Genomic DNA, 288,358 nt, shown 5'->3' with positions numbered 1-288,358 from the left:
ACCCAGAGCAACGTGCTGGAGGGAGTTTATGTATACTCAGGACTTGAGGAACTCTGGCTCTGGCTGAAGGCTCTACAAATAAATCTTGTGCAGCATAGTGGGCTAGGATTAGAAACTATTTAGTATAAATAAGCAAAACAGGGCTTGTATTTGACATACTACATTACTAAAGACTTTCCTCCAAGGTTTTCAAGAATTGGAATTCATAATAAAGCCAAATATATCCTTGAACATCTAATGGGTAGATAAACAATGATCACCAATTATATGACATTTTAAACAAGCATATTAGGACCTTGCATTGCTATGTGAAATATCCTCATGATCCTTTTTCCTGGGGATATGCTTTCATTTTGATTTCCAAGTTTGTGATATTATTGAAGTTTGTTAAGGGAAAATGATAACTACTATGTGTCCAGCTCAGTGTAATAGTTGTAGTTTGTGGATTTCTGTTTGTTTTTAAATCACATCCAATGAAGTTCAGCATTGTATCCTCAATTTACAGATAAAATCTTTGAGATTCAAACTGCAGGAGGTAACAATGTGGAGAATTCTCAAATATCACTGATTCTTTCATTTGTTTATCTTTAAAATACCAGTACATTTATGCTTCATTTATTGAAAGATGTTTATCTATTACAGGTCAAAGAGGAGGTGGTGCTGTTCCCATGTCTGTGGAAACTCAGGGGTAGATGTTGGGTGAGTTATTTCACCATTGGTTCCCTTTTAACGGGATGAGTCAGCAGTAATTGAGAGTTTAGAGAAAAGGAACTAGGAAAGACTAGAACACAGACATCTGTGTTCAGAAGAAGACACTGTTTATATACATGAGAATGTATGTGGCGATCTTCATTTAACATTTTTCAGTTTCTGGCTATTATAAGTAGAGCAGCATTGAGCATGGATGAGCAAGTGTCTCTGCATTAAGATATAAAGTCCTTCGGGAATAAGTGCAGAAGTCGTATAGCTGGGTCTTGTAATAGGTCTATGTTCAGCTTTTTTAGGGAAAAAAAAAACTATTCTGATTTCCACCGTGGTTGTATCAGTTTGCAGCCTCACCACCAATGAGGAAATGTTCTCCTTTCTGTGCTTCCTCTCCAATATCTGCCACCATTTGTTTTTATTAATCTTTGCCATTCCGAGTGGGGTAAGAGGAAATCTAGAAGTAGTTAAATTAGCATTTCCTTAATGGCTAAAGAGGTTGGACTTTAAAAAAAAAAAATGTTTTCAAGTCATTTAGTTATTTGCATATTGTAGTTACTAACACTGTCAGATGTACAACTGGTAAGAATTCCCCCATCTGTAGGCTGCCTCTTCACTTGAAAGATGATGTCCTTTGCTATACTTTTTAGTTCCATGAGATTCCATTAAATAATTCATTATCTTAATGCCTGCGCTATTGAGTTTCTGTTCAGAAAGTCCTTTCCTGTGTCAATAAATTTAAGAATATTCTTCATTTTCTTTTCTATTAGATTTGGGGTATCAGGGTTTATGTTGAAGTCTTTGATCCAAATGTAATTAATTGACTTATGTGCAGAGTTACAGATATGAATCAATTTTAATTCTTCTACATGAAACTATCCAGTTTGACTTGCATCATTTATTGAAGATCCTCTTTTTTTCCAGTGTGTTTTTTTTTTTTTGTTTTTTGTTTTGTTTTTTTTTTTTTGGCTTCTCTGACAAAAATCAGGTATCCACAATGTCAGACCTACACCTACTTCTTATTCCCTTGACAAGTTTGTCTGTTTATATGTCAATACCATGTTGGAGGTTTTTTGTTTTGTTTTGTTTTGTTTTGTTTTGTTTTACTTTAGCTGCATAGTGTGACATAAAATCAGGAATAGTGTTAGCTCCAGCAGTTATTTTATTGTTCAAGATTGTTTTTGCTATTGTGGGTGCTTTGTGCTTCCATATCAAGTGTAACATTATTTTGGGAATTTCTGTGAAGAATTTTGTTGGAATTTTGATGAACATTGCCTTGGCCCTGTAAATCTCTTTTGGTAAGACTGTCCAGTCCATAAACAGGGGAGGTCTTTCTTCTGGTATTTTCTTCAATCTCTTTTTTTTTTTTTAAAGTCTTAAGTCTTAAAGGTTTTTGTTATACAAATTTTTCACTTTCTTAGAGTTATTCCAAGATTCCTCCCTCTCAGGCTATTGTGAAAGGTACTGTTTCCCTGATTTCTTTCTCAGTGTGCTTGCCATTTGTACGAAAAAAAGGCTACTGATTTTTGTATATTAATTTTGTGTAGCTAGAGTTTTCCTGCCTGGCCCACAGTCAGGACAAATCTTTGTCACCTGCCAGTCCCACAGCTGCTCAGACCCAACCAAGTAAACACAGAGAGTTATATTGCTTACAAACTGTATGGCCATGGCAGACTTCTTGCTAACTGTTCTTATAGCTTAAATTAATCCATTTCCATAAATCTATACCTTGCCACGAAGCTCGTGGCTTACCAGTATCTTTTCATGTTGCTTGTCAGGGTGGTGGCTGGCAGTGATTCCTTCTGCCTTCCTGTTCTTTTATTTCTCCTCTCTGTTAGTCCCGCCTATACTTCCTGCCTAGCCACAGCCAATCAGGTTTTATTTATTGACCAATTACAGCAACACATTTGCCATACAGACCATCCCCCAGCACAGCCAAGTGCAGACCATCTCAGACACCTGCACTCAGGCTTGTGGTCCTAATCATCCTCTATGCGGACCTGCTGGATAAAGCCACGAGGAACCCGAGAACAGGCTCCCACAGGACATACAGAACATCCCACAGCATTTTGTGTCCTACTACTTTGATGACTGTATCTATCAGCTGTAGGAGTTTATTGGTAGAGGCTTTAAGGACTTGTATGCATATAATAAAATCATTTGCAAATAAGGTTACTGTTATTTCTTTCTGCCTATTTGTATTCCCTTGATCTCCTTTAGTTGTTTTATTGCTTTAGCTAAGATTTCAAGGACTACATTAAACAAATACGGAGAGAGTAAACATCCTTGTCTTGCTCCTGATCTTAGTGGGAGTGCTTTGAGTTTTTCCCCATTTAGAGCAGTGGTTCTTAACCTTTCTAATGCTGTGATCTTTTAACACAGTTCCTCATGTTGTCATGTTGTGGGGACCCCCAATCATAAAATTATTTTCATTGCTACTTCATAACTGTAATTTTGCTACTACTATGAATTGTAATATAAATATTTTTGGAGCTAGAGGTTTGTCAAAGGGGTCACAACCCACATGTTGAAAACCACTGGCTTAGAATGATGTTGGATGTGGGCTTCCTATAAATTGCCTTCATTATCCCTTGTATCCTTGGTCTCCCAGTACTTTATTATGAAGGGATGTTGGATTAGTGTCAAAGGCCTTTTCTGCATTGAATGAGATGAGCGTGCAGCTTCTGTCTTTTAGACTGTTTATGTGGTGGGTTGTCTTTATTGATTTTTTGTATGTTGAACCATCCCTGCATCTCTGAAATGAAATGAACTTGGTCATGGTAGATAATCTTTTTGATGTGCTCTTGAATTCAATTTTTTAAGTATTTTACTGAGAATTTTTGTATATATGTTCATAAGGGATATTGATCTACATTATTCTTTTTTTTTCCCTGATGAGTCTTTGTATGTGATTTTGGCATCAGGGTAATAGTGGCTTCATAAAGAAGGATGGGAAATATTCCTTCAATCTTTGTTTTACAGAATAATTTTAGAAGGATTGGATAAGTTCCTCTTTAAAAGTTTTGGTAGAATTCTGTACTGCATCCGTCAGACTCTGGGCTTTTTTCAGTTGGGAGATTTTAAATTAGTGCTTCTATTTCACTAAGGGTCAAAGGTTTGTTTAAATTATTTATTTCATCTTGATTTAACTTTATTAAAGTGTGCATATCAATAAATTCATCCATTTCTTTTAGATTTTCTAGTTTGGTGGGATAAGTTGTGTCTTTGTGATTTCCTAAATTTCTTCAGTGTCTGTTGTGATCACTCCCTTTTCATCTTCAATTTTGCTAATTTGAATCCTCTCTGTCTTTGTGTTGACTTAGCTAAAGGTTTGTCAATCTTGTTGATTTTTTTCAAAGAACTAACTTTATTTCATTGATCTTTTCTGTTGTTTTCCTTTGTTGTTGTTTCTGCTTCACTAATTTCAGCTCTGCACTTGATTAACTTTTCTTATCGACTCTCTTTCAGGGTTGTTTCTCCAGACCTTTCAAGTGCATCATTAAGTTAATAATATGAGCTCTCTCCAGGTTCTGTTTAGTTTTGTATTTGTATAGGTAGTTTGTGCTATGAACCCTGAAACCACCTTCATTGTGTCTTGGACATTTTGGTATGTTGTCTTTTCATTTCCATTCAATTTTTTTTAAGTTTTAAATTTCCTTCTTGACTTCTGCGTTGACCCTATTTTCACTTAGTAGTATGTTGTCTAGCTTCTCTGGCTTTGTGTGCTCTCTGATATCTCTATTTCTGTTGATATCTTTTACGAGCACTTGTGGTGATAGATTGTGTACCCTAATAAAATTTGACTGAAGATCAGAGAACAGAACAAGCCACTAGATTAGACACAGAGGCCAGGCAGTGATGGCACACTCTTTTAATCCCAGTGCTTGGGAATCACACGCCTTTAATCCAAAGCACTTGAGATCTCATGCCTTTACTTGGGAAAGCACACACACGCCTTTAATCCCAGGAAGTGATGGCTGGGCAGAAAAGGGTATATAAGCCTTGAGGAGACAGGAACTAGAACCTTTTTCAGGCTGAGGAGTTGGTGAGGTAAAAGGTGGTGGCTATGACTTGTTCCTTTGTCTCTCTGATCTTTCAGCATTTACCCCAATATCTGGCTATGGATTTTTACTATAAGACCTTTAGAAATTCAAACTAGTACTCAGGGATTTGATTGAAACCTATGACTTGGTTTCTTCTCCTTCTTCTGTGGCTACCATTTATAGGTTTGGTCCTTCCATAGAGTCCCAGATTTCCTGGATGTTTTGTTCCTGGATATTTTTAGATTTAAGAGTTTCTTTGACTGATTGATCTATTTCTTCTACCTTGTCTTCAATACTTGACATTCTCTCTTCCATGTTTTTTGATCTGTTGGTGAGGCTTTTTGTCTGACTTCCCAAATTTTTCATTTTGAGTTTTATTTGAGTTTGGCTGTTCTTTAGCAATTCTCTTTGTCAAGTTCTATTGTTATACCATGAATTTTTTTATCAATTCATTCAACTGTTTGTGTTTTCACAATCTTTATTGAGGCATTTATTCATATTCCTTTTAAGGCCCTTGAATATATTCATAATTGCTATTTTTTATGTCTTTATCTTGTGCTTCAGCTAAATTGCTTTTTGTGGGAAATATTACAATAAGGGTGCTGGTTTCTTGAGGAGGCATACTGTTTTGGTTGCTGATGTTTGTGATTTGTGATGAGATCTAGTCATCTGAAGTTAAAATGTTTGAAATGCTTCTCAGTGTAGATATATATAGTATTGTTTTTATTGGGTAGATATTTGAGCCTTTGTTTGGTATTACCCCAATTTGTCAGGTTGTAGACTAGCCGAATGATGCTTGGTTTTCAGTTTGGGCACCACTCTGGGTTTCAGGATCCAGACTCAAACTAGCTAAAGATCAGTTTGAGAGCTAGAGTACCTAAAAGTATTGTTGGAGCTCTAAGTTCAGTCTCCAAGCAGTCTCAGATAGGTGCAGAGGAAGGGGTGGGTGGGATGTGAGCAGGTAGAGGAAGAGGACTGACTTTGGTAGTCTCTTAAGTGGATGGAATCTGAGGTCTGGCTCCACATGACACCTGTCCCAGGGTCCAGTGGTTGGTAGGATGGGTGGAGGTGGTAAGTGGAGCACTGAACCTGTGTCTGGAAACCCCTACCTGAAGTTCTGCCTCAAACTTGGGATTTAGGCTCCAAGCAGTCCCAGACTGGTGCAGTAAAAGGCATGTGTGGAAGGTGAGCATGTTAGAGCAGGGTACAGAAAAACATTGCAGGGTCCACAAGTGCATGTTTAGAAGTCAGTTGTCCCTTCCATGCTAGTCTCAGGAAGACACGATGTCAGCCTGCATCGTAGTCCGTGAAGACAGAGAGAAGCCGATAAAGTCGGTAGAGATTTGGAGTGTAGACTCATCTTGCCTGCTGGTAGAATTGTTGTAGGAGATTAAAGAGGAAAAGAAGAGCTCACTTTGATACACACTTTTGCACTGACTGGTGGAGCCACTTGTGAAAATGAAAAAGTGTAGCCATGGAGTAAGGCCCAGGATGGTGTCAGGAGCAGGAAGTTCACTATCAGCTGATTCAAAACTGGCAGCTTTTCAAGTAGGTCTTTGATTGCAGGTCTGAGAATAAGTGCATATTCCACTAAATGCCCTTTCAACTTCTTTGGTTTCTCTTATCCATGTGGACATCCAGAATGGAACTTGGGCCTCTGGGATGGAAATGCAAACATTTAACATTTCTGGATTGCTGCAGGGGTTGACATTTACCAACTTCTTTAATCTAAGACCTTGTGATCTCCTTGGCCTAGCTAGAGTCTAGGTGACTTAAGAGAAAGGGTATCAGTCTTAGAAGAATACTATACGGATCTTTCCCCAGTTTAAACTAAGATTCAGAATTTCAGTGTGTACTTGATAAAAAGGTGCAGTGAAAAGCACGAAGAGGCCATGTTGGTGAGGCAAGAACTAGCAGGAAAGTGCCCGGGGCATCATTTCTTTTCACAGGGGTCACCCAAGACCATCTGAAAACATGGATATTTACATTACGATTTGTAACAGTAGCAAAACCACAGTTATGAAGTAGCAATGAAAATAATTTTATGTTTAGGGTCACCACAACATGAGGAACTGTATGAAAGGGGCGCAGCATTAGGAAGGTTGAGAACCACTTGCCTAGGGTCAAAGGCAGACAGGAAAACAAGCACAATGTAATCTTGGTAGAGAATGGCGGTGCAAGAAGAACCCAGGAGCACAGATCTGTCTGTTAAATGGCCCAGGGGTCCGAGGACAGGAGAAGCATTCTTTCCAGCATTTGTAGGCCCACACAGCTTGGTTCTGAAATGATAAAGAGTGTTTGTGGTTGACTTTCTGCAGTTTTGGAACATTGGGACAGGATTTATCACTCTTGGTCAGAAACCAGACTCAATTTTTACTCTCAGGAGTCTTTACTAACCAGGATCTCAACTACATATGCCTGGTAGAAAGATCTAGGAAGGGAGCTTGCCAACTTTGCTTGATATATCTACAGCCTACAGAAATAAGTGTGTAAAATTACACAAGGATGGCCACGAATTTGAGCTGTCACTGTTGTGCCAGTTCTGTTTGGGTACCGGAAGTAGGGACTGTAATACACACGTAGCTCTTATGCTAGAGTGTGCTTCAGAAGAACTGGTGGAAGTTCTTTTTTTTTTTTTTTTTTTTTTTTAACTCACTCTGTAGCCCAGGCTGGCCTCAAACTCACAGAGATCCACCTGGCTCTGCCTCCCGAGTGTTAGGATTAAAGGTCTGTGCCACCACCACCCGGCTCAAAGTTCTTTTTTAAGACCCATGCCCATGCCCATTTGCAGAGATTCTTGCCTAGAAAGCCTAGTGTGGCGTACTGGCCCTGGGTGATGAAACAGCTCTGTGAATGCCTCTGATGTTATTCCTGGCTAAGAGCCGTTGCCCGCACGCATCAGCCTTGAGTAAGAGCTGGACACACATGGCAGATGAGACGGCAGGGATCATTTAGACTCATTCTCCTTTGGGATGCCATTGCTTTACACCCTCTTTTTCTCCCAGCTCCCCACATTCTCACTAAACCACTTCCTTTCGGTGTGTGTGTGTGTGTGTGTGTGTGTGTGTGTGTGTGTGTGTGTGTGTGTGTGTTTTAATTCTACACTGGAGTTTCTCCGAAGGAGATGCAGCTAGCCTTTCACTCTTAGGTTCTTCAGACTTGGATGGAGATGAGAAGAAAACTTAAGAATGTAAACATCCTTTTGCGCTTCCTTAGAAGAAAGTGTTTCACAACCTTGTGTGATCAGGCTCGCGCTAAATAATTCTGTCAATATGTTTTTGAAATATTCTCTCTCTCTTCCACTACTATTTTTACAGCTTGTTCTATTGTGTTTTGTTTGTTTGTTATCCGTGGAATTTAGGCATACATCCAAGTAATTTAACTATATTTTTCTAGACTATATTTTACTGGAGAACAGTAAGCCACAAAACAATACTTTACCACAGACATGCTATAGTATTAAAAATAACCTGTCCTAAGTGACCAACTAGTTCAATGACTCTTCTTCCTCAATATTATTTGTCAACTTTGAATTCTATGGAATTTTTGCCTTCTGGAAACAAAGCTAAAATGTAATAGATACAGCTTTTTTTTTTTTAAACAGTGTGAGAATTTCAGCTGTTTCTTCCATCTAGAAAGTAGACATTGAACTTAGATCCAGAATTAAACAGATCAAGCAACAAACCAGAGTAGGCTCTAGTTTGTAAAGGTTGGCAGTCTTCCTGTCCCACCTCTGTGGGAGGCGGAGGCTTGAGTTTCTGGAGGGAGGTGGAATTCTTAGGCCCCAGAGAAAAGGAAGAGTTTGGTGTTGACAATGTGCTGGCAGGGCGCATGCACTGAGTGGCCCTAGGAGGGCCGGCCAGGGCAGCAGCTGGGAAGACTGACATAACGGCTGTGCTCCAGACAGACAAACATCCTGATCAGTTCAGTGCAAACACTGGGGAGCTTTGATTTCCTGAGAAAGGAAGTACTGTGCCTTTCATCCAAGGACTGTAGAATGTTGCACCCATCATAAAAACTCAAAAAAAAAAAAAAAAAGCGGGGGGGGGGGGGGGGGGGGGGGAGTCAATCTTCTCATTTTACTAATCTTGTGAGAAAATTTTAATTAATAATTGATTTTGCAAACCAGAGGTATAAAATGATGTGGCTATTTAACAGTGACAGAAGTTATTTATTTTTTTAAATTTTAAATTTTTATAGGTAATATATTTAAAATGTGTTGCACCCACCCACATACCCTCACAGAGACACACACGCATACACATAATTCAAATTAAATCTATTTTGTTTTAATTTTGATGTTCAGGACATGATATATGAGAAAGAAATTTAATTCTTCTCTTTGTTCATCTCCCTCCTCCTTCCCCTCCTCCTTCCTTGTCTGCTGTGGATCACTTTAACTGTGTGATACATTTGTTTAATTATGAAAACACGTGTGGCATTTGTTTCACCTTGCCTTCCTAAGACAACTGATTGGTCTAATAAAGAGCTGAATGGCCAATAGCTAGGCAGAGAGAAGGATAGGTGGGGCCGTCAGGCAGAGAGAACGAAAAGGTGGAGCAATCTAGGCTTGGGAGAAAAGAATAAGACAAGAAGGAGGAGATGAGGGACATGCCCAAGGCAAGAAGCCAGGCAGACGGAGAAGCAGTGAAAATAAGATATACAGAAGTAAGAAAGGTAAAAAGCCCTGAGGCAAAAGGTATATACAGAGAAATAGGTTAATTTAAGATAAAATGCTAGCCAGAAACGTGCCTAAGCTGGGCCAAGCATTCGAAACTAATAGAAAGTTATGTCTCTATGTCATGATTTGGGAGCTGGTTGGTGGTCCAAAAGAAAAAGCCTGGCACATTTTGGCCTTCCAATGTGGGGCCTGTATTTCCACGTAGAGTCTGAGAAAGCTGAGAGAAAAAAAAAAAAAAGGACAGCTCCTTTAAGAGACTCTGTCATACATTGAGCCCTTGAGCAGCCAGTATGTTAAGCAGAAACAAAAAGCTAAGTAAAATACCTGCCCCACAGTGCAGGACACAAGCTGCCTGGAGGTGGGGTGATTAGACACAGTTCCCAGTTGAAGGTAGCTCTCACCAGGTTCAGAGCATAAAGCTCAGCTTTCCCAGGCTAAGGAGGGGCAGAGCCAGTCAGAACCAGCAGTAGCTTAGCATTTTAAGATTATGCTCACGCAGAAAAAAAAAATGGCTAGAGATAGGCAGTAAAACAGATCCAGGTAGAAAACACAGGTTCTAAACATGTTACAGTGTATTTAAAAAATGTGCATAGACTTAAGAAAGAAAAGAAAATGAATATTGATAGCCATAGAAAAAATAGTTTAAAAATAATAAAGTGAAATCTTTAAAGAGAAAAGCAAAATAATAAAAAAAAAATAAGCCATGTAAAGATAGGAAATACACAGGGAGTCCAGATTCTGTATGCTATTATGTTTGTCTTTGAATTTTTTGATTGCTAATAATCAAATGACAGCTGTTGAGAGACATGGGATTGTAAAAAGGCTGAATTAAACCAGCATAGATATTTTAGGGATGGATACCTTAACTTAAAATGGAAGTCAAAAAATGTATTGTTTTGAGGAAAAGGTTATGCTTTTGTTTCCATAGGAAACAAAAGGCTGTGGATTCCTTCCAGGTTAATAAAGATCAGGTTTGATTGGGGAAGGCCCCCTGAAAATCCTGGCTACAGACATAAAGAAATAAATCTGGAATAACTGTAAGATGGGTGATGTATATTTTACCTGCTCAAATACAAAACACACACACAAAAAAAAAAAAAAAAAAAAAACCCACGACCTTTGGCTGGTTTCTGTACAATGCACAGTCCATATTTGTGTTAATGCAAATATGTATGTTACCTTTGAAAATTTGTATTTACAGAGCAAGGGGACCAGACATCAATAGAAATGGTGGCCCAGGTGATAGAGCCCCTCAGAGTGGCTCTGTTGCAGTTTCCTCAGAGTTCTGCATTCAGAACAACTTCAAGGCTGCTGGCTGAGATGGTCAAGCCTCACAAGACTATTCCAGCCAGGACTACAGATAAGCTTTGTGCTTTCCCATTGCACAGAAATTGGACAACATATGTTACAGCTGATTTTCCCAGGACTTGGCTATTATCTCAATTTTCTCAGGTTCCTCAAAGATGCCTTTGCCCTTAGACAACAGATAGCAGTCTAGAGAACACAACACCCACATTCCCAAGAGGTGGGTGGATGGTTTTTGGTCATTTGGGTTATGGATGTTTGCCATCATTTAGGAGATATAGGAATATAGGATAAAAAAGACAACCATTAACCTCAAATATTTTACATTGGTATGGATTTATTGATACAAATTTAAAGTTATTTTTGTTATATTATACTATATATATATATATATATATATATATATATATATATACTATATTATGTTTGGGGTATTGTGCTTATGCAGCTCATTTAAAAATGTAATGTATAATTAAGAAATGCAGGTTAGCAGTTAGTCATCTATAGTAATCAAACTTGTGGTCGTATTAGGTATGTTTTCAAGGTTAAACAGATATATTTTAGGTATATAGATGGTCTTCAAACACTTCAAAGACCTACAGAATTTGGCATTTAAAATGTTTTGTTACCCCAAGGTGTTTCATGACAGTGTGACACATCTGCTCCTGGAAGCAACAATTTACTCCTGAGAAGAAGCTGGGCATCAAAGAAACGCCATATGGAGTTTGCTTTCACTGTGGCAAATTTAGCCACCAGGCAAAGAAACTGCCCTTGCCTTGACTGCTGACAATGTGCTGTACAAACTGGACAACCAGGACACAAAGGAAAAAGACTGTTGAATTTTGCCAAAACAAGGCAGGACAGTCCTTCAAAATTCCTGCTTCACAGAAATGTCTGCCAGATATTCTAGGCCTGTAGGCTGAAGATTGGATGGACCAACATTGCAGAGGAACCATGGGTGACTGTCCAGGAAACCAGATGTCTGTCATTTCTATAGCTTTGGAAGTGGCTTTGGAAGTGTACTGAACTTCCTGTTTACTCAAGTAATATCATATCCTTCTGGAGTCTTTGATGGAGGTGAAGACTAGATAATTATAGTCATACTTTTCCTTAGTCAGGATAAATTAGGTACAAAACTTTGGACTCACCATGATGGGAATAATAATGGAGTATTTTCTTTGAATTTGCCAAATACAAATGGACCAGATAATGTAAATGTAAGCCTTACTTGATAGTTGTTCTTGTTATGAATAGTCCTACTATGTTAAAGTTAACATCTTTCTTTTTAGACAAAAAGGAGGGCAATGTGGAATATTATTTTAACTGGGCAAAGATGTGTCACATTTGCATTAATTAAATAAAATTAACCGGGGCTCAGAGAGGCAGGGTTAGCAACTGGCTGACAGGAAGTAGCCGGGAGGAGCTTAGTGTGAGATTTTTTAGTTGGGGCAGTGTGGACGGAAGGCTTCCAGAATACCAGCAAAGAGGACGATAGCCAGCTGCTATTCTGATTCTCTGAGCTCACAGGTTTTCACCTTAGCCTTTAAATCTCAAGTTCTGAGAGCTTTTAAACTCCTGTCATCCTTTGACTTGAACAATTAGTTTGGGTTTCTTTCTTTTTTTTTTTTTTTTTTTTTTTTTTTGGTTTTTCGAGACAGGGTTTCTCTGTGTAGCTTTGCGCCTTTCCTGGAACTCGCTTTGGAGACCAGGCTGGCCTCGAACTCACAGAGATCCGCCTGGCTCTGCCTCCCGAGTGCTGGGATTAAAGGCGTGCGCCACCACCGCCCAGCATTAGTTTGGGTTTCTTATTCATAAAGCGGAAAGAAATTTTATTTCTCTAACTTTTGTTCTCTATTGGAGGACTTTAGATAACTGATTTACTCTCCAAACCTCAATTTATTAATTTGGAATTTAAAAAATAGTATTAGACAACGGATTTTGACATTTAAGAAAACTATCCAAAAACTGGGACCTGGAGAGATGGCTCAGTAGTTAAGAACACTTGCTGCTCTTCCGGAGAACTAGATCAGTTCCCAACACCCACATTAGGTGGCTAACAACCCTCTATAACTCTAGCTGCAGGGGATCAGATACCTCTGAGGGTGCCTGTACACATGTGAACATATCCACATGCAGACACACACACTTACATATAATTTAAGCTAATAATAATAAATCTTTTTAGAAATCTAAGAACTTTCTCAAACATATTCATTATAAAAACTAAGATTAAATAAATATTTTCTTTTCAATAAACCCATTTGATGGCAGTTATGAGATATAATTTGGAAAGTTTTATAAGTCAGCTCAGTGTATATTTCTTATCTTTAAATCTAGGTATCTTTGCATATGCACTGGGATAATTGAATATAGGCATCAATAAAAGTAGAAAAAAGAAAAAATGGAAAAAAAGTACCTTCTATTTTCCAGCACTTATTAACCAAAAATTCAGTCTTTATTCACATGTATTAATGAAGAGATTGTGTGTTGACATAAAATAGTAATAATTTGTAATAACAGCAGAGAGCACATGGAGGTACCATCTGCCTCTACAATACACTGTCCTTCCTCCCACAGCTTTATAAGATGTAATAATAGTGTTTTCCTCATTAGCATATTCTCAACTGTGTGAAAATTATATCTTGAAATGCTTCTGCTCATGATCTGTACTTGTAACTTACGTCTTTGAACTTCCTCCTACTTCTGATCTACAGCCCTCCATTCCAGCGTGCTGATCCCAGAAGTTATCTATGCTATTTTTGAGACATGTATCTACTTGAAACTCTTTATCTGAAAAGCAATAGAAAAGAGTAAGACTAATAATGTTCTGTTCTGTAAATATTTACATAAACTAACTTCTTACTCAGAAAAGGAGACAAAGGTCATTTTTTGGTACATCCAAAGAGTCAAATGAAATGGCATGTAACAAACGTTCTTTGGGTGGTTGGAATGAAACTTATTATTAAATGTAAACATTTTTGTATCATTTTATATGTGTATTTTGTAGAAAATATATGCTAGAAAAATAAAGAAATAAGAATGATTGATTTAGCCGGGCGGTGGTGGCGCACGCCTTTAATCCCAGCACTCGGGAGGCAGAGCCAGGCGGATCTCTGTGAGTTCGAGGCCAGCCTGGGCTACCAAGTGAGTTCCAGGAAAGGCGCAAAGCTACACAGAGAAACCCTGTCTCGAAAAACCAAAAAAAAAAAAAAAAAAAAAAAAGAATGATTGATTTAAAATTTTTTTTATTCTTAAACTGTAAGTCTTAAACTTTGACAGTTTCATACCATGACCTACACCTATGTATTTATCCCCAACACACATAGGGCCAGGAAGGGAAAAAAGGACACTGAACAAATATTCATTATAATTGTTAAAGTGTGCTTTTATGTTATTATATAAGAAACTCAAAACGTTTCAGCTCCTGGAAACTCAAATGAAGGTAACAATGTTGTTGCCGGAGGGCTTCTCTCCAGGTTCCCCGAGCCCCGCAGTCCCACAATCCACATATAAAATAATCACTCAGACGCTTATATCACTTATAAACTGTATGGCCGTGGCAGGCTTCTTGCTAACTGTTCTTTTATCTTAAATTAACCCATTTTTATAAATCTATACCTTGCCATGTGGCTGGTGGCTTCCCAGCGTCTTCACATGCTGCTTCTCCTGGCGGTGGCTGCAGTGTCTCTCCTCCTTCTTCCTGTTTCCCCAATTCTCCTCTCTCTTTGTCCCGCCTATACTTCCTGCCTGGTCACTGGCCATCAGAGTTTTATTTATATAGAGTGATATCCACAGCACTTCCCCTTTCTTCTTTTTTTTAAAAAGGAAGGTTTTAACTTTAACATGGTAAAATTACATATAACAAAACAATTACCGAGCAAGAATTATAGTTACAATATTAAAGAAGATGTCTTATCTATCTTATATTTGTGAGTTTAAGGTTTTATAGCTAACTTATCTTTTATCATAACTGAGGAAATTATAACTATCTAGTTTTCAACCACATCAAAGACCTGAGAAGGAACATAATGGTACCTGAGAAATGGTAGATGGATGCAAGCAACTTTCGGGAATCTTGCAAGAGTAGACCAAGACAGCTGGCAGCCTGGACAGTCACCTAATGTTTCTCAGCATTGTTGGTGCATTCAAATTGGCTATAGGCCTAGAGTATCTGACAGACCATTTTCAGAAGCAGGAATTCTGAGAGACCATCTTACCCTGTCTTGGCAGAGTACAGTGGTCGCTTTCCTTGTGTCCCGCTTGTCCAGAAAGGACAGCATTGCATTTGTACTGTCAGCCATCAAGGCAAGGGCAGTTCTTTGCCCAGTAGGCCATTTTGTGCCAAAAGACAAACTTCCAAATGGAAATGTCTTAGAAGCCCAACATTCTCTCGGGATCAATTGGTGTAGCCAGGAGCAATTGTGTCTCACGTCAACAGAATTTTAAGTTATTTAAATGCCATATTCTCTAGGTCTATGAAGTGTTTGAAGATTACCTATCTATCTGAAATATCTCTATGTATACCTAGAAGACTTAACTAACATGGCTACAAATATGATTATCATAGATGACTAATTATTAATCTATTTTAATTATCCATTACAATTTTAAATGAGTTACATAAACAATACCTCAAACAAGAATAGAAATATATATATACAGTATAACAAAATTAATTCAAGTTTGTATCAATAAACTAAAATTTATACCAATGTAAAACATTTTAAACATAAACTAAAATCTATACCAATGTAAAACATTTTAAACAAGTTGTTCTTTAAAAGTAGGTTCATTAATCTACCCTTTTATCTTATCATCTCTATATATCTATATCATATCCCCTTTTCTTTTTTAGAAAGAGACCACATTTATAATCAACCTGTTTTAAATAAAAATATTGGTTTTTCTCTGTCCCACACCAGAGGGCTCTTCTGATTTGGGACACAAGAATCTCTTAACCATTTTTTTTAAAGCAATATGTCTGGGTTTAGAGGGGGAGTGAGCCAATTCCACCTCTAAAGCCAGCTTGGTATATTTGGGAATTTGGGCGTAGCATCTCTTACTACTTCCTGCTGGAGGGGGGCGCTGTATCTTATGGGGACGCAAAAGAAAATTTTAGGCCTATGGGGTAGTCCTTGAGACTGTATTGTGGGAGCCAGTTGCCTTGAAACCGTTCTGGATGTTGGATCATCTGGGCCATGGTGTCATCGGATATCTTTCAGGGGGTCTTGGCTGGTCAAACCTGATGTATCTTAATATGGAACAAATCCATAGCCTCTGGCTTTCTGTGGAAACAAAAGCAGAACCTCTTTTCCAAAGCAACATATCCTTAAATCCAAATTTTGAAGTCAAGTTACCTTTAAAATATACATATTGGTTTAATTCAACATCTTTTTTGATCAAATGTTTTTTTGCAGTTAAAAATCCCAAAGACAACACAATCCAGATTGTCTGTGTAATATTCATCTTTATGTGGCTTTTTACATTAATTTTTTTGTCTCTTTCAAGCCTACGTATATTTTACACACATTGTAAACGATGTTATCTGAATCAGTCTTTTTGTGAGCCTATTGCTTTAAACTGCATCCTTCTAAGCCTGAAACAGCGCTGTGGCTGCTGGCTCCGCCCACTTCAGCTTCCCAACATGGCAGTGGTACGTTTTCCGCCAGCTCTGGGAGTCATCAAGTCTCAGAAATAGTGGGTCTAAGCTTTTATCAAAGCAGCATGTAGCCCAGAAACCTTTTTTTTTAAAAAAAAAAAAAAAATACTAGTAAAGACTAAATCTACTACACAGCATAATGTGCCTCTGGCATCTTAGACCCCTCATTCCCGCCATACTGCCGGTCAAACGCACACGCCAGGAACCCGCCAGTGTTCAAACCCGCGTTTTGCGGCGTCTAGCTGCTCATATGAGACAAGAAGCAGGAACCTGGTTTTGGCTCTGTTTAGAATTGGTTATTAAATATTCTCAGGTTTAAGGTGGAAACTCGAGCCGTTGGGCGCCATTTGTTGCCGGAGGGCTTCTCTCCAGGTTCCCCAAGCCCCGCAGTCCCACAATCCACATATAAAATAATCACTCAGACGCTTATATCACTTATAAACTGTATGGCCGTGGCAGGCTTCTTGCTAACTGTTCTTTTATCTTAAATTAACCCATTTTTATAAATCTATACCTTGCCATGTGGCTGGTGGCTTCCCAGCGTCTTCACATGCTGCTTCTCCTGGCGGTGGCTGCAGTGTCTCTCCTCCTTCTTCCTGTTTCCCCAATTCTCCTCTCTCTTTGTCCCGCCTATACTTCCTGCCTGGTCACTGGCCATCAGAGTTTTATTTATATAGAGTGATATCCACAGCACAATGTAGCTGATTTTCAGTATGATTTATTTGCAAAATAAGGATATAACTGAGGAAGAAATGACAGTTTGAGGCATCTTTTGAGATACAGCTTCAGTTACTGTTTCATCAAAAATCCTAAAAGTCATTATGTGTAAAACACTGCATTTGAGAATGGACAGAAAAGAATTAGATGTGTTTTTGGCTTTTGTGAAGGTTGTAATCTGGTGATTACAGGGGATAAGCTGGATAGAGTAGACACATCATATTTGGGGAGTGAACAAAACAGAAGTTGGGAAGGACATGGCAGAGGTGAACTGAGTACAGAGTGCTGCCATCTCACAGCTTTGCCAAGTGAACATTATCCAAAGGACTATCTCTCAAAGCCCACCCTGGCAGAATCAGCAGTGTTATACTATCTAGGTACATGTATGTGCACATGAGTGTGAAAGTGTGTGCAATCACATGTGGACAGGGAGGCCTGTAAATAAATTCCATCTGAATCAAAAATTAGATAATATTTATTCTACACCAATATCTAGTATTCTTTTTTCAAACAAAGACTTGTTTTTAAAACTATATATGTATGTGCATTTGTGTGTAGGCATGTGAGTGTGACTACAGATGCCTGTAAGGCCTGAAGTATAAGGTCCCACTGGAACTGGATTTAGAGGTAGTTGCCAACTGTCCGACATGGCTGCTGGGAATAGAACTTAGGTCTTCTGCTAGAACAGTATAAGCTGTTAACCATGGAGTCAGACCATGATGTTCTATAACATCTATAATCTCAGTAGTTCTTAACTGTCAGAACCATAACTGTCCTTTAGAAAATATGAATAAACTGATTACTTTCAGACAACATTGTGTGTGGGGGGGCGGTAATATTTCAGAAATGTCTTTCTGAAGTCTTTGGACAAAATCATTTATTTCTCCTTGTCTCGATCTAAAAATGACCATAAAATACTACAAACAGTTTGAAGAATTAACTGAGTTAATTATACAAGATATCTAGTGCAGATTCCAGAGCAAATGTACAATAAGCAGCAACCATTCTCTTATTCTCTCTATATATATATGGACGTGTGTGTGTGTGTGTGTGTGTGTGTGTGTGTGTGTGTGTGTCCCTCCCTCCCCCCACCCTCCTGTATTCTCTCCTTTCCTCACGTCTCTCAGTCTTTATTCTTTTTTTACTACAAGACTGTCTTAGTTAGAATTCTGTTAGAATGTCTTAGTTCTGTTGCAAGAAAAGGTTTATTTCACTTTATGTCCCCACTCTGTCGTCTAAGGAAGAGAAGTAATCAAGGTAGGAACCTGGAGTCAGGAACTAGTGAAGAGACCATGAAGGAATGCTGCTTATGGCCTTGCTCACATGGCATCTTAGCCCATCCTCTAATAGCACCCAGGACTGCTAGCCCAGGAGTGTCACTGCCCACACTGCCCACCATTGCCCTGTCAGATCAATCATCAATCAAGAAAATGCACCATATCCTTGCCCACAGGCCAGTCTGGTGGGGCCATTTTCTCAGTTGAGGTTTCCTCTTCCAAAATTACTCTAGTCAGTGACAACTTGACACAAAACTAGCCAGCACAGAAACCATGCCCGCCCCCCTTTTTTTAACTGTGACTTCTCTCCATTACAGAAACAAAGGAAGAAATGAAATACAGAACACCATGGAAGATTGAAAAAACAAATAGAGTTGTGAGTTTCACACTCAGGCACAAAACAAGAGAAAACAAAGGTGTCCAAGAACTTCAGCAATTTGTTCATGGGAATGTCTAAGAGAATCTGCAAAATACTGTGAACATATTTATCTGACAATAATTTGTTTGTGGATTTAATATAATAGTCTTAATGGTATTAATTGCAATGTTAGTAGCACTTTCAAAAACATGGAGCACTTGTTATATGCCAGGTGCTGTGCTTAATTTAGCTTATATAATCACTTTCTTGAATCCCTTTAAAATATGAAATGATATGGTCCATAATATTTCATCAGAAATTCTAAAATAAAAATTCTAAAAACAAGCATTTTGCAAAAGTTGGTTTGATGGCAAAACCTAATTTAAATCGAATTTGACATTGAATTGATTTGGGTCTCTATCCCACTTGGGGGCCTATTCATGAATTTTGAAGTATAAATCTAAGGATTTTAAAATTAAGTTTGTTCTTTTTCATGGTCATACATGTACACAATTCATTCTGATTAATCTTGTCCACTACTCTTTCCTGGACCTTACCAGACCTCTCAACTTCCCCTTTGCCCTACAGATACCTTGTTTATATTTGTATTTGTTTTCTTTTGTTTTGAGACTCAATGAATTTAATAAGGGTTATCAGTGTGACCATGAGTTTGGAAATCACCATTGGAACTTGATAGGCTACAAGTGGCTGCTTAAAGGAAGGCAACTTCCTAATTCTCAGAACCTATGGGTGACCCATGGCCACTTAACTGAAGACAGTGACTTTCCCAATTCCCAGAATCTATCAGTGGGGAAGGAAGGCCTCTTGATGGTTCCAACCATGAGGCCATCCTTGGTTGACTTTTGACAGACTCATTCTGTGCAGGCAAATTGGGATGGCTTTATCATGCCCAGAGGACAACTTTCCCGAGTCTTTTTTCCTATCTTTCAGCTCCTACGGTCTTTTTGCCTCCTCTTCCTTGGCGCACTCTGAGCCTTAGAGGGGGTTTCTTGTTTACACCTTCTTCACTCTCAGTGTCTTGAGGAGAAACAGGCCCCAGTATTCACAGCACTTCACTGCAAAGAGAAGCTTCTCTGGTTAAGGCCAAGAGTAGCATTTGTCTATGGGTATAAACATAAATAATTAGAGGGTAGTTTGATGCTTTATCAATTTTGTGAAACATTAGTAAGTCCTCACTACAGCCTATTTCTTCCCTAGGCATGGTTTGTTGTTTTGTTTTGTCTTTTTGTTTTTTAACTGAAATTTACAGTGCCAGAAATGGATTGCCTCTTGTGGAGCAGGCCTCAAGTCTAATCAGAAGGTGGGTGGTTACTTCCATAACAACGATGTCACTATTGTGTAATTAGGCACTTCCTGCCTGCCAAGTTGGTGTTCTAGTTCATAGAGGGTTTACAGCTGTGTAAGACTAATGGTGCCTTTTGTCCCCAGGAGTTTACAGAGTACCTTCCGGCACTAAGATATCTAGCCAGCAGGGAGAAAGCTTCCATCTCAGCTCCAGGTTGGTTTCTCTGTATCCTACAATCAAATGTCTTGAGCAACAGGGTCTTATCATCTAGTTCTGGTAAAAAACCAACAATGGCATGGAACCTGTGTTTCTTTTGATGGGCCCTGGCCAACAACTCAAAAGGTTATATCTGGCACTGGGAATTTTGTTTCTAAGAACAGCCTTGTTTATGTGTCTACATCATATACATACACATGCACACACATACATGCCCCTGTATATGCCTATACATATACACATGTGTTACTGAGTTATATTATTTAAATTGAGTTGAATAATAGTAGGTTTCTATATGATTTTTTTCATAAATCCTTTGACTTGGTTTACCCTACCCCATTCCCTCTTCCCTCCCAACCTCCCTGCTTCAACCTTTCCACCCTCAGTATTCCCCCTTTCTATTTTCATATTCATATTTCTCATTTCACATGTGAAAAAGAACACGTGGCATTTTTCTTTATAGCTTTTAGTTACTTTGATCAGTATACTTTAGTTTTTTTAATTCCATGATTTACCTGCAAATTTCACAGTTTCAGGGTTTTTTTTAAATCACTGAATAAAACTCCATCAAATGTATACACCATGTTTTCATAGTCGAATTCATCAGTTGATGAGTCATCAAGACTGACTCCGTTTCCTAGCTATTGTGAATAGAATGGCAATGAACATGAGTGAGAAAGTGTCTCTACAGCACAATGAAGAATGTTTTTAGAATGTAGCCAGCAATAATTGGGTAGTATGGTATAGTTCTAGTGCTATCTTTTTAGAAAACATACATTTTAATTTTCATAACAGCTGCACCAGTTTACATTTCCACCAATGGGAATAAGGGTTCTCCTTTGCTCGTATCCTTACCAGGATTTGTTTTGTTTTGTTTAACTTCTTGATAGCTATTCTTGCTGGGGTAAAATAGGATTTCAAAGTGTTTTTAATTTGCATTTCCCCAGTGGCTAATGATGTTGAACACTTTTTAAAGTGTTTGTTAGACATTTGAAAACTTTTTCTTATAAGAACTCTGTTTAGATCTACAGCCTCTTTGGGGGTTGGGGTTATTTGCTTTCTTGATGCTTTGCATTTGGAGTTCTTTGTATGATCTAGATATTAATCCTCTCTCAGATGTATAGTTGACAAAGATATTCTTTCATTCTGTGGGCTGTCTCTCCATTCCATTAACTGTTTATTTTTCTATATAGAGACTTTTTTTTTTTTTTACTTTTGTGAGGTCTCATTTGTCAACGATTGAGCTTAATTGCTAAATGAATGGAGTCTTAGTCAGAAAGTTTTTACCTGTGCCTGTATGTTTCAGTGTGCTACCTGCTTTTTCTTGTAGCAGTTTCAAAATTTCATGAGGCCTGAAATCCATTTGGATTTGATTCTTGTACAGAGTGAGAGATAGTGTCTGGTTCCATTCTTCCATATGTGGACTCTCATAGCTGGATGGACATCTCTTTCTCTGGCTTGGGAAATGTTTTTATTGAAGATTATTTTCTATACCTTCAGTATGATTTTCCTCTCCTTCTATATCCATAATTCCAAGGTTGGCTCATTTCATGGTGTCCCAAAATTCTCCCATGTTCTGTTCATATGTATAATTTCTCACAGATCTTTACTAAAGATCCAGTTCCTCTACTTTGTCTCTCATTCCCGACTCTCCATTGTTGACATAGTCTTCTGTTAGTGGGGTTTCCACTGAGGTTTTAAATTGTCTTGTTGAGGTTTTTTTCATTTCTAGCATCATTTAAGTTTGGGTTTTCTTAAACTATTCAAACTCTGTTTTCTTGTCTTGGATTGACTTCCTTCTTTCACTCATTTCTTTTTCTTCTTTGAGTGGTTTGACCACACTTACAATTACTCTTTTGAATTCTTTCTCTGAGGGCTCTTCCAGGTAATTTTCACTAGCTGTCATTACTGTAGTATTTGCAGTTTTCAGAGGTGACATGGTGTTTTGATTTTTCATGTTGTTTTCATTCTGCACTGTGATTTGTGCACCTGGAGTTGGTTTGTTGGCTGAGTTTATTTTTCTCTTTGTTGTTCAAGTCAACATTCTTCTTTCAGCAGAGGTATTTATGATGTTTGGGATGAGACTAGTTCATAGCAAGATTGGAATCTTTATTTTCTCTGTTTGTCTGGGGTTTGGGGCTAAATCTTCCACCGCATTTCTACCATTTCTTTCTGCTACAGTCTGGTGTCGTCAGTGACTTGGTCAAAGAGATTTGAACAAATTTTCCTGGTAGTGTGGACTGGTCCTAGGTCTCAAGCCTGGATATGAGCAACCGGAGTATTCCTGTCATGTGGCAGACAGGACTATGGGTCACTGAGTCAGCTGTGATGACTGGAGAGTCCCTAGGTCTATGGGGTATGTATGTTAACTAGAAAGTCTCTGGGGTCAGGGGGCTTGGATCAGGCAAATCTAATAGGGAAATAGACAGGCCAAGAAGAAGTGGCAGTTCTTGGCAAGGAGCTTCATGGTTTTGGTGACCCAACTGGAGGGGAGCTGAAATAGGGAGAGCCAAGAGCTACCTGGATCTCTGCACTATGTGTTTTCTGGAGATATTTTGTACACTGAGTTTCTCCCCTACTTCCAAGTCGTCCACTCTTCTCCAAAGGAAAACAATTATTCGTTATACTTCACATTAGTTTACTAAGGTTGACTTGAGTACAGCTGTTTCTTTGTCTGTTCTTAGTGCCCTATATAGTGTGAACAGATATTTGTCATGTCTCCCCAAGAAGACTATTACAAAAGAACTCCTTGTTCATTACAGCACTATTCAAAAAAGTCAGAATAAGTAAAAACAACATAAGAGGTGATCAACTAATAATCATCTTTTCTTTAAAGAGTAAAGAAAATAGTGTATATACACACATACACATATTTATACACAAAATAGAATATTGTCATAAAAATGATGAAATCCTATCACTTGTGACAAGATGTAGGAATCTAGATGATACCACATTAAGTGAATAAGCCAGTCACAGAAAGACAAGGATTACAAGACTTGGTTCCTTTATGGAATCAAAAAATGTGGGTCTTACAGAATGAAGTTGAGAGCAGAATAGTAATTAGGTCTGTGGAGGGTATGTAGAGGGGTGTTGGGGGGGAGGTGGACAGGGAAGGATGATCACTGAGTAATAAGTTATAGATATACAGGAGTAAGACATTAATACACACAGTAAGGATATAGTAATAACACACTATTGAAAGAGGCACTTATAAACTGCATTTGTTAAAAAAGTATTGACTGTTCATTTACACCAAAGGTGACTCAGGATGAAACCCTGGCATCTCAGCCTTCATTTTGTGTCTGTAGTTTGGCTGGGATCACAGCAGAACATTATCATCAGCCTTTCCCCCTGAGACCCTTTGAGTTCCAAGAAAAGCAACATCTCTCTGGAATAGATCTCCTCCCAGATGAAGACAACTTTTCATAAGGACAAGGGTGACCTTAGAATAGAAGTAGTCATCTACAGAGAGGACTGGTCGCCTGGATGATGACAATGGAGAACAGATTGACAACTTAATGGGTCACCATTAATGATCACTTTGAAAGACAGAGGTAGAGACAATGACGGTTCAGTGTTGGGTGGGACCAGACTTTGACCATGACTGCTAAACTATACATGCTACCTGCCCTCTCTCTAAATATAAACCTCATGTCAGTACCCTGAAGATAGATTAGAGACCACTGGACCACTTTATTTGTTGTTCTTTCCAGTGTGGCCACATTGGAAAGCATCTCTTTTTTCTACTTCTCACCACTGTTTGTCTCTTTAATTGACACATCAGGATGGAAAGCCAAGAAGACTAATTTGCTGGAGCCACTGGAGTCTGGGCTCTATGCTAGAAACTTTGATGACACTGTGTGTCTAAGGAGATAAAAATGTTATTATTGATTTGAGTATTAGTGTACATGTATCAAACATCACCTCATCCTCTATAAATATGTATAATTTAAAGTATGCATTTAAAAGAATAGAATAAAAAATAAAAAAAATTTCCAAAAAAATCTTGTTACAATTCCTTTTAGGTTGAAGTATTGATGAACTTTAATATTACTAATTATTTTCTTTCTATTTAGAAACAAAAAGCATCCATACTACCATTGTAATATATTTACATTAATTAAGCTTATTTGTGTTCTTGTTTATTTATGCTTAATTGCAACATATCCAGGTTGTGATTTTTCAGATTCTCACACAATATATATTTGGACATACTTAAGTGCCTTGCTCTTTCCTGTTCCAATAACAACTTCTTAAAGCATTCTGCCATCTGTAAGCAGATTCTCATAGTTAACATGTTTAAGTCTATCCTTAAAACATGAATAAGAAAAATATTCCCACTATAATTTTAGCAGCAAAATACTTTTAACTATTTGTTGTGAACCCACAAAAAGCCAATGTCATCCAAAATTATTCACTCAAAAAGAAATAAAAGCCAACAGAAAGGCATGATAAATAACAGTATCTCAAGCACATCCGTCCTGATATATATTAACAAGTATCAGTTTCTACCCTAGAACTTAAACCACACAAAGGAAATGTGCCTGGGATGCTTCCTGTTACATTTAGAAAATTTAGAATAGTTTTCCAGACTTACAGTTGGAGTAAGTTTTGTTTTATTACATGAGGGAATAGTTGAGAAAGGGAAATAGGAATTTTCTGACTTTTCTGCCCTCAGCCATGTCCCAAGAACACTATGCTTTCTTTTTTTTAAGCTTTCTGTGTGAAGACACTGAAGATGAACTATAGATCATGGAAAAGACAAAACAGACAAACTTTTCACATTGCTTTGGTAACCCAATGACTTCTCCATCCCCAAATCATCCCTGTCTTCAAGTTGATTCCAAGCTATGAGACACAGCACCAATGATAGTTACAAATTGTTGCTCTTACATCATATCTCAGTCCTTTAAAAATTTGAACTTGCTCTATTTTAGGTTTTTTTCCCTTAAAGTAAACTGTGTCAACTTTTATAGTGCACAAATCAAAGTGTATGTCTCAGAGTTTTCATAAAGTGCACACACTCGTCAAATTGATTCCCAGTAGTTTTGTGCACTATTGTGAGCATCTAAGTCTCCAAATTCCTCTTGAGAAATTGGAAAATATCACTCAGCCCATGATGGCACAACCATTAACCAGTTTCAAGGAGAATCAACCAGTCCTGGTGGTAGAACATACACTGTCCATTTTCCTACAGTGTCCTCCATTCCTTAATTCCTCCAACTGCAACAACACGTATTGGTTGCCAGTGACCAGAATAAAAAATAAAAATTACAAAGATTACAGACCTGTGAACCAAGAAAGTCAACAAGGTAGCAAGTATATGAGAGGAATTTGAAGCCAATGGAATATTTAAAAGGCATATGTTTAAGCTCACAAAAGAACAAAACAGGAATGCAGATTCTATTTGGCTGGCAATTATTTTACTTGGAACTAATCTTTTCATGAGTGAGGTGGTTGTATTCTGGGTGAAAGCTTCAAATTCCATCAGCTGGAGTCACAAGATGACTACTGCTTTCCTAACAAGTAGAGGGTCTAAAGTTCCCAACTTCGTCAAGCTCGTCTTCCATTGTGACCTGTGCCTCAACCTCTATGATCATATTCCTGCTGTTTCATATCCACAGGCTGCAAATATTCAGACTTTCTTATCACAAAATCTCCCAATGGAATCTACTTTCAAAATTAATTTTATACTTTAACCCTGGGAAATGATGAGGTACCTTTTAGCAGTGGTCACTTACTAAACATTAATCCCTGTAGTAGTACCAAGCTTGCAGTCCTGTTGGGTAAAAACTGCCATATCTCCCTTCTTCTAACTTTCTAACAGAACATCAATTTTTGTTTGGATGATTTAACCTCTTTCAGAGGGCCATGTGTTTTCCTAATAAAATCATGGTAATCACATTCTTCCTGCCAGCAGTATGTGTAATGTATTTCTGATGAAGGAGCCATGGAGGGGAATCTACTGGGACACTGGGGGAAAATTCTTCATAATTAGAGACACAGAAAAAGAGACAACATTATACTGTATATTATTTCAATTATGATATAGGACAGTTTTCCTGAGGACAAACCCACACCCTGAAGAATGTGTTGTGGAAAAGTAGAATGCCAGTCCTCCTTGATGCTGTTAAGGAACTGAATTAAAATAACACACAGACTCACACATACAGACTCTCTCTCTCTCTCTCTCTCTCTCTCTCTCTCTCTCTCTCTCTCTCTCTCTCACACACACACACACACACACACACACACACACACACACACTCTCGCATGCATGCATGCATGCATATATATGGCTGATGTAGCTATAAAACAATCCGGGGTCACAAATGAAGAAAAACATGCAATATCTATCTTTTAAAGTCTGGCTTATTTCACTTAATGTGATGATCTCAAATCGCATCCATTTTCCAGCAAATGATATAATTTGATTCTTCTTTATGGCTGAACAAAGCTCCATTGTATATCTATGTTTCATTTTCTTCATTCATATTTTGGTAGACATCTAGGTTTTTTCCCATAAATTTGACTATTATGAGTAGCATTTCAATAAGCATGGAACATGTTGTCTTAAAACTCTCTGAATATATATCCAGCTGTATCACACTGTACCTCTAATTTTAGTTTTTGGAGAAACCTCCTGAATGATTTACATAGTGACTAGACAAATTTACAGATCCACCATGAGTGTACTCGATTCTATTTTCCCCATGTACTTGCCAGAATTTGTTACTTGTTTTGTTATAATGGTCATTCTGACTGGGATGAGTTATATTCTAAATGCAGGCTTAGTTTGTATTTCCCGATGGCTAAGGATGTTAATGTTTTTCATATGTTTATTGGCTATTGTTATTTCACATCCTGAGAAATGTCTGTTCATTTCATTAGCCCATTTATTGATTCCATTGCCAGGCTTCCTGGTATTTAGTTTTGTGGGTTCTTTATGTAGTAGACATTAATCTTCTGTCTGACACAGAGCTAGGAAATATTTTTTCCAATCTGCATGCTATCTTTTGACCTAATTATTATTTCATTTGCTCATAGAAACTCAGGGATGGAAGCAAGCAATAATACTAACCAGTTTTGACACCTATGAACTGCAACAGTGACCAGAATGGCACAATATCCCTAAAGGTGTAATAGTGGTACTCATAGCTTAGTGGTAACCAACAGCTAACTAATTGGATATAGGACCCACTGAACAGAAGAGAAACCTAGCAAGCTACCCAGGGCTAATGCATTCTTGAGTCTTAGAGAAGAACTACCATGTAGTCAAAAGTTTGCCTGTGTCCCGGTGGGTCCTGCTGCTGCTCGGACCCAATTAAACACACAGAGGCTTATAATAATTATAAACCGTATGGTCTAATGACTAAGGCTGATTATTACCTCTTATAACTTAACCCATTTCTATTAATCTATGTGTTGCCATGTGTTCTGTGGCTTTACCTATGTGCCATTACATGCTCTCTGGACAGCGGGATGGTGTCTCCTCCACCTCTACCTTTCCTCTTCCTGTCTATCTGCTTGTATTTCCTGCCTGCCTCTAAGCTGCCTTACCATAGGCCAATATAGCTTTATTTATTAACCAATCAGATCAACACATATTCACAGCATACAGAAAGACATCTCACAGCACCACCACCACTTTACTAATCCAGCATAAATTCCTAACTGCATTCTAAATATTTACCCTTATGACTGTAGTAACCTTTTTTGTCCAGTGCCAACCTCCAAATAACAACACAGAGACTAATTATCAATTATAAAAGTTTGGCCTTAGCTTAGGTTTGTTTCTAACCAGCTCTTATAACTTAAATTAATCCCCTCCCTACTCCCAAGGGCATTCCTCCATGTATTATCTAAACATAAACACTAAGCAAAAAGAAACAAACAGAAAAAAGCACCTACCAAATAAGGTCCTTAAACAATCAACTCAGAATAAACAAGTGGATCTTTAGCTCACCAAAATCCTCCTAAGGAGATAACACCAGGTGCCTTAGACTTGGGGTGAGAGGATCTCATGCTGGCTTCTTGTTTCTATCTGGGTTTTACTCTGGTGAAAAGTGGATCATTCTCAGGGCTGCACATGGGCTCATGACTATTGACGCAAAAGACACAATTCTTACCACACAGGGGTTAAGAAGTCATTTATTCTATAGTCAAATAGGAGTGAGCATGGCCCAAGAACACAGATTTCATTTTCGCCCAGACTCATGTTCCAAGGTGGAAGAAGCTTCATGAAGCTTTTACAGTAACAGAACAAAGAAAATCATAAATCAAGACACTTTTCAAATGTATTGATAGAATCACTAGGGAGACTGGTTAAAGCAAAGTGGACAAATCTCTGCTGTAGGCCCTGGACACTGTGGGATGACACTCTTAGCCTGTTGATTGGTGGGGACTGAGTGTTTCAATTCTGAGAGATCTACCTTGATGGTCACAAAGATGTTAGCTCATACGCAGTGGAAGGAAAGAAAGGATTCTTAAGAGGGCTAAAGATGACCCTAGGCAGCTGGGTTCTGGACTTTTACCCATTCCTCATTCATTGAAGTTCTAAGGCATTAATCAGCCTTTCAGAAGTTCAGGAGAAGGTGCCGCTGCTTCCCAAAAACTTTCATCCACAGAGGAGATGAAACTGGGAATCAATCACACCTAGCAGGCAGTGGCTTATTAAGTTTTCTCAATATCAGCTGGCTATGAATTATTAATTGTCATGTAGAACTTGTAAAGGCACTTGTAGATTTCAGCTATTTCCTAAAATCATAAACTAAAAGTACATATCTTCCAGTCGATAACAGTTCTTTATTACTAATCACCTCCTGGCCTTTGCCTTTTGCTACCTGCTTTAATAATAATTTGTGGTACCAGATATAAAAATGAGACCATTAGATTAAAGTATGCTTAATATATCTAATTCTAAGGCTCATTAAAGATGATTTGACATGGGTTTTCATGTACTAACATCAAAGTGTCTTGCACTCATTTCATCTTATTAGGTTAGATTAAAGGCTAACATATTTTTTTAAGTCACAGTGTTATGAAAGAATGGAATAGAAATTATAAAAAAGACACTGAGAAAAATATAGAAAAAATAAAAATTAATTTAAAATATAGCTCACTGTTTTTCTGTTTTTGTTCATTTGTGTTTGTGTGTTTGCTTGTTTGTTTTAAGAAAACTAAATAGGTCTCTGAAACCACAGAGGAGCAATCATGGTTTTCCCAAGCCATACCACATGGATGGCACTGTCATCATTGGCTTCCTGCTAGGGATGGACCCTGTCCCCCACTGACCAGAGTATCTACAGCTTTTGTGTGTTGAAGTAATTTATGCTTTCTCCTTTCACTACTGGAAACTTTTCCAGGGAGGATCTTGCCCTGAGGGTACATTTCCCATTGTTCTAGTACAGAGCGGAAGGTCCCTCCTTAAGGGCACAAATCTCTTTATAATGGCACTAATCTCTTTAACAGCCTTTCTTTCAGCATATCCCTTGGCTATAGCCTTAGGCGTCCTAGTGCTCCTAGTGCTCCTAGTGCTCCTAGTGCTCTCTCCACACTGTACACTTTACATTTCTTTCTGCCCCACATGCTCTTTTTAGTTGCAGACCTGAATAAGAGCTATCAATGACGGACTGTGATATTAGAGTGTAAGCCAAATATACCCTTTCCTACTTAAGTTGGTTTTGCTCAGAGCGCTCTAAAACACAAATAGAAAATAAACTAAGACAGAGATTGGTATCGTGAGTGGGATATTACGGTGACATAAAATAAGTTGCATTGGAGATGCCACTGGACCATGTGGTAACTACCAAGGACAGTGGCAGGTGTAGAGTGGAACCAGCCTGAGCCTACAAAACTAGCTGCATGTGCTATGAATGGCAGAGCCAGAAAGGGGGGCTACCTAAGCCCTTTGGGTCCCAGAGGAGCCTTTGTGAGTTCCAGAGGTTGTGCACAGAGCTATTTGCAGTGTTCAACTCTGTTTTTGCTTTGATCTGATTGCAATGATTCCCTGGTTCTTCCCTTTTGAAGAAATTGTTTAATTTGTGCTTTATTTTACAGAAGCTCACAGTTGAGAGACTTTGAATTTGCAAAGAGACTTTGCATATTTAAAAGTGAATGTTCGAAGTGTTTTAATTTTTTTTTTTTTAAAGACTTGAAGACTTTAAAAAAGTTACACTGTTTTATATTGAGACATTGACATGAGACCTTGGGAATTAGCAAGAAAGAAATATAGTGATATATTGTGTGTCAAGTTGTCAAATGATCGGTTGTGCTGGTTGTTTTTGTTTGCTTGTTTGTTATCTTGACATAAGCCTCAGCCATCTGAAGAGAGGTAGCCCCAGTTGAGAAATTGCCTCTATCAGATTGGTTTATGACCAAGTCAGTGGGATATTTTCTTCACTGATGGTTGATCTGGGAAGGCCTATCCCACTGTGTGAAATGCCATCCCTGCAGGTGGTCCTGGAATGCATAATGCAAATTGAGCAAACTATGGGAAGTAAGCCAGTAAGAAGCATTCTTCAGTGGCTTCTGATTCAGTGCCTGCCTCAGGGTTCTGGCGTGAGTTCCTTCCCTAATTTCCCTTAATTGTGGGCTGTGATGTGAAAGTGTAAGCCAAATCAACCCTTTCCTCCCAAAGCTGATTTTGTTAGTGTTCTATCACAGCAACAGATAGCAACCTAACACATCTTGCTGCCTTTGTGCATTACTCTTAACACAACTGTCTCCCAGGATTCTACTAAAATGGCCTGTTAATCTCAGTTTAGACCATTCAGTTGCCTTTCTAATCCAAAATTACAAAGTCTTCACATCATTCTAAAAAATAACACAAACAAATTCATCACAGAAACACCATATGCTTGGTGTCAACTTTCGTGTTAGTTATTTTCTGTTGTTGTGAAAAACTGCCATGACCAGAAGCAACTTAAAAAATAAACAGTGTCAGCAACTAGGGACCAAGGGTTCAAATACGTGAGGCTATCGGGGGTATTTCTTATTCTAACTACTATAACAGCTCTGGGGTACGTTCACTTAGTGTTCCTTAGATTCATGCCTGCAAGCGGTATATTTGGTCACAAGAGAGTTCTAATTTTAGTTTTTTGAGCAATTGTCATACTGATTTCCATAGGAGCTTCACTAGCTCACATTCCTAGTAGCTGTGCAAGGATTCCTACTTCCTTCCATCCTTGCCAGAACTGTTATTTGTTTTGCTGTTGTTGTTTTAGGATAGCTATTCTGACTGAGGTGACATGTCAGGGTCACAGAGTAGTTTTCATACGTATGGTTAAAGATGCTAAAAAAAAAACCAAAAAACCTTTTCATGTTTGTTGACCATTTGTTCATCGACCTTTGAGAACTTTCTGCTCATTTCAGTAACTGATTTATTTGATTGTACTGTTTGATTTCTTTGTATTTATGCTTTTGATCTCTTTGTATATTCTAGTATTAATCTTATGTGTGATATACAGCCAACAAATATTTTCTCCTATTCTGTAGATTATCCCTTAACAAAATTGTTTCATTTGCCATATAGATTTTTAAATTTATGCAATCCCATTTGTTAATTCTTGGTCTCATTTCCCAAGCAGAAATTCCTTACCCATGTTTATATTTTAAGGTATTTGCCTATGTTCTCACATGAGAAGGTTATTTCCTGTCCATGTCTGTTTGCTGTTCTAAATGCTTCCCATAGCTAGAAAGCCACTTCTTTCATTAGAGTCTGGACATTTTCCACTATGATTTTATTGAATATATTGTCTATGTCTTTATCTTGAACTTCTCTGTTTGTTACACCCAAGGACTAGTAGATTTCATCTTTTAATGGTATCCTATAGATCTCATAAATTCTGTACTTTCCTATTAATCTCTGTCACTGAAGGACTAATAGGTTTTGTTTTTTAATGGTATCCTATAGATCTCTTAAATTCTGTACTTTCCTATTATTCTATCTGTCATTGCTTGAACATTCTAAGTAACTTTCTAGCCTTCCACTGAAATATTTTCAGTTTTACACTACCTAGTGTAATGTTGGCTATAGGTCTGCCATATATAGATTTTATTATGCTGAAGTTATGTTTCTTCTACTCCTAATTTCTTCAGGACTTTGACCATGAAGGGATAGTGAACTTTTGTCAATGACTTTTTCTCACCCATTGATATGATCACAATATTTCTGTCCTTAAGTCCATGTTGTGCATCACATGTGTAGATTTGTGTATGTTGAATAATCCTTGCATCCCTATAATAAAATTGACTTTTTCATGGTATATGATCTTCTAAATGTGTTCTTAACTTTGGTTTGGAGGAGTTTCCGAAGTCTTTTTTGTACCTATGCTCATCAGGGATGTCAGTTTATAGTGCTTTTTATTTTTTATTTTTGTTGTCTCTTTGAGGCTTTGATATCAGTGGAAAGCTTTCACAATATAATGAATGTTAGCTTTGGAACTTGACATATGTGTATTTCATTTGGAATACCCACAGAGGTCAGGAAATAAGGGACAATGGGGGCATCTTTCAAGTGAAGGAAGAAAGAACATAGTGATGTAAAGAGGAGGGAAATAATGGAAAAAGAAGGCTAAACAGGGTAGGTAACAGGAGAACAGAGTATAGTAGGAAATACAGGGAGGGATACCTATCACTAAGGACATTCTGATTATCATATGAAAAACTACTGCTGCAGAAGTTCCTAAACACAAACATGTACATATATTAAGACATTTAGCTGAAGTTACCTTACAATGGGGCAGCAGTACCCCCTACTAGACATCACAGGCCAAAAAATAAAAACCCAGTGTCAGGAATGGGTTACCTATTTGGGAGTTGTTGGCCAGTGACATCTCATAATATTACAGGCTTTTGTCATTGTTCTCAGTTGTCCTACATAATTTGATGGTAAGCCTATGTTGTTGAACACACCACATACTTGAGTCGTAGAATGTGAGCAAATTCACCTGGTTTGACCTGGAAGCTTCATCCCTACTGACTAGCTTTCATAGTGTTAGAAGATGCCATGCATGATACTGGAGGAGAAAAGTAATCATCAATCTCACCAAGCTTTGAATCCCACAAACTACAATTCCTGGCCTGGCAAGATATACTCACTGGTGTACTGGTGGCAGGACTGTCATGGGAGTAACCTACCATGTTCTGATGAGATTTGAGGCCCACTCCACAAAACAAAAGCCATATTTAGCATTGTTATTGGTGTCAAGGACACGTGGTTAGACTGGTCATGGGAAAGTTTACACTATCACTATGTTAGAGGGATTTGGCTTTAAACAGACTCCTAATGACTTCTTGTTATACCCACAGGTTAATATATCTCTCGAACCTCATTAGAGATGCTTCTTTTTACAGTAGATGTTGATTAACTCAGAAAATCACAGATGGTCAATGTACAGAGAATGAGAGGCTGCAGAGTGTTCAGCCCTAAATGGAACATCTATAATACACCTCCTCCTCCCAAGGTCCAGGGACCATTGTTGAAGAAAGGGCAAAGAGAGTATAAGAACCAGTGTGGTGGTTTGAAAGGAAATGCCCCCCAAAGGAAGTGACACTATTAGGAGGTGTGGCTTTGCTTGAGTAGGTGTGGCCTTGTTGGAGGAAGTGTGTCACTGTGGAGGTGGGCTTTGATGTCTCATATATGCTCAAGAGACCACCCAGTGTCTCAGACCACTTCCTGTTGCCTGCAAGATGTAGAACTTTCAGCAACCTCTCCAGCACCATGTCCCACCATGATGATAAAGGACTGAACCTTTGAAATGTAAGCAAGCCACCACAACTAAATATTTTCCTTAATTGTGGGCTCCGTGGGCCCTGGCCCGCGACTGTGAGTGGCTGCCACCTTGCTTGCTGACCTTGACCAGATGTCCTCCCTATTCAGATTCCCTGCCGGTTTCCTCACCTAAGGATCACCGGAGAGCTCACCGGAGGTTCTTTGTTCCTGTATCCTGTATTTTGGTGTAAACAACTTAGATGCAAGTATGTAGAACATTGGGTCTAGAATGTAGACCATTGGTAGCGAACTTCTGCCCTCCGGGGATCCTCCATTTGTGTTGTAAGCCTGTATTTAAGGTTTCTTCCCTCTTTCAATAAACGGCATTCGGCATTCAGTTGTGGCGAATGACTCACTGTCTCTTGTCTCTATTTTTAATCCGCAGCCCTTTGCTCGGACATGGTGAAAGGGTATCGATATTGCGGGCGTTACCGCTACACTTAATGAGAGTTGATGTGGTCATGGTGTCTCTTCACAGCAATAGAAACCCTAAGACAACCAAAGACATTAGATAACTATAAGCAAACGGTGTTTTGTGGACATCACAGAGTAGTTTCGCATAGGTACTCACAGCAGTTGTGACAGTGTGCACAAGACCTCTGCAAGCGTAAGTCAAATCTCAGCTTAGAGAGGGAAGGTTGTTACAAAGTCTCACTCATGGATGAGGAATTATGGGTAATTGATAGCTCCTGAGAAAGGGAGAGTTGGTTTTCTTTAAGACTGTGTCCTCTGGTAGGTGGAACACACTCCAATGCATGGCCATATACTCAAGAGCATATGGGTAACATAAACTGCATTCAGTGAGGGTTTTGTTTCTTTGTTTATTTTGAAATGAAGACACAAAGTTGGTTGTATATAGACAGAGGGGTGTACTGGTTAGAGTCATTTGGGAAGAGGGAAACTCAAATGAGAAAGTATCTATACCAGGTTGGCCTGTGGGAGAACCTGTGGTTATTTATTTTTTTTAATTGATTAATACTTTATATGGGAGGGCCTAGCTCACTGTTTATGGACAGTGCCATCCTTGAGCCTGGGTTCTATAAGGAAGTAGACTGAGAAAGCCATGACAAGCAGGCCAGTAAGCAGCACTCCTCCATGGCTTCTAATTCAGTTCCTACTTCCAGGTTCCTGCCCTATCTGAGTTCCTGCCCTAACTTCCCTCCATGATGGACTGTTACCTAGTAGTATAAACTGAAATAAACCCTTTCCTACCAAGTTGTTCTTGGTCAAAGTGTTTTATCACAACATAGAAATCATAACTAAGACAGAGGGAGGCCTTGAGGAGCTTGGAGAGGGGGGTGACTATGATCAAAGCATGAATGTATGACATTCTCAAAGAATTAATAAAATATACATTAAAAGGAAAGTTATATTAAAGAGACCGATGTGTATTATCAAATCGATGTTTATTGATTATGCACGCTAACTCGCATATAGCTTGTCTTCTCTGGATTGTTTTTCCATCGTTTTGCATCTTGACACCATGACCATGGCAACTCTTATAAAGGAAAACATTTAATTGGGGCTGGCTTATAGTTGATTATTAGTCCATTATTGTCATGGTGGGAAGCATGGTAGCATGCAGGCAGACATGATGCTGGAGAGGTAGCTGAGAGTTCTGCAAAACATCTGTATTGGGGAAATTATTTTGGCCACTCCACGTAGTTAAAAGGATATTTATTTAATGGCGTAACTCACAAATTAAGTGAAAGGTAGGTCGCAGGGTCTGGGGAAGGTGTATCGCAGTCCAGTGGTGTTCTCCGGAGCTCTGTACAGTCCACCGTTCAGCGTCCCGGCACAGAGAGAGCGCACAGAGAGAATGCTGGCCCATCCAGCTCTCGGGTCTCCAGGCACCTCCCCTGGCCCCGCCTCGTAGGCGTGACAGTTAGTTGCCAGAGTCTCAATGGGGATCGGAACTTCCAGATCCAAGCTGGAATGGCTACCCACTACACATCTGGATCCACAAGCAGCAGGAAAAGAATACCACTAGACCTGGCTTGAGCTTCTGAGACTTCAAAGCCCACACCCCTAGTGACACATTTCCTCCAACAAAGCCACACCTACTACAACAAAGCTACACATTCTAATTGTGCCACTCCCTATGGATCAAGTATTCAAACCCATAAGTCTATGGGGGCCATTTCTCCTCAAACCACCACAGAAATGTAATGAAGAGAACCTACAAATACAAGGGTTTCACACTAAATATAAAGAGTAAGTATCGTCTGTACTACAATATGCACAAAACAGTTTCAGGATGCAGAGGAGGGTTTTCATTGAGGCTAAGAGAATCTCATAGAATCATAATCTATTTCTCAGTAGATTTAATGATAGGGTTTTGTGTTAAAAAATTTTAAATATAATATAAATGGAAATTTAATGGTTTGTATGTATAAGGATTTCTATTATATAGGTAAATACATGGACTCAGGGGCTGGAGAGATAACTCAGCAGTTGAGGGTGTCTTGCAATCATGAAGAACAGAGTTCAGATCCTATGTAACTTCACCTCCAAGGAATCCAGAACTCTCTTCCAGCCTCTGTGCATGCACAAGGACACACATGCGCACACATAGTCATATACTTATGCACACACAAAGATAAGTAAATAAAACAAATCTTTTTGAAAAAGAATCATTCTCAAGAAAAAACAAAGAACACACATACAACAGTGTGTTATCCTTTGTAGAGAAATCCAGAAAGAACTCAGGCAGAACAAAAGAGGAAACCAAATGCTGTCCAGTCAGTCTTTCTTACCTGAGAGCAGCCATACAAGAAAAGGAAGGCACACATTGAGAGTGAGAAGCTCACTGAATTCTTCATAACTTTCAGAAGATACAGTAGTTGTTTATGAGCAATAACAAAGAAGAAGTTTAGAACAAATGCTGGAGAACCAAGAATGCTTGGAGATTATTTCAATTTCTGCTAAGGTTAAAATTCTGGCACATATCAGAAGAGATAGGACAGATGTGGGCTACAGAAAAAAATCATTTGCAGTAAACATCCTAGCTGATTAAAAAGAGAGGGGGGTGGGAGGAGGGAGGATGAGGGAATGTGTGGCTGGTATGTGAAATTAAGTTAATTATAAAATAAAAATATTTTTTAAAAAACTGAAAAAAAAGAAATAGAATAAAGGGAGTGGTGACCTCAGGGCAAGATCCTACCCAGATAAGTTTCCAACTTGTGAAAAGAAACTAAAGAAAATCTTAGAGCCCAGTGTGGTGGTGCACACCTTTAATCCCAACACTTAGAAGGCAGAGGCTGGTGGATCTCTGAGTTTGAGGCCAGCCGGTTTAAAAAGCAAATTTAAGGACAGCCAAGTTTAGGCAGTGAAGGTAACAAAAATAGAATGCTGATGAAGATGTAATTAAACAAGGAGGCCATATTCCAGTCCCAGCAAACAGCAGAAATCGGCAGCTTTAGGCACCTGGTTCTGGATCTAAGGATAGAAGAAAGGGTCTATGGAATTTATCTCTGTGCCTAAGAAAAACAGCTGAGGCCAGGCATGTGTCAGGGGTGTCCCTGAATGGAAGCCTAGAGAGGCCATTGTGTGAAGCTGTGAAGCTGAAGCCTGGATTGCCTTGGAAAACCCCAGCTGTTAGAGATGTCAGAGTTGTAGGATACCTGTTGAGAAAAGCTGCTAACAGGGAGTGGAACCAGCCCAAGAGAAAGAAGTATGTTGCAGTTAACAAAGCTGAAAGGAGCTGGAGATCTGAAGAGAATTTTGATATCAGACTTTCAGAGTTTGGAGTTTGCCCAGCTAGCTTCTGATCATGCTTTGATCCAGTATTTCCTCACTATGCCCCCTTCCCTATGCTTTGGAATGGTATTATATATCCTGTGCCATTATATGTTGGAAGTATGTGATCTGTTTTTTTTTTATTTTGATTTTATAGGGGAATTACAGTTAATAGATTGCATTAATCTCCAAAGAGATGTAAATGTAACCAACTGTCTAATTAAATAAGAAACACAGAACCAATGTAAAAGAGAAAGCCAAGAGGTCAGAGCTCAGAGCTAAAACCTTACCCTTCCTCCTGCGGTGGTCCTACCTCTCCAAAAGAGACCTACTTCTGTGTGTTTGTCTTTAAATAGTCTTTCTGTTCTGCCTTCTCATTGGTTGTAAACCCAAACACGTGACTGCCTCGTCACTGCCTGTATGTACAGCCCCCCAGGTCTTAAAGGTGTATGTCTCCAATGCTGGCTGTATCCTTGAACACACAGAGATCTACCTAGCTTTGTCTACCAAGTGCTGGGATTAAAGGCATGCACCACCACCGCCATGCTCTTGCTATGGCTCTAATAGCTCTGACCCCCGGGCAACTTTATTTATTAACATACAATTAAAATCACATTTCAGTACAAATAAAATACCACCATAAAGAGACTTTGAACTTCAGACTTTTAAACATTGTTGAGACTGTGATAGACTACAGAGAGTTTTGAAGTTGGACTGAATGCATTTTTGCATTATAATATTGTTACAAGCTTATGGGAGCCAGGGAATGGAATGTGATAATTTGAATGTAATTGTCCCTCATAATCCCAAAGGGAGTGGGACTGTTAGGAGATATGGCCTTATGGAGTAGGTGTGGTCTTGTTGAAGGAAGTATGTCACTGTGGAGGTGGGCTTTGAGTTCTCATATAAGCTCAAGATACCTCCCAGTGTCTGAGTCTACTTCCTGTTGACTGCAAGATATAGGACTCTCAGCTACCTCTCTAGCACCATGTCTGCCTGTACACCACCTGTTCTACCATGATAATAATGGACTGAACCTCTGAATCTGTAAGTCGCCACCTCAATTAAATGTTTTCCTTTGTAAGAAAATAAACAAATTAATTAATTAATTAATTAAAAAGAGAGAGAATATTTGACAACAATATTTTTCTTAGTCTCTACCTGGGGCTAAAAGTCTAAACTGCTGCTCTCTGTAGAAGCATTAATTATATCTGTTTGAGTATATACATAATCATACTCATTAAAAACACTTCCCTTTATTGTATAGTCAGGACCCATATTCTAATTCAGGACTTTAGAAAGAAGGTGAAGAAAACCCCTGAGAACGAAACTGACTGATAATTTCAGTATCCACAGGGGTCGATGCTAAGCCCCTTGTCCCTTTCCTGAAAGCAAAGGCCTTTGGGAAGATTCTGTGTGAACTTATTCCTTCTTTACTTTGCTTCCCTTAAAGTAAGTGGGATTTGCTGATGTTTGGAAGGATCCTCTCTCTACGCTGAGCCTGATACAATGATGCAGTTTTAAACCATCAGTTTCCAATTTCACATGATGCTACATTACATCTTCATGCCTCGGATAACTTAAATATTTAGTATGTACTCAGTGTACGACAAATTATAACTTCATATTTAGATTGCATAGTTTCTGATATATTTCCACTAGCTATAACTTAAAGTTATTATAGTAACTTTATTTAAATTGTTTTGTGGGCTGGGGAAATGGCTTACTGGGTAAAGCATTTGCTGTGCAAGCATGCAGACCTGAGTTCTAATCCCCAGACCCCACAGAAAAGCCTGATGTGATAGTCTTCATTTCCAATCTCACTGCTCCCACAGGCCGAATGGGAATTGAGACAAAAGAATTCCCCAGAGCTCACAGGCCAGCTAGCTTGCTGTATGCACTGGTGAAAGACCATGAGAGACCCTGATTTCAAACAAAGTGCAAAATGAAGACCACACTAGAGACCAGCCTATGAGTTCCACACTTGTGCTGTAGCAAGAACACACCTACACTCATTCATGTGAATGTGTGTGTGTGCGCGCGCACACACACACACACACTTTTTTTTTTTTTTTTTTAAATAAAAAGCCCTTTTGATTTTTCAGGGGAAATAAAGGTATTCAGAATAAGATACACCATGCTAAAGATAGGCTTACATCTAGCTGAAAGTTTTCCTGTGCTCACCTGGCACCAAGGTCCCATAGCCACTTATAAAATACCTGTGTCCAGCCTGGTCCTGCAACCGCTCAGACCCAAGTAAACACACAGAGGCTTATATTATTTACAAATGATATGGTCTACTGGCTCAGGCTTCTCACTAGTTATTTCTTATATCTTAAATTAACCCATTTCTATAAATCTAGACTTTGCCACATGGCTTGTGGCTTACCAGTACTTTCACATCTTGCTTCTCATGGCAGCGGCTGGCAACATCTCCTCTGCCTTTCCTTTCTCTTCCTGTCCATCTGTTTGGATTTCCTGCCTGCCTCTAAGCTGCCTTTCCATAGGCCAAGCTTCTTTATTTATCAACCAACCAGAGCAACATATATTCACAGCATACAGAAAGACATTCCCATCACTTCCATAAACGACAAAACTTGTATCAAAGTTAAAAATGTGTAGGCCACAAAGTCATGGTCAGTCCAGTACTCTTGTTTTAATTTCAAAGAAAGAAAGGTAGAAATTTAGAGTAAGAGCCAATTAATTCATGACTGAAATAGAAGATGCATTGCCTGCCTGGACTTCTAGTAGAGCTGCATAATAAAAGGAATGGTGGGATATTTGAAGTCCACCACTTGACAGTCTAAAACATAGTGAAGAAACATAAACTCTGATTAGTGTTAAAAGTATTTCTCCATAAGCATAATGAAAAGCTAGTGAAAATTCTCCAAAATCACACTAAATCTACCTGAGGATGGAGAGGAAGCTCAGTGCTCATGAGTTCTTGCTGCTATTCCAAAGGACCAGAGTTTGGATCCCCATAATGCCCCATAATGCCCTCTCCTGGCCTTCAAGGGTACCTATACATGTGGAATACACTCACACAGACATAGACATAGATGAAACCTTTAGAAAAATGAGTATTTGGATATGTGGTTTTAATAAGTAAACTTTAAAACTATATTGAGTGTTTTCTAATCCATTTCATTCTAATATTCCTCAGCAATACCTTATTTTTCAGCAAACTTTTCTTAAGAGTCTGATTTGCACTGCCAATACCAAGTCTGTGATAGATGTAATTAAAAGATAAATTCTGAGACCTTTGTCCCCAAAAAAGACACAAAAAGAAACATGTTTAATTATGAGCTATACTTCTAAAATTATTTTGGTCTCAGCACGTATTTACACTTAAAAGTAATTGAGGGTCCCAAAGAATGTTTGTTAGTATAGTGTATAGCATCAGTATATGTATTAGAATATTAGTATATTAGAATCAAAACAGAAATTTTAAAGAAATCATACAATAATAATGCATTCTTTAATGAGATAAGAGTCTTATCCCAAGTAATGTAGCTTCTATACACTTTGGAGAAAATGAGAACGGAAAAGACAAATAAAGTCTTTGAATTATAGAGAAAATATTCTTGACTTTGTAAAATCTGAGATGCTGTTAAAGGTTCTCATTTCTGTCAATCAATAAAAAAAAATGCAGTACATGTGCATTTAAAAGTCCTCAGGTATATTGGAGAGATGATTTAAATGTTCTAATAGTATATTGCTAATTGTGCTATGTTGCTAATACTCTTCTCCAACTGAGTCTAATTTATAAACACGAACTAGTGCTATCATTTTGCTGAGTAGACCATTTCACAAAATGAAACTCTCCTCTGCCACCTGGTGGCAACATATTGTAATTAAGGAATGAGACATAAATATGTTATAGTTTAACTATAGGTTTAGAGTATTAAACTGTAGATTGCTTTTGGTAGAATGGCCAATTTTGCTATATATTAATTTTACTGATCCACCAACATGGGAATCTTTTTATTGTCTGATTTCTTCCTTCAATCTCTTAAAATTTTTATCGTACAAGTCTGCCTTAGTCAGTGTTCTTTTGCTGTGATGAGACCGGACACAGCAGCTCTTATAAAGGAAAGCATTTGACTGGGGCTTGCTTACAGTCTAGAGATTTTGTCCATTCTCATCACGGCAGGGAGCATGACTGCACACAGGCAGGCAGACATGGTAGCTCAAAGTTCTACATCAAGATCAGCCGGCAGCAGGAAGAGACACTGGGCCTGGCTTGGGCTTTTGAAACCCCAAAACACACCCCCAGTGACATTTCATCCTACAAGGCCACACCTACTCCAATAAGTCCACACCTCTTAATCCCTTTCAAGTGTTGCCACTTCCTAATGACCAAGTATTCAAGTATGTGAGCCAAGGGAGGCATTCCTATTCAAACCACCACAAAGCCTTTTACTGGCCTGGTTAGAGTCACCCCAACATATTTCTAGGCTATTGTAAAAAGTGGTGTTTCTTTGATTTCTTTCTCCATCTGTCATCTCCATCTAGAAATGCTACTGATTTTTGTGTTAACTTCGTGTCCTGCTACTTTGCTGAAATTGTTTATCTGTTGTACAAGTTTCCTGGTGGAGTTTTTAGGGTCATTTATGTGTACCCTCATATCATCTGCAAATAAAGATGCTTTGACTTCTTCCCGCTTGTAACCCCTTGATGTCTTTCAGTTGTCTTATTGCTCCAACTAAGACTTTAAGCACTATATTAAATAGGTATGAAGAGAGTGGACAACAGTGTCTTGTTACTATTAATCACCTTTATTATGTCGAGGTATGCCCCTTGTATCCCTAGTCTCGCCAGGACTTTTATCATGAAGTGGGGTTGGATTTTGTCAAAAGCCTTTTCTGCAGCTAATGAGATATTCATGTGGTTTTTGTCTTTCAGCCTGTTTATATAGTGGATTACATTTCTCCATTTCTGTATGTAAACCATTCCTACATCTCTGGGATTTGAGCATGGTGGATAATCTTTTTGATGTATTATTTTTTGCAAGTATTTTCCGAATTCTTGTGTCTATGTTCCTAAGGGAAATTGGTCTGGAATTCTTGTTCTTTGTTGTGTCTTTATCTGGTAATTTTAGTATCAGGGTAATTGTGGCCTCATAAAAAGGATTGGGCAATATTCCTTCTGTTTCTGTTTTGTACAATAATTTGAGGAATATTTGGTGCTAATTCTTTTTTGAAAATCTGGTAGCATTCTGTGCTGAATCCTTGGCCATCACTTGGGGGCCCTAAGACACAATAGGCTACTGAACAGGCCTGCCCAGGGCTGCAATGTGGCAGTATTGGGGCACAACAGGCATGTGACAGGTGTGCCCACACTGCTACATGATGGTACTAGGATTGGCAGGCATGGGACAGGCTTGTCCAGGCCACCACACTGTGGCATGGAAATATGGCAGGTATACGAACAGGTGTGTCCAGACCTCTACATAGCAATGGTGGGACTGGCAGGTGTGGGAACAGGCACACCCCTGCTGCCATCTTGCAGCCTTGGGACAGAGCATGCATGGGAGCAGGTGGGCCTTGGCTTCTATGTGGATGGGCTGGAATGTGGCAGGAGTGGAAACGGGGATGCCCAGGCAACCAAATCCTGCCACTGGACTGGGCAGATGTGTCAGTAGGTGTTGCTAGACCACCATGTGGATGGCTGGAATGCAGCAAGTATGCAAAGATGTGTGTCCAGGCCTCCAGACGGGGGAACAAGTTAGCCCATCTACCATGGGGCAGACCCAGGATACTAACCACACACGAACAGGCGAGTCTGTGCTGCCACATGACGGCGCTGGGATACGGAACATGGGCAAAAAGACGAGCTCATAGGGTGGGGTTGGGACCCCGCATGCATGTGAATAGGCATGCTTCACCACCAAGTTGAAGTGCTAAAATACGGCAGGTGTGGGACCAGGCAGTCACATACAGCCGCAGGATGGCGCTGGGACATGACAGGCCTGCAGACAGGTGTACCCACAGCACATGCGGCAGCTCTGGTCCTTGGCACTGGTGCTCAGGCAACCACGCAGTGCTAGGAGTTGGCAGGCTTAAGAGCAGGAGTGTCCAGGCCACTTTGGGGCAGCACCAGGACACAGCAGGTGTGTGGACAGGCATGCCCAGGCCAGTATTCTGTGGCACTGGGACACGGCTCTTGTGAGAAAGGGCAAGCCTGTGCCACCATGTGGTAATGCTGGGACACAGCACATTTGTGAACCAGGCTGCAACCTGTTGGGAGAGGCTCACAGCACGTGTGTGAAGCATGCACAGGCAAAAAAAAAAAAAAAATGTAGTCGTGCTAGGACATGGCGTGTGTGCAAACAGGCCTGCCTGCTGTCACTTGGCACCCCCCAGGGCACACCAAGGCAACAGGCCTGCTCAGGCTGTGACCTGGCAGCTTTGAGACACGGCAAGCATGCAAGAGGCGTGCCTGAGCTGCCGCATGGCTGCGCTGTGACATGGCAGGTAATTTGGCAGGCTTGCTCAGGTTACCCCGTGGTAGCCGAAGAACAGGACAGGCATGCAAGCCTAGGCCATCACATGGCAGCATGTAAACAGTCAAGCGGAGCCACCACATCGGGGCGCTGGGACGCAACTTGCCTCCCAATAGGGGAACCCACTGCCCCGTGCTGTGGCCCTGGAAAAATAGCTGTGATGTGAACAGGAAAGCCAGTGCTGCCACATGGCAGAGCGGGGGCTTGGCTTGCCAACAGCCGGGTGAATCCAGACTCCCACAGCACAGTGCTGGGTCACTGTAAGCATGTGAACTAAGGTGTCTGTGCAAACACACGCACACACGGTGGCACTTGGGACATGGCAGGCCTGAGAACAAGCGTGCCTGGGGCAACATGGAATGGCCCTTGAAAATAGCGTGTATGTCAGCAGGTGTGTCAAGGCCACCAAGAGGCAGCCCTGGGGCCCTGAAGGCCTGCAAAAGGCCTGCACAGAGTGTGACATGGTGGCATCAGAACATGGCACCCATGTGACAGGCATGCCCAGGCAGCCATTATTAAAGCACTGGACATTGGCGGGCCAGCAAACAGGTGTGCCAAGACCACCCCATGGAGGCACTGGGACGCAGCTGGAGTATTAAAAGATGAACACACCTCCCACATGACAACACTGAAACATGGATGTCATGTGACCAGGAGAGCTAGTGCTACCACATGGCAGCGCTGAGGCTTGGCTTCCATGAGAACAGGAAGCCCAGGACACCACACAGCAGTGCTGGAGCATGACACACATTTGACCCCCAGTGGCTCTTCTGCCGCCAGGTGGTACTGGGACACGGCAGATCTGCACACAAGGGATCCTACACCCAAACACAGTGGCCCTGGAAAACAGCATGCATGCCAATAGGCATGCTCGGGCCTCCAAGAGGTTGCACTGAGACGTGGCATGTGTGAGAAGAGGCGTGCCTAGACCATCATTTGATGGTCCCAGGACACAGCAGGCATCCAAACAGGTTACCTAGGCTACAATGTGCCAGCATTGGGACACAGCAGTCATGCAACATGCTTGCCCAGACCATCACACTGCTGGCAGAGTACCACACCTGACATGCGAACATATTCCCAGGCCATGGAGTGGTAGTGTTAGTACGTGCAGACTTGTGACCAGGCATCCCCACACCATCAAGTTGTGGCACAAGGATATGGCAGGTCTGAGTATAGACATACCCAGCCCCCACACCACACACACACACACACACACACACACATATGCACGCACGCACACACGCACGCAGGCACGCACGCACGCATGCATGCACGCGACTGGTCCTGGGACTGGGATTCAGCATGCATGCAAACAAGTGAGCCTAGGCCACCGTGTGGCAGCATAAGGACACAGAATGCATGTGAACAGGTGTGCCCAGGCAGCCTAGTGGTAGCCCTGGGACACAGCGGACAGACGTTCAAACATGCCTGTCCAGGTCACCACATGGTGGCTTTGAGACATGGCAAGTGGGTGAACAGACATGTACATGCCACCAGATGGCAGCATTGGCACACGGCAAGCCTGGGAGCAGACATGCCCAGGCCCCCACATGGAGACACTGGGACTTGACACCCACCTGGAGATGCCGGGACACAATTTGCAGGTGAACTCCCCTCCCCCACTTTGCAGCCCGGGAACATGGCTCCTGGGTGCACAGAGGAGCGGATCTGTGGTTCACATGTGAGTGGGCTCACCTAGACTTCTGCAGGACGGGGCCCTCACTCCGAAGGCTGGGGCACAAAGGTGCCTGTGCCAACCCATGGTTGCAGGCATGGGAAGAGGCACACTCCTGTCGACCTGTGGTGGCGCTGGGAAGTGGCGTGTGTTCCAACAGGTGACAATAGGCAGTTTGGGGATACAGCGTGAGCGAGAACAGGAGAACTATGCCATTACTTGGTGGGTCTGGGACATGGCAGGTGTACAAATGTCTATTCTCGCAATGTCATGTGGTTGCCCAGGGATATGTTATGTGTACAGACAGGCTGGTCGAGGCCACTGTGTGGAAGTGCTGGAACATGGCAGGTGTGTGAACAGGTGTGCCCGGGCGGCCACGTCATAGCACCAGGTATGCACAGGCCACCATGTGGCAGGCACCGGGACACAGAATGCATGCAAGCAGATGTGCGCAGGCCATCACGTGGTGGCACCGTCGAACACGGCAAGCATGCAAACAGGCATGCACAGGATACTACATGGCAACCCCTGGAACACGGCAGGTGTGGAAACGGGCGTGCCCGAGCCACCAAGTTGCAGTACAAGGACATGGTAGGTGTGAGAACGAGGATGCCCAAGCTACCACATGGCTAGGACACATTTGCTGTGTGACAGAAGAAGCCACGCTACCACACAGTGATACTGAGAATCAGGGTGCTAAACTCTGGTCATGCCTGGTTATCACAAGGAATCATTTCATCACTAGCCAAGATGCACTGAATTGTCTGGAAAGCCTTCTTGTTTCCTTAAAGGAATTCAAACTGAGGATAAACAAATAATTGGTTTGAAGTGAAGTAGATTATGTAAGGCCTAGAGATTATCCTGCATAACTGCAGGGCTAATGATCACCCTCCAAGATTGGATTAATATGCCTTTGTGACTGACATGACTCAAGCCTTTGAAGATGTTATCATCTAGATTGGAAAAGACCAACATATCATCTCATCAGAAAATAGGCACAGTAAAGTCAAATGCTTCTACACCCCTCTCCTCATGGTGGGAACAGGCAACGGTCAATAAACAAGAAACTTTAAATAGGAGTCTTCTTTCCACATGTTTAACAGTAAGATCCATAATTCAAATTTGATTGATTGATTGATTGATTGATTGATTGATTGATTGATTGTGTGTTGTGAATGCTGTGTGGACATACTCACGCCACAGTGTGTAAAATCAAGGACAACTGTCAGGAGACAGTTTTCTCCTTCTACCACATGGGTTCTGGGGGTTGAACTCAGGCTACCAGGCATGGTAGTGAGTATCTTTAGCTGATGAGCCATCTTTCGCTGGCTCCATATTTGCGGTGTCCAGCATCTAATTGTGGGCCGGGGCACGGCTCAGGGGGTAAAGGTACTTGTTGCTGAAGGACCCGAGTTCGGTCTCTGGTACCAGCATGGTGGAAGGAGTGAACCGCCTCCCACAGTGGTCCTCTGATCTCCACAGGGGTGCCGTGGTATGCAACCCCCCCACACCCCCCACAAAAAATAGTAAAACTTAAAGGCCTAACTCTGTGATTTTAAACAAGAGGTATCATAATCTAAAACGATTTCTGTACTTCGTAACTTAATTTCCTTCCGTGTAGGTTAATGCGGTCCCTATTTCTTGAAAGTCTTGGCTACGTATTTTCATGGGTGGTTTTATCTTATGGACTTCTAACCTATCCAAACCTTGTTAAAGCACCTGCCGTATTAGAATACACGAAATGTTTTTGATACACTGTATTATTTATCTGTGCGTATAAATATTTAGGAAGGGAACAGCCGGAAAAGATAAGCGCAAGGCTTGCAGGGACGTGCCTGTAATCTCAGTGCGTCGGAGGCAGAGGTCATCCTGAGCTACATAACCGGACACTATCTCAAAAATGGTATTTCATGTTAAAAGCTTGGAGGTCACTGTTGGATGCCTTTCTCTGTACCTTAAGTCTGCTGCCTTTTGTGTATTGGTCAGTGTGCAATTAACAACAAATCCATTCACTCGTGTTGGTTGGTTCATTGCTCGGAGTGCCGAAGCCACAATTGTTTTAATCTTTCCGAATTCTGTTTATTGATTGCTTCTGTGAAAACATCTCACTAGATAGCCCAGGCGGGCCTTGAACTTGCGCTCTAGCCTGAACTGGTCTCCAGTTTGTATTCTTCCTCCCTCATGTCCTGGGTGCTGGCAGTACGGTCGGTTTATTCGTTTAAGAAGCATTTCACTGAACCTGGATTTCTGAATGAGTTTTAAAATGGTAATCAGCTGACACCATTTCCATGCGAACTGTCAAAAACCTCAAGTTGGAGAGCATTTATTCATTTCAGAAGTCGTTGATTGGAATTGTACATGCCTACAGTTTTTCCACTTGGGAGGCTTAGTCAGCAGGGCTGTGAGTCCAAGACTAGTCTGGGGTACATGGTGTGTTTGTCAAGGGTAATCTACACAATTTTCTGTGTATTACACAAATCTTAAAAAATTAGCTCTTATCCATTTTTCTTATTTTGCAAAAAGAGTGAACAGTTAATAATATTTCACAGTGGTTCTTTTAAGATTTCCTTTTGAACATTTTATTTTTGTTCATGTGTAAGCTTGTGTGCCTGCTTGTCTGCATGTAAACCATGTACTTGCCATACCTGTGGAGGCCAGAAGAGGATTTTGGACTCCCTGGAACTGGAGTCACAGGTGGCTGTGAGCCATCCAATGCAGTGCTAAGAATGAAAGCCAGGTCTCCCACAAAAGCAGCAAGTTCTCTTAAGCACTGAGCCATCTCTCCAGCTGCGAAGACTTCCTTTTGATCTTCTTTAATCCGGTTTCTTCATACTTTGAAAGCAAACAAGAATGGGATAATAATTGGCATATATAATAAAAGAAATCGGAAAAATCAATCCTAGAAGTATGACTAACTGTATCTGTAGTCAACCTCAAGGATTCACAGAAAGTAAATTTTCTCATTGAGAATATTTGATATTCATTAAGTAAATACTGGTTGAATGCTTACTATACATCAGAAAAGTTCTGTCCTCAAAATATATAGACAGCTGGTCCTGGTGGGTCACACCCTTAGTCCCAGCACCCAGGAGGCAGAGGCAGGCAGATCTCTGTGAATTCAAGCCCATCCTGATCTACATGGGGTAGTGATTCTCAATCTGTGGGGTGTGGCCCCTTTAGGGTCACATATCAGATACCCTGAATGTCAGATGGTTTTGTTATACTTCAAAACAGTAGCAAAATTACAGTTATGAAGTAGCAATGAAAATAATTTTATGGTTAGGGGTCACCACAACACGAGGAACTGTATTGAAAGGTCACAGCATTAGAAAGGTTGAGAACCACTGGCATAGGGATCCAAGCCAGCCAAGGCTACATAGATACACACACACACACACACACACACACACACACACACACACGCACGCACGCACGCACGCACGCACGCACGCACACACCAAGGCAATGTTTGAATTATCTACTTTTACAGAGGACAACACCCAAAGCAATGATGTTAGGAAGGACACAGAGCATGACGTCAGGGAAGGAAAGGAGTTTCACTGAGCACGCATTACTCATCATTTCAGAGTAAGCCTATACGGATCGTAAAAGTCCACCAGATGAAAGGCAAAGGTACGAGAGCACTCTGGCCATCATGGAATATGTGCAGTTGGGTAGCTCCAAGGTGGAGGGAGCAGAACCATGGGCTGTGAAGTCCTTTAGAGGCCAAATCAAGAAGGTGAAATCCTGCTGCCCAAGCATGAGTTCCTGAGTTTCGATTCCCCGGCACCCACCTAAAAGCCAGGCATGGCAGCATGCACTGCTGGGTGGATGGCAGACAGACAGAGCTCTAGAGTTTGCTAGCCAGCCTGGCTGGACTAATTGGTGAGCTCCAGGTTCAGTGAGAGACCCTGTCTCAAAAATTTAGGTGGAGGGTGGGTAGTTGAATAGATGAGATGGCGCAGTGTTTAAGAACACTGACACTCTTCCAGAGTACTCGGGTTTAAGTCCCAGCACCCACACGGTGGCTCACAACCATCTGGAACTTTTAGAGGATTGGACCTCCCTCTCCTAGCCTTCCAGGGCACCAGGGATGCACATGGTGCACAGACATGCATGCATACAAAACACTCATACACATAAATTAATTAAAAAGATAAGGTGGAGAGTAATAGGGGAAGTCACATGATGTCAACCTCTGGACTCAACATCAGCACACACACATTCACACAGGCATACACACACACACAAGTAAAATCACAATTCTATAATTTGTCATTTTATTAAAAGCATTGCCTTAGGGGACTGGAGAGACACCTCAGCAGTTAGGGCACTTGCTGCTCTCACAGAGGATTATTGTTTTGTTTCCAGCAGCCACATGGCAGCTCACAACTAAAAGCCAGGCTGTAATTCCAGTTCCAGGGGGATCTGACACCCTCTTCTGGCCTTGACAGACACCAGGCACATACATGGTGAACAGACTACATATAGGCAAAACACCTATATACGTTATATATGTGTATATATAATTTATCTTATGTGGTAGAGTGTCTCATTCTCCCAGAATTCATGAGGTTGGGGTGGGAAGATTCTGAGTTCTGAACCAGCCTGTACTATATAGCAAAACTCCATCTAAAACACAGACCCCTAAAACCTCCAAGCAAGCCAAACAAACCCTCAAAGCTATCTTAAGGATTCGTTATAACTAACAGGATCACTATGGGAGACTTAGACCTCTGCTTCCCAAAGAACAATGAAATATTTACAATGATCCCCAGAAATTGCCCAGTTTAGAGATTGAAGAACCCCAGGATTACTGTCAAAAGAAACATATTTCTAGGGCATGGGTTCCTGGCAGTGCCAGGTTGGCTTTGTGAACATAATCAAAATGGTATGGTATTGTATAATTTGTGGTATTTCTTTCTTCTGGATACATCAGACAAAAACAGAATGCTAAGAGAAGGAATAAACAGAATTTTTAATTTACATGCATCAAATTTATTTATTTTTCACTATATGTATGTGTGTCTGTGTCTGGGTGTGGGTTTCTGTGTGTGAGTGGAGGTGCCTGTGGAGGTCAGAGAGCCCCTGGAGCACGGGGAGTTACAGGTGGTTGTGAACTGCCTGATGGGAGCATGGGAATCGAACTCAGGTCCTCTGTAAGAGCAGCAAGCGCTCTTAACTGCTGAGCCAACACTTCAGGCCCCATAAACAGTTTTTGTTTTTTTTTGGTTTGGTTTTGGTTTGTTTTTTTTTCCCCCTTCAGGTTGCATGTTTGCCTACAAAGAAAGTCTTGGCTGCCAGTTTTGCTGAGATACAGAGGGGTACCAATAAAGAGACACTTCTGCAGTGGACTCCAGATCAGTGATCTCGGGGCTGCAGTTCAAGCCGACCTAGCTGGCGACGAAGTTTCCCATCAAGAAATCTTGAACCGACCGTCTAGTGGCATTTGCTCGGTCACAAGCAGCAGTGAGGTCAGTTATGAGCAGGTGGTGTGTCACCTTGAAGCAGGCTTGGCAGATTCCTACGATGCCAGAACACGGGAAGTTTCCAGGAGTGGCAGGACGTCCGGCTGTTGTTATTCTTGGCCCTGCCCAGTGCAAGCAGAGAAAAAGCAGCTTGCTTATTAGGGGTATAAATAAAGGCTTAATTACCTCTAGTTGTGATCTGGTGGCCAAAGACATTCATTAGGCGTCTGATGTCCTGAGCCGGCAACTGAACCCCTTAGTAGCTTCCTGTGGGTGGAGTGCTTTGGTTCACTGAGTACGATTTCTAAACAGAACTCCCCTGGCCCAGCTTGAAGAGAATCACTCTTCTTTTTGACTCTTTTTCAGGGAGATTCAAGGGATGATTGATGTGTTTTGCATGAGAGTTGCATGCATTTGTGTTTGTTTGGGTAAATGCCACTGAGAAACGTGTGTGCACTTAATGTCGAATCACAGCACACTATAGAATTAGAAATTCTGACTTCCTAGGCCCAAGGGAGGGCCTGGGTACTGTTAGGGCTTGTTACTGTTATTTTGTAGTTGCAAACTCTTTTCAATAAACAAAGCATGTACCTTGTGAGAAAATTAAATAGTACAAGAGAGAACAGTGGTCAGGGAAGATCTTCTCAATCTCTTAGTTCCTCTAGTCTCCTTCATGCATGTTCTGGGCTTAAAAGGCCCCATTTTGGTCTTTTTTCTTTTTCTCTCTCTCTTCTTCTTTCTTTTTTTTTTTTTTTTGAGCTTTTGAGACAGCGTCTCACTCTTGCAGTCCAGACTGGGCTCGAACTCACTATGTACAGTAGGCTGTCTCTGAACCGAGGGCAAGTGCTGGGATTATAGGTATGAGCCACCACACCGGTGCTCCTTCCTCTTTCAGATGGAAGTGAAAGCAACCTCTACCTATTGTTCTGAACCTTGTCAGTGCCTGGGAAAAGCACTACAGACATGTCTATTAAAAATATTTTATAAGCCAGGCTTGTTGGTGCATGTCTGTAATTCTGCTACTTGGGAGGTAGGCACAGGATAATCAGGAGTTTAAGGTCCTTTGGCTACACAGTGGGTGTGAGGCAGCCCGAGTTACAAGAAATCCTTTTTCAAACAACAGGTAGCCAAGCATCATTTACAGACAACTGCAATGATGCATGACCTAACTCTCTGAAATCCACGGTGTGGGTAAGTCTACTCAAAAGTCCTCGACTTTGGGGTTTAAAGCATGGATATTGGATGTTTCCAGATAAAATATGGGATTCTCTATTAGATTTGAATTTCACATAACAAGATGATGTTTTAGTCTAGTCACGAGCCACATGGCAGTACTGCAGGTGATGAGAAGTTGTGTGTACGATGGTGGCCCCATAGGATTTCAGCTAGTAAAATCGCTGTCTTAGTTCAGACAAATGCACTTTGATGCAACCACCCAATGAGGTATTTCTCAGGAGATGTCCCCGTCATTAATCGATACATAATTGTGTAAGTCCATTCTATGCAATACTTTCAGATTCTGAACCTGGAATTTGAGTGGTAGTTCTGTATTCTTAGCTGCTAAGTTTGAGGGTCTTACAGAAGACATTTATTCATGGGGAGTTATTCCACCCAATATTCCCTAGAATGCTTTGTATTAGAGATGACCTAGGTGACATATAAGGACAAACTCCCTCAGAAATGTCTAAGACTTGAGTTACATTTGTTTGGAAATGGGAATTAGAATCTTAGCTAAAAGGGGCCAAGATATAATTCAGTGGCAGAATGCTTGCCTGCAGTGTGCAAGGTCCTAGGTCTGAGCCCCAGCCAAAACCCTTAGTTGAGTTTGAACTAGAGGGTACACAGATTGTAGATGAGGAGCGATACCTCCACCTGCATTCTCTCTCCTCCCAACCAGGGCAGTTGTCTAGGACCTTGTGCTCCCTAAAGAGAAGAATTCATGCCAAGTCACAGGCAGAGCAAACAAATAATCCAGGAATATTGAAGGAATGAGAAAGCAAGCCTGGAAAGTAGGTGCCCTCTCCAGCGTGGAGGGTCAAGTCCTGGCCTGCCATTTCTCCTTCCCTTTCCTCTTGGGGTGGTGTTCTCTGTGGGATAGGTGGAAACGTTCTCAGAAGCCATCTTTACCCACAATTCAATAGTTAGAAGCATGAATCTCAATAGGGGCTTAACTGCCCATAAAGTTGAGAGGGTTACTAAGGCAGTGGTCACTTGTACCTTCTGGGGGTTGGGGGTGGGACTTCCAGACCAGAACTCTGTCCTTTCTCTTATCTGGTCATCTTGGCTACATACCCAGGTGAAGTCTTATTGACCTTCCTTGGTGTTCCCAACTGCTCCGTTTCAATCTTGACATTCATTTTAACCCTAATGTTTGCTTTCAGTACAACATATCATTATTGTCACTAAAGAAATTATCAAGTATTTTCTTAAGTGGTATAAGATTCTGACATGAAGGATGCACAGTTGTTGATTTATGGTACTTTTAGATTTATTTCATTTTATGTGTATGAGTGTTTTGCCTGTGTTTGTGTCTGCATACCACATGCATGAAGTGCCCAGGGAGGCCAGAGGGCATCAGATCCCCTGGAGCTAGAGTTCAGGTACTTGTGAGCCACCACCTAGGTGATGGGAACAGCACCCTGGTCTTCTGAAAAGTAGTAAGTGATCTTAACCACTGAGTCATCTCTCTAGCTCCTTGATTTATGATTTTAAAGAAATTAATAACGTGATACGAATGTCAAATGACAATTAATTACAAATGTTAGAACACTAGTAAGAAGCAAGGATTGAGCTGGGCATGGTGGTCCATTGCCAGTGATCACAGCACCTGGGCAGGAAGATCAGGAGTTCAAGGCCAGCCTAGGCAACTTGAGATCCTGCCTCACCTTCTGTCTCTACATGCACGCGTTGCTGAAAAATTTAAAAAGAAGCGTGGACTGTCATAATATATGGAAAGGTTCTGTTACTTAAGAGCTGAAAAAAAGTGTAGCCTCCCAGTCGCTGCTAGTCCAAATGTATCCCATAAGGTTTGATGTTGGAAACAGCACCCTCAATTCAATAAGTGGAGGTGATTGCTCATTAGGACTCTCCCTTACAGGTGAATTAATATCACTAGCACAGGAATGGGGCTGTTGACAAGAGGGGGCGGGTTGTTATTTAAGTGAGTTTGGCCTCCTTCTACTCTCTTCTGCCTTTTACCATCATTCCGTGGGATAGTGTAGCAAGATGTCCTTTGCCTGGCCTCCAGAACCGTGTGTGTTGGTGGGGGGTGGGGGGTGGGGATGTGGGGGGCATGAGTCTGTTCCTTATAATTTACCAGCCCTGGCTCTTCTGTTATAGCATCACAAAGACCCAAGATAGACAATTGGTTTAAAACAAAACAAAACAAAACAAAACAACAACAACAACAACAAAAGAAGCAGGGCAGTGGTGGCGCACGCCTTTAATTCCAGCACTCGAGATGCAAAGCCAGGCGGATCTCTGTGAGTTCAAGGCCAGCCTGGTCTACAAAGCAAGATCCAGGACAGGCACCAAAACTACACAGAGAAACACCGTCTCAAAGAAAACAAAACAACAACTGTGGATTTTCATATACCAAGTACTTGAAAATGAAGAAGTAGCATGAATTGAGCAATTCATGGAAGCTGGGCAGATTGGAGGTGTAAGTTAGAAAGTCCAGACAGTCGTGAATGGAAAGTTAAGGAAGACAACTCTAGGGAAAGCCTGGGACTGATAGAGGCCATTTAAATGGTCACGGAAATACGAACAGCAACAGCCTCTCTACTGGAGGCTTTGGACTGAATTGAGGAGAAGGAATTGAAAACTGGAGCTTGGGGGCTGGAGAGATGGCTCACTGGTTAAGAGCACTGGCTGCTCCTTCAGGGGAGCCATATGGCTGTAGCTCACAACCCTCGGTAACTCCGGTTTCAGGGATCTGACCTCCTTTTCTGCCTCTGGAGAACTGCACATACGGTGATAGTGGTAGACATGCATGCAGGCAAAACACCCATCCACATAAAAATCAGAAAATAATTAAAAAACGAACGCTCGAGTTTAAGACCATTCTTGTTACACAGTTATAAAGACCATGATAGAATTACATTTATTTCCAGGACGCTAGGAAAATAGAAAGCCAGGACATCCAACAGAAGAAATCGCTAAGCAACAAAATACTGAAGAGACTGCGTGGCTACATTTACCACCCACAGTAAAATGAGAAAAAAGAAGCAATTTAAAGATGGCATTTATATAGCCAGGTATGGCGGTACATATGGGTAATTCCAGCACTTGAGAGGAGGGGGGTGAGGAAGAGGCAGGAGGCTCTTGAGCTGAAGGCCATTCTGAGGTGGTAAGATTCCATCTCAGAAAGGGAGGGGGCACTAGGATTATAGTTAAATGGTGGGTCGGCAAGCAAGGTGGGATTCAATGCTCCACTCAAAGGAAGGCATTTATCATAAAAAGGAAGGCAGAGCAGAAAGATTTGGAATGCTCTTACCTTGGTCACATGTCTTACTCCGTTTTCTGTTGCTGTGACTGAATACCACAGATTAAATCATGAAGCTTATTTGGTTTCCTCCTCTGGAAGCTGGGAAGTTCATGATGGAGAAGCCACATCTATTGAGGTCCTTCCTGCTGGTGTTGACCCTCTTCAGAGTCCCAAGGCCATTCAGGACATCACATGGCAAGACAGAGCAAGTTTGTTTACTTGGATTCTCTTCTTTTTCTTTTTAAAGTTACATTTATCTATGTGTGTTGTGAAATGATATTTTAGCCAGGCAAAGATATGTTACCTTTGTTCATGCTGCATTTGTTTAATTGTGTAAAGATGTGTTGCATCTGTTTCACCTGGCCTGCCTAAGGCACCTGATTGGTGTAATAAAGAGCTGAATGGCCAATAGACAGGCAGAGAAAGGATGGGTGGGGCTGGTGGGCAGAAAGAATAAATAGGAGGAGGAATCTAGGCTAAACAAGAATAAGAGAAGAGAGAAGAAAGAAAAGGAGAAAGAGGAGAAAGAGGGGGACTCGCCCAGGTCCCGAAGCCAGACAACTACCAGCCAGCCACGAGGAGCAGTGAAAGTAGAAGATACAGAAGGAAAGAAAAGTGAAAAGCCCCGAGGCAAAAGGTAGATAAGAAGAAACAGGCTAATTTAAGTTAAAAGAGCTAGCCAGAAACGAGCCTAAGCTAGGCCGAGCATTCATAACTAATAAGAAGTCTCCGTGTCATGATTTGTGAGCTGGTTGATGGTCCCAAAAGAAAAAACCCGGTACCTATGTGTGTCATCTCCAAGTGGGTGCTGGGGCATTCAAGTGGAGGTCCAAGCTGTTTTCTTCTGTTTCTACTGTGTGAGTTCTGGGGCTCGAACACAGGTCTTCAGACTCGGTAGCAAGTGTCTGAAGTCATCTCACCCACCCTCTCTTCTTATAAAGTCACTAATGCATTCATGGGAACAGTGTGTGTGTGTGTGTTTCTGTACTTGTAATCTCATTGAACCCAATTACCTCCAAAGATGCCACCTTCAAATACAACAATTGAATAAAGTTTTCATCATTTTAATACAATGGGGATTAAATTTCAAAACGAATTGTAATGAGTCATTCAAACCATACCACCATGTGGTATGGTTTAAAAATCTAAAAACTGTTGTTTAGTCTCGAACACAAAGTATGTGGCCAAGTGACCATTCACTAGAGATTACTATGAGTAGAAAAAAAGCCAGGCTCTATTCGAGGCAATGAGAGACTGACCCAAAGCATTTCAGAGGTCGTTAGGCCTGCTCTGCCTATTACAGGTCCAGAGTATCAGTGGGGAAGAATGGTGTGTGAAGTTGGGCTGAGCTAGGGCCCTCTTAGGACTCTCTTCCATGCATTCCAGTGCAGATCTCTTTGGCTTCCCCAGCCATGGCTCACGAAGGCCCTGGTGGAGGCCTTTGCTTCCGTTCTAAGGGACACAGAGTGAGCTTTGCCAGTGTCCATGGGGTACCAACTCTGCATCTTGCAAGAGCTGTGACGCTGTGAATGGCACCCACATAGATTTCAAAGGCTATCACGGACAACCTAGGGTCCCAGGCAGAGATTTGTCACAGCGGTAGACCACCTGCTGAAAACCCTCAGAGTAGCCATGTCTAGTCGAGTAGGGAACAATTCATCACGTTGCAGAACTCTATCCTGAGCATCCCAGCCACTGTTGTCATCAGAACAACTGTGATCAATCACGGGAGACCCCTGAGATAGGGCATGACTGTTGATTTCCCTTGCAAGAGAGGAAGGGGTAAGGAGGGTCACTGGACCCTTACCTGAGATTCTAAGAGCTCCCTTCCATGCTATCAGATATTTGTAATATGTCATTCTGCCCTAATTACACACAGCCTGGTGATTGGGAGTGTCAGAGCATGCAGACTGTGGACTGGCACTGGGGGTCAGGGAAGGAGACGTGGAGGGGAGGTCCTCTCTCTGTGCAGCTATGGGGAAGCCATCACGTAGTGTGGCTGCTTCGGGGTCGCCCATTCTGTAAGAGGTAACTCCTCACCAGGCTCTGTACGTAAGCCCAGTAAACTCAAGGGTTCACAAGTTGGACTTGGGTGGAATCGTACATTGGTTTGTCTTGTCATGGGGGTTTTATAAGGAGGAGTAGGCGTTTGTTTACATTTCCCCAGGGAAAGAATGCTGGCAACAGGCCACCAGTGTGAAACGCCAGCCTGGGAACCCTATAGGTGGGGAAACTAACCCATGAGACTCATTGAACAGGCAGGCCTGAGCAAGGCCATAGGGGCAAAGTCCTTAGCAGCAGCCCTGCCTGTGTGCTCAGAAAGTGGAGCACGGAATCAAAAGGAAATTTTTTCCCCAGCTTTGAGACTTACTGAAGGGCCAGTGAGACGGCTCAGTGGATAAAGGCGCTGGCTGCACAAGCCTGAAAACCTGAGTTGGATCCCTGGAACCCGAGTGAAGACAGAAGGAGAGGCCAGCCCCACAGAGTTGTCTTATGACTTGTACATGCACGCTATAGCGTGTGTACCCACACACATCAAACACAGGCACACACATTAATAATACAATTAAAAATGTAAGAGACTTAATGCTGTCTTCCACGTTGGGCTCTAGAATAGGTCATTCTTTTTCCTGCCTACTCCTCCGTGTTGGAAGGCGGGTGTCTGTCTTGTACTCAGCCCACCAGTTTATTTTAGAACCACCTATCATGTTTTGATTTCATAGGCTCACAGTCAGAGGAGAATCTGCTTCAAAAAAAAAAAAAATCACACAGCCTGAACTTGGTGACTCACTAAAACACACAGTTAGGCTAGGTCACACCTGTTACCCCCGAGTTTAGACGACTGAGCAGAAAGTTTGTGCGTTCGAGACCAGCCTGGGCTATATAATGAGTCCTCACCTAACAGAAGTGAACAGCTCAGTGGTTAAGATCATGCACTCTCCTTTGGAGGACCTGAGTCCTGTTCCCAGAAGCCAGGATGAACGGCTTACACCTGCCTGTAACTCCCGTTCCTGGGAACAGTGCGCACACACTTCCCTGCCCATATGTGTAAGTAAAAACATAAAAATAAATCTTAGAAAGCAACAACAACAACAACCCATAGCAGGGATACAGCTCAAAGGCAGGATGCTTGGCTAGGAGACATAAGGCAGCGGTTCTCAACCTGTGGGTCAAGACCCCTTTTGGGGGCGTCAAACAAGCCTTTTACAGGGGCCACCTAAGACTATTGGAAAACACAGATACTTACATTATGATTCATAACAGTAGTAACAAATCATTTTATGGTTGGGGACCATCACAACACGAAGAACGGTATTAAAATCTGGAAGTATTAGGAAGGCTGAGAACCACTGGCCTGAGGCCTAGAATTTGATCTCCAGCAACTGGGGGGAAAAGGTAAATAAAACTTTGAGTCTCATATCTGATTCAGATGACACGAATTAAGGACTTTGGAGTTGATGCTAGAATGAATTCAGACTTTGCGGCCTATTGAGGATTGAACGATTGTATTTTCTATGTAAGAAGAACATAGTTTTGGGGACCAGAATGCTCTTGTTTGAATATGTTCCTCAAGTTCCTGTATTAGAAACTAAATTCCAAGACAGGGTCATTGTCATGACTGTAATCCCAGCACTCAGAAGGCTGATACGTGAGTTTGGAGCTGCCGAGAGTCTAGAGCCATCCTTATTTACATAGTGAGTTCCAGGCCACCCTGGGCTACAGAATGAGACCTTGAATCACAACAAAAAGAAAAGAAGAAAGAAAGAAAATAAATCCCTAGTATAATAGTGTTGTTTCAAGACAGGTTCTCATGTAGCCCAGGCTGGCTTTAAGCTATGTGGTTGAGCATGACCTCAAACACCTGATCCTCCTGCCTCACTCTACCTCTCAAATGCTGGGATTGCAGGTGTATGCAACTACATCCAGCTCTGACTAGATTTCCTAAAAAGAACACTGAGAACTATGTGTTGTTTGGCTAATTGATATTCATATCTTAAAATTTGTCAACACAGATCACCTTCAAACAAACCAACAAGTAGGAGAAGCCATAGGGGTAGTTTAATTAACTAGTGGAGGGGCTGAGGAGATGGCTCAAAGTTAACAGTGCTTACTGATCTTGTAGACGTCCCAAGTTCAGTTCCCAGCACCCACAAAGAGTCTCACAACTGCCTGTAACTCCAGTTTCAGGGAACTGAATGCCCTCCTCTGGCCTCCAAAGGCACCAGGTGCTTTACACAGTCCACATACATACGTACATGCAAGCAAACTTCATGCATGTTAGATGAAATACATCTTTAAAAAAATCATTAACTTGTAAAAGTTTTAAACTAGTTTAAGAAACTTCGATAGCTATCCAAAGAAACCTGTAATAGTTATTCTGTTGCTTCGAAGAGAATTTACCTAAATACTTAACTTTTTAAATTTTCTGAAGGTTATTTTATTTTATATGTATTAATGTTTTGCTTGCATGTAAGTGTGTACATGCCTGGTGCCCATAGAGGCCAGAAGAAGATACCTGCTTTCTTGGAACTAGACTTATAGGTGCTGCAAGCTGCCATGTGGGTGCTGGGAACTGAACCCAGGTCACCTGCAGGAGCAGCTAGTGCTCTTAACCACCAAGCCATCTCTCCAGCCCCATATTGAACTGTTTTGAAAACTGTACAGTCTGTCATAGTGTCGTCAAAAATTAGAGACAACTCACCATAGATGTGGAGAAGCAAGTCACCTCTTTAGACCTAGTCCATTTGATTTATATAGTTCTTTTCTTCTTTGGAAACAAGGTCTTCCTGTATCACTCTGGCTAGCCTGGAACTTGCTGTGTAGAACAGGTTGGCCTTGAACTTGCGATGATCCTCTTGCCTCTGCCTCCTGAGTGCTGGGATTGCAGGGGTGCATCACCATGCACAGGAGATACATTTTTTCTTTTTTGCAAAGTTCCATTAGAACTATTACAGGAGATGGCTTAGCTGTATTTAATAAGGGAGAGTAGAATTCCCCAAAGGCATAGAAGAGCCCTTCTGTGCACCTTGCTGTCTTTCCTCAGGTTTTCTTCTTACTCTAGGGAGCCACCTTCATTTAAACGGTGCCCTTGAAGTTTGGGTTTCTTCCAGCTCTCAGCAGTACAGAAAGTAACGACGACTATTAACTAGCTACTGCCGTTCTCTCCTTGGCTGGCATGGGTCTGGGGAGGCAGAAGTACTCTTCTCCCTGTGCGGTGCTTCTTTTGAGGCTGAAAATGGCTTTTGACATTCTTCCTAGTCAAGTTTAGCTTGCTCTTCTGGCCTGCTGACTTAGGTAATAATTTCATTTCTAGACACTGCCTCTGTAGGTTTTGTTCACTTTTTTGTTGTTGTTGTTGTTTTTTGTTTTTTTTTTTTGTTGTTGTTGTTGTTGTTGTTTTTGTTTTTTCAAGACAGGGTTTCTCTGTGTAGCTTTGCGCCTTTCCTGGATCTCGCTCTGTAGACCAGGCTGGCCTCGAACTCACAGAGATCCGCCTGTCTCTGCCTCCCGAGTGCTGGAATTAAAGGCGTGCGCCGCTGCTGCTGCTGCTGCTGCCGCTGCTGCTGCCGCCGCCGCCGCCGCCGCCGCCACCCAGCTGGTTTTGTTCATTTGTTGAAACAGGGTGTCCTGTAGCCCAGGCTGCCCTCAAACTCTTATGTAGCCGAGGATGGCCTTGCACTACTGATGCTCCTTCTTCTACTTTCTGAGTGGGGAACTTACAGGTGTCTTCCACCATGCACACTTTAAAAATAGTTTTTATTTCTAAAACACAGCCTTAATAAAAAAAATATTAAAATATTTCTAATTAGAAAAAGTTCATTGCTACTTGTACTGTTTATACTTTGGGAGTAGAAATTGTGCATGCTTGGTAACCATTCATAGAGGGGACACCGACACATACATGCCAGGGGAAGCTTCCTGCACTCCAGGTAGTAAGGTGGCTGAGGCTTTGTTTCTCCCTACAACCAAGGGTTTGGAGGTTGGTGTGTTCGGACTAGTGAATTATTACATATTCACAATGTGACAGCGAACAACTGTGCTTTACACCCTGACATAAAAAAAAAAAAGCCACAGTTCCTTCAGGGAAACTAGAACCTGGGAAGGGTATGAGATAAATGTTTAGGACATAATGAAATTATAGGGGAATAATTATTTTGTATCAATTGAAAGTAAAAACTTTAAAAACCCCCTCAGTAGAAAAAGAAATTATAAAAGGGGCTTGTGTTTAAATTGATATGTGATAAAAGGAAAAATACATCACTTGGTTTACTATAGACTAGATTTCAAACAGAAATTGCAAAGTGTTTTCCATAATGTGTATCAAGGTGTTGGCATATCAGCCCTCTAGAGGCAGAGGCAGGAGGGTCAGGAGTTCAAGGCAGCCTTGTCTACATTAGCTGTGTAGCTGTTGGAGGTCATCCTGGCCTATATGAGTCCCTGTGGTTTGGTTTTGTTGCTTTTTAAAAGAAAGGATACAGTGTAAAAATGGTTAAAATCGTGAAAGAGCTTTTGTACTAATGCAAGCCTTCACAGTTTACTCATTGGAGTAAATATGTGCAGAAAGCAGGTAATTTTTTCCTTGATTCTCAGTGCTGCTTACCTTCAAAAGCCTGCAGTACGAATTAGAAACCAAGATGCAATTCACTGCCAACAGGTTAAGTAGCAAAAAGGTCCAGTTGACAGAGCAGAGTTTTGTTTCGGGTTCCAGGTAAGCTATAGGGAGAGCATCCAGAATAGATGATAGCCTTGTTATACTACAAAGATATTCACAACCATGGGTTAATATTTTAGAGATGAAAATGATGTATTTAAACTACTTAAAAATGACTGTGTGAAAAAAATCACAAATAGCTTGAAAGGCTATGCTGGGCTGGCAAGATAGTTGAGCAGGCAACAAGGCTGCTGTGCAGGTCTGCAGATGAGATTTTGGTCCATGACCTTTCACCTATGTAGGGGTGAAAGGACTGACCACACACAGCTGTCCTCTCACCTCCTCGTGCACATTGGAACAGCTACAACCCACCTCCCATAAAACAATAATCATAAAACAAAACAAAAAACTCCCCCACAAAACCTCTGTCATGTACCATTTGCCTGTGCGTGCGTGCGTGCGTGCGTGCGTGCGTGTGTGTGTGTGTGTGTGTGTGTGTGTGTGTGTGTAAACACCTCTGCATAGCTAAATGGCAACTATTTTAGAGATAGGGCTATAAATAGGGTATGTTTTGAATTCTGATTAATACGGATTTTTAAAACAATATATAACACTAGACATTTTTATTCCCGTGTTGTAAGAACTTGTTTTTCTTTTTTGTGGTGCTGGAGGTCAAACCAAGATGTTGAACTACAAGGATGTAGTGGTTAAAAATGACTGTGATAGAAGGCGTGGCCCAGATTTAAGGTGGATCTTCCTACCTTAAAAGGTTTGAATTAAAGGTAGGTTTTCCCACCTCCAATGAGTTAATTAAGAAAAAAATCCCACACAAGTATACCCAGCTGCTTGGGTTTTTGTTAATTCCAGGTGTAGTCAAGTTGACAACAAAATATAGAATCACACCAAATCTAGGATTTTTTTTTCTTTTTCAGAACTACAGATTGAACCCTAGGGTTTCACACATGATGGGCAAGTGCTTTACCCACATCCCCAGCTCAAAACATATTTTTATTTTTAAGAAAAAAAGTTTTTTCTTAAATTGTGGAGTCTTGTTCACAAGTTTTGGGAAAAGAAAAACGGCTCAGCTTGGAGTTAAATTAGCTTTATTGGGGAATTATGTAGCCAGTATAGTTTTAATATGGCTAATAGCTTGTTTCACTCTGTTTTGTTTAGGACAGGATCTCTGCCGCCCTGGCTGTCCTGAACTCCACAGGTAAACCCGGTTGACCTTGATTGAAATCAGAGCTCCACCTGCCTCTGCCTCTCAGAGGTGTAATTTTGGTTTGAATTACGGTTCCCTACATCTTACATGGCTGAACTTCGGTACGGTACATCTTAGCACTGGAAGAGCGCTAACGGAGACAGTCATTTAGTAAATACTTTCCACTACTAATCAGTGTAACCTGTGATTGCTACATAAATCCATGCTATCTAGAGAGAGTGAAAGCAGAGGGGATTGGCACTGTTGGGAGACATACCTTGAAGGAATTGTGTTTGAACTAGAGAAATACAGAAAAATATCGGAAAGTAAGTATTGTTTCGGGAAGGCTTGGAATGCTCTCTCACCCCCACCTCCACCGGCACCACAGCACACTCTAACCCAGGCTAGGCTCCAACTCCAGGAGTTCCGCCTCAGCCTCTCCAGGAGGCACAGAGATTAAAGGTGTGAGTCATCATACCTGGCTTCAGAGATTTTCCAAAAGCATTTAAAAATAACCTAATTAGAAGAGAGTGTTCCTTTGCTCAGCCTACCTCAGAAAAGGACAGCAAAGAATTTGGTGAGTGGTGGCCAGGCTGGCTCGAGAGCTCTGGTTGTTTGCTTGGACCTCGAGAGGGAGCGGAACTGGGCAAACAGGAAGGCTGGGGCGGAAGAAGCTGGAACACCTGTGCAGGTCCTGTGGGGAGGAGTTTCCATGCTGACACGAAGCCTGTTTGGGGGGGACCTTGAAACATTCAGCTGTCATGACTCACTGAGGAGTACTCTACTAGTTATAGATTGAAAACGTGTGTGTGTGTGTGTGTGTGTGTGTAAGCGACGAGCAATTAATACTAAAGCATATGTCAGGGAGTCACTGAGCATACTGTGCTCGGTAACTAGCAGCACCCGCCAGATTTGCCGACTGCCAGTGGAGGCAGGCTGGGATAACTCGGCTGAGGAAAAACCAAGTGGTGGTCTGTATCCAAGACTCCTAGCAGAGGCAAGAGGTAACCTCGGGTTCTGAACAGGTTGTTTGGCACCAGGAGGGAGACCTGGGTTCCCGGAGGTGCTCATCAACCTAGAATTCGGGCAAGCTCAATGTCTCACCTCCAGCAGGTGTCAGCCCGGTTCGCTGTACACCAAGTCTGTCGTTCACCATGGCAACTTCCCCAGATGATTACTGGATCGTTTGCCTCTTGGAAAAAAATAAAATAAAATAAGATCTCCCGAAAGAACTTACAATAAAATCCAGATGCTTTATTAAGACAGATTGACACGCTGCATTCACATTGGACGTTTGACCTCTACACATTGGTGTGTGTGTGTGTGTGTGTGTGTGTGTGTGTGTGTGTGTGTGTGTGTGATTCTCAAGAACCCCAGGCTGCAGCATCAAGCCTGGAAGGCGAAGTCCCTTAACAGGAAAGATTATTTGGACTAAACACACACACACACACCCGTCTGCTCAAACGTTTGGACGAGGTTTCTTTGTCAGCGCTCGGCAGGGAACGCTGACGTGAGGGGGGTCGCCTCATTGGAGGGGGGCTCCCGGAGCAAGGCAGGGGCAAGCGGGCGCCCTCCTCTCCTCTCCGCCTTGGAGCCGGGGTCGTGAGTGCGGCTCTCGGGACAGCGACGGGATCGGACGCCGCCGCGGAGGGAGGGTCCGAGGGCGGCCGGGGCGAGCCGCCTCGGGGAAGACCCCCGCCAGCCCCGCGGCGCGCCGAGCGCGGGCCCGCCCCGATCCCAGGGTGCACCGCGGCCCGCCCCCTCCCCGCCGTCCCGCCTCCCCTCGGCCCCGGCCCCCCTCCCTCCCGGCTGCCGGGAGGCGGGGACGCGGCGGCGGCGGCGGCGGCGGCTCGCTCCAGTCGTGTCTCTCCCTCACTCACTGGGGAACCCGGTGGTTGGCGGCAGCTTTCGAGGCAGGGACTTGGCGGCCCGAGCCCGCGGAGGGAAAAGTCGGGGCGAGCGGAGCAGCGGGAACCCAGCCTGCCGGCGCCAAGTCGCCTCCGGTTCCGCCATGAGCTGGGGCACCGAGCTGTGGGTGAGTGAGTGAGGGGAGCCCGGGGCGCCCGGCGCGCGCCGTCGGCGGCGGCCGCGGGAACCCGGGGGCGGCGCCGCGCGGCGCGGGGTCCCGCTCCTCTTTGTGCCGCGAGAACCCCCGCACCCCCCGGCGGGGAGGCGACGGGGCGGCTGCCTGTGCTCCCGCCGAGGGGACCGGCTCCAGCCCTAGACGGCCGCCGCCGCCGTCCTCTCTCCCGCCTGCCGCCCGACTTGGGCGGACGGGCGCCCGGCCCCGCTCCGCGCCTTTGTACCCGGGCGCCCGACGGCGGGCGGGCGGGGGAGGGAGGGAGAGAAGGGGGGCCATTGTCCCGAAGGAGCGGCGCTCGGCTCTCCCCGCGCCGCGCGCCTGGGCGACGCCCCAGCTCCAGGTAGGGGGAGCCGGGGCGGCTTTGTTCCGAGCCCGGCCTCGGGCCAGCCAGGCCCAACCCACACGCCCATTTCCCTCTCCCGCTGCCTCCGCGCTCCGGACCCGGGGCGCCCGCCGCTCCGCGCCGGCCAGCTCCGGCTGCAGCCTCTTTGGGCTGGCGGGGCTGCTTTTGTGATCGGAATTAGGTAGAGAGATCGAGGAGGGGACGCTCCTCTTGCCGATTGCTTGATTTCTTTCCCCCCTCCGGTTCTTTATTCTCACTTCTCTCGCTCTCTCTTTTTTTTTTTTTTTGTCTTTCCTCCGTGCCTTTCTCGGGCGCTAGAGGCTCCAGACAATGCCCATCAGCGCCTGACCAAGGTGCGGCCGGGGGCTAAGAGGTCGCAGAATTCGCCCGGGACGCCGCCGCCGCCGCCGCCGGAGGGTGGAGGTGTGCTGGGCAGTGATTTCTCAGGTGCGGCCGGGAAGATCGGCGGCTTGGGGGCGCTGTCTCGAGCGCCGCCTGGCCCCTGCCACTCCCCTTTTTATCCCACCTGTGCATATTTCCCGTGCCTTTGTTTGCGAAAATCTCGGGCAGTCTCCGAAGAGAGAGGAGGAGAAGGAGGAGGAACAAGTTTTGAGTGTGTGCACTAACTGGGATTCGAAGCAGAGCGTTTTAACTGGAAGACCGAATGTTTTCTCATTTTCCACGTGTTGTAGATTGGGGGTTTTAGAAGAGACACTTAAAAGCCCGTCTAGTCACCTACTTAACCCAGCCCCAGGAATCTGTCCTCTTTACACCATGCACAAGTGTCTGCCCAGTCTGTTAACACACCACTCCAAGACAAAATGCCTCAGGAGCCTCTCCATTCTGTTGCTTAGATAGCATTGATTGTTCTAATAATGGGGAGCATCCTTGTAAACGAATCGTGTAACATTAGTTAGATTTTTCAGGCATTATTGGTCCTTTCCCGTTTGTTTGTATGTTTATTTGTTGAGACGGTCTCATTATAGGCTGGCCAGGAACTCACTATATAGACCAGGCTGTCCTTGAACTCAGAGATCTACCTGCCTCTGCCTCCTGATTGCTGGGATTAAAGCTTCCCTCTTTAATTTGTACATGTTTATGGTGGATTACAATCTTGTCATGTAGTGCTCATGGAAATGAGTATAGTTTTATTTTCCATTTATAGAATTTATTATTTATCTATTTGGACCCGAGACCTCACACATGCTAGACAGGCACAATACCATCAAGCTGTATCTCCAGTCCCTTATTTTTTATTTTAAATCATGTACTTATTTATGTCATACTGTGGGTAAATATGGTGAAGAAGCCAGAAGATGGCATCAGATCCAGTGGCGCTCTAGTTACAGACAGATATGAGGCTCAGTGTGGGTGCTGGGCACCAAACTCAGTCCTCTGCAAGAGCAGCAAGTGCTGTTATCCATTGAGCCATCTCTCCAGCCCCTTATTTTCCGTCTTTATAATTAGAAGAGACTTATTTTTTGCCTGTTCAGATGACCCAAGCACAGAGTAATCTAGAAGGTAAACAGAGTGCTTTAAAAAAGTATCTATAGGAAAACCAGGGAAGAATATATTACTTAAAGTTAAAGAAATTCGCTTTGTATCCTGCTACAGAGAAAGTTTGAAGAAAAAACAATTCTAAGTAAAACTAAGTATAATTTTAAAGTGTGTATGTGTGAATGTGTAGCCCATGCTAGCCCAGAAATGGCAGTGCTCCTCCTTCCTTGGCCTGCAAAATACTGGGATTACAGGTGTGGGCCACCGTGCTAGGCTCAAAAGTTATTTAAACGTTAAGAATACATTCGGAAATAATTCCAGTCCTCCAGAGTGTCTTGTAATTTATTAATTTAAATATCTAAATAATTTCTCATTAATTTGAAAAGATAAAGTGATGGGAATTTAGGTTCAAATTAAAAGTTATTTTAAATATAACTTGGAAATTCTTGAAAAATACTTTTTACTTTTCCATTAAACTTGAGTAAGTATTTTTGGTGGTTTGAGGACTTGAGGGGAACATTTATTATAAATTAATAATGTAGACTCCACTATTATCAACTGAGTTTCTAAACCTTAAATAAATAGAACTTGGAATAAAGGATTGTGATTGGGAATGGAGTAAACATAAAGCTTTATTGGACTTTGTTTTCAGTTTTTTAAAAAAATATTTTAAATCTGTGTGGTGTGTGTGTGTGTGTGTGTGTGTGTGTGTGTGTGTGTGTGTGTGTGTGTACGCGTGCGCGCGTGCATGGGTGCTTAAGGAGGCCAGAAAAGGATGTATGATTCTTTGAAGCCGGAGTTAGAGGTACTTGTGGGTGTCTGAGGTGGATAATGGCATTTGAACTTGATCCTCTGCAGAAGCAATGTGTGCTTTTAACTGCTGAGCCATGTCTGCAGTCCCTGTTACAGTTCTGGACAAGGACATTGTGCTTTCCAGTGGGTTGCAATAGATACATACACCTATAATGTCTGTTGTCATTGAGAATTTGATTTTGGGGAAATTTTCATCAAAGTTAAATATAAAAAATTTCATCTTTAGGATCACATTCCTGTCCTAAAGGTTTGATTATCGAAAACTCATTGTTATGTACAAATCTGATGGTATGAAAATGCATGCTCACATTTAAGTCACTTTTTATAAATGGTGGTTCTTGCAGTCTTTTGTGTGTGCGTTTGCATATGTGGGCATGCATGCATGTGGAGGACCAACTTGGGTGTTTTTGAGGAGCCATCCACCTTGTGTTTTTTTTTTTTGTTTGTTTGTTTTTGTAACAGGGTTTCTGCTTGACTTCGAGCTTGCCGATTGGGTGATCCTGGTGGTCAGGGAGCTCCAGGAGCCCACTTGTTTCTAGTTCCTCAGCGCTGGCATTACTCCTTGGCATCTATTTATTTATTTATTTACCTACCTTTTATTGAACCTGGTTCTGTGCATTGGATTCAGGTCTTCGTACTTGCAAGGCCAATTTATCAACCCTACCATCTCCCCAGTCCCACTTTTTTGCAGTTTTAATCCTTCTTTCTTGTCAGGGTCTTGCTATGCAGCCCAGGTTGGCCTTGAATTCCTGTTCCTTTTGCTTCCGGCCCCTGAGTGCTGAGGATACAGGTGTGTCCTACTATAGCTTGCTTGTTTTAATGCTTCTTAAAGTCTTACGTTAAAATTTGAAATAAAGGTATTCTATAGAATATTTGTGGCACTGGGTTGCAAAATAACAGTAACTTGCTAAGTGGATTGGAGCTGGCTTTTGTTGTGTAGTTGTGTAGTAATGCATAAAGCTTTATGCATTAATGTATTTGAGCTGTGCTTTAAGAGACTTGTGGTTTTAAGTGAGGTAGTGACTAGAGTCACAGCTTGCATTTTCTTTTTCTAGCATGCATGGTTAGTTACGTGGGGACATCTTGGACTTACTTTGTTAACTTCTTTATCATACAAAGAATAGAGAATCGTAGTTAAATATGAATCAGTACAGATTAGCATGTATATATGTATAGTGTGTGTGTGTGTGTGTGTGTGTGTGTGTGTGTGTGTGTGTGTGTGTGTATGAAAGAAATAGACTGGATACATCACATTTATATGGTTTATTAAAATTTTGCTACCAGGGTCTGGGAAGATTGCTTAGTGGCTAAAGCACTTGTTCATTCAAGTAGTTCAAGTATGAGGACTGGAGTTCTGATCCCCAATAACTCACGCAAAAGTCAGACAGGTATGGCAGCTGTCTGAAATCCTAGTACTCAGGGCTGTCACAGGTCCCTGGAGATAGATTAGCCAGAGTTGGCCAACCCCAGATCCAATGAGAGAGAAAAATGAGAGCTGCCCTGTATTTCAGACCACGCCATGTATAATAACTAACCTACTAAAAAGATGTGGAAAAGACTGATGTTAGGTTGTTCAAACAGAGTTTAGCTTTGTTTTTCTGACTTATACAGTAATCTAGGCTTTGTGGACATATACTAAAAGAATTAATTAGACAGAAAATGAATCTCTAGTAGCTCATGTGATTTAAGACTTTATTATTTTTTCTTTTCTGTGTGTGTGTGTGTGTGTGTGTGTGTGTGTGTGTGTGTGTGTGTGTATGTGTATGATGTGTGCCTGGGGTTCTTGGAGGTCACAAGAGGTCATTGGATTCCCTGGAACACCATGTGGGTGCTGGGAATTGAACCTGGGTCTTCTGGAAGAGCAGCCAGTGATCTTAACCGCTGAGCCATCTCGCCAGCCCTGAATTTGGAAGTAACATTAAAATGAGTAGAAAGTTACAACTGAAGGTTAAAACTATTAAAAAAAAAATGCTTTTTACTCTGTTCAGTGTAAGGAAAGCTTTAGAAAGATTGTGTCATTTCACCTAGGTTTTAGAATAAGAAGGGTTGTGCATGTGGGAATTCTCAGGTTCCTAACGGGCAGAGATCACGTTTTATTCGTTGTTCTTTCATTGTGTGCTTCATTACTGTTTCTTCAGTTGTCAGCATGCTTCTTGGCATAGAGCCTGACACTGGTAGGAACTTGAATAAATATTTTCTGGGCTGACCTGATTATAGTGGTTAGATTTGGCTTGGATTAAACGTAAGATGTCTGAAAGTAGTGAGTTGTAGACAGGGACCAGGCACAGAGGTCGGTTTGGCTGACTGCTTGATTCAGGAACTTGGTATTTGTGTGTCTGTTTATGTGTAGCTCTGCATTAGCATATAATTAACCCAAGTTTTGGACCATTTAAAAATCCACAGAAAGAAATCTTAGTTTGCCATGGTAGAAGGGATCTTTCTTCCCCAATTCTTTGGTGAAAGGAAGAGGCATTCCTTTAGGTTTTATTTGTTTAAATTTTTGATTTATTTATTTTTATTTTATCTGTATGAATGTTTTGCTTGCATGTATGTCTGTGCACCATGTGTGTGCCTGGGTGCTGTTGGAGGTCAGAAGTAGACACTGAATTCCCTGAAACTGGAGTCACAGAAGTTAAAAATGGTTGTGAGCTGCCATATGGGTGCTAGGAATTGAACATTGGTCCTCTGGAAGAGCAGCCAGTGTGCTCTTAACCGCTGGGCCATCTCTCCAGCCCCTTCTTTAGGTTTTAGAAGATAGACATTGCATCTACTTCACCACTCCTGAAAAAATATTTGAAGAGTTGTTAGTTTCTTCAGTGTATTAATATGTTGTGGATTCTAAAACCAGCTGTAACTTTTAATATGTATTATTACCACAGCTTGTTGATATTACCAACCCTCGTCTCTCTTCTCATCTGTCATGTAGTGTTTTTACTTCCATCTCACTGTAGTTACCAGAGCTGATTCTGGAAGTGAAAGACTGTTCAATGGGAAAAGGCAGTAAGTTTGATTGTGCTACTTTGCTCTATTAAGAGTTTTGTGAGCTGATTTATGCACTAAGAATGTGTGTGTGTGTGTGTGTGTGTGTGTGTGTGTGTGTGTGTGTGTGTGTGTAAAATCTTGTTCTTGAGTGAGATACCACTCTAATTAATGATTGAATGATAAATGCTTTAAGCTGCAAATTGTGCTTTGAAAATAATCTGTTGGGACTACACATCATTTTAATATTGTCATTCATGCTTTTCAGTATTTTCTTTTGTTCCTAAAATAACATTATGGTAAAATTTGTGATTGCTTTTGCATAATTTTCACTGACTAGTTCTTTGAAGCATTCTTTATAGTATAAAGGGATGCTATTAGGCATTATAAGATATCTGACTGCTTTGTTAATGTGGGATTCAGCATTTAGGATTTGTATGGAGAGCTGTTGAGAGAGGCACAGTGAGAAATGTTTTATATAAAATATCCCCATTGAATTCCAGCTAATGTTAATATTTAGGGTTTAGGAGCAGTTTTTCTTTGTTTGTTTGAGACATGATCTTGTGCCCAAGCTGACCTCAAATTCTCTATTGTAGCTGAGGCTGACTTGGATCCTAAGTCTGCCTCCTTCAGCTCCCAGGTGCTGGGATTACAGGTGTTCACTGTTCTGCTTGGCTTCTCTTTAATTTCTTGAGAGAACACTAATCAGCAGTCTTTAAAACACCTGATGAGGGGCTGGAGACGTGGCTCCAGAGTGTTTGCCTAGTAACTTGGGTTCGATTCTAACACTGGGTGTGAAAGTCTATTATATGTTTATTATAATTTGAAAAGCATACTTTATCATCATTTTCAGCACATTAGAATTTTAATTTACGTTTGTACCTGTTTAGTTTCTGCTTTTCTAGACATGCAGCTGTTGTGTAGTAAGCATTCAGATACTTCTTGATGTAGCATGAATCTTAAAAGTTCTTATTAATAAAATCAAACCTGAGGCCAGTTATTGGGGTGAACACTGGAAAATCAGAGAGCCAGAACAAGCCACAGCTACCTCACCTCGCCGGATCTTCAGCTGGTCTTGTTTCCTCAGACTGGAGGCCTCTGAATCCTCATCCAGAATGGGTCTCAGCTGAACTGCTGCTAGAAGCCTGAAAGCTTAACCAGCCAAATGCTTAACCAGCCAAATGCTTCTAGTTTCTGGTCCTCATGCCTTATATACCTTTCTGCTTTCTACCATCACTCCCTGGGATTAAAGGCGCACTTTCTGGGATTAAAGGTGTGAGTCACCATGCTTGGCTGTATCCTTGAACACATGGATTTCTGCCTCTGGAATGCTAGGATTAAAGGCATGTGCTACCACTGCCTATCCTTTATGTTTAATATTGTGGCTGCTCTGTCTCTGACCCCAGATAAGTTTATTAGCATGTACAATATTTGGGGGAATACAGTACCACATCTTGACTTGGGGGAATTCAATGGATTGCTGTAATTTTGTAATTAAATTATGCTTTGGATACTAAGGTAGTTTTTATTTCCTGGTTGTGTAATTCGTTGGCCTTCCCTGGGTTCTGCATCAATGTAGTCAGCCATCTGTGGTTTGAAAATGTTTAAAAAAGATTGTGTCTGTATGGAACACTAAAAACCACCTCCTCAACCCTCCTCCCAGTTTATTGTTCCCTAAGCCATGTAGTATAACCTCTGTTTACATAGCCTTTATATTGTATTAGGTATCATTTGTAGTCTAGAGATGTTTTAAAGTATGTGGACAATTTGTCAGGATTGCTCAGGGTATACCAGATATGGGTCCACCTTGTGGAAGGGACTTAAGCACTCATAGAGTTTCTTTCTGTGAGCTGTACTGGGTTCACTCCCCTATGGATTCTGAGGGAGAGCTACACCTGTTGTATCTATTGTAGCCTTAGGATCCTTTTCATAGCTTGGAAATAAAACCAGCTGCATCTTTTCATATGAAAATGTTCTCAGTTTATTTAGATCTGGGAGTCTTGTTTCCTGATTATTTGAGTACAATTGATTATCTTTAATAGCATACTTTTGGGCTGTTCCGATTCTAAAAGGGAGAGAACTCTGAGCACCCAGTTTTTTGCTACATGCTCCTACAGTTGATATGTCCTCCTGTATTTGTTCTCTTCCATCTTGACCCGAGATCTGTAAGAACTGTCCATCTATGGACTTTTACTTTCTTTTGCCCTGTTTAAGGTCACCACCAGTCTGGGACCATTTTAAACCAAGTTTAAGGTTTTGGGATTCACTTGCGTGGTTGTTGAATTTGCTTTCTCTTCTCCTATCTCTTGTTATTTTATTAAAACAAAGATCTAATTTTTCAAAATTGTCCAACTTTCTAGGATAGAGGTAGCTTTCAAATGTATTCATTCATTTCTGGATGTTCATTTCTATTTTACTTATGACCTGGTAATTCCACACTATTTGTTTTTAGTGACTTTTCTTTGTCCTCTGACAAAGTACCAGACAGAATCAATTTAAGGGAGAAAGATTTGTTTTGGCTCCTGCTTCATAGGGTTCTGGCCATGGGAGGGAGGACATGGTGGCTGAGGCAGCTCTAGTCAGTGGTGCTGGGAGATTATGGTATGTATGGTTTGCTTTGTCTCTGGCTCAGTAAGCAGTCCCCTGGAAATGGGGCAGGCTGTAACTCTTCAAGACCTGCCTCTGAGTGACCACTTCCTCCAGCTAGACACCACTCCTAATGGTTTCCACTACTTCTCAAAACCGTACCACCAACTGGGGGCCGAGTTTTCAAATACATGAACCGTGTGAGACATTTCACATTTAAACCACAACACTGGGACTTGTGTTTGTTGCTTTAGCTTATTGAAATACATTTTATCCACATTTTCATCTACACTATCCAGTGGAATAGTGATACTGATCTAAATAACCTAGTTTGGCATTATTGGAAGCCAGGATGTTCTTGTATTGAAGTTTTAACATTTGCTATTATGTTCTTAATAGGTAAGAGCTGATTTATTGTGTATTTTGTTTTGTGAATGTACTTTTTTTTTTTTTTTCCTCTTTGGATACATACAAGATCTCTTGTAACTTTTAGGCTGGCCTCAAACTTGTTACACAGCAAAGATGGGCCTTGAATGTCTAATCCTCCTGCCTTCTACTTCCTGATAATCAGATTGTGGACATCTACCCCTACTCTTGGTTTGTGCAGTGCTGTGGACTAAAGCCAGGATTTTGTGCATTCTAGGCCAGCATTCTACCAACTGAGCTACATCCCCAGTTCTGAATGCACTTCTTTAATAGGATTGTCAGTTTGTATCTTAGAGCATATTCTCTCGTACTTCATTGTCTAGATCAGTGTTCTTAACCTTCCTAATGCTGCAACCCTTTCATATAGTGCATGTTATGGTGATCTCCAACCATAAAATTGTTTTTACTACTTCATAATTATAATTTTGCTACTGCTATGAATTGTAATGTAAATATTGGTGTTTTCCAATGGTCCTAGGACCCTGTGAAAGGGTCATTTGACCCCCAAAGGGGTTGAGATCCACAGGTTGAGAACTAATGAGAACTGCTGGTTTAGATGGAAGATAGGGTTTTTTTTTTTTTGTTTTTTTGTGTTTTGCTTTTTTAAAGAAAACTTCACTAGACTCTTATTTCATACCATAACCCCTCCCCGCAAAAACCCAACAACCCTAAAAACAACAAAACAAAACGGATTAAAGACCTAAATGGAAGACTTGAAACTTTAAAAATACTAGAAGAAAACAAAGACAGCTCCATAATAACATTGGTCTCGACAAATATTTTTTTGTTAATTTGATGCCAAAAGTGTTCGTAGCAAAAGCAACAATAGGCACAAATGGAGTTACATTAAACTGAAAAGCATCTACACAACAAAGGAAAGAAGATTACTTTTTGTAATCTCTATCTGATAAGGGATATAGTCTCAAGATAATACATAAAATGATCTTAGAAATAGGCAAACAGGTTTGTGGAAATGGCTCAGGAAGCAGAGTGCTTGCTGTGTACTGAGGACCTGAGTTTGAGTCTTTCCTTGTGAAGTATGTATCTGAAGTCTTGGTGCTCTGATGCAGAGATGGGAAGTGGAAGTAGGAGAACCCTGGACATGCACAAGGCAGATAATGTGGTGTATGCAGCAGTGAGAAACAAAGAGACCCTGTCTCAAAGTAGAAGACAAGGACTGCCGCCTGAGATTGTCTTCTCACCTCCATATATGTGCCCACACATACATGCACACACATCATGACATACCCCTGTGCATGCAGACCTGAGTAAACATTAATCAAAAGACCAACAAGTATGGAAACATGTTCAGTGTCACTACTCATCAGGAGAATGCAGATTGAAATCGCAGTGAAATACCACCTCATAGCTCATGAAAAGTGGCTTTTAGCAAAATGATGAAAAGTTAGTTTTGGTGAACATGTAAGAAAAGAGAACTCTTGTTGATGTTTGGTGGAAAAAGTATGGAAGTTCCTAAAGATTTTTAACTAGACTTCATATGGTCCAAAAATCTCACTTTTGGGTATATAGCTAAAGCATATGATGAGAGCATGTTGAAGAGATGACTTTATTCTCTATTTATTGCAGTGTTACTCACAATAGTCACAATGTAGTTGGTTGGTTGTTTCCCTCCCCCAAACTCTAGTTGAAACTAATCTCAAACACAGTATATAGAAGTGGGATCTTTAGGAGATGATTAGGCCATGAAGACATTACCTTCAAGAATGGGATTGGAGCCCTTATAAAGGACTTGAAGGAAAGAGTTTCCCCTCATTGCTTCTCCTACTTCATCATGTGATAACACAGCGTGCTTGGAAGCAGAGAGCAGTTTCAGCAGGTAGCAGAACTGTGAGAAGTCAATACTGTTTTGTTTTTTTTTAAGATACAGTTTATTATTTCATGTGTGTGAGTATTTTACTTGTGTGTATGTGGGTACCTGGTGCCTGTGGAGGTCAGAAGAGAGCATAAGGTACCCTGGGACTGGAGTCACAGATGGTTGTGAGTCACCATGTAGGTGATAGGAGTTGACCCTGGCTTATCTGCAGAGCAACAAGTGTTCTTAACCCCTGAGCCATCTCTAGCCCTCAATTCTGTTCTTACTATAAATTACTCAAATCTGCACACCTGCTATCAACCTGTAGGCTCTACATTTAGACACGAATATGTGTGTGTACATGCACTGGATCTCCCCAATCTCCCTGCCTCCTCATCCCTTCCTCCCTCCTTTCTTCCCTTCTTCCATCCCTCCCTTCCTTTTACTCCCTCACAAATTCCATGTGCCTTATCTGTTTATTGCTTTCCCTATCAGTGGTCTGTTTGCTGTGCTTTTTTTTTTTTGTCATGCCGGAAGGGGAGATAATATTCATGAAAGTCAATTCTGTGTTTTCTCTTCTACCTACAGCCTTAGGAAACCATTCAGCTTTCTTTGCAGATTTATCTATTATGGACATTTCATATAAACAGAGTCATAGAATATGTAGTTACTGCTGATGGGCCATGTTTCAGTTAGCATAATGATTTCAAAGGTCATCCACGTTGTAGTGTTTATCAGGGTTTGATTCTTTTTATCAAATAATATTACATTATATGCATACGTACATTTTATTAATCCACTGGGTTGTTTCTATTCTTTTCTATTATGAATACTTGTGTACAAAAAATTATTCCACAGCAATCATCTACCTTAATTTTTTTAACATTAATTTTTTTCAGGAGGAGAGGAGACATAGGTCAGTTCTCTCCTTTCACAGTGTGGGTTCTGGGGATTGAACTCAGATCATCAGACTTAGTGGCGTGTGCCTTTACCTGCTAAGCCATCTCACTGGCCTTCGTCTGCCTTTTTTTTTTTTTTATAAATTGTTTTAGTTTAATATTGTATTCTTATTTATAATTACGTGTGTCTGTATATAGGAGTGCAGGTGCCCACAGAGGCCGGAGAGGATGTCCGAGCTGGAGGTGCTGGTTGTGAGCCATCCAATATGGATGCTGTGAACTGAAATTAGAGTCCTCTGAAAGAGCAGTATGCATCCTTTGGAGCCTTCGCTCCAGCCCTTCATCTGCTTATAGCCATAGCTGTCGTAGTATATGAAAGTAGTACCTCATTGTGAATTGGATTTGGGTTTATCAGGTGACAAATGGTGTTGAGCATCTTTTTGAAATGTTTTATTTATTTATATTTTATGCATTTGGATGTTTTACCTGCAAGTATTTATTGTGTGTGCCATACGCATGCAGTGCCCACAGAGGCCGTCAGATCCCCTGGAACTGGAATTATAGAGGTTGTGAGCCACTATGTGGGTGCTAAGAGTCAAACTGGAGTCCTCTGGAAGAGCAGCCAGGGCTCTTAATTACTGGGCCATCTCTCCAGCACCTGAGCATTATTTTCTGTACCTGTTTCCTGTTGTGTATTTTTTCCCCAGTACTGTGACTGGAACCCAGAGCTTTAGGGATACTTAACAAAAGGGCCACACCTTTAGCTCATTTGTAAAACTTTAGGGGGAAAAATCTATTCACCTCAGTTAACTTAAATATGGGAAAGTTCACCTTAAATTCCTGTGGTAGTGTGTATTAGGAGAATAACTGGTATTGACAGAAAAGTAAAATGAGGATGAAGCTAGAAGTCTGAAGGCCTTTGGAGAACCTTGACAGCATACTAAAGTCAACTAAGAGGATAAATTTGGTCTACCAAGACCTTAGTTGTCTGTCAGTTTACTATAAAGAAGACAGTAATAGCCGGGCGGTGGTGGCGCACACCTTTAATTCCAGCACTTGGGAGGCAGAGGCAGGTGGATATCTGTGAGTTCGAGGCCAGCCTGGTCTACAGAGCAAGATCCAGGACAGGCATCAAAACAACACGGAGAAACCCTGTCTCAAAAAACCAAAAAGAGAAAGAGAAAGAGAAAGAGAGAGAGAGAGAGAGAGAGAGAGAGAGAGAGAGAGAGAGAGAGAGAGAGAGAGAGAGAGAGACACGACAGTGATAATGCTGCCCACTGTGTTCTAGTGCTCTCCAAGATACTCATGGGAAACATTTTTCATTAAAAAAATTTAACTTATTTTTAGTTTATGTGTATGACTGTTTTGCCTGTGTTTATATGTATCACATGTGTGCACTGCCCAAGGAGGTCAGAAGAGGGCATTGGAACCCCTGGAATTGGAGGTATACATGGCTATGAGCTGTCCAATGTTGATGCTGGGAACCAAACTTGGGTACTCTGGAAAAGCAGCCGCACTCTTAACTGCTGAGCCATATCTCTCCAGTCCGAATGTCTTGCTTGAGTTTATCTTTGAACAAACATAACATTAGTCATGGCCCTGGAAGCATGGGCAGGTGGATCTCGGTGAGTTTGAGGCCAGCCTGGTCTTATAATTGCTTATAAATCCTTGGCCTTAGTTTGGCTTGTTTCTATCCAGCTTTTCTTAAATTATCCCAGCTGCCTTTTGGTTCTGGCCTTTTATCTTTTTTCTATATACCTTTCTTGTTTTCTTACTCTAGTGTGGGTTATGTAGCTGGGTGGTTGGCCCCTGGTGTCTTCCTCCTCTTTTTGCACTTCCCAGATTTCTCCTCCTATTTATTCTTTCTGCCTGCCAGCCTTGCCCATCCTTATTTCTGCCTTGCTATTGGTTGTTCAGCTCTTTATTAAACCAATTAGGTGTTTTAGACAGGCTAAGTAACACAGCTTCACAGAGTTAAACAAATGCAGAAACAAATGCAGCATAAAAGAATGCAACACATCTTTGCATCATTAAACAAGTATTCCACAGCATAAACAAATGTAACACATTGTAGCTCAAGTTTTCCCCAGTCCTGCCTGGCCCACAGTCAGGACAAATCTCTCTCACCTGCCAGTCCTGCAGCTGCTCAGACCCAACCAAGTAAACACACAGAGACTTATATTTCTTATAAACTGTATGGCTGTGGTAGGCTTCTTGCTAACTGTTCTTATATCTTAAATCAACCCATTTTTATTAATCTATAAGTTGCCATGTGGCTCGTGGCTTACAGGTATCTTAACATCTTCTCATGGCGCTGACTGGCAGCATCTCTCTGCCTCAGACTTCCACTTCCCAGAATTCTCTTCTCTGCTTGTTGCGCCTATACTTCCTGCCTGGCTACTGGTCAGTCAGTGTTTTATTTATACAGAGCGATATCCACAGCAACACATCTTCAGTTAATATCCCACAACAGTGTTTAATAAAGAGACATTTTTGGTTTTTTGAGATGGTCTCATGTTACCTGCGCTGGCTTTGAACTTGCTCTGTAGTCAGTTGAACTGATCTTGAAGCCTCCACTTCAGAAGCACTGACATTACAGGAGTGCACCACCATGCCTAGCAATGAAGAAAAAGTACCAACGGTACATTACTATATAGTTGTCATGGTAACAGCGTGGAACTATTGCTCCTTAGGCCTTAAAGGCAGGAGAAGGAAATGGTTGCCAGGCTCCTACACAGTTTGGACTGAAGTGTACCTGATAGGATCTGTGACTTTCAGTAGAGGAACATAGGAAACTTGTAGGTTCCTGATAGGCAGAGTGCCAGAGAACGAAGAACCTTGGCCTCACTTTCATCCTGTTTGTCTCTCCCATAGCCTGAGCCTAAGGAACGGTTAGAAAACAAGAGAATCCACTGATGCAGTCTGTTGGGGTCCAGAGGGGTGCAGATAGAGTGATTCTAGAGAGGCAGATTGGTACAGAGCAGAGACATTGCTCTGAGAGAATTTTTATCCAGGAGAGGAGATTGTGTGTGGAAGCCTGAGACCGACATTGGGCGTGTCTTCCCTATTGCGTTCTGTGAGTTCTCTCCTTTTATTTTCTGAGACAGAGGCGGGCCGCCGTGTTTGCCCGGCTTCTTCTTATATGGATATGGAGAGCAGTTGATCTCCAGTACTTACACTGCATATGCTTTATCCACTGAGCTGTCTCACTCGCCCAGAAGTCAGTGCTTCTAACTCCTGTGTCACCTTACATGATCACTTTTGAATTTTGAAATGATTGATCTAGAAAATGTGAAATTTGGGTTCAGGGATCAATAGAGTAGACGTTGAGAAATAAGATAGTACTGAAATATCCCAAATGGTGGTTTATCCTGAGAGTAAGTGATGGCAGAGGAGATGCAGCGAATAGATGGTTTATTATACAAAGTGAGTGTCCTGTGAGTAGATGGAAAATGAACTCGTGACTTGCATATAAACGTGTGCTGCCTCAGTATTTGGTTTTTATAAGGAACAACTGCTGAGTGACCTGTTGGAATAAAAACTCCAAGGCAGATATCTTACATATATTGTAGATGTTGGCTCTGTGTGTTCATCCTTCAAACTTCTTGGTACACCCAATATTGTAAAGTTCTGGTTCTTGTTAAACCTTTAAATATACAAAGCAAGTTGTAGTACAAAGCTGTTACTGCCCCCAGATATGAAAGTAAAGGAAGCATGCTCTAAATTTGAGTGGATTAAAAGAAGACACCACTTGCTCTAAAACTGAAGGTTTTACTATTAGTAATAACGGTGCATGAGCAGAGAATAAATTCTTTGGTTTAATTTGAAAAAAAATCCATATTTCTATTTTAGATATCCCACTAGAACCATATTTTGCCTTAATGTATTTTGTGGTTATAATGTTTTATCTTTGAAATTTAAAAGCAATAAAATCTTAATAATAATTTTAATATTCTGCCTCATCTGTTTCTTTAACCAATTTTAATCCTTTCTGTAATTTTAAATACCATTATAAGTACAGACCATCTAATGATTTCATTGTCAGAAACAGACTTCCTTTTTCTGGTACTGGGAATTGAATCCAGGTTCTTGTAAAGGCTAGACAAGCACTCTATCACTGAGTTACATCCCTAGCTTCTTTCTACTTTTTTAAAATTTGCGAGTTTCTTACTAAGTTGTCTGGGCTGGTCTTGAACTTGTGACCCTACTACCTAAGTCCCTGCAGTGGCTGGGATATTCTTTACAGTGTGGCACCAGGCTGTTACAGACATGTCTGTTTGAGTGCATTTTTACTTTTGAAAATTTCTAGGACATACACTTACTCACTGTGGTTTAGAATTCGCAAATGGTGTAAATTAAGAATATTTTCAGCAGCTTGGTCTACAAAGTTAGTTCCAGGACAGTGTAGTGGGTAGCTGTTCTTGAAGCACCATCCCTAGTGAGGCAGCAGGTAACTGCTACACCTGCCTATGACCTTGAAGTACATGCCCATGGGGCGTGGCCGCTCAGGACCCTTAAGACCTGGGAGGCACATATGCTGCGCTCTCTTCACTCCCTTGTGGTGTGGATGCTGGGGTTGACCCGGCAGATCTTGGAAGAAGATCAGCCTGGGAAAAAGCTCAGCTTTCCCAGACCCTACAACAAATACCTGTGCTGTAGTGAGTTACCCCCTAATAAATTCCTTTGCTCATTAAATAGACTTTGTGGATTTCTCCTCGCTTTATCTGATGATCCATGTGGACTGTTATGCAGAGAAACCCTGTTTCGGGGAGTGGGGGGAGGGTCAGTTAGGGATAAGTGGGGGATGCCAAACAGAATCCAAAGGGAGGTGCAGGAACTTTCCCCTTCTCTTTTACTGTCTGAGCAGTTGAGGCGGGATTGCACAATGTTGGTTTCTTCACAAGGTTAGAGGAGGTAATATCCTAAATCAGGGTTTGAGAATTTGAATTTTAAGGATGTCAGGAGTGGGAATGGTAAGCCAGGGCTCAAGTAAAAATAGGACAGCTTCCACATGACACTGGAGTATCAGACCATGAGGTTGATGAGAGTAACCATTGCAGTATAGTGGAATCCAAGTGAAATGAGGAAGGAAGGCATCCATACATGAAGCCAGCTTCAAAGGAGTGGAGCTAGCTGGTGAGAGAAATGATGGATGGATGGATGGATGGATGGATGGATGGATGGATGGATGGATGATGGATGGATGGATGGATGATGGATGGATGATGGATGGATGGATGGATGATGGATGGATGATGGATGGATGGATGGATGATGGATGGATGATGGATGGATGGATGGATGGATGATGGATGGATGGATGGATGGATGGGAGGAAACAGTGGTATCAGCCTGATGGAGAAGGCCATAGTAGGAGCAACCTGTGACCCGAGCACAGTGAAGAAAGTATCTGAGTGGGGAGTATCACCAGTGGCATTGGAGATGGGTGTTACACACTGGGGATTGTTCAAATGAGTAACTGTGTTAGGGATTTTAAAAGAACAGCAAAACAAACCAAACAAAAAAAGATTTTTTTTTTTAACTTTTGGAGAATGGAATTACCAATATTCAAAGTGGTGGTGTTAGATTGGAATTGGAGATTTTGGTGTAAACACTTTATATACATACATGTACACATACAACAATAAAAAAGTAAATAAATGTGTGTGTTGTGTCTTTAGTTGTACTCTGTTTTTTGACAGGCTTTGTAAATGAGATAACTCAAATAGCAGTGAGCATACATAGCATTAAAATTTTGGCTTCTGAACACCTTTATTCACTAAAAAGGAAATAGGACTTTCTGGTTGTTGTTGTTGTTTTGAGATATAGTTGATGCCAAGTTAGTGCAGGAAAAATGCAATGTGAACCTAAAATATAGAATCTTAGTTCAGAAACTAAAAGTGCTTAAAGAATGGTGGAGATGTGTTTTTAAAAAAAGACATCTTAAGATAACACCTTAATCAAGTGATCAGTCAACATCACAAGTAATAGGGTAGTCTAAATCATATGCCACCTCACTGGATGCAGTACAAAGGCACAGGATGTTTGTGGCCCAAGAAACACAATCAGGGTTATATGGAAGTATCAGACAACCTAAAGTTGATGGCTATTTTACAGAAAGATTAGCTTGTAAACTTCAGAAATGAGAAGGCCATCAAAGTTAGGAAAGACCAGAATGATTTCCGATTGAAGATGTAAGCATGCCAGTAACCGTGACATACTCTAGAACTGATTTTTCTTTCTTTTCTTTTTTTTTTTTCCTGTAAAGGAAAACTAAAGTAATACTAAAACTTGAATGGATCTGAAAATTAAGTGGTGGGATTGAATCAGTGTTAATGTCTTTATCTTGATTATATATTTGTTATGTAGAAGATCTTTCTGTATAAACTACTGTATTAGCTACTTTTCAATTGCTTCGATAAAACACCATGACCAAGGTGTTTTAGAAGAGAAAGTCCTTAATTGGCTTTACAGTTCCAAAGTGTTGAAGTCTGTGATGTCTCAGCTGTTCTTGCCACCGTACCTTAGCTCATATCTCAAACCACAAGCAGGAGGTAGAGAGAGCACACTGGGAATGATGTCAGTCTTTGGAACTCTCAAAGCCTGCCTCCAAGGCCACACCTCTCAAGGCTTCACAGACAGTTCACCTGGTATTGAAATATATAGGCCTATGGGGCACATTCTCATTCAGACCACCAGATAGACACGAAAGCGTTTGGGCTTAAGAAAAAATGAAACACAACATATAAAAAGCAATTTGAGAATAATCTTTTGGGCATATTAGAGTATTATGTATTTACTCAGGGCCAGAAGTAGAACTCAGGTCCCATTCTTTGTACCAAAAATTATGTAACAAGAGTGAGTAGGTTAAAATAATGAAAGAAAAATAAAAAATAAATTATAAAACAGATATGATTATTACTTGTCAATTTTATAGGATTTAAAATTACCATGGAAACACCTCTGTATGTGACTACAAGGTGTTACCCCAAAGGTTTAACTGACATTCTGTAATGTAGGTAATACCATTCTGTTGGGTGGGGTCCCCGTTGAACGGGAAGGAGATTTAATGTGGCCCGCTGCCCAGGTTCCTGCCACAGTGGCTCCCCTCTCATAATGGACTGTACTCTCAAAGTTGGAGCCAACCCTTCTTTAGCTGCTCTTACCAGGCAGTTTGTCACAGAAAGGACCTAAATAACTAGGATAATGGCCTAAGTAACTAGGTTAGGCGGAAGGAAAGAGTACCTAGCCGGAGTACCCCCTCATCCTCATTTTCAAAGCTGATTGGAGGTCTTGGGGGTGGGACGGAATGGGGTGTGGATGGGAGAGTTAGTCCGTTTTCGTAACTTCTGACGAGCTACCTAACTCATCAGATAGATGTAAATACTTGTATATGTATCCTCTATGATATAATTCATTAATGATAATTTCTTAATTGTAAATGTTAAGGCCTTCTGATAATACTAATGAAAGTAAGGCATCAAGTATTGTCCGGGTCAACTCTGCTTCTTCCAAAGCAGCATATATGGGTAGAACTAAATTATCTCCACATTTAACCATAATTACATGGTAAGAGTAGCATGAGGTCACTCCTTGGAATTGTTCCCAAGAATATACTAACAGCTAAGTATCCCTTCGGATTAGATTAGCACCAGGAAGCCTATTTGATTTCTAAATAATAAATGTAGCTTAAGAGTATTTACTTAAGTAAGTGGACTGAGTTGGAGCAAGAAAACGGGGAATTAAGACTCACAGGTCTTTGATTCAGTTGCATTACTTAGCTCTGTTACCTTGGGCAAATAGTTTCTGTGCTTCAGTTTCCTTCTCCACAAACACTGATATTTAAAGTCCTTTCTAGCCATTAAAGGCCTATGATTAGAATTTATACTTACTTTGCACTTACTGGGGAGATTAAGAATCTCTTTTGGAAAGGGAAAAGGGAAAGCCAGGCCAGAGTGAAAAAGAAAATGAACCCAACTGAGAATGCCAAGAAATCAAAGAGGAACCTGCAGAAGGAAGCTATCACTGTTCTGGAGAGTTTCCGTGTTAAAAATACAAAGCATACACATAAAGACCAGTTCTGCTCTTGGCTTCTCTGTCTGTTGATTATGTTCTCTGGTCTCAGGGTAAAATGTCAGCTCCAAGGAAATGATTCTGTAGTCTCTTACTATGTGTGGTTTTATTTTCTACAATTTCACTTACCCAAGGTCGGCCGTGGGCTGAGGTATTAAATGGGAAAACTCCAGAAATAAACTATCTGTAAATTCTGAGTAGTGTGCCTGCTGCAGGGTAGTAGTTGGAAGTATCCCTTTGTCTCGAATATCCATGCTATTTATGCTGCCCACCATTTGAGCTACATACCACTTAATAACTTCATCCTATCTTTGCCCTGCAGTGTTTATGTTCAGGGAAACAAAAAGGATGAGCATCTATAAAGTGTTTCCTTTAGGGGAGAGATGAATTTTCAGTAAAGAAGCAGGGGAAAATGTGTCCTGAGGTTGCTAAGATATACAGCACAGTAAGGGTGGGTTTTTTGTTTTTTGTTTTGTTTTTTTGAGAGAGGAGTATGGGGATCACATACATTTTTATGTGTGTGTGAGTGCACATGTATGTGCATGTGGTGGTCAGAGGACAATCTCAAGTGTGTTCCTCAAATTTTTCCACCTTTTGTGCAAAATAGAGTCTCTCTCACTAGCCTAGAACTTTGCCCAATAGGCCACACTAGCAGACCAGCTGACTTGGAGGGATCTACCTGGGAGCACGTGGTTTGAGAGAACATGGCCCCCAAAGAGAGTGTCACTATTAGGAGGTGTGGCCTTGTTGGAGGAAGTGTGTCACTGTGGAGGTGGGCTTTGAGGTCTCATATAGGTTTAAGCCACGCCCACTATCCCAGACCACTTCCTGTTGCCTGTGAGTCATGATGTAAGAACTCTCAGCACCTTCTCCAGCACCATGTCTGCCTGTCTGCTGCCTTGCTTTCCTCCATGTCGATAATGGCTAAACCTCTGAACTATAAGTGAGCCATGTGTTCCTTTAGGAGAGTTGCCATGGTCATGGTGTCTCTTCACAGCAATAGAAACCCTAACTAAGACAGTCCACTTTCCATCTTGCCATTGCAGGAATTAGAAGCACATACCATTGTACACCCTGGCTTTGTATGCGAGTTCTGGGATTGAGCTCAGGTCTCCATGGCTCTAAGAACTGTCTTCCTAACTTCCCCTCCTCTTCTGGAGTCAGTTTCTGTAAGACAAATTGCTAAACGGTCTTATTAATAAAAAACCCAGAGCCAGATATTGGGATGAAAACTGAGAGATCAGAGGAATAGGACAACCTCACCTTACTAACTCCTCAGCCTCCAGACAGAGCTATTTCCTGTATACTCATGCCTGTATACCTTTCTGTGCCCTGCCATCTTACTTCCTCTCTCTGCCCAGCTACATCACTTCCTTTTTCCACCCAGCTCTATCACTTCCTGTCTGTCTTTACAGACCTCCAGACCTTCATGGTTAACTAGCCCTGGGATTAAAGGCCTGTACCACTATGCCTGGCCCTGTTCCCAGTGTGGCCTTGAACTGACAGAGATCCGGATCTCTGTCTCCCAAATACTGGGATTAAAGGCGTGTGCTATCACTACCTGACCTCTGTGTTTAATATAGTGGCTGGCTTTTTCCTTTGATCCCCAGATAAGCTTTATTGGGGTGCACAAATAAAATATCACCTCAAGTCTCACTCTGTAGTTCAGGTTGTCCTTGAATTTGCAATGCTGCCTTAGCCTCCCAAGTGCTGGGATCATAGCCGTTACAGCCTTGCTGTACTGTATGTTGTTATATTATTGTAGTTTAAATTATGTGAAAACACAAAATGTGTACTGAGTTCGCTAGAAGATAAAAAAACCAAATCTTGTAGTGTTGAAGTATTTCAGTCTGATTTCTAATATTGTAACTATTAGTATTGCACACATTCCATAGATATTAGCCAGTACAATTAAATTTATGATTATTTGATTAACAGTGCTCTTTTTCACAGTGTTTTTTATGTCTAATGCCAAGCTCAGCATTCTTTTCTTTGATGAATTAAATGAATTAATAATAGATCCCAGTGCCAAGTTCTATGTTAAATGCTTTATTTATATTTGATCTTTTCCCATTAAAACCATGCAGATGTGGAACCTCAAGTTCAGAGATCAAGAATAGATAACTGGACTAAGTGGGAGATTTTGGGGGTAGAAGATACAGATACATGATTGGCATTCTGAGCCTTGTATTACTCCATTTCAACATCAACTACTTTCCTTCCTGGCCTTTTAGTTGTACCTTGTTTAACCTGCTTCTTGCTTTCCCTGGAATAAACCGAGTGTGTGTGTGAGCATGTAGAAACTAAATGTTTTAACAGCTGAACTTGAGACTGCTTGTTTCCAGGTAAGCAAAAGACAGGGAGTGTGGACAGCTAATCCAAAGAGGCGGGCCGAAGAAAACACACAAGTGTCGGTGGTAAAAAGTGTTGGAAGGTCAGTAGCGTGGGGCAGGAGCTTGACACGGCTCCATGCTACAACCAGCACCAGTTGGAGGAGTTCTTTGCAGAGACCTCTGCTCAGATGAAGTTAGGGTTCTTGACTGCTGCAAGAAAGAATTTTGGGATGAGCTAGTATGAAAAGAGTGGAGTTTATTAGGAAGAGAGATTAACGTGTGATTAAACAGGAAGGAGTATTAAAAAGAGAAGCATTCAGAGAAAAGATAAGACACCCCCAAATGTGAGTGTGGGAGTCACAAGAGATAGTGACTGTTAAACTGTCTTAGCAGAAGCCATAGCTCTTTTGGTGGCTTTCAAGCTACATTTCAAAGGCCTCTAATGCTAAGCTCCTCCCACCTTTGATAAGTGAAATTACAGAACTGTTCTGGAGGTGCACTGGATAGGATTTCTGGGTCACAGAAGATTGCATAAGGGGCTAAGAATTTACGGCATATGTAGTTTCTTGTGGAATTCGTGTGTGTGTGTGTGTGTGTGTGTGTACGTGTACACGTGTGTGTACGTGTGTGTAACATGTGTGCACTTAGCCCTTTAACATTATTCATGGCTAAATATCTGTATATAAAAGGAGTATTGTGTCTCTATAGTAATCTTCCCACAGTGCATGTTAATTTTGCTAACTTCCCATCTTTTTATCCCAAAGAATAGAAATCTTTGATTGTTCTCTTTTTTAGTGAAATAGGAAGTAAAGTTGTTAACTACAAGTGGAATGGGTAGGAGATGGTTTAAATTTACTGTAAGAGAATAAGGGATGAGATAGTTGGATAGGATAATGGGATAGTGAATGGGCTCAAGTAGCATTAAAGAACCCTTAGTGTTTAGTAGACAGAAATTTCAGTTTCACCAGTTAACGTGATTCTTGTCTTTACCTCTCTACGGTAGCATGAGGAAGGGTTGATTAAAAGCTGAATATAAGATCAGTGTTAACATTTGACAGTGGCAAGGACAATCTGCAATAATTTGCAAGGAGTGATTATAATGATGGCTTATGGAACCCAACGTGTGTAAAAGATGGAAGTGAAGAAGCGGGGAATAAAAGATAATAATGTGTTAGCACTAGTCTCTATGGGGTCAATTGCTGGACTAGGGTTTTGAGGGAAATAGAGATAGGACAAGACATCTGAGTGAGATTCTTGAATTTCCATGTAGGTGTGAAGGAGGGTCATGCTGTAGTACTGTTAACTACAATAGAAATAACCATAAGAATGGGTATCTGAAAGAAAAAAGGAAAAAAAAAAAGGCCGGGCGGTGGTGGCGCATGCCTTTAATCCCAGCACTCGGGAGGCAGAGGCAGGCAGATCTCTGTATGAGTTCGAGGCCAGCCTGGACTACAGAGTGAGCTCCAGGAAAGGCGCAAAGCTACACAGAGAAACCCTGTCTCGAAAAACCAAAAAAAAAAAAAAAAGGTATCTGAGGTAGGTAGAGTTTGGTCAGTGTTAGAGAAGCTACAAAGGAAATTGTGGTAGAGATAGTTTGTGTTGAAATTGAAGTCACTGTGAGCTTAACTTAGAATTGAGTTGAAAAATTTAAGTTTAAAGATGCCCGAGTTGTCCAGATGTACAGCTTCTAATTCTACCTTAGAGAAACATCAAGTAATTAAATTGTTACACAAAAGTACATTATTGTTCAGTTTTCTTTGTGGGTAGATGCTATTGATTGACTCGGAGGCATAATTGATCTCTTAGATTCTGCAGTCCATAAGAGACAGAGGAGGAAAGTCAGTCATGTTAGTCTTTGAAATGCCTTTAGTGTAGTTTGGTATTCAGAAGTGCTGGAGGAACTCTGGCAGGCAAACCAGAGCCATAAAGTAAGTCTAAACTAGGACAGCAGAGTCATTATTCAGCTTTTCGGTTAAAAAGTCTTCTTTAAATGGTGGTGTCCCTTGGGACTTTACCAGAGTACTTTATTAGGACTTCATTTGGATGCAGCAAGGCTGTACCAAAGTAATTATAAAAACAAGAATTGCATATTTAAAAGTGACTTGAAAAAACTTGTAACGTTTTGTGATAGTTGTTTTATACTGAATTATATTTAAGGTATCTACATGAAAGTAATTTGAATAGATATATTTATGAGCTAGCACATATTATAGTAGATTATTGGAGCAACAAACGTAATTTGAGTTAATAGTGTGGGACATTTAAGTTGATGCTGATTCTAGCTTAGAATATTTTCCTTATTCTGAGGTAAATAAAGTAAACTAACTTGAAATATTTTACAAAATTAAAAAATGTCTAAAAGAAGCAGAAGAGCTGTCTTGAATTTAATATGAGAAAAGATTCATTTAGGGCACACCACTAATCGGGAGGATTCATTTCACAGAAACTGGTATGTATGAATGAATGTGTTTGAAAGGAAGAGAGAATGATTAAGGCAGGGAACAAAGAAATTGGACTCAATAATCTGGAATGAGAGACATGCCACAGAGAGCCAGAACAAGGGAGCGATGATAGGCTGCCTGCTTGGATAATGCAGTAGTTAAAACTGCGTTTGGTATTTCTTTACATGTGTATGTGTGTTTGTGGGTGGGCATGAGAATGCCACAGCTTCCTATGGAAGTCAAAGCACAGCGTGCCAAAGTCAGTCCTCTCCTTCCATCCCATGGACTCTGGGGATCCAACACAGGTTGTCAGGTTTGGTGTCAAAGCACCTTTATCTGCAGAGCCAGCTCCCCAGCCCAGTATTCTGATTCTTATTTCTGCCTTGTAGATGTCTTCAGAGTGGCTTCATCTGTCCTGTGTTTTAGATTGTCTCTGTCTTTTCCCTAGTGTGTTTGCCCCGTTAGAGTAGGAAGTGTGTGATCTTATATCAAAATGAGATGTCTGGGACCACTGTGTCCTAATAAATGTGAATATTTAACCTGAACCAAATAATAATGTCTTGTAGTTGAAAGAAAATGAGATTTAGAGTGAAAATACTAGGTGAATTTCTCAATTTCGGAAACTTGCTGTCCACATTTATAAAATGTCATATTTGAAAAGACTTTGTAAGTGACATCTAATAATATATGCAAAGGCTTTGTAAATTCCAAAGCAGTATGCAAACAGAATGATTATTCAACCAGCAGTTAAGTGCCTTTCATGTGCCAAAGTTTCAGATGAAGTCCATTTTGTCAACTCTTCTGGATTTAGCATTTGTTTTTGAATTCCATAAGTATATAAATTATGAAAAATTAAATTATTTGATTGAAGACTAGTATATAACAGCAAGTTATATTTCTTGTGATCTAATGTTTTTGAATTTAGAATAACTAGACCAACTTTGTAATTGATATTATTTTGTTTCTTCAAAATTGACCTGTGAGCTGGATTTAGTAGGGCAGCTTATCCAGCTGTGGGAATGCTGAGGCAGGAGGATTGTGAGATCCAGTTTCCAACATCTGTCAGTCAGTCAGCCAACCATTGTATTTTCTGGTTCTGCTTAAAGTTGATTCAAATAAAATCATTAGTAAAATTAAAGAATTAAAATGAACATTTATTTATCAAATATTTTAGTTTTTCAAGTAAGTACACTGTTGTTTGGTGGCCTAGTATTCCCTATATACTCAAGGCTGGCCTTGAACTCATTGCAATTGTTCTGTATTATCTTCCCTAGTTCTAGGATTATAGGTTTTATTTCTTGATATATTGCAATTAATGTGTCTGAAGACCAAGATATTACTACTCAGTGCATTGTGCAAAATTTAACATAAAAGTAAAGAATTCCATTTGCATTTTAAATATATTAACTGTTTTCTTAATAATGATTTTCAGCTTGTAGATCTACTGTTTGAGATAGAATAAAACCTATAATATATGTTTATAGCATAGTAGAAGGTCTCTATCTTAAGACTTGACCTCAACTCTTTTTCCTTCCAACTCTGATCTTCTTGCTCCCAGCGGTTATCCTTCAAAGTCTGTTTCACTCAGAACCAACCTGACTTGTTACTTACCTTCATGTTACTTTTTCACTTTTGTTTTGTTTAATAAAGTTGACATTTATTTAGGACCTATTTAATTTAAAAATATAGTAAAACCTTAGTCAAAGTATATTTAATGTAATTATTGCATTTTTAAGTTTTCTACTTGTTAATTGTCTAGTATTTTTGTTTCTATTTTGATTGTTCTGTGTTTTTGAGACAGGGTCTTGCCGTTTAGTACAGGCAGATCTTGAACTCACTATGTAGCTGGTCTTGAACTCTTGATCTTCCTTTAGTCTCCAGGTCCAACTCTCCAATACCAATACTGAGTATTTACATTAACAGTTAGAAGTTGTATGGTTAAGACTATAGCTCAGTTGGCAGGTGCTTGCTTAGCGCTCATGAAGCCCTGAACTCAGTCCTCATGGGCATGGCTACAGCACCCATAATCTCTTGAGTGGAAACGGGAGGGTTAGCAATTCAAAGTCATCCTCAACTACATAGTGAGTTTGAGGCTTACCTGAACTATATGTGACTCTGTCTTAAAACAAACTAATTAGAATTGTATACATATATAAGATTTTTGTCAAAAATTAAGAAACGTGGGCTAGATGGCTCAGTAGTTAAGAGTATTTTCTGTTCTCGGCACACATCGGGAGGCTCACAACTGCCTGCAACTCCAGTTCCAGGGGATTCGATGCTTCTGGACTCTCTGGGAACCTGTATACACACACACACACACACACACACACACACACACACACACACACACACACACACAAATTAAAAATGCAAAAATAGCCGGGCATGGTGGCGCACATCTTTAATCCCAGCACAGGAGGCAGAGGCTGGGGATCTCTGAGTTCGAGGCTAGCCTGGTCTACAAAGTGAGTTTCAGGACAGCCAGGGATATACAGAGAAACCCTGTCTTGGGGGGAAAAAAGGCAAACAAACACAAAAACACCACACAAAATAAATCTTACAAACTGTAAAACCTTGTGCAGAGGTGTTATATTTTAAAAGATTCTATAGCTTGTAACTTAACTATTAATAATAAAATTTAACCATGTTGTTTCAATATCTTTTTTTTTTTTTTTTTGTTTTTTTCGAGACAGGGTTTCTCTGCGTAGTTTTGCGCCTTTCCTGGAGCTCACTTGGTAGCCCAGGCTGGCCTCGAACTCACAGCGATCCACCTGGCTCTGCCTCCCGAGTGCTGGGATTAAAGGCGTGCGCCACCACCGCCCAGTTCAATATCTTGATTACTTGAATTTTAAAACTTTCATTTTTTAATTTTTAAAATGATGAACAACTCAAAATATTTTTTTGAAAGCCTATGTTTCTGAGATTTAGGTGAGATCAGGCGCCTATGTTTCTGAGATTTAGGTGAGATCAGGCAGGTTCAGGAGTAGCATGGCCAAGGGCAAAGCTAATACATGAAAAAGCCCAGGACTCGAGCTGGCGAAACCACAGTGTGAATGCCTTTGACTGTTAGAGAAAATAAAATAGCATATGCTTTAAAAACAGTTTTGTTTGTTTGTTGAGACAAGGTCTTGGGATATGTACCTGGGCTGGGTTTGAACTCACTGTCTAACCTATGCTGGCCTCAGTCATAATTGATTCTCCCATATCAGCCTCCTGAGTGCTGGAAAAACTCAGTAACTTTTCAGCAGGGGAATAATGACTTAATACAGAGCCGACAAGCATAGTTCAGTATTTAAAGTAGGAATCTTAAGAAAAGAGCATGCGAGATGATCTGCTAAGCAGAAAACCCTAGAATTCTTATATTATCTACAACTCTACTAGGGTAAAACACGAGTTGACGCTGATGTCTTGGATTTAAAGAGATACTAGGTTAAATTTAATACATTGAGCATAGGCAGACCTTAAGAAATGGCCAAGCTAATGTTTGTCATCTTACTGTATTTTGAGGAAAAACTAGTTTTTATTTTTAATGAAGAAAAGACCTCATAAGTGTAAGGACTGACCACACCTTCTGTGCTGTGTATAAGTCCTGGGCCTCTGGGACTTCCGAATGACTTGACTGCATTCAGCTGTGTTCCTCTGACCTTCTCCTCAGGCTTCATAGTCTGCTGTGAGGGTTCACAGAACTCAGAGAACACTGAACTGTTCCTTGATGATGATGCATGCAGATAAACAGCCATATGAAAAGGCACCTAAGATGAGGTCCAGAAAGGCTACTGTGGCAGGCACATGGCTATGTTCACCAACCAAGAAAGCTCTCTAAACACACCATTTAGGATTTTTATGGAAGTTCCATGACATAAGCATCACTGATTAAATCATTGGTTTTTTTTTTTTTTTTTTTTTTTTTTTTGAGACAGGGTTTCTCTGTGTAGCTTTGCGCCTTTTCCTGGAACTCACTTGGTAGCCCAGGCTGGCCTCGAACTCACAGAGATCCACCTGGCTCTGCCTCCCGAGTGCTGGGATTAAAGGCGTGCGCCACCACCGCCCGGCAGTTATTGATTTAATAACCAATGTTGATAGGGACAACCTATCCCCTTTTCTCCTAAGAACACTGGAAGTTTCAACCCTACATTAACAGGATTCCTTTGGTAAACAACCTCCAACTCCAAGTCACCTCATTAGCAGGGAAATCAAGTGTAGCTCAAAGGGGACTATGAGGTCTCACACACATCTGACTGGGAAGGAAAAATGGTTGCCTTCTTGAAGATCAACAAAGAAGCCTGTCTCTGTCACGCAGGGAAGTCTAAAGGTTTTAGAAGCTGTATATGCCCAGAACAAGGGCACAGAGCCAGTATTTCTTGCTAGCTCTTGTAGTACGGATACTGATATGTAGTGAAAGCACATAGCAACAACATGGCAACAGGCTAAGTACTTAGAAGCTGCATAGAAAACACCTCTGAAAATTCCTGGGCCCAAGTGGGTCTTCTGCCTCTGCCTTCCAAGTAGCTGCCCTGAGAGGAATGTTTTTGTTTGTTTGTTTTTCGAGACAGGTTTCTCTATGTAGCTTTGTACCTTTCCTAGAACTCACTCTGTAGCCCAGGCTGGTCTTGAACTCTTGCCTTCCGAGTGCTGGGATTAAAGGCGTGCGCCATCGATGCCCGGCTTTTTTTTCTTTTTTTCAACAACAATAACAAAATGCACCCCAGTGTTGTCATACAGTTGATCATGCAGTTTGATTGAAGTATAGATATTTCTAGTACTTCTCAGCTTATCGTGCCTTTTAGTTCTGTTTCAATATACAAGTATATTTAGAACCACTTTTTTTTTTGTGTGTGAGCCATTAAAGAAAAGATTTGTTGAACATTTATTCTCAGTAATAAACAATGTTCTTTGAGAAAACTGTGTTAGCTACCAGTAAAGTAATATGTTGACTGGAGTTTTTCCATTCTGTCACTAGTCCTGTGCTTTGACTGGAATTTTAAAAGGGAAGTTGAAATAAGGTTGAAATGTATTCACTTCATTATTTATAGGTAAGGAGAAAATAAATGAGCGTAGTCCATAGAACATTGAGATATATTGTTATAGTTAATCCTACAAAAATACTTTTATAGTGTATGGAAGATAAACTGTTTACAGTGTTCCCAAGAAGAATTGGGAGGGACCCTTAAATCTATTTCTCATAAACTCATTGTTTAATCTCTCGGATGCTTTAAAGATGGTACCCTTTTAAATAAGTGGCTGTCAGTTACATGCTCACATAATATGTAATTTTGAAAATTTTGTATCTTTAAAAGATAAAGGGAAGTTTTAATGATTAGTGATTAGTTACTTTTTCAAAGCAATCTGAATTATGGAGAAAGTATTTTGGTAATGAAGGTTGGAGATGCACCTATCACTTATCTATGGCACCTACAAGTACTGTATCTTTTATTGGCAGCAAATCTGTCAAAAGACAAACTTTAAAAGTTAAAGATTATAATTGACCTGATTTACAGGTCTGTATCTGGGCAACACTTGAGTCCATAAAACCCAAGGAGTGTGCTGGTCCTGAAGACAGAAGGGCTGAGAAAGCAGAAGGGAACAAAAGGCAGTTTGGAGGTTTAAATGTTACTTTCCACGTGGGAGTTGCTAAAGATGTGCATGTTAGAACTGGCCTGCATAGGCGCTTGGTTATTACTGTCTGTCTCTGTTTTCCCTTTCCTGATCTCTCAGGCCAGTTACTGATGGGTAACTTGGTTTGGGCCTGGTGAGCAGAGACCTTCAGCATGAGTAAATCCAGGACTTATTAGAGGAGCTTAGGCCAAAACAGTGACTGCCAACTTCTGTTTGTTTCAATGTGAGAAAAGTTTTCTTCAGTGTTCTCCAGGGAAACAGAACCAACAGGACACATATATGTATGTTTACAAAGAAAGGTTTTCTGTTTTGTTTTGATTTGTTTTTTGTTTTGCTTTCTATTTGCTTTATTAACTTTATTTTTTCCTATGATGATGGGTAAAATTCTCAGTATTAGGAACTGGGAGCACAAGACTCTTGATCGTGAGAATGGGATAGTTTCACAGTAGTGGATCAACAAAGTGCAACAGAAAGGAAAAGAATGGAAACTGCCTTTCTGAGCTCATATGAAGTGACAGAAGTCAAGGTGTGAGGCGAAATTTACCCTTGTGCGGATGATTAGGGAGCTCCCTTGTAAGAATGCCCAGTAGTTCCTCAGCACAGCCCTGTGAATATGTCCTCATCGTTCATCTGCTTATTAAGTATGGCCCACGGGAAGTTAGGAGCAAACGGTGAGCTTGTCCATTATTTCCTGTAGCCTGATGGCTTTATCCTCCCCAAACTAGTCTTGTTTCTTCGGCTTCCTGAGCCTGTCTTTACAGCTGTTTCCCCTGCTTCCTCCTTCTAGTTGTAGACACAGGGGTGTTTGCCGTCACTATGGTCTTAGAGATGGGCTGCTTCACTTGATGAGCCCAGGCTAGCCCTCTGTGCTCGAGGTAGTAAGGAGTGATAACTGCACTCTAGAGAGATTTCTTTTAAATAATTGGCTTATGTGGTTGTGGAGGCTTGGCAAGACCAAAAGCTGCAAAGGATAGTCCAGGAAAAGCTACAGTTGCAGACCAAAGGTGGTTCCCAACATTTGTCCTTCTGAGTTAGGAAAAGGTGGGTGGAGTTAGGGGCTTCCTTTTACACTTTATACTTAATTACTTCTCTGTACAAATATCAAACTGGTTAACATATTTGTGGATACAATTTCAAGCTTGTTCAACCTGTTCTTGCTTTCCTTTTCTAGGATCAGTTCGATAGCTTAGATAAGCATACACAATGGGGAATTGACTTCTTGGAAAGATATGCTAAGTTTGTTAAAGAGAGGATTGAAATTGAGCAGAACTATGCGAAACAATTGAGGTAAGTTGATTTATTTTTTACTTTTTAGAAATGAAGTTAATGTGTTTAAGCATCTTAATATTATTTTAATATTGTACAGATTAAACCTTGTGTTTTTGATCCAAATTGGTTTGAATTAGAGAACTAATGGTTAATTGAAGTCATGGGGAATATTGACTAACTGGATCATAAGTCACTTTGATTGCACAAAGACATTTAACACCCTTAAATCTCAGAGCAAAGGGAGACCCTGTCTAAGCAGCCAGAGTCTGCTGTCTTCCTTAGTTTCTCTCCACCTTCAAGCCTCTAAATAAAACGATTAGGTGACTAAACACACAAGACCTGGGGTATTCAGTGTTTTACACTTTCAATCTTCCCTGATATTTATTTTTTTTAGAAGTCTCTAATGCATTGAACTTGAGTGTAGACTATTGTTTTAAGGTGTGTTACTTTTGTTTGTTGCATTTGTTTAACTCTGTGAAGCTGTGTTACTGTGCCTGTGTAAAACACCTGATGGTCTAATAAAGAATGGCCAATAGCAAGGCAGGAGAAAGGGTAGGATAGGCTGGCAGGTAGAGAGAATATGTAGAAGAAATCTGGGAGGATAAAAGGAAGGAGCAAGAAAAGGAGGGAGGACATCAGGGGCCAGCCACCCAGCCACACAGCCAGCCATGGAGTAAGAAACAAAATAAGGTTACAGAAGTAAGAAAAAGGTCCAGAGGCAAAAGGTAGCTGGGGTAATTTACAGTTAGGAAAAGCTGACAAGAAACAAGCCAAGCTAAGGCCGGGCATTTATAAGTAAGAATAAGCCTCTGTGTATGATTTATTTGGGAGCCGGGTCCCAAAAAAGAGCAAAAACAAACAATACTTGAGAATTTCTAAGTCTTGGAAATATACTTTGTGCTGAGCTGAGCTTCTATGTTAAAATATTTATTAGCAAAATACTTATAGGGGGAGTTTTTAAATCTTAAATTTGGTGGAATTAATCTTAAGATTTTGTTCAAATAGCACAGTTATTATTGTTTATCACAATTTTACAAGTAGTCTTGCTGGAACTTGATAAAAGTTTGAAGACCATCCTATAGAAGTTTTAGCTAAGAGAGTGTTGTTTCAGAGGACAAAATTCCACTTAAATAGGCCCACATGATTGAAAAATCCAGGAATGTTTCCACTCGGGGGTGAAATAAACTGCTCCTTGTTGTAGTTCTACTTTTCCTTGTTTCTGATGTGTGTAAATTCCATTCAGCTTCCTCCTTTCTATTCCCTTGCCTCTGGATTTTCCATTTCATACGCTGCATCTTAGCCACTCTTCTCTGTTACACCCTTGAGAAAGAAGGAAGAAATGGAAGAACAGAGAGAAAGGAAAGGGAAGAACAGAGTGAGGGAGAAATGGAAGAACAGAGAGAGGGAAATGGAAGAACAGAGAGGAGGGGAAATGGAAGAACAGAGAGAGGGAAATGGAAGAACAGAGAGAGGGGGAAATGGAAGAACAGAGAGAGGGGGAAATGGAAGAACAGAGAGAGGGGGAAATGGAAGAACAGAGAGGGGGAAATGGAAGAACAGAGAGAGGGGAAATGGAAGAACAGAGCGAGGGGGAAATGGAAGAACAGAGAGGGGGAAATGGAAGAACAGAGAGAGGGGGAAATGGAAGAACAGAGAGAGGGGAAATGGAAGAACAGAGCGAGGGGGAAATGGAAGAACAGAGAGAGGGGGAAATGGAAGAACAGAGCGAGGGGGAAATGGAAGAACAGAGCGAGGGGGAAATGGAAGAACAGAGCGAGGGGGAAATGGAAGAACAGAGAGAGGGGGAAATGGAAGAACAGAGAGAGGGGGAAATGGAAGAACAGAGCGAGGGAAATGGAAGAACAGAGCGAGGGAAATGGAAGAACAGAGCGAGGGAAATGGAAGAACAGAGTGAGGGAAATGGAAGAACAGAGTGAGGGAAATGGAAGAACAGAGAGGGGGAAATGGAAGAACAGAGAGAGGGGGAAATGGAAGAACAGAGAGAGGGGGAAATGGAAGAACAGAGAGAGGGAAATGGAAGAACAGAGAGAGGGGGAAATGGAAGAACAGAGAGAGGGGGAAATGGAAGAACAGAGCGAGGGAAATGGAAGAACAGAGCGAGGGAAATGGAAGAACAGAGTGAGGGAAATGGAAGAACAGAGTGAGGGAAATGGAAGAACAGAGAGGGGGAAATGGAAGAACAGAGGGGCAGAAGGAAGAGCAGAGAGTGGGAAATGGAAGAACAGAGAGTGGGAAATGGAAGAACAGAGGGGCAGAAAGAAGAGCAGAGGTCTCTCGACCACCATTTGTTTTAATGTTTTTCAAGACAGACTTGCACTTTGTAGCTCTGGCTGTCTTTAAACTCACAGAGATCTGCCTGCCTCTGCCTCACAAGTACTGGGATTAAACGCTGCACCACCACACTTCACCTTCTTTTTTCTAGTTATTTTATAAGATCTTTGTCATTTTGACTTGGGTTAGGTTTTATGCTTATTTAGTGTAATTTATTGAAATGATGATACTGAATTGACTTATAGTTAATGGTAGAAGAAAGATAGCTACTGATAGTAGACCCAGAAAGATGAGAAAATGTTTGGGATAAGTCAGTTATATCCTTGTGGTCAGCTCACTGGGTGTGGGATGACTGAAGTCTAGTATAATGAGTGAATGATTTGCAAAACTTTTTTTTTTTGAACTATTACGATATTTATGAAAGCATTGACATTGTACCAGTTTCCTGATCTGTTCCTGTCTGGTTTTTCTTAAGGCTCTTTTCATGTAAGAATACAAATAGGGAGCCTGTCAGTATTTTAGTAATAACAGTGATGATACCTTATCTGTTCAAAATTGTGATCTAGGATTCTTACACATAAAGGACCTCTGAGAGGTTAACATGAAAAGTTTACTCATGTACAAATTAAAAAAATGTCTGCCATCTAATTATTAAAAAGTACATTTATTTTATTATGTTTATGGGTGTTTTGCCTACATTTATATCTGTGCACCATGTGTGTGCCTGGTGTCCTGGAACTGAGATTACACATGGTTGTCAGTGCCATGTTGGTGCTGGGAGCTGAACTTGGTTCTCTGAAGAGCAGCCAGAGCTCTTAACCACTGAGCACAGTCTCCAGCTCTTTTGTCTAATTTTGAATTTGTACTCAATTCTAGCAAATAAAAATTTATAGTTCCAAGCTTCCAATACAAGTGAAGTGAAGACATACACAAAATGACAAATGATAAAAGATTAAAAACAAACCAGATGAAATAATAGGAACAACCAGTTCACTGCCGAGGCCCCCAAGAATGTTACCACTGTGTTACAATACAACAACAAAATGAAAATGGGTAGGAATGTGCCTAGGTCCTCAGGAAAAAGGTTAATCACTTTTTCCCAAGAAGATAGGGCATTTGACAGACTCCCTTAAAATATAATGAATGTCATTTAATTCAGCATTTTAATTTCTAAACTTTTGTAGAAAACACACAAACATTCATGCACAAAATTATTTATTGCAGAAAAATAGAATTCCCTTCTAGAAATACCTACCAACATATGAATGATGAAAAATACTGTTGTATATAACCAGTCTAAACAACCAGCTTATTTAAGACTGTTCATATTCAGTCCATCAGTATAAGCAGCAGATTGCAGAGCTCAATAGTAGATCCTACTGCTTGTTTGAATTTGTATGGATAATTAGGTAAAAATTTGTGAAATTTGTATCCTGAAGAGCTCTAGGATTTGAGGTGTTCCTAGTTGTTGCTCTTGTGGACAAGGGAAGGGAGGTATTTTTACTTTGTGCGCCTTTGTGTTATTTTCAATGACTGTACTAGATTGATCATTTAAAACTCTAAGCAAAGTGTTGGTACACTTGGAAAGAGTACTCTTACAAATTGTAAAATAAAAACCTGATAATTTATAAGATAAACTTAAGCACTCTGGACTATCTAATGATCCCAGAGAGTCATGGTGGAGGACTGGCTTACCTAATCAAGCTGCAGGCTTGTCTGCTGCTGTTCTGAGACTGGTCATGAACTCTGGTTTCACTTTCGAGGGAGGCCAGGTATTAGTACTTTATTGAAGGAAAGTGGCTGAAGCTCAGAATTATTTATGAAAAAACTCTAATTTTATAGGGAGAAATGGATTTGTCATGTCCACCTTGTGTGAGAATTTGCCTCTTTAATGGAACGTTACACACTTAAGGAATTCGTCATATTTCCATCCTAAGGGTGGCTCTCAGTAGCAGAGTTATTTTATTAGATAATGTCGAGGTGTTTGGGTAAAGATTTGGGAGGAGGCATGTTTAATTTGAAGCGGGCTACTCCTTTCTGCGTGGAGATTTGCTGCTTTGAATGAATGACTGGTAAATGATTGAATTGTCAGGTGCTGTTTGTAGTGTTTTTTTATGTTCAAAAAAGGGAAGAGGCTTGTCTTGTTTATTTCCTCTTCTTTTAGCTACCTCCTCCTAGTTTTGTTATAGAGGTTGATTTCATGTTTAGGAGGAGAATGCTGCTCAGTGAGGTACTCTGTTCCTTTGTAATGACTGTATTCAGGTTGTTAAATATCCCCTTCTTTTCCCCCAGTGGGGACAGGGAGCAGAGTCTTGATCCAACTCGCCATCCTTCCTTTCGGAGCCTCCAAAGTGCTGGGTTTCAGTCTTGTGTCATTATGTCTGCTCCAGTTCAAACACAGTGCAAAACTAAACATTTTAAGACTTGGATACCGAGGCATCCTGTGCCCACCTCCCGTTACTCTTTTTTTAAATTCTTCTTTTGTGTGTGTGTGTGTGTGTGTGTGTGTGTGTGTGTGTGTGTGTGTGTGTGTTTTAAACACTCAACACTCTCAGTGTAACCCTGGCTGTCCTGGAACTCACTGTGCAGACCAGGCTGGCCTCCAACTCAAATTTGCTCACCTCTGGTTCTGGAGTATTGGGATTAACAGAGTATACCATCTCGCTTCTCTGTTCATATGTTTTGATAGTTTAGGAGGTTTAACTGTATTTTGGTGTTGGATATTGATTGATTTGGGGGATTGGTTCAAATATAAGTATAGAAAATAAAGTTTCTAATCAAAGACAATTGATGTCCGTTGTTTTGTTTTTTCTCAGACAGGGTTTCTCTGTGTAGCTTTGGAGTCTATCCTGGACTTGCTTTGTAGACCAGACTGGCCTCGAACTCACAGAGATCTGCTTGCCTCTGCCTCCCGAGTGCTGGGATTAAAGTTGTGTGATATCTGTTTTGAATGATGCTAAATGGTGGTTACAGAGTACTTAGTTTACTGTTTTGTATTTACAGAGACAACTAACTGAAATCAGTTCATGTGTGTGTGTGTGTGTGTGTGTGTGTGTGTGTGTCTGTCTGTCTGTCTGTCTGTCTGTCTGTGTATCTGTGTCTGTGTGTCTGTGTGCTTGCAGGATCAAGTGCAATGCCTTATGCTTGTTGTGTGGACACTTTGCCACCAAGTTGATCTCCAGTCCAATAGTTATTTTAATAAACTTGTATATGTATATGACAGGGATTAATTAAAACTTCTAAGTATAAAAGAGAATCTGTATATGCACAATAAATATCTATTATTTTCTCTTCTAGTAAAAATAATTGCAGTATTATGTTCTATCACAGAAGTATGACTGTGTAAAATTATATCCTCCAACCTCCACACGAGAATACCCAAATGTGATAGTGTGGGATACCAAGAGCAAACTGTAATAAGCTAGTTTTCTCTTAGAGCAGAAATCTCTCTGACTTTTTAATTAGAGACGGTATTCTGTGCATTTGTATTCCCATGTCAAGCTAGATAATTTAGCTAAGTATACATTGCATGAATGAATAAATAAATACTATTTCCATCTAACTTAGACTCTTATGACCTTTGATGGTACACTGCTTTCTACCTGTACTGGAGTTTGGTATCATGTACATCACTGTTTTAAGGTTATTATTTTATGTAACGTGTTTCTAGGGTGAGCTTACATACTTTACATTCCTTATCAGAATCTGCCATTAGCATGTCACTTGTTTTAAACTGAGAAGAACCCAGAGAGCCCATTTTTGTACTGACTTTCTAAAAGTAAAACTGAATTTTATTTTTTTGGTCTGCTGTTCTTTAACTTGTGGCTGCTTTAGTGCCCCGTAGGCTTTCCCCTTCCTTTTTAGAGAAGGTCTTGCTCTGTAGCCCGTGGAGATTCCCAGTGTCTGTCACCACGCCCAGCTGTGTTTGTGGTGCCTGTATGGAACTGATCTGGTGGAAACCCAGCAGTCACTGTTAGTCTCCTGCCACCCACTTCACCTCAGTACATATCTCTACCTGAATTGAACCACTGAGTGATTTTATTACTTAAATAATATCTGCTTAATTCTAGAATATAATCTCTACACTAAAATATAAAACCCACAAAGGGAGGGGTTTGTTTGTTCTGTTTTGTTTTTTCCTAGTTCCTAGAACAGTGCTTGGCAAGAAGAAGCAGTATTTTAAAAATATATTTACTTAATCCTTACTATAGCATTTAATATGTCAATGCTATTTTCCATGTTACTTATTAACATATTTTCCTTTAAAAATAATTGAAATTTTAGTACTATTTTACAGATTGGGAATTGGAGATAGGAAGGTTAAGGTAGAACTAGTTGTATTTATCTGTTGCTGCTGAATGTGGGCTCTTGGAATTGCATTATATTGCATTTCACCATTAAGAGATTTACTAATTCTCTATCAATCCCCCTACCCTATAGCCAGTGCATAGTACATCTTTATATCTGTAAAGACTTCGCTGCATACATTAGTAACTTATCCCCAAACTAAGTAACATACCCTTTCCAACTAACTGATCCATGTAAATATAGCATATAGTAACAATCGTAGACATTTATCCTAGATGATGGCACATCCTTTAATCTGTGGGACAGAGGCAGGTGGATCATTGTGAGTCCCAGGCCATCCAGGGCTGCATAGTGAGACCCTGTTTCAAAGAGGAAGAAAAGTTATATAATTTATAAATTTAGTTTTAGCTGTGTACTTTTCCATAAAGTTAAGGTAAAAGGGGTTAACAGTTTAGAAGTTCTTCCTTTTAAGAAAATGTTTTTCTCTTTAATGAAGCTACATAAAAACCAGCAGCAGCATTTCAAGAAGCCCAATTGTCTGAGGGACAGATTCGGGTGCTTCCATTACTTGAGGTTTTAAACCTCATTGAGAGAGTGATCTTTTTTATTAGGAAGATTTGAGTCAATATTGTTTACTTTTGTTTCTGCAACCTGTTATAAATTACAGATGGTGTATTACTTTAGTTTTCTCTGATTTCCCCCTAATATTCTCTTCAGTTCTATTAACTATTTTCTTTTGATGCTTTATCAGAAGAAAAGAAGTACAGTCCTTGGGGAACTTTTCTTAAATATGGTGTAACTGCATCTTGACGTGTGTATTGGACCTCATTAGCTATCATTAGTACAGCTGGCTTTGTTTTGCTTTCTCGTTGTCATTGCCCTCTGTTCCCATTTTTGTGTTTTTGTGTGTCTTGGAGCTCTAGTTAATCTTCCTTCTTCCTGGTATACCTAAGAGATGGCTGTTCAGTTTAATTGCTAGCCAGTTACTAAGCTAGTTTGATTTGTAACAGCTGGATTGAGTCATTTTTCAGTGTGACCAAACTGCTGTCCATTTTATGTTCACAAGAGTTTGATGACTTCTGTAACCATTGTATTTTTAGCACTTAGAGAGTACCTGCCTTAGAGTAGGCTTCTGCCTCCATTTTTTTGTGGGATGATTCAGTAAACTGTCACTTTTCTACATATGCATGCATAACCATTTCCATAAGAACTGTAAGGCATATTCCTATTATATGAAAATGTTTTCTTAGATTATATGATCTAAACAGAACTTACATGTAAAGCCGAAAACCTTTTAAGAAAGAAAATAAGTTCAAACCTGTTGGTTTGAATGTCTTTATGGTGGAATTCTCACTCTTTAAGGACCTCATTGTTTAATTAAACTGAAAAAAATAGTTTGGTTGTTCATAATATCAGTTGTATATACTTTATTCAGCCCTTCACCCTTTTCTGAGAATCAACCTGGGGCCTCGTGTCTGTTAAATAGGCACTCAAGCACTGAGCCTAATAGCTCCCGTTTGGTTGGTCTTTTGAATCTAACATTTAAAAGGAAAACAAATGATCAAATTTCTTAGCAGAATTTATCTGAAAAACATAATACTTAAGTCTGTGGTGTCAGTTTGTTCCTCTGTCTAAATTGAACAGTTTTTTTTTCTTTTCTATTTTAAACATACTTGAAAAATACTCTTCTGAAAGATCTACAGTTTCCTAAAAAGCCTCATTGTTACACTTATCACACAAGAGTAATGACACATTGCTAACATTCTTTGAGTGTAGACTGGAGTTGATATACGAATGTGTAGCTCACATTCGTCTGTATTTTATGTGAAGTATATTCTTGACATGTTGAAAATAAAGGGAAACTAGGGGCTGGTGTGTAAAAAAAAATATGGGAAGACCATTTGTGTACCTTCATATCTTGGAGCTTGTTTGATCCCTACCCCCCCCCCCCTTCCCTAGGTTTTTCAGACATCAATATTTAAAGTTTCTAATTTCTTTCTATTCCCTGTCTACTCAGCATCTGGTATGGGTATAAAAATTGAGACTGAAAGTGTGCATTATATCCAGATGTTCTAGTATTATATAATAATGAGTGGGGTCATAACCCCCTACTGTGAAATTATACACATCCTAATTTTTTACTTCAAAAAATTAGTTGAGAGTTTCATATTCATCCCTTCCCCAAGTCTTCCCAGATCTACCTCCTGATTCCCTGTCCACACAGCTTTGTGCCTTTTCCCCCTCTTAAATCCTCTAAGATCAATTTATGCTGCCCAAGTATTCACAGATGTGTGATATTCCACTGAGTGTTGTTGGCTTACTGCTAGAGGCCACACTTTGGAGAAAACTCTTTCCTTCTCTCAAAAGCCAGCAGTTGCCAGTAGCTCCACACTCAGCAGAAGGACTGTATGCCCAGCTCCCCTGTCTGCTAGGATTTGGACTGGCTTGGGCTTGCACAAGTCTTGTGCATGCTGTCACAACCACTGTGAGTTCATATGTGCAGCTTCCCTGCTGTATCCAGAAGACACTGTTTTTCCTTGTTGTCATCAACTGCCTTAGCTGTGAGTGCATGAATATGTATGTATATAGTCTATATGTTCCCCCTTAAAGGCTGAGCATTTTGTAGTCTATTATTCCTTGGCCAGTTTTGAGTCTTTATGTTAATCACTATTGCAAATAGGAGCTTCACAGATGAAAGTTAAGAGATGTAATTGATCTATAGTATAACAGTAAATCATTACGAGTTTGTTTAATACTGTGTCCGTTTAGCAGCATAGAATCATATTATCTGTAAGTAGGTTCTTCTCAAGGGCTATGAACTATCTAGCAATAGGCTCTTAGCTAGATGATGGTGCCAGGTTTAAGTTTCATCTTACGGATGGGGCCTAAATCCAGTCAGAAATTGGTAGGTCACTCCCATGATGTTCGTGCCACTATTGCATCAGTGGGCCTGTCTTGCCAATTCAGTCATTATTGTAGCTTGCAGGTTTGTAGCTGGGCATCCTTGATGACTCTTCTTCCCCAATAGCTTGTGTAGCACCTTGCAGCACTGTGAAAGCTGGATAATAGAGATGAAGCTTCCAGGTGTGTACCAGCTTGATCTTATCATGTTTTTGGCTTAAGTATGTGGTGTCTTCAGCAGTAACGTCTTGCCATCAAGTTAGAGAGGCTAAGAGCAGTCAGTGGCAATAGTCTATAATGTTTGGAGGTTTATAGGACCTCATTGACCAACAACTCTAAAAGAAGTAACCCATTCCTGGCACTGGGCTTTTTATTTGTTAGTCTCTAGTGTCTAGTAATAGAAATGTATTGGAATTTTGATGGGATTGTATTGAATCTTTAAAATACTGGTAGGGTGGCCATTTTCATAATACTAATCCTGCCAATCTACGAGCATAGGAGCTCTTTCCACTTTCAGTTTATTTTTTCAGTGTCTTAAAGTTTTCATTGTACAAGTCTTTCATGTCTTTGGTTAGATATATTCCAATAAACACACACACACACACACACACACACACACACACACACACATACACACACACACACACACACGCAATTGTGAATGACATTGTTTCCTTGATTTCTTTCTCATGTTTGTCATTTGTATATATAAAGGCTACTGAGTTTGTGTGTTAATTTTCTCTCTTGCTGCTTTGCTGAATGTAATTATTAGCGGTAGGAATTTTCTGGTGTAGTCTTTACGGTCTTTTAACATAGAGTCATATTATCTGTGAGTAATAAGACTTTTGCTTCTTCTTTTCCTGCTAGTATCCCTCCATCTCCACTTGTCTTACCATTCTAACCCATTACTAGGTTGAAAAGGAGTTGAGAGAGTGGACATCCTTGTCTTATTCCTGATTTATTGGAAATGCTTTGAATTTTCTCCATTTTGGATGATGTTGACTGTGGGTTCCTTGTATGTTGCCTTTATTATGTTTAGATATCCCCTGCATCCCTGTTCTCCCCAGTACTTTTATTATGGATGGATGCTGGATTTTGTCAAAGGCCTTTTCTATAACTAATAAGATGATCCTGTGGTTTTTCTTCCTTAATCTTATTTATGTGATTATTTTTGTCAATTTACATTCTTGAATTCTGCTCCCAAGTATTCTGAGAATTTTTGTTTCTATGTTGAAAAATATGGGCCTGCAAATTGCTTTTTCCTCCATTTTTTTGTTATTGTTCTTTGGTTATTGTTATCAGAATACTGGCTTTGTAAAAGGAATTTGGAAATGTTCCTTCCTTTTCTATTTTGTGGAATAGCTTCAGGAATATTGGTGTTCATTTTTCGTTGAAGATCTGGTAGAAATGTGCACTGAATCCATATGGCCTCCGCCACTTGCCTAAGGAACATGTGTCTGGTCTGCCTTTCTGTGCCCCTTCCTGCACACCTCCTTCTGATAGAGAGTCCCAACTAGAGCTGGAAACCCTTCCTCCCCTGCCACACATGCTTGTACTCATCCCTAGCAGGAAAGCCGGACTCCCCCACTTCAGTTCCACCTGTGGTAGTTTGAATGAGAATGGCTTCCATGGTCTCATGTGTTTAAATACTTGGTCTCTAGTTAGTGGAACTGTTTGAGAAGGATAAGGAGACCTGGCCTGTTGGAAGAGATATGTTACTAGGAACCTACCTTTGAGATTTCAAAAGATCCAGGCCATTCCCAGTCTTTGTCTCTTTTTCCTATTTGTGGATCAACATGTAAGCTCTCACTCAACGCTCCCTGCTACCATATTTTTGACCATTACTTGAACTCTGGTCCTCTGAAACCTTGAGCTCCAGGTTAAATGCTTTCTTTTATAAGTTGCCTTGGTTATGGTGCTTTATCATAGAAGTGGCAGAGTAACTAAGATACCACCGATTTTCAATTTGTCTACCTGGTCCGTTTTCTGGGCAGATACCAGATTTTCCATGCCAACTATACTGATCCTCTTTGCAAGGATCCCCTTTCTCCAGGGTGGATCAGTAATCCACACCAGCACTCAACCCATCTCTGCAACATGCCTAAGGAACTTCCTTCCATTTTCCCTTCTCAAAAATACCCTTTAGGGATCCCAGACTCATAGCACCAATTTTACCAGAGTCCACTCTGCCCATGGAAGAGTCATAAACACTTCCCCAAGACTCCTGAAGATTGAAAATGAGGATCCTCTTAGCTCTATAGGTCTCTTCCTGGGCTTAGAAACTTCATATAGCCAGACCTGAGCCTGAACTACTCCCGAAATCCTATTTGAATATCAACACTGAATTGCCCAGAGATAGAACCCTAAACCCCATACAACTGGCGAACCACTTGACAAATTGGAGTAACAGGAAAAAGAGTTTCAGACACGCAGTCAGCAAAAGAGACAAGACTTCTATCCAAGAGACAGAACCAACAACCTCAACTTCAATAGGTCCTACTGCAAATATACAAACAGGAGTAACCAAAACAAGTGTCCACCAACAGTTAGTACTCCCACAGTAATGTTCCCTAAGAAAAGTGTCTTAGATGAGATGATGTATAAGACAGTGACTTCAGAGTAGCAATAATAAACATTATCAAAGAACTCTGAAGAGAATATAAAATTCCAGAATGCCAACCCCCAAAACATATTTGAATGAAATAATGGAAATAATTCAAGATATGAAAACAGAATTTATTGAAGAGATAGAATCTTGGAATGAAAGCCAAAATGAAATCTTAAAATGAAAAATTCAGGAATTTAAACAAAAAAATCAGAGGAAAGTCCACAATGTTAGCATTTTTTTCTACAAGTTTAAAATTTCTATTATAGCAAAACATAAGTTCTGGAAAAGTACTCACCAACTTCTTTAAGAGTACTTGTGTCTAGTGAGAGGAACTGGAAAGGAACTCAAGTTTATGTTAAAATGGGTGAAGTGGAAGAAAAAATATCGGGTCTTAAGAACAATGTAAAGGAATTGGATCACTTAGTCAGAGAAAATGTCAAATTCAGGAAAACCCAAGAAGGGAACATACTGGAACTCTGAAACACCATAAAAAAGACCAAACCTAGGAATAATAGTTACAGGAGAAGAGACCCAGGTCAAAGATGTAGAAAATATTTTCAACAAAATCATAGAAGAAAATATCCCCAATCTAAAGCAAGAGCTGCCTATCAAGGTGCAAGAGGCTGTAGAACACCAAATAGGACCAGAAAAGAAAATGTGGATAAAATACACATGGACATGGACACACACAGATAAAGTACCCCTATATATCACATTTATTATACTTCTGTAATATATTGTATATATAATAGTTTGTGTTTCCATAAACTCTTGGTCTATAGTACCTTATCAAAACATGTCCTCCATACAGACTGACAACTTAGTCTGTGGGCCTTTGAGAGATAAACATTCTGAAATATAAGGGCAGATTTTTCTTGAGATTTGCTTAAAATATTTTTTTAGTTTAGAAACAGCTTGAATATTTTATACTTAACATGTGTAAGACAAGTAAGTCAGTTTAAGATTTATTTGAGCTAATAAGCATATTCAATATGAAAAGCTGAATTTATGAACTTAGTAACCATTTTCTCCTTTGCTAACCTCAGGCATTCTTAGAAGACCACTGAAATTAACTTCTTTGAGGGAATCAACCATATTGAATGTTTCATTTAATAGTTTTTAACATGTGAAAACAGTGTATGATGATTCTAACACAATTAAATTTGAGTCTTTTTTTCTAGTTCCTCTCACTAGATGTCTCAGGGTTACTATCGCTATGATGAAACACCGTGGACCAAAGCAGCTTGGGGACAAAAGGGTTTATGGGCTTATGCTTCCATATCGCTGTTCATCATGGAGGGAAGTCCAGACAGGAACTCAAACAGAGTAAGAGCCTGGAGGCAGGAGCTAGTGCAGAGTCCATGGAGAAGTACTTGGTCCACATAGCTTGTTTGCTCAGCCTGCTTTTCCAGGACCACCAGCCCAGGGGCGGCCCCACCTATAGTTGGCTGAGCCCTCCACCATGGATCACTAAGTAAGAAAATGCTATATGGACTTGCCTACAGCCTGATCTTATGGAGTCATTTTCTCAATTGAGGCTCCCTCCTCTACAGTGACTCTAGCTTTTGTCAAGTTGACATAAAACAACCCAGTACACTAGATAGGAGTACACTAGATAGGAGTATTCATAAAAAGTTGATGTGTGTTTTCCAGAGCTTATATTTTGTTACAATGGGATTTTTAATTTGGTGGAAAATGCTAGCACTGTGGACTTTGCCATAGTTTTCCCATAGCAGAATTGGCTTGAGTTGAGTCCATTGTGACTTGTGTATAGTATCTGAGGTCTTCTTCCTGTCTTCTTATCTGTTCTCTTTCCTCAGTAATTAGATTTCAGATTAGTGGTATTTTGCTATGTTCCAACTATGTAAAAACTTGGGAGGTTAACCTGTTAGATTCATTTCAAGCGTTAGAAGCTCAGCTTAGATTGGGTTAATCAAAGGAACGAACTGACTGAGTCATGTGACTAGATTATCTGTTGATCTAATTACACAAAGAAGTATTTAGTAGGATAGTAAGGTCTGTTGTAAGCTTCAGATATCTAGTGTCTACCTCCCTAGCAATGGGATTTCGGGTGAGCCTTGGTGCACACAGCTGCTTCTACATGAGAGCTTGAGATAGAACTCTGGTCACCATGCTTCACAGCAAGCATTCAGGATCTAGCCATCCCCAGAGCCCTATACTTTTAGAGCATTGTTATCACACAAATAAATTTTGTACCCATCTCCAGTAATTTCGTCCTTTTCCTGGTTTGGGCAACTACTAATCTATTTTTGTCTCTCAATTTGCTTATTCTACTTAGCTCCTAGATCTGTCATCGCTTTCTCAGATCTTCCCTTTTTGGGTTCTCTTTCAGAATGACTGTAGGTTTTACATAATTGCTAGTTTGATAGTTATGACTATTCTTTTTCTACCATTCTAATACCTAGAATAATAAGTAGTACTTAATAGTTTTGCTGGTATTTAGGTGAACAGTGAAATTAATCTAAGTCCTACAATGAGTTTGGACTATGTTCCTAGTACTTAACCATTGGTTAAGAATAGTGTTTATTAATATGACTTGGGTTTTTTTTCTATGTTCCTCATTTGTCCTTTCTACCCCTGTACTCATCATGCTCTGGTTCATTTTTGATGTGCCAGCAAGATAGAGCCCTCTCTGAGTTCTTCATGAATTTCTTTTCTTGCTTCCTGCTCTTTGCTCATTATACTTTCTCTGTTAGAATTCCCCTCAAGGCTTTCCAGTTTCCTAATTCCTATTTACCTCTTTAGGCAAAGTCAGAGAATTGGAAATTTTAGTCTATCTTCTTTTCAGAAAGCTCTTCCAAGAGCTAACTGGTTTCTTCATGTGATATTGCTTAGAAATATCTATTTTATAGGTATAGATCAGTAATCTTACCTGTTAAAATGATTGTGCATATACCTGTATAGTTACTTAGAAATTGTGTGTATGTGTTGTGTGTGTAAAATACGGTGATGGTTAGTTTCAATTGTCAACTTGATACAATCTAGAATTACTTGGGAAGTGAGTCTCAATTAGAGGTTGTTTAGATATGGTTGGCCTGTGGGCATGTCTGTGAGGTTGTCTTGGTTACATTAATTTAGGCAAGAAGGCCTGACCATGGTGAGTGGAAGCACTTCCTAAGTTCGGGTCCTAGGCTGTATAATAGGGATGAGATGAGCACAGGCATTCCCACATTTGCTCTCTTTGCTCTTGATTGTGACTGTCTAGCTGCTTCAAGTTCCTGACTTGATTTCCCCACAATGATAGACCGTAACTTGGAATTGTAAACTGAATAAACCCTTTCTCCTCTAAGTAATTTTTCCCCCAGGGTATTTTATCATAGCAACAGAAATGAAACTAAAATGACTAGTGTAGTATGTAGTAATTTCTTAAATATTCATATTTTGATAAAAATCACAGGTAATACCTAGTACTTTGACCCTGTACATTCTAATAACGATTGATTTCTTGATGACAGACTGAACTTGTACCTGTTTTTTCCTTCCTTGGTGGTGGCTTTTCTTCTTTTGTTGTCGCACCCTCCCTGTGTCTTTATCACAGCACTGACCATGCTGCACTTGGTGATTCTGGTGTACACCTGTTTTCTTTCCAGAGACTATCTCCTGAGCTTGGGTACACTTCATTGGCAGTTCTAGTACATAGCACTTAACTGTTTGTGCAATCAATAAGTTTAACTGGGAAAGTGGGATTAATTTATCCTATTCTGAAAATAATTAAATGCTTACGTTTAAATCATGATGATAGACTAGTTTTTTTTTTTTAATTTTTTGTTTTTTAGTTTCCGATCCATTGTGTACTTAGCTTTTAGAAAATACAGTATAAATTAAATACCAGGAAATATCTTATAAAGGGGGATTTTTTTTTAATGCAGTCATTAGTTTTTTTTTAATTTTTGATTCAACAGACACAGAATTACTTTTCAGAGTCTGTGGGGATGGAGAGATGGTTCAGTGCTTGTTCAATTCAAGCATGAGAATCTGAGTTTGAGTTCCCAGAACTCATATAACTCTGGACATGGCATCTCATGTCTGTAATTAAGCACTCTTGGGACAAGATATGAGCTGGAAACTGGAGACCCTCCAAAAGTTAACTGGCCAGCCAGCCTGGTACATGCAGTGCTGAACAAGAGCCCCTCTCTCAAATGAGGTGGAAGGGGAGGAGAAACAGCTGATTGTTCTCTGACCTCTACAGGTGTGCTGTAGCCCACATGCACCTGTACACACACACACACACACACACACACACACACACACACACACACACGAATGTTAAAAAATCTGGATCTTCAGTGGTCTATGTGTTGTAAAGCAGACATATTATATTTATTATAAACACTAAAGCCAATGTCTTATCTCAGTTACTTCTCAGAAATCTGTGGAATAGGTACTGGTGACACCATATAGGAATCTAAGGAATAGATAAATTGATGTAAATTGCTCCAGGTCATATAAACACCATGCAAAACAGCCAAGATTCAAGTGCACATGACCCCATCTAGCTCCAAAATCTCTGTGCTAGAATCTCTTATTTCATAAGTGTGAAATAAGACAGCATTCTAAAATAAGAATGTTATGGATAGACATGGATGTAGGCACATAGAGTAACAAGTCAGAATGTAATTATTTTCCTAAAGAAAGGGATAAGGGTATGGTTATTGGTTGACCACTTCTTTAGCATGAAAGCTGCCCAGCACCTTGAAGGGGGGTGGGGTGGAGAGTGGGGGTTGGATGTTGAGTCACAGGATGGTTTTCATAGAAAAATAGCATGGTAGAGAATGGTGGCCAGCTGTTCCTTCATCCCCTTAGTCAGCATCTGTTTATATTTTGCCTTAGTTAATATTAAAAATATAAGATTTGTTAAACAGAAGAGTGATGGAATTTCTCTCGAATGTCTTTGTTCCATCACTCAGTTTCATATACTGAATATTGTTTTTGTATTGTTCCTCTCAGTTAATAGCATAATCTAATTGTAATTACAGTACCGTAAACAGAAATAGTGGTAATATTCTAAGAACGAAGTGTAAATGATGATCATATTATATTAATGTTTGCTGATGATCATGTTGCTGTTCTCAGTGTTTTACATCCAATAGTGTTTATGAAATTAGAAACTTCGAAAGTATTTTTATTTTGAAAGTATTGTTTATAAAATTACAACTTTTCTTCCTATAGAAATCTGGTTAAGAAATACTGTCCCAAACGCTCATCCAAAGATGAAGAGCCAAGGTAAATCTAACCTGTTAGTTACTGCATGTTAAAAATATTCAGAACATATATACACTTCATTACTTGGTAACATATACTGTAATCGTACATGTTTTTCTTTAAAGTTTACTTTAATAAAAACATCACAATGGACTACTATTTATCTTCTGAGGATAGATACTTTAATGAACTTAGTAGTGTTTTATTTTTGTTTTGATGTGGGGTGTTTTGGTTTAAGGTTGGCTTTTTGTTTTTTGTTTTGTTTTTTTTTTTTTTTAAGAATAATCGAAAGAGGAGTTTCTAAGTAGGATTTAGAGCAGGATTTTCCTTGAGTTGTTTAGTCTCCAGAAGAAAGGCGTGTTTTCCCACACGCCTGTGTGTGTACTTGTCCCTAACTTTCTAAGAGTTTTGCCTTGCAGGCAGTGAAAACTGCTTGGCTTATTGATTTAAAAGGATAATGAAAAGTGATGAAATTTGGGGGATAATTTTTTGAGTCCTGAATAAAAGGCTTTTTGGATGGAAGTCCTAAACACGAATATGCAGGTGGTTATGAACCACAGAAACTAAATGAAATTAGACTCAAGCTTTTGTATATGCATTGGTTCTTAGCATTCTTAAGGGATCCCTGTTTGAGCTGTCAGTTTAAGATAGTGTTCCTTGGTGTGTTCCAAGTAGATATATACATTTTAACACAGTAATTTTCTTTGTTTCTCTCCTTCCCTTCACACACATTTTTACCCTTATTTTTGCCCCCTTTATCCCGCTTTGGTGCCAATCATAATGGTACACCTCCATTCAGGATGTGGGCAGGCATACAGGCAGCTGTATCCAGAGCTGATAGCAAAGTTGTTCTGTAGATCAGCCATCAAGATGCATTTGAGTGGTATGATTGGCAGGTTCTGTCCTCGAGAACAAGCACATCATCTCTGCAACAGGTTCAGCTGCCAAGCCTAGGAATCCACCCAAGTGATTCCCAAGCTCAGGCCAGTCAGTTGGCAACCTAAGAGATTCCACTATGTCAAAAGAGCCTGCAGGTAGTATTCTTATTATATTTTGACCCCCAAATATTCCTTTGTTTATAAATTAAAGGCTATTTAAAGATACTTAAACATGTACAACTTAAGCTTAATGCAGGATATATATTATCCATATATAGTTAAATTTAGAACAAGTAGCTAACATTTAGGTTGAGTGTATTCAAACTTGCTTTAGACACCAAAAATAACTCACCAAAAAAATTGTAATGGAAACAAAAATAAGTCTTATTATTTTAAATGTGTTTTGCCAGGTTTACTTCATGTATCGCCTTTTTTAACATCCTTAATGAGTTAAACGACTACGCAGGACAGCGAGAGGTAGTTGCGGAAGAAATGGCACACAGAGTATATGGTGAATTAATGAGATATGCCCATGATCTGAAAACTGAAAGAAAAATGGTAATCTTTTTAATTTTTATAGAATTACAACAGCTTATAAAATAGTTTCAAACAAATAATTATTTTTCTCTTTAGAAATATATGTTCAATAAAAACTGGTTTCCTATATTACTGGATTTCTTTTATTTAAAAATAGTGAGATGAGCTGTGTGGTGGTGGTGTACACCTTTAATCCCAGCACTCGGGAGGCAGAGGCAGGCAGATCTCTCTGAGTTCGAGGCCAGCCTGGGCTACAGAGTGAGTTCCAGGAAAGGTGCAAAGCTACACAGAGAAACCCTGTCTTAAAAAAAAAAAAAATGAGATCAGAGTATACTGTGAAAAAAAATTTCAATGAAAAAGAAAAACTGTGAGATATGCTTACCAGTTTATGATCTGTTTGAATTTAAAAGCAGGGTTTGGCAACATACAGTCCACAGACCAAACACAGCATGTCACTTATATTTGTTTCCTAGATCCCATAAGCTAAGAATACTTTACATATTTAAGTGATTGAAAAAAGAATTAGAAACTACTCTTGGACATGTAAAATTATATAAAATTTGAATTTTACTGTCCCTGAAGTCTAATCTGCATTCATTGGGTTTGATCATTCCTGCAGCTGCTTTTGTATTGTAGGGACAGAATACCATTAGACTTGTAAACCTAAAAGACATATTACTTGTTATCTGACTTTTTATAGAAAACTTCTATTGAAGATGATCATTATTTTCTTTAATATTATGCCTGTTTTAAAAATTATTTTAAAAGTTTAAAGTAATCTATAAGATGTATTTTAAAGAAATTTATTTTATTCTCTTTCTAATCTCTAGTTAAAGATGCATTATCTCTATATACATGTATTATTTTATCACCTTCATAAAAATGAAGTGAAGAGCCTTTTACTTAATAATAAGTGTAATTATTTTTGTTTGTTGATGGTTTTAATCTTCAGCATCTCCAAGAAGGACGAAAAGCTCAACAGTACCTTGACATGTGTTGGAAACAGATGGATAATGTGAGTTACAGTATTTTCATGGTTAATCAGAAAATGTACATTCTTTACCTCCGAGTCTAGTATTTCTAGTATTGTTCATAACCTGCCATTTGTTTTGTTGTGTAGTAAGCAAGAATATAAATGGAGGATGTGAGCTCATTTCCTTTCCGTTTTTCCCTGTGTAAATACTTAGACGAATTCTCTAGTCTTCATATCATGGTGTATGTTAGGGAAATTTATGCAGTATCAAGAGGGGCTTGGATTAGTAGAAACAGATTTCTTGGAAGACTATTTGCCTCAGAGGAGAGACCAAGACTGTGGTTCTTGAACCTTTTTAACACTGTGTTTCTCTTGGCCTTTTTTTTTTAGCATTGTGAATACTGAGGAGCAAGGGCTACCTTATAGGAAGTGTTTCTTGTAGCTACCTGTAGTCCTACATTTCTCTAAGCTCCTAACTGTAGAAAAAGAACTGAATAGGACAGAGATAGAAAACATACTGTCGACTTAGAATTTCCCTACGGTCCTTGATAATGTGGGTTTTCTTAAAGGTTTTGATAAATATAAACAAGGTGTCCATATAGACACTGTAGTCTTTTCTTTACTGGAAATGCTGGATTGAAAGACTGTTGTACAAAATAAATAGTCTTTCTAAATGTTCAGGTTGCCAAGTGATTGGCTCTTTGCTAGCATTTTTATGATAGATACTATATTCCTTAAGAGTTGTGCTGAAAAGTTTTTTTTTTGCGTGTGTGTGTGTGTGTGTGTGTGTGTGTGTGTGTGTGTGTGTGTGTGTATTTACTGTTTAGATGTGATTGTCAGTAGGACTTTGAGGCAGAAATTTTGTAAGTGCGTGTAGGATACACTGGTTTCATGCTGTGCAAATCTTTGGTATTTTGAAAGCTCATGCATATATTTGCCATGTTTTTTATATTTTCTTGTTAACATGCATATTCAAAACTTAAATTCTATTTTAATCACCAGTGCTGTTTTAGAGTTCATAGGTACATTAATAGTCTGTTTTCATTTTCTTTTTTTTTTTTTTTTTTCTTTTCTTTTTTGGTTTTTCAAGACAGGGTTTCTCTGTGTAGTTTTGGTGCCTGTCCTGGATCTTGGCTCTGTAGACCAGGCTGGCCTCAAACTCAATGAGATCCACCTGGCTCTGCCCCTCGAGTGCTGAGATTAAAGGCGTGCCCCACCACCGCCCAGCTTCAATTTCTTTATAATTGGTTTCACCAAGACTTTAAGGGAGGACTTTTATTTATTAAATTTCAAATTACTGTTGGTGGCATCCTTAGTTTCTGCCATCTAATAAGTGAGAGACTGTGTATTTTCATTTGCACAAAATAACATACTCCTATACAAAGGAGATTCTGGTTCCTCTAGAAATGGCTGTTGACACAAATCTGTTGACAATATGTGCTGACTTGCCTTTAGAACAGTTGGCAGTTATTAAGAAAAAGTTGCAAAGGTCATAAGAAAGAAAGAACCATTATAAAAATAAGGTATTTCAAATGTATGTATTTTTTAAGTGATTAACAGTATTATGAAAATAAATTCAACCCTGTGCTTGTACTTTTCCCTATATGTTCAAAACTAAATATGACATGGCTTTTATTTTTTGTGGAGCCTACAGTTAATGAAAGAGACTGACTGGTATAATATATGTGTAGAAACAAGTAGAGGATCCTGTTTCCTAATTCTTTGTCTTTCCTTTGAGTCAAAACAAAATTATAGAATTCCTAATGTGTTTGGCATAATTGAAAGGAGCTATAAGAGACTGAGGAAAATAAGGAACTGGAAACAGTTGAAAAAAAACATTGGAAGACAGTTATTGCTCCCAGGGTGAACAACAGCATTTAAACTGAGGACAGAAGAAAATAGACCTGTGAAAGAGGTCTTGAAGGGATGGTCAGAACTTAGGAAGATAAACATCAGATGCTAGGCCTGCCAGTCGGGAGGCTCCAGATGACAGCACACACGTTTCTAAGAACAGCCGAGACACAGCGGCTCCAGGGGTCAGTAGTGGAGTGATGTCACAGCGCTACATGTAGGGGTGCTTATGCCACTCGGACTGTGTTGGGTCTCACTCTATAGCTTTGTGCCTTATGGCAGGCCTTGAGCCAGGCAGTATATCCTTCTTTAAGTGGCTCCCAGAGGCAGGAGAAAAGGAACATTTCTTTCCTCACTGTCCTTTTTTATCAAGGACATAAACTGCCAGAAAACCCCAGCAGACTTCCTCCTAGGTGCCGTTGATGAGCCTGTGGGGAGCGTGGGACCGCGAGCCACAGCTGTGTACAGCCTTTGTGTATTGAGAGGGAGGTTCTGCTGAGCAGGAGAAGGGAGTAGATGTGGTTTTCTGTGGATACTTTTTATTCATTTGTACTCACTTGTTTGTGCTTGGCTGTTTCAAGAAAAGTATTTTTTAACAAATAAGATACCTAATATAAAACACTTATTTGTAAGTAGCTTCAATTTGTATCAAAATTATTAACCCAGAGCCACTGGCTCTACAGTGGGATTGGGTAAAATACTCAAGTCTTGGCCGGTCGGTGGTGGCGCACGCCTTTAATCCCAGCACTCAGGAGACAGAGCCAGGAGGATCTCTGTGAGTTCGAGACCAGCCTGGGCTACCAAGTGAGTCCCAGGAAAGGTGCATAGCTACACAGAGAAACCTTGTCTCAAAAAACCAAAAAAAAAAAAAAAAACTCAAGTCTTCTGCTTTCTTTTTCTAGGTAATTCTCAGAACACAGATAGCAAGGCATTTTCCAGGCAAGGACTTAGAAGACGCTTTCTCTGGGAATTGACAAGGAGAAGTGGGGTTGGGTTGAGGGGAAATAACACAGGGAATTTCCAAGGAAACTACCTGGCTGTTTCATTCTAGAGGGAAAGACCAGGCTTAGCCGCCCCACCTTCAGAGTTTTTAATGGGCGTTTAAAATAAGAGCACATATGAGGCTGGAGAGATGGCTCAGAGGTTAAGAGCACTAAAGCTCTTCCCAGAGGTCCTGAGTTCAATTCCTGGCAACCACATGATGGCTCACAACCATCCATAAGGAGATCTCATGTCCTCTTCTGGCATGCAGGGGATACATGCAGTCAGAACATTGTATACATACATACATACATACATACATACATACAGCACATAGCCAAAGATCTCCAGACAGAGACCACACTAATATATAGCAAAAAAAGCAACTTAAAAGAAACAGCAGTGTGGGGCAGTGGTGCACACCTTTAATCATAGCACTGGGAGGCAGAGATAAATGGATCTCTGTGAGTTCAAGGCCAGCCAGGACTACAAAGAGAAACCCTGTCTCAAAAAACAAACATACAAACAAAAAAATAACAATAATGTTAATTATAAGGAGAAACAGCAGCTATGAAAGGTACAAAGCTTAAAAACTCAAAGCTGGTATTAATTTTCTCTGTGAAGTAGAGGGAATCCTATATCCATGGAAATAAGGACAGGTACCATTAAAACGGTGGATGTAAAGAACAAAAAGAAGGGGCTGGAGAGATGGCTCAGAGGTTAAGAGCACCGACTGCTCTTCCAGAGGTCCTGAGTTCAATTCCCAGCAACCACATGGCGGCTTACAACCATCTGTAGTGAGATCTGGCGCCCTCTTCTGTATACATAATAAATAAATAAATCTTTAAAAAAAAAAAAAAAAGAACAAAAAGAAGTTCATGGAAGGAGAAATGAAAAATCCATTAGATCGATAAAATTGACGTCTTTCAGAAAGTAAAGTAAAAGAACAGAGGTTTGAAACTGAAAACATAATAAAGTTAGAAGATTTCATTTAGCAGTTTCCTTTTCAAAATAATAAGCATTTTAGATATAAAAGAAAGTCATAAGTAAGTCCAGAAAAAATGTCTTCAAATGTAAAGACGTGAGTTCCCTGAGAAACACATTTACTCACAGCAACACAATGATGCAGCAAATAAAATAAGCATGCCTTTTAAAATGAATCAGGAATTAGAATGGGATTGAGTGTATCCCAGTCTGCTTATATAGAAACCAGAAAATAATGAACTGGCAATGGTGGCAAACACCTTTAATCCCAGCAGTTGGGAGGCAGAGGCAGGAGGATCTCTGTGAGTTTGAGGCAAGCCTGCTCTACAAGTGAGTTCCATGATAGCTAAAGCTGTTAACATGGAGAAACTCTGTCTTGAAAAACCAAACCAAAACCTCAGGGAAAATAGTACAATAGTATTGTTAAATTTCTGACAGAAATTGTTTCCAACTCTACTCAGCCAAAGTCTGTTAGTTAAAAGTGGTGGTAAAGGCCATAGCCTGTCACAGGAGCATGAATTCAGAAAGCTTCAGTGTGGTAGCAGGGTAGGGGGTGGGGTGGGTGCTATCAATAAAAATATTTCTAGCTTCAAAAATAGTATTTTACCAACTTTCTCGGAAGCTACTGCTAAATGTGATCCGGCAGAATGATAGTGAACCTGACGGATCCAAATAACAGAGGTGCAAGACATCCTAGGGAATATAGGAAAAGGAAACCCCATGAAAACAGTTATGCACTGGGATAGCTGGTATGAGTTCAGACTTAAGCAGAAGAGAAACCCACAGGAGAAACTGAGCACAGAAAACAAACTGGATAGAATTCCTAATGTTAGGGTTTACTGTGGAGAGATTTAAACAATGTGGGAAGACTCGGGTTAAATTACAACAAGTATATATTGAAAATCAAACTTGTGTGCACATTTATATATTCATGCTTCTGTCATAAATAGCTGTTAAATTTTTCATTTTTTTTATGTGTATGAGTGTTTGCCTACATGTATTTATGTACGCTATGTGTGTGCCTAGTGCCATCAGAGGGCAAAAAACGGGTGTCAGTTCCCTAGAATTGGAGTTACTGATGGCTGTCAGTCAACCTCCTCTACTAGAGCTGCAAGTATTAAACTGCTGAGCAGTCGTAAACAGCATTTTAAAAGTCATAGTAGTTTGAATTAAAGTTGGGTGCGGTGGCACATGCCTATAATCCTAGCACCTTGAAGGCTGAGGCAGGAGGATTAAATGTTCAAGAGCAAGTTGGACTATACAAGTGAATTCCAGGCCACCTTGGGCTACATAGTAAAACCCCATTTTTGTTTATTAAAGGAAAAACACAACACAAAACCAGATAGGTTTGTGTCTGTTCTGATAGTATTTCTGAGACATCTGACAGAAACACATAAAACTATTTTGAAGGAACATTTCCACATCTTAACTATATTGTTGGGGCCTACTGAGAAAAATGGAAGCAAGCAGCAAAACCAACCAATGAAGATTTGTTTATAATTTCTCCCCTTTTTTTGGACAGACAATTAGGTATATATTGAGTATTAATCATGTCTGTTTTTTCTTTATTGTCAAAAACTAATACCTGATAATTAAGACACATAAATTCTATAACCAATGTAAATTAGTTATAGCAATACATTTAATTTTCCAACTTAGAAAGGACAAATTTTAGTTACAGTGTTCAGATCATTTTTACATCTTACACACACTGGTAGCATTTAAGTTACTAATCAAATGAGATAAGTTATTTTCATTTTCTTTACAGAGTAAGAAGAAATTTGAAAGAGAATGTAAAGAAGCAGAGAAAGCACAACAGAGTTATGAAAGACTGGATAATGACACTAATGCAACCAAGGCAGATGTTGAGAAGGTAAGAGACCCAAACCTGCTTCTCAAATAGATTGTTGCTGATGTGTGTTACTGCATACAGTCAACAATCCTACATTGAGATGCAAATATGACATGCATGGACGCAAGGCACGCCTTTCATATCAGTGTTATATCTATCTAAAACATGTAGATATTGCTTACTTGAAATGGTATGTATTGTCTGAGAGAGAAAGATGGTAATATAATATCTTAGCTGCATTCAAAATGCTCAGAAAAAAACAGTGGCTACTAGGACTGTTTCTTCCCTACTCCAAAACTGGATCGAAAGACTAAGACATATCCATCAAGTATACAGACTGGGTGTGATTGAGTAGGCCTCTTCAGCAGCTTTGCCGGAAACAGGCATTGAGTTGGCACATATTCACTTCTTGAATGTCTTGTCTCTGATTCTGAGCTGGCTATTCTGCAGTGTAATTTGTTGGTAGGATTTTCCTTGTAATGGCTATTAACTTCTTTGACATCTGATAGAGCGCAGCTGGTTGCATGCCCCCCATCCCAGCTTTAATATTTCCTTATATAGGTTCTATATACCTATGTTTCGTATTTTTAAGCTACATAGAAAAAGTCAAATGCATTTTTCTTAAAAATTTTGTAGGTATTTTAGCTTGTTAGATATTCTCTACTTGTAGATAAACAGATTTCTCCAACTGATCCACATAGGAAATAGCTTGAATTACCTTTATCATGTTACTTTCCTTTGGCTTCCCTCTAAGTTTTCAATATCCCACTTAGGTCCTTCTCTGAAATATTATCCTGGTTTGGTCAGATCACTTCTCATTTTGATTACCTCCCTTGTCTGAGCACTAAGTTCTTGTTCATATGACCTGACCTGAGTCTATGTGAATCCAGGCAACCATGTCGTTTGAACTGACTCCTGTAGAGTCATGATTATTTGGAATCCTTGTCTTCTCACTTGTGTGTTAATATGAGGATGTGTATTGGAGAAATTATTTTGGCCACTCCACGTAGTTAAAAGGATATTTATTTAATGGCGTAACTCACAAATTAAGTAATGGGTAGGTCGCAGGGTCTGGGGAAGGTGTATTGCAGTCCAGCGGTGTTCTCCGGAGCTCTGCACAGTCCACCTTTCACCGTTCAGCATCCCGGCACAGAGAGAGCGCACAGAGAGAGCGCTGGCCCATCCAGGCGCCTCCCCTCACCCCGCCTCGTAGGCATGACAGTTGCCAGAGTCTCAATGGGGGTTGGAACTTCCAGATCCAAGCTGGAATGGCTACCCACTACAGATGTGTCTCTCATAACTTACACTGAATTTTAGATTTGTATGGACATCTTTATCCATTATTAGCTTTGAGCCTATTAAAATTTTCATATCCTAATTTTGATCATCTAGTATAATTTCCTCTACAACATTATGCCGTTTCTGCAAAAGGTACTGTTTTGTACGTGGGAGACTTCTTGAAGGTTAGCATCCATTCTAAACACTGCTTTGAGTCATCATCAAGTAATGGTTATTCACATTTATGTCCCAGGAATTTAAAGCTGCTTGTTCTGTGGACTCCACCTAATAGCTTCCTTTTGTCCACAGAGATTAGTTTAGCATCTGCTAGTTAACTTGGTCTAACTTTTTCCCAATTTTGGTGTTCCTGGTTTAATGTTCATTATGTGAAGTCCCTTTATTATTAGAAAACTTAACTGTTTTAACTTGTACCCATATTCCTTTGTACACCCTGCTGTAACTTCCACCATAGCTCATGGGACTCACAGTTGGGGGGGGGGGGAGTTTCCCAATGGGTCACGAGGACTTAGGGCTAGGATATTTGGAATCTTTGTCCCACTGTGGTTTGTGGTGGATAGAAAAAAGGGGATGTGTAAATAAATGTGTACTTAGGGTTCCAAGTTGGAACTTCAGGTTTAGTTTTGTTTCATTTTTTTCCCTGTAGAAATACTTTGGTTCATAGAATTTAGTTTACATAGTACTTACTTACAGCAATCTTCTAATAAGCCGTAGATTAAATAGGGTTTGGTGGGCTTATCTGAGATCTTGGCTACTTTGCTTCCCTGGTCAGTTTGTTTGAGTTAAAAAGATACAGGTACAGACTAATGTTAGGCAAATAACTGCATCTGTAGAAACTAGAATCAGAAGAGTGAGGGATAGGGTTGGGAATGGAGATAATGCTAGAGGACACGTCTAGCAGGATAAGGCCCTTAATTTCAAACCTTAGCAAAAGAGAAGAAACAAAATAGTGAAGCGTACTCCCAGTGTGCTTTGTAATAGATAGCCCTATTATATTAAATGTGTTTTTTTTTTTTTTTTTTTTTTAAAGACAGGGAATGTTTTATTTAAAACCCATCAGTGAGATGGACAGCTTGGGTCTATGACAAATCATTCACGTTTAAAGCATAAGTCAGTAACTGTATGAAAGCACACATTGCCACATACAAATTAACTGATCAGACCACAACTTTCTATGTCGGAACAGAATAACTTCCCTATAAAAGCAGCACCTTATATTAAATGTTTTGTTCCTGTGGACGATGTAAAGTGGCTGCACGCGCGCACACACACACACACACACACACACCTCTACCTACACCATCCCACCCTCCCCGTTTCCTCTTCCTCTTATTGCTGTGTTGTGTCCAGGTTGCTATGGAACTCTGGTGATCCTCTCTCCTCAGCCTTGTGTGTACAGGAGACTACTGGTGTGCAGTGTTGCATGTGGGAGCCAGTTCTGACCTTTTTTCTTATTGTTCTAGACCAGCTAGGGCAATTTTTTTAGCTCATGCTCAGTGTGTTAGAACTAACAGTTTTATGTATATTCTCATTAGTGTTAATAGTATTCCTTTGATTTTCTGCAAGAAATTGAATGCAGAACTATTTTAAATAATTACCTGTGGTGTTTTATAGAGATGGAAACATGTTGAATATTATATTATTGAAAACACATTTTAATCATTATATATATCTACTATTTAGTTTCATATTCTAATAGGGTAAGGAAATATTTCACTATTTTTAATAGTTGAAAATATTCCTGGAGGTATTTGTTTTTCTTCTCTTCTGTTTATAAATGTGCTGTTTCAAGACATAATGTCATTTATTATTTTCTGTGTGAATTTTGTAAGTAGAGACATACAGAATTTTGCTTATTAAAAAGAGGACTGTTATATAGGGATATGAGGATTCTTGCTACAAGAAAACCATGTATGATCTGGGAGCATTTTCTTTAGCTGTTGGTTTATCTACTGACAAAATCTAGCTTTGGTATAATTTTCAGGAAAATCAATTAATTTGTTCTTAGTAATCATTTAGACCAATTTTGCCTGTAGGCCAAACAGCAGTTGAACCTTCGTACACATATGGCTGATGAGAATAAGAATGAATATGCTGCACAGCTGCAGAATTTTAATGGCGAACAGCACAAACATTTTTATGTGGTAATCCCTCAGATTTACAAGGTAAGTTCAGTCTAGTTGAGTTCAAAGAGATTTTTTTTTTTTTTTTTTTTTTTTTTTTTTTTGAGACAAGGTTTCACAGTGCATCCTCCCTGGCTGACCTGCCCCTTCCTGTCCAGGACTGGGATTAAAGGAATGCACCACTGCTTTTCTTTTCTTTTCCCGTTTGGAAATAAAACCTAGGATATTACATGATCCAAGAAAGCATTTTACTACTATGATTCAGCTCTAGTCCAAAAACTCAAGTATTAAGTCTTAGAAATTAAAAATATTTCTAAATTCACTAGTTGCTAAGATTGGTAATAAAGTAGATGTCCTTATTTTTTTTTTAAAGCTCTATTTATTTATGATGTACACAAAAGAGGGCACCAGATCTCGTTACAGATGGTTGTGAGCCACCATGTGGGTGTTGGGAATTGAATTCAGGCAGGACTTCTGGAAGAGCAGTCAGTGCTCTTAACCTCTGAGCCATCTCTCCAGCCCCAGATGTCCTTATTTTTAAGCCACAGACTTTTCTGTATATTATTAATGTTGTATTTAAAACTCACTAAGCCAGTGACACTTTTTGATATAAGTTATAGCACAGTAGGAATAAGTATTTTGACTGTATAAAGGGAAGTAACTGAGACTGGATATTGTAATCTGTTCACCTAGAATTAGGATTTAACCTTTTTTTGACACCACCCTAGAATCAGTGACATTAATGTACATGGCAGCGGTAAGTCTTCTAACATGTTTTTATTGGCCTGCCTTTTCTGTCTGTCTGCCTTGCCATCTGCTAGGATCTAGTTGTATTGTAAGGCCTTGGGCTTGCTTGTTAGCTCCATACGCCATCACTTAATGATAGCTGCAGCAAATAATGAATCTAGACGTTTTTCATGAGGGCTGAGGTGCTGCTTTCTCCAGAAAGAAGATAAATTAGAAGAAAGGGAGTTAGGGAAACAGTGCTGGATGAGGGCAGATTCTGGAGAAAGAGTGTCACCCAGTGAGACTGTCTTTCATTTGTAAGGCAAGCATACAAACTGGAGTTGGACTAGAGTTGGGTAGCAGTTCTGATCATGGAATCCAGAGCAGCAAACCTGTGAATCCTCTCTGTGATTGTATTAACTGACCAAGTCTTCACATTCTGCAGCAACTGTAACTTAGAAGTAAAGTACCCTTTGTTTTTGGAGGCCTCTTTAGAGCTTGCTTAGAGCAGTTTTGCCATTTTGTAATCTTTTTTTTATAAAAACAAAACAACAACAACAAAACATAGGTTTCAGAATAAACCCCAGACCTTAGAAAGAAACAACAAAAACCAATGTGAAGTAGAATTTGAGAAGGTGAGGAGAAAAACCAGTGCTGGCTGAGGGCAAATGTGCCAAGATGATTAACTTTATGAATTTGCTCGCCTGCCTCGGCCTACTTCCCATAGTGAGTTTGTGCTACCTTGGTCATGTGACTTACTGCTTTCCTCTCATGTCCCCGACTCTGAGTTGCCAACTGTGGTAAGGTCTGGGTACCTGTTTGTGTGCCATCAATTATGAATACTTCATCCAGCTAGTACTGTGAACCAGCTAATGAGTACTTCTCCAACTTGGGTCTTATGGCTAATTGTGGTAAAAAAATAAATAGTGCTAGAATTTGGTTTTCAAGTGGGACATTTCCTGAAAGCGTGAAAGGACCCCGACTGAAGAGGAAGGGCGGGAGAGCTGTGGCGCAGAGACCTGGTGCCGGCTGAGGAGTGTTGGAGATGCTCATGACTGTCAGTAGTAAAAACTTTGTTTTAGTCTCCTTTTATTATTTAACAGGCCTCAGATTGCAAGAATTATCAAGTTTATATAAAAGTAATAGGGAAGAAATCTGTCTGGGGAGGTCATTAATTGTTCTCCTTCAGACTAGAACATTCAGTTTCCTTCCTTGTTTGAATTCTGGATTATTAGCAACTACAAGAAATGGATGAACGAAGGACAATTAAACTCAGTGAATGTTACAGAGGATTTGCAGACTCAGAACGCAAAGTTATTCCTATCATCTCAAAGTGTTTGGAAGGGATGATTCTTGCAGCAAAATCAGTTGATGAAAGAAGAGTAAGTACTATATAATTTTCTCTGAATTAATAAATGGGGTGTAGTTCTGCAGTTGAAGTTAATGAAACGGTTTCCCGGTCTTTATTAAGAATGAAGTAACCTAAGGAATACTTAGTTCTTAATTATATTCTGTGTGAGAGAGCCTTATGTAAGTTAGATTGCTACAATGAGTTGAACTCTAAAATTCTGATTCTTTAAAAGAAACTTTGCAGCCCTCTTCTTCACAGTTAATTTTTTAGTCTAATCCAAGAGTATAACCTTTTAACTGTGTTTAACTTATAGTGTTATTCTAATGAAAGTTTAGAGAAGGATGTGGTTAGATCAATCCAGAACTGTCAGAGTTGCCTTCAATGCAGGTGTTACTGCTTGTGCTGAGCAAGAAACAAAGGTGTGTGGAATAGTGACCATGAGGAGGAGGAAGAGGGCATCAGGAGTCAAGGATACAACACAGTCCTGTTCTTGAGGACCTAAGGACACAACACAGTCCTGTTCTTGAGGACCTAGATCTAGAAACATCACAGCTTAGCCAAAGTGTAGCATAGTGTAGATCTGGTTATTTCTGAGTAAATGCTGAGTGAGTCACTAAGAAGCATGGGCAGGCAGACACTGACGTTCCAAGGGGCTAGTGAGAAAAAAGAACTAGTCTTGGAGGAGTGTCAGGGTATGTGCCCTGTACTCTAGTCTTCACAGAACATCATTCAGTCAGTATTAGCGAAGAGCCTACCTTTAACTAATTGAATCCCTAAATTTAAAAGGGGAAAAGCTTTTTAGTTTCTTTCATTGATAGTTCCAAAGTGTGTGTGTTACTTTTTCAATTGGGATTAACATATTGAATGCAGTAGGGAGAAGTTATATTCTTTAAACCTTTGGTGATTACTGTAGATCTATTACTTTAAGCCGCCATTTGAAAAAAAAAAAAGGTTTGAAAGTTAATGTACGGTGATCAAATAAAATGCTTTAAAAATGTGTTTCTTATTTATAGGATTCTCAAATGGTAGTAGACTCCTTCAAATCTGGCTTTGAACCTCCAGGAGACTTTCCATTTGAAGATTACAGTCAGCATATTTACAGAACCATTTCTGATGGGACCATCAGTGCATCCAAACAGGAGGGTGGCAAGATGGATGCCAAGTCCACAGTAGGGAAGGCCAAGGGCAAACTGTGGCTCTTTGGGAAGAAGCCAAAGGTAAAAACCCAGAGTCCCCATGTGCTGATCAGACTTACTTAGTCTGTAGTTAAGTTGGGTGGATAATAATTACCACTAATAGAAGAATAATTTCATTCAGCTTAAATGATTCAATTCATCTTTCACTATTTAGAAAACAGTACCTTAATGTTGAGCAATTAATAATGTGGAAGTATTAACTAAGTTTAATATCTAGTTAAATTACATGTTTTTGAAATTTCTTTGCATATCGTTTGTCAGAATTCTAAGGCAATGTTTTACTATTACTACTTACTATTACTACGGAAATTTTTAGTTGCAATGAATGATTAAACTCACCAATAATAAATGTCAAGTTAGATGTTATAGTTCACACTACTATAACTTTTTATTATCCATGTGCAATTTTAATGAGAAGGGCTCAATGTTCTTGGTTAACTTCAGCTTTAAGAACCTCTAGTTACTAAGAGAATCTTAGTCTCGACTTCTTGTCAAACCCCAGATTTTGATGTGCTGTTAATTTTAGGAAGCTAAACATAGCTTAACACATGAGCAAATGGAGTAGATGAGTATTTCATCTTTGTGTCAACTTAGTGATTGTGCCATACCAGTAAGGGGAGATGCAGTCCTTCAGCCTGGTATGCTGTACTCCTAGAGTACACTTAATTGAATTCATTGTGTTGATCTTGGCATGTGAAGGTATAGAAAACTCAAATTACCTATCTTAAGTATCTTTATCACATTTGTAGATAATGTGGGCTTTACCTATGCTTTTAATAGTAATGTCTAGTCATGAAGGTGAACAGTGAGACCTGCTTTGGTCTCAGCAGAGTAGCTAGAGCGCTTAGAGAGGTACAAATGCCTACAGAGACAGCCGAGAGGAGAGCTAGGGACGTGATGGGGAGCTGCTTGCCTATTTATGGAAATTAGATACAGTTTTGGAAGAATTTTCTGTGATAACTTTAACTATAGCGGCTGCCTTTATCTCTTGACAACTACAAGTTAAATATAACCCTTATAGGAATCCATTATGGTGCTAATATGCTAGAATCCAGAAATTTTTTAAATCTAGGTTATATTGTTCTCTCTAACATAATTTGTATACTCTATATTTTTAATCCAGCTTGTTAAAAAAAATGAAATCATATTGTTTAAAAGTAACTGACTTTTAATAGATAGTTTTGGCAAAGCTATGTTTACTCTATTTTCATAGAAAACTTTATTTGAAGTGTATTTTGTGAAAAATATGTTGCCAGAAATAGAATTTTCATTTAGGAAAACTATTCACGTTTGGCTTATTGATTCCTTTCTTTATTTCCATATTAGCCACAGTCCCCACCCTTAACCCCTACTAGTTTATTCACATCCAGTACTCCTAATGGGTCCCAGTTTCTCACATTCTCCATTGAGCCCGTGCATTATTGTATGAATGAAATAAAAACAGGGAAGCCCAGAATTCCTTCTTTCAGAAGCCTCAAAAGAGGGGTAAGTTTAATAATGGGTTGAAATGCATGATGGCCTAATTGTGTGTGTAGTGTGGCTTTTTCAATACTCTCCACCCTCATTATAAGGCTCTCTCCTATAAATACAGAGTTTAAAGTCACCACAGAATTAAGTATAGCTGCCCTCAAGTAAAAAACAACTCCTCTTTATAACATTTGAAATGTTCAACCATAAAACATGGTATTATAAAGAGGGTGCTGGGTACAATCATATTTTAGCTTTTTTTGTTTATGTGAAATCATATGTCCACCATTGTCTTGTAATGTATTTACATTTTTAAGACTTTCAGTAATTTGTCACTGGACTTGCTTTTGTAATGACTTGTCACTAATACTGACTAATTCACCTACCAATTTTATAGTCTTGTTTTGTTGACAGTAAAATGTCAAACTTGATTTTAATTGCCCTACTTACTTTAGACACTTAAAATATAATTTTAATACCTTGATAAAAAACTAAAAAGTCGACGTGGTAGTGGAACACACCTTTGTAATTCCAGCACCTAGAAGGCTGAGGTGGGAGGATAGAATTTGAGGCTAATCTCGGTTGCATATGGAATTGAAAACCAGTCTTGTCTGTACAGAGAAATGATATCTCCAAAAGCAAAAAAGAAATTTTTTTAAAAAGATAATAAGTATATTAAATATAAAGTGTTATACGTTAAATAATATATTAGAAGGTATCTATTAAATTATAAAGCCTATAAAATATTTAAGTAGTATTAGTAATGTTCATGTGGAATTTGTTTTCTTGAACAACAACAAAACCATTTTACTAGGGTTTTTCCTTTATTCTCTTTTTTAATTGACTAGCCTTAGACATCTGCTGTTCCTAAGAGTCCTCTACAAATGGAAATGTATAGACTAGTAAATTCAGATACATTATTAAGCTGTCTTTTAGCAATGACTGTTACACTACTAATGAATAGTGATATTCCATTATATTAGTAAGGCCAATTTTTTTTCTTGGTTCTAAAGATTGAGCCTAGGTCTTCATGTATATGAAGCACTTACTCTATCACTAAAATGCCCTCCTAGCCCCTAATTTTTTGTTTTTATGTTTGATTTTTTTTTTTAAGTAGCGCTCTTAATTACATAGCGATAATTTAAGTTAATTTATAAGATTTTTGGGCATTTGAAAGACATAGATGTGATACCGTATTTACCATCTGATTATTAACAGTAATAGCGTGCTCTTTCCTTTCTGTAACTTTTCCCAAAATTAAAATGCATTTTAGCCATCTGAAGAACAAAATCTCTTTGTTTAGGGCAAGATCACATTTTTATCTAACCATTAAGACAGTATGAGAAGCTTTGCTGATGGTAGGAATGCAGAGACTATCCCTGTGTGTCTTCCTTTCCACTGCAGCTCCATTCCCCTCACCTCAGCTAACCGGATGTGGGTATAGAGGGAACGGATGGCCTTTAGAAAGGGCCCCACAGATGAATCTGTGGTTTATGACAAGCATCCTGGCTGTCAGTTTGGAAAGCTGTTTATGCTTGCTTGAGAGATTTTACTTGGGATTTCTTTTGCCATAGTTATGAGGTAGAATTCCTAAGTTGATTCTCATAGATATATGAAGCAAATTTAAATTATAAGGGAAAAAAATTAAAGTAGTTAGAACTGTAAGGCCTGGAGGAGAATCTTAAATGTGTGACATTCTTATTGAACAATTAGCAGCTAGAATCTTAGAACTGCAGCACTTAAAAGTTGTTAGCTTGCTCATTATTCGTTTTATTTTCATATGCTACTTTAATTTAAAAGTCATAAATTGTTTTTATAATTTTTGAAAACTGAAATCTGTTCCACATCTTGGTTACCATAATAACCACGAAGAAGGCAGTGTGCAAGGTAGAAACTAGGACAGATGAACCCAACTAGAGGATTAGAGCAGGGTGGAAAGTGTTTATCTTGGGATTGAGAAATTTTTATATTTGACCAATTTGATTGGTCTTTGGAAGTTTACTAGGTAATATTTCAAAATTAATACTAGAGACAGATTTTTTTTCCACTTAAGAATTCCACGAGGAAAGTAAACCTTAATAAACTGGTATTTTTACATGGATTTCAGTCCAGTAAGTTTACAATGTAGGTATATATACTCACTTTTAAAGAAAAACTGGTGTATGCATGCAGTGTCATAATTAACAATTTGAAAAACGTTATATCAGAGCAATGATTTTGGGTTGACAGTGGTGCCACTGGAGCTGTCCTAAAGTAAGGTTCTGTAATGCCTTCTGTGACGTCAAGCTCTGAGCTTCAGTGACTCTTTGGGAAATACACCCAAATTTGACCGCTTAATACACATATTAACATTTTTTAACTACTTTCTTTTTCATAGACATCCCATTTTTAAAGTAATAGAATTACCTAGCTTATAATAGCAGTTCATGTTTGTGTTTTCATAATCTTAAAGAGGCTTAGAGTTAGTCTTTTAAGCTTGTATATATTCAGAATATAGTTCCCAGGGTTTTGGCCTGTTTAAAGATGAAACTCACCTAGTTAATGTTAGTTCTCCTGTACTCTATAGTGCCTTAAGATGCAGTGATTATATGAAATTTTCTAATTTGTAAACCATTTCTATATGAAGCTCTGGTATTTTTGTGTTGAACATGTACTACTTTTAAACAGATTATATTTGTACTATATTTACAGAGAACTTAATTTTCAGTGAACTATAAATTTATTTTCTGCTTGTTAGTAAAACTACACAATCTAAAACAGAAACATTTGATATTTCAGGTATAATTATTTTGTTTTCTCTAAACGATTAAAATATGCATTAGGAAAGTAATTATATCACTGAGTAATGAAAATTAGTATAAAAGATATGGCAACTCATTTGACTAGTTTATTCTTTCTCATATACAATTTTGTTAGTGTTTAAAGAATACTGTTGAATATCTTCCTTAATTTAAACCTTTCTATTTTTCTCACTGAATTTTGTGATAGTAAAATAAATTGGTATTTTTCTTCTTTAAACTACTGACAGTCTAAAGAATGTTAAGCTTAGTTTAGAAAGACAATGGATAACAAATGTCATCTTTTCGTCATAATCATTAATACACATGGCCAACTCATCAGAGATAAGGGGTAGATATTTTTACTAGATATTTATTAAATTTCTTTAAATTTTTATGTGAAATTTTATCTGACATCTATTTTACCTTTCCTGAAAAGAACATTATGATTTAGAAAACAGAGAAAATGCATTTTTTTATGAGGGGTCCTGGGGTTTGAACCCATGGCCTTGCACATGTGAGGCAGATAGCCTGCCACTGACATGTATCTCCAGGCCCCGAAATGAAGACAACATTCTAAGACTTGCTAATGTGATAAGTGTGAAGACTTGTAAGATACATATTCTAGGCCACTGTGTGTGTGCGTGCGCGCTTGTGTGTGTACTCATGTGTGATACATTTTGTGCCATTTGCAAAATCCTGTTGTCAAAGTGGTTTATGATATTTTGATTCTATAAGAGCACCTGTAGTTGATCTCTTCAGACTCTGTTCATATCTTCTGAAAGAATAATCTTTATTCAGTTTGCTAAAACTGAAGTTACGGATTTAGTGCTGTTTTTCAGGCACATGGATTTCAGAATGAAACCTTAAAAATAGAAAATTTATTTTCAAAGCAAAACCTAACCTATATCTTTGTGTCTACTAAGTATGTAGAGAGAATTTCGTACAGGGTAAATCATTTGTTATTTTTATTCTAAAAAATAACACCTTAAGAATGTTACCTTTGCCGGGTGGCGGCGGCGCATGCCTTTAATCCCAGCACTCGGGAGGCAGAGCCAGGCGGATCTCTGTGAGTTCGAGGCCAGCCTGGGCTACCAAGTGAGCTCCAGGAAAGGCGCAAAGCTACACAGAGAAACCCTGTCTCGAAAAAAAAAAAAAACCAAAAAAAAAAAAAAAAAGAATGTTACCTTTACCAAAATTTGATACATTTAAACCCAAAATAGTGTTTGAAGTATGAAACTAAAGGAAATGATGCTTTCTTTTGTGCATTGGGAAGGACATTCTGGTTTTTAAACTTTTCATAGATTCCTTTGAAATGGCTAACATTAGATCTTTTTGATTCAACACATTTCAAATATCAGTGTTTCTGAAAATGAATGATCTGAATAAATGCCTTCATAAAATTTTCTTCAAAAGAGAATATGTGATACTGCAGGGCGATTCACGTTTGAGTTTAGTGAAATTAGAAAATATCTGCCCATTATCAGTGTGTGCTTTCCTTCCTTTTTCTTTTTTGTGCAAATGACTTGCTTTCCCAAGTGTGCTTAAAGCTTTTTTTTTCTTTTTTTCTTTTTTCTTTTTTTTTTGGCAGAATTGTTTGGATTGTAAAGTGTACATAATTTATTTTAATATTGTAAAAATGTAGGTTATTGCATCTTCTGTATTATGATTTCATGTAAATAATTTACCATTTCTTTCTGTTTTCCATTGAACTATTCAGTGGTCGGTGAAGATGGTAAGCCCCGTGTGCTGATCTCTATACTGTGCCAACATTAAATAATCTCAAAGCATGGTTTTGTTTAATTCACAACAAGTGTTAAAGTACTTCCCGCATTTTCAACTTGTGTGTTTTTTTTCTTTTTATAATTCGTAGTCCAGCATATGCCAATACCTTTTGGGTGTCATAGATTTGACAATATGCGGTTAATTGTTATCAATCCATCAACTTCTTAAATGTTATTGGATGGAGTCCATGTCGTGTTAAAGAGAATTTAAAATTTTTTGATAAAATTTTAAAATTTACATGGTGAGCAAAAGTTCATGTTATACAGATGTAAAATTTAAAAAATTTTTTTTTCTTTTTAAATTGGCTTTTTTAAAAGATCATACAAATTTAATGTTTACTTTATCATAAGAATTATTAGGTTTGTCTAATAAAGAAAAAATGTTTGTTAGTTTCATTATGGACTCAGTGCTTTGTCAGAAGCACAGGTAATCTGTTTTGTGTGTGAGTGTGTGAGTGTGTGTGTGTGTGTCCCCATCCCTCAATGTTTGAGGTGTTCCGATATACGTTTATTCACACAAATTGATGAATTTACATTATGAAGAACTAACCCCCAAATTATTGGGCGCTTGTATAGAAAACGACGCACGCAGATTTAGAAAGCAGGTTACCGTTTTAGACATTTGTAGTTGAGACTTTTGTAAGTTCCTTGGTAGTAAGAGAGGTTGTTAAATGCCTCCTCGCATGTTGTTTTGAAGTTCTTGATAAATAGAATGGGCTTGCTTCGTGCGCTTCTGTAAGGATGGGTTATAAATGTTGATGGGATGTTAGAAGTGCAAGTGCCCTGATACCTGCTGTTAAGATATTTGATAACAGAGTTGCATTAGGAGGGATAGACTGATATTTGGAGATGGATAATGGCCAGTTTTACCCCCAAAAAACCCATTACACTGAAATATATTTCATTAATTCCTTAAGCAATTTTCAAGCTTTTTAGAAACATTTTTCGAAATATAAATTGGAAGGTTTTCTTTGTACTGTTACATGATAGTGTAATCCCTGGACCCCAAATTAGAATGAATCAGCAAACTATATTGATCATTAACTAGTAAACTTAAAGGATCTTTATGTAGGAAATTTTTATATTCTGTTATTTAGTTTATATTTAACTGATTGACATTGCTAGTATATATCTGTACCTGATATAAAACAAATGCCACCTAAGACAGGGATCTCACTTTTAGTCATCATCCTTGTTGAATGCCCATAGTGTGTAGGCCACTGAGGAAAGATTCAAAGAGGTTCTTGTTTTAATTAACTAACATTTGCTCATGGCTTTTTCTGTGAGTTTCCTCATTTAAAAGTAAATAATGCAGGCATGGAGAGGTGGCTCAGTCCTTACAGAGGACCCAGGTTCTAGTCCTAACACTCATATGGCGGCTCACAACTGTCTGGAACTCCAGTTCCAGAGGATCCCATGCCCTCTTCTGGCCTCGGCAGGAATGAGGTGTATGTACCGACATTGATGCAGGCAAACATACATACACATAAAATAATAAAATAAAATAAATAAAGGTAAATAAAGTGCCCTTGTACATAGTGAAATCAAGCTGTTAAGCATATGTTAAAGGTATTAGTAGCCCAAAGAGCAAGAATACATTTTATTTTGTAAGCATGTCTCAGCAGCACTTTAAAATAATTGAATAATAGTCATATTTAACCATTTTGAGATGAAAAATAGGTGTTAATTTTTTGGAATGTAATATGCTAATACAGGTTATATTAAATGGATTCAGTAGTTAATAGTGGTTTTGTTATAGTCACTAATAATGTAACTGAAGGAACAATGACTAAAATAACATTTAAGAGAAAAATGGAACCAAGTATGGTGACACACTCTTGCAACCCAAACAGCAGGAGGCTAAGACAGTAGGCCTGGGAGTTCAGGGCTGGGCAACACAGTGAGGCATAGTCTTCAGGAAAAATCATCATTAATAGACAATCTATACCCAGATACTAGTACTTCATTTACCTACATTCAGAAGCGTTGAAACCTTTCTAAGCAAGAAACCATCCTAAAGGATGGCGTCACATGTTTGTAGTGGTAGCACTTGAGAGACTGAGGCAGGAGCATCCGAGTTCAAGTTATAGGCTATAGTTAAGAGTCTGCTGTCTCAACCAAATAGAGAGAGAGGGAAGTGGAATTACATCTTTTAGAAACAGCTGAGGTGTGTCATTCAGTTTTACAAAAAGAAGATTGGAAATGTATTCCATGTTATGAATATAATTTCCAGTCTGTAGACTGTACCTTTAAATTTTTTAATGATCAGATTTTATTTTGTTTCCAAAGAATGGTCTAACAAATGTAATCATTCAAAAACTATCTGCAATATTGAAATATACTTCTTAAATCGGTTGTCTTTATGCGGTAAGTTGCTTATCTTGCTCAGTTATGAATTTTATATTTTTATTTTGCATATTCATGGTATTCAGAATGTCACGACAGTGGATTTTATTCCATAAGGTTCTATGTAAGAGTACATGCACAGTAATAAAATAATATAAACAAAAAATGTTACGTGTTCCCATTCTGTTGTTGCTGTAAGAAGATTCATGTGTTTAACTCTGCCAAGACTTGAAATAGTGTGATAGACTTATTACTCACCTGTATTTGGTGAGGTTTCTGTTTTTCTTTCTGCCTGTTTTCATGTTTTTGTAAGCATTGAAATTTAAGCTTTTATTTTTACTGATATACCTATATACATTTTCTAAAGATTGAGGCTAATTAAAAATTGAAGTTAGTATTCATATTTTATAAAAAGGTAAAGTTAAAAAATAAAATACCTAAAAATGTCTGTAATAATGACTTAGACTCTCTTTTCAGGGCCCAGCACTAGAAGATTTCAGTCATTTGCCACCAGAGCAGAGGCGTAAGAAATTACAGCAGCGCATCGATGAGCTTAACCGAGGGCTGCAGAAAGAGTCGGACCAAAAGTAGTGTTCCCTTAAGTCCTCCTTGCTCTTCCTTCCAGGGTCTGATGTGATGATGTGTATACTTGATACATAGACTATTTCAAAATCATTCATTCTGGGCTGCGGGTATAGTTCAGTGGGAAGAGCACTTGCCTAGCATGCGTGAGGACCTGAGTTTAATCCCTCTCACCCCTCCCCCCAAATCATATATCCCAAATGAAACTCTTTTTAAGACTTTTTCAAAAAGATGTATTTATTTTTATTCCGTATGTATGAGTGTCTTATCTGCGTATATATCTATGCACCACTTGCATGCCTAGTGCCTGTGGGGGCCAGAAGACCTCTGGAACTGGAGCTACAGTGCTTGTGAACCTCCTTGTGGATGCTGGGAATAGAGCTTGGGTCCTCGGGAAGAGCAGTTAGTGATCTTAACTTCTGAGTCATCTCTCCAGCCCCTGAAATATCTCCCCCCCCCCCCGCTTTTTTTTTTTTTTAAAGGGGAAAAATACACTACCTACACTAGAAAAAATTGTGGTTTATATATTATTTAGGCAAAAACCAAATGTCAGATTTTTTTTAAATTGCAGATTTTTGTTAGTTGCTATTAAAGTTCCTTCCATAAATTTGTAAAAACAAAACAGAAACCCAAAGCATATAATTCATTGTCAAGAGTAGTTTTGTGAGCACTAACCATCTCTTATATTTTATATATTTTTTAAATTATAAATTGAGTTCAGTACAGTTGTTAGGATTATATACACTCACATGGAGCATGTCGTTAAATCCTTCAGAGTAGCTATCTGAGGTTGACCTTACTATGTAAGTGGGAAGTGGAACTTGGTTTGAAATTCTGTACACTGTAGTAATAGGACGAAGGGGAAAGGATCGGATGGGTCAGGAAAAGTCTGAACTACTGTCTTGTAGCATTCTGTTGGTGATGGGGGGGAGGGTGCTAAGACATTGGCAGCTGTACGCCAATGAACGTACGTAATGAGTAGATCAGCGACCAGGAGAGGAGGCAAGGAGACTCGTTAGGGAACTAACCCGTAGATACTAAGAGAGCTGTAAAATTAATTGAAAAACAAAACAAGAAAAATAAATTTTGAGTTGGAAGTAATAGTTTTGCTTATGTTTTATGGAAAATCCACATGGAAAGTGTCCAGTTAAGTTTGGAAATATACATCTAGAACTTAAGAAAAACTAGAGAATCCTCTGAAGACAAAAACATTCTACAGAGGAGTGTAGGATGAGATGAGAAGAAACTTCTTGTCATCTTATGTAACCGACATTTAAAAATTGAACAAAAGGAGAAGCAGCCAGTGAATGATTGTTAAGGAAGCAGAGGCGAAGGGGAGAAATGCAAACTAGGACCCTTAGGTCAAGAAGGGAAAGAGTCTTAAGGAGCGTTAGTCAGCAGTGTCAGGTGCTGTGGCCTGCAGCACTGATTGGCCATCATCTAGGGTGATGTGACTGGAGAAGAGGGGGCAGGCGGGGAGGGACGGCCCAGCCGAAGGGCACAGTTAGAGAAGCTACTGCTATTTCCAGCCCAGGAGAGTGGGAGGACAGTGATGCTCCGGGAACGAGATAAGGAGTGCTGGTGGAATAGTGTGGCTCCGTGCAAATATAATTAGTTTGATGCAGGGCCAGGTGTGGTGTCGCACATCGATAATCAATCCTAGCACATGGGAAGAGCAAGAGTTTAAGGCCAGCCTGGGCCACCTAGTGAGACCCTGTTTCAAAATAAAGCAAACTAGTGAATTTGATTTTGATGAATGTAAGAACAGTGTGGAATATTCTAATAGCTGTTTATTAAGCCCATGTATGTATAAGTTATATAAGACCTGAGAAATGTGTTTTGTATTAGAAGTCTTTTAAATGTAAACACTCAAGCACACCCATGTTTTACAAGTCTTCCTTAAATTACTGACTGTATACATATTCATATACATAACTGTATATAATATATAGTCAGCCTTATGTGAATTGTCTTTATTAGGATACATTTGTCTAAACTTAGAAATGTGACTTTTTAAGGTTGAGATAAACTTTAGTCTCCAGTGAAACTCTAAATGGATGTTTTAATTTTGTGGTTTCCTTTTGTTTCTCAGAGAAGCACTCAACAAAATGAAGGATGTATATGAGAAAAATCCACAAATGGGGGATCCAGGAAGTTTGCAGCCTAAATTAGCAGAGACCATGAATAACATTGACCGCTTACGGATGGAAATCCACAAGAATGAGGTACATTTGTTAACTCAGCAGTTTGAGATAAAAGTATATTTTAAAATGTTTTATAAGCTTTATTGTGATAGATTAGATTTTGCCAGACTTATATACCAATATTTATGTTTAATTTTAGAATTTTGGAACTGAAAATATCATTATGGTATATAATTATCAAATTAACAGCCTACTGATTTTGTTATTTGATGTCTGCATTAGAATAAAATTTCTCTAAGAATCATCAAGTCTCAAAGTACATTTAAATTTAGGGTGCCTTAGAAGTTTCAGATTTACCGTACTTTTTTTTTTCTCCTGAAGGCATGGCTCTCTGAAGTTGAAGGCAAAACAGGTGGGAGAGGAGACCGAAGACACAGCAGTGACATCAATCATCTTGTGACACAGGGGAGAGAGAGGTCGGGGTTTTGTTTCATTTTCATTTCATTATTCATTTCATTCTCAGCTTTTTTTGCCCCATTAGTAAGCTTGGTGTTAACTAACAGTCCTTTGAAAGTGTTTTGAGGCCGGGCGGTGGTGGCGCATGCCTTTAATCCCAGCACTCGGGAGGCAGAGCCAGGCAGATCTCTGTGAGTTCGAGGCCAGCCTGGGCTACCAAGTGAGTTCCAGGAAAGGCGCAAAGCTACGCAGAGAAACCCTGTCTCGAAAAACCAAAAAAAAAAAAGAAAGTGTTTTGAACCTTAGGTAATGGCTGTAGGTAAATTGGAAATTTCACCTTGTTCAGTTCTCGTTTATTATTACATCCCTGAGCATCTAAGGATAAAAACAACAACTGGCAGGCCTAGGGACCTCAGGGATGGGAGAGATTCCCTTAAGGTCTTTATGGAGTTGGTTAGCTTAGGATGGGGGATGGAGTGAGGGATGCTGTCAAATTGCTTACAGTTTGGAAGAAGAAAAGGAGCTATGTCTCAGTTTGGACAATTTTCAACTTAGCTTTTGCAAGGTCTCCATACTGCTTATGACATGTCTTCCTTTTTTTTTTTTAATCACTAAAAAAGAAAATCAGTAAACTGGGCTTCATCTTTGAGAAAATTTGAGAGGCTTAATATCAGATATTGTTTTACTAATTACAGCATAATTCAAGCAAGCCTATTTTTCATATTTCCTTAATCTCAGTTTCCTAAAATCGCAGAATGGAAGTTAAAACACACAGTGTACGGAGTTGTTGTGGACAAAGGAAGCAGTGTAAGGCAGCTAATAGTGAAGTGCCTGATCATAGTGTGCGTTTCACGGCTGTGCGTGCCCCCTGTCCAGCTCCCGTCACTTCAAGAAAGAGTTCTTAAGTTGTTGAGAAAGAGCCACTGATAACTGGTTTTTGCTAGTAGGTTAAAAACCCAGGTTAAATGGTTTTCTAACCTACCTAGGAGTGCTGTGAACTCTACTGGGGCGTGTGGGCCTGCGTTCTATCCATTCTTTTGGATTTTCTAAGTTACCGATTTCCTTTAATCAGTTGGAAATTATCTTGTTTGAATTTGGAGTCTTCTGGTTTTAAGTAGCAAAATGAATTTTTGTACTGTCTTAGAGGAAAAATGGGCTTCATTAAATAATTTAAGGGACAGCCTCGGTAATATTCTTAAGGACTCAGGGTTTTTTCTACCTCTTGGCTGTCCCTCTTCTAGTACTGGATTTGTTTTAAGGCTCCATCTGATTTTTTTTTAAAGCTTGTGGTTTTTCTCCAGGTTCAAGGAGGAAAGGGAGTGAGTGTCTCTTGGGGCCGTCCTGGGCAGAGCACTTGTGTCTGATGATTTGCAGGAGTGCTAGTGAACTGCTCACCTCTGTGCATGTGCTGTGTTCATAGCTTCTCATGAGCTGGATCGTAGACACCTCACTGTGCCTGGACTGGGTGAATCTACTGAGGAATAGCTCTGATAGTAGAAAACTTGTGTCTACTATGTTGTTCCATTTCATCTTTAGATCCTGTAACAGTGAGGTGTGTTTACTGAGCATTGCTCTAGAACATTGTAATCTTTTAAGTGTTTACTTTAGGAAATTAAGTGAAGAATTATTTTATATTACTACAAGCAATTTACATAGTTAATGTTTGAAAATAGGGCTCAGTATGGAAGTATGTCATTGATACCTAATTTCTCCTGAGATCAACTTATAAATAATACACAAAGAGTTCTCATGTTGGTGATACCTGATCAGAGATACTTTCATGGTTTTTAGTCCTGAGGGAAGTTACACTGACGATGCAAACCAAGAAGTCCGTGGGCCACCACAACAGCATGGCCACCACAGCGAATTTGACGATGAGTTCGAAGATGACGACCCCTTGCCTGCTATTGGACACTGCAAAGCTATCTACCCCTTTGATGGTATGGTCTTCTTAATATATCATACTTGAGAAATTGGTTCCTCAAAGTATGTTCATCACTTATTTTAGTATTCTTAGCTAAATGATATATTGTCAGGAAATTACATTCCTGGTTCATGAATTGCATAGTGATATAAAGATAGTATTACCTCCACCTCTGCACACACAACTGAATTGAAAGAAAGTCATGTATGTTGCCAGAATCCTAATACACCTATCAGCTCTAGGTAATAGAGAAATTTTCCTCAAGTCCTAGATGTTACACCTTCCTGTGCTCAAAAAAGCCAAAGCAGCTTGAACATGTAGCCCAAGCCAGGCAGTCAATCACTCTTCATGCTCTTCACTGCAGCTAAATAATATCAAGAGCCAGGCATAAGGCATAGCTGACTGCCATCATTGTGTCCTGGTTCTGCAGGCTTCTGCTTCAGATGAGAGTAGCAAAGAAAGTGGTAGCTTCTGACTGTCGTGCCTTCTCCTGTGATGGCTGGAGAACAGGCTTTGGAGGGGAGGTGTTGTGGCCCTCTCTGCAGACCTTTAAACAGTCCTCTTCTTTAACTAACAGAAGAGCAGAATAGCATCTTCATCAGCAATTGTGAAATGCTCTTTAACACCCTTCTCCATGTGTTGGTTTTACAATTGAGTAAAGTCTTTAGTTACTCTTCACTTTTAGAAAATATGTTTAAAGGGATAGGGAGATCCCCTAGTGGGTAAAGACACTTGCCACCAAGCCTGAGGACCTAAGTTCCCGGGGATCCATGTGGTAGAAGAGAACTGATGCCTGAAGTTGTCCTCTGCTCTCCACACTTAGGCTGCAGCACGTGCTTTCTCTCTCTCTCTCTCTCTGTCTCTCTGTCTCTCTCTCTCTATCTCTCTCTCACACACACATACACACACACAAATACAGGTTTTCCATTTTCATGTATATGTGTGGTATACATATGTGTGTGTTTGTATATATGTGGGTACATGTGTTTATGTGGGTGCTTGTACATGTGGAGGCCTGAGATTGGTGTTAGGAGTCATCCGTAATTGTTCTTTCACTTTATTCAGGAGTCTTTCAGTAGAACGTGGAGCTCATTGATGTGGCTGGTCTGGTGAGCCAGCTTCTCTGAGGAACCCCTCTGTTTATATTCTTTCTTATGTTCCTCTCTCTCACACCCCTACTCTTTCCTGATCTCTACTTCATGAAGTTTTTGGATAGGCACTGCTCAAATTTGGGGAAAGAGTTAGAATTGTGAAATAGCGATTAGACTGCTGCTGTGGCCCAGTTACAGCAGATGACTGTCAGCAGCCTCCTGGACGCTTTGTGGGGTTCGGATGGCAGTGTGCACAGTTATGTTGAGTAAACCAGAGAACATTACAGGAAGGACGCTGCTCGTGACAGTCAGTGGGCTCTGCAACTAGGTACAATGAAAGTTAATAGTAGTTCGTGTCAGTGTGTTGTAGTTATGACTTTTATTAATGAGTTCTGCAGTGTTTTAATTCTGCTCTTGCTTTGAAAACTTTGACCTAGGGCATAACGAAGGTACTCTGGCAATGAAGGAAGGTGAAGTTCTGTACATTATTGAGGAGGACAAAGGTGATGGATGGACAAGAGCCCGGAGACAGAATGGCGAAGAAGGCTACGTTCCCACGACATACATAGATGTAACTCTAGAGAAAAACAGTAAAGGTGCAGTAACTTATATCTAAACTAACCAGGCATCTTTGTGCCATGTATAACATAAAATGACAACACATTCCACAGGTCAGAAAAACCAAAAGTCAAGGGCATCCGATCTGTTGTTCACTATGTGAGCTGAGTGCAGGCCTGGTCAGAGAGAGGTGACTATCGCCACAAGAGACTCTCTGACGCCTTACTGTTCAAGTGATGTCTGTGTGGAAGCTTATCTGATGCCTTTTGCTTTCTGTCCTGCCTAAGTGTGTGTAAAGGATGTGTGCTTTTCTGCCTTATAAATAATAGATTTGCTTATTAGGCAAGAATCATAGGTAGAATGTTCCCTGACCCCTTCACTTCAGAAACAACAGTGATTGTTGAATTGAAATAAACAAACCTGTTCTGAACTGGAGAAACTGATTCCTAGGAGCACCTCAGCCTAGGAGCTTGAATTTATAGCTTCAGTTTTCTTCTAGGAAGAAAAATAACAATAGTTGGATAATTGGTTAAAATAACAGTCATTGTCCTTGCTATTCTTCACTTGGTTTCCTAAAGAAAGAAAGTGAGTTCCTCGTATATAGTCTATTTAATATGAGCTCATCATGGCATCACAGAATAAATCACCTGCTGGAGCTTGTATGCAAATAAAACAGCACTGAGACCTGAACAAATGGTCAGGTCTACTGGTAATTTTCAGTGATGTACAGAGTTCATTCCAAGTTAATCTTAAAGTTGTACTTTTCACTTGAAGATGTCTTAGGAATATTCCATTAGTGCTCATTTAGCATTTGGCAGTAACTTGTAAGAGAAACTGAATCTAATTCAGTGAAGATAGAGGAGAGTTTGGAATAGAGGAAAATGCTGGCAAGGTTGACTCTTAGAGGAGAAACATTTTTCTTCTACTAAGGTGAAAGAAGGCCTCTGTACCACCATTGAGGGATTCATTTTAGTGGGATCATTGACTGTCAGAGTAGATCCTTTTTTCCAATGTATCACCACAAGCATCTATTGGAATCATTGCCCAGTCAAGAGTCCTCCAGTGTGGTAGTCACGTGGCCACACCCTAGTTCATTGAGTGGGAAAGGAAAGAGAGGAAGCAGGAACACTGGCCTTTGCTTATCTTAATGTTTCAAGCTATCTGGTGTTTTTAGTAGCTGACTATAAAATACTTTGAGGAACATTGGGACGGACACTTTAAACTGAATGCCCCTTTTGGTCTTACCAAAGGTCTTCAGTAATTGTTTTTTTCTTTTTCCTCCTGGACTGCAGGTTCCTGAAGAGGGTTTCTGAGGAAATGGGCAAGATGTTGAAGGAGGTTACATGCAGCTGCTTTTGGGGGGAGGGTATTAGAGTTGTCAGGCTCAAAGAGAAAGTGAGAGAAGCAAGTTGCATGAATGCATGCAGATTTTTTTTACTAACTTCATTAGCATTTCCATACATTAAAATCATTATAGTACCAGTCCTTAAATTCCTAGTTCACAGTTATTCACATGAAAGAAGAAGAAGAAAAAAAAAGCCAGCAATGGCTGACCTCTTTTTCATTTCTTTTACTGATACCAAATCGGAAAGAATGCAGAGCTGTCTTAAAGTTCGTCTTCCTTTGGGCTGTCCCAATGGACTGTCTCCATCCAGCTCTGTTTTGATTGGCTTTTAGACCCGTCGTCTGGTAGAACCCTTGCCATTTGTCAGTGTCTGCCTGCGCCACCTCCGTGCTTGCTTAACATCCTGTTGCATGTGTAGAGTGATCTGGGCTAGAGTTTTCAGGCATGTCTTTGTAATCCCCTGTTCTTGTCCAAGCCTTTGTTTCGTTTTGCATTTGTAGTGCAAATCACTTTGTCAAACATCTCAGCACTAATGTTTCCACCTTAGTATTTGTGTATGCTGCTAAAACTTCCCCACGGCAAACATTCCAGTTTTGGCATTATGAAGACATAGTCTGTGAACCTCAAGTATTTATGATAAGAAAAAGAAAACATCTCTGCTCTAGCCTACAGCCCAGTTAAAGAACTCTGTGACATGTGACACATCTTCAGCACCTCAGTCTGGGAAGAATCTAGTCAGCACTGAAGTCCTGGCATAATAAACACAGAGGATACAATCGCACCACCGAAAGGACCGTTGTCCAAAGTCAGCTGCTTCCATTCAAATGCTGCCTTAAACTCGAGTGCCTAAATCTGTCGATTGCCAACACTACCACTCCAGTATCCCACAAAGGGCTTTCTGTGCCATCTCAGTGCTCCTCCTCTAACTCTGCGGTGGCCGCGGCGTCCCCGCAGCTGTGATGTAGCCTCGGTAGGTGGCTTCTAGAGCTCTACCGTGGGCAGTGGTGCATCTTCAAAGTTATGCATCCAACTCAAGACCTGTCCAAGTCCATTTTACTTTCTTCAGTATATTTATGAGAAGTTGGATGGGCCTTTCCCTATTGTCTTCTAACGGGGTGATGACGATCTCATTTAATTATTACAATGATAGTCTGTTTCCAAGTGATGCTTTTGTTTGAACCAGATAAAATGTAGTGAAAATTTGTAATGATCTATGTGCACTTTTACTTGTAAAATGGAAATTTCTGTATGTTTATACTTGTAAATACAGTTGTCGTTAGTGCTCCCATTGCCCATGTTGTCCTGCCTCGCATTTGTGATTCTGTTAATGACTTGTATCTGAACTAATTTCTTAGTGGTCTTGTAACAGGGGGGTGGGTGGGGTGGGAGGGTGATTTGTACCACTGAAGCTCCATTAATTTGATTCTTTACTGTTTTGAGGGGAGAAAGAGAATGTGAAATGTTCTGTGTATTGTTGGATTTCAAGCAATATTTTAGAAACTGTGTGACTGCTTTAATAATTTTTCCAGTGCTATTTGAAACATACTACCAGTTATACTAAAGCTGAATGACAATTGTGTGAACATTAATGCCTTCATAAGATCAAGTACACCACTGTTATGCAGCTGACATATAGCGTATTACCTTTGAGGTTAGTAAACTATACAGTTTTAGATATTAAATCTCGTTACAGGGTTATTTATAGAATGTGACATTATTCTATACTGACAGACTACATGAAGTAGTTTTAAAAAGTAGTGCTATTTTTGTTTCAGAAGTTAGCGGTGAGAAGGAAATGTGACTCGGCTATGTTTGTCTTCTGTACAAAGCCTGAAGTGCTTATGTTTTCTAATAATCACAGAGGGCAAAGTTCAAAGCTTTCTTAAAAATACTGTTCTTTTCAAGCTACTGTGTGTTTTTCTAAAGCTTGGGTTTGCTTCCATAGGAGGCAAGTCCCTTCATGTGGAGTAGTGCAACCTATATATGGGTTATAACATTGGAAAAGACACTTGTACTTGCACAGTGTAAGTCATTCTTCAATCATTCTTAAACTTTGAACATGTAAACTGTCAAAAAAAGTCTCTTAATTTTGCAGTAATTTTCACTCTTTGTGCACATATTGATTTCTTAATGGTAAAATGCCTTGTTTATGATAGTGTTCTCTGTTGAGAATATTTTCATGGAATAAAACAATCTTTTCATGGTCAGTAAAATGTGTTCTTATCTTTTCCTGCTGTTTGAACCAAAGAGATGTGATATTCCGGGCTAAGTATGGTAGATAGAGTTCAGATAACTCAAAGTGGACACTAAGTTCCCAAAGTGCAGCCGTCTTTGCGAGAATCCATTTTAGCACTTGATTCTGGTTCTTAGTTTCTCCCAAGCTTTGCTAAAAGAAAGAATGGATTTTTAATTAGAGGGAATTTAATCCAGTGTAATAACTTGAGATTATCTTTACTCGGCAGTAGCCATGTGGCACAGACTTCCTTTGTCCCCATCCTCTCCCCTGCCTCTGTAAGAGCTGTCCCTGGACCACACAGTCTGATCTGGCCACTGCACATTGGCCAGCATTTCCTTCCTGACTAGTTGCAAAGCATCCATGCTTCCTGGGAAAAGAAAATGCATGGAAAGAGAACATTTGCTGCAATTAGTGACACATTATCGATAACTTTCAGGAAGTCCAGTTTCACAAGAGTCACCTCTTAAAAAGGCAAGTGCTCACCCATTACTGCAGGTTTTCAGAAGCCCAAAGGGAATAAAGCTTCAGGAGAGATTCTGGGCAGTGAGAGGCTGGAATTTTTATGATGATGAAAATTGAAAGATCAGCGCTGGAGTTTGGGAGTAGACACACACAAAACAATGAAAATAGCAGCAAAACTTTCAAACATTACAGCTTCAAGTGAACAGAAGGGTTTTTGTTTTTTAGGGTAGGGGGGATGTCCAAGACAATAAAAAAGGCTTCTAACTATCTGGAAGGAAAAGGAGCCCAGCCCTGTTCAGAAGGAGGTCACTGTGTTAGGGTTCTCTAGAGGACCAGAACTGATGAGATGAATCTGTAATACTTAGTAGAAGGTGATTCATTACGGTGGCTTTAGAGGCTGTGGTCTGGCTAGTCCAACAATGGGCACCTCAATGGAGAGGCCAAAAATCCAGTAGTTTTTCAGTGGATGTTTCAGCAGGTCTTGTCTCTGTTGGGTGCCCGAAGTGGTAGACTCTAATCCCAGTGAAGGGATGCCGCAGCAGCAGGAGAGGAACCTGCCAGTGAGAGTGAGCACATGCAGGCAAAAAGCACAAGCTTCTCTGTGTCCTTTTATGTGGGCTGCCTCTGGGTGTGGCCCAGATTTTGGTTGGGCCTTCCAACCTCAAATGATCCAGATTTGGGATGCGTCTTCCCAAATCAAATGATTCAATCAAGAGAATCCTTCACTGCTGTGCCCAGCTGCTTGGATTTTAGTGACTCCAGATGTAGTCAAGTTGGACAGTCACTGTCGGCAGTTACGGAGATCATAGAAAATAGAAAGGCACCAAGAAATTGGAAAAAGGACAAAAATAAATTTTGAAGAGTAATTTCAGTTTTGAGAGCAACCATTAAAGGTACCACATAATGTCAGCATTCGGGGGAAGTTTAATAGGAAACTGACTTAAGTTCTTAAGAAATTAAAGCCTCCTTGTCTGGTACAGATGAAGAAGTCTATATATACGTACTGCCTTGATTTCAGCACCATTGTGACAAGAGCTCTCATTTGTATGAGATGATGTAGAGAATGGGAGCTTTTGGAGCCAGCGTTTTGGTGACCCAGAATGTCAAGCCTGAGGAGAGTTTCTAAGGAAAAGGTGTATGTGTGGGTTGTGAACCACACTGAAGAAGCAGCCGTCACGAAACTTAACAAGTGGAGAAAGGACCATCGCCACCTATTCTATGAGGAACTATGAAATTCTGTGTGAATTTGAGTTTGGGTTTTCCAAAATGGTTCCTTGGGGTTTTTTGTTTTTGTTTTGTTTTTTTGTTTTGTTTTGTTTTGTTTTTTTTGTTTTTTTGTTTTTTTGGTTTTTTTGTCCTCTGGACAGATGATTCTGTAGAGATGCTCCATGTGAGCAGAGCCAATGTTCGTGCTGTGTGCACTCATGCGTAGCTGAAGTGAAGGCTCCATGTTGCAGCACTCCACACTGCTCAGTGGAAGGAGTAACTCAGAAAAATCACGAAGTGAAGCATGTACGTCCCAGCTTCTGTGGTCCAGTCCAGAAAGTATACGGGGGAGCCCGTGGTAGTCAGCACTTCAGGTGTGAACAGTGAACAGAAAGCTAAAGTTTGCTGTGGTTTCTTGGTTACTTTGTTCACATGCTGAGCTACACTGGTATCATAAACCCTTGGATGAGAGAGGCCCTACTCTTTTTCCCCAACAGAGACATTCCTTGTCCTGCTCAAGGACCAAAAGCCTGGCTATCAGCCTGAGTTGCAGGCCCCTCGACAGTGAGTGCAGTGTTGCCCCTTAGAATGGTCTGGAAATTTTTACCTTATTTGGTAAGGAGATCAGGCCCACCTTGTGCATTTAAGGTATGAGGAACGGGACTCCTGTCTACTTAGAGAAGAGCTCTGGATGACACAGCACAGCTGTCCCGCTTTTCTCTGGTTGGTTGGTCGCCAGGATATTGTCTCCCTCTGCTGAGCTGCTGACAAGACCGAGTTGCTGTGACTCGGAACTAGAGGAAACCCTAGTGGATGTGTCCAGTGTGGTTTTCTTCAGCCGCCTTTCTCTCTGGCGTCTGTCCTGCTTCACAGCAGCTATTTGACAGCCCAGTGGCTTCCTGCTCGTCTGGTGTAAACGTGCAGTCGGGGTGGGAAATGAGACGGGACTCGAGCCGATCAGCAGTCCCCATCTCACGGTCCCTCTCTCCGCTCTTCCGTGCTCTCCCTGGCTGTAGAGCCAGCACTGAGGTGGGGTCTGCGACCTGGAGGCATCACTGCATGGTTCCTCTTCAGGTGCTGGACAGCACATTAGGAAATTCATGACTGAAATTCCAGGAGAAAATCACTGGAAAAATAGAGTTCCCTGTATGGAGTCACGGGAGTGCCATGCCTGGTGCTGACTGCTGGAAACAGGAGTCTAGAGAAAAAGGATCTGATTATTTACTGGCAGTTTGGAGTACTTTTAGCTCTTAATAGTTTTTATTATGTAGTTTGGAAAAGTGAAAGAACTCATTTGGTTTGTACATCAGTTTATATACTTATTTGTGTATTATGGATATAGTGTATTAACAGCTCACGTGTTACATACTTGCAGTATTCCTATATCTTAAGATTGATTTTCACCCAAGGTTCATTGTGAGACTATCCACATACTGCATAGTTCATTTTACTGTGTGTAGTACACTATTAAACAAATACACAATTTACCCAACATTTTGGTGGGTTATTTTGGCTGTTTCCTGAACTTTGTGTAGTCTAAATAGTATTGCTTGAGAATATTCACATGTATTTATTGACACAGGAGTTTCTCTGAAGTCTACACCTAGAAGTGGAATTCCTAATATGTTTGTGGGGGTTGAATGAGAATGGTGTCCATAGGCTCGTGTATTTGAATGCTTGGTCCATGGTTGGAAGAATTGGTAGATGTGGCACTGGGGACGGACTTGGAAGTCTCAAAAGTCCCACCAGGCCGTCTCTGTGCCAACAAGTTATGGATCAGGTGTGAGCTTTCGGCTGCTATTCCAAGCATTATTGCTGCTTGCCTGCCACCATGCTCCTGGCTGTGATGGTCATGGACTAATAACCCTCTGGAACTGTAAGCCAGACCCCAATTAAATGCTTTCTTTTATAAGTTACCTTAGTCATAGTGTCTCTTCACAGCAACAGAAACTAAGACAGTGCTCAGTTTTCAGTTTTAAAAGTGCCACATTTAACCTCGAAAGTTACTGTGTTTTTACATTCTAGTAATTTCTGTGTAAGGTTTACTTGTTCTATATTCTGACCCACTCTTGTGAGTCGGGCATTCTAAACTGTTAGTTCAAAAGATGTCAAAGTTCATTGTAGTTTGGTTTTTCTCTGATTATTCATATTGGGCATCTTTTTATGTATGCTGTGTTTCTCTTTCTGTGTAAATTCGTTTTTAATCTTTGTTCTTTTCCTTTGGTTGGTTGGTTGTCTTCCATGGGAATTCTTAAGGTATTAAGGGTATTAATTATATCATTGGTTTGTACTTGTAAATACACATCAGCTAGATATGTAACACAAAACCTAGTTTTGACTCAGACATTCTCATAGGTTGCATTTATCTGAAGGCTTACCTGGTGCTAAAACGTTCTTAGATTGTTGATAGGGTCTAGTTCTTTGCTGGACTCTGACCAAAGGCTTACCACATGGACCCCTCTTCTGGGACACTGTCAGGGTAGCTTACAGTGAGTGGTCCAAGAGAATGAAGAGCCACGATGGAGGCCGAAGCCCTTTTGTACCGTAATCTCAGGTGTGACATAGCATTACTTTTGTCTTAGGCTTGTGATCACAATGACCAACCCTGGCATAGTGTGAGTGGAATAGTACATGGTTGTTAGCAGCAGAGGGCAGGGAACATTGGGGCCTGCTCAGAGGATGCCTGTTGTACCAGTCTTTTGTCAGTTGTATGTGTTGGTAATGTCTGGTTCTTTGCCAGTTTTTCTTTTGATGAAATTCATTTTAATCCATACTAACTACTTGTTCATGACTACTACTTTTTGTTTAATCTTCTGTAAGAAAACTCTTAGTTGGGCTGGAGAGATAGCTCAGCAGTGAGGATCATGAACTGCTCTTGTAGAGGGCTTCACTTGATTTTTCAGCACCCACATCAGGCAGCTCACAACTGCCTATAACTTTAGGTCCAGGGGGTTGGATGCTCTCTTCTGGCCTCTGTGGGCATACACTCAAGTGCACAGCCTACCACCACCACCACCGCACACATACACACAGAACATAACAATAAAACCTCAGAATTCTTAGTTGTCTAAGGTAAACGGGATATTCTGTATTCCGAAAGTTCTGTCATTTTACCTTTTACATGTAGGTTAAGTCATCTAGATTTTCGTTGTAGTATTGCACAGAACCTTTTTTTTTTCTGTTTGTGTGCTCAACTGGTTGTTTAAGAATTTGGAGACGTCATCTTCTTCCCTGACCCCCGAGAAGCAGTGTTTGCCTTCATGTATTAAAGTCCTAACAATAGTTTCTTATTTTGAACTGTAGCCTCATAGTAAGCTTTTCTGTCTAGCAAGACAAACATGTGTCTGTCGAGTAGGCTGCACCAACCTGGGATCACAATAAATCAATGTCTTGGTTTTGATATGTATATTTAAAGTTGCTGCAAGACCTGTATGGGGGAAGAGCGGCTGCAGAACCTCACTGAAGGTTACATACGGGTTTTCTTCTTGGAGTTGTATGTGAAGACAGGCATATTTTGTAGTGTGCTGGTTAATGTTAGGTGTCGATTTGCCTGGATTAAGGGATACCTAGAACACTGGAGGGAAAGCATTACAAGGTATGTCTGGGGTTGTTTCCAGAGACTGGCATGTGAGTTGGTGGGGAAAATCCAGCCTCAGTGTAGACGGCACTAATTAGGCAGCGAGCCTAGACAGAACATAAACACAGAACAGTGGATTCTTTTCTGGAGCTCGGATGCTTTTCCTGCTCTCAAGCTTAATGACTCTTCTGCCCTTTGGACTCCACTACTGGTAGCATAGACCCCCAGGGTCCTAGGCTTTTGCCCTAGACTGAAAGTTACGCCATCACTTTTCCCTGATTCTGACACATTTGGAGTTGGACTGAGCGAGGCTACAGCATTCCAGGGTCTCTAGTATGCAGATGGTCTGGCATGGGACTTAATAGTCTCCATAATCAAGTAAGTCAATTCCCTTACAAACCTCCGCCCCATATCTCTACATAAATATCTTTTGCTTCTGTCTCTGGAGAGCCAGGATGTATCTGTAACCAGCTGGTATCCTCTTTGTTGGTAGGTATTCTCTTCGACCCTGTTTCATCAGTAGAATCCCTGTTTACCGGAGGCAGTTCAAGTTCAGCTCCTCCAAGACGGTCTTCCAGTCATTGGGCTGACTTCAGGGCTTTCCGTCAGGTCTACCTTCAAGTTACTCCATAAAGCTTTGCTGTACCTTTTGGGGTTGAGGAGGGGAGGGAATGTTCCAAGAGAGTTTCATTCTATTGAGCTCAATATTACCAATTATTTAGTGTTCTTTTGCGAAAGAGCTTTCTAAAGATATCTGAACCTTTATATTGCCCAAAGTAGATGTATACCCCCACAACAATTGATAAATGTAGACTGGACCTGGTAGCACATGCCTAGAATCCCAGCATTTGAGAGGTGGAAGCAGAACTCAAGTTCTAGGTCATCCTTTGTTGTTCAGCTTTCCAAGGCCCCACGTTGGAACACCAAAATGTTGGTTGTTTTAACTCTTTGCTCTTTGGGGAGCCCACCACCGAGCTCCCAAATAAATCACACATGGAGGTCCATTCTTAATTATAAATGCCTGGCCTTAGCTTGGTTTGTTTCTTGCCAACTTTTCTTAACTTTAAATTATCCCATCTATCTTTTTGGCTCTGGACTTTGACCTTTTCTTGCTTCTGTATATCTTACTTCCACTCCTACTCCATGGCTTGCTGTGCAGCTGGGTGGCTAGGTGACTGGCCCCTGGAGTCCCCCTCCCTTTTCTTGCTCTTTCTCCCCCTCCTCCCAGATTTCTCCTATATGTTCTCTCTGCCTGCGAGCCTGCTTATCCTTTCTCCTGCCTTGCTATTGGCCATTCAGCTCTTTATTAGACCATCAGGTGTTTTAGACAGGCAAAATAACACAGCTTCACAGTTCAAAAAATGCAACATAAATAAAAGTAGCACACCTTAAAATAATATTCCCCAACAGACTTGACTACACAATGAGCTGGAGGCCAGCCTGAACTACACGAGACCCTTTCTCACAAAAAAATAATCCTGGGGGTGAGGGGGGTGGCAGAATGATTCAGTCTACAAAATTCCTGGTCTATAAACATGGGGACCTGAGTAGTTCCTCGTTACCTACATAAAGCCAAACATGGAGACTATAACCTCAGTGTAGGCATGGAGACAGGTGGATCCCTAAAGCTCATTGGCCAACCACTGTAGCCATCAGCCCCGAATACAGTGAAAGACTATCTTAAAACGATTTAAAAAAAAAAAAAAAAAAAAAAGCAATAGAGGAAAACACTCAGCACACCTGATCACAAACAAGTACATATAGTGTGCACATATACACACACTAATGCACCTTTTAAAGGGTGGCAAACTTAAAATTCTAGGTTGTAGTAATGGAAATACAGTCTAGGATTTGAAGAGTGTCATTGTATTAAACTGACCACACATAGAGTCTCAGACTTGGTGCTAGTAGGCAGATGTGATGGTTACTTTGTCAACTTGACACAAATAGAAAGTCACCCAGGAAGAGAACCCCACTTGAGGCATTGTCTTCATCAGGTTGGCCTGTGGGCATGTCTGTGGGACATTTTATTAATGATTGATGTGGAAGGGCCCAGCCCTCTGTAGATGGTGCCACCTCAGGCAGAAGCAGGAAGCAAGACAAGAGGCATCATTCCTTCATGGCCTCTGCATTCCTCCAGGTTCCTGCATTGAGTTCCTGCCCTAGTTTGCCTTGCTGATGGACTCTAACCTAGAAATTGTAATAAACCATTTCCAACCCCCCCCCCTTTTTTTAATCACAGCAACAAAAAAGCAGACTAGGGCAATATATTTAAGATGGCCGTGTTGTAGTGTAATATCTAACCAGTCCTCTGAGGACTATTTAATATTGTGAAGAAACCTTCATGACTTATTTTATGGCCATAAAACTTGGGGTATGATTTAAATACTTCAGAGATAAACAAGCCAGGCACGGTGGCACACGCCTTTAATCCCAGCACTTGGAGGCAGAGGCAGGCGGATCTCTTGTAATTCAAGACTAGCCTGGTCTACGTGGTGAGTTCCAGGACAGCCAGGACTACATAGTAAGACCATGTTGCAAACAAAAAGACAATAAATATTTGTCTTCCTAACTGTTGGTAGCAGAATACTTTAAAATCTTACATTCAAAAAATTTTTAAATGGACAAATGGAAAGTCTATTTAAATACTAGACACTATTCTTTTGGGGAAGCCAGAAACCTAGAAAATGAGCCTGTAAGATTTGTGTATTTATCAGCTAGAGGAAACGATTGGTTCATATGCTTTTTTATATATTATAGTTGATTCAGAGTATAGCAAATACTTCATCAAGTGTTAGGGTTTGCCTTCACATGGAGATTCTGAGTTCATTGGGATGGTGTGGTGGAAATATCACCTAAACACTCATGTATTTGGGGAGGTCAAGAAGATCATTGAACCTTTAGGAGGTGGAGTCTTGCTAGAGGAAGTATGTCGCTGGGGGTGGGCTGTATTTATAGCCTCACCTTACCCTGTTCTTGCTCTTCCTTGTGTGTAGATGAAAAAGATTGGAGCTTCCTCCTGCCATGATGTTCTCTGTCCCTCTAGAACCATGAGCCAAAGTAAACCCTTTCTTCAAGTTGATTTTGGGCACAACAAAAAGTAACATAAAAGGGTTAAAGGATACCCAAAGAACTACGAATAGGAAAGCATTGCTTCAAGTGTGTCTTGGAGGGCTTGCAATGTGGTAGAGCAACTGTATCATGAAATAGAATGGCAGGTGACATCTGGGTGCTCAGTCCAGTTGTTAGCAAGCACTTTCCCTAGGTCTTTTGCAGCAGGACTCCTTTGGCTCACTATTCATTCTGTCTTTACAGCAGAACCTGTAGATTTGCAAACCACTTTCGTTAACTTTGGTTTAATATGGGGGTAGGGAAGAAAGTTCCTTAGAATCCAGGAGTTAGACTTGTCATGCTAAGGTGAATCAATATTAAAGAGACAGGATACAGTCATTTCACAAAAAAAGATATATTTCCACTCATGACTATTTACAGTTTCATATTCAAAGAATATCATATAACTGATACCTTCTGCAATGTTTCATGCTTTTCTTTTATATGCCTCTATTTACATTTATATGACATGAAATTAAAACTAAGATGGTCAAATACCATGATATTAAACAACCAGCAATATAGCTATGTCTTCTTAAATTTGCTGATCAACATTAGCAATAGTTATCTTAATAATAAATTACCATTCATTTAAAAATCAGTAGTAATTTTAAACAATTCATAAATAAGTACGCTCTGTGCAGTTTACACATTTAATATCCTGTGGATATTCAAAGCTTTGTCTTATTAGAGTTGCACATTATTACTTTATCGGATGCTGAGTATTCCCATCAGGACTGCAGAAGCTTCCGGTCATGCCCCAATGTCTTCTGGGTGGTTCTCAGAGCTCCGCCTGCTTTGCAGAAGGAGGCTCCAATTTACGTGAGAGCGCGGTTAAAATCTGGTTGAACTTCTCATATCTCTCGGTCTGGTTGACTTCGGCACCCTTGCTGCCCCACAGCAATCGCATCTGAAATTCAGTCTTCAAGATTTCGCTCATTTCTTCATCCGGTTGAAAATCTAATCAAAAGAAAACAGGTAAGTCCGGTTCTACCTCAAAGGGTGGGAAGCCTTCCTATTTTACAGTAGAATTACATGAACTTCCTCCTCTCTCTGAATTCTAAAAATGCTTCCATAGAAAAACGTAGGACTCCTCACTGACCAGCTTCAAAGAATCCACCGGCCTGTGTCCCTGTGAGGAGTGTTGGCTGGCATCTTGTCTGGATTGCTTTGTAACGACTTGCTGTGATGCAGCTATTTTAGCTGTAAAATTTGGTTGATGCTACATAATTCAGTTCCCTAGTACTTCCAGCCAGCCAGTCTCTGTTCCTGCCCCATCCTAGAGAACCACAGGTGAGTTGTGCTGCTTTAGAAGTCTGATAGAAATGGAATCACATGATTATGTTTGATGGGGGAATGTCTTTTTGTACGCGCAAATATGTGTTGCTCTTATTGGTTGATAAATAAAGCCGTTTGGCCTATGGCAAGGCAGCTTAGAGGCAGGCAGGAATTTCAAAGAGAGAGACAGGAAGAAGGAGAGGAGAGGCCAGCCTGCCGTCCAGGGAGCAGCATGTAACAGCACACAGGTAAAGCCACAGAACACATGGCAACATATAGATTAACAGAAATGGGCTGAGTTTAAATGTAAGAGCTAGTCAGTAATTAGCCTGAGCTAATGGCCAAGCAGTTTTAATTAATATAAGCCTCTGTGTTTACTTGGGTCTGAGCAGCTGTGGTACTGTCGGGTGAGAGATTTGTCCTTGACCGTGGGCTAGGCGGGACACAGAAAAACTTGCAGCTCCATATGTTATGCACTGTCAGAGTTCTTTCACTTTGTATAATGGTTTCCAGACTGTTCTGTGTGTGGCATGTTAGCAATAACACATTCCATTCAATTGTTGATTAATAGGCATTTATATGGACATATCAGATTCTGTTAACCCATTCACTAAACTGACGTACTGTGAGTAATGTCAACGTGTACAAGCCCCTGTGGACGTTCATTTCTCTGGGCAAAGAGTTATTGGGCCATACAGTAAGTCTGTGTTTACTTTGAAAGAACTAGTAATAACTTCGGTTTTATATTCACTCGTAACATATGAAGATTCTAGTGTCTGTGTGCCTGAGTTTTGTCAATATCAATTACAGCCATTTGGAGTATCTTACTGCAGATAAAATTTCCATTCCTAAAAAAATTTCTTTCCTTAACAATTCTGCATCTTCTCTGATGTAGTGTCTGTTTAAATTATTCATTAGGTTTTTGAGGTCTTTAAGCTATTTAAATTACTCATTTGGGTTTTTGGTTTTGGTTTTTTGAGACAGGGTTTTTTTGTGTAGCCCTGACTGTCCTAGAACTCACTCTGTAGACCAGGCTGACTTCAAACTCAGAGAGACCTGCCTGTCTCTGCCTCCTGAGTGCTGGAATTAAAGGCATGCGCCACCACCCAGCTACTCACTGTGCTTTAAGAGGTCTTTAAGCTGTAATTCTTTCTCCTAAGATACATGTTTAACAGTATTTCCCCTGGTAGTATCTTGCTTTTTTACTTAATGTTTTGCTTAGGGTTTATATTTTTTATGTCCAAAGAAATCTGCCTGTCAGGGCACCATGAGTTTCTTTTATGTTTTCTTACAGGAACTTTTTATACTTTAAAGGTGAAAAATATAAGAGCTAAAGTGATTAGCTCTATAGGTTGGCTTCAAGCAACTTTTCTCGAAGTTCATCCAAATACTTTGATTATGCAATATCCAATGTCATATATACTGGGTGCTTTAATATCTAATGAATTGTATACTCGAGTTATTTGCGTCACAATGCCAGACCTGAGAGGACTTCGTGTGAGTCCACATGTGTGTCACAGTAAGGGGCTGTCTGCTGTAGTTTTTTGAGACAGGGTCTTTCATTGGCCTGGAACTCCTCAAGCAGGCTATGCTTGCTGCCAGTGGGCCGGGGACCCTCCCGTCTCTGCAGTGCTGAGTTTACAAGCACATACCGTAACTACCACGCCTGGCTTTTTATGTGGATTCTGCAGGTTGGTGTCAGGTCCTCTGCTGACTGAGCCATCTCCCTAGCACCTGAGCACTCTGTGAGAACAACAAGGATCTGTGCTCACAATGCAGAGGAGAGTCCTAAAGTGTAGCTCTGAGGTAACAGCATGCTTTTAAAATGAAGTTGATAGGCCTCTTTTGGCTGGCACAGTACCTTGAAGGGTTTGTTTGACAAATTGGATGCCTCGGCTGCGTTCTTGGTCTAACACTTGCTTCCTTCTCAAGGAGGCTGTTTTTCTTCAGCACTGCAGCCATCCTCCACATCACCAAGGTGACTCAGTTTAAACCCCTCCTGAGCTGCAGCCAGCCCCCTGGGTCTTCAGTGTAGTTGGCCATCCTCCAGTTCACACTTCATACTAGTTCAGGCTTAGGCACTGGACTCCCCACTCCCCACCCCCCACTCCGAGCTCTCTCAGAATTCGGGGTTTTACTCTCTGGGTAGAATTCCTACCTCAGCCTGTCTCTGCTCTCTGGTAAATGACTTTTGTGTTTTAATAATAAAGGGGGCTGAGGGCATGGCTCACTTGCTAGAATGTTTGCCTAGCATGCATGAAGCCCTAGGTTCAATCCCCAGCAATGCATAAATCAGACTTGGTAGCTCACGTATACCTGTAATCCTAGCACTTGGGAGGTGGAAGCAGAAGGATCAAGAGTTCAAGGTCATCCTTGGTTAGATAGCAAATTTGAGGTCAGTCTGGGATCTATGAGACCCTGAGTCACCGAACAGCACAGCTGTAACTGAAAACAGTGGAATTTCTTTTCTTCTGGAAGTTATCCCCACATGCTGCCCCTCTGAGCAAATCACGTCCCCGAGTGTGGCATGGCACGCTCTGCACTTGCCACTGTGTGCTGAGATGCCTCTGAGATGCCTCTGAGCACCGTGAGGCTCACCACTTAGCTCAGTGCAGCACACACGGCACCTGTGATGAATGTTTCTCAACCTGTCTGAGGACGCGGCTGTCTTCTTCTACAGAGCCTAAGGAAGTCCAGTTTAGACAGCACTTTCCAGACTAACTAGGAAGGAGGAGGAGGAGCACAGACAATCTAGATAAAACACCTTGTGGTGGCTACTGGTGGACATTCATTCTTGACTCTGCTCTTTATTATTCCATCCCTTGGCAGAACATGGAAGAAAGGAATGCAGGACCCCTAAATTATCGGGAACGACAGGACATAGTTTGGAGAGGAATTAGAATCGTGATAATGAACATCTTCCGACATATATGGAAGGTAGCTCGGCCAGTGGAGTGCTTGCTGTACCAGTAGAGGGCCTGAAGTCAGTCTCCACAGAGACTCGACAGATGGGGATCATAATTCAAAAACGCTTTGCACAGAGGATCAATATCCGGAATAGACAAAGAACTCAAAAAACAGAGTCAAGAAGACAAATGACCCAGTTTAAAAATGTGCTATGGGGTTCTCAAACAAAAATGGCCAAGAAATACCTTAAAAAGTGTTCACCATCCTCAGCAATTAGGAAAATGCAAATCAAAACTGCTTTTGAGATTTCATCTTACCCCATTACCCTAGTCAGAATGGCTAAGATTTTAAAAAAATAAATGCTGGTGGGATTGTAAACACTGTGGAAATCAGTGTGAAGGAGTCTCAAAAAACTAAAAGAAGATCTACCATAAGATCCAGCTATACTCCGTGGCATGTGCCCAAAGGACTTGGCATCCTACTCCACAGGTACTTGTTCAGCCATGTTCACTGTGCTCTATTCACAACAGCTAGGAAATGGAAACAACCGAAATGTCCTTCAGCTGATGAGTGGGTAATGAAAATGTGATAAATATATATATACATACACACACACACACACACACACACACATACACACACACTATGATTGTGCAGAACACTATCCAGCTATAGAGAAAGTGAAATAATGAATTTTGCAGGTAACTAGGAAATACTATTCTGACAGGAGTAACCAAGGCCAGGAAAGACAAGTGCTTCATGAAAAGAGACCATGGTGAGTTGTGTGGGGAGCTCTAGAGAGCAGGAAAGTAGGACACAGGTGCTATGAAGGGGGAAGGGGGGGTTGCTTTATCCTTTCTCCCACCCCGTTCCCAGTTAAAGGACACGAAGAATGATTGAAAAGGCTATAGAGAAACATAGTTTATGTTTACTTATGTTAGCGTGTGTGTATAACTTAAATGAAGGTATGCCACCAGGGGTGATAATGCTCCCTCCAAGAGCCATAGTCCGCCTAACAGGAACCCCAGTGTCATAGGAAACCCTTTTAGTCTTTTAGTCTTTGGTCAAGGGGTTCAATCGACTCCCAGAACTTGAAGGTAAGACCCTGTTGCTGAAGATACCACCTACTTTAGACACGGGACCTTGAGGAATCAAGCTGGGAATGACCTGGAAGCTGCCTCCCTGAGGATGGGCTCTCACAGTGTCTGAAGGTGCTATGCAGGGTGCTGCCAGGGGAGAGATGCCATCAACAGTCCTACTCAGCTGTAAGGCCTGTGGGTCACAACTGTCACTATTGCAGCACGAGATCTCCAAGGGCTCAAACGTGGCACTCAGAGGTGACCAACAGCGTCTAAGTGGATTGAAGGCCCTCTCAGTAGGAGGGGATTCAGGCCTGGTACTGTTAACCTAGCCAGCTAGCTATGGCTGATGAGGTCGGGGAGAACCTACTACGACCACTTTCCTAAACCAGTATGCTTCCCAACTGCATTCTATGATCAACTCTCCCGCCCTCATCAAAACAAGTGCTTTCTGCAGCAGATGGCGGCCCTCAACAGCAATCTCCAAGTGGTCAACTACAGAGAACAGTTGACTGTGGGCTGCCCATCTCCCAGCTGATCATCTGCAACCCAGTCCCTAAGCCTGAGGCTCAGGGAACATCAGGGAAGAGCATGTGGAAAGAGTATATTAGCCAGAGGACCAGATATGTGCTATCAGGTGCTGTCTTCTACGTATGATAGGAGTGGCAGCCATGAAATCTCAAAAACAGGTCATTGGAACTAGACCTGTACAATGGCAACACCAGCTGACATCCCATAGTGGATGGGGGAAATTTTACAAGGCCCCACCCCCAGATGAAGTGCTGTGAATGGCTGCTGAGAGAAGAATTTCAGTCCGCTCAAAGAACAAGCTCCCTGTTAGGTTATCCAATCCCCTAAACACATGCACATATAGACAACACTAGTGGACTCTGCAGGTTGTATTTATAGATAGATATTTGTGCATGTGTGTGTGCGTGTGTAACAATAATTAAAGTGGTCTACATAGGGAGACAGGTGAAGGTGAGTAAGAGTATGTGTATGGTAGAAATTACATAAACACAGTACTCATAAAAAAATGAAAGTTTTAAAAAACAACTGGGCATGGTCACCTGCGAGACAGCTGAGTGGTTCAGAATGTGCACCGCTGCTGTAGAGGGCCTGAGTTTGGCTCCAGCACCTGGGTCAGGCGGCCTACAGCTGCCTGTAACTAGCTCAACAGGATCATGCCCCTGGCCTCCCCGTGCACCTCCACTCATGCTGTATACATGCCTACCGACAGGCACATACAATCAAGACACCGTTTTGTTAAAGGCGGGCATAGTATGTACCTCTAATCCCCATCGTGGGGAGACAGAGATAGAAGGATCCCTGGGACGTCGTTGGCCAACCAACCTAGCCTCCACAGTTAAGTTCCAGGCCAGTGAGAAACGCTGACTCAAAAAAGGGGGTGTATGGTGCCTGAAGAAAGACATCTGAGGTTGACCTCTAGCTTCCACAGAGGTGCGTGTGCGCGTTCACACACACACACACACACACACACACACACACACACACACACACACACTCACACTGAAACCCATTTCTTTGTATTTGTGTGTTCTTAGACATTATTGAAATGGGAAGTAATGAGCAATGACATAGGAAATGGAGTATCTACACCTTAATCTCTTCTTGTTGGTCATTTTCTAACTGAGGGCATTCATGCCCCCCTCCTTTTTTTCCCCCTTCATTCTAATCCTCACAGAGAGGATTCCAGAAACAAGTTCCTACCTGCCAGGATCCTCTCAGCATTCATCCTGTAGCTCTCCGAAGCCTCGGCCATGAACCTGGCTGTTGCCAAGTGATTCAGCATAATTTCACAGCTCTCGTCATTTTTTTCCCACATGTCAGTTCCTTCAAAAGTGACAGCCTGGCGTTCCATTAAGGTCACAAGAGGCATCAGCAGCGGGACTGATACACTGCTTGGTGAGACACTTGCGGACTCTGAGGAACGAGGAGGAAAGTTCCATATCATGTTTTGTTGACAGTTAATAGACCAACTGGTAGTCTGTGTTTCATGTAGCAACTGCAGATCTGTACATGCGATGCCATTGTGTGGTTATAAACCTGGAGGGGCCGGCATCAGCCTTGCCGCCGCCGCCGCCGCCGACAGGGTCTTACCTGTGCCCCGTGAACAGCTCTGACAACAGATTAGGAACCACTCCCGGAGCAGCCCCAGCACTCACCCACCCCCCACCCCGGCTCACCTTTGCCCTCATGCAGGACTTTACTGAAGGGCTTCAGCTGCTTTTCATAGAGGATGGCTGTTTGAGTGTAATGGTGCCGCAGAGCGGTCCATGTCTTTTCTAACCTTGTGATCTGCAAGGAGGAAAGTTATGAGTTCAGAAAGCTGCTTTTTAAAAATTACCTTTCTGCTTAAATTTTGGAATAGGTAATAGATGTGCATGACAATGTCAGAAGCAGTTGTGAGTTGAGAGAAAAATGTAACCCCTCTACCCTATTCTGCACAGTTCTGATGACCCATCCCACAACTCTTAGATGCTTGCCTGTGCATAGTTTGAAAAAATAAAGGCCTAAAATTAACTACCACATTTATAGTTATTTTGTGTGTGAGAATGGGTTCTCTCCTACCACATGATTCCAAGAAATTTCTGGTAAGGGTACTTAATTTATTCAGCATCTTGCTTTTAAGGTTGTCGCTCTTTTTAATGAAGGAAATTATGTGCCAAGAACACTCTGACTTCCAGGACATGTGACTGCAGCTGTGTCCCTAAGTGGCAAGGGCGAATGTTTATGAGCACCTGGCAGGATTTCAGAAATAACCGGTGTCTAGCAAACAGCCCAGATAAAGACCCAGCAGTGTTGATGCTGCTGGTCTGACCTGGCTTGCAGGACTCGACTCGACTCCTCCAAGTTCTCTAAGCACTCACACAGGGGAAGACAGAAGACCTCACTTCCCTCTAGGAAGCCCATTCTATTAGACATTCTTCTGAAAACATCCAACATCCGTCAATGCAGACAAAGTCAGAAGCTGGACCTGGCAAGTGAGAGAGCTAGCCATCTGTCTTAAGTAATTTGAGGGAGATACTTTGAAACAATCAGTTTAGGTCAGTGGTTCTCAGCCTTCCTAATGCTTCGACCCTTAATACAGTTCTTCAGGTTGTGGTGACCCCCAGCCAGAAAATTATTTGCATTGCTACTTCATAACTGCACTGTAATGTAAATATTTGATATACAGGCTATCTGATATGTGACCCCTGCAGAAGGGGTCACGACCCACAGGTTGAGAACTGCTCGTGTAGGGACTCTCTAAGTTCCTTAAATGCTTTGGTTTCCCCAAGGCATTACCCAAACTGGCCACACTCCTGATTACCCAAATGGATACAGCCTCTGCCATGCCCTGCACTCCAGCATGGGGTCTTGTCCTAACTGGTTCTTCAGGAATATCGCTTGTTAGTGGGGCTAATTCTTGTCATTACATATCAAAGATGAGATGTGGACTGTCAGTAGTTACCACAGTTTTTATGAGCAGAGCCAAAATACCGAGGACAATACTCTTGGCTGCCTCTAACCAAGGCAGCTTTCACTAAAGTTCAGTTTATCTTTAGAGACTGGCTGGAACAGTCAGACATACATGGTATAGATGAACAGAACGCTCTGCACAGTGTTGAATGCACACTTGTGTGGGAGGCTGCACAAAGCCAGCGTCTCACCTGAGGCATCTCCAGGGCTTTCATGATGGCTGAGAAAGAATAGAGGTCTCCCATGGCATCTTTCAGTTCCACAGCCACCTGGATGATCTTATTGAGGGTACCTGCTCGGTTCTCCAAAGTGCCTGTGCAGCCCAGAATGTCCACGGCAATGCCAATGGCCATGGTGTTGTGTCTAAGTGGGAGAAGACCAAGAGTCAGGCTCAGGTCAGCAAGATGAGGAGAAAATGGACCTAGTCATCCAGAAGAGGGTTATTTGCGTGCCACTGGCCGGGAGCCAGTTTGGAAAGCTGATCTCAGTAAAGCCAATCCCACACCAGGCAGAGAATGCAGTGTGGACTCAGAAAGTAAGATGCCCTTGGATACAACCAGGTTCAACCCTGCACATGGAAGCATGAAGAGGACCTCAGAAGTCCATGTGGCTACATGGCTCCCTCCTACTTTGAGAGGCTTAAGGAGATACCAGTCACCCAACAAACAGGATGCCATCCCTAAGGAAGACTAGGACCACCACTTAGTGAGGAATGGAAACAAAAGAAAGATTATATTTGATCCAGAAAGATGTCATGGGTGTTAGAACAACAGGAGGAGAGGAGATAAGAAGGGTGTTCTGTAGTCCCAGGACAGATGCCACAGAGTGACTGGAGAGGTGGACAAAGACGAGAGGCCAGGCAGGAATTTGCTAAGGTCAGACCCTAATAAAACAGAGCATCCACAACCCTAGTCTCCCTTTTCTCACACTAAACTACATGGGTCAAACTAAGAGACTTAGGGCAGGAAATGGTGACTTCTGTATGTGACAATGGGACCCTATGAACAGGGTCAGTCAGCATCAGGAAGCTCGGACAGTGACCCTTTCTTTCCCTCTGTAAATCTAAACCCAGGAATTCACTGCACTGGGTCAAAAGAGTCTTAATTTCTAGGCTACTGTGCAATCGCTGGAGGTAAATGTGTGGCTGTGATTCCTAAGATACCATGTGTCTTTCAAACTCTAGAGTCACGCTGTTCTGAAAGCTCATAGCCGGGGCTGTTGCTCCTCGCTTGTTCCTTCTGTGCCTGGGTCCTTGGTCTCTCACCCTTCTTGAGTTCAGCCTTCCCAATTCCCCTAAAGCCTGTTAACTAAGTAGTCATGAGCTCTGCTGTCTCCAAGTGTCTTTACGTGTGTATTGGGGGGAGGAAGGCTCGGTCTGTAGCTTTCATGTTAGTGGCCAGCAGCTGTAGGTATTCACATGTTACCAGAAGGCTGTGGGGAGTGTGTGTGTGTGTGTGTGTGTGTGTGTGTGTGTGTGTGACTCACTCTGTGGTTTACATGTCAGTGGCCAGCAGCTAGAAGTACTCACGTGTTACCAGAAGGCTGTGGTGTGGTGTGGTGTGGTGTGTGTGTGTGTGTGTGTGTGTGTGTGTGTGTGTGTGTGTGTATGACTCAGTCTGTGGTTTACATGTCAATGGCCAGCAGCTAGAAGTACTCACGTGTTACCAGAAGGCTGTGGTGTGGTGTGGTGTGTGTGTGTGTGTGTGTGTATGACTCAGTCTGTGGTTTACATGTCAATGGCCAGCAGCTAGAAGTGCTCATGTGTTACCAGAAGGCTGCCCCAGGAGTGAGGTAGGAAACCAGAAGGCAAGGGTAGTTTTGTATTTGATTCAAGAGCAAGAAAATGAAGTCACTGGGCAGTCCAAGATCCCTTCAGCCTTGGCCCTTATCTAGTTAACACACGGTAACTAATCCAAGTATCCCCCTGGCTCTGTGGGTAGATCCCACAGTCAGAGATGGATAGGTGACAAATTAGGGTGCAGGATTCTAGACAGCAAAAAGAAAGGGGTGTTGGTGAGCGCTAAGTCCGAAAGCCGTCAAGAGAGTGGCACCACGGCTGCAGGCTGTGGCTTAGGCTCAGGGCTCGGGGCCAGCACACCTCTCGGCCAGAAAAAAAAATCTCTGGAGATTTCAGACCGCACTGTATCCACCGGGAATGAGGAAGTGAGAACGACCGCTCCGCCCAGGCAGCACAGGGGAAGTGAGATGTGCTGCTGGGCATGAAGAGAAAGGGGAGGTTGGAACTGAGAAGTCTTGTCAGGAAAAGCAGGCAGTTCAGAAGTGGGCCGTGTAATTCCCCAGAGCCTTACACCCCGAGTCTGCCTGAACAAAGTTGCCAGTGGGCACTTTCCAGACATCTCTCCTGCTCCTGATGCCCAATCCCCACCCCCACCCCAGTGAGGCCAAAGGTATCCTCCCTGCCTCTGCCTCACTCCCTCAAAGCTGTCTGTCTGTGGAGACCGTGTCTGTCTCCATAGACAGCCCAGGCTGGCCTGGACTCACAGACTGGTCTCGAAACTGTGACCCTCCTGCCTCTGCTCCCCCAGTGCTGGGATGACAGACATGTAATCCCATGCTCGTCTTCGTGAAGTTATGTGAGATAAAGCCTTTGCTTCCTAGAGGCCAACAGCTGCTAGCACATGTGGATATTTATACTTAAATACTAAAAATTTAGAAGTTTTCATCTCTCAGCTGCACCTGCCACCCATGTACAGCGGCAAAAACAGTCAGTGGTTTGCTCACATTCCTTGCACTACAGAGAACTCAGCTGGTCAGGGCTGTACCCGAGGATATCGTGGAAGCCATAAAATTAGTCAGGGCTACTGGGAAATAGTTTGCACAATAATGAGTGTGTGTGTGTGTGTGTGTGTGTGTGTGTATACACAAGCGCATGCACAAAAGGCCAGCTTTTATGGTAATATGCAAATCTAGTCTTGTGCTTTTTGTCTTCAAAGCATGTCTCATCTCTAAGCATTCCATGTTCAAGAGCATGGTTTTGTTTATTTGCTTGTTTCAGAAAGGGTTTTATTATGTAGCCTGGGCTGGCCTTGATCCTCCTGCTTCAGCCTCCCAGGTACTGAGATTATAGGCATGTGTGTGTTTTCATGGACACCTGGTGTGATGGTCAGGACTGTCAAGTTGAGGGAATCTAAAACCAGTTGGTAGATGGGCCTCTGGGGGATCTTCTTAGCTGAGGTAGGAAGACATGCCATGTGGGTGGCAGTGTCCCCCAGCTGGGATCCTGTACTGTATAAATGGACAAAGGCACTGAGCAGCAGCTGACAGTCAATGTTCTGTTTTTCCTGACTGTGGACACAGTGTGAGCAGAGCTTTCAAGTTCCTGCTCCCCACCATGCGGGACTGTGAACTTAAATAAACGCTTTCTCAGGATGCATTTGCCAGCGTAATGTAGTACAGCAACAAGAAAGGAAACTAAGCACCCGGGGGTTGTAGTGGTTTTGAAAAATGGCAGCATGGTTTCAGAGCCCTGGGATCCATAGTTCTCCTTCTGTCCACCCCTTCAAAGAAAGGTCAGAATCCGTTCTCCTCTGCCTGACTCATCAAGAGGTCTTAAACTTCAGAGACAAAGTGAGATGCTCATGAGAGGTAGAGCAGGAAAGGAAGGTGTGGTGTTCCGGCTGCAGCCAGGCCATAGCTTCAAAGCCACTCTCCAGCCCCCACTCAAGAACGGGCCCAGGAAGGTGTGGTGTCCCTACTCCCTGCACTGTCTGCTTGCTCATCCAGGTATTCTACAGCTCAGGCTGGAGAAGAGCCGTGTGGACCCTGGAGTGACATGACTCCAGGACAGGCTGCTGCTGCTGCTCTCTCCCCCTGCATCCTGCTGCACAGATGTCTGCACGGAGCTGAAAGTGTGGGAACCGCACAGACTGTGTGCTCACCTTTCTATAATATCCAGGCGCAGCTGGCGTCCATGAGGCAAGGTAATGAGTTCCAGTCCTGAGCTCACACCCATGCTCCTCTTCATGTCTTCCGAGACTTCTAGTATCCTAGCAACCTGTCAGGAGCCAAGCAGAAATTCGCTGGATCAGGAAGTGGGTTGGCCGCAGTGTTAATTTAGCATGAGGAAAGAAATACAGTCCATGGAAATCCTGTGGCTGCAGAGAGAATGCGCTTGTATTTCTTTGAGTGACAGCATAATCTTAATATACATAATAAAATATAAACCTGGGTGAGGGGCTGGGGAAATAGGTTGGTCCATAAACTGCTGGCCGTACAAGCCCGAGGACCTGAGTGTGATCACTAGCACCCATGTAAAACGCCAAGCATGGAGGTGTGGGCCTAATCTTCAGCACTGAGGAGGAGGAGACAGGTGGATCCCTGGGGCTCGCCAGCCAGTCACCCTAACCTAATTTGCAAGCCCCAGGTCCATGTGAGAGACATGTCTCTCAAACAACAAGGTAGATGGCACCTCAGGACACCTGAGGTTGTCCTCCGACCTCCACACTCTGAACATGTGCATATGTACTCTCTCTCTCTCTCTCTCTCTCTCTCTCTCTCTCTCTCTCTCTCTCTCTCTCTCACACACACACACACACACACACACACACACACACACACACACACACACACACTGCTTCCTTGCTTAGTGGGCAGAAGACTGAGGGAACTCTTAAATGGTCTCTACAACCTGCAGATCTGGCATGCATTCATGCCCAGCCAAGGAATTAATCATTTGTTCGAGCTTTGGCCTGACACAGGCTGGATCCTGGAGAGACATTTTGCTGCCAACAGCAAGGCTACATGCGTGTGGAGCCCACCAGTCTCTTCCGTGGAAAAGCAGAATGCCGTCCAAGCTCCCCTCTGCTCTGGGCTTTGCCATTCATGTTCTCACTTAACAGCCACGGCTGGCTGCTGTTCCCCTAATCACGCCTCTCCTGGGTGCAGTAAGTGCACCTTACGGCTGGAAACCATTACAGACATATGTGGTGCTTTGAAACCAACACACCCACGTCTCCTCCAGAGAGGTTTTCCTGAAAGAAAATCTGTCTGAGCCAGCTCTCATCCCAACCCAATCCTTTTCTTTTTCATTCATTGATTAAATTTGTCCTTTGAGTCTCTTATAGTGTGTTCTTTTAACCACCTCGTTTCTCATGTGTCTAATCGCAGTTTAATGGAATTGGATATTAGACCTGACCATTTCTAGTTGGTACACATCATGCTGAAGGAGGACAGTGGACTCAGCATGTCTCTAAATTGGGGCCATGTAGCTCACTGACACACTGCAGTGGGACCCTGGGGGTCAGTGGGTCTAACCAAGTCTAGACATGTCGCTGCCACACGATGGTTCCTGTGTTTCATCTGGTGGGCTGTCCTCTGCCATGATCGCTCCAGGAATGCAAGCAGTGCAAAGATCTTCATAATATGCCCCGCTACACATACACAAATGTCTGCATGTTCAGCAGTGTGAAACCTGGCCTTAAGCTTCTGCAGCTGAGCAAGGCAACTGTCGTCAGCCCTGGGGGGTGGGGATCAGCTTGAGGACCTGGCTGTCTAGTGGTGATGCCCAGGACAGTTTTCAGGCTTCAATCTCGGCTCACCACTGCAGTTTCAATTCGCCTTCCTCAAGGGCTTTGCCAAGGATTCACATGACGATTTGAAAATATAAGCTGTGAATCATTGGCCACGTGGAAAGGGCTAATTCTGTCCAGATCTCAGGAAAGAGAGTTCCACCTTGACCACCGCAAGGCATTCCATATGATGGCCTTTCATGAGTTTAGACCATCATCCTGCCAGAGATTCTAAGCCCTGTACCTTTGGGGTACGCTGTAACCCACACCTTCTACACAATAAGACCGAAGGGCTCACCACTGACCGTTTTCTTCTGGAAGCACTAGTTGGCATTCTGGGGGCTCCGTTCTGAAAGCAAGAAGCCTCCATTCTGACTTAAGTGTGAGTCAGCCATCATCAGATCCCTTTCCTGGATTGCATGTACTTTCCAGGGCCAAGCTAGAGGACTAAGGGATGTGGAGCCCACACTTGGGGCCTGAGTCCTCTGGGGACTATAGAGGAGGGGGGAGGCAGTGTTGACTGTGGGCTGCCCCTACCTCGGCAGGGCAGGGTGGCATACATGCCCTCCTTCTACCCTCCAGGTCTCACTTGCCATCACTCTGTGAAGCCTCTGGACCCATCCCTCCACACCCCACTTCAAGGCCACTGCAGTGGGCAGGAGCCCTGGGGGGTCCCTGGCCTGGCCCTTGGTTACCACGAGGCCTAAACTGCAATCCGATTGCCAGGCCCAGTCACTGGCTGCGCTGGCTCTGCTATCCACAGAGGACTCAGACCCGCACCCACAGACTCATGGCTTCGTTTCCCTAACGTGATGGGAAAAGGTGCTATAACAGCAAGATCCTGTATGAGCCCAGCAGAAGAAACTTACAAAGGAATCAGGCCCTTCCCGACCCACCATCCTCCTCCTCTTTAACCCAGAAATGAGTCCTGTTTAGACCAACCTCCCCCCCCACCCACACACACACACGGCTTTTGACAGAAATCCTGGCACACGTGCCGCCTAGGCACCCGCCAGACACTTTCTGCATTCACCTTGCCAACTCTTGAGCCTTGTCAACTCATTCAGCTGCCCTAATCTCTAGCTGCAAGCTCTTGCCTAGGAAGCCGACCCCTCCTGCACAGAGCATTTCCCAGCCCTGCTGTGGACCAGGTTCTTGTATCCCTGTCTCTCTTAACCTGTTCCCACCAGACAGAAGTCCAGGGTCGAGGTGACAGCAGTTGCCGAGTCGAGGCTGAATATGTAACAGTGACCAACACCTAGTGCTTGCTCTGGCCAGGCAACGTGCCTGGGCTTCCTCCCTGGCCACGTGGGTGGTGGTACTCCATCCCACAGATGGAGAGAGGATGAGGGCCATGCAGCTAATGGGCAGTGGTGGGGTTTGGACTCATCCCGAAAGGCCAAGCTTTTGACTACTGGATTTCACTCCAACACTGAAGGACCGGAGGTGGAGGAGTAGCTGTGCCCCACCAGGGTGGGTGGGAGGGGCCCGGGAGTTGGGGATGCTGGACCCTGATGGGCTCCAGCTTCCAGTGTACTCAGAGCCACCCACTGTCCTGATGCCCGTAATTAGCAGCTGTGCCTAAACTACGTGCTGGGGTGGGGACGGGCACATGGGACCCAGATGCTGCTCCATGCCTGCTTTTGGCTCCTGGGTGGCCCCATCTCATCGCTGCTACATTTGGGGGTGGGAAACAATTTTCCTGTTGGAAACACTGGCTGTGCCTGGTCGTTCTGGGGAAAAAGCTGGGAATGGGTGGTGGAGGGGAATAAGCGGAGGGCTGAACACAGCCTTGCCTGGGAGGCTAGGGTGAGCGGTCTAGGCTGGTTTCTCCTTGCTTGCTGGGGACTCCCAGGAAGCTGATCTTCCAGAAGACAGACATGGGAGGGGGCCCATCAGGAGGACAAAATGCACAGGGTGGGAGAGGGAGGCCTGCATGCCTGTCAGGTGAAGTCAGACTTGGGCTCTCCTTTCAAGCCGGTCAAAAGCAGTGGGAAGGTTCCAGACCTGTGAAGAGTGAGCAGGCACCTCCCCTTTTCCTCCTCCTAGACATTCAAGCCCTCCTCGACACCCAAGGGCTCACTGCCCCCAGAGAAGGAGCTGTTCTGTAAATACAGACCCCTGTGTGCACAAGGAGCTTCCTCCTAGGGGTTAGGGGTGGACAGGCAGGCTCACACTAGGTGTGAATCTCTCTCACCTCGGGCCTACAGGCATGGTGCTGAACCCTCGGACCCAGGGCCCAGCATGACTGACTTGCTGGGACGGAAATTCTCCATCCTCTTGCCACAGGACAGGAAGGCAAGGATTTAATATGATCTGCCCACCTGTGTGTTCTGTCCGAGGATGCCCAGCCAACCGAGTCCACAAGCGCTGTTCTTTCACAGCAGTCCTGTTTCTCGGCTCTCCCCTTGGGGCCTGCTTAGCTGGGACACCCCTCCTTTGTCTACCAGCATGGACAACCCCCTCAACCGTGGGTGCCGACTTACACAAGTCAACTAGTTACCCTTCCGGCCCTGGATTCAAGGAAAGGGCTTTTTCTACCCAGAATAGCCGGCAGGTATTTAGTGGTTCTTGAGGTTATTTTGGGAGTCCTGTATCAGCTCCAGAACTCCCTGGGGGAATTGCTAGATTAGATATCCAGCTAAGATTCATGACGTGGGAAGGAAAATCCAGCTCTTGAACCAATCCTCACCTTTGAAACTCATGGCCTTCTCTGAGCTGAATGAATGGAACTTCAGATTTCACCGAGGGCTTATCTGTCATTCAAATGCCCAATGATTAACTACTGTATACTGAGAAGGTGGGTTAAGCCCAAGATGCCCCTTGTCTAAGATCTACTAAGAGCTTATGAACACAGGTCACTGCCCCTATAAAAAAATGAAGATGAAATGTGTAGATATGGAATGACGGTCACAGGCTTGAAACTGTATCTGTGTGTGATAAACAAGTGTTATTTACAAATCTAAGGGGCCTGGTATTCCACATACCAAGTGTCGTCAGTGGTGAGCATTAGGAAACTGTTTAGTTTTTTATCGTATTTTATGTGTATGGGTGTTTTGCCTGCATGTGTGTCTGTACGATACATGTGTGGCTAGTGCCCACAGACACCAGAAGAAGGAGTAAGACCTCCTGGACCTGGAGTTACATAGGGTTATGAGTGCCATGTGGGTGCTGGGGATCAAATTAGGGTCTTCTGATCCATCTCTCCAGCCTGAGTTTTGAGATTTTTATTACATTTATTTATTCTCTCTCTCTCTCTCTCTCTCTCTCTCTCTCTCTCTCTCTCTCTCTCTCTCTCTCTGTGTGATGACTTGTGTAGAGGTCAGAGGTCACCTTGTAGGAGTCGGTCCTCTCTCTCACCCATGTGGATTCTGGGGATTATTCAGGTCGTGTCTTGGCAGTCAGCACGTATACCTGCTGAGCCATCTCTCAGGCCCAGGAAACTGGATTTTGTATGATTTTATCTTTTCTTCTAATATTCATCTTACAATTTTTCTAACTTCAACAATTCTTGTAAAAAGACAAAAAAAAGATCTAGTTGAAGATTATCATCCTAGAGATTGTATCAGTAATAAAATAGATATGGCACATAGGTAAGTATAATGCATAACAGCATAAAATAGCCAGGGCCCCGCAACTCCCGAAACCAGGCTTTCAGCTAAACTCTCTCACCCTCAGCTGTTCAGTTCTGACAGGCCTGAGGGGGATTCATAACTGAGCACCAGAGAGGAGGAGGAAGAGGAGGAGGAGGAGGATTCACAGAAGCTCTTGTCACCAGCAGTTGGGTTCAGGGGCAGGCCTGCCCTCCCTCTGCCCAAGGTGAAGTTTACCAGTTTCCTGATGGGCAAAGGTTGTCCTGATGGTGGTTCCCACCCTGTAAGTAAATCTTCACACCTGCACTTTCCTCTGGCTTTTCCCTATGACGGAAGTGTCTACTTGGCAAGGCAGAGTGCAGCCAGGCAGACCTCCTTACAAGCCTTATGCTGTGGGAAGGGGCCAGCCACACGACACTGACCTTGCAGTCCACGCTCAGCATGTGCTGTGCGATGACCCTGGCATCGTTGTTGGTGAACAGTTCTTTTGCATGCTTCAGCATGGCCGTCTCCAAGGGCTTGTTCTCTGGAGGAAGGAGCTTGGACGCGAAGTCATTGGGTCTGAATGACGACACAGTTTCCATGAGAGGTGGCACAAACATGGTCTTGTCCTCCTGACCCTCATCCGCCTGTGCTGCCAGCGGATCCCAAGGTCTCGCTTGGTCATCCCCATCGAGGATCAAGTAGTTGATACCAGAGTTCCGGGGACCGGAGGCCCCATTCTGTTTGGCTGTCAGCAGCTCCTCATGGCAGCTGTGAGCATGTGAGGGAAGCCTGGCTCCCCCGTCACAGCCCACAGAAAAAGGAGGGTTCAGTTCACAGTAGTTGGCCTCTGAGTTGAGCCAGGCAGACGGAGAGGGGGGAACCTTGAGGAAGGGCACCTTGCAGGGCTTTGGGGGTGGCTTGGGGCACAGCTGGCTATCTGATCCCCTCAGCGCCTCCCCGGCCCTGGTGTCTGAAGAGAACCGTCGTACCAGCGCCGGACTCAGAGTGGGCTCGCTGCCAGTCCTGAACACGGGGGAGCTGGGGCAAGGGCTTGTGTCCATACCTGAAGACTGAGGGGGCAGCTTGCAGCCTGTGTGGGAGAAAAGAAGGTCAGAGAAAGCTCAGTTGTCTGGAGAACAGAAAACAAAACAGGAATGACAGCTCCCAGCTCCCACTCCGCGCCCTCGGGTTCCCTTCTCAGCCACAAAAGAAAGCACAGTGACTTTCTCAGACCAGGTGTGGTCTGTGGCAGTCTAGGACACTGTGAGGGATCCACTGGCTCCACCTCACTCTCGGAGTCTCAACCCCAGGGGCTGGGCTGTAACGCCAATTTATGGCCACAGCAGGTTGGGACAGTCAGAACAGGAAAACATGTCTTGGGCAGTGAACACCAGAAACAGAAGTCTCCAGCCACGGAGCATGAAGGGCTCTGAGTCACTCTCAAAGTCCGGGTGGATCTCAGCAAGAGATGCCAGGCAGGTAGACAGACAGACATGCCAAGGTAAGCCGCACAGAAACCGTCTACAGAGGGGAACTAGGGGAAATCGCTCTGTGGTCCCATGGAAGGCTACATCCAGAAGAAATGAAAAACCGCCCCACTAACGCTGAATGCTTACGGCTTTCCCAAGCCCTGCACCCCACCACCCTCCCGGTCCTGAAAAGAGCAGAGAAGCCGCGAGGTGTCCGTGGACAGTGCTCTGTTAGCGGCCCCGGGACCGGCTGAGCCACTGCCACACAGGGTGGGGGTGGGGAGCACTAAGGAGCGGGCTCTTCTTTCATGATGCCCACCACTTATCAAAAGGGTTGGAAACGTAAAAAGCCTGGATGCCAATGCTAGGCGACCCTCTCCCTTAATAGTTCCTCAGTTTCTTCAACTGCAAAATGAGGAGAGCTGCCCACTCTGAAGGCCGGTTATGGGACTTACAGGCTGGAATGGCAAAGCATGGAGCGTGGTGTGCCCCAACCACACAGCTCTGCTCACCTCCCCTCCAGGCTGCAGGTATGGAGTCTTCAGAGCCGGGGGCTTGTTCAGGCAGGAGAAGCCCGACGCCCGACGGCAACTAGGACCACACTCCCACCCCGCTCCCTGAGGCTCCCACACACCTACCTATGGGCAGGTGAGTCTCCGACTGGTGGGCTTTGAGGGCTAAGGCTCTCCTGTCCTGCACATGATCCAGGCAGGCGGGCTGGCTGCCACTCTTCTCTTTGTTCCTGAAGCCAGAGACCAGGCACAAACGTGTCATTAAGTAGTAAAAACTTTCTTTAGGCAACGTCACGGAAAGTTAAGGAAAGAAATCTTCCGGAATGAGCACAGCGCGTACCCTAACAGTAGAGGAATGGCCACAGAGGAGGAGGAGGAACCGACGGGGATGTGCTGAGTCCCCAGGGCCAAGGCAGCCAAGTCCTGGGAGGCCTCCTCACCCCTTCCATCCTGTTGAACAGAACAGGGTGAATGAATGGGTCACGATCCTCTGGGGTCCGCAAGGAAGAATCTGATGAATGGGAATGTGTCCTTTTAAAAAAGCTTGGAGTGATTCTCACTCCCTGGGGAAATGACTTATTTAACTAACATGACTTTTCCACGATGGATCAATGTCAGCTGGAAGGAAGCGGGAGGCTACTCCATGTCAGCGCTCCTTCCTCCCCGCCCCTAAATAATCCGCAGATCCCACGGGGTGGCTGTCGTACTTATCTTCCCGGCTGTGCCTGGGGCACCCGCAGGGTCACCAAAGGGCGACTGGGAGGCCCAGGGCACACCCGCACAGGGGCACAACCACACAGGGGCAAGGTAGAGCCCAGTGGAACTTGAATCACTTTTAGGGCCACTCCCTCCTCCGTCCTTTCCGATTCACATCGGAGCTTGTTCGAATTACACTCAGCAGGAGACTGGATTCTCTCAATAGAGGAGGGACCAGCCAGGCTGCAGGGAACGGATCCCCCACCTCCACCCCCACCCCAGCATAAACCATGCTCACACAAACCCGTTCTGCCCTACCTTTGGGAAACAAAACAAACTTCCAGCAAACCTCTCAAAGATAAGTAAGTCAAGACGGGGCAAATTCCAAAAGGGAATGGCTTCTGAGAAATGATATTTGAGCCGTGTCCACCATGATCAATGATCAAACGTTCAGATTCCAGGAGCCCAGAGCGGCTGGACCGGTGGAATGCAAACCTGCCCGAGAATACACACCTTTTGCCCGGGGCCTGAGGCGGCCAGCCAAGAAGCATGGCCAGTATCAGGGCAGGTGGCAGTGGGCCAAAGCTGACGTGGGGAAGCCACCGAAGAGCAGCAGGGCCGGGTGACAAGCCCATTAAGGCCACTGGTCATGCTGAGGTCACCCTCCCTCCACCTGGAGTGTGGGGGCTGCCGCCCGTGGGAGGCTGTAGCAGGGCCTCTACATTCCAGAGAACAATCAGAACAGCATCTCGGATCCCCATCCCTGCCTCCCTGCTGACACCCAAGTCTGACTTCTGCCTCCCCCTGCAGATAATAACAGCTCCCAGGAACGCTGTTAGCACTTACTGAAAAGTAAACACTTTCCATTTCTCACGCCATTTAACCCTCGCAAGTCCCATGCTTCCGGATGGAGAAAGGGACTCCCAGAGAAGCGAAGGTCTCCGCCCAGGGCTGCACAACTAGCCACACGGAGCCAGCATGGAGCCACAGGTTCTGAGTCAGCTGCTGACTAACATGAACCAGGGAACACAGCTGTAATTTATGTTACTCGCATAGTCCTGCATTCCATGAGGCGTTTTGCCGTTTTAGAAATTATAGTTTATATTTTCCCCTGGCCCAGACAGAAATGCAGAGAGGAGAACGGACACGCTGTTCACTTCTACACGGGAACTCAGAAGCCAGGAGTGGAGGCAGGGCTGCGGCATGGTATGGAATCAGGCTGCATCTCAGCCTCTTTCCTCCCACCTGCTCTGGCAGTGGGTTCTGTGAAGGATTCTCGGCTCTGGAAGCCAGAGCTACACAAATATCGAGCTCTCCTCTCAGCCCTTTCCTGCCCTGGTCTCTGAATGTTTCTGTGCATTCCCAGGGGCACAGAGTGGGTGGCTGTCATACCTATCTTCCTGGCTGTGCTTGGAGCACCCACAGATGACCTCCAACTGAGTTAGAGGCAGAGTGGCAGGCAGGTCACCAAGCGACAACTGGGGGGCCCGGGGCACACCCGCACAGGGGCGAGCCCTCCACACCTCCAGTCCTTCAAGCCCTCCACACCTCCAGTCCTTCAAGCCCTCTGTTCCCTCAAGTCACCCCTTTTCCACGCTACCAGTCCGAGGCCTCAACACTGACCCCTGCTGGATGCTGACACCATCATGTCCACAGACCCCGCTCAGATGAAATGACCTTTTCCTCCAAGGCGTACCTCTCTCCTCAAAGTCACTGGTACATCGCCTAGGTGGTCTTCTCAGTCTTCCTCCAACCTCAAAGACCCCAGAAGCCTAGCTTTTCTCTCTGTCTCTCCCTTCCAGCCTGGGCCCCTCCTGAAACCCTAACTGACTTTCTTGCTTCATTCAGTCTCTCTCTCCAGTGCATGTCTACCGCTGCCCAGTTCTGGTTTAGGATTTGTTCACCAAACCAAGCTTTTGTAACCCCTTAGCCTGGCACAAAGGCCTCCGGCATTAGCTAGGGTTCCCCCTTCCCCATCCTTCCCTTACATAGGCCCTCTGTCCTAGACTGACCAATCAACCCTCGGGGCTCCTCTGGCCCTTAACTCTTTGCAGTGTCCTCCAAACACCCCCTTGCCTTCAGAGCAACCTCTCCCCTGCTCAGCCCCACCCCACCCCGCCCGTGCCTCTTGTTGCTATTTTTGTTTTTGAAATGGGGGTTCATTCTGTAACCTACCAGGAAGGCCTTGGACTTGGGACAGTCGCCCCACTTCAGCCGGAGATGATAGGCATGCATTATACACCCGGCTCCGCCACCTGCTTTTCACGCTCTCAACTAGGAACTAATCATGCACATCTCGTAACAGCTGTCCACTCACAGTGAGTGCAGGAACATCCTCTACTCTCCTTGGCCTAAGCTGGGCCCCCAGCACCCCTCACACCTACCTGAGGAGGTTTCCCCGGGGCAAGCTGTGTTCCCGAGCCTGGATGCTAGCCGTGGTGAGGCTCAGCCTCTTAGCCACATCTGGCCTTCCATCCGCAAAGCTGCCTTCCCGGCCGTAGCCGGGTGAGGTGCCGTAACGCTCCTCCAGACACCAGAGGGGCACCGTCCTGTTGATGGGCTGGAAGATGATGGCGCCGCTCTGCTGGGAGATGGGCCGCCGGTTGCCCACGTAGCAGCGCACCAGACCGGGGATGGAGTCAAAGCTCTCCATCTCGAACTGGTACTGCACACGGCTGTAGGCCTCGCTGAGCCGCAGAACAGTCCGGTTGATCTTAAAGTGCTGAGCGAGGTTCTTCCACTGACAGGTCAGGACAAAGTTTCCTGGGCTAGACAGGGAGTCGCGAACCAGGAAATCACCATCTCGCTGCACGAGGTTTTCAGATACCTGTAGATGAAATGGTGAATGAGGTGCAGGAAAGGCAGAAGTCAGTGCTGCTATGACTCTTCTTTCTGTGTGTGAGCGTGTGTGTGCATCCGTGCAGAGACCAGAGGGTAATCCTGCGTGCCAGTCCTTAGGCACAATCCATCTTTTCTTGAGACAGGGCCTCCCACTGGCCTGGAACTCTCCAAGTAGACTAGGCTAGCTGGCCAGCAAGCCAGGGGTCTGCTTCTGTCTCCCCATTGCATGTGTTGCCACATCTGGCTTTCCTTTTTTCGTCTGTCTGTCTGTCTGTCTCCCTCCCTCCCTCCCTCCCTCGCTCTCTCTCTTTTTATGTGGTTTCTGGGATTTGATCCTTGTCCCTACACGATGACCGTTTTACCAGCTGAGCCGTCCCTGTCCTCAGATCTTTATAGTCTGTGAAATGTCACCCAGGAAGTACTGGCTAGCTGGGTATGGTCATGCGCAACTGTAACCCCGGTGCTCGGGAGACTAACACAGGACTGTCGGTCTGAGGCCAGCCTGGGATACATAATACATCTGAGGTCAGCCCTCTCTCAAAAACAAAACACCCAAACTATTGACCTTCCTCTACATGCCCAGCACTGCTGCGGGCCCAGGGGACACAGTCGTGACAAAGGGTACTTCTGCAGGGGCTTTCGACGTTTAGTGTAGCCACTCTTATCTTAGACAGCCACTGGTATGTGTCAGGTGTCGCGAAGGAGAAGAAAACTTTAGAAGGGCGACAGGGTGCTTGGGAGGGTTATCTTTCAAATGAGGGTGGTCAGGAAGATGTCACAGGAACATGACATTAACACAGACTTGAAGGATGTAAAATGGCAGGAAGAAATGAGACTGTGTGCCCTGTGGGTCTGACTTTCCTTCTAACAAGGAAGGGAGAAGGAGCAGGAGGCTGTTTTGGTGCCTAGACATGCTCCTAAGATTCCTGTCTACATACCCAGGGAGGACATGGTATGTTCTGGACAGGCTAGGCGGCTAGAAAAAAAGAGTCACTTGAGGTTCCTTCACCTCACAAAGTTATAAAGGTAACACATTTGCATATATATACAATATGCAAAACACCAGTGCAATGCCTGTCACACAATGGACACCCCAAATAGGCAACCACTATGATGGTGATGTGTACAGCAAAGGATTATACTGTATCAGTCATTTTGGAGCCTGGCCACCTAGCTTCACCTTCTGCCCAGATGTGTGCCTAGACAAATTACATAAGCTTTTTGTGGTTCAGTTACATCGTCTATAAGATACAGATAATGTTATTGCTTACAGAGTGGCTGAAAGTTTCAAAGGGATACAATGCTGGCACATTATTATCATTGCCATGAGGTTTCAGTTACCCAGTCCAGATGATGCATTACCGAGAGTTCACCCTCCTGGCACACTAAGAAGGACGGCAGTGAGGGCAATTTTTTTTCTAGGATATTCTAGCATCCAAGTGATGCTATACTTCTGCTAGCTCAGAATAGTGTGCTACCATGGTTACTTTAAAATTGCATCTTTGCCTTAAAATACATTTTCACACAGAAATTCCATTCCCCAGAATCGAGCCAGTAGAAAGAATTATAGGTCTGAACATGGCAGTTATCTTACAGGATGTTGGTCAGACTATGAGAAACACTCTAAGTACCCAATAAATTGTGATGCATGTGTGTGATGGACACATCCTCAGTGTGCGCTGGTGCAGGAGGATATTTTACAGCCAGAGCGAATTCCCAGGGCACATCATTAAGTGAAGAAAGTGGGCCAGAGAAAGCATAAGATCTCCTACTTAAGGAGGTCTGGAAAGATATACACCAAAATGTTCATAATGACTATCTCCAGGGGAGACAACTAGGGATAAGAGCTGAATTTTCTTTTCTGTTATCTGTATTTTCCACAATCAATTTTTTAGATTTTTATTTATTTTTATTTTATGTGCATTAGTGTTTGGCCATGAGTGTCAGATCCCCTAGAACTAGAGTCACAGACAGTTGTGAGCTGCCACGTGGGCGCTGGCAATTGAACCCAGATCCTCTGGAAGAGCAGTCAGTGCTCTTACCGCTAAGCCATCTCTCTACAGCTCCCTCTACAGTGAATTTTAAGATTATGCACACACACACACACACACACACACACACACACACACACACACACACACATCAAGATTGAAATAAGAATTATTTGATAGTGTTAAGAAATTTGGGGCTGAGGCAGGCAGCGGTGGCACACACCTTTAATCCTAGCACTTGGGAGGCAGAGGCAGGTGGATCTCCTTGAGTTCAAGGCTAAACCTGGTCTACAGAGCAAGTTCTGGAACAGCCAGGGCTACACAGAAAAACCCTGTCTCAAAACAAACAAACAAACAACAACAACAAAGACCCATAACTAACTACATAAATAAATAAATAAATTTGGGGCTGGCTTAGCAGGTAAAGACACTTGCTGCCAAGCTGATGACTGGAGTTCGAATCTCTGGAATTCACATGATGGAAAGACAGAAAGGATTCCCATGAATCGTCTTCTGATCTCCAAGTATGCTGTGGCACCCCACCCCACCCCCACACACACAATGAATAAATGAATGTAGTAATTTAAAAAATGAGATCAGTTACACCAAGGACAATCTTTAAAACACACCACCATTCTCCTTAGACTTGTTCATCCATTTCCTGTTCTGTTGTCCTTGGGTAACGACTGGCCAGACTATGCTTATAATAAAAACCCATGGGTGACTGTACACCTCAGCTCTGCAGACTTAAGTCTATTTTTCAATTCTTATAGTATTAAATAAAAACATTACGGATGACAACCACATAAAAGATAAGCTGTGGGCCCTGGGATAATCCCCCTGCCTGCCCACCCTTGGGTCACAGGACCCAGCAGAGAAGAAAGAGAGACAGTGGACACTTGCTGGCCCAGTTGGAGCAGAGGTGGCTTTGTCAGTCTGTGCCACCTGCCTGGTCATCTGAGATAAGTCACTCTTCAAAAAAGGGCATAATTATCTGAACCCTAGCCATCCACCTACTTCCGGCAGCTGGTGCCTCCTGCCCACACGTATGTAGACTCCAGGAGCGCTGGCCTTTCCTCTGTAACTGGAAATGTATTTGGAGTCCCGCCTTTGGCTCTTCCCGAGGTCTAAGTTAAGTTGCGTTATAGTGCTAGAGTTCTGTGATCTTTGAGCTGGACCCCACAGTCCCGCCAGTATGGCATTGCCTCAGGAGGGCGGAACACATACCTGTCGGGGGATCCGGCCGTGGTACCAGGCGTGGCTCCGCAGGTCCTCGCTGCTCAGCAGCAGCTCCTCCTCCAGTTCCTTTTTCAGCCTCTCGGGGGTCCTGTCCATGATGTGCCTCTCCTTGGAGAACTGCAACACAGAGTGGACAGTGACTTCACCTTCCCCAGGCCATGCCAGCCAGAGATGACCGCCGCCGCCGCCGCCTCGCTGGTCCTCTGCTGTGCCGAGCAGAGCGGCGGCGTAGACCCAAAGCTGCATTCAGGAAGGGAACTGGAGACGGATTACAATTAGCCGAGACCTTTCGCTTCCCCAGCTGCAGGTACAGAATGAAGTCTTCACCTGCTCGCAGAGTGCTGCCAGGGAAATGGACTCACAAAGCAGTGAGCTGATGGAGAGGTGTAAGGGACAGAGGAACACAGCTCTTCCTCTGGGAGCTTCCTCCTTCTCTTTTATAACTGCCCGAACGTGGAGCTGGGAAGGACAGCAGTTCCCCAGTGGCCTCTGACCTGGGCCTCAGGGCCAGTGTAGCCCAAAGCACAGTCCTTGAGACTAGTAGCAAAGGCTCTGACTGTCCTCTTTTTCCTTTTTATTTGTTGCTGTAGGCAAACTCCAGTTCAAGAACTAAGTTAGTTTATAAAAGACTTTTAAGCAGATGGCGCAGTTTTATGACCCTTAAATCTAATAAGAGATGTCTGAGTGACACATGACTGTTAAAATAATTTTTGAAGATTTCTTTTTAAAAAGATCTTATTTATTTTCATTTTATTTGTCTGGGTGTTTTGCCCGCATTTTTATCTGTATACCACATGTATACAATGACTGGAGGCCAGAAGAGGGAGTCAGATCCTCTGACACTGGAGTTCCAGATGGTTCTGAGCCACCATGTGGTGCTGGGGACTCTTAACTGCTGAGCCATCTCTCCACGAGTTAGCGATAACTCTTTGGCTGTGTTATGTGCATATGAATGTTGGAGTTTGCATGTGGACGGATGCACACATATGTGCCTGTCGGTTCCTGTGGTTGATATTGGGCATCTTCCTTGATGGAGCTCCACTTTATATATTGATTGAGGCAGGGTCTCTGACTGAACCCAGAGTTCTGAATTTTGGCTAGTCTGGCTAGCCAGCTGGCTCTAGGATTTCCCAGTCTCTACCTTCCGTACAGGTCACCATACCCAACCTGTTTTTGTGGAGTTCTGAGGATAAACACTCTGGTCCTCACGCCTACATGACAAGATCTTTACCCACTACGCCATCTGTCTCCCTGGTCCCCACCCCCTTTTTTGGAGCCAGGGTCTTGCTATCTCTATAGACTTGGCTGGGCATGAATTAATAATCCTCCTGCCTCAGCCTCTCAAATGCTGGGATTACAGGTATATGCCAATATACCCAGTGTGCTGGCTAGTCCTTTTTTTTAAATCAGCTTCACACACGCTATAGTCATCTGAGAGAAGGGAACAGCAATTGAAAATAAACATCTCCAGAAGACTGGGCTATAGGCAAGCCTGCAGGGCTTTTCCTTAATTAGTGACTGAGGTGAGAAGGCCATTGTGGGTGCTGCCACCTCTGGGCTGCTGGTCCTAGGTTTTACAAGAAAGCAGGCTGAGCAAGCCATGATGAGCAAGCCAGTAAGCAGCGCCCCTCCACAGCCTCGCATGGGCTCCTGCCTCCAGGCTCCTGCCCTGTTTAAATTCCTGCCTTGACTTCCCTCAGTGAGGGACTGTCCCCTGGACGTGTAAGCTGAAGTAACCTTTTCCTCAAGTTACTTAGTCAGGGTGTTTCACCACAGCAACAGCAACCTTAACTGAGACACGCAGCTTGAATACATTCTGTTGTTGTTAAAATGAAAAACTGGTCCTTTGCCCCAGATAGCTTGAGAGCATTGTACAGCAATGACAGCAGAGTTTCTGGGCGGTGACACTGGTCACAGATTGGATTTAGAATCACTCCTGCGTAGGCACGTACACTAAATGTGGCCCCTCCTGGGTTTGGGGACCACTCCCTGAATGTTTACATAGGAAGGGAAAGCCCCGGTCCCTGGGCTTCCCCAAGTCCCCCAGCTTTCTCTCCCGACGCCTCAAAGAACCACAGAATTACTCTTCACACACTGCTTAACCACGAAGGGTTCCCCCAAACATTCCCCCACCAAGCAAAGCACAGTCAGACTCGGGGTTAACTGTGTGTGCAACCCTTCACGGTGCTGGCTAGCAAGGTTCGGGTGGACGTCAGGGTGGACCTTCACCTTCCCTCCGCTTCCCACCCTCCTCCTCCTCTCTCGTGACCGTGGGACAGGCATTCAAAGGTGGTTCTGTTCATTCGGTTCATGTCTCACACTGTCACCCAGACTGGCCTAGAACTCACTATGGAACCCAGACAGGCAGGCCTCCACATCACAGCAGTGCTTCCGATTCCGCCTGCAGAGTGCTGGGATTAGAGGTGTGAGCCACTGTGCCTAGTGAGGGACATTTGATGAATGGGATTTATATCAAAGATGAACAGGGCTGGCTGTCTATGGCGCTTGTGGGCTGCACACTTGGGCTGCACACAGCAGTGTTTGGCGCGGGGCAGCTCTCGGCATTAATTATGCAAAGCTACATCTGAAGATGCCTGCATGGATGGGAAGGTGTCAACTGGTGGCTGTCTATGATCTGTCTCCCCTCCTGCAAGATGACTCTAAGTTTCATGAGGAAGGAACTCACGCTGTCAACCTTTTCCCCACAGCAGGGCCTCAGGCAGGCAGGGCCTGAACGCCTCAAGAACTCAGTAATGCCGCAGGAACAGACGTCCCAGGATGAGGCTTCCGAGGCTTCTCTTGGCTGTGGGGATTTCTCTCTCCTCCCAGATCATCTGCAGTTTTATTTTACCTGTGCATGCCGCCATTCAACACAAAGACGACGTTCCTCGCTGCCTTTTATAGGACGGGGTTTCTCTGTGTAGCTTTGCGCCTGTCCTGGAGCTCACTTGGTAGCCCAGGCTGGCCTCGAACTCACAGAGATCCGCCTGCCTCTGCCTCCCGAGTGCTGGGATTAAAGGCGTGCACCGCCACTGCCCAGCCCCTCACTGCCTTTTATAGGGTGCTGCACTGAAGTCGGGCCAAGGTAGATCGAGTTGCAGAGTTAAAGGGACCTCTGGGGTGATGTGGGAGAGCCAGCACCCCAACAATAGCCTAGACTATGGGGGGGAGCCATAGCTAGGAACAACAGCACAGAAGGCTGGAACAAAGCTGGGGTACCGATACCCAAGGGGCCCACACACCAACTTGAGGACACCTGGTCCCCCGTTTTCACTGGGAAGGCTCATGAACCCTATGATTTTGGGAGCTCCTCCCCAGGGTGGCTGTTCTGAAGCCTAACCCACATTGCGAACCCAGTCGCTCTTTAGTCACCCCGACAGGGAGTCTCACTTACGCCCTGGTGTTGTACCCCGAGCCCACGTCCGGGTTTGAGCTGGGACAATGGGGAAGATCTAAACGTGTACAGCCAGCTCTACTATCATCTTGGAGACTTTATCTGCTCACACCCAAAATGCTATTCCTCTACTTGCTACTGTGTTGTCCTCGGGGGGCCCCAACATCCAGACCCCTGCTCCCCTGCCCCCCTTCGGCATGGGCTCACCCCGTAACTTCTCCTCTAAAGCACTCTGCACTCTTACCTGCCACCACACTATACATTCAGCTGGCCCTCCTGCGACTTTTGCCCTGACTCCTTAGAGGGAAATCCATAATGACGGCTCATGGTTTCTGGGCTCCCAAACAGGCTGTGACAGCACGCTGTAGGAGATGGGGTGACAAGGAGGCACCCAGACGGGAGGGAAGGGGAGTGTTGACATGGACCTTCCCTAGTGCCTGAGATGGAGGCCAGACTTTACAACATGGTCATGGACTACTGTGGGGAACCTGTGGACCACCTCTTGGACTGAAGAAGGGATGTCACGGGCTCCCCGCTTAGGGCCACCACATGCGTAAGGGGTGGTTTTGGAGGGAGTGGGTACCCTCTAAAACTTCCACTTGTTGTTGGAGACAGGTCTTGGCTAGCCTCGAACTCAGCTCCCTGAGATGTATATTCTCCAGCTGCCAGACGGAGAGCCACAGCAAGAAAATTCAGGGACCAGTTTTCTCTCTCACGGGCTCGCCACACTGTGACGGGGCCGTTTTCTCTCTGGGCTCCACCCCATCTACCAACCAAATCTGAACTTCGTTCTAGAGGGCAAGTCTGCTTTCCCTGTTTCTCACAGGCTTCTCAACTCTTTTATTTTTATACGCTCTCTGACATTTTCATACCTGTATACGACACAATGTATCTTCTTGGTCATATCCACCCCTAACTGTACCCCTCTAACTCTCCCCAGGACCCCACTATCGCATCCAAGTTTCCCGGCCGACTTCCCAATTCATTTCCTCACTGAGTCCCCTTAGTGCTGCCCAGACACACGTGAGCATTGGGTCACGCACTGGGTGGGGCACGAGGAACCTACCAGTGGCCACGCTCTCAATGAGAAGTGACTCTCTCTCCCACAGCCGTCATCAGCCATCAATAGTTCCTCAGCTAGGGGTCAGGCCTTAAGAGACCCTCCCTCCTCTGTGCTGGAGTGTGTGTGTGTGTGTGTGTGTGTGTGTGTGTGTGTGTGTGTGTGTGTGTGTGTGTGTGAGAGAGGGGGGGGGAGGGAGAGGTTTTCTCTGGGTAGCCCCAGATGTCCTGAAACTCACCATATAGACCAGGCTGCCCTTGAACTCGAAGCTCCACCTTCCTCTGCCTCCTGCCCTAGTGCTGGGATTAAAGATACATCTACCACCCCTGGCCCTCCCTGCTTAGCTTTGTGTGGGTCTAGTGTAGGGAACCATGGCCGCTGTGGTTTCATGTGTGCTGCAGTCACGTCATGTCCAGAGAGCACTCAGAGTACTCCTCCCCAATTTGTCTGGAGGGGAAGGAGAGGGTGGCCTGGTAGAGGTCCGGCTCTCATGAGCGCCAGTCACAGCTATGTAGGGCTCAGTCACCCAAAGAAAGGAAGCGACTCAAGTCTGGATCAAGGGCGTTCTGCCCACCAGTGCTGCAGCTTTATTCCAGGAGGTGAAACTATCCACAATCCAATGGGACAGAGGCAGAGGCAGGCAGGACCCGTAGCTTGCCTGATTTTAAGCAGAGTTCCTAACTCCTGTATCAAGGTCACCCTCAAGCCCAGACCCGTGTGTAAATGAGCATCCAAGTCCCACCACCGGCACTGGAGTCTGAGCTGAGAGCAGAGAGCTGATGTGTGAGCAGATGGACACAGTGCGTGAGACCCACTGCTGTCCACCTGACCCGAAGACTGGCTAGCAAATTCAGAAGTCACTATAAATTGATGTCTTTGATAGTGATCTGAATTACCAGCATTTTGTTGTTGCTGTCTGAGACGAGATTAATGCAGTCCGGGCCAGTCTTGAACTCACTGTGTAGCTAAGGGTGGCTTTGAAGTCCTATACCTCTTACCTCTGCCTTCCAAGTGCTGGGATACAGGCATGGACCACCACCCATGGCTCTGACACTGGTGTCTTAATAACCCTGATGTTAACAGATGTTACAGCACAGTATTTAAGAGCGTGGGCCAGTTGGCCATCTCAGTCCAGAAGCCACAGTAATATTGAACAGCTGTGTGGTCTTGGGCAAGTGACATTAATTCTTCACTAGAGCCTGAGATTCCCTGTCTGCTAAGTGGGGATAATATGCCACATGATGTTAACAGGGACCAAATGAGTGGGTATCTGTAAGGACTTGGAGCACACGCTGGCGGAGGAATCAGCACTAATGTTAGCTGTCATGGTAAGTATATCCAGATGCTATTAATTCAGGTCTGTAAAATAAGCAGGCTTCATACTGAAGTCCAGCGCATGAGGCTAGAGTTTGGGAAGGGAGCAGTTAGAGACAGGACCTGCCTCAAGCTTCTTCGGCCCTCCCGAGAGAGCTCAATGACAGTTCGCCATGGCCCGGTTCCTCAGCCGGAACTGGTACTAGCTGGCTGAGCACGGCTCTGAAAACCATAACTATCGCTCCAACTGTGGAAAGTGGGTGTCTGTAGCCCCCACACCTGACATGTCTGTTCTTGGCGGGCTGGAATAGCCAGAGCCCAGGAAATGTTGCAAAACAGATTTTGGAGGCTCAGAGCCAGCTCCGAGAATGCGCTGGGAACCTCCATTACTGTGGAAACCCATGTTTCAGCAGCTCTCCAAGGAAGGAAAAGCTATTCCGGCCTGGGAGGAGCTGAGCCCTGGGTCTCCTGCGTGAGCACCAGAGCCAAATTTCAAGTCAAGCACAAGAATGGGCCTGGACATGCAGGCAATGAGGGTTCCTAAGCCAGCAGCTGAGGGAGGGCAGGAGGCATCTGCCAGAAACCCTCAGAGGACGCTCCAGACACTCATTTGTATGAAGGAGACAGGAGACTCGGAGAAAGACAGCATCTGCATTATAATTACTATTTGCTTAAGTCTATCCCCGGCTGTAAGGAAAGCTCCCCATTCCCATAGGATTTTACATTGTACAAATCACCAGGAACTGGTAGTGGCACCCCTGTGGAGGGCCACTTGGGGACCTGATCAAGCTTGGGGCTGTGAGCAGGGGACAGAGGATCCAGAGGGGCACATTCTCTGGGAAGACCACACACACACACACACCAGTCCAACACCAGGCTCCGGAGACAGACCAACCGCCTTGCCATATGATCCCCGCCTCTCCCCGCTCCGCAGCCTGGGTAAGTTACTCCACCTCTTTGTCTTCGGGTTTTCTCCTGTGTCAAAATGAGAAACACTGTGGCCTGGAGCTCTCTCAAGACAGACCCACAGGGCTTTGGGTGGAGGGCCAAAGGGGAGGGCTAGAGCATCAGAGCTGCATCTCAAGGGCAGAACTGAAAGAGGAGGGTAGGAATACGTTGGGCATCCCAGCCAGGGGAGATCATGAGTACCCAGCGGGGTACGGTGGCCTAGCGGCTTGGGTTGGGGAACACACGACTGAAACCTTCAAAGGTGTAACAGGGTGTGATGTACCCCTCTGTCCCCGGCATTTCACCCCTACCTCCTGTCCCATCCCACACACTCCATCTCCATTCCAGGCATGTGGTATGGCGTATCTTCCCGGCCATCACTGGTCGGCCTGGGAGAGGGCCCCTCATCCATTCTAGAAGAGGATAGTCTACTTTACTCTGGAGAAAATGCCGTAAGACTTGTAGCGTGGTAGTTACTTTACCTCCATGTTTTTTTGGTTTTTTTGTTTTGTTTTGTTTTTGCCAGAAGGACCAATGTGGCCGAGAGGATGAACTCAGCACTCAAAAGAGAGACAAGGGATGACTGGTGTCCCCGTGACATGCAAGTCCCTTACAGCAGGCAGTAAAATCCCCCCTGACTTAGCCAGTATGAGCTGGGTCTCACTGTGACCAAAGCAGTTCTAATTAAGAAAGATGGCAGACGCAGGGGACCTGGCACTGGGGGCTGAGGGTCAGATCTTCATTCCATGGCTAACGCCATTGAAACGTTCTCCCCGGGAAGGCACAGGTACACAAAGGTGCTTTAGGGGGTCAATCTATTGCCACGGGCAGAAGGCTGGGTGGAGCAGGGCTCGGACGCACAAGGCCAGCGCCGTCAAGTCTGAATGTTCAAGGCTCCGTTTCCACCCCTTACAGTGAGTGGCAGGCTCTAAGGTCCATAGGGATAAACCCGCTCACTCCTGGCATCTCCTCTGACCTCATATCCCCAATCACCCTCAGAACTACCTTTTGTTAATGAAAAACAACCCCCGATTTGCTTCCCATCTGAATTCACTTCCTGTTGTGAAACATCTGCAGTAGCCACTTCTATGATCTCTCCACCTCCTGTCTTCAGCCCTGAAACCCTGCCGTCCACAGTGACACAGGACTCATTCTGTCAAGAGGTTTTAGTCACAGTTGCGCCGAGTTAAGGAGACATGAGATCCTGAATGTCTTTCCGCCTCACCCCCTAATTCACGGGCTTCTAATGCAAAGCAACCCCTGTCCTAGGGCTCCTGTCCATGAGGGCCAGGGGCCCAGACCCCCATCCTGCCCTGTCCTGTTCTCCACACAGCTCCACAGGCTGAACCACAGCCTTGCCATACACGGAACCTGCTGATGTGCTGGGCTCAGCTCTGAACTCATCAGGAGACGCACCTCACGAAAGGGTCAATGAACACTGAGGATTCCAGCAAAGGGATGGGGATGGGGAAAATGGGCATGCGCAGCCAAGCGGGGGTCTCAGAGCCCACGAGTTTGCGTAAAAACGTTCAGGCTCTTCCTCAGGTCTACAGGTTATTGAGGCCTTGGAAATATTGGACGTGTCTCCCAGCGCTCACAGTCACCTACAGATGAAACCCAGCTTCCTCCCATAAGGCCCCCAAATAACCTGCTATTGCTACCTTCATGTAGGACCTCTGTTCCATGGCTCCCCGAGTACACTGTCCCCAATGGCTCCCCTTTGTGCTTCCGCAGTGTGGATGGAAAGACAGACTGACATACCTGGGCAATGCTGACTGTGCATCCTGGCTGGAGTCCAGAAGGGGGCTGGGGAGCAGCCGGAAGGGAGCTGGACAAGGCGTAGGAAGGGCTTGGAGCTTAACCTAATTTTCTAAGGTGGAAGAGTCCACTCAAAGACTATAAGCAGCAGTATGAAAGGCCCTGGGGACATTAATCCTGACGGAAGATGGCCAGCCAGGCCTCTTTTGCCTTTGGGTCCCAGAGGCTGCTGGCCCAGAGCCTCGCACACAGCCGAGTCCAAGCAGGCACTCTCTGACAGACACCAGAATGGCGCTCATCTGCTCACCTTCCTCGGGGTGGCTTTTCTGTCACTGAGTGTGGAGAGTTCGTAGGCCAGTCGAAGACGAGTGACCTGAGGCACGTGAACCTTTTTCTGGCACCCAGGAGTGAGAATTCTCACCTCATAGAACAACCTAATACTCAGAGAGAACCCAGTTCCTGAGGAGGCACAGGCAGACACTTGCTTGAACCCATGTGGAACCAGAAACTTATTTCAAAGATGATTCTTAGCAACAGACATGAAAAGCTCCTTTTTACCAAAAAAATTGAACAGAATCTATGAATAAAATCCACCAGGAAGTTTTAGTGATCTGCCCTGAAGAAATTATTAAAATATATTTCGATTACATTGATAGATTGTTTGATTGCCTGATGAAGGGGGAGGGGACCAGAGGATAATTTGGTCTCTCCCTCTCACTGTGGGTTCTGGAGATCAAATTCAAGTTGTTAGGCTTGGCAGCAAGCGCCTTTACCCACTGAGACATCTCTCTGGCCTCTGAGAAATTAGCTCTAATGGAATTAAAAAATAAAAACCAGCTGTTAGACAATTTAATCTCTATTTAGACACAACTTTGTTTAGTCTGTTTGTTCAAGTTCAAAGCCAGCAATTCTTGGGACCTGGGGAGGGGTCAGTAAATGTTCTGTCTAGGCAGACAAAGCTGGTCCCTTATAAGAAGCCATCCTCGGTGATAAGCACCCTGACTCACAGATCTCAACTCTCATACATATATCCAGTCGGCCCCAGATGACTCGTAGGCCACAGACACCAAGATGGCGGAGCCTCACACAGAGTGTAAGCAAGTTTCGAGACGTGTGCAAAGCTGAGAGCGCTCCTCGTATAAAGTATGCCTTCGCTGGGGCCTTGAACATTTAGCTGGAAACAAAACCAGAAAAGTCTTACTGAATTTTCACAAGTCAGATAAATTTCTGGTCATTCATTCATTTTATGATCAAGGCTGGAAATTAAATGACTAGAAACAAAGAAGAAGGAACTTCATGCAGGAAGAGGGGGAGGGAGAGGCGGGAAGAGAGGAGAAGACGGAGAACACACAGGCAGGCAGGCGCCTGGGATTTTCTGTTCTGCTTCGGAATATCTGGCCACAACACCCAGGATGCCATTAGGGAGCTCACACAAAAGCTTCCTTTCTTCAGCCTTGGAACAGTTTATTAGATTAAGGGAGACATCAACAACAGTGCAGGCCTCTTATCCAGTTGTACCAAACAACTCTGTAGGCCAGGTTTTTTTTAAAGAAATCTTACCCAGAAATTATGCTCACAAATTTATAAGTCTGACTGGAGTTCTAGCTCATCGTGTAAAATTGGTCTAATTTCTAAGTGACATCTGTCCTCCCTGGAGCTCAGGTAGGGATCCTGTGGTATGGTGGATGTTGTGCCGGGCCACCCAGGCTGGTGCAGGGATTCAAATTGACAAACTCCCATCTCAGATTCTCTGAACTCTGACAAGACCCACTGTGACATGAAAAAAACATCACTATCCCTGATAAACGTCTTAAACATATGGAAAAGAGTTAAACGCTCCCCAAACGTATGTCTTGGATAGCCAACCCACAAATCACTCTGAAATAGGCTGCCTTTGTGATCATCTTGCAAGAACCCCACCTAAACATCCTGTTCCTTGTAGAATTCAGAAACCCAGCTCTTCTGAACGCCGTCTTTTGTTGAATTTCAAACTGGCCAAGTTTAAAGCCAAATTCCAAAGTAGACACATAAACTTTGACTTAGTTGTGAGCCTAGCTTCTAACAGCTGAGCCTTCTCTCCAGCCCCATAAATGACTTTTAAAGACCCAGATGGTCTTTTACAATCAAAACCCTGCCTGAATGGATCATAAACTCCCCCAAACAAATACATCTCAACTACTTCCATAACCCTTAACTCTACCCACAGCCCAAAGAGATCTAGTTCTCTATAGATTTCAGGACCAGCAACTTTTAGTTCAAGCTCCTGGATGTACCAATCTGAAGTTGAACAGAAAGAATGAGACAGCTCCTGTGATGGTGTATATTCGCGACAGTGTATCAGTTTTGTTTCACCTCCTGTGGTCACCAGCTGCCTTTGTGGCTTACCTAAAAATACTTGATTGTATCTCAGCAAGGGAGAGCTCCAGCAAGGCTCCGAGGGGAAAGTTTATCACTGACCCTGATGACTTGAGTTTGACCCCTGGAGCAAGTGGCAGAAGGGGAGAACTCATACCCCCAAGCTGTTCTCTAACCTCCACATGTGTACCACGGCATGTGCATACCTACCTCACCCCCCTTAAGAAATAAAAACCCAAAGATAAATCATAGAAGCTATGAATTCCCCGTCCCCACTTTTAAACTAGGTGTGCATACCCCTCTACAGGCTAAGAGAAGTTTCTTACGTTCACAATGGTGATCAAAATGCCAAAGGTTTTACTTAAATCAACAACTAACTCTGGAAAGAAAAATCCAAAGAGAAAAAAAAAAATTCAAAATGTACATTCCAATTTAGCACAGAAAGCCTCCAGAACACATGGTGGCTTGGGCAGTGGTTCCAGATGTGGGCAGTCCAGTAACGTTGTGCTGAAGCATGTGCCGGTCATGGGACCAGGGTTGACTTGTCTACTGATTGCAGCCAATGCCAGGCTGATGGCAATGAAGGGTCCTAAGGAAAGGGTGCCCTATTGTATGTAAGTCACTGAGGGCACCCTATGAGCATGAGACTGTGGCGCTGTCACCCTCTGGGTGCTGAACACTGGGTGATGAGCACCTCTGGCCTTACCTAGGCCCCCTGCTTTTGAGCCTTTCTTCCCAATCCTCCCTCGAGAGCTCTGTAATTCCTAACGCATGCACATCACCCTGCTGGCTCTGAGTCTGCAGAAACCAACAGGAGGTCACTTCAAATCAGTTTGACAGTCTTTGGCCCAACTGCCTTTACCTAAACCCAGGCCCCAGAGTGTGCCTGCTGGTTCTGCCCTCGCCCTGCCTGGATTCCAGAAAGGCACAAATGGCATAATAGAAGGACACCATGCCTGGAAGTGGCTACTGTCTCTTTGAGGAGGCAAGGTATTTGAAAACTGGCCAGTGGTGCTTCAGAGGCCTCCAGAGTCTCTGTTTCATAAGACCAGTGGATGTTTTTGGCTTCTTCTGAGAAAGGGATCAATAGGGAAGAGATTCTAAAAACCTCAGCAAGTTTTCGAGACCTGTTTTCACTAATATGCTGCTAATGTTTAAGCACCTGGATGACATTACTTGCTCCTCCGAATCCTTGAAGAATTTCATCATCTTGAACAGATTCTGCAGACGGGCTCTCACCATTTCCCCATTTTGTAATTCAACCTATGCAATTTATCACCCCGCAGAGCAGATTCCCACTCCAGTACCATTAAAAACTGATTTGCAATTTTCAGCTAAATGAAGATGCTGTACGTGGTTTTCCCTTTGGCAGACGAACGGTGATTACAAGGCCCATCAGATGCTCTTGCAGACAGGAAAACCATCAGAACCCCCAGAGAGCCCAAGTCCAAGAGATTATTCATTACCCAAACTTATCAAACCCTTATCAAAGAGGCTCAGACACCATGAATGGAACCAAGAGGAGGCCCTCTACAGAGCTCTCTGCTTGTCAAGGTTCCGAGAAACACTCATTAAAATTCTCCTGCTCCCGTGTGCGTGCGGACTAAAGAGACTAATTTAATTGCAATTTTTGTGGATTGGCGTTTTGAAGTAGCGCACCCTGCAAGCAGGAACTTAATCCCACATCCAAACTAATTACATTAGAGTCACTCTGATGGGAGCCCATGGCTCCCTTTGATGCTAGACCTGCCTCTGCCTTTCCTCCGCACTCATCCTCTGGGCAAGGTCTCCTCTATGCATTCCCACCCTGCAGGATCAGGAAGCTATTGCTTTCTCTGCTCAGTTTTATTTTGATGAAACATCAAGGGACTGAACAGCCTTTTTTTTTTTTTTCTCTCCAAACTGAAGGAGACTGATCTCAGACTGAAGACTGGGGCAGCTAAGCTTTAGAAAATGCAGCAGACCCAAAGGAGACAAACACGGCTTGTTTCTTCTAGGCACTGGAGAAGCTGCTCACAATTCATCTGCTCTAAGGTTTCCTTCCACCTTGGCCCCTAAAGGCATGCCCATGTGTGGCTTACTTTTGACAAAGTGTTCTTTACCCTGGGCCACGCAGAGCTCAGCTCCAAGGTGGTGGTGTCTGTGAACCGATAAACTAAGAGATTTTCAATAGGCCGTTCGTTAACACACTGCTCTGCTCCAGCCAGGGAGGGGACCTTCCATCGACATCAAATTTAGACGCTGGTTTCAGGAGCAGCCTCAAGTGGAGTCGACGCCTGAATCACTCCGTGAGGCAGCCCTGCGTTCTGATTCCCATGGAGAAATCCAGAGTGCCAGCCACGTTGATGGTCAAAGGTCATTTGGTTACACTTAATCGTTTAATGGGCTGATGACATGATGGGCTTGAAATAAAAGCTGAGTACTAGCTTGGCCTACAAAACTCCTCTGAATCAGTTTGGTCCCTTTCACTATGTCCTCAAGAGACTCCCATAATACTTTTCTCTCATACGGGGTTGACATGTGTGCTGAAAGACAGCATAAGTGAGACATCAATCACTGTTCAGTTGATTTGCATTCAGAAGCAGCAGTGTTTAGTAAAGGTCTACAGAGAACGAAAACAGACTGCGGGGTTGTGGTGGGCCATGGCAAGAGGGTTTGAAGACCAGATGACCAGAATTCACAGTATAAGATCTGAGCCGGAATTTTTGATCACTGGTAATTTAACCTCATTGATTTAACATCTTACTGTAAATTATAAATGAGTTGCAACATAGCTTTTAACCAAAATAGATGTCCTATTTGCCCTTCAATAAGGAATGTCAGAAAATCAAAATCAACTTAATTCTAACACCACCTTTTTCTTAATTCATCTTGAATGGATGGAGTTTTGATGAATCAATGAAATGTATCACAGTTGAAAGGCACTGGGAGATGTAATTAGAAGCAAAGCTGAGATGTGCCAACACAGAGAGAGGAAAAGGGAAAGATAGTCTTCTAGTGTGGGATATGAAATAAACGACTTTCAAATTGTCTCTCCAAAATAGAACCATGACTAACCATGTCTTAGAACTCCGATCTGGGGTAGAGCATAACATGTCAGTACTGAGTCCATGGTAGGCTTTCAGTAGAACCAAACTACTCGTCACAAGATGGATTTAGGCTCAGAAGCAACTTCACTACTTCCAATACATAACTCACTGATCGCTTCAAAGGTATGTTTCCCAGAGGAGATCGTGCCACGTGACACCCACCAATCTTGTTTACTGAGCTATTTTAAAGACATAACACCACACTCAGTTCTGTGAAAAGAAACAGAGAACTGGGATTTTCACTTGGACAAGACACTCAACACATTGCAACTAAGATCACACAGGGCTGCACAATGTGCCTGGGAGCTAATAGCTAATGAGAGTCTTTGTACATCACAAGAGGAGGCAGGATTGGTGCCTCGTGTTTCATGGTTTGATCAGACTTAATGAAATGAGGGCTGCCTGACACCAAGAATGAAAGTCATCCAGAGTATCTATAGAGAATACAACTGGAAATGCTTAGCCTGTACAGAAGAACACTTAGGGGCCCCCGAGGGCTGCTGGAAGCATCTCAAAGTTCATGAGGCTAGTATGTCCCAAGATGAAAGGTCAGATATTCTGGACTCAATGTCCCAGAGAAATGGATCCAGAATTTCTCCTTTCCTTATTTCTAGGTGTCCATTTACACCAGCTCATACAGCCTGGGAATAGACCTCCTCACAGTCTGGAGTGGGATGTGTGCATCTGACAGCGAGAATTCCCACCTGACCAGAACGAGGAATATGTTGAAGCTGCAGAGATTTTTGAGTCAAGTAAGATGGGACCCTGTAGAATCTAGCACTTAGATTTGTTCAAATTTGGGAACACACCGCCCCCTCTGGAAATGACAACGTTCTGTGAAGGCTTAGGAGACCAGTCGGGAAGTTCGCGAGGAAATCTGGCAAGAGATAATGAGGCCTGAATTAACACAGTGGTGGAGGAAACAGACGGGGAGAAACCAAGGAGAGCTATGTTTAGGTGCTACTGTGAAGCCTTGGTGATTGATTACATGAGGAAAGTGAATAAGGGAAGACGTATAAGTGTCCCAAAAGGATGCATGAGTCACCAACAGCCAATATAGAAACACAACAGGCTTTCGGAAGAAGGTGTAGAGTCCGGGGTGCTGGCGTGGTATCTGAAGGGGGTTGTTCATCGGGCTGTGGGGCACTGTGGAGACAGGCTGACTAGACGCACACCATGGGACCCTCCATGGATTAGAAGAGCCTAGCTCAGCTCCCACCTCAGAGACAGAATCCAGCAGGAGAAGAAAGCTGGGGATACTGGTTTTGAAGAGGCATCCTAGAAAAAAACCCAAGTGGACAGTGTGCGCCCGGCTAAGAAAGACCCAGGAGATCAAGGAAGGTGCGGTCTCTTGGAGGTTGGAAGAGCAGTTCCTGGAAAACGTAACTGTCAATGTCAGGCGCAGCAGGGAGTTCCAATCGATCGGTTAGACAGCACCCACTGGATTTGATCGTGTGCACGTCACTGGGAAAGGGGGCTGAGCAGGACACGAGAGGAAACAGGGATGGCTTTTGGAATCAGGGAGACCAGAGAATGTTTCCAAGCTAAGAGAGAAAATTGGAGGAAATGCAAAAGTGTTCCACCAAGAGGGCCGAGAGGAGGGACCAAGGACAGGGGGCTTCTAAGGAGCATGGGTGACGGACAGGCCTAGGTCAGCACAGGGGACTTCGTCCTCACGAGCTGCAGGAATGAAGTGAGGACGTGGAAGAGAGCTGGAGTTGAGGGAACGGTGTGGTGGAGGGGGCAGGCAGAAGAGACCCTGCTGGGTGGCCCTGGCTGCTACTCCCGAGAAAGAAACCACACAGCGGTGTCTGTCTAGGACAGCAGGAACATGGGCATGAGCTGAGCAAGGACACAGAACGGGCAGAGGCTGGAGGGGCCTGCGCTGGGAGAGACGCTGTCTATGTCCCACACACTCAGCCTCCACTCAGGACAACCATCATCCCCGCAGTGGGGGGTGTCCTCCTTCTTCCCAGCACGTAAGCCTGTGTGCTCTACCCCCCCCCCACTTTTCTCCACCCTCCCCCATCTGATCTCCCTTTCACTCAAAGTCCTAGACTGATTTTTTTTTTTCTGCCTCACACACACGGTGCCCTACTGTTACCTCTTCTAGGAAGTCCTCTGGCCAGGGCTGGCACTAAAAGCCTCTAGGATGTCACCATAAGCTGTGTTGGGCTGTCTTCCTTCTTCCTTTCTTCATAACTGTCAGAGGTATGGAGAGAACCGGCTGTGGGGCCATGCCCCGGCAGCCATGGAGGGGGGCTCTTCTAGGTGGGAACCACTCCTGCTCCCCTAGTACACTCTGGGTCTGCATGCCGTGGAGAGGGTGGAGCTGGGAGGTGCAGCTGAGCCTAACGGCTCCTCCAGTCCCTCAGGGAGAAGCCCGGATTTGGGGGGGGGGGTGTCATTCCTTTACATGGAACCATCTTTGTAAGAGTATACATACATCTACAGTAGAAACCAGGGAAAGCTCTCAGCCACAGAAATTAACACACTGATTATAGGTTTCAGGAGCTAGACCGTAGGTCGGCACATTCTCGTGAGCAGAGCCAGAGAGGGACAGCAGCTCCTGAGGCTACGACATTTGACGACAGAGTTGCCACTGTGGCATCCAACCCCATGACACACTTCTTTCCTCTCTAGCCAGAACATCCAAATGACTTGTCAGCCAACATGCACTGGGCCATCCTCAGCAATGGCTTTAGCCCTAGCAGCAGGGCCTGGGGCCCTGCTGTGTCCTGGTGACCTCCTACCCTGGCCACAGCAGAGAGGCCTCTCCACCGTTCTAACCTTAATCTTCCCCACGCCTGCTGAAAGTTCTAGGATGTTCTTTCTCTGTGCGTGCGCGCACGTGTACACACACACACACACACACACACACACACACACATCTTCAACCTCTCCAGAGTCATCACAGTGATTAGCTCAGTCCAACTTTGTGGTTCAGCAGGTGCTGAGTCCCCAGACAGATTTCCCCAGGGTCCTAGCCCTGTCCCCGATTCCCCTCTGGTTTCTCCGATGGAAAAAAGTCCTCAGCTGGGATCTAAGCTCTGAGGTTGGCTGGGAAACACTGGGACCCATGTCCTGACCCTGAAGCCAGATCCCCACAGCTCCCAGATGCCAATGGCATGTACTCGATGGGCTCTTCTTACAGAGAAGCTGTGCTGGGCTTTTTAGTGTGAGGCCTGGAGGCAGACATGAGCAACTAGCACCCACCAGGAGGAGAGGCTGAGTCACTTGGAAAGACTCTTTATCACAGCTTTTTCCACCTTTTGCAGTCGTGCGGACAAGCGTCTGCACCAGTACAAAGGCAATGAGGTCACTGTATTGCCAGAACGTGTCACCCCTACTCAGGCTACCCAGGGAACGTAGACCAAGGGGTCAGCCACGGGGGGGGGGGGGGGTCACTCCACCCCAGTCTTCTCAGGAGGAAACCAAGTGCCAGGGACCCGACACTCCATGGATGGCCAGTGTGATATCCTGGGCTGAAATGTGGATTCCGTAGACTCCAAGTCTCCCCCTCCCCAGGGGAAGACAAGAGAACGTCAACCCAAATGAAACATCCTCGCACAGTTCAGGATCTTTTCACTACACGGCAGCACTTAGTGACGGCAAAGACGGCTCGGTCCCAGTGTGGGAAAGTCTACACTGGCAACTCCACCCAGCTATGGCAGCTCACGGACAAGCCCACTGGACTGGACTAATTAGTCTGTTCTTAACCAAGCCTTTCTGGTCCACTTACCCATGTAGTCTCTATACCCCACCTTTCTGTCTACACTGTTTGGGGTAAGAAGCATTTCAACACTTGCATGGTAGTTTCTGTCTTTTAGATTTCTCCAGCGCAATCACACTGCTCTTCCTTATGCCCAGATGCTAATACAGTGATGAGTTTCAAAGCTAGTGCTGTCTCTCTCTGTCTCTGTCTGTCTGTCCACGTGTGTGTGTGTGTGTGTGTGTGTGTGTGTGTGTGTGTGTGTGTCCCTCCCACAAGCAAAAATATCAGTCATCAGAGACAAAGGAGCCAGAAGGAAAGGGATCCCATTGCTAGCCTCTAAAATGAAGTCTTCCATGCTCTCTTAACCAAAGTCCTTCTTCAGCTCCTCAAAGGACACAGTGTGCTCTCTGCCACTGGCTGCCCCACTGCCCACATCCAGCCGTCACGTGACTTTCGTAGATACTTCTTCCTCAACCCAGAATGCCATTTCCTCTCCCAAGATACCCTCTACTAACTCTTGTAGGCTTAGAAGAGGAGACCTGTCTCCCCCAAGGGTCCTCCACTGCTGCGCCATGCTCCAGCACAGACTACCCCAGGCCCCCTCTGCTGGGGAGCCAAGGTGCCTTGTACCAAGTCTCTGACAAACGAGGCTTCCTTTCTGCCTGTTAGTTCACACCTGTCCAGTACAGCAGCAGATCGCTCCAAATGGACCCAGACCTTCCTCTGGGTAGAGACTGGGTCCTAACCCCTCAGGACCAAAGCAGCTTGCAAAGGCATGATGATCGACCACTGTTTCCTAAACTACGGATGTAAGTGGGATGAAATCTGCCCCTCCTGTTAGGGAACTCCTGGCCGGCAGGGCTGGAGTTTCTTAACTCTCACTGCTTTTCCCTGCCATGTGATGAACTGGGTCTTTCTGGGTGTGAGCTTTCTGCTCTGACGAGGCCTGGCCTCAGAGCTTCTGCTCACGCCATTTACCCCTTGGAGCCATGGAGCCTGCGGCTCACCCAGACTGGAGTGTCTCCTCCAACCCATCCTCCTCTTTATCCTTCTAAATCCCGAGTCACTAAAAATAAAGTTTTTAAGAAGGATCTCCTCTAAACACATGCATGCACACATGCAATATCCTCCTTGAAATATTTTCTAAAACAAAGGGCTCATACTGCCCTTACCCAACTGCAACGCAAAATGAAGTATTAATATACACGACAGCATCTTGGTTCAGACTTCACGTATCCTAATATGGCATTGCAGAAAGACTGCTAGGTTCAAGGCGGGAACATCTGGCTCCCCTTCCTGGTGCCCCACAGATTGATTGTGGACAGGCTGTTTCTGAGGCTCAACCTCTCCTCTATGGAAAAAGTAAAATATTACCCTGCCCAGTTCACAGAACTTATTCTGAGGAAACAACCCATGGAAAATGAAGCCATTGGAAAGCCTGCTGGAAGGATCCAAATGATGCCATGGTCTAGCATTCTTGTGGCAAGTCCTTTGAAGTCAGGAATTACACCTCAATTGTCCTTTATTACTTTACCTCTATTCCCAGGCTCACTCACTTACAAGATGTTTGCACATGGACAGGGTTATGTTCAACATTCAAGGACTTGTGAATTTGAGGGTGCCTTGTTGGTATCATGGATCTGGAATCTCTTTGTTACCACCTTCTTCCCACTGGATGGGCTTAAGCAAAAGACTTTCTTTTTTGTGCAGACTGAAGATTGCCTTTTCGGAAATGGGTGCCAACCGTGAACCACTTTGGGATGTGAGAATTGTGATACTCAGCCTGGCTGGAACATCTTTCTCCTCTTGATGAGGGCCAGCAATATATGTTCAACACCGATCATTCTCTCTGCTTTGGCCTCCCGCCCCATTCCTTCTCAGGGTCTTTGTATACAAGTCCGTGAGGCTCCTAACTACATGCTAAATTCTGTAAGACCTCTGCAAATAAGATCTTATTCCCAGAGTGCAATTGTGTGACTGGTCTCCTATGCAACCAAGGAACTTTCATATTTTTAGTTTTCTTCCCATACAACCAACACTATTAATAACACCCTGCTTTCTCCTGAGATGATATGGATTAGACCAAATGGAAAGTTACCATGGCTACCGCAGTGTTATTTTGGGTAGGAGACATTCACGCCAAGGGAAGTAGCATACATGGTCAAACCGGAGCAGCGTTTCCGCCTTGTTATCAGGCAATCAATCCCAATTTAATTTTGAAATTCTAATTGCAACAGAAACTAATTATGAGCAGCATGACCTGAACCCCCTAATTAAAGTGGGAGTCAATAAAATGATTCTCTGTTATCGTTGGGGCAACACTGGCACCATGAAGAAGTAAGTACAAGCAGATTTCCCTCCCAGGTAACGAGCTAAGCAAAACAAAACAGGGAAGCTCATCTGGAGGGTCCAGCAGGGAGCTGCAGTGACTGCCGTGTGAGTGGTCAGTGCCCTTCTTCATGTTATAAAAGTGTCAACATAACTGGGTGGGATGGAAACCCGGGCAGAAAGGAAGCCATTTCTACCGAGAGGCACCCCCCAGGACTGATCATGGTGGGGAGGTCAAGAGAGAATCAACAGGACAGATGATCCAAGTTAACCCACTACGTAGCCCCTTCTGTGTAGACTTTGGGGACATCCCAACAGCTCACCACTGAGACCCAGACATTTATGAGTTCATTCCTCATATACCAAATGCTGAGCTCATCTGAATTAGCAGCCATTGGCTCACGGATGGGCTTCTATTCGAGGGAGAACATACCGCCAATCCCTGAAGTGCACGAGTCCCTTGGGGACCTCCCAGTCTATCTTTGACAACTCAAAAATATTGCTGATGGCATGACATCATCTACCCCATTCCAGAACAATCCATATTTAGGTCTAAAACCACAGCACCCTGCTGGGCTCTGGGATAACACAGGAGCTCTGTAGTAAGTCAGGGAGGGACCAGTGCTCTCCTCAACAGTTCTTGACAGAGAGGCACAGAATGCACGTGCAGAGTAGCTGAGGGAAACTCCGAACACTCCAACCAGCAGAAGCGGAGGATGCCTCTCCTCTTCTTACCCACCATGTGCTTTTATACATCTGGGTCTTTCTCCCTGTAGCAATCAGGCCACTTTCCCAAGGTTTAGTTTTTGTGTGGCAAGGAAGGGACAGAATTGCTCCAGCCCCTCTGTGGCTGCTCAGGCCCCTTGGGAGGCGCAGCTGTGCTTCGGGGTGGGAAGGATTCCTTGAGAGCTTTCAGCCTCCGATTTCCCAGGAATAGTTGAGGTCTGCAGTTATTCTGGGGCTGGTGGGAGTCTTCTCACGGCTGACAAGTCTCACGATGGGTGAAAGCCTGTGTTTATATTAATCCTTAGTCCATCACGGGCAGGCGACACAGAACACAGACCTCGGTTTAAATTGGTCAAGACACCCACGTAGTTATTGACATGTTATGCAAAAGGCCGCTGGCACGGGTGTCTTGTCACAAAGGTTCAAATGCAAGTGGTAAAGGGGAACACATTTCTGCACCCTGAAATGTTTTGGGAGCTGGCTGCAACTGGAAAGAAGATAATTTGTGGTTTCTGTCCATTATATACATTGTGGGCGTATAATGGACCATGAGGTTAATCAGAGCAAGGGGAGTCAGCCGCCTCACACTCATTCTGAACACAGGAAAAGAGACAAAGAGAACGAGGGGGGGAAAAAAAAACAGCTTTGTCATATTTGGTTACTTTGGCATACAATTTCAACCCAGGGAGCCTGAAAGTGTCACGAACAACAGAGTTTTGTCCCAAACACCGACGGGGAGCCCCCATTCTCTACAACCCTTTTGACTTTCTTGGTGGGGAAACAGCCAGGACCTCAGGAAGATCCACCGGACCGAATGGATTCTGCAAAATGCAAACTTCCTCTAGTGCCCTCTGGAAACCTCGTGTCTTGGGGCCCCAGGATTTAGAGATGCGCACACCCCCAGGCCACACCTACCTTGACTCCAAGGAAAGACTTGCGGTGGTAGAAGCAGCACAGGGCTGCAGACAGGGCGTGGAAAGCGTTGCATTCTTTAGGCATCTTGTCTTCGGTCCCAGACACCACGCACCTTCATTCAAGTTCAACGGAAGGGCGCATCGGATGGTGGATCCCCAGTCTCGCTCTGCGGCTCCTGTCCACAGCCAGCAGCCCAGGGAGTGAGTCGGCTCCTTCTCCCAGGCCAGTCTGTGACTTTTCCCCTCGGCAGAAGCCAATACGATCCACTCGCTCAATTCTGGCCGGCTTGTGTCCAGCCTGCCATGCACACGGTGCCAGAAATTCTCATGTGACCAGACTTGATGAAATTCTAACCCCTCTTCTGAGAGGGCTTGTGCTTGAGCTTTTAGCTGTCCCCTAATTCAGAGGCCAGGCAGAAATCGTTATACCCGCCCGCCCCCCCTCCGGGCAGCCTTCCCTTCCCAGGGCTGGAGCACACCACAGCAATCTGCTCCTAGTGGCTTTGTTTGCTCCTCACCCCAGCACTTAGGGCTTTTTTAGAAGCAGGACAAAGTTGTACACATCACACCATCCTAGTGCGAGACAGAGGTTCCTTTCAGGAAAGGTGGCCCGCAAGTGATCAGGTTGTGGCTTTCGCTGAGAGGAATCTTAGAAGCTCTAAGAAATCAGGCAGGATCCCGGTCTCCATGCCCACCTCCAGGGCTGTTTATTTTTAATTAGGATGCTCCTGGCAGCCGGTTTGCAGCTGATAACACTGGGGCAGTCATCATTATTAGCAAAGCACTATTGCCTTTTGGTGTTTAATTAGCAAGTCTGTCGGCAAACACCCGGAAGGGCCCATGCCCTTCCCACCTGGCTGTGCAGCCGCAGGACTGAGTGCGGAGGATGGGGACTGAGTACTCCCTCCTGAGCCAGCTGTTTGCTCTCCTCCTCCCCACCCCCCCCCTTCCCTTTAAGTCCTTCACTTTAATTGCCCATCTTCACTTAATTGCCCTCCCTGCCTAACCTTTCAGCACACAAGCCATGCATTCACCACCGCTAAGGAGGGTCTTTCTAGAAGACTCTACGGAAAGAGGCCTAGCAAGAGCCTCAGACCCCTTGAGGGGACAGCAGCAGATTCCCAGTTACAGCGGATGCTCAGCTCTTCTGCTAGGTTTTACGTTTGTTTTGTTTGAAAATCAAACCCAGGTTTCGGCCCACAGCTCCTCTTCTCCCGCCATCCCATGAATTCGCTTTCAGTGGCTCCAACCCCTTTCAAAAGGGGAACGTGTCCCGAAGCTTCCTAAAACTTCACCCAGGCAGAAACTCGTAACGAGGGAGAAACAGAACCTATTCATTCCGGCAAGGAACAACACCGGATGAGGCATGAGCGAGCTATGAGAAATATCCAGCGGGATTAGCGGCAAATCCTCAGAGGCTTTGGCCTTTGGCCTAGGTCAGAACTGCCTATAAAAATAGGGAATTGTTTGTCCAGTGCCCAGTGAGCGGCTTCTATATTTAATCAGGGAGAATGGGGAGCCACAGGCCTCGTAGCCTCCAGAAGAGGTTGAGGCTCTGCCGAGGACATGTCCAGCATGGGCGCAGGGATGGGAAGGCTCTCCAGGCTTAGGGAGAGCCGGGGAAGCCGGCTTCCCGTCTCTGGCACGAACGGCCTCCTCACACTGGCTCTGCTAGAGACTGGCTTGGCTATCCTGAGAGCTCCCAGGCCTTGAAAGGTCAAATGGTTAGGCAAGCCTCGAACCGGCTTCTGAGATGGCTGAGCCCAGAGTTCGTCCAGCTGGTGGGTCAACATTGTCCTTCAGGGTTCCTCTCTTGCACCCGGGAGGAAGCATTTTTCTATTTGCTATCATTTCTGTAGGACGGGCTCAAATGGTAAGTCTCCAGAGAAGCTTTACAGAGCTGACTCATCAGCCAGGGTAAGAGCCACCACAGAAGGGGACCAGTCTTCACCGTTATTCCCTTGGCAGGAAATGGCAAGCTCCCTCACACTAAAAACCTCTCCAAGGGGCTGGAAACACGTTTCCTGGGCTCAGGAAAAGGCACATCCTCACTCCTGCACAGAAACCCCATAAGATTAGTCAGCAAAGAGCCTCTGAATTCCAGCCCCCATCTCCGGCAAAAGAGAATGTATTCTTCAAAAACATGTGCTGTGGTGTGTCTATGATGTTGGGAGTGGGGGTAGCATGTTCATGCAATGGTGCGTGTACACAGCTCAGAGGTGAAGTCTGCTCTTCTCCCAGCTTTAAGTGAGTGCTGGGGCTTGAACCCATGACACTAGGCTTGCATGGCAAGTACCTTTACTGAACCATCTTGCCAGCCCTGGACATGCATTCTTGGAAGCAAATGTGCAAACAATGTAGACCTAAAGCACATAGAATTATGAAGTCCAGTGCTCCAGAGTCAGGTAAAAACAGAACAATGACTTCGGGTCACTACAGAGTCGCTGTTCTGTCACCAGGGGATTTCCCTATTTAAGAAATGGCCAACGACTGTTCCATCAGGATTTAAGAATGGGCTAATCCTATTGGGTAACAGTTTCCTGAACACGTTTTGCTTTTGTTACACGTGAGTGCACCCACACGCACACGCAGTGATACACGCACACACACATACAGTGACACACACACTCACATACACACAGGGACACACACACACACACACACACACACACACACACACATTTCTGAAGCAGCACTCAAGTCTTAATTTTCTTCTAAAATGGCCAAAGAGACACTAGAATAGTGTATTCTTGCACCTAAAGATGATAATTGCATGCGATCCCAAAGCGCCCTTTACTGCCTCGTTAGGCTTTTAAATGTCTCCTCTCCACACTGATCAATTCCCCCACACTCTTTACAATGATTCTTCTATTCTAGTTGCAAAGAAACCGGGGGCCCAGAATGGTGTGTCATTTGCAGAGAACAAAGGACCAGAGGCTCCAGTTTTGGACTGCAGAGACCAGTTAACCGATCGTATGGAGCCCAAATGGAAGATTCGATAATGCTGTGTAATTAAACCTGTCATTCGTGTAGCCACATGAAATGTTGAGACCTGGGGAAGTGGTTCTCACTGTCATCTTGGTAAATGAGATTTAAAGCCAATTCAGATTTAGAGTGTTCTAAATACCATGCCTTTCTGTGGATGGGAAGGAAGCCTCTAATAGAATCCCAGTAGAAGGAAGGGGCCAGTGGGCAGAACTCTGAGACGGGTACTGGGGTGCTTTGAAATACCCCTTCAGGCTACCTAAGAGGGAAACACCTGGGAGGTAATAAGGCCAAGCCAGGCAGTCATGTGGACTTTTGTAGGAAATCCCCATTCCTCAGATCAAACACTGTCTCTACCCCATCCAAAATGGAGGGTTCACCTGGCAAAGGGACACCCCCACCCCACCCCACCCTCCCAGAAAACACACAAAAGAACTGCCCTCAATGGCAGGCTTCCCTTGAGTAGCCCTACTAACTGACCTGCCCTACACAGTAACCATGGAAACTGGAGTAGCCTGCCAGCCACATTCAACAGACACATGCTTCCTGTTGGCAGCAGCGGCTGGCTCCAAGGAATGAGCAAGCGTGTGCAGAGTCCCTTCCCCAAAGTGTCAGAACCACCCCAAGAAGAAGCAGGCTCCCCAGCATGACAGGTACTCTCTCTGATGGGACATGGTGGAGAGAACATGGAGGCCGCTCTCTCTCCATCTTTCTCTATTCAGGACATCCGGGGAAATTACTACCTACAGCCTCCATCCCTTCCCCACCTCAAAATCAAGACATCAAGCTTACATGGAGCTACTCTGGGCCTCTTTCAAGCAGTCCCATGGTTCACTGCTGGTGATCAGTGTACTGAAAGGCACTGTCCGGGGCTGCAAGGTCCAGCTCATCCCTGCCCAGAGTGAGCAGTCTCGGATTAGCGACTGGAGTGAACATCAGTCATTGTGCTCAAAATAGCTGAGTTTCTCAAGGTGACCAAGGGAGCTTCTCCTCCCCTCCCCCACCCACACAAAACACTGGAATTCTCCCCTGCCTCCCTCCCACACACACCACCAATCCTTGCTGCCTTGTTGTGGTTTGTTTTTCCATTCCACCAAGTCCTAGTGACCTGGCTTTTGGTGAACAAAGGCATCTTTAATGAGCTACAGGATAAGGCTAAAGAAACCCGTGCTTGGCCTCTGGTGTCCCCGAAAAGAAGAAAGGTAACTGGACTTTGCAATGTGACACTCTCCACAGTCTCACTGCCCTGAAGGACCGTGTGGCAAATGCCAGGGAAGGGGCCGCAGGAGAGGCAGGGTTATGGATCTTCTGCTTCCCAAGATACCCACCCTGCATCTGCCCAATTCGGACTAAGCCCAACAGTCTCCAGCTTCCCTTGGGAGCTCTGTCCACTGGCTCTGGATGTAGAACCAAGAAAGGACAGGAGAAGGGCTATAAGATCTTCTGTGGCAGACGAGAACCCATTGAGGCCAGGTGTGTGGCACCGGAGGCAGGCAGGATGGGAGAGGCCATTGTGTGGTGATGTGAGGTGGAGCCTGGACTGCCTTGGAGACTCCAAGATGTTGGAGATGCCAGATCCTTGGGATAACGGTCAAGAAGTTATAGAAAGGGGGTTAACCAGCCCAAGAGAGAGAAGAGAATGCCCTCCACAGAGCAGGAATGGAAGAGACACCTAAGTCCTTTGCCACCGAACATGGAGTTACAGGATTTGGACTTGCTGTGCTGGTCTTTGGTCGACTGTTCCAAGGTGAACGAACATAGGGAGCATTCACTCCACATTTCCCTTTCAAAATAGTAGTCGGTTAGTTACACGAGACACTGGACATGTTCCTATAGAATGGTCTTTGTATCAGAGGACTTCCCGATGCTGGAGGCTAACTGCTCTGAATATTCAGGGTAGGCTGGGCAAAGCTGGGATGCCTGGTGGGTTAGGTATATTAAGTATCTCTTTGTGTTAGAACAGTTTCAGCTTCTGGGCAGCCCCTTAGGACGCCACCCCGTCCTAAGTTGATGAGCATCTGTAAGGCAGAAGGAGCTGATGTGATTCCCACACACACCCTCACACAAAGAGCCACAGGGCCTGATGGAACAGAACTCGTCTCAGATACCATTGAGAAACGATGAGACTGGAGGAGAGGCCAACTTTTCTTCAGGCCAGACAGAGCAGCTGAGGCTGTTGACAGAGTCCAACACATTCCCCTCTATGCAAATGAGAGTCAGATCTTGCTCCAAACAGGAATGCAAGCTGGACGTGGTGGGCAGAGGGCAGGCAATGCTGTTGAGATCTCTGTTGCTCTGGGTCCATGAGCACCTGCTGTGCCCCGGTGGACACGACAGAGCCTCTGGAAGCAGGCTCTCCAGGGTGGCAGACACTCTCTGATGGGCATCTGATCTCAGGTTGACAGTTTCCCCAGATTCCTCAAGGGGGATGAAGGGAGATGGCCGCTAAAAGGTCTCTTTCAGGAAATGGTATTGATCAGCCCGACACAAGGCAACTAAGCACGGTCTCCACAAATAGATTTCTTTCTATTGGACACCAGGTCCCTGCCCCTCCCCCAACAGCTTTATGATTCTCTAAATAGCTATTAAAATTGCAAAACTGAATAATGTGTGGCTATAGGCAGTCTCGAGTTTTCTTTCTTACTGTATATTGTATAAGTCTACTCCATATTTCCCTCTGTCACAACCATCTATTACTTCCTGGCACCTCCTCAGAAATGCTTTATTTCACAGGCTTCTGTGTCTATGCTGGAGCATTAAGGTAAAATGAAAAGACTATGCACCCAGACTGAGGCTGTAACTCAGTCCGCAGAGCACCTGCTTAGCACCAATCCCAGCACTGCTGAACCTGGCTGTGGTGGAACACGCCTACTCCCACACTTGAGAGGGGAAGCAAGAGGATCAGAAGTTCAAGGTCGTCTTTAATGACAGAACGAGTTGGAGGTCAGTCTGGGATACACAAGATCCTGTCTAGGAGGAGGAGGAGAGGGGGATGAGCGAGGAGAGGAGGAGGATATAGTAATTTCAACTTCTCAAACAGCAGATTCAGGCTATCTGGCGGTCTTGGGCATCTTTTAGTAGAAAGCCATGGACTATCTTCCCAGGGCAGGAGGCACAGATTCATGACGCTTGACATAACATTTCAGGGAGCTCCTATATATCCCCTGTGAACCCTTGGGAGTCTAGCCCATCCAAGGTGGCTCACCACCGACTCTGACAGGCCCCCTCACATTCCACACTAACCATGAAGAAATCATACCCAGAGCAGGCTATTTCTGTCCTCTCTACTGGGTTTTCTCTGCTACACACATTGCCCTTCCCTTCCCTCCTACTTTTAGCAAATGTGAACAACAGGAGCAGCCGTCAGCTAACGACTACAGAGGCGGCTCAGGGGCCCCTCTGTGCAGGGGAGCCTTCAGGAGACGCCCCACCTCCACCAGGAGCAACTGAGCTTTTCCCATCTTACAGGTGCTTCTGCACGCTGGCACCTTTCGAAACTGAGCTGTGAGACAGACATCCGCGTGGCTCCAACGCTCTGACCGCACTCTAGAGCAGAGGAAGGATGGGACGCAGAACGCTGCACCAGGAGCCAGCCGAGTGACCTTGGGAAATTACTTAACCTCTCAAAAAGGTTCGTCCGTTCCCCGAACTTACCAGGTGATCAAAAGCATCAAATAACAACATACAGCCTGTCCCCCATCACATGGAAGGCACGGTCAGCCTTGAAGAAAGGCACAAGAAACCACCCTCTCCTGCCCACTCTCCCGTGCTGGGCTACCAGACCTGTGTCCTCAGAGAATGGACAAAGACTTGGGTCACTGCCCGGCTGCAGCTGGTGCTTAGGGCCCTTCTTTTAAGACTGAGAATAAAGAGGAGATGGTCAAGAGTACTTCGCCTAAAAAGTACATTTTAGTCCTCACGTTTAAAACCTGAAAATCAGCCGGGCGGTGGTGGCGCACGCCTTTAGTCCCAGCACTCGGGAGGCAGAGGCAGGCGGATCTTTGTGAGTTCGAGGCCAGCCTGGGCTACCAAGTGAGTTCCAGGAAAGGCGCAAAGCTACACAGAGAAACCCTGTCTCGAAAAAACCAAAAAAAAAAAAAAAAAAAAAAAAAAAAAAAAAAAAAAAAAAAACCTGAAAATCAATTACATGAAGGGTCTTTAATCACATTTGCGCAGGCATCTCACACGGTCTCCTGTGTCTTTGTCATCTGAGGATCTGTTTACGGGAACAGGTAGGAAACATATCCACAGTGTCTGCCTCCATGCCCACCCCCAGGGCCCATGTACAACTTCCAAGCTCTCCACAGGCCACCCGTGGCCCAGCCAATCTGACTGATTGAGCAGCTGTGGGCCATCCCGTGGGTCGTGGGTGGCGTCTCCCAAGCCGTCCCCACCCCTGTACCACTCTGGCTGCAGAACTGGACTTGGGTCTACGTTCCGACCTGAAGGCCTGCCAATCTCACTCCTCCAACATTGCCACACCGGGTGGCTGTTGCCATGACAACAGAGCTTTGGCTTCTGCTTAGAGTCCCCTGAGGACCATCTCCCAGGTGCCCGATTTCTTCGTACTGCTCTGGTTTATATTACCGGATTGTCTGATGCCAGCTATGTCCAGAGTCATGCCAGATCTAACCCCATGAAGGCTGTGGCCTCCTTGTCCTTAATCCTGCCTGTCTGTGTCCCCAAGGAGCTATTCCCTGCCTCCCCGCTTCTCCTTAAGCCCCCCGAAGCAGGCATTCCCCAGTGCATTCCCCCTAAGCCATCCCACTCCACCACCACCTAGAAAGGTTCCCAAATGCTGGCTATCAAGGAATGCAAAAACAGGCAGAATTGCCAGAGCACAGGGTAGGCAGGCGCCAGGTGAGATGTCAGGGCTAACCCCACCCATTCCAACCACGACAGTGGAAAACAGTCTAATTCATCCCTTCTCAGTGAATGTTAGCCACCTCCTCCCTTCAGTAGGAAAATGGCCTTTTGTCCCATCAGAAATATCCTGGGTATTATCATTGGAATGATACAATGGCCAAGCCTTCATTCAGCCAAAATAGCTCTGAGAATCAGTCCAGATTAGGAGCTCTTAGCTTTGGGGTGAAATATGGCTTCCATGAGCCCTACGAACTGCTGTGTGATGATTTACTCACTGGAGACATGGGTTTCTGCTTATACTTAATTCTCAAACACTTAGGTACCTAGAAGTCCTCCTGATTGTTTTCTCACTTTAAAAAATAGGTAATTTTATTTTTTATTTATTTATCCATTTATTTAGAGAGAGAGAGAGTGTGTGTGTGTGCATGTGTGTGTGTGTGCTTGTGTGCACACACATGTGGGAATCCACTCTCTCCATCATGTGGGTCTAGGGGTTCAAACTCAAGTCATCAGGCTTGATGACAGGTGCCTTTACCTGCTGAGTGTCACCAGCCTGAGATGCAGAAAGTCTTTCAATAGTCAGTAGGAAGGAAGTGAACAAAACACCCGAGTGGTCATGAACGTGACTGAGGACACAGAAAACACTTGTCTGGTTACCATGGACACAGTTTGGCTTGGCAGGGCTCTGACTGGTAAGAGGGGGGCCAGGCAAGCAGCATCGAGGCCCCTTATGGCTAAGAAGTAGCTTTCCCACTTGTCAGAGGAGAGAAGCCTTTGCATGCCTCTGGAGGAGGGCCTTGTTGTCTATCTATCCCAGTAAACATGGAATGTGTGCAAGTCAGACCTCAGCAACCCCTTGGCAGCCACACATTTGGAGAGCTCATCCAGAAAAACCACAGTAGTCACCAACATCTTCTACCGTATTTCCTAGTGAGGTTCCCAACAGCCACAGTTTCTACAGAAAATCCTACCAGTGTTTCATTTAACACATGGGGAGACTGGCATCATTATCACCATGCTGTGGGCATCACCCAGCAGCTCTGAGAGCCAATAATGGAAGCAAGTCAGACTCTGTTCTATCCGATGTGCTAATAGGAGGCCATCACGGCTGGTTGCCAGGACTGCCTTATCTAAAGCAAATCCAGAGAGCAGACCTCCCTTTATCCAATGACAGGCACTCCTGCAACACGGGCTGAGGGTTCGTCTGGAATGTCAGGGATGCTAGACAACATACGATGGACAGGAAAGAGCAGGGCAGAGACTAAGGATGCTGAGATCAGAATCTCAGGACCAGGAAACAATAGAACCTCAGGTACCGCGTGAAGACCAGGAGCATCTGTGTATAGATAGATACACCTGTGCCCTTGATGGGGGAAAGGCCAGATCCCAGAATTCTCTGCGAGAGGCTGCATTGCTCTGCAGTCAATGTCTTCCTTCACTTCCTTGATTGCGGCCAAGTACAATGTCTTCAGAAGTGGCATCTAGAAGGTCAATATTTTCTTTACCTGGTGCCTAGCGTGGGGACAATGGATTGTTTTTGCCAGTGTTCAAAGGCTAGTACAATACCCCCACCCCACCCCCACCCGGTCCCTGCATGCCTTAGGAGTTCCTTCCCAACTGGGTGGAGGGAGGGAAAAGAACGGGGTGAGCTTCTGGAGCTGACCTGGATAACTCTCTGGAACACTGTGTCTTGGGGTTGGGTCACTTGCGATAACAGATGCAGGAATCTTTCCAGGGCCACATACCAGAGAACAAGCTCTCTCACAAGGTCCCACTTACACCTCCTCTGTCATGGCAGCCACCTCGAAACTGAGGCAATGGGTATCCGGCCCCTAAGTCAACCCGCAGAGAGAGAAACTACAGAATGCTCTGTACAGGGCTTTAAAAGATCAAATGCAAGGGGGCTGGGGGAGGGATTTCTGCAAAGTTTAGCAGTCACATGTCAACACAGTATAGGTGTATCCCAACTAGACACAGACAATTAGAAAAATAGCCTTCCATGACCCTAAAGAACTATGGAGAAAGATATAAATAGCAGGTGGTGATAATGGAAATAAGACCGTAACAAGTTCATGGGATGAGTGCAAATGAAGCCATCTTTAATATATGATTCTTCAGAAAGGGGGACACAACAGAAAAACTGCAGGGGGGGCTGGCGTGCTGACCTGGCAGACGGCAGCATTTTCAAAAGTTCCCCGGCTGTGAGAACTCACTGTCCTTTTCTCCCACTGGCTGGGACCCATGAGTAAGTTGGGGCTTGAGGCTGCCCCCTTTTCTAATGTGGGCTCAGTCACTTAGCAGACTTCCTGTAACCTTCCACCTCTCAGAGTTCTGGGACAAGCAGGTGTCAGCTCCAGAGGGGTGGGGCCTCCTGCTTGTCCCTGACTGATGAACTCTAGGCACACCCTACTACAAGCAGACCTATCGATGATCTAATTCTGACACTGCTTCTCAGAGTGCAAAGCTTTACTGGGTAGCATGTGTGTTTACCCTTGGGATGGTTGTGTAAACCAGTCAGAATATTGGACACTGAGCTGTCCAAAAGTGGACATATGACCAACCTAAAACCAGTCAGAGAGCTTCCTTGGGATTTTCCAAACTGGAATTGAGGAAGAGGTTCCCTTTCCTATAAACAGGAATTTTTGACACCAGAAAGGTAAGCGTCCACTGGGGGATAGTGTATAAAGTTGATCTAAGAAAATACACCCACTGCACTGAAAAGCAGACAGAGGAGTGAGCATCCCTGGGGTGTTCTCCTTCCCAGAAGAAGCAGTGGCCCAGCCTGTTCCAAACCCAAGCCCTTCCTTCCCTTAGGAAGTTTACTACGTTATATCAGCCGTTAAGTTTACAGGACCACTTATCGGAGTGAGAATCAAACTTGAGATTCACCCTAACACAGGACGCTTTATCAGACTTGGGAGTAGGGCTAATGGTATGGTGTAACCTTCATTTGTGTCCTTAAAACTGGTTTTCCTAAAATGTTTCCTTAACATGTCAACAATAACAGCAACGTCTAGCTGAAGTTCATGGTGTATGTTAACAGCGCATGTCGGGCTCTGCTGCAATGACGTGTGTGCCATCCCCACATCTAAGAAATGCTAAAAGAGGAGCCAATATCAACTGACGCTGCATGAAACTGTGTGTGTGATTTTCTCTGTGAATAGCAGGGCTCTACACTCACGTGTCAGCAACAGGTGGAAATGAACGCCGTTCCTCAGTCTGCTCCAGGGACTTACACGGAAGCACTGAGTTGTCTCGAGTTTTGAAGACATGATTTGCCTTTAGCGAAGGAGATTCTTGGAGCCGGGATGTTCTGTGTCGGGGAGTACGGGTGTGACCTTTGCTCCACACCCAGTACCCTCCCACACTAGGGAAAGCTATGAATCAAGAACATCTCATCGCTTCCTCCACGCAGGCACAGGCACCATCTACTATCGTAAACTCCTTGAGGACAGTTCTCCAAGGCCATTTGGTTATTTGCAAAACCACGGGGCCAGATTCAGAGGTGTTGGAGAACCATTTCCTTCCAGAAGCCCGGGGCCCCTCCCGTGGTCAGACCCGAGAGGAAAACTTAGAGATATGGAATTGACACCATCTCCACACACACTCAAATAGCCCTCAGATTGGTTCTGGAGCCAGTCTGTAGGTGGGCAGGCTTAGAGGGCTTGCGGCCCTGGTTGTCGGTCTCTATGGCCTTTTTAGGAATTCCTCCTCCCATTCCTGTCCCCTTCTTCCTCCCGCCCTGCCCCCCAGGTCCAGCTACTAGAATGACTGATGTGCTTAGCTCTTCTTCAGATGTGACATTCGTCACCATGATGTCCAGCACAACAAATACACGAGGGGCCGAGGAAACGCGAGTACTGTGAGGGATTCTCGATCTGCAGCTCACAAGCGCCTTGGGAGAAGGGTACACAAGAGTTGTGCACGTGTACTTCCTGGGGCGTGGTCTTTATCATCTTAGATGTCAAAAAGTAGGGATCCTATCCTCTGCTCCCCAAGAGGAATGACATGCCACACTGAAGCCAGATGCCTCCACCACCGCCACACACACACACACACACACACACACACACACACACACACACACACACACACACACACACTGATGAGCCAGCCTTGCCAGCCTCTGTGTGGATCAGTTATTGTTAACTGTCAACTGGACACAATCTAAAAATCACCGGGGGAGAACGTCGGAATGAGGTTTGGCTACCTCGGGTTGTTCTGAGGTCATGTCTGTGGGGGATTCTCTCTTCCTTTTTAATAGTTTTATTTATTTATTTATTTTTATTTCATGTGCATGAGTGCTCTGCCGGCATGCATGTAGTACTCATGGCGGTCTGAAGATGATGTAGGATCCCCGGGAACTGGGTTAAGACTCTTGTGAGCCGAGCCGCCCGCCATGTGAGTGCTAGGAACTGAACCTGGTCCTCTGCCAGGAGCAGCATGCACTCTTTACAGCTGAGCCATCTCTCCATCCCTGTAGAGATGTCTTAGTTAAGTGGAAGGCCCAGCCCGCTGTGGACAGTCCAGCTCCTTGGGTTTGGGTCCTGTGCTGTTAAGAGAGAAAATGAGCATGTGTGCATCATTCTCTCTCTCTCCCCTTGGATATGATGGGACCAGCTGCCTCGGTTTCCCAGAAATAATGGCCTATCATTGTAAGCCAAATAAAACCTTTCTCTCCTTTTAGGCAAGGGGGTTTAATCTCCACAGGGATGAAACAAAGGCAGAACCTGGTTCTCACTTTAACTCCAACAATCATCTTGGTCCCTGCATCTGCAAACAACCCCGGGAACCCAAACTGGATAGAGGTGAGGTGAGGCAGAATACATTAACTCCCCACTCACACCACCTTGGTTCTGCTCAGGTCTGGGCTTCTTCTATACAGACTGTGAGGACACAGAGCAGAGGAGAGTCCACACAGCGTGGATTCGGCCAAGCGCACAGACCCCTCGCCTAACCCAGCCACCTGGGCCTGGGAAAAACCAGAGTCCAGATGGAGCCCGGGGCACAGGAAGCAGTCCATCAGCTCCGCTGCTGCTTCTGCACAGAAAGCTCTTTGGAGAGGGTGAATGGAGGCTTTATGTAGCAAGTTCTCATCCACAAGCTAATAAATATGTGGAATGGCCTCTCGGACCAGGTTCCTGCAGCCTGGACACTGAGGTCATTCAAGAAACAATTAGATGCCATCTGGAGAGAGCTGGGGAATTGCCTCCGAGGGCCAAACAGCTATGTTCTCATTCCCAGGGTCTGACACATCCTTATCTCATTCACAGAGAGGAGGGGATGGAGGCTGGCCAGCTCATCCACACTGCGGGCACGGAGAGAGCTGAGCAAGCGCTTGGGCAGCTGATAAAAATGGGAGGATCAGGAGTACGTGCATTTCCAGCTTTCCCAAGCAAATCCATCCCCTAAATGAATTTATCCCTCGCCGCACTTTTACTCCCGGAAGAGCATCTTTGCGGTGAATCGGGCCTTGGCTCAACTAAATTTGGGCTTTCATAGTTTTAATATAAAGTAATTACAGAACAGCAGCTGTCTCTGGCCCAGCTCTTTATAGTATATAGTGATTAATGATTGGGTTATGTTCAACATTAGTAGTTACAGAGGGTTCACGGCTTACCCCTTTGTAAGGACCCATGGCTCGGAGCCCCTATTTTCTGTATACATTCTCATTTTTTCTTATTTTTAAATGAAAATGTAATATCTTCTCTATATTAATGATCAGTCTTTCACTATAAATGCAACTGTTCTGTAAGGCTGAGTTGGGATGGTGGTGATGGACTTAGATAAAGAGCAAAGAAGGGCTACTTGAATTGCTCGTATTTCTACAGCTCTGAAATGTCAGGGTACCCTCTAGACCTGGGGGACCTTCCAAGGGGTCCAAGAGCCCAAAACTTCTTTTCATAGTAGTACTGAGACCTTCTTTGCCTGTAACACTGGGCCAACAGCCACAGTGATGGGGCCAAAGTTCTGCTGAGTGGGATGCAGGTTCCTTGAGAGGATGCAAGGCAGAGCCAACAGCTTCACTGATCCAGCAGGCTCCGCTCCTGACCATCGCAGGCCCACAGCATGTAAGAACACAGAGGCGGTTCCCACCGAAGAAGGTGGAGAGGACACTATGAGAACTACTCAATTTATCGGGCCTCGGCTCAGAGTGTATAGGCAGTCTATAGCCTCACTTGGTCGATACACCCAGGAGCAGTGGCTGCAAGCACAATTTGGCCTGCATCACCTTCTGACGAGCCCTTCTATCATGGAAGAGCATTTTCTATCCAACAAAGACGATCTAACAAACTACAGTTATTCTCACTTGAGTATTTATAATAATAATAATAATTATTATTATTATTTTATTTTAAAGATATTTATAAAAATATTTGTTTATTTATTATGTATACAGTGTTCTGCCTGCATGTATGCCTGCAGGCCAGAGAGGGCACCAGATCTCGTTATAGAAGGTTGTGAGCCACCATGTGGTTGCTGGGAATTAAACTCAGGACCTGAGTTCTGAGTCATCTCTCCAGCTCCTCACCTGAGTATTTAATTGGCAGACACTTTCTGGGTGTGGGTGGGGTGGGGATGAACAAAGTGGGCTGTTTCTTCAAGGAAAACAACCAATAGCATTTGTTACCAAAACAAAGATTTGAGCCGTCCAGTGAAAACGGATTTTGGAGGACTTACAGTCACCACCAAGAAGTTCACAGCTTGTCCACATTTTAACAACTTTTCTGGGAAGATTAGTGATGACATCAACTAGTGTGTTTTGACAGGATCTAATGAGATATGTAAATGCTAGAAAGCTCTACCTGACTCCATGAACCAATAGTCTTCAAATATCCAGTGCACAACAGCGCCATTCACTCAAACAGCAGACAGACAGACGGATCGTAAAGGGACAGAGCTCACCAATAAGGCCTCACTTCAGAGTCTACACTACAGCCAACCTCCTAGGTGAGACAGCCTCCAAGGTCTAGATTGGCATCCGAGGACATCTGTAATTATCTTAAACAGTTACTCACTAAAGGGTTTCTGTCCTTTTGAACCGCGTAGCCATGTGAGACTGGTTTCTTCAGCACCCAACCAGAACAACCTCATACACTGGTGGCCACAGAGAACAGCTGCATGAAAGAGATGTGCAAAGACATAACACAATGCCATTCTTACCACGAAACATGTTTTGTCTTGAGAAATGACTATCTTTTCACAAAAATATGCACTTCATCTTCATGCATAATAGGCTTATTGTTCATTTTAAATGAATGCACTAAATGAACACAAAATGACATGAAATAAAATAAATATTTTTTTTTTTTAAAAAATCCCCCGCTGTCGGCTGGGGAGCTGCCTCAGAGGTTGATCCTAGAACTCACATAGAAGTTCACTATACCTGGTAGCCTGTCTGTAATCCCTGGAGCAGGTTCACCAGTCAGGCTAGCCAAAATGGTCCACCAAGAGACCCTGCCTCAACATACAAGGTGAAGAGAAATCTAGGAAAACATTCATCATTAACCTTGAGCCTCCACAAATTCACACAAGTGTGCGTGCGCGCGCGCGCGCGCGCGCGCGCACACACACACACACACACACACACATAAAACATACACACACACACCAGCAGAGACGTGTACCCCACACATGTGGACATGCATACATACATACATACACACACACACACACACACACACACAAATAATTTCTCCATTTTAATCTCCAACACAATGAATATAGTTATAACTCATAAAACTAAAGAATCTTTTAAAGGATCCTCAATAATTTTTAGCAGTGTGAAGTCTTGAGACCAGAGTTTAGGAATATTTTTCCCAATATATTTATGCTGTTGTTTTAGATAATTCAGATCAACCCACAAGTTTTCAGTCTATTTATGGAGTGAAGGGAGTGTTTTAATTTTATACATAAGTATTATAAAACACTACTACAGAAAAATATGTAAACTGAGAGAAATGTGAAAAGCAAAAAGCAAAACAAAACAGAAAAATCCCTTTAATTGCCAGGAGGATTTATTTTGATCCATTTGTTACTTAAACTTAGCCATTCTGCCCTTGGCTTGTTATCTTTCTTTTTTTAGAGACCTATTTTTATTTATGCATATGTGTGTCTGTGTGAGTGTATGGGGGTGTCCACGGAGGTCAGAAGAGGGCACCAGAGTCCCCAGAACTGGAGTTACAGGCAGCTGTGAGCTGTCTGATGTGAGTTCTGGGGACAGAACCCAGGAACTCTGGAAGAGCAACAAGTCATCTTAACCACTGGTCCATGTCTCCAGCCCCTGGGTTTTTATCTGATCAGAAATTCTTGGGGAAATGTACCCCAGTTCTCCTCAGTTGTTGATTCGTCCCGTATTTCTCCTGACCCCTCTCTCCCACCTCATAACCAATCCCCCAGGAAACCTAGCTCTACCTTCATATTACCCATCCAATTCCTTCTTCCCCACCTCCCCTGATATCTCGAGGGTCCAAACTCCCATCCTGGTCACCTGAACACTTGTATGGCCTCCCAACCGCCCTCCTCCTCTGTGCCCTTTCCCTTTCTGTCCACTAGCAATGAGGACTCCAAAGTGGACCCCAGACAGCTTCCAGTCTCATTCTGTACAAATTCTAGTCCTTCCTGACATGCAGGGCCTGTCCAACCTGCCCACTCGCTGTCACCCTCGCCTCTCAGCAGTGACCCCAAAAGCGCTGACCCCACTGCTCTCAGCAGCTCTGACGGCCTCCCCACCGCCCTCTACAGAAAAGGCATGCTCTGACTTCGCGGGGATCCTAGCCACTTCATTTTCCCCTTACACGCCTTGCTGACGGCCCCTCCACTGTGAAGGCGAGTTCTCGGTGAGGCCCGAACTCCTTTACCCCAAATCTCCCAGCCCTGTCCCTGGTGAGCCTTCTCCCCCTTAACACAGAACACAGTCTAACTGATGGGGTTGTCTTTCTTATTATCATCTCCTCCTGCCACTCCCAGAACAGAAGACCCAGGACTTTATTCACTGTTGTATCCTTAGCCCTGAGAACAGTGGCTCACAGTAGTAGCAGCACAGTAGATAATACATACCATAAAGTGACTGTTCTCACTGCAAAGCTGTTTTAAACAAGAGATGATTGGAAAAGACCAAATGTCACTAGGGCATTTTCTTATATAGAAAGTCAGGTTGGGTACGTGTTATCTGAAATACTTGAATGCTTCAGATTCACGTATATATATACACACATGGAACATGGACACATATACACACACCCAACTATGTGTGGAGAGGAAAAAAGAGAGGGAGAGAGAGAACTTGGGAGTGCAATCAAAGTCTAAACATGAAATTAATTTATGTTCTAAATATACTTACTATGTATGGACTGAAGCTAATTTATGCAGTGTTCTAGTAATTTCGTTCATGAAACAAAGCTGTATGGCATGTTAGCTCCTAGTTGGGGTTTCAAGCTGATGCTCAAAAGTTATAGGTTATGGAGCACGTTGGATTTCAGATAGATTTGGGAAACTTACCTGTCCCAAAAGAAGATGGGCTCTTGTATTTAACACTGAACGCAACCATGTGTTTAACACAGAATGAAATATAACCAACAAAGCAGGTCACAAAGAATTATCTGATGATATATTATTTTGGTGACAAATAAATAAAACTCCATCTGAAAACCCAGTCTTGGTCTCTCAACAATGCGACGATCTTTTCAGAATTCCCAACACTATTCCCTCAGCTTTCCTCATTCAAGGACTATGAGAGTAACCAGGGCTTTCCTAAGTACCTGCTACCTCTCCTGCTCCCATCAGCCTGAGCATACACACTGTCCACAAGGGTGGAGTCTTCCCTAACAGTCTTCAAAGTCCTGATAGCTGTTTTCTGCCTCGCTAAGACAAGCATCCTACCTGACGAAGTGTCGGTTTTATTCACAATGTAAATGAAAGTCCTTCCGAGGAAACTTTAATGTGGGTAAAACCTTAGGCCAAACCCAACAGTCTCCCCCCAAAACAATGCCAGACAATAATAACAAAAGGCCTTTAGAACATCACATTGCCTTACATGAAGCCAACACAAGCACCCTGCTTCTTTATGTATTCTAAACACAGCCCTCCCTTTTGAAGTTGAGCTATAACGTGCTATGATGTTGCATTCATATTAAAAGTATTCAGAAACAAAGGTATAGCCAAATGCTGCACTGTTGTAACATATAGTGACCACTAGAGGGCAGAGTTTAACAGCAAACAACTCCAGGGCTGAAATCCTGGCCTCTAGTGTATCTAAGTGCCCCGATATTGCGAGAATAAGATCTCTTAAGCAGACAGATCTAAGTCACAGAAGGTGCCGGAACTCCATCTCTAAAAACTTAGGACACCTCTTCCTAAATATGTGAGTAATTAGGGAAATAAGTGACTCCAGTTTCCATCTGGTATAGCAGGTTTACAGGGCAGACCAAGGCTACAATTAGGAACCTCTGGAGGGTCTTCAGACACACCGACGAAATTCTGAAAATTTCTTACAGATGTAAGCTGTACTTGCATTGAGAAACATAAAGATCTTCGGAGTGTTGGGATTAGGGGTACACACCTATAATCCCAGCGTGTGAGAAACTGAGGCAGAAGGATGAGGGATTCAGGTAACCTCGGGCTACCTGGGAAGACCCTGTTTCAGTCTTCACGCAGACGCCCCGTCTTCCGCTGCATGTCACTCAGGTGCCAGCTGTTTATTAAGATGACAAGCAGAGTCCCTGGCCTCAGAGCTGGGTTGTCTAAAGTGCACAACATTGAAGAATGAGTCCCAGAGGGTGACCCCAAAGTGACCTCATGGTTGCTTTCAGGAGTTGGGAGAGGTCTGAGGCATGAAGTCAGAGTCAGGGGTGAGCCCTGTGCACAGGGGGCTGGAGCAGCGGCTGCTACCATGTGTTTGTGGGGTACCAATCACACCCCAGGTTCTGTACTAAGAACTCGCCATGTATGAACTCATTAACTCTCGGATTCCTCCACTGACTGTGGAGGAAACCTGGCTCCTGAGGATTTCCAGTGAGTGCCCAAGAATCGGCGCTGATGATACACCGGCGTGGCATGTGTGTCTGTTTGCCAGCATCGCCCTGACCAGTCAGCACAAACTCTGTGGCTTTAGAAGAAAGCTGGGTGTGGTGGTGGATGCTTGTAATTCCAACACTCAGGAGCTGAAGGGCAAAGATCTCTGCAAGTCTGAGGCTAGCCTCAGCTACATACTGAGTTCAAAGCCAGCCTTGAGTACACAGCAAAATCCTGCTTTAAAAGAAAAAGGTATTCTTTCAGTCACAGCAGTCAGTAAATCCCAAGTAAAATGGAAGAAGAAACCATCTTCTTGATCATGGTCTACCCCTACCAGGGAAGCACTCCATTTTGTGTTTGTGTGTGTATGTGTGTGTGTGTGTGTGTGTGTGTGTGTGTGTGTGTATGTGTGTGTGAGATTTATCTATTTATTATGTATACAGTGTTCTGCCTGCATGTCAGAAGAGGGCACCAGATCTCATTACAGATGGTTGTGAGTCACCATGTGGTTGCTGGGAATTGAACTCGGGACCTCTGGAAGAGCAGTCAGTGCTCTTAACCGCTGAGCCGTCTCTCCAGCCTCCACTGTGTTTTTGAGACAGGGATTCTCCCTGAACCTGGAGCTCACTGACTTGGTTAGGCTGGCTGGCCAGTGAGCTCCAGCAATCCGCCTGTCTCTGCCTCCCCAAGGCTAAGATTACAGACATGCTGCTGTACCCAGTGGCGGCTAAGGACCCAAGCTCGGATCCTCACACTTGGGTAGCAAGCGCTTTTCTGACTGAGCCATCTCCCCAGCCTGTAATTTGGTCACTTGATCTGAAAAGAAAAGATTATTTCCTAAGTAAGGGGTCACTCACGAATACTGAGGTTAGAATTTCAATCTTTTTTTTTTCTTATATCTGCAAAACTTTATTTGTAAATAAGGTCATATGCTTAGATACTAGAAGCTACATTTTATATATTATCAGTGGACACAGTTTAGCTGACAATGAAATCATAGCATCGGCTTCATGCCACTCAGCTGTCCTGCCTCAGAACCTTCTAGGCCAAGGGAAAGGTGTGTAGTCCCAGGGCAGTGCCAAGGTCAGGATGGTGGAGTTTAGACACCATGGGGCTTGGTAGGACATGAGGTTAGAAGCGAACAGGTTCCCTAGGATTTTAGGTCCAACCGTGGAGCTGATTCTAAAAGAAGCCACATTTCTGATTCATGTTTGCTCATCAGTTTTCTCGTGACTTCTCTTTCGCAGGGCCTACATCAGCAGTTCTCAACCTGTGGGTCACGACCCAGTGGCCTGAGCGACCCTGTCACAGGGGTCACCTAAGACCATAGGAAAATACAGATATTTACATTATGATTCATAACAGTAGCAAAAATTACAGTTATGAAGTAGCAATGGAATGATTTTATGGTTGGGGGGGTCACCACAGCATGAGGAACTGTACTAAAGGGTTGCAGCGTTAGGAAGGTTGAGAACCACTGCTCTAGGTAGCCTGAGAAAAGCCTCCCTACGCCTAGGATGGCTGCGTCTTCGTCAAGGCTGAAGCTTGCAACATGAAATATAAATTTCCAGGGAATCCACGTTTGCCTTATTCTACTCACTGGTCAAACCGGACTCTGGGGCTGCCCCATGGAGTCATCCTGACAAGTCCCAGTCCCAGTCCCAGCCGCCAGGCTTCAAACACCAGGATGTCCCCACACATCTCTTTATCATGACGGAGCTGACCAGCAAAGTGATGCCGCTCGAAGCCGGTATGTCTACGCCATGAGACGCCTCCCAAAGCTGCGTGGTGTTGCAATGGTACTGCGTTTGTGATGGTGTGAGATCACAGGCCTTGCCCAAGGACTGGCAGCTGGGTCATAAGGCAAGATAAGGGTGATGTCAGCGATCCAGAGTTGCGCAATGGTAATGGCAGCATGAGCTGACAGAACTTTCTGTTGGAGGCCTGCAAGACGTCATCAGAGAGGAGGAAGAGGGAGAGAGAGGGAACAAGCCATCTACCGTGTAGGGGGAAAGGGTGTCAGCAAGCCTTCCCGTGAAGGGTTCTCCTAGGCTCTGCTGCCACACCATGACAGCACAGAAGCAGGTAATTCATAATATAGGCCTGGCTGTGCCCCCCATACAATTTCATAACTATACACTGGCGTGTGAATTTTGTATAATTTTTATCCACTCTTTTTAAATGAAGAAATAAAGACAGTTAAATGATAACATCCATGTTTTGCCAATGAAAACCAGGGGACGGGCCAGATACGGCCCTGCGTGGGAGTTTCCTCGCCCCCAGTTTTAAACCTATCCCCAAATGCTCGTGGGTTGATTTATCGCGGTGGTAGCAAGGTTTCCGTGTGGGACTCGCTTCCTTCTCAAGAAGCTGCCTGGCCTCTGGCACAATCCCAGGCCTCGAGTGAATTTGAGCTGCCCCCAGCTTCCTCTCCCTCACCTGCTCCATTCAAGCCCTGCCAGGATCTGTTGGCTCGCTTCATAAACTGGCGTCTAATTCTCCCTCGAAACGGCCTCCGTCAACAGCTGGCCTTGCCCTGTCCACCGCCACTCTCTCAGGTAAGTACACTTCCTGTCACTTCCCCTCACCTGGTCCCTCTCGACTAGCATTGTGACTCTGCAGTAAAGGCTGAGAAAACACCTGCTGAAGGAGCCTCCATGGTGAAAACAAATCTCTAAGGGCTGCCTCCACCTGCTGATGGGGGGGTGCGGGGAGGGGGTCTGTCCCTACTGAATCAGCCCATCTCACACTGGAAATTCACCCTCCTCCCGAGGTGGCAGTCCCCAGAGGCTAAAAGGGGATTTTCACTTCCCTTCTGTTCAAAAGCCAGGCTTATTAGGTCTAATTTGCATCCAGTGAGTGTTACCCTTTTTAGTGCAATTCTGTGAGCTTTGACAAATGACCAGTTGGGTGATTATTTCCACAATCAAAGACTTCTTCCCCCTGACATTTCCCCCAAAGTTCCCTTTTAAAGATGCCCTCCCTCATCCCTTGTCAACCATGAACCCGTTTTCTGTCACCACGGATACGGTTCCAGCTGGCAGACTTTGAAAGACGAAAAAAGGTTTGCTTTTTGAAAACTATGGACACGTATGTGTCTGTGCGTGTGTGTGTGTGTGCGTGTGTGTGTGTGTGTGTGTGTGTGTGTGTGTGTGTGTGTGCGTGTGAGCACAGGCACCCGTGGAGGACCACATGTATCAGATCCTCTGAAGGAAGCTGGAGTTACAGGCGGTTATGGACCACCCAACATGGGTGCTGGGACTAGAGAACCCCTCTAAGAAGCTATGCATGCCCTTCATTTCTGAGCCATCTCTCCAGCCCTGCTGGTAGCCTTTGAGACCATCTTTCCACAAAGCATACGGCCCTTTCGGTACACCAATGGCTTTGTGTGTCCTTTTCTTTCTCTAGCTGAAGAGTGGGCCATTGTATGGGTCACAACTGAAGCAGACATTCAGGTTGTTTTCAGGTTTTGTCAATGGTGAATAATGTCAAATAACCTCATATATAAGCATGTACACAGAGACTTTCCTATGGACATACGTTCTTGTTATAAGTTTTAACCTTTTTTTTATTTTTTAAAGGGGCTCTATTTCTGTAAACCTGAAGGATACGATTCTGCTGGGTGAGGGACTGTTTTCTAGCCTATTCGTCTGTCCTCCGACCCGGCTGCTACAATCTTCTAAACCGTAGTAACACTAAACTTCCTAAGAATAGCAACAGAGCATGCGTTGGGGGCAGAGTGGGCGGTGTTGAACGCCGGCCCAGAGTGAGCCTGGGCTGTTTCCCATTCGCCGCTGGCACCCATTCGATCTGGTCCCACGGGGACAAGGCGGGCTCTGTGGATGTGCACACTCAGGCAAAAACCTGCCGCGCCAGCCCGTTGGGCCATTATCTGGTTCGTATAACTTGTTAAAGTCTCACGGAATGTACAGCGCGCCATTGTTTCTGTAAGTCCCTTTCATGACTTTGTGAGCTGGCTAATTCAGAGCAGACCCGCCTGTTTTCCTGCTACAAGAAAAGACTTCCCTCAAAGACAGCTATTTAGCCGTGACCATGGCTGCAGCCACAGTGAGCACAAAAGGGGAGCAGCGGAGGCCCTCCTGCCCCCTCTTCTACGGAGGCCTCCCACAGCCACACCGCTTATTCTTGGTGCTGGAATTCGCATAATTATTTCTCTTTTCATCTGCTGGGTGACCTAAGGTATCCCAAGCCAACTGTGGGAAATGGCCTCACAGAGATCTGAGCCCCTGGCAGACGAACGTCTACAGACTTAGAAGACCCTCTGGGAACGAGCATTAACCCCACAAAGGATGGCTTTCTAAGCCTCTTAGGACTCCTCTAAGCTCCAGAGGAGGAAGTGGAGGGCTCTGGTCCCCATTCAGCACACCAGCTCCAGGGTGGTGACCTTTCTTCTAACCTGCACAGCAGGCTTAGAGACTGCAAGTTTTATTAATGCTCACAAGTGGGCCACAAGAAGCCACCAGGGCTGATGACTAGGAACCCGGCCAGGAACAAAGGCCGCATCCACTCCTGACACTTCCTTTATGTGATCTCTGGAGAGCAGGCCTTTGTCTACTGGCCACACTGTGCTGCCCACATCCCACCCACCGGAGGACACTTGCCTCTCCACTCCTAACTTGAAAATGCAGGCAGCCCACGTTTCCTGATCCACTAGGCAGGGCTTATCTTTCTTAAAAGCAATTTATTTCAAGATGGAAAACCTATAGTAAACATTTTCTTTTCTTTTTTTTTCTTTTTATTTTATGTGTGTTGGTGTTTTGCCTACATGTAGATCTGTATAAGGGTACCGGGTAAACTAGAATCTGAATTCTAGACAGTTGTGAGCTGCCATGTGGGTGCTGGGAATTGAACCTAGGTCCTTTGGAAGAGCAGCCAGTGCTCTTAACCTCTGAGCCATCTCTCCGGCCCACATTTTTTTTTTCTAGAAGAAAATCACCTAGCCATGATGTCCTTGCCAATCGCATCCCTCCTCAACTTTAAAACATGCCCAGGAAATAGACTTTCACTAAAGTAACACCTGTGTGAAGAAGCCAGCGAGCATCCGTGGCATGAGGAAGATGAACTGACATCTACAGCTCAGGGAGCATCTTGGAAGAGAGGACTGAAGTTTGTTAGGAGCCGGAGGACCAGGACGGCTGCTGTGAGATTGTCTCCTGGAGATGACAGGAACACTCGTCCAGGATAATTCCTCAACATAGATGCCTAAACACGACCCAAGCAGTGATAACAGCAACAGACATGCAAATGAGCAGAGAAAGGGAGAATCAGCCTCTCCCAGGGATGAGCCCCCTGACTGGTTAGCCAATACCAAGTGGTCAGCCCCGAAACCATGTACACACAGGCCATGCTAAACAAACCCAGCAGGCTGTATTTATAGATTTATGCCTGTGCGTGGGTCTAGCAATAACAATCAAAAAGAAGCCATCCGTTTAAGAGGGAGTTGGGGGAGGGGTGGGAAGGCTGGAAAGAGACTAGGAAAGGAAGTGATGTAATTCTATATCAATTAAAATTTGAATTAGAAAAAGGAAGATGAACTGAAGAGACAGGAAATAATGGACGCCTATGGAATTTAGTGAAAGGAGGAGATGGGCAACTGTTGAAGCTTCACCACGTAGGCCCGGAAACATCGCAAAGATTGACAAAAAGTGAAAGTAAAAGCAAGTTTATAAAGGGGTCACAGAAGTGAGACATGGGGCCCCGGCGTGGCTTAGCCAGCGAGGGTGATTGCTGCCAAGCCCCACAGCCTGAGTTCCATCCCCCCGTAAGGGTGGGAGGAGAAATCTGACTCCAGCACCTTACCCTGCTCTTCCCACATGCGTGCGCACACACGAAGTAAACAGATAGACTGGAACTCTAGGGCTGGCAGGAATGGCTTTTTAAAAGGTGCGGCATAATGGGTCATAAAGCAAATATAGGGGTAGATCTCCGTTCTTCAGAAGGAACAGAACCAGTAAGGGATCACTGTCCGTCACGGCCTTGGCCCCTAGTGTCTGAGATACAACTTGAAATGCTCCCTGGGGTCCAAACAGCATGGCAACTTTATAATCACGAGGGCCAGCGCAGTTGGCAGGTGGTGTCTATAACACAGGCTCTCGGGAGGCTGAGGCAAGGGGATTACAGGCTCCGAGCTAGCCAGCCCAGGCTCCATAGTGAGTTTGTGGCTAGCCTCAGCTACTAAATCTGCCTCAAACAACAACAAAAACGAACCACAGTGACAATGTAAGAACTCCTGCCATTTGGGGGGGGGGGGGGGGGAGACGACACAAATGTCTTTCTGTCTCTGGTCTGTCGTAGACATAAAGATCCCTAACATGTTAAAATTAGAAGAACAGAAACTCTTCCCAATCTTCCTAGTGATGAGGAAGACAGAACCCACAGAGAAAGTGCTAAGTTCCAGGGCACCCTGGGTTTGTTGTTGCTGTTTGTTTTTAACTTTTATTGACTCTTTGTGGATTACACATCATGCATTCTGATCCCACTTATCTCCCTGTCCCCTCTCGTCCACCCTCTGCCCTTGCAACCTCCTGCCCAAACCCAAACCAAATTTAAAAGAAAAACCAAAAACCAAACAAAAACAAAAACAAAGCAGAAATAGGAGAACCCTGTCGTGGAAGCTGTGGTGTGGACTCATGAGTCACACAGTTTACCTTTAGTCCATTCATCTTTACTTGCAAGTGTTCACTGCCTGGAGTCACTGGTCTGGCTCGAGGCCTCTGGTCTCTGCCACACCACCGATAATGGGTCCTCACTGGGGCTCCTCTTGGACACCCTGTTGTTGTCCTGTGTCGTGGAGATCCTGCCGATTTGGATCTGTAGGTTCGTCCCCTTCACATGCTCCAACAGTTCATTGATTCGGTGGATATTGGGGTGGACCCTCAAGGTCACACTGTTAACTAAAACTCGGGTGTGGACCAAACTCCCCACAGGACACGGGACTCAGCTTCCGTTGGAAGAGCAACACACTGAACTACTACCAATGATTTTAGTATCAAATTTCCTAAGCAATCACCTGACATGTCTAAGAAACTGGACACAGAGTAAATATGTCTTGATAGGCCTGCGCATATGACAAGACCAGGCAGGAAGGAGGTGGACACAAAAATCTACCACAGCTATGCTCAGGGCAAACCACCTCTAACTTCTGACCTCCAACCACGCTGCTTACTTCTACAAAAAAAAAAAAAAGTTGGTTTTATCTAGCATCAGGTATGCCAGATATGCGGAGGAAAATTCCAGAACAGTTCAGTTCTAAGCCAGTCAGTAACTACACAGTAGGCAGCAACAGGGAGGTGGCCAGGTAGCACGGAGCCGTCCCCATTCCGGTCTCACTGACATGTAGTGAGAAGCAGTTATATCTGACTACAGAAAAGGCTCTGGGATTACATAAAACAGCTCAAGTCCGACCTTCAAGATGACAGCCTTCTGAGAGTGTAGGAGGGGGGAAAAAAAACTGTGAGGGGAGAATTCATGAACCGAGGACAGTAGAAAAAGAAGAAAACAGACCCAATACTCTCCAAAGGCAGACGAAAGACAAAAATCCGTAAGGAAGGCGATGCCAGCGCCACCCTCCTCTCCGCCGTAGGGGGGGGGGGCTACTTCAGATCTGCTATTAATTCTCCTGTCCCATCCATACCTCAAATGCAACCTTTAGGGTCTAGGTAGGAGGTTCGGCAGGAGGTCAGTTCAGCCCTGTGGACAAAGTGAAAGAACGCATCAACCACCCTGGGGCTTCTCAGCCTGGTGATTTCCTTCCATTCCATATGCAAAGAGCTTAGGTAACTAAGCAACGGGCTCTTCAGTGCCACACTAATGCGCTGTGAATACAAACCCTCAGGTGTGAGGACAGAGAACTCAAACTGGGCAGAGCCAGGTCCCGATCCTCTCTCCTCCAGCACTGTCTTGCCCGACACTGCAGTCCAAGCTATGGGGACAGCCTCAGGGCCTTGTTTCCCTCAGGCCTGGGAGGCGAAGGGCAGCTTCACAACTGGGAAGGGAGGGAGACTGTCTCGCCACAGTTGGGTGCTTCTGTTCAGACGGGGCTTGGCCACAGAGCAGACCACTCCTGTTCTAGGGCAACCTTAAACCCTTAAGCATCTGACCCCTCCACTCTAGCTCATTAGGCCAATGGTGACCCTACCAGAAGGGCCCTTCATGGCACAACAGACTTAGTGGAGAATTTTTTTTTCCTTGATGCCCCAAAGACTTGAATGCACCAGGAGGTTGTAGGGAAGAAACAGCTCAAAGTCTAGGGGCTAGACTGCCCCTCCCTTAACCCCTGCCTCTCATCTGCCTTGATCTCTCCTCAGCCATCCCAGGCACCAGTGACCCTGACTCGGGTCTTTCTGACACCATCTGCCTGGCTCTGAGGGACAGTTCCATCAGAGGTGCTGTGATGGGCAGAACTCACCCAAGAAGACTGACAGGTAGGGTCCTTGGGACGTGGTGCTCAGAAGCCTCTCCTGATGTTATTTTGGAGCATTCTGAACCATTGAGGCCATGAAATATTCCACACTGGCCCAACCCTCTTCCAGCCTTTGCTTTAGACCAGTGGATCTCAACCTGTCGGTTGAGACCCCTTGGGGAGCCAATGACCCTTTCACAGGGGTTGCCTAAGACCATCAGAAAACACGGATATTTACGTTACAGTTCATTACAGTAGCAAAATTACAGTTATGAAGTAGCAGCGAAAATAACTATGGTTGGGGGGTCACCACAACATGAGGAACTGCATTAAAGGGTCCCAGCATTAGGAAGGTTGAGAACCACCACTGTAGAGCAAGGACGAAGCAAAGAAATAAAAGCTGAGGCCTGGAGAGATGGCTCAGTGATCAAGAGCACCTGTTGCTCTTCTAGAGGACCCATGTTTGGTTCCCACCACCCACATGGTGGCTCAAACCATCTATATCGCCTGTCCCAGGGGATCCAATGCTCTCTTCGGGCCTCCTTGGGACACACACACACACACACACACACACACACACACACACACACACACACGGGTGGGGGTGGGGGAGGGAAAAAAACAACTTTGTTCTACAGTCAAGAAGGATGCAGCCACAGTTTAAAGCTCTGACCGGTTTCAGATCAGGGAAGGGAGAAAACGCATACCACAGAAGAGCAGAATCCCCTCATCCCATCCCCCACAAACAATCCCTTGAAAACAAGACTCTCCAAGACTCCAAAGGGCAGCTCTATCTCTCAGCCTTGCCATTGGCAGGAGAAGGTGGGGAAAGCCGGGGTAGACGGAGGACAATGAAATTCACTACACCACTTCGACATGGTCTACACAGTTCAACTCACCATGGCTGACACTCATGAATGAGTCGCAATAACCCAGATAACACAATAGTCCTTCCCTTATCCTCAGGGATATATTCCAGGACCCTCAGTGGAAGACTGAAATCACAGGTCATATCACAGTCTGCGGATGCCACACTACGTTTTATCCTATGTGCCCTGCAGGCTGCCACGTGGAAACAGTCAACGTTTGACGCCCTAGCGACGCTGCCTTCACATCCCTCGCCTGTGCTTTGGAACCAGTAAGTAAATTGAGAGTTACTTGACACAAGCCCTGCAATTCAGTGGCAGCCAGTCTACTACTGTGTGACGGACGGACGGACGGACGGACGGACGGACGGACGGACGGATGGACGGACGAAACGGCAGCATATACAGTGCGGACACACTGAAAGGATGAGCGGGACCCAGCAAGATTTCAAGATGCTACTCAGAAACATGCACAACTTAAAACCTATGAGCTCCTTGCTTCTGGAATTTCTGATTTAGTATTTTTGAATCATGGTTGCTTGTAGGCAGGTAAAACCAGAGAGAAGTGAGGGCTGCTGTACTAAAACAGACCGCTCTAACATGGCCCATCTTTAGCAGATTCGTCAAGGGATTCTTGTAAAAGAGGTTTCGAGTTTTGTAAAAGGGGGAAATGAGTTGCTGGAGCAAGGATCAGGGCTACAGTTGGTGAATACGGAGGGTCTGAGCCTCTGGCGGGAGACAGCCAGCCTCTGAACCGTGGAACGGAGTGACTTTTAAAGAGTGACCTGCATCGTTGTAGCGCACACTGTCCCCTTGCTATCATCGAGTCAAAACACACCCCGTGTGGGTACTATCAACGCCCGGCGGCGGCAGCACACAACCCGGGTGGAAACAGATGTGGTGAGTGCAGTGCAGGAGGGGTGCAGACACAGTGACTAGAGGCGGTGTGGTGACCCTGCTGGCTTTGGCTCACACATGTGCCACAGTCCCAAAGCTCACACGTTATTCAGGATTAAGAAAGGGGAAGAAGGCCCATGGTGGTGGCGCCCGCCTCTAATCCCAGCACTCAGGAGGCAGAAGAAGGATCTCTATGAGTTCAAGGCCAGCCTGGGCTACAGAGCAAGTTCCAGGACAGTCAGGGCTACACAGAGAAACCACCCACCAGAAAGAGAGAGAGAGAGAGAGAGAGAGAGAGAGAGAGAGAGAGAGAAGAAGAAGAAGAAGAGGAGGAGGAGGAGGAGGAGGAGGAGGAGGAGGAGGAGGAGGAGAAGAGAGAAGGAGGGAGAGAGAGAGAGGGAGAGAGAGGGAGAAAATGAAAGGGGAAGAAATAATCCCTTCCTCCATCACCACTGCTCCACACGACCAGGCAATTTGACTGGAACTTTCCCCACCTCCCATCTACCCTCTGGTCAGAAGGGAGGGAATATCGGAACTACACGAGCAGCAGGTTTATATGCTCTCAATACAGAGTGAAGAAGACAGGCCATGGGTCCTCAGGAGGAGATCAGACAACCTAACTCCTGCCCTGATTCCAACAGCAAGAGCCTCTGTCGCAAATCCAGGTGTGACCGACCATGCCTCTGCTCTGTAGGAAGGGGGGAGAAGGGACAGGCGGACAGTCTGGAAGGACTGGGTAGCCAGACAGCACTGACTGGGAGCCCCACAGAGGGGCAGTGTTGCTGCTTGGCCCCAAGTTAGTTCCTGAGGAGAGAGGGGGCTATTGCAACAGCAAAGACCAGAAACTCTAAAACCCAGGGCCTTCATCCTCCCACCCAAGATAAAGCTTGGTCCACAATGCCTCTCTACGCCCTGCCCAAATCCTCCAAATCTGAAAACTAAGAGATCAAAAAAAAAAAAAAAAAAAAAAAAAAAAGAATCCACTCAACAACAGAACAGAATGACTTCACTCGGTGGCAAAATGTGATGTGGACACACAAAATCCTCTGCTAGCTGTTTATCCAGTGTGAATATTATATGAGTGCCACAGTAATGAGGATGATTACATGGTGCTGACTCCAGACCTCCTTGGAGGTATTACTGACTGTAAGCCAGAACTTATAAAACAGAAACGAAAACAAACCCGTGACTCCGAATTTTAAGACATGGGGGAGAGACCAAAGACTCTTCACAGAACAAGAGAGACCCTTCCCAAGCTCACCAAAGGCTCATGAGAACCACTTTTCCTCGGGTTGTCTCGGGGGGTGTGGCCAGCTCTCTACATAAGCCAGCCTGCAGGCAGCATTTGGCAGGGTGTTAGAGCGGGAAGTCTGTTACCCACAGTCATAACTACATGCTAAGCTCTGCTTTCCTACCTTCACATATTCCAGAGTTGGGTCCAGAAGATATGGATCCCTGAAAGGAGAACAGAGGGAAAGATATGAGACAGTTAGAACAATGCACATTGATGCTGAGTGAAAAACATCCAACATTATTTCCTCTCTTCAATTAAGTTAGTGAGCTGCCCCCAATTCCCAGGTGGTATGCCCATCACACAAGGAAGTCAGGAAGAAACCAGATTCTTCTCATGAGAGAGAGAGCAGCCATGAGCTTAGTCCAGATGTGCCATCCTTTCCAGCCAAATCCAGGTCTCAGGAAGCTACAGTGTTTTGTATGTGGTGACTCTAAGTGCACACAAACATTTAAAAGTAGCCTCAAGTGTGAAAGCAGAGCCCCAAAGGAGCAGAGGAGAGGGGGGGCAGCATCGGATGCTCAAACATGCAGCCCTTTCCAGCATTGAGGTCCCCTAGGTTAATGCCCACTCAACCACAGCAGACCACTGTGCTGCCTGGCTTGGACAGTAAGAAAACGGAGGTTCTGGCAGGCGGGCAGCTGGCCAGCCCCTGGGTCCTCGTGCACAGCTCTGCTTCTCAAGAACATCTTTCTCTTCTTCTTATCACTAATCGTTCCCACCCACTTGTGTAAACCTGAGTGACTCGGCCGCTTTATCTTTTAGTGCCCTAGTACGTCACTCGATCTAATGTCCGCTTTGTGTCTGCCAAAACCCTCCATAAGGGCTGAGCAGATATCAGAAGTAGACGGCAGGGGTGGTGCAGGGGAGGATGGGGAGATACAGGAGAAGAAAGGGGAGACACCAGATCTAGCCCGTTCTGAGCTCGTGTGGTTTTAGTGAGACGTACAATGTGGAAAGGATAACTGCTTCACAGACTTCAGGTTCAACAGAGCAACACGTTTGGACAGATGGGAGATCACTTAGGAAGAACCGGAAGGCTCTGCAGTCTGCAGGGCCAGTCTCTGAAGAGCAGGCAGGTTTCTTAGCAGAGACAGAGAGACCGCCCTAGGAACGCAGGGAAACCCACGGGCAGCTGCTGCCTTGGGAGGGTGAGCCTACCCCTGAGGCCCAGGACATGAATGATCCTCCCACTGCTGGGGACACAGTGTTCCATCCTACAGGTTGAGGATGTGATGACCCTGCTGTGACGATGGACCTACTCCTCACGCTGCTGTGACTGTTCAGAGCATGTGGCACAGGGACAGGCTGGTGGTCAAGGGCTGCTGGGCAGGCAAAGGTTCGGACACGAGTCCTTTGTGGGGTCAAAGGATCCACGCAGGGCCTAAGCTTTCAGTAACGGGGTGTGTTCCCACTGAAGACAGGCGTGAACCCAAACGTCTCCAAGCTTTCAGCAGAGGAACACAGTCTGCGGAGGGGGCGGGGCAGGGGGCTCTTGCCAGGCATCTGGAGTCTACCTGCTGTGACATCACTACCTCCTTCTGCAGGTCGCTGAGAAGTCGGGGCCAGACTCACTCTGGAAAGTGTCATGCTCTGGAGTGTGGTCATGTCATCAAGCCTTGCTTCCACGGGAACGCCCTGCCAGTGACCAGGACTGTCAGCAGCCTTTTGCCTGCACTCCCCCATTTAAGTTCTTAAAACTTGGGGTTCACTCACTTGACGTCTGGAGCTTACAGGCCCAGTGGCCCAACTCTGGGAGTTGGTAACTACAATGCTAACTTCCATCCTCTCCATCTTTCTAGTCCATGTACATTTTAAAACTTACTGCATACACACACATGCTCTAACACATGGATTAAAACACGAAAAACAATGATATGTCCTGTTCAGATGAATGGCTTTCAAACTTTTTATTATCTATTAATTATTGATATTAGAAATTAAAACTGAGAAACTTCAAAATATCTCATGAAATTGAGAAAACTCATCCAGGACAGCCAGGGCTATGTAGAGAGACTCTCTCTCAAAAAAAAAAAAAAAAAGGAAAAGAGAGAGAGAGAGAGAGAGAAAGGAAGAAAGAAAGAAAGAAAGGAAAGGAAGGAAGAGAAAAGAGAAAGTCCGTCATAGGGCCGGTGAGCTAGGGGATGTTATAAAGGGGAAAGGTGCTTGTAGCACAGGCCTAAAGACCTGAGACGTGAGTTCAAGGCCAGGAACCCATAAAAAGGTGAAAGGACAGAACTGACTCTACAGAGCTGACTCTGACTTCTGCATGTGCACTGTGGTGTGCATACACACGCGCCATAATAAAATAAATGCAAATTTAAAAGCTACTCTATTTACATTAAAAATAGGCATGTTTACACAGTAAAGATTTAGTGAGGATGACGTCATTTAGTTTTGTGGATCTTTTCATGGGCTTTGTAGGATTCAGCTGAATTCAAGTCTACTGCATTCCATGGATGATGTGATATGTGCTGTTTTAAATGAAGGGAGAAGAGCCAGACAGACAGATATGTAAGCAGCAAAGGGAAGGTCACTTTAACAGACCCCCAAGAAATTAGATATTACATAATTACAGTTACAGATAGTATAATTACAGATATCTGCTCTGATACCCAAAGTCAGGCAGCTGAAGCCGGAGGGTGACCACAGGTTCATAGCCAGCCTGGGCACCTTAGTGAGGCCCTGTCTTAGAAAATACAACAAAATCAAAACCCGTCGGTGAGTGGTAGCTACCACTACAGCTTTTCTCCTCCTCTTGGCGTTTTAGATAGTCTCACTTTGCATCCCAGGCAGGCCTTGAACTCATGACAGGCTAGCTAGTGGTATTTTTGTATGGGTTAGGTGTAAGTATGGAACCAAAAATTTAGTGTCTTACTCTCATGCTTTGAGTATCCTTTATCTAGTATGTGTGATTCTGTGACCAATAACTGTGGGAAGCACTGGCTAACGAATTTTGAAGATCTCCCAAATCTTGACTCAAATATTCCAGCAAAACCACCACCACCACCACACACATACACACACACACACACACACACACACACACACACACACACACACTACATTTGTTTGTTACCATCACCACTGACCTCACTGGGGAAGTTATTAAGTACCAGGGACTGTCAGTTTCATAGTAAAAGATACAAGTTTTCAAAACTCCTAATTTTCACTCAAAGATTAAGTTCTTGTTTTTGTTTCTTTCTCCCCTCCACCACCCCCATGATTGGCAATGAACGGTATCAAATATTTTCCTTGGGTGTCATTCATTTTCAGGAAAGTATCTGTCAAACACCAAGGCCATAATGTCATGATTTGTGACTTCAACTTTTTTTTTTTTTAAGCAGTGCTGTGACAATGGAAATGTTTTAGGCTCCAAGTCTCGATTTCATAATTTTGCTTAGAATTTTGTCTGGAATCGTTGCCCTTCTTACCTCCTTGGCTGCAACATGCCCTTACCCTTGAAAGCTACGGCATGTCTCTCTCTTTCTAAAGTGTGTGTGTGAACATTCACCTCACTCGCCAGTCAAGTCTCAGGCTAAACCTCGAACTCTATTGGAAGGGGCTGTCTGTGTGTCTGGGTGGTGTGTGGGGCCTCAGTGACCGCTGAGGCTCTGCTGGCTGCAGTGAGCACCCTCCCTCCCCGAGAAAAAGAGCCCCTCACATGCTACACACTTCCTGTCTCAGAAGTATGAAAAGGCTATTTAAGACCTGAGGTCTAGAGGCTGGGGTGATGGCCACGCTTCTCTTCCAGAGGACAGTTTTCTAGCACCTACATGGGGCAGCTCACAACCACCTGTACATTTGGCTTCAGGGGACTTGACAACCTTTGCTGGCCCCCAAAGGCACTGTACACAATGAGGCATGCATGTATGTGTGTGTGTGTGTGTGTGTGTGTGTGTGCACTCATGCACACAAATATGCACATATCAGCCAAGTGCTCAAAATTTAGATTTCTCTGCTCTAACACCAGGCCTACAGATAATAAAACTGGACTGTATCTGGGATTCATAGTAAATGAAGGGATTTTTTTTTCTTCTCTCCCCTTGAAAATAAAGAAAGAAGTTAAAGTAACTATATGAGATGATGATGTGTCAATTTGCCTGATTATAGTAACCTTTTAACTATCTGTATGTATCCCATCATAACATGCGGCATACCTTAGATGGCTGTTTTAAAAGTACCATCAGGACTCTGGAGACCCCACTCCCATGGTGCCCGTCAGTCTCCCTCAGCTCTCACTGGGCAGCAGTGCACAGACACGTCTTCCTCTGTCCTTCAAACCCTGCTGCTACTAAGTGATCTAACACAGCTCCAGCATTTCCGCGTCACCTTCGACTTCTTCTCACTCTACCTTACAGAACTCTCATCATCTATGACACATGTCACACACCACCTTCAGCGTGCAATGGAGCGTGTCAACGTCTCTACAACCTGCTAAAGGCAGACATCATGGAAGGGAGTATCATGATGGCCAAGGCCCAAGCCATCAACAAGTCCTGGATGGAGCCAAGCACAGCTTCATGGGCTTAGCAGAACGTCCTAAGCAAGAGGTCTTCTGTGCTTCTCATTCTGCGGTAACAAGCTGGCATTTAATCAGGCACCAAAAACACCTCAAACACCTTTAAAAATACAACTGTTGTGTGGTTAACACCATGCACAGTGATGCTTGTTCTTAGGAGACAAAATTCATCTATTCAAGATTTATTTTTATTTTATGTGTATGAATGTTTGCCTGCATGTATGTATGCACACCATGTGCATGCAGTACCCATGGAGGTCAGAAGAGGGCACTAGATCCACTGGAATTGGAGTTGCAGATGGTTGTGAGCCACCATGTGGGTGCTGGGAATTGAACCTGGGTCCTCTGGAAGAACAGTTAGTGTTTTAAACCACTGAGCCACCTCTCTGGCCCACTAAATTCATCTATTTCATATAAATTTCTTTCTTTTCTCTCTCTTCCTTACTTTTTTTCTTCCCTTTTTTCCTGCCATGTCTATTTTCATGGTGTCGGGAACTGAACTCAGGATTGGGTTTACTAAGCAAGAGCTCACACCAGTGCACTATGATGCACTCCACATCACAGTTCAGTGACCTCCTTCTAAAGCTTCGCTATTCAATGCGGTTGTCACTAGTCCCAGTGACCATTTCAAGTTAAGTAAAATGTCCAAGTGCTCAGTGCCTTGTGTGGTCAATAGCTCTCATCCTACACATCCTAATTACAGATCGTTTCTGCCACCACATATCTCTGCCTCACTACAGAGAGTCCCAAAGGCTCTTCCTTAATGACCAAGGCTTCAAGTGGAGGAGACAAAGAAAAGGAAAATCCAAGCATTTTCCCATGAGATAGCTAAACAGCTTGGAGGTTTCCTCTCATCTCTGACGCGTCAGTGAGCACTTGCTTTAATTTCCTCCACACCAGTGACTAAAATTCCTAATTCCTAACAGAATCTCCAGTGTCTCAGGGGCAGAGCCAAGGATCAACTATTTGGAAGCCCCAAATTACTTAAGGAACCCCATCTTCCTCTCCTTCCTGAGGAAGGCGGTCATTATTCTGGCCAAGGCTGCTCTTTCCCAGGCGTGGTTCATCTGGGAACGGCCCCTTCTGAGACCTTCCTCCAGGACGCTGGCTCTAGTGGAGCCTGGCCCCAGGGCACCCTAGTCCACAGCACTGCTGTGCGCTGTTCCAAGTGGCCGGTCAAGCTTCCCCCTGCGACATTAAAAAGGCACTCTCACTGAGGCCTACCTGAGGGAGAGCAGAGACTACCCAGCACCTGGGTGACCCCGTTTCTTGGGGGACCCTGCAGCTGGCACTGGCTCAGGAGCCACGGGGCATAGCACCTGGTAGAGAGAGTACTGGTGATGTACGCCCTTTCCCAAGGTGTGAGGTTTGAAATGCAGTGAATATCAACACGCATAGCGGGAGACCAAAGAACGTTCCGGCTCAAAGGGGGTAAAGGGAGGAATTTTATACCCAGATATGGTGGGGAGAGCAGATCTAGATTACAGAAAGTTCCGTCTAAAATAAGAGGCTCCAATCACAGCGCATGACTGTACTTCCTCTTGCGATATGCCAAACAGCTGAGCTGGTCTGAGGAATGCAGTAGCTACATTTTATCTGGATTTCAGTACGAGAACTGAGAGGTCATGATATTGCTACGGCAAAACAACTTACAAGAAGTCAGTAAAGCAGTTTAGTTTTAAACTGAACCAACATCACCCCATCAAAGCCAAAGCAACCCTGATGACCTAGAAAGGCCCTGATGAAGCGCTCCAGCCCAGCCGCCATGCTGCTGACACTGTTACTGTGGCTTGACAGCACAGTGATCAGTGGACACGTGAAGGAAACCTGTGGTGATAGATTGTGCACCCTAATAAACTTCACCTGAAGATCAGAGAACAGAACAAGCCACTAGATTAAACATAGTGGCCAGGCAGTGGTGGCACACACCTTTAATCCTAGCACTTGAAGGCAGAGGTCCATGTGGATCTCTGTGAGTTCAAAGCCACCCTGGACTACATGAGATTGATCCAGTCTAAGAGAGAAACAGAGCCAGGCAGTGGTGAAACACACCTTTAATCCTAGTATTGGGGAGTCAGGCACCTTTAATCCCAGCAATAGGAAATAAGTCATATGGTGGGTGGAAAAAGGTATATAAGGCGTGAGGAGACAGGAACTAAGGCTTTTGGGCTGAGGAAGCTCATTCGGCTGGAAGCCTATCAGCTGAGGCGCTTTCAGGCTGAGGAGAGGTGATGGCTGTGGCTTGTTCTGCTTCTCTGATCTTGCAGCTTTCACCCCAATATCTGGTCCGGGTTGTTTTTTTTGTTTTTTTTTTTTTGTTTTTTTTTTTTTTTTATTAAAAGATCATTTAACATTTGAGTTACAGAAACCCAGCAAGGCTAGTTCATGGGGCAGACAGCCATGATAACGGATTCCATGCACAAGCTATGAACCGTGAGAACCTGGGCCCAATTTGCCATGTGAACGAAATCTCTCCGTGTCTTAGTTTTGTCGTCTGTAATGTGGGAATAATAATAGCTCCTAGATCATAGGAGTTGTGAATACCAAATAAGGATGACATTAATTTATCAAAATATTTTTAAACAGTGCCTGATACACAAATTTATATATAGTACAAGTCTGAGCAGTGCATCAGATAACATTAATTAGGTTGCCTGTCTTCTCCCCAAATAGTCCACGTGAAGGATAAAAAAACTAACCAAATAAAATGAATGGATACAATTTTAACCTGTAATTTTAAAAATGTACTTACATAAATAGATGGTGGGAAAGGTGGAAAGTTTATGATCATCAGATTTAGATGATCATATTTACATCATGAAATAGAGAGATGAGATCATTAAGGATCTGGAGGGATCCTAGGCCAGACGAAAAAGAGGTAGGAGCTGCTTGTTGGAACATGTCTGGAATACTTACTAATATACTAGAAGTGATAAGACGGTAATAAATGAAATGCTGGCTCACTGAGGCCAGCCAGAAAAAAATCAGGACTGAGTAGAAGGGGAAGAAGGTCTTGACACGTAAGATATTTAGCCTGTAAAGAATGTGCTTGAGGAGAGTGGACAAGATAGTCACCTCACAGCTCAATGTCTCTGTGCAAGAGAGATCAAATGTTCTGTTTAGACAAGAGGCCCACAGGAAGATGTCAGCCTCACTTAAGGGAGTGCTTTCCACCCATCAACACCATCTGAAGATGGGGAAAGCACCTTCCCGAGACACATGAGGGAAGGGTGGTGGTCATTTGTCAGAGTTGGGGGCTGGGCAGGTCTCTCCCAGGCAGAAGAGCTAGGGCATGAGGTGGGGGGGGGGCTGTCCTTCTATAAAACAACAAAACATTTAACGTGTGCTAAAATGTTTCAGGGGAGTCCGGCATAATGACGGACACTTTCATCTCAGCACTCTGCGAGACAGAGGCCAGCAGATCTCTGAGAATTTGAGGTCAGCCTCGTCTACATAGGGAGTCCCGGGGCTGGCCAAGGCAACAGTGAAACCCTGTCAACAAAAAAAAAAGAAGGAAAGAAACTGTAATATTTAATCCTACTCCTGGGAAGCAAGTGGTATTTCCCCCAACTTACAGATTAATAGAGAGATGGGGGAGGACTAGTGTTTGAACCTCTAACTGGTAATCTCATGGCATCTAGCAAGTGATCATGTACAACCCCCACTCTCAAAAGCGTCAGCTGTGCAGCCGTCTGGACAAACTGACAAGCAGAGGCCAAAAGACAATCGGAACTGTCTGCCACTCCCGCTTCCCCGATTCTCCTACAAAAGGTAAAGCCAAGAGAAGACACGTGGTGTTCAGGGAATCAGAACCCATCTCCCCAGCCCTTGTCAGCACGGCTCTGATTGGCACACGGAAGACATCAACACGGAGCATGTCAGCTCACGCTTCTCTGCGTGGAGGGACGGGAAGGCACTCTGAGCAGGACGGGAAGGAAATCAACCCTGGCAAGCTGCTTGGGGGACCTTCCAGGGGGTGATTTGGCAGTCCCTCCGATTATTCTGTTTTCCTCATTTGAAAGGCCTTGAGAGCAGAGCGAGAACACAACCAAAGTCCCCCTTGGCCACATCCTCAAATGAACCCAGCGAGGACGATGTCCCGTCCTGGGAGGGGACCACAGCAGCTCATACAGTCAATCAAGCATCGAGACGCCTTAACTAGTCTCCTAGTTAGACACAGATGGGGTGGGGGATAATTGAGGATAGAAACAGAAAACCAGGCTGGTTGGGGATGGCACTATAACTCGGAGGCAGTATGTACAAGACCCTGGGTTCAGTCCCCCATCCAGATACTTTAAAAACTAGCACTCCAAAGGAAACTAAAACAGTTTTTTAAAAGATACTTATTTAGACACAGAAGATTGTGTCTACTCCCTTCTCAGCCGGCCACTTGCACTTAGCTTACCAGAAAGGAGCGAACATTCTCCTACACAAATACCCTTCCCGATGGGCCAGAGAGCATAGCAGTTGGCCTTAGAGACGTGCCTCTAAGTTGAAACAGAATACCCAATTATTCACATGAGGCTGCGGCCAGAAGTCTCCAATCACAGATTTATATTCTCCAAGCGAGATCACTAGAAAACAAACAGAGGGTCTTGGCAATCTAAGCGAAGGGGGCAGGGGCAAAAATAATATTTCTGGCTTATGCTAATTATGACTCCTCACTCCATGAGACCATGCTGTGGCATCTCTGGTTACAAGTGGGGGGTCTGGCAGGCGCCACAGCCCTTCCTGGTGGGTGGGCAGGCTGGTGTACCAAGAAGGCCCACAGTGATGACAGGAGGTGAGACCAGGCTCTCGGTATTTTATTTTTAAGTTTATTAAACCATGGATAACGTCACTCTCTGCTCAAGCTAAGTTATTGAAAAAGCATCTCACTTTTTACAGTTTCAGCTTCAGGAATGTCTGAGTCACGGAAATGATACACTTACAATTTACTTTCTCATTAGGAACCAGACTGATTATTTCCTTCCTCTTCATAGGGCACTTGATCTGAGTGTTTGCTGTCTTGAGTTAGGCCTCTTAAGCGGTATTTCACCGAAAGAGGCCTCCCCATTCTTCTGGAGTGGTTAGAATACAAACTGAGAAGTGCTCTGCCCTAAATCACAGAATGTCTTTTGTTTGTTTGTTTGTTTTAAAGCTGGGGTCTCACTATGTAGCCTTGGCTAGCCGGGAACTTGCTATGTAAACCAGGCTAGCCCTGAACTCACAGAACTCTGCCTGTCTACAAAATGTCTTAAGGATTGCTTTTTTTTAAAAAAATAATGTATAATTAATTAGTGGTTATCAGTGTCACTAGAAATCTTTTGAAATGTAACATCATCAACAACAAAACAAGTCACTTTTATTGGGATCATTATTTTTATATCATAGAAGAGTGTGAGAAATCAGACCCACCTGTTCCAGACTGAGATAACGCCACATGCACTCAAAATCTACAGAGCCAGCACCCCATCCTGCACAGGTCACTGTATACTCCTCCATTCCCTGCATATATCCATTTGTATGCTTTCTTCCCCCTCCACATGACCAACCCCTAAGAGGAATGCCATACCTGCTTCCTGCTCAGCATCTCCCACACGTCTTGAATCCACCCCACAAATGTCCTTTGCACCTTCCTACGGTGTGCCACACACAGGACGGCACACAAAGTCCTCGCTTTCAGGGAGGTCTCTGGCAGAAGGGAAGGACCGATCAAGAGGTCCAGCTCAGCTTCAGTAGGTGAGAGAGTGTGGGTGGGTGGGTGGGTGGGTAGGGTACCCTGCAGAGCCTTCCAACAACACACAAGCTGTACTGAAGCCTGCGCAGTCTGGGGAGGTCACAGGATGAGCGGCCATGAGAAATGCTCCAGGCAAGAGAAGATGCATGCACAAAGCTGAGGGCATGGATGTCACAGCGTGTTTGGGGAACTACAAGCTGTGCAAGAGTTCACATGCCTTCGTCTAGGCCGCCAGCACCTCGTAATTTTGTTGGGCTCCGGCAGTGACCTCCCTGCATCCCCCCGGTTCTGCAACTTTCTCACCACACGGTAGCAGAGATCCTTCTCGACTCGGCATCCCGGACTGCTACTACCTCAAAGGAAGACCCTCCTCTGTCATACTCATGGCCTATAAACCTGTTTGTAATGACACCAGTCAGCTCAACAATCTCATACCAGCAGGCAGAATTCTAAAGACACCCACCCTTCCCACCAAGAATCCCATCCTATAGTGATTCAATCAAACACCGATCTGGGTACTTCTGTGAAGGGATTTTTGAGGACAGAATGGAGGTCCCAATTTGGTTTTCTTTAAAATATAGTCATTACTCAGGTGGGCTAGATGAGGCTGGAGAATGGGGCTATGTGAGGGACCCTGCTCTTGCTGTGAGATTATGATAGAGCCTATGAGGCCCATGGCACCACCATATGCCAGTAATGAAAATCCCTCTTTTCAGCTCTATATATACACAGCTCTATATATACTGAAAGCAAGATCTCAGGGAAATATTCATGTATTCATGTTCTTAGAAGCATCATTTACAAAAGCCAAGATGTGCAAAAGACTCTCAAGTACCAACAAAATAGGGCATAGACATCCAATGGGATATGATTTAGTCTCAAGAGGGCATTTCTGACATGTTACAGCATGGCTTAATCTTGAAAACATCATGTTGTATGAAAAAAGCCAGTAACAGAAGGACAAATAGCGTATGATTGTATGTACATGAGAGACCCAGGGCAGGCAAATTCAGAGAGACAGAAAGTAAAACTTTCTGTTCGATCATTCTGATCGGGGAGGAAAGCAGGCAGAGTTAAGAGTGTACAGCACACATACTGTAGGATGAAAAGTCTTAGAAAAAAATCATCCTGAGTGAGGTAACCCAAACCCAGGGAGACAAACATGGTATGTCCTCACTCATAAGTGAATATTAGATGTAAAGCAAAAGATAACCAGACTATACAATCCACAACCCCAGAGATGCTAGGTAACAAGGAGGACCCAAAGAGGGACATGCATGGATCGCCCTGGGAAGGGGAGATAGATAAAATCTCCTGGGCAAACTGGGACGGGGGCAGAGGGAAGGGGATGGGGGATAAGAACATGAGGGAACAGGATGGTAGAGTAGGGGGAGGTACAGAGAGGGGGAGAAACGAAAGAGATCTCTTGATAGAGGGAGCCATTATGGGGTTAGGGAGAAAACTGGTGCTAGGAAGATCCCCAGGAATCCACAAGGATGACCCCAGCTAAGACTCCTAGCAATGGTGGAGAGGATGCCTGCACTGGCCTTCCCATGTAATCAGATTGGTGACTACCCTAACTGTCATCATAGAGCCTCCATCCAGTGACTGATGGAAGCAGATGCAGAGATCCACAGCCAGGCACTGGGCCAAGCACCTGGAGTCCAGTCAGAGAGAGAGAGAGGAGGGATTGTACGAGCAGGGGGTGGGGGTCAAGATCAGGAAGGGGAAACCCACAGAGACAGCTGACCAGAGCTAGTGGGAGCTCACGGACTGAACCAATGGCTAAGCAACCTTCATGGGACCAAACTAGGCCTTCTGAATGTGGGTGACAGTTGTGTGGCTTGGGCAGTTTGTGAGGCCCCTGGCAGTGGGACCAGGATTTATCCTTAGTGCATGAACTGGCTTTCTGAAGCCCATTCCCTGTGGTGGGATACCTGCTCAGTCATGATACAGAGGGGAGGGGCTTGGTCCAGCCTCAACTTGATGTGCCAGGCTTAGGTGACTCCCATGGGAGGTCTTACCCTCTATGAGAGGTGAATGGGGAGACAGAGTAGGAGGGAGGTGAGGGGGAGCAGGAAGAGGGAATGAAAAGTAAACAGTGGTTGGCATGTAAAATGAAAAAATAAAATAAAATAAAAGAGATACAAAAACAAACAAACAAAAGAGAGGTAAAGCCATAATGAAAAAAAGAAAGAAAGAAAGAAAGAAAGAAAGAAAGAAAGAAAGAAAGAAAGAAAGAAAGAAAGAAAGAAAGAAAGAAAGAAAGAAAGAAAGAAAGACAGAAAGATGGCTGCCCAGCACTGTTAAGGCCCTTACTGACACACTTAGAAATGGCTAAGAACCAAGGCAGGCACAGAAAGACATGAACCACGGGACCTCACACGGACTCAAAACAGGGTGTTGTGGGAAAACTGAGAGCAGAGTGATGACTCTCCGAGGCTGGGGAGAGGAGGCTGGAGCAAGGGACGGGGCCAGGTTGATGAGCAGATACTAAATTACACTCTGAGAACAGCGGGATGGTCCAGGGAGGTAACTGCAGATGACAATAACCTGCTTTGTGTTTCAGAAAGCCGAAAGGACTAGACACTTCACTGCAAGGCAACGATAAATGGAGAGACGGCACCATTTAGCATGGTGTGTGTGTGTGTGTGTGTGTGTGTGTGTGTGGTGTGTGTGTGTGTGTGTGTGTGGTGTGCACGTGTGTGCAGGTGTCTGTGTGTGTGTATGTGTGTGTGTGTATGTGTGTGTGTGTGTGTGTGTATGTGTGTGTGTGTGTGTGTGGTGTGCACGTGTGTGCAGGTGTCTGTGTGTGTGTATGTGTATGTGTGTGTGTGTGTGTGGTGTGCACGTGTGTGCAGGTGTCTGTGCCTATGGAAGCTGTTAACGGCTTTCTCCACTCTGCTATACCACATTCCCCTAGCACAGTCTCTCACTGAACTTGAAACTCTTCTTTCTCATTGGCTGGCTGGCCACTGGGCTCCCATAATCCACCTGTCCACGGGCTCCCATAATCCACCTGTCCACGGGCTCCCATAATCCACCTGTCCACGGGCTCCCATAATCCACCTGTCCACGGGCTCCCATAATCCACCTGTCCACGGGCTCCCATAATCCACCTGTCCACGGGCTCCCATAATCCACCTGTCCAAGGGCTCCCATAATCCACCTGTCCATGGGCTCCCATAATCCACCTGTCCATGGGCTCCCATGATCCACCTGTCCAAGGGCTCCCATAATCCACCTGTCCATGGGCTCCCATAATCCACCTGTCCATGGGCTCCCATGATCCACCTGTCCAAGGGCTCCCATGATCCACCTGTCCAAGGGCTCCCATAATCCACCTGTCCATGGGCTCCCATAATCCACCGGTCTCCGCCTTCCCTGGTGCTGCAGCGCCAGGGACACACAGCCACACCTGGCTTTTCTTACCTGGGTGCTTACGGAGCAAGCATCTCACCACCACCTCCCGAGCCATCTCCCCAGCGTTAGGGTGAAATCAGATTCAAACACGACACACTGCATACATGTATCAAAACGCCACACTATGCAGTTCATATGTACGGTTCTTAAGTTTTCAATGTGTGCATTACAATAAACGCAATGCTATACGGAAATGCTGAATATGCTATGTTTTGCGTTGTATTTTCACATACTTTTTACAAATAAGAACTCCTAAGATACGGGACAACAATGATACAAAAGTTAAGAGGAAAGTGACCAGGGTTGGCATTTAAAGGCTCAAGACAAGTACAGGCATCGCTGCTGTTCCACGGTCTAATCCGAAGGTGTTTAAGGGTACCCTCTGAATGAACAGGAGTGGGATTTATTTGTTGTTTGTGTGGGGTTTTGTGGGGGTTTTTTGGTTTTGGTTTTGTTGAGGGGGTTGGTACAGGGTCTCACTGTGTAGCTCTGGCTGGTCCAGAACTCCCAGAGACCCACCTACCTCCTCCTCCCAAGTGTTGAGATTAAAGGCAGAAGTTACCATGCCCAGCCTTAGACTGTTTCTTTTAAAATTACAAAATAAAGCAGTAACAAAAATCCACGTTTTTAGTTCACAAATGTTATAGAATTCTAGAATAAGAGGCAGGTATAAACCCATTATATTATAAAACACAGACACTGGAACGAAGTTGAACTCACAATTACAAGGCATATTTCAGAACACACACAAACTGTGACCACTTTTCTATGCTGTTATAACCACAACTCAAAGAATTAGCAGCATCTCAGTTCACCTCTTTTACTAATTAGGAAGTTTTTAATCCTTTAGATTTATTTATTTTACGTGTATGAATGTTTGCTTCATGTATGTATGTACACCACATGCAAGCCTGGAGCCCACAGAGGCCGGAAGCAAACATCAGATCCCCTGGTATTGAAGCTACAGATGCTTGTGAGCCACCATGTGCATGCTGGGAATCAAACCTGTGTCCTCTGGGAGAGCAAGAGCTCTTCACCAGTGAGCCATCTCTACAGCCCCCAAGTCTGAAGTTTTAAGGCAAGAATAATTTAATGCACACTGTGTGCCCTGTCTCTTTTTCAGGACTATGAAAATGCTGAGCGCAGGCTCCATATTCTCGCCATCTTTGCATCTCCAGGGCAGGACTGCTCAATAAATGTTAGTTGGTTTGTATGAGTGTGGCCTGCATTACGCAGAAGACCAAGACCCCAAGGCTTTCATCACAGACCCGAGACTGAAGTGTGGCAGCCTCAGATAGCTCCTTCAGCAACAGAATACCCATCCCCAGTGCATGCCAGAGGACTGCCTCCCTCCCTACACCACAGACCAGATGCTTCTGAAGTGATGTCGACAGGCTGGCTGCTCCTGCCGAACAGGAAAATCTCTGGGCATGTTTGAAATGCCAGGGAGGAAGTTAACTGGGGCAATAACCCAGAGGACAGAGTTCACCGCGGGACAATTTCCCTCTGTTAGCTGGGAAAATAAGAAGAACCAGATGTTTCACAAAGGGCAGGTGCTGCATATGATGATGCACACACACTTGTAATCCCAGCACTCAGGAGGCTGAGGAAGAAGGACAGTGAGTTGAAGGCCAGCTTGAACGATAGAGCAACTCTCTCCAAAGAGAACAAACCCCAGCACTGATTCAGGGAGTGAAGTAATGACACCTTGCGGGGAAGTATTTATTAGCTGTGCCCAGGCTGACAAGGTTGTTTTTTGATTTTTTTGTTTGTTGTTTCTGATACTGAGATTAATTATACTGGGAAATATTAATGGTACCGGGAAATACTGGCTGAATTTGCCTTTGCTACCTTCAAAAGGGATGTGGCTGCTGGCACAAGGACTTGCACACTTTAGACACCTGACGTAGCGAGATACCTTTGTCACATCAGCTTGCACAAACAAATGAGAATCATTCTTCTGTATCTCAACATGCTTACTGATGATGTCACGGTGTGTCTCACCCGCTGTTGGCCACCACCACCCGGCCAAAGTGAGGACTTTTTAACATTCTCACAGGGTGAACACATGACAGCAGAATTACCTCGTGACTGATACAGAAGAATGTAAGGTCTGTTCCTTAAAGATTAAATTGACAGGTCTTCACACCAGAAAGGCGTGAAGCGCTGGGGCACAGGAATCATCACGCATTTCTGAGGTCAGAGTTAAAACCATCCACCATATGTGATCTGTGTGGTCATGTGTGACGACCTCCCTTGGTCTGAATACTGAGCTTCAACTAATGCCCCTAAAATCACAGTAATTTTCTCTGACAACCGTAGCATGCCCCTGACTCATTCTGAGGCTACCATGGTCCAACTCCTAGGATAGTTCTCAAGCAGTTACTCTGAACGTCATATTTTTACTTTGTAATGAGTGTTTTTGGACTTCTGGTGTAAGTCTTTGTCTCTCCCGATGGTCTTATTTAATTAAATTTGATGTGTTGTTTCAGCATCTGAACATCCTTTTCTGGGGTCAGGTCTGTCACTGGACATCCTTCTTATGCCTCCAAGGTTCACTGCAGGCACCCAGGGGATTGCTAGGCCAGTACTGTTGTCCAAACAGCTTTGTTTTAATTGATAAGAAGGGGGCTGAGGACACAGCCCCCTGCAGACTTCATATACCACCCCGGAGCCCGAATCTCTCACCCTAAGGATGGCACCAACAGCTGACATGTGCGTGCATGCTTCTCAACATTACTATAAACCTCATCCCAGCAAGCACAGGAAGCCAGGGATGGCTTGCTTTCATTAAAGCTCTGCTGCCTTTGTTAAAAGGAAGTCCCCTGAGACATGTGTGCATCTCCAACTTGTCACACCCCAAACATTAAGTCTTCATTCTCATAGACCAGACACCACCACCATCTCCCCCAAGGAACATCACCCGACAAAAACAATGACCTCTCCCTCTTTCCATTCTTCCCTTCTCAGTCCTGGGCCCACCCCCAGCTGCCAGAGCCACACCTGGAATGCTCCTCTCCTACACCCCACCATATCGAAGCCTTAGCATATTTTGTAGACTAGTTTTAACCCCTGCCTTCTTTATAAAATACAAAACAAAAAACTATCTGTAGATTCTTCCCGCAGTTTCGTAACCCCAATATTCCCTCCAGTGACAGTGCTTGTGGGTGCCCTCAGCACTGGTTCTCTCAGTCTCTGTGATCTCTGGGCCTCTTCTCCTGGCCTCGCCCACTCCAGGCCAGCAATTCTGCCTGTACCCTTCCCACCCACCCCCTTCCCAATGAGAGCAGTTTCTGTACCCACCCCGCCTCGAGTGAGCCGAACAGAAGCCCAACAATTTGGCTTCTCTGGAGCCCCCTCTTTGCCCTGGTTGTTCCAACCATAACTTCTGAAAGCCCCTTTGTTACCCGCGGCCTTTTTCACAGTCCCGCTTGCTCGGCACGCTGCTTCTTTCACAGACCGGTGACATCCCCGCTATGGCGCTCGGTTGCATGACCTGACCTTTCCCTGGGGTCTGTGCCATGGTGGCAGTGGGCAGTGGTAGCCCCGGAGAGGCGGGCCCCGAGGGAAAGATTACCTCCACACCATGTTGGGGGGTGCTCGTGTGATATATCTGGGCAGGTGTTAAGGCCAGAGGTCAGAAGGATTAACTGAGTGGAACAGAGGGCTACCTGGTGGTGGTGGGAAGTCAGGAGCGTGCAAAGAAGGAAAGAACAATGCTGGGAAGACCGGATGGTTCAAAGGGGCATCTCTCTCCATGACCTATGAACTCCTTAAGGACAAAGCCCGGCCTCTCTCTGAGTCTCCAGTGCCTGGCACAAAGCCTTGCACCTGAGGGTGGGTCAAAGTGCTGTGAATGAAAACATGGAGGGACTCTGGTTCTGTGTGTGTGTGTGTGTGTGTGTGTGTGTGTGTGTGTGTGTGTGTGTGTGTAGGGGAGGGGAGGGGATCCTTTAAACCAGTGTATGCGGGCTGGAAGCGGCCTTTTAGACAGATCCTCCAATGGAGGAACCGCCTGGAAGGTCGCGCACCTCCTCCCCCTCGATCTGGGTCAGATGACTCGATTTTAGTTTTCCTAAGTTTCCCATATGGACCCTGAGTCCATGGGGTCATATCTGCCATCACGTTCAACTTAGAGAGTCTTTCTTTCTATCGTCCAGAGAAGCTGGCGATGAGGACGCGGGTCCCTCCTTGGAGGGGTGAGAGGGCTGGGTATTTCTAAAACTGCTTCTTCCCCTCAAAGAGCCAATTCTTAACTCCAGACAGTCTCTAGCTCATCTGAAAACGACGCAAATGCCTGAGTTGAAAAGCAGAAAACAAAAACAGCCATCGGCATCACGTTTCAACAGCACCTTCTGTGTTTCAATTGACCCAGGGATCCAAGACTGACCGTAAGCAGGGGCTGGTTGGTACACCACCAAGCTGGGGTTAGCTTGTGCCCAGCAGAATCCCAGTGACAGCATTAAGCTAAAGGTCACTGCTGAAATTTTAACTTGGCGGTCTCCAGACTGAAGAGCGTTAGAAAAGAAAAGCCATATCAAGGCCAGCGTGTCTCTTGGCAGGCACACACCGTCTGGCATTGGGACCCGTGGGGCTGTCGAAGCCCAAACACAGCACCTTTGATGACAGCAGAGGCATTGTCTGGCTGGTATCTATGTGTCCTCCCTCTGTCCCGCCCTGGCCCATTCACCCTGCCCCCTCCTTCCCTCTTCCCCACCCCCTTCTCAAAGAGCATATTTTGCTAAGGTTTCTTCTCAAGTATCAAAGGCAGAATAAAAGTGCTAGGATTTTAAGGTGCTGTCGGGGCCTCTCAGAAAAAGAGTTCCATCTAACCAGATAGGAAGACATAATAAGACCTGCCTTCTGGGGTCCACAGCCATTCTCAAGGGGGCTGCCCGTCTAATATTTGGAAAAGCAGTTATCACTCTTCGGGTGGAAACCTGACTGCCAACACAGAGTTGTCTAACCTTAGACAATACATCATGATGCTGTTCATCTGCAAAGCTGATGCTTAACAACCACACAATCTAGTCACCAAAACAAACAGACCACAAAACAACCACCACCACCTCAGTGTTTTAAATAAGTTTATGACTTGATGTCAGGCCACACTCACAGTTGTCTTTGGCAGCAGTATAGACACATCTGGATCAGCCGGGGGGATAGCTGAAGCTTTCTTTAAAGCACAGTCCCTGAGATGCGGACACAGGTTCACAGGTGTGCTGGCCCCTGAAGGTACGTCCGCTTTAACCAAATAAAAAATGCTCATTGAAAAGGATCTATAAAAAAGTGTGTTTTGAGCTGGCCAGTAGTGGCACACGCCTTTAATCCCAGCACTTGGGAGGCAGGGCCAGGCAGATCTCTGTGAGTTCGAGGCCAGCCTGATCTACAGAGCGAGATCCAGGACAGGCACCAAAACTATACAGAGAAACCCTGTCTCAAAAAAACTAACAAACAAACAAACAAGTGTGTTTTGTTTTGTCAAAAGCTTATATGAGAAAGTCTTGAGCCAGGCATGGTGGCACATGCCTTTTATCCCAGCAGAAGCAGAGGCAGGCGGATCTCTGTGAGTTCGAGGCCAGCCTGATGTACACAGCAAGTTCCAGGATAGTCAGGGCTACATAACAGAAAAGATTTCATATTTTCCTACTAAAATTTTTCTAAAACATAAAAAGGTCTCCCTTTGAATGACCCTTTCCAGATTCAAATCCATTTCTCTGCCCACAAACTCAGCTTCCTTTGCTGATCCCAGAATGCACTATGCTGTGACTCCTCAGGGCTGGATCCCAGGATTTCTCCCCTTCATGAGGTCTTTCCCTTGGGGACAGCGTCTTCTCTCATGGCTTTAATTTCAGTTCAGTGCAGACTTTTTATTTTTCTAGACCAGACCCCTCTCCACAGCTCCAGGTTCATGATGCCAAGCGCCTGTCTCGTAAGGAAGTCCTCCATCTCCACACCTCCAACTTGGCACACCCCAAAAAAAAATTTTCATTCCCAGAGATCAGCCACCACCTCCCCCAAGAAAAAGCACCCAACCAAAATAATGACACCTCCCTCAGTCTCCTACTTTTACCATCATAGTAATGACCCCGCCCCTCCATTCCCACCTCCAACCCCCACTGCCAGAGCCACACCTGACCATCCCCCCCAACTCCACCACATTCAGCCCTCAGTACATCTGTCAGACTCTACAGACCATTTTTTTTTCTAGATAGATTTTTTTTTTTAACCCTCTAACTCATACTGTCTTTAAACTTGAGATCCTCCTGCTTCAGCCTCCCAAGTGCTGGATTACAGCCAAGTACCAGCTCTCCTGGCTTCCAAGTGAATCTTGAATCCACCTGCTTTGTCTCCTCTGTCGTCATTCAGGAGCAGAATGGGCTCCTGTCCCCCTCTCACCCCTCCGTCTCCCTAAGTCAGTCCTCCACAGAGAAACACGGCATCTTCTAAGACCCCGGTCTGATCGTGTACTCAAAGGCTCCCCTCTGCATACAGAGGAGATCTAACCTCCTTAAGCAAGGTCTAGACTGGCGCTGTCCAATGGGAACGCATCATGAGTCACTCAGGTGATTCAAAGTCTCCTAATAATAGTCAAGGGAAAAAAGGTCAACAGGTAGAGTTCATTTTAATATTATATTTTATTTAACACATTTCGAAGATATTACCCTTTCGGTACACAGTAATGTAAAAATTACTAGTGAAGTATTTCATGTTTTCTTTAAATGCTTTTAATCTGTGAGTGTTCCCAACCCTAGAGAAGCGGTCACCACCAATCTAAGTCAGGGTCCTCTGAGGCTATCTTCCCAATACTTCCTTTTGTATTAGCAATGCATTTATCTCAGGGTCCCTAAACTGGGTGTTCCCTAAAGATAGGGGCCACCTCTGTTCTCCACTGGTCCCTGGTATCTAACACGATACCTCAACTAAAAGCAGCTTAATAAAATGCACAGAAGAGTGAACAGCAGACTCACATTTGGCACAAGAACGATCAGGCAGGACTGCCTGTGTCCCCAGGGGACAGCCAGGCTCCGTTTAGCGCACAAAGAAGGGCAAAGGTGTGCTGGTATTTCACCACCACCCTGGATGATTGTTGTACCCCCAGACACTGAGTGTCGGCTGAGGCACATTGCTGTGGGGCAGACCTGGATAATGGAATCCGAGCCAAACTCCATCAACACGTGGGAACCTTTCTCCTACCTAGCTGCAGGCCTAGAACGTGATCTGGGCTTACACAAGGGGGATTAGGAGCCTCCCTGCTCTGCCTTCCTGGAGGAAGGAAGGAAATCTACCAGCCTGGGCCCCTCCTCCATACCTGCTTTGAGCTACCCTGTAAGAATGTGTTAATTCCAAAGAGTCAAATAATGGGCCTAATGTCACAAAGCTACCAGGTCTGGCTGTTGGAATCAGTGTTAAGATCCCTGGCAGCTTTGGTAGTCATGGCAACATGGACTTCCCAGTGATCCTCAGGTGGCCCAGGCTTAGCTGTGAAAGTTAGCGACACCTTCCTATTTGGGACCAGTTAACCAGCACAGCACTCCTTAGGAGAGGTTATTTTCAAACCAATTTTATAATTTAGAATTTCCTCCGGTCACTTGCCTGAGTAGCAGAAGCGGGCATCTGAACTGAGGCCTCTAGTTCATCTGTGTTAGGAGCTATTTTGACAAGAGTCGCCCTAATCTGATATCTATTTGTACGTGAATCTGGAACTATCGATGATACAAACCAGAGGGAGCCTCAGCCCTCCATAAAAACACATAAAAACACAATCCTTCAACAAGACAATATGAGCTTGTCTTGGGGCACCTATGGAGATGGTTTGATAATTCTGCTTTCAATTCTATAGGTGAGGCTGGATGATGACCATTACAACCCACAGAGTGGCTGTGCCCTGAGGGTGTGGAGGTCATCTAGTCCGCGTCCCCGGAAGACAACCTTTCCTTCCACTGAACAAAAGCAAACTACAGATTCTCCAGAGTGCATATCCTGGCCAGACTGGGATGGCTGGCGGATTCACTGGCGTAGCTGTGGATCTATTTACAGTGCGCCTTAGCAGCTACTGTGGGAGGTAAACAGCTAAGATTAAAGCACAGCCCTTCCCAAATAGCACGGGTGAGTCTGGAAGAAGCCTGAGTTAGAGCAGGTCTGCCCCGGAAGGGGTGGGGGGGAGTTGGGATTTAAGAAGTTCAGTTGACAAGGACTGGGTTGTGTCACTCTCTGGTCATTTTCTTGGTTGTGGTTTACAATCAGTGTTTTTGGTTTTGGTTTTGTTTTGGTTTTTTTTTTTTTTTTTTTTTTAATCTTTTCCTTTCTCCCAGAACAGCTGGGAATGCACAGACCCCAGCCCCCCAGCTCCTTGTCAGGACAGGATTTAGGGCTACCATCAGGCAGCTGGTAGACCTCTGGGCAGCTCATTCTCTGGTCTCCTTCAAGAAAGAAGCAGGATAAGCTGAGGGACAGGTTCACCTCTGACCCATCTGCTCCCAGCCTCAGCACACCAGGGACTACCAGGGCCAGGCCATACACCATTTCTGGGAAACAGTAGCCCATCCACAACAGCTGCATCTGAACATCACGGGGGCATTTCCAAACGTTAGGAAAACTCAACCCATGGGCTGTTATTTTCTAGAGACATTCTTATGCTCAGAGTTATTAAAAAGCCAACGTTACCCTAATCACCCAATAAGTGAACCTTTTATTAAACAGCATCTATTAATCTACTAGATACATTTTTAAAACTCAAAAGCCAGTCTTTCCTCTACATATGAAAAGTCGGCAACTGGTAGGTGGCAGGTGTGACATGCACAAACTGTAGACACCGAGGTGGCCCAGTGCACTGTGGATCTTCCAGTTATCTCTGAGAGGAAAGGGTGGTTTACTGGTGTGTCTGGGACAACATCTTGCTTGTCAAGGAGAAGGCCATAGTTGGAGAATTTTCCAGATGAGGGCGCTGACAGCCCAGAGCCATGTCTTTGAAATGATTTTCAGAGAAAAGTCTGCATGGATCGGGGGGCTTGATCCCCCAGCTCCACCTCCCTAAGGATCTGCTGTGGTGGTGTGGTAGGTTACTTACTGTCTGGGAAAGCAAGCCGGTTTTCACCAAGAATAATTGCACAGACTTTGCGGCCCACTGTCGGTTACAACACTTGTGCCCAGTCAGTCAGAACGCGTCGTGCAAACTAATGAAACCCCACATTGTCCCGCCACATGTGCCCACAGCACACGATGCGGAAGGAATTAGCCCCTCACAGCTGTTCCCGGGAATGCATGCCTCCACATACCCACAGGCAGGAAAAGGGCCCAAGCACTGATCGCTCAGTGATCCTGACAACACAGACATCCCAGCAGGAACTGGCCTGCCCTCAGCTCAAGGAGGGTTCTAGATTCAAACACAAATCCATCCCTGAAGATAAATGAATCAAAGGGACAGCGACCAATGACGCTAATATCAAGAGGAAATCCTGTCTGGAGGCCTCCTGGAGAAGCCTGGCTGTGCGTATGGAACAAAGGCTCCCCTGTGACATCAAGCAGCAGGCTTAAGAACTCTCTGGCTTCTGGCTCTGGCCACTTTTCAAAACCACAAGTACATCCAAGGGCGGCCAAGACAACAAGAAAGCTACGAGGTGTCTGAGGTGTTAGGGTGTTAGATGGGAGACTCCCCTCTTCCATTCAAGCAGACAGTTCGGGAGTGCCCACAGCTGTCACCATCGTTCTTGGAGGCTGTGGAGCACAGTGTCTGGGGAGCGGCCAACAAGCACCATCCCTTCCCACCACATTCAGTTATCCTCTAGGGTGTATGCTTAGGTGCCTCAAGAGCTCACAACCCATTCCACACTGATGATGATGGTGATGAAAAGGATGAGGAGGGGGAGGAAGAAGAGCAAGATGGGAAGGGAGAGGAGGAAGAGGGGGGAGGGGGAGGAGAGGGAGGAGGAGAAGGGGAAGGAAGAGGAGGAGGAGGGGAAGAAGGAGATCTGCCATGTCTTATACAGGTTTTGCTGTTCCAATAAGATATACCCTTTAAGATATATATATATTTTTTTTTTTTTTTGGTTTTGGTTTTGAGACAGGTTTTTTTCTGTGTATCTCTGACTGTCCTGGAACTCACTCTGTAGACCAGGCTGGCCTTGAATTCACAGAGATCTGCCTGCCTCTCCCTCCCAGGTGCTGGAATTAAAGGCGTTTGCCACCACCACCCAGCTCTTTAAGGTATTTTAAAGCTATAAAATGTAAGAATATTAATAGTACCCTTTTATATTGTATGACTTTCTTTGTGCATGGCTTACTTATAAAATGGAGCATATGATCTGTGTGGATATGTCAGCTTAAGAACTGTAAACATTTGGGACACAAGGGAGATTATCTACTTTGTTCAAGGCCTCCCGTGGGATGGATGTTCAATTCGTTTGCAATTACAATAACGGTCACAGTTTAATGATTAATAAACTAAGCATGTCCATTGTAAAAACAGCAAATCTGCAACAAGTCAGAATACAGTATAGTCCCTTATCTCCCAACGGTGCTAGAAGATGAGATAGTTCTGGACCCTGTGCATGCTGTTTTGTCCTAGACACACAGCTATGACCAAGTATAATTTATAAATCAGGCACAGTAAAATAACAACAGCAAAAGGAAACTATAACATGCATAATAATATTCTGTACATCTTGGCAACTTCAACATACTTTTTTTTTTTAGTTAAAACCTTTCAATTCTCACTTTTAAAACAGTTCTTTAGAGCTGCTCTTTGGCATATCTGAATTGCCAACATCACTACTCTTGTGATTTGGGGCCATTATGAAGTCAAACATGGCTATCTGAACACAAACAGTCAACACGGCTTCTAAGTGACTAATGGGAGCTACCATATATAGTTTGGGGACACTGCACCAGAACAAGATTCTTGTCCTGAGTGGAACAGAACAGAACATAGGGAGATTTTTTTTTCCATGCCACTTAGTGTGGTCCACACTGAAATTTTGTAAATTATTTCTAGAATTTTCATTTAATATTTTAGCTAACAGCTGGGTAACTGAAACTCCAGAAGTGCAGATGGAGATTTACAAAACAAAGAGGCACCTGTCTGGAGTGTTGGTGGGGTACACACAAAGAGGGTGTCTAGGATGTCCACGAGGACCTGCCATTGCCAGGTCAAGGCCAAATGTGATGGAACGTGTCCATCCTCTGCATCTGGCTGGGTCACTGCAAACTGAAACTAACTGTGGGTGGCTGCCGTTTGCCCGGCTGCCTTCAGCTGTAAGCCGGATCAGATGGAGATGTTCTACCGTTCACTGAGTTTCTGTTGTGACATTCTCCAGGACCTCAGGTTCTCATTTACACTCCTTATCTCTAACCACCCATGTACAGAGTCTTTCCTCAGACCATGGTTTATTACAAAAAGGAATGAGGTAGCTCATAATCTTGCTGGAATATTTTTAAAAGAAGAAAAAAACATCATGTACTCTGAACTCTTAAAAATCAAGGAGAGATTAAAAAAAAAAAAGACATGGAAAATGATTCTGTTGATAATGAATCTCAACGGGTCGGACTTCTAGGGCATTTCACACACAACCCATGGCCTTCCCACTCTCAGTGATTTGTGTGGGAGATGCACTTAGTACTTCTTGTATTTATCCTAAATAGTATGATTTTTTTTTTTTGAGTAAAGAAAAGAAGGTATGAATGTAGATTATTGGAGCTGTGAACAATACGCAAACCCTAAGTCGGCAGGACTTGCTAAATCTGCAGCCAGGACTTGAAACTCAGGACTTGTGTCCGCCCTCTGATAAGATCTTTTACAGAGCTCTGACCTCTGTCCAAGTCCGTTTTCAAATAAGAAAGCTTTGAACTCCAGGCAGGTTGGCAGTTTGGACCTTGGGTGTTTATTGAAGAACTTCCTGGAGGTAGGAGGCGACCCTATTACCACCTCCTCCCGAGCAGCCCCGCTCTCCGCTCCCCCACCCCCCACCCACTCCCACCACCCCTGAGCTGGCCTCAGGTCAGGGAGGACCTCACAGTTTTAAGGTGTGGCTCTGTGAACGGTCTGTGTCTGGTACATGGCAGATAGCTAGCTCCAGAAGAGATTAGGTAAGAAAACGTGCTCCCCAGTAAGCCAATCACAGCAGCCAGTTCTGCCTCTGCATCTTGATTAGACATTGATTGGAGCTTGTGTCTGGCGGTCCTTCTCCATCCTTGCCTACTGGATGCCAGCAGGGCCTTCTTAACAATAATGCACTCAGGTATTTGTTCATTTCAGCAGCAGGCTGCCTGCAGGCTCCCTCTGTTAGGAAACCACACATCTGGGTGCCCCAGAGGTGGCCATCGCTTTCCATTCTCCAGGAAACACTCCAGGGCTCTCTAACAACTGCCCATGGAGAATACCTGGGCTTCACCTACTTTCCTCCTACAAACATTATGAAACTGAAATTGATGCTCCACTCTTTTTGTTTGTTTGTTTTGTTTTTCGAGACAGGGTTTCTCTGTGTTGCTTTGGAGCCTGTCCTGGATCTCATTCTGTAGACCAGACTGGCCTCGAACTCACAGAGCTCTGCCTGGCTCTGCCTCCCAAGTGCTGGGATTAAAGGCATGTGCCACCACCGCCCGGCGATGCTCCAAGCTTGTCTGCCCATTCCCCAAACCCCAGTGTCCCAAATGTCCACCTCTCAACTTAACCCTCCAGTTACAGGCCACTCCAGCTTTCTCCAGGCTTTGCAAACACACCGAACTTGCTCTGAACTCCAGTTCTCTGCCTTTGGAAGAGCCTACACGTGTCAAAGTAAGTAGTCCTCTTAGATCTAAAATCGTGTCCTAATGGCCTTTACAAATACAAAGCAATGACTACCTATGTCCATCTGTGGCCAGCATGTCAACTTTTTCTTTCCACAGCGTTTAGTGTAATCCTGAGTTGCCTTATTTAATTACTTGTATCTGATCTCTCACTGAAATGCAGTTCAGAGAGGGCGTTGCTTCAGATGCAAGAGGACACAAGCACATTACTCCAAGACTGCGGCTGCTAGAGTGTCTGCAATGCTGAACCGACACTTTAAATACTCACTGGGCCTGGGGAGAACTTTCCTGATGAGACCCTGGGGCCTATAAGATCAATATACTCCAATATATAGATGGAACCAAAAAATGAGCAGGATCAGAGTAGCTTTCTTTGCTACAAGGGGGAACAAGAAAGATAAGGGAGGAAACTGCCCTCTCTTTACCCGATACCATCACAGGCCACTCATGTACCGGAAAAGAGCCCAGTTCCCGAACCGGCTCTCAGGAGCAGAAGGCAACCCAGCCCAGCCACCAGGAAGCCAGAGAAGCAGCATTCCCAGCTGTGAGGCTTCCTTAGCAGAGGCCTGGCCTCAGCAGGAGAAATCCATCCTTCCACAACACTGTCATGAGCGGATCCGGTAATGCAGCCACACAAATTTTAATTTTGGCGTAGTAGCAACTAAAGGAAATCTGGATCCTGACTTACATATACCTTGGCATTGCTACAGAATTAAATGTGGTTTAATCCAATGCTGTGATTTTTTTAAATGTGTTTTCTTTTAAGAGTTTTAATGTAGCAAGTTAGATTTTTAAATCCTTTAGATCTCAAATATTAGATGATATGAAGAAATGGTTTTTTTAAAGCTGTTATATTTAAGTTGCGGTTAGTTATACTTTAAATCAGAATCCTTATCCTTAAAAGGCACATTCGAAAATATACTTAGATAAAATAGGTTTATTCGAAAATGAGATTTGCTTCAACAGTAGCCGAGGAGGGGAGATAGGGAGAAATAAAGACAAAACAAGTCTGGTTGTATCAGTTGGTAACAGCTAAGGCGCAGTGAAGGCTGCAGAAGTTACACTAGTCACCCGGGTGAGGGATGGAGCTCAGGGAGAGCACTTCCTCACACGTCTAAGGCCCTGGGTCCTCTGACACCGGAAGGAAGGAGGAAGGAAGGAGAAAGGAAGAGAGATAGGGAAGGAGGGAGTCATACAGCTTTGCATACGGTTAACATAAAGCCCTCTAGACAAATAATTTTCACTCATAAAATGACAGGAGTTACCTGAAGGTGAAAGTTTCCCCTTTCCAGTCTTGCAGTGGGTTTTCCTGGATGATGTCCTGGGTCAGAGGTGAGCTCTGTCGTGGTGATTTGGAGTGGGGGAGGGTACCCATGTGGCTGGCACTGTCACAGGACCGTATGGGAGGAGGGCCTTTTTTCTTCCGTGGAAGAGTGCCGTGTATAGACACGTCTTGATAGGCATCTGTGCGATGCTCAGCCAGAGGGGACTTGCTGCTCAGAAGGTCCATGGACGAGGCCAAGGGGAACTGGTGATTCACAACCATGTTTCTGGGAAGGCTTGCAAATTTTCCCGCCGCCATGATTCTCAACTCTGCCGAGGGAAAATAGAGGGAAGGATCAAGCTAAGATAACCATCCACAAGAATCAACTTCAAGCGTATGGAAGAAACTGGAAAAAAAAAAAAAAAAAAAAAAAAAACCATGAAACATCAAAAGGTAAATAATGCCTGAAGGCATCACTAGTGGAACATTGTAAGCATGGATAGTTTGTTCATCTCTCTCTTTCAGGATTCTGTAGAGAAATTCAACTGGGTGGGCAGCAAATCCAAATAGATGAGCACATCTCAGAGCTGTTAGAGGCATGTGGGCCATCTTTATCATTATTGCAGTGGGGGGATGCAATTAAGGAAAAAGACTGATATGGAAGAACTGATAGGTTCAGTAATAAATACCAGGAGAAATACTATAAATTGTTAGGTGATGGCTACCCTGATTCCCACCACCCTGCAAATGATAAGACAGGCAGAGATGGCCGGAATTCTTTAGCTGCTGGGATTTTCTACCGTGCCAGACCAAAACTGTGCTACCCACAATGATAGGGCAGCTTTTCTGGCAAAGACTGGATGCTTTATAAATAAATCAGTGTACTCTAATTAACCAAGGCAGGGACAGGGGTCAGAGGTCAGGGGCGGCTCTTTCTTCCACACATCAGCATGCTCAGTTGTACCGGAAAGCCATCAGGTGGTAACACCCTGTCGATTCTTTCCAAGAGGAGTCAGGAACCTGCCGGCCACCAGCAGGGTTAAGCAGTGCCCACAGGTGCATGTAAAGTCAGGGAAGAAGAAAAAGGGAAGGCAGAGACCCTAAGAAAGGGGTGGGGGGCACAGAAAAAGAGGAAACTTTCCAGGGAGAAGGCAATACCAGCTCCAACTGTCCCCACGTATGGCCGGCAGTCTCACTGGCCTTGAACAGTGCTAAAGCTCCAAAGGATAGCTTTGACCTACGCCAAATTGTACAAGACCCATCTAGGCCAACATACAAATCCAATTGTAGCATTGCCCTGGATACCTAAAGTCCCAGAAGATGTCCTACATGGCCTATGACATCCTACCAGGATCTGCACGTCACCGCGGGACAGCTGGACTCCACGGCCCATTCTCAGGTCCCGGCACCTATTCCTCACTCACTAGCCTTGGCTCTCTACGGAACTGTCGACTTGGCCTCACCAGAGACCACTCTGTGAGCTCCCTGAGGTGGTAGCAGCGGGATGAAGGGAGTTTGCAAAGGAAACCCACTTTGTATGCGAAGCCACACGAATCCACTGCCCCGTGCAACAGAGAAAAGTCTGCCAGCGCTGGGACCTGGGTAGGATACACTCAAGGATACAGTCCTAACCCTGACCTCCGTCCTTTCTCATCCTTGCTAATTCAGAGGCTTGTCCGCGGCACGTGAGACCACATAGAAGGCTTGGCTCACAGGGATGGAGAAAAACAGGGCGGTGAGTCCTGGGAGGGAGGGCCCCTCCCGTCCTGTCCTGGCCAGTTCCTGGCACACTGTCAGCACTTACTCAGTGTTAATCATTGTTATTAAAAGAAAGAAATCGAAACTCCCTAGCCCTCTACCTGACCACCAGTGACGCACACCAAGCAGCAGGCCCCCACCCCTCACAGCAGTGAACTCACTCTGTTCAAGGCTCTTTCTTCTTCACGGACAGGCCTGCATCACCTCAGAGATAACTGGGGGGCGTGGGGGTGGAGAGAACCACAGCACACCCCATTAGCACCACACAAAACATCTTCATGTGTAAAGGCCACACACACGCTGTTGACCAAGTCTATTTCCATGAGCCAAGAAGAGCAAAAGTGACTTTAGCCCCAGTGACTCTGGTGCGTGGCCTCTCTGGACACCCAAGTTTGATTTGGAATTTGCCATCGCACTAAAAGGCTCTACCATGCCCTTGAGTACCCCACACCTCAAGACATCCTCTGGTCACAAAGTGTTAACATCTGCCTTTCCTATTTCTAATTCAACAGACACTTAAGTAGTACTCGACATAACATACAGGGAGCCCCAACCCAGAACTCACAAACAGCAACCCTCGAGCCGGAAGGAACAACAGTTAACTTTGACAGAAGTACTCCTAGAGAGCCAAAAGACGAGAGACAAAATTCTGAACGTCTCAGGAAAAGCCTTCTGAGAGGACACTGTGACACCAGGCCCATGCAATGGAAGCAACCCCACACACTGGGTCACGGCAGGCCAAGTGGAGAGGCTGAGAAACGTTTCCTGAAAGACCTACAGCTTAGGACAAGGCCATGGAGTCTCAAGGGTTCTGCCCAAGTGTCTGGACTTGACTGGCGAGCGCCAGGAAAGACCTGCAGAGGAGGGGCCCAGACTGCACCTGGGCAGGTGACTCTCGTGAGTCTGGAAAGGGACAAGGAAGCCAGGCTGTCGCTCAGGCAGGTGGCAGTAAGCCAGGAAGAACAATGAAGGATTCGGACCTCAGGAAGTGGCCAAGAGAAAGGACAGGACAGAGCAAAGGATTATTAGAAGCTCAAGGTCTCTGGTTGGAAGGAAGGGAGGCAAAGCCGTGGCCATGGGGGACGGCATGGTGCCTTAGCACAAGTGGTTTCAGAAGGGGTCCAGGCAGGAGGAAGATAAGGTCACCAACTGGAGCTGTGTGTGAGGCGCCAGGGGACAGTTCCGTGTAGGCCAGATTCTGTTATGTTAGACATGGAGTCATCAACACAAAGGGAAGAATCCAGAGCACTGAGTGTTGTCACCTGCTGTGAATATCGCTCTGTATAAATAAAACACTGATTGGCCAGTAGCCAGGCAGGAAGTCTAGGCGGGACAAGGAGAGAGGAGAATTCTGGGAAGTGGAAGGCTGAGGCAGAGACGCTGCCAGCCGCCACCATGACAAGCAAGATGTAAGGTACAGGTAAGCCACAAGCCACTTGGCAAAGTATAGACTAATAGAAATGGGTTAATTTAAGATAGAAGAACTAGATAACAAGAAGCCTGCCATGGCCATACAGTTTGTAAATAATATAAGTCTCTGTGTGTTTACTCGGTTGGGTCTAAGCGACTGTGGGACTGGTGGGTGAGAGAGATTTGTCCTGACCGTGGGCCAGGCAGGACCAGGAAAACTTCAGCTACAGTCACCTATGACAGAGGATGTGAAAGTATCTCCCACGCTACCAGGAATCATCAACAAGACATGAATGACAGCCCTACTTCTCACCATGGCTGCCTCAAGCCTATCGGGACCAAGGCAGAGGGTGAGCTCTAAAATATCAAAACCTAGGGCTCGGTCTGGCTGCATGTTAAGACTCCTATAGGGAATATTTACAGTGTGGCTCAACCACAAACCAGATTCTAAAATCAGAATCTCTGCGGGCAGGACACCAGCATCAGCATTTTTAAAGCTCTACAGCATTGCCCAATCTGAAGCCAGGATTGAGAAGCACTACCCTGGGGATTCTCCTTGGCAGAGAGTACCTGTCACTCAAACTGTCAACCTGGGCAACAGAATCAAACGCTGGAAAGCCTCAAATATGGCTGACACTGTGCATGGTCTTCAAGACAATAATAGTAATAGTATTGATAATATTAATAATAATAATGTAGAAATGATCCCTGACCTTGCCAGGTTAAAATTTATATAGGAAGCTGACAGTAAGTGTTGGTAGTTCAAGCTCATTTTCCCAGTTTGGAGGAATAACATTCATTCACTCAAAACATTTTCTGTGAGGGCTTAGAGTGTACCAGGGATGGGGCTATAATAACACTCTGCTCTCGAGACGCCTGAGCTGAGATGTAGGGAGTCCAACCACACCACATAAACAAGAAAATAAACCAGGCAATACCCAAGTTGTAAGCACTCCAAAGAATTCAAAACAGAACAGAGAAATGACAGAGGATGCTGGTTGGAGGAAAAGATAACTTGATGATGTGATGGTCTGGCAGGGCCTTTCTGAAGAGTTACCAATGGCATGAGATGTGAGGAAAAAAAGATAAGGGACCAGGCAAGAGAAGATCTAAGGCAGCCCCAGGCAGGAGAAGGGTTGCAGTCCCACACAGGCAGAAGCCTGGGACTAAGGGCTAGAACAGTAACTCGGACTCCCGTGTAGTCTCCACTTGCAGATGTTTCTGTGGGGATGCCATTAAACACTCTGGTGTACCATTTGGTCTTTGACAATCAAAACGGTATGACTCAGAACCTGGGTCTTGGAGCCAGTACTTAGTACTTCAAACCTCTACCCTGCCTCTGCCTTGGTAGCTATGAGGCTTTCGACAAGCCACACCCCTCTCTAACTGTCGGTGGTCATTTGTTAAATGTGTTAACAGCCATGGGTCGTTGTGGAAATTAAATGTGACCACGTATAATGAAGTCCTTGATGCACAGCAAGCAAGAATACATCTCCTCCAATCAGGGCAGGGGCCATGTCTGCATAGCTTAGTCACCGTTGTCCCCACTGAAGCTGGAGTTCACAAATGAAAGCACCCACCACCGCTGGGGAGGGTGAGGAGCGAGATGTTTCAACTTAGAACAGATGTAAACACACCAAGCCAAGGGACACAGACACAAAAGGGCACAGGCACCAAGTGAACCATACGCATGCTTTCAAACAAACACCAGCAGAGACTTTGACCATCGGCTTGACTGCCAGATCCTGAAATACACACAAAGGTCAGCTGCTCCATCTTGATAGGGAAAGTATGAGACTCTGGGAATGCTGAAAACATGAGTGAGCCTCACAACAAACTCCTAACTGCCTTGCTGCCTGCCTTCCTGGTCAGCCACGGAGCTTTGAAACGTTAATGAGCTGGGTCCAACTCACTTGCTCTAAAACAGAACAGGAAAACCTGATGATCTTGCCAGCTGAGGCAAAGATAAACAGCCCACTTGCTTAGATTTTTCTCTGGTTCTGAAACGGGGGATATTTTCAAGTTTGAACTCACATGGCAATCTGATGAAAGCGCCTCAAGAACGTTTACATCTCAAACTGGAAATGTCACTGCCCCAGCTGCCCTTACCATGACAGAGAAATTACAATTCAAATCAGTGACCCTGTCTTCTGCAAAGTCAGACAGCAAGGGGCAGATGATGGGACCACCCCACAGATGGGGCGACCCCACAGACAAAATTGGCTTCTCCACTTACAACTTTGGCTTGGCTTTAGGAGTCGGGGGTATCCTTTTCTTTCGAAATAAACTTATGAAGTCTAGCCAAATGACTGAAGTATGAATAATTCTTCCATGGATTGTATTTCAGGCAATACAGTGAAGGATTTACAGAGCAAGGTTCTTAAGATTAGCACCCATCTGACAAAGCAGTTCTTTCTTATCCATAGGAACTGCAGTCTTGGTTACTCATCTTTGAAATGCCAGGCTTTTTAACAGCACTTGTGAGGGAGTCGGTGCTGGGTGCCGCGGGAGCCTTTGGCATGGTAAACTGTTTTCTTTATCCTCAGGAGGCTTCCTGGCACACTCATGGGTGGGCAAACGGTTTAGCCAGTGGGCTTCCCCCACTCGGCCTTGCATTGCCTCCTTCAGGATCTCACCTCCACCAGGGGGAACACAGAGTGAGATAACCAGCTTTGAAACCGACCTTCCCTGGCCCAGTGGACTTGCCATGGAGAGGTCGGTGGAACCTTGGGAGATAAGAGTCAAGGTTTAAAAGAATCTCTGAAGTCGGGGCTCTGCTTTTCCTGCCTAACTGCGGTAGGCAAACACAGACTCGGGTGGCTCCCCTTTCCACCTCGCCTCAAGCGACAGTTAAACCCGAGTCCTGTGATGCGCGGTCCTCCAGCACTGGCTGCCCTCGAGGAGTGTCTACACCTGATCAAACTTCTTAAGTGGCAGGCAGTCGACTAGACGGGTAAAGGAAGATGGGCTGCGACCCGTCCCTCCCTCTTTTTGCCTTCCCCTCCCGGACTCAAGGGGAGCCACACAACCAACTATTCATTCTTTCTCAACAAAGGGAAGGCGAGGGGAGGGAGATGTTGTCAACGGTTACAGGGCAGGCTCCTTCACTTTCTTTTGCAAACTTCCCAAGAGATTAGCGGAGAAAGCCTCCGGCGTCCAGCAGAGTCCTCTTTGGCACCTCATCTCCCCAACTTAGACCGGCCTCGGGCGGGACGGGACGGGACTGGGAAGGGGTCCGGAGGGGGTCTGGAAGCCAGCGCCCGGGATGCTACCGTCCGGGAGCCCAAGAGTGGAGATGCTGGAAGCACATTACGGAGCTCCACTCCCGGGAGCTCAGGGATCCGACGACCCCGAGGGCACAAGTCCCATCCCTACTTTGGCCACCCCCACCCCCACGCCGAGTCAATGGGGACTCAAGGGGGCAAACACGCGGGCTGCGCCCTTCCCCGAGCCTAACTTTTCTCTAAAGAACTCCCCAGCCCCGTCTCAGGACGAGCGAGGGAGCCCGGGAGCCTGAGCAGGGTCGCACGGGGCACACTCACCTCCCGGCGCGGCGCTCGGGGTCCCGGGTGGCGGCTCAGCGCCGCTCTGCCCGCCCCGCCCCGCAGCTGCTCCGGGAGCGCGGGCGGCTCATGGTCCGCGGGCGTCCGCCGAGAGGCCGGCGCGGCTGCTCGGTGCGCACCGCGGCTCCGCTCCGGCTCCCGCCCGGCCCGGCGGCGGCAAGCACGGCTCTGAGCCCGCGGCGCGCTCTCTGGCCCTCAACTGGTGATTTGCGGCTTCGCGGCCCCACCCCGCCCAGCCGATTCGCCGGGCTGGGCCGAACCCCCCGCGACATTTACATGCGGTGACCTCGTCTGGCCCTCCTCCGCCTGGATTTGAGAGTTTTGACTCCCCCCGGTGTCTTCCCCGAGAAGCAAGACTTCAAGTGTAGGTCGAACTCTTCCTTACGGAACTCCACTCAACCGGCCGGCTTCGCCTCACCCACTCCTCCCCCTTCCCGGCGTTATTTAATTACCCAACAGATCTGCGGCTCTGCAGACACCTGGCTGGTTTTCAATTTAAAGGGCTTTGATGGGACAAAGACCGAGGTAACCACAGTGAACAAGCCTGGGAACAGGCAAATCAGTCACTCTCAACACGGAAGCTTGGAAAGCCAAGTTGGGGGAGGTGCACGCAGTACAGATGGATTCGTGGGGCTCCCCGTACTAGCAGTTATCAAACCTATTGATAAAGTCACAGAAACCACACAAACACACACACACACACACACACACACACACACACACACACACACACACACACACACACCATAGACTAAAGGAACAGTGGACCAGAATCCAGAGACACATCTGCACTATCTGGTGGCTTAACCTATGAGAGACAGTACACAGTCCAATAAATAATGCTAGGTCTTGGAGTCTTGATGCTGACCCCATACCACACCCCAAGTCAAATCCTGATAGATTTTAGATCTAAATATAAAAGGTAAAACGGTAGTAACACTAAAGAAATTATTAGAAAATACTTTGCTGTAAAGATTCCTTAAATATATGAAGTATTAACTATAACGGGACACACTGCTCAGTGACATAATTGACATTAAGATCTCCCATACCATGAATGAAAACGCAAATCACAGACAAAACCTAAGCAATACACACATCTAATAAAGGAAATGTATACAGGATATATAAAGAACACCTTCAGATCACATGAATAAGCCAGAAAGTTCAACTGAAAACAGGCGGGGTGTTTTATTTAGGAAGTGTCCTATTTCGCTTCTCTGTTACTGTGATGCATGCTGTGACCAAGGGCAACTCGGGAGAGAAAGGTGTTTGTTTGGCTTACAAGTTACAGTCCCTCGTCGTTGTCAAGGAAAGTGAAGCAGGAATTCCAGCAGAGACCCCGGAGGAATGGGACTCACTGGCTGGCTCTCCACGGTATGCTCAGCTTTCTTACGCCATCTAAGGCCCACCTGCCCAGGGGTGACACCACCCACATCAGTATTGATCAAGAAAACACCCCACAGGCATGCCTACAGGCCGATCTGACGGAGGTCATTCTTCAACTGATGCCCCCTCTTCCCAGGCGACTCTAGATTGTTCCAAATGGCAAAAACTAACCATCATAGATGGGCAACTGGATGGACCCAGGAAGGCACATCTTTAAAATGAGCCAAATGACTCTGCAGCTAAAGAATGGCTGGAGTGAAAAATGCCACAGTCAGCCTTCACAACAAACTCAAGAATAATAATTTAAAAAAAAAATCAGTGAACTTGAGGAATTTGGTGTTTTTTGAAAAAAAAGGAAAATCCTATTAGTTTATGCCATGCCAATCAAGTGAACCAATCTATGTATTGCATTGTGGGTATTCTTGTAGGAGCAGAGAAAGAGGCTGTGGAAGGACACGTCCTGAATCTGGACTGAGAAAGGAACATCCCGATCCATGGAGCCCAGAGCATGTTAACCAATCAAGTAGAAATATAAGCTGCCTTACCCTCCAACTTTACAGGCAGAGCCCCGACCTTTATTGGTATATGTATTACCTACACAATAACTCCTTTGAATACCGTGTCCCCCACCCACCCACCCCATGTCACTGCTGAAAGAGCCACTGGTTTGGTTTTGCTTTGAAGTAGCCTTTAAAAGGTGACCTGGTTCCAGAACATTAAGTTTGTTCCAATAGATTTTGAGGCCAAGTCAGCTGAAGGCTTTATAACACAACATTCAAAGGCTCTGGCCTTGTCTCTGAGTACAAGATCGTAAACAGCCACTTGTGAGAGTCATCACACTTCACTCTCCCAAGGTTGCCGTGAAGCAGTCAGAGTGCGCTATCAGCTGCCCAGAACGGGCAGAAACCCTGGTCAGGTCTACTGAACTCCGGGGTCCACTGGAGCAGAGACCCTTTATTTGTGAACTGTTTACCGCTTAATGCGAACTGCAAAAACATAGGGTGAGATGTAGACTCAAATGGCCACTGACTGCTGTGTCAAGGGGCAGTCCTCAAAGATGTGAAGACCATTTTGTATTACTTTACACAGGCCTCTTACCCTTCTTTGTCAAGTTTAATTTTCCCTTCAGACTGTGAAAACATATTATTGATGACATGCTTGTGGTGATATTGTGTCCCCCAATATATTGTGCACCTTAATAAACTCATCTGGGATCAGAGAACAGAACAGCCACTAGATAGACAAAGAGGCCAGAAAATGGTGGCACACACACCTTTAATCCTAGCTTTCTGCAGGCAAAGATCCGTCCGGATCTCTGTGAGTTCAAAGCCACACTGGAAACAGCCAGGCATGGTAACACACGCCTTTAATCCCAGGAAGTGATGGCAGGAAGCAGAAAGGTGTATAAGGCATGAGGACCAGGAACTAGAGTCTGTTAAGCTTTTAGACTTTTAGCAGCAGTTCAGCTGAGATCCATTCGGATAAGGACATAGAGGCTTCCAGTTTGAGGAAACAAGATCAGCTGAGGAATTGGCGAGGTGAGGTAGCTGTGGCTGGTTCTGTGTCTCTGATCTTCCAGCGTTCACCCCAATACCTGGCTCCAGATTTGTTTTTATTAACAAGACCTTCTAACAATTCATGCTACACATGCTTCCCATTTTCATCTAATGTGAATATGTGTGGATTACTACACTGTAATAGGAATTAATGAGAGTGCATTTTAATGGAGTAAAAGAATATTTAAATTTAATTTTTGGTTAGGTAATGGTCACATAATTCACAAGTTAAAACTCCGTAACACACACACACACACACACACACACACACACACACACACACACACACACATACACACACAGTTCCTCATTACCCATGTGAGGCTCAAAGAAAACCCACAAAACACCAAAATCCATAGATGCTCAAGTTCCTTATAGAAAATGGTATAGTGTTTACAAATATCTGTGTGTTCCAAGTTCTCTAGTTTGTAGTGCCTAATACAATACAAATGTTGTGTATATACTTGTTACATTGTATTGTTTAGAGGATAAGGACACATTCTCATTTATTTTATTAGTGCATATTAATTATATAAAGTGACTTCATTATGACATTTTCGTAGGTGAATATAAAAACCACATTTACCTTCCTCCTTTAATCCCCTACTTCCCACTTGTCCCTCCTACTTCCCAACTACAGATTCTTTTTTCTAAAGACAGGATCTCACCTAGTCCAGGCTAGCTTGGAATTTACTATATGATCCTCCTGCCTCCCAGTCAGTGCCGGGATTACAGACATGCAACCCCATGCTTGGTATATACAAGGCTAGGAATTGAGTGCAGGGCTTTGCACATGCTAGAGAAGAACTCCACCAACTGAGCATAACCCTAACTCCCTCAGATGCAGTTTTCTTACATTTTAAAGATGTATTTATTTTATGTAGATGAAGTCTTTGCCTGATTGGATGTATGTGCTTCGTGTTCATGCCTGGTGCTCCATGGGTCAAAAGAAGGCACTGGGTTTCCTGGACATCGATCTTGTTTCCAAGCCTTACCTGGTACAAGGAATACTACAATGAATGAAATATGCAAGTATAGCCATACAGCAAATGTCCACAATTAAAAATTACTGATTCAAAGAGTATATGCTTTTTTAATTGTGATAAATAATGGCAACTTGCTTTCCATAAGAATTATGCCAATTTACAAATGTCAGCCTGATCAGAGGATGTTATTAAACTCTGGAATTTCCATCAGCTTATCAAGTAAAATATAAATTCTAATTTGCATTCCTCTTTTAAGAAATGAGGATACATACATTTCATGTTTACTAGTCCTTTGTTTTTCTATTTTTGAGTTTATATTTCCTTTTTTAGAGTTATTTTACTTTATATGTATTGAGTGTTTTGTCTGCATATATATCTGTGCACTATGTGCATGCCTGGTACCCAAGGATGTTAGAAGAGGGTGTTTAAGCCCCTGGAACTAGAATTGGAAGCCACCATGTGGGTACGGGCAATCGAACCCAGGTCCTCTGCAAAAGCAACAAGTGCTCTTAGCTGCTGAGCCAAGAACTCTCTAGATCCCCAAGTTTCCATAAAAACAAAATCCATCTGTGGGTTCTATTCCTGTCAATTTTAGGGTCTCTTTCCATATTAGGAAGCTTAGTTTTTCACGGTAAGAGCTGTAAATGATTTTTCTATCATACCAATTTAAAGAGGGGACGGAGGCACAGCACTGTTCTTTCAGGAAAGCACTTGGAAAAGTAAGCCAAGTCGTGGATGCTGATTGGAAGGCTGTGGCAATAGTCATTGTCATATGACAAGTGCTTTCTCTTGGCTGGTGGCAGTGGGAATAGGATCGAAGGACCAAAGTCATTACCAGGAGCTAAGCTGGCAGGACTCAGTAATCTGTAGTGATAACAGATACAGTGGGCGTAGGAGTGAAGACATGTAGATGCTGTCCTGAGTGCTCCAGGAGCTTTGAGCTCTTCCCGACCCACTCAGGATTGCAAAGAGGTGAGTTTCATGGGTTAAATGAGTTGCTCAAAGTCACGTGAGAGGTACGTGGCAGAATAAGGCTAACCCCTGGTCCGTCCAGCCCTAGCTGCCAGGCAGGGTAAAGGAAAATGATCAAAGTCTTCAGTGAGTAATGCCTAGCTTGATGACAGATGCAGAGAAGCCTGAGAACAGCTGCCTCTGGCCGTGGAGACATATGCTCAGCTTTAGGAACACTGGGTGTTTTTCAAAGTCTGATCCGTGATCGTTCTCCCTACATCTCTGTGGGTCAGGAGGAGCGGCGTTGCCTCCTTGTTGCTGATGCAAAAGCAGGTTAAGCCGACTGGGCTCAGATGTCCTGCTGGGCAGAAAGCCTTCCTTTGCTCTTCCCATGGGTCAGGTTCTCCAGTTACACATGCACAGAGTTTCCTTCTCCTCCTTGTATTTGTTGCTGTTGCTAATTCTACGTTTGTTTTTGTTATTGCTGTTTAATATTTATTGCTCTATAGAATGTATGGTCTATGCGTGGGTTGGCCTTTGTTTTGTTCTTAGCAAGAGGCCTGGCATAGGATTACTACTCAGTACTTGTTAGATGAAGAGATGAACTGCAGACGTCCAGGTCCTTTGGCCGTTTATCTTTATACTCCATCCTAAAGCTCCCTGCAGGCTAAGTAAATGGAATGCTTTTGGGTTGTGCCATAAACAGTCTTAGTATTCATCATTCTTCAGGCTGTGTGCTAGCCTCTTCTTGAAATTTTAGACAGGGAAACCCTTAACTGCCTCGGTCCAGCAAATGTCTGAGAGGACAGCACTCAGATGACTTCAGGGCTCCGCGGGATGCTTGGTCAGGGAGTACTCAGCCTGGAGTTGACCCTCAACTTTGTGGATCCACAGGGGAATTTGTTGAGTCCTGTCCCATGACATCCTGTGCTGACTGGCAGCTGCAGCAGGCACCAGGGCAAACTGCACAGTAAGCTGGAGTGATCCCTGAGGTTTCAGCTCTGCAGAGTCCCAACCAGGGGGAAAAAAAGGGAGCAAGAGATACAGGCAGCTGTGATGAGGCCCAAATCGAAAACCCGACCTTGAACAACTGTAGAAAGAGGGACTGAGAAGTCCCTGAAGTTAGTATATAGCAAATCAGTGACACAGGGAACTGTCAGCTCCGATACTGACCATGGCAGCAAGGTTTGCAGTATTTTCCAGAGCATTCCCCTCTAGGTTCCTGCCATGGACTTGGTGCCATGGCAATCCCCAGTCTACTAAGCTGGGCAGTCGCTCTGCTTCCAAGAGGCTGGCAGAACAGCTGTTTACTCGTTGCCACATTGGCTAGAGAATTCGTGGCATGAGGGCTATGGCTTTAATGGGCCTCGCTCGGTGCTTACTGAATAGCGACAGGGCGAAAGAAATGTGCCCGGCAACGCAGGCTCACTTTCTCTCCAAGGTCCATTTAAACCTGCTTGTCCGCATTTGACCCGGCCACTTCAGGACTTGTCCTCATCGCCAAAGTCTGCATTCTGTTCTCTCCGTCTCTCTCCTTCTATCCCTCCCTGCCTCTCCTCCCCCTCATTACGGTTTGTTTGATTCTTGCTATGTAGCTCAGGATGCTCTAAACACACGGCACCCCCACACCGGGTCGTCATTTGCTTGCTTGGTCTCATCACTATCCGCTAATTTGCTTCTTAACTAATTTGACACTTAGAAGGGAAATAAAATAAAATGTCTCTGGGATCCGACGGAACTCCGAAAGCTTGAAACTTTCTCCTCTAGGCAGCCCTCCCTTTTCTTTCTTCTCTTCTAGCGAGCATTTGCATTTGAAACACTTCTTAAGAAGCACAATCATTGTTCTTCATCTTCCATCAGGAAGCATTTCTAATCTGGGAGATAGGAAGGCTAACACAGTACCAGGACTTCCTCTCTGGAAATAGCGCAGACCCAAAGTGAGCCAGAGCAGGGCTATAGCCGAGATAGCAGAGGGTCCCAGTACTGTGGGGCTGGGAGACGACATTGGAGAGGCTGCTGGTGCTCTGAAAATGAAGGGGGGACCGGAACTTCAAATATGCAGGTAACATATGTGTCTATGTCCACTTAACTACGGAAAGTCAGAGGAAACAAACGTGTGTAAAATCTAGTGGTGGCCACTTGGCCATTTGATGGGGAAGGGCTCAGTGTAAGTCCCGCATGCATTGCCCCCATGGAGAGACAGGGTGGCTAGCGGTGAGATGAGTGGCTTTGTCCCCCGGACAGAGGGACGTGGGGGTGTAGCTGGAGGAAGTGCAGCACCAGCACCCCTAATACAGGAGGGCCAGACTGACCTGTGCAGAGGCAGAGGTACTAAACAATTCTAGAGCAAAGTTGACTTCCGAGGTTTTTCACTCACCTGAACATACTAAGGTTTAAATGTAAAGACATTTATGGCCACTTCATTGGCAGGGCGTCAGGCATCATTAAATGACCGCTTGTCGGTATGACGGCGGCGCGGACTGCAGCTGACGACTCCAGCGGGGAGAGACAGCTGTGCAGCATCGAGGGAAAAGCCAACAAAACAGAATGGCATTGCCCTTCCAGACCTGGGACTTAGCCTGTAATCCCATCTACCCGGTAGGCACAGGCAGGGCGATAGCTCGAACCCAGCACTTTGAAGTACACCTCGGGAATACAGCAAGACTCTGTCTTATTTTTCTTAATGTCTTTGCAATATCTAAAAGCAAACTTCTGTATCAGTGTGCATGGGTGTTGGAGTGTGTAGAATACATGTATACAGTCACACAGTCTGGGAAGCCTTCCCATCAGTTAGTCTGAGAAGGCGAAGTTGATGAGTGAGCAAAAGGGACTTTCCTATTTCCTCCGTGTTTTTCTAAGCTGTCTGATTCCTCCCCACGACGGACACCCATTGCCTTCATAATTAAAAATAACGTACATAGCACTTACTATCTACAGCTACTGTTCCAAGAGCATTATGTAAATTAAGTCATTGGATTATGAAAATACCCACCAAGTTGGCTATCCAAGAGCTTTACAGAGCTCTTTTTTTTTTTTTTTCTAAATGATGTGGGGTCTCACCAAGTTGTCTTTGCTGACCACGAACTCTCTCTGTAACTGGAACAGACCTTGAACTTGTGATCCCCCCTTGCCTCGGCCTCTCTCTCAAGTATCTGGAATTACAAGCCTGCACCACCACTGGTCCTGGGGAGGCAGAACTATTCTTGTCCCCTTCTCTGGGTGGAGGACAATTTCTGTCCAGGTATCAGAGCAAAAGGCAAAGCAGCTTAACTTTGAACTGAGACCATCTGGCTCAGACTTTGTGCTCTTAGTGGCAAAGCTGTAACGCCTCCAGATAAGTAAATAGGCAACCCTGCTTTCAGAACTGGACACACCTGGTTTTGAATCCTAGTCTCTGCTTCTTAACTGTATAATCCTTAGCAACTGTCTCACTTTTCCTCAGTTTCCCCACCTATAAAGTGGTGATAATAGTCACATCCTTTATAACAAGGACACATGACATCTTCCGTGCTAGTTAGTGAGCATTTGACAGTCTATTTTCTCTGCTTAAATTGAATTATCGCCTCTTTAACACATTGTTTGTTGACTTTTTTTCTTGATGGACAGCCTGACAGCATCTGGTTCTTCAAGGATAAGTGGAAAGAGGGAGTCGAGAGGCAGCCACATGCCTGAGAAAACAGGAGACACAGAATTAACACCTTGCTGGGGGCTGGGAGTCCCAGAGTTTTCAGCCTTTTTTCCCCCTCAACAAAGCACGAATATCGTACATCTGACTCTGACTAAGAGCCACAGGATGTAGTCCCAGGACATGGCTATCATCCCACACCTTTGTCACTCACTCATAATGCCCTCTGATTGCTGAGATGTGGACCAAAGTCCACACCTATGAACATGCCTGTGGATGCTCCATCCATGTCCTGCCATGGAGGAAATTCAAGTAGATGTGGAGAGCTGAGGTTCCTGGCCACTCAGCACCCCTCCCCCAACACACACTGTGTTTGAAATGGTTAAAAAGGTGAATTTACAAAGACTGCTTTGGGTAAGAGGAATATGACAGAGAGAACAGAAATGTCAAATGAGCCCATTTCACAGTGTGATCTAAAACCAATCTGGTTAAGACAGTAATGTGAATACATAGTGAGTTCTAAAGTCATTCTGGGGACCTGGAGAGATAGCTTCACACTTCAGAGCATTTGCTGCCCTTTCAGAGGACCTGGGTTCCGTTCCCAGCACCCACGTGGTGGCTCACAACCACCTGTAACATAGTTCCAGGAGATAATATACCCTCTTCTGGACACTGCAGGAACCAGGCATTCGAATGATACACAGACATACGTGTAGACAAAAGACCCACAGACATGAATAAAATAGAGCCCTCCTGGGACAAAATGTTTGCCGAACTCTTTTTTTGAGTATGCTTTAAAAAAAAACACCACAATGAAAAGTTAACATCAATGTTTAAAAAGCCCTTAGGAATACAAGGAGTAAAAGCGGCATTGGGATGGAGATGAACTGTGTCCCCAAGCGCATTTTTTAAAATAACTCTTCGCTGTATACATGCACGGAATTCTCACAGGTTAGTGAGCTTTAAGCTGTGGGGCCGTGTGTAAGCGCCAATATTCCCATGCAAACACAGCTGGGAAAGCCAGTGGAAAGCCGGGGGAGGTTATCGGTTTGATATTCCCTCTCTGGCTCCTTCCACATAGGAATCCCTCCCTTCTCATCACAAGTGTGTAGGAGCGGGTGTGCGAGTTAGTTTGGGACACTCCTCTTGGGTGGTGGCCGTTTGGACAGGACTAAAGTTCCCAAAGGTTGACACAGTCCAATTCGAGGAGGGAGCCCCTGAGAACGCAACACTCTCCGTGTGTGCAACGAGGGGCTGAGCGTTCAATGTCCTGCGGGAGGAAACAGCCCGATTTTGAATAACAGCTATGTTTACCGTCAGTGGGCTCAGACCTTATCACGTATCACTCCGTGAATCTCTCCAGATATCCAGAGAAGGGCAAAGGAGGAGTTATGAAGCCAGTCTCAGAGTTGAGAAAACACAGGCACAAAAAAGGCAGCCTAACCAGCCACAACATAGTTGGGATTAGAAAGGCCTCAAATCTGCACTGCCCTGCTCTGTGCCCTGCACCCTCCCTCTGCGTGAACCCTTGCTCTCCAGAGGGAGCAGAGATGTTCTGGTTAAGCTGCCTGAGTAGCATGTAGCGTGGCAAAGTGAATCTTGCAAGAGGCTAGCAGAATGGGACACACACAGCTCAGAATGTGTGCCTCCCACACACAGTGACAAGATCCAATCCCAGCACTAAAGAATAAAAACAAGGGGAGTAAGAGAGCATTAGCAAGGTGTATAATGCTTGGAAAAGACTCAATATTTGCGAACAGAACCTTTCAAAGGAGCTTTAGACATGGCAGTAGGGTGGGGGCCAGGGGGAAAGGAATGCTCTCTCTGATGGTCAGAACCTCCCTCAAGCCTCCTCCGTGGCAGACACCACAGGTGCTGCCGTAGATGGTTCACAGAGGGGCCTTTCTTTTCCCCCAAGAGCAATGGAGCAGCTGCCTCACTGCCATCCCCCATCCCCCAGGAACCTGTCAGAAATGCCAAGCCTCAGCCCCACCCAGGGGCACTGCCCGAGAACCTGCACATTAGCAAGCAAGGTGAGTAATATTAAGAAGCACTGCCAGGGCTCGGCAATGTTCTGCTGGGTAAAGGAATGTCCCCGTCATCAGCGGGAGGGCAAGTCCTTCTTCCTGCACTTGGGGACTCCGAGTACCACTACCCTGGCCTCTGCCCCGTCACAGAACCCGTCCCCGTGAGTGTGGGAGGTAGACGTCTCAGTTGTCAGCTTTTCCAGGAAGACTGAGCCGTGTGCGATCTGCATGTGACCTTGTATGTCTCAGGTTCATGAACACAGAGGGAGTGAGTGCCCGGCTTCCTCACTGACAAATGGACGGAAATCGGCGAATAAATCCCCACACATTCTGCAGTGAGTCACAGAGGACTGGGTCGGATGATTAAATTTCTAGTTTCTGTTTCTTGATTCGGGTATCCAAGTCACAAACACTTGGAAGTGTCTCCCTGAATGAAGGGTGGTCTCTGACCTTGAAGCTCTCCATACAAAAATATACTGTTACCGCACTGCTCACAAAATCCAAACACAAGGACAGGCAACATGCCTCTGCGGACGTTGACATGGGCCCCACAACTCTCCTGCTGCCTTCCTGGCCCCCTCCCATTTACTCTGGGCTCCCAGGGCAGAGTGTGGGTAACGGTGACTCCGTGATCATGGCATTGCTTCAACACACATCACAGGCATCTCCATGTGCTTTGCCTACTCAGTCCTTGAGACGGCTCTTGAGCTGGCTATCACTATCTCTGTCTTCTAGACGAAAACTGGAGCTCTGAGAAGTTGTGTGTCTAAGCAGGGTGAGGTCAGAATGCTGATCAGACAAGGGTGCTACAACTCAGGTCTGTCCCTCCACACTTGGTCATTTCAAGTCCAGGATTTTAGGTATATGAGGGATTGTATATGGAGAGTAAAGGAATAGACGGGTTTCCTTGGTCACATCATCTCTGTCACATCACACTGGTGACTGTCCACTCCATGTGTGTGTCAGTCTACTGCCAGCTCTAGATTCCCGAGACACCCTCGTGAATCCCTAAGAGACAAAACTGAAGACTGAGGCACTGGCCGTTTGTTCGTGGGAACCATGAGCAGGAAGACACAGAAAAACAAGGCGCCCAAAGAAACAATGGCAATGGAGTTTGACCAAGCGTTAACTCCCCTGCTCACACATGAGACAGCGCATCAGAGAACAAAGGACCCAAAGCCACAAATAACTCAATGCTTACTTGCTCAGGGGCGTACAGGCAGCCCGCCCCACAAGAATACCATGCAAGTGAGTGGGCAGCAGGGTTTTCACGGCAGAACTCTCCAGGGACTGACGGTGTCTCTGTCATCATTGGAGCCTGGGCTGCCCTGATAGAGCCCAATCATGACCCCAGAGTGCCATCCTTGCTCCTGTCCTACAAGCTGGGCTTCTGAGCATGGGTGCCCTCTATAACCTACCCACAGCTCTCCTGTTCTCTTCTTCATCCTTCACTTCCATCCTGCTCTATCCATCCTTCTCGTGGCCCAGTTTTCCACGGAGGAGGCTTTCCTCTTTCTCAGAGAAATATTCTCAAACTTGCCTGATCATGGCAGCCAGTGGGGAGCTTGAATATGCAGATTCCAGGGTTCCTCTTCTAGATATCTAAACTGAGAGATCCAACCGGAGACCCTACTGGACTGATCTCCTGTTGTTACCCACTGAACAACTGCTATTATCAGTCACCTGGAGGAGGCTGTAGTCTTCAAAGGCATCTCCTCCCTGCCGGTAACAATATTCCCCAAAGTTCCAGTCTTCAAATAAACTCACTCCCAACTCCAGTGACCTCCACCTGTGTCCCCTTCCCCAGGCCCCACCTGGACCTTGCTATCACCTGGCTCCAGCATGACATTCCAGTCGCCTCCTTCTGCCCTCATGACACCCCCTTTTTGACATTCTTATCCCCTCCCCTCTACATGTTGTCCTTTCATGCATGGGCATCTTCATGCTCTATCAGTCCCTTCATGCGCTTCCTTATTCCTTTCCCGGCCATTTGGAACTCATGGTTGGTCACATGAACTAGTCTGTTGCCAGTCTGAGTCCATCCACATCCTTCTCTTCATGTCTCCAATGGCCTCAGATTCCTTCATCTTCTCCCGAACTTTAAAATCTTCCGAGATGCTTCACAGTCCTACAGGCTTAGTCCACCATGAACCCATGATCTCCAAGCTCGGCTGAACTCTACTTCATCTAGAAGTTGAGTCCAGCCAGCCTTCGACTCTTCATCCTCCCTTCACCTACCCTAGGACCCAACAGCTCAGTCATCCTCACCACAAGCTCCTCCCACTTTAGAGGACCAGGCCGGCATCCTCCTGTTGCACATCCATGCGTCCACCTTATATGTCCTACCTCCCCCTATCAATCTCTCCCTCTCTCTTTTCTGTGTCTATGGCTTCTCCTCAGCTAGCTAGCCCAGCTCAGCCGGGTGTGCTGCGCAGGCCCCCCATACCCTAAGTGTCTAGCTCTTGTCGCTGTTCCCCCTCTGCCTACTGTGTCTCCTTCCCATCTTCTTCTTTCTGCTAGAGGCCCTGAGACTCTCAGCTCTTGGTGAGTCGATTAGTGCAGTGCAGACCGGTACCACCTGGTCTTTCAGCTTCACTGGACACCGCTACTCACTTCCTCCCTTGTGAATCCTCCTGATCTTGTGACCTCTGAGACACCGTTTACTCAGGACACTCAGGAGTTTCCAGTCCGGTTTCCTCGTGAGTCTTCTTTCCACAACCGTTTTTGCGAACGAGCCTATCTGATCCTGAGCTCAGCCCGCTGTCTCTGGTCACCACATACGTGACCACAGTGTTAATGAAAATTGCTTTCTGAGCTTTAGGTTTTAACATTCAAATCATTTGGGGGATGTTGATTATGGCATGGACATTTCAAACTCAGCACCTCCTAAGCCCAGCTCACCCCAAACTAGCTGTATTTCCCTGTGCCGGGATGGCTCCTCCATCCAGCTGGTTCCAAGGTGGAACCCCAGGAACTGCCCTAGACCCTGCTTTCTCTCTGTCTCTGCATGCAAGCACACGAACGCACGCACGCACGTGCACACACACACTCCACATGTCCCCGTGTGCTCCCCCAAAGCCTCCCATATATACACATACACTCACACCACACATGTCCCCCACTGCCCCCCCACACTCCACAATGCCCTCCACTGCCCCCACACACATACGCATGCCCCTCCCACACACACTGTTGACTGAAAGCCTGGGTATTTTATCCTAATTAGCCCTTGAAATGGGGGGTCTCTCCCCTTTTTCCTATTTCTCTTCCAGGCCGAGTGTTCATCTTCTCCCACCTCGCCGTCCATGGCTTCCCAGCTCGTCTCCTTCTCTCCTGTCCTGTCTTTCTTCAGTCTATCTTTCATTTAGTCGCCTGAGCGATGTTCTGAAATGCAAGCCCAGTCTCCACCTCTGTACTATATGTAAAGCCCGTCAAGTGCTCCTAACCCCCCACTGCCCCCCCCACCCCCGCTCCATGTCATGGATGCCAGTGTTTCTTCTGTGCCTCCTCCCTCAGCTGGCAACACGCACCCCAGTTCCTTTTCTGGCTCCGTGTATCTGGGTTTGTGTTCCTCAGAGGTGTTTTGTAACTATGTCCTATGACCGGGTCCTAGTGGAAAATTCAGCATGAACTGAAGTCGGTGGATTTTTTCGTCGTTACATTTTCTGCCAGTCCAGGTTGCTATCTGGGTCTAGAGCTGCCTCCTCCTTGCTCCTATGGAGACGGTGTCTGACACCAAACCTCTCCTCCCTGGGCCTCTCATAGCGGCAGGACCACCCAGGAATCAGCCCAGCTCTAGCTCTGCTCCTTGGGGGAGTGGCCCCCCTGGTTATTGGCAAAGCTGCCAGAAACTTGGCTTCAGATCGTTCAGGTCTAAACAGGTGGTCTGGATATTCTGACAGGAACTGTGAATTTCAAAGCGGGAAGAGATAGAATCACACAAATGTCATGTTTTCAGACCACCCTGTGCCCCAGGAGCCAGGCCATTGGTGAAGGAACCATCTGGGTGGGAGGAAGAGCACTAATCTACTTAGCCACCTACCTTAGGAATCCTGAGCAGGACTGGGGGGGGGGGGCAAGTTACAAACCACCTCAAAAGCTCCTAAGATGAAGACCTTAGGACAGATGGCGGCACCGCCATGACTCTGGGACACACTTATGCCCACTATAGAGGGGATGCTGCTCTTGGCCTCTGGGTAAGCAGAGGACTCTCAGGGGGCCTTCCTATAGGAGTCCAAGGGGACCTTTATCTGGCCTGGAGTACTGACTGATGTCAGAAAGAATATTGTTGAGTTACATTCTATGGGGCCCTTCAGATGCCCTTTGACCAACTCCTGGAACGGATCACCAGCCACTTCAAAAGCAGGCTTGGAAACTGGCAGTGTGGGGCTAACTTTGCAACCTATAAAGCTGGCCCTGCTGATAGGAAGGATCAGTGGGGTCAGGAGCAGGGAATTCTGGGAAGGCAGCTCGAGAGCAGTGTGCATAAATCACAGAGTGGGAAGCAGAGTTGTGAGTGCTGCTGACTGGATGTGGGTGCCCATCCAAGGGAGCAACTGGGACTGAAACCCAACCTGTGCACCCAGTTGGCAAGCAGGGCAAGATGCATTTCGAGGAAAAGAGGTAAAGGTACTATTTGAGACCGTCACAACTTTAATGGAGAAGATATTGGCGTCAGCAATGAGGAGAGCGCCAGAGGAACCCAGTAGCTGGCAGAAGGTAGCCAGGGCCTTGGGGTCCCTGGGGACTCCACCAGATGTGCCTCATGATCTTAGCCTGTTGAGATACCAAATAGACTATTTTATACCCACCTCCATTTATCCTCTCCACTCCATCCTAGCACCCGCCCCCAGCCCTGAGGCCTCTGTGACCAGAGGAAAGAAAGGAACTATTCATGACGCTGGCCCTGGCCACCCCAAATCTAATGACCCATTTCTGAAGAGGGTGAAGATGCCTGTGTGGAGAAGAGTCATCCTGTCTGCCTGTGACCACTTCTGTTGTTCATTCCCTAGCCAAGACCTTAGCCAAGCTAAGCTACCACAGTGCGGCTGAAGCCACGTGAGAAGGGTCTGTTGAGTTCTCTCCATTGGGCTCTTTCCTATTTATAGCTTCTCTTCAGCAGCGTCCACTGCTGGTGGCCGCACACAGGTTCTAACCTGCCCGAAACCTCTAGGAAGACTCCAGCCTTGTCTGAAAGAGAGCAGCGTCCTACAGGAGGAATCCTTGCTTCCTGCCTCTACGGCTTGGTGCAGAAGGCAGACAGGGAAGCAGAGCACCCTCTCCAGCTCAGGCACAGGGGGAGGACTGTCCTGTGCTGGATGTGGGGATGGTCAGCCCACAGCAACCCTGGGAGAGTCTCCTATCTCCATTCTGCAGACGAAGACACCGCACTTTGCTGGGAAGCAACGTCCTTGGCCAGTTTGCGAGCCTGAGGGACTCTCCATCTGAATCCCTGGATGGCTGGCTCACCGGTGGTTTCTGGGTTGTTTGTTATCTGTTTGTTTGTTTTTTACCCAGACTGTCAGATACAAAGTGTCTTCTTTGGGGAGAAAGAGACTGAGAACAGTTACAAAGAGCAGAAAACATCTGTGGAGTTCTGTCTGAGGAACTGAAGCTCATCTTCCTACAAACTTTCCCCTTCCTGATCACTGTTTCAGGCTCTAGGAAATTAGACTCCCTGCCTCTGACCCGGTCCCCGAGGACTCCCATACAGGTGAAATCACAGCGCTAAAGGTGTGCCATGGGAGGGTGAGAAAGGTGGGCAAAAGACGCCCGTGAACAGATGACCTATGAGCCTCACTCATTCTTAGCCCTCCCCTCTCCATTTTTAAATCCCAGGAAGAACCTTTTTTTTTTTCTTTCTCCATCCAATTTCTCAACCCATTGTTCAAACAAAGCATCATCCTTGTAAGAATGACTGCCAAGGTCTGAACTGCAGTCCATAAAATGTAAGAATGGGAAGGGCCATGATAACAGCCCCTGTTCACAGAATTCTTGTTTCATAGCCAGACACCACTTTCGAGACATCACACACACACACACACACACACACACACACACACACACACACACACACACATGCACACGCACAAATGCAAAGATGGACAGTGAAGCCCATAATGGGTCTTTCATCTCTTATGAAGGGGAACTTAAACAACCAGGCTCCTAGAAGCTTCTCTGCCACTCAAAGATCATCCCTCCTGCTGCCCCCTCCCCATTCCACAGGCTAGGTAGGATACAAGCTCAGGTCAAGGGCAGAACCAGTAGAAGTGTCAGAACTCAGGGCTCTTCACTGTATCTGGGGTCTCAGTGCCTAAGACTCCAGGAATATGCTAATTACCACACTCGGGGTTTGATCCCATCTAACGCTTCAAAGGAGACAACTCCTAAATGCATATTTATCTGGATGTGCCAGTGGCAGACATCTGCACTGCACTGGAGCATCCCTAATGGGCTCAGAGGATAAATATAGCTCCCACCTATGGGTTAAATATAGTCTTCACTCCTCGCCTCCTCAGCAGGCGGATGCAGACAGAAGCCAGGAGGAACCACGGCGCCGCTCACATCCAGCAGAGCCCCAGCAACCACAGCAAATGCTCCCTGCAAGGATGGCAAATATTTTGATAATCTTTCCCCCAACAGGATTCTCCCGGGCTGAACAACTGGACGCAGTCGGGAACCTCCTCTCAGAATTCCACAGGAAGAAACATTACATCAGGGGAGGGATCCGAGTCTCTTGACTGTGGAGGAGGGAAATGGACTACTCTCAGGTACACACAGAAGACAGCAGAGGACTGCCCAGAGGTCCTGATGCAGGGTGGGGAGGTGAGGAGCCTTCAGGGGATGACAGCATCCGGAGAAAGGTGACATCAGGGTCACTGAGAGCATAGCCTTAGGGCGGCTCCACCCCGGCTGTGAGGTCTGCTTCAGACAGCGTGATCTCAGCCACATGCTTTGGCTTTCTGCCATCTCAGGACCAGGTTCCTCTCCAGCCCCCAAACCCCTTCAGGGATGGCAGGAAGAGGCCTACATGACCTGTGCTCCACGACACAAGTCTCCCCGGTTGCCACTGGAATTAGGGTTCATTCTAACCAGATGAGGATGCTGAGGACACCCCTTTACAGGTCTGTCTACTGGGGGGGGAGCCCCAGATTCCTTCCTCAAGACATATGTTCACAAAGACAGATTATTGTTTTTGAAAAAGACACAGACAAGTCAGAAAGCATTTGCAAAAAGTAGAAATAGTACAAAGCCACTGGGGTGGGGGGGGGTGGAGTACAGGTGAGGGAACGTGGCAGAGTGCTGGGTTCCAGGGCCACTGAAGAGTTCTCTGTCCCCACTTTATGGACTTTCAGGCCCCGGCCCCAGGGCTGACAGATAGACATGATTTTGTCTTTGGCCATGGCGCCTACAGTCCTTGTTAGACAGGCTTGCCCTGGGGCCCAACATTCTCTAAGTGACTCACCAGTGAGGCAGCAGGTGCCTGCAACATAGGAGCCATTTCCTGTGAGCAGTCAGGCATCCTAGAGGACCTCACCTTCATTTTTTTCTAAAAGGACCTGAGGGTCAGGGTAGAACCTGGACTAAGTCTGTAGACGGCGGCCTGGGTGCAGGCAGCTGATGAACGCATGCTATGCACAGTCCCATAGACAGTCAGAGTGGGCACAATGGTCCTGACACTTTATCCAGGAAAGCGGTCTCACTTTCTTAAATTAGGCATGGACCATCCCACCGGCCCCCAAGGAGAGAAATTCTAGCAAAGATATCCACCCACAACGTGACATTGTCATCGACAAAGTTTACGCTCAAAAAACTCCGTAATTGAGTTACAGAAAGAGCTCATGTTTTATATAAGATTTTGTTTGGGGCCATATTCTCAGCTATCTTTAGGTGCATGTGGTCCCTGGGCTGCAGGTTGTACACACCTGGAAGAGCTAATATACTAACCTTACACACGCCCCTGTTCTCAGACAATTTCACCACAGACCAGTTCCTGACGCTGCCCCCCCCCCCCCCGCCGCCCCCCCCTACCCTCCCCCTTCAACTTTCCCAGGATTCCATCTCCGGTTTACTGTTATGGGGGAAAAGCCTGTGTCTAGAGGTGGAGGTGGGGTAGGAGGCACAGGAAGAGGAATGTTGACAAGACATTCCAGCACACTGACCACAGAGGACTCTTAAAAGCCATCTCAACCAGTCTGTACCAATGACTTACCAGCTTAGGCGCAGCACAGCTGGGCACAGCAGCCTGATCCAGACCCAACACCCACATTTCATCAGGGGAAGTAGCTCTGCTGGCCGCAGGTCCTGTTCCTGGTGTGGCTGTGCTCGGGCTGAGAATCTGCATAGAGGGGTGATCTGCTGCGCGGTGGGCATACCCTTTGGGTCTGACTTGATTCCACCGCTCTGGCACTAAAACAGACGTGAACCCAAAGTGTGTCATTAAGACAGGAGGTCAGGTCACAACTAAGCCCCCTCTAAAAACCACGCACCACCCTGTGACTGGGAATTAGCAGGTGCCAGCCCTCCCCGGAGCTCCAGCCTTGTGTTTCAGGACAACTGTGTTGACATTTTGTTTGTGCTCTAACAAAGTTTGCCTGGAGATCAGAGTGCGGAGCTAGCCACTAGTTAACCATAGAGGCCAGGCAGTGGTGGCACACATCTTTAATCCCAGCACTTGGGAGGAGGAAGCAGAAAGGTCAAAAGTTCAAGGCCTCCCTGGGCTACATGAGACTGATCCAGTCTAAAAGAAACAGA

At 44.1% G+C, this 288,358-nt stretch overlaps 2 protein-coding genes and 1 long non-coding RNA gene across 5 annotated transcripts; 1 reads left to right on the top strand and 2 right to left on the bottom strand.

Moving 5' to 3' along the window:
- The first annotated feature begins 65,399 nt into the window (after positions 1 to 65,399).
- Positions 65,400 to 147,707, top strand: Fnbp1l (formin binding protein 1 like). 2 transcript variants are annotated; one of them, XM_076574901.1, is made up of 15 exons: positions 65,580 to 65,804; positions 96,843 to 96,958; positions 114,240 to 114,293; positions 115,561 to 115,708; positions 116,640 to 116,702; positions 122,245 to 122,349; positions 125,661 to 125,789; positions 127,709 to 127,855; positions 128,838 to 129,041; positions 137,872 to 137,981; positions 140,069 to 140,201; positions 140,502 to 140,596; positions 142,368 to 142,516; positions 144,029 to 144,187; positions 145,442 to 147,707. In XM_076574901.1, the coding sequence occupies exons 1-15, from the start codon at positions 65,781 to 65,783 to the stop codon at positions 145,447 to 145,449; spliced, it is 1,644 nt and encodes a 547-aa protein (XP_076431016.1). In that variant the 5' UTR covers positions 65,580 to 65,780; the 3' UTR covers positions 145,450 to 147,707. The 2 variants fall into 2 exon arrangements, with proteins under 2 accessions (XP_076431017.1, XP_076431016.1); XM_076574902.1 differs by having other exon boundaries at positions 65,400 to 65,804; positions 144,029 to 147,707.
- Positions 147,708 to 156,425: 8,718 nt separating this feature from the next.
- Positions 156,426 to 269,465, bottom strand: Bcar3 (BCAR3 adaptor protein, NSP family member). Of its 2 annotated transcripts, XM_016010104.3 has the most exons (12): positions 269,050 to 269,465; positions 262,341 to 262,668; positions 234,753 to 234,792; positions 182,676 to 182,804; positions 179,001 to 179,443; positions 176,047 to 176,150; positions 174,377 to 175,029; positions 168,733 to 168,848; positions 165,025 to 165,196; positions 163,558 to 163,669; positions 163,082 to 163,294; positions 156,426 to 157,046 (listed from the first exon to the last, which is right to left on the bottom strand). In XM_016010104.3, exons 2-12 carry the CDS (start codon positions 262,655 to 262,657, stop codon positions 156,868 to 156,870), a joined length of 2,478 nt encoding a protein of 825 aa, XP_015865590.1. In that variant the 5' UTR covers positions 262,658 to 262,668; positions 269,050 to 269,465; the 3' UTR covers positions 156,426 to 156,867. The 2 variants fall into 2 exon arrangements, with proteins under 2 accessions (XP_015865590.1, XP_015865591.1); XM_016010105.3 differs by lacking the exons at positions 234,753 to 234,792; positions 262,341 to 262,668; positions 269,050 to 269,465 and adding an exon at positions 204,290 to 206,322.
- Positions 269,466 to 277,466: 8,001 nt separating this feature from the next.
- On the bottom strand, positions 277,467 to 283,849 carry LOC143273976 (uncharacterized). Its single transcript, XR_013052349.1, has 2 exons — positions 283,647 to 283,849; positions 277,467 to 277,620 (listed from the first exon to the last, which is right to left on the bottom strand). It is a non-coding gene; the product is annotated as an uncharacterized LOC143273976 (long non-coding RNA).
- Positions 283,850 to 288,358: the final 4,509 nt, after the last annotated feature.

The sequence above is a fragment of the Peromyscus maniculatus genome, chromosome 6 (genome assembly GCF_049852395.1).
Source record: "Peromyscus maniculatus bairdii isolate BWxNUB_F1_BW_parent chromosome 6, HU_Pman_BW_mat_3.1, whole genome shotgun sequence".
NCBI lineage: Eukaryota > Metazoa > Chordata > Mammalia > Rodentia > Cricetidae > Peromyscus > Peromyscus maniculatus.
Note: the sequence above shows the minus strand (reverse complement) of the source record. Positions and strands in the feature narration are given on the sequence as shown.

Coding starts and splice junctions, on each gene's coding strand:
- Fnbp1l (XM_076574902.1), top strand. CDS start 65,781: ATGAGCTGGGGCACCGAGCTGTGG. Junction 140,597..142,367: donor GTGACACAGGGGAGAGAGAG/GTCGGGGTTTTG, acceptor CATGGTTTTTAG/TCCTGAGGGAAGTTACACTG. Junction 142,517..144,028: donor AGCTATCTACCCCTTTGATG/GTATGGTCTTCT, acceptor ACTTTGACCTAG/GGCATAACGAAGGTACTCTG.
- Bcar3 (XM_016010104.3), bottom strand. CDS start 262,657: ATGGCGGCGGGAAAATTTGCAAGCCTTCCCAGAAACATGGTTGTGAAT. Junction 234,793..262,340: donor GGGGAAACTTTCACCTTCAG/GTAACTCCTGTC, acceptor TTCTCCTTTCAG/GGATCCATATCTTCTGGACC. Junction 179,444..182,675: donor ACGGCCGGATCCCCCGACAG/GTATGTGTTCCG, acceptor TTTCATCTACAG/GTATCTGAAAACCTCGTGCA.